The sequence below is a fragment of the Zootoca vivipara genome, chromosome 6 (genome assembly GCF_963506605.1).
Source record: "Zootoca vivipara chromosome 6, rZooViv1.1, whole genome shotgun sequence".
Lineage (NCBI taxonomy): Eukaryota > Metazoa > Chordata > Lepidosauria > Squamata > Lacertidae > Zootoca > Zootoca vivipara.
In genome coordinates, this window is record NC_083281.1 from 24,617,524 (window position 1) to 24,901,805 (window position 284,282).

A 284,282-nucleotide genomic window follows, 5' to 3' on the forward strand; every position below is an offset into this window, starting at 1 on the left:
GGGGGGGCAAAAAGAACAGGTCTCTGCTGGAGACCTGGGATAAATTCAGAGTGGACGGTACTGGGCAAAATAGAGAATTGATCTCACTCGTTATTAGGTGGCACCACTCATTCACATATTTTGCACAAAATGTGGCCTATTCACTGTATGGCCTGGTTGACTTATGATCCCTCTCATCCACCTTTACTGTTTTCAAGCAGAGAGCTGGAACAGGCTTCTAAATCTTCAGGACAAATCTCCCTCTTGCCTGTGCAGGTGCTGACTCCCTTGCAAACCTCACACTCTATGGAGGCACCTGAAGGAGGGAACAGAAGGGCTTTCATGTAGTGTATGGCATGCACAGGGTGTCAAGTCCAAATGAATTGCTAATGCAGTGCTCTAAAATAAAACCACCTGTGTTTTAACTAACAGGATTTTGTGGCTGCCAACAGGGCCACATGTACCCCATACTAAAAAGAAAATAAATAACTTGTATATTCAAGCAACCCAATCTCTGACCAGTGTAAAGTATGAGTTAAACAAATGAACACGCCTTCTTTTAGTTTTCAGTCATTTATTTTGTAAGGTCTTTGCAAGGTAATGAACTCTTCAGAGCCCTTTAATGTCACTCCCACCCATTGGAAAGACCATTATGGCCTTCAGATTTCAAAAGATATTGCCCAAATATGCCCAAGTGTATCTCTGATACACAAGTGCTAGTAATCTATATTAGGGCTGGGCTACGTTTGGTTTTTAACATCGTGATCTAGCTAAACATCGTGATATACCAATATATCATGATGTCTGAAATAAGGATGGAGCTATGTAGAGGCACTGGCTGGCTTCATGGTTTTACTGTGATTTTTGCTGGCGTCCGCTCTTGTGATTTGTTGCCCACTGCAGGAGACATGGGAGAGCTGAACCAGCGGAGTTAACAGGGGCTGCAGGAATCGAGATGGATGGCCATCTGTCATGGATGCTTGAGCTGAGATTCCTGCATTGCAGGGGGTTGGACTAGATGACCCTGGGTCCCTTCCAGCGCTGTGATTCTATGATTTGCGATATATTGCCAGGTCAAAAATTATGAATACATATAAATTAACATACACAAATGTTATGCAAAGAGTATTCCCTTGTTGTAATTGTTCTTTGATCATGCATTTTCTCACTTTATGAACCATGTGAAAGCAGTTCCCCCTACTTGGATCTGAACGGCTGCATTGGTCCAAATGTAATAATTCTCCTTTTCCGCAAAGCCAAAACAAACATACAGTTCAAGGCAATAGCGGTTGGCTGTGGAGACAGGGCCTGTGTTTTTCTTCCTCCTTCCCAATGCCGTTGTTCTCAATGTTGCTGCTCGTTCCTGGGTGGCGGGGAGTCAGCACGCTGCCAGCGCGGCAGCAAAGCCAATCTGATATTCCCAATATTGCACTTGTGCCATGGCAACCTCCCCACTGCTTTGCCTCTCTCCCTCTTGGTAACCAGCAGCAAATCGTGGCACTAGTAAGCCAGGAGTGCAATCCAGCCCCACCCTGCCCTGCTGGCCCCTGCTGGTTCCAGGGCATGTGCAGAGTTCCAGATGTCCTGAACTACTCATTGGCACCTTCCACCCATCCCATAGTGAGCTTACCTGTAGTTAGAAGAACAAAGAAGAGGAAAAGTCCCAAGAGAAACTTCATGTTGGTGGGAAGCACACGGTGTGAAGCCTTGGAGAAAGAAAGCAAATTTTGTGGCTTGAAGGACCTGCAGGATACTCAAAGCAGTGGCGTAAACAAACAAACAAACACCAAAAGAGTAAAAGTAAATAAACCCACAGGGAATTTGCTGTGATCAGCTGCAAAGAGGAGTTTCAGTTAAAAGTGGTCCAATCTATGGAAGAAAAGCCATATTGACAATCTGGTCAGCAGCAGAACCCAAAATAACTGTTGTATAGTCATGGTTTGATCAACAACGCCCTCCCCTTTCTAGGGTTAGAAAATAAATTGCAACAAAAACACAAAGCTAGCCTGAACTGAGGAGAGCGACCATAACATGCATTATGAATGTATGTTTGGCCATCCCAAAATTTGCAGTTAGGCAAATGACCGTTGGGTGTGTGGCCACCACCTTCCTGGTCCAAGCGGTGATGGCTCTTCCCTTGACCAACTACCACCATAGGGCCTTCTGAGGAAGAACCACTGTTTATTTTATTTATGTATGTATTTAATACGTGCCCTGGCGGGAGTTGCAAGAGGGATGCCTCCTTCAAAACTGGCTTTCCGTTCCCTTCTCTAAAACATGTACCCTGCACAAAATCCCTCTGCAACCTCCGGCCGGTTAGCAAAATGATTTGGCCTCCGGCATGCGACACTCGCGGAGCGGAGGTGGGCCTGGCCTTTCCAAGGGCTTTCTGAGACCCAGTTCAGATGAAGGAGGTGTAATCCTGCCCTGCTCCTGAATACGTCTACCTTTCCCAGCTCACACGCCTCAGACCCTTCTTGCTGGGGCCATTGCCCTGGCTGCCAGCTTCCTCCTCCTTTTGTTCCCATGTAAACATGCCTGGGGCCTAAGAAGCCTTTAAGCAGGGCCTCCTTGCTGTGTGGGCTGGAGAGGGGCAGGGACGACAGCAAGCAGGCGGAGCGGAAGGAGCAGGAAGAGGCCTGACTTCCAGGCTTCATCCGCTTATACCCAGAAATGGGGCAGCAACCTAGTGACCTCAAAGCTCACCTTGGGGCTGGTACTTATGGGCCTGCAGCCCCCACCCCACCCCTTTTCCTCACAAACGAGGAAGGAGTCGAGCGGCCCACTTTTCACCTCTCACTTTTGCATTCAGCAGGGTTTTCAGAACAACAACAATTATAATTATAATAATTTATTATTTATACCCCGCCCATCTGGCTGGGTTTCCCCAGCCACTCGGGGCAGCTTTCCAACAGAAAAATGAAATAAAATAATCTATTAAACATTAAAAGCCTCCCTAAACAAGGCTGCCTTCAGATGACTTCTAAAAATCTGGTAGTTGTTTTTCTCTTTGACATCTGATGGGAGGGCGTTCCACAGGGCGGGTGCCACCACCGAGAAGGCCCTCTGCCCGGTTCCCTGCAACTTGGCTTCTCGCAACGAGGGAACCGCCTGAAGGCCTTTGGTAGTGGACCTCAGTGTCCGGGCAGAACGATGGAGGTGGAGACGTTCCTTCAGGTATACTGGACCGAGGCCATTTAGGGCTTTAAAGGTCAGCACCAACACTTTGAATTGTGCTCGGAAACGTACTGGGAGCCAATGTAGATCTTTCAAGACCGGTGTTATGTGGTCTCGGCAGCCGCTCAGAGTCACCAATTAGAGCGCATTGCAGTAGTCCAAGCGAGAGATAACTAGATCATGCACCACTCTGGCGAGACAGTCTGCAGACAGGTAGGGTCTCAGCATGCGTGCCAGGTGGAGCTGATAGACAGCTGCCCTGGACACAGAATTGACCTGTGCCTCCATGGACAGCTGTGAGTCCAGAATGACTCCCAGGCTGCGCACCTGGTCCTTCAGGGGCACAGTTACCCCATTCAGGACCACGGAGTCCTCCACACCACACCACCCTGCCCCCTGTCCCCCACAAACAGTACTTCTGTCTTGTCAGGATTCAACCTCAATCTGTTAGCCGCCATCCATCCTCCAACCGCCTCCAGGCACTCACACAGGACCTTCACTGTCTTCACTGGTTCTGATTTGAAAGAGAGGTAGAGCTGGGTATCATCCGCATACTGATGAACACCCAGCCCAAACCCCCTGATGATCTCTCCCAGCGGCTGCATGTAGATGTTAAAAAGCATGGGGGAGAGGACAGAGCCCTGAGGCACCCCACAAGCGAGTTGCCGTAACCAACTTCCAATTCTCTGTATTAGCTTCTGGGGCGGATGGTTACGTATCGACCCCAAATTAAATAGAGGGAACCCATCTGCACGAAATTTGCCCGTGACGATTTGCAGTTATGGAAAGAGCTGCTATCAATGAAATGCAAATGACGGCAGGGGAAGCTCTGGGGGAGTTCAGTTCCTTCTCAATTCCTGCTGAGAAGGTGCTGCTAATGGTTGACCAAATCCAAAGCTCCTTTTTCTTTCTTTTCTTTTTCGTGGTTTCTTATCTTTCAATGAGAGTTGGCCGGGGGGGGGGGGGGCTGAGGGGACAGCTCTCTAATAGAGGACGCTTTGAAACACAGGACTGTCCTCTGGTGCCGAATAGAGAACTGTCCTCTGTAATGTAAGACATAGTAGGGCTTTTAACAATGTAAGACATAGTAGGGCAAGGTTGCTCCTAGTCTAATATAGATGAAGGAAGCGGGGTTGGTGGATGAAGCTTTCTTGAGAAAACAATACATGCTTCATTTCCTCTTATCTGAATGCAACAACACACCCCCACTTAAAAAATTAGGAGCAAGATTTTGTTGGATATGTCTGTGCATCAGGGGACAACTCAGCTATACAGCTGCAAACAAAATGTTTTAAGTGTGTTGCAAAGTACATCATACAAATGTGACGCTAGATGGTGACAGTGAGCAATGGCAAATACAATGTGTTTTTCAAAACTTTTTTTAAAGAGCATTTTCATGGCGTTTTTTAAAATATGTGTGTGGACTCCACCAGGATGTGTCATAGTGCTTTCATTCTTCAGAATATCTATTGGATATCTTGGATATCTATGTTTCTGTGGCAACCACCACAGGATCCCCCCTCCCCATCAGAAAAAAAATGCCCTAGAATAGGGATGGGTGAATCTGCTGGTTTCGGATTTTTTTCTGTTTCTCGTTTTTCCATTTTTACGTCCTCTAGGATTCCACATCAGTTTTGCAGCACAAGCAAGCCTCCTTTTATTCATATAGCCATGATGGCACTGTGATTTAAGTGAGACTCCTGTCTACATGGATTTTTATACTTATCAATGGTAGACACACACACACTTCAAATGGGTGTAGATTTTTTCCCATCACAGTTTTTGGAAGCATGCCTGCCAAGTGCTATATAAATCACACTTATCAAAGGACCACATTCTTAGGCCATCTTTCCCACAAGCAGTTCAGGGCTCCCTTGAAATGCTACCAAACGTTGGATTGAGTCAAATAATGTATTTCAATTTGAGCAGCAGATCAGTATATTCAGGCAAAGAGTGACTCTAATTTATTTTCCACTTTCAGTTAGCAAAAATGTATAGAACAAGTACAAATACCTGCTGGAAATGTAAAGAAAAAGAAGGCACCTTTTATCTCATGTGGTGGTCATGTAAGGTAATAAAAGCTTCAATCGATTTCAGGATGAGAACAGAAATCATGCTCCGGCGGTGTGGCAGCGGCAGGAGGCCCCATTAGCTAAAGTGGTGCTTCAGGTTAAGAACAGTTTCAGGTTAAAAACGGACCTCCGGAACGAATTAAGTTCTTAACCAGAGGTACCACTGTATGCATTTTCTCTTCTTCACCGATTAGTATTTATTGGTGTTTTATGGATGTTTCTATGGATGCTTTTTGCAGATTTTATTCTTATATGATGTATACCACCCTGACATATATATTCTTTATGAAAGTGTAGATTATAAGAAATATTGGTGAAAGAATGGCATAAACTTTCATTGATCTATCCTCACTAAGCAGAGTTTCTGTTTCAATTAGCAATTCATCCACAATTTGACCCATGCATTAGTGCACTGACTTGTTTGGTGATTTAAACTTTAATAATGCACTGTGTTGCCTTTTTAAAAAGCATCACTGAAACTGGAGATGTAAGGAACAGAACCTGGGATGTTCTTCATTTAATGCTTGCAAAGATACTTGATGGAACCTGCATTTTAAACATGGATGGTGTATTTGAGCCCAGCTTCAGTTGTTAACAGGCTGAGTATTATGATCCACAAACAATAGATTGGCACAGCAATGTATTTAAGACTAAATGTTCCATTGCTGATAATTCATGGCTGCTTGCTTCCTCCCTCCCAGATCTCTGGCCATGATGTTTGAGGCTGATAGGAGGTGTAATCTAACATCTGGAGGGTCCTTAGTTTCAGGTTTGGCTGGAAAGATGAAGGAGCAGTTCTCGAAACAAGGGAAATTTCATTCAGTATGCAAGTTTATTACTACATGTAATACATAGCACACACATAAATACTCCTAGCTCACTAAACCTCATCTAGTCCTGTACAGAATACAAACTACTGCTTTTCCACCAAATACTGAAGTTTCTGTTGCAAGGGCAATTTACAGAAGGAATTGGTGGCATAACCAGAGCAAATAGAGTGTTGGCCTCCCACTGGACTGTGGTTCTTCTTAATCCAGTCCAAAATCTGGGCTTTGTTTTGGTGTGATCAAACATCAGAGAGTCCCCAGCCTTGTTTTGAAGAAGTGGACAGCTTTCCAACCTGGGTGTTGGCCCCCATTCAGCACATTCTGTTCCAAGATGAGTGCCTGCCAATATGGACCCACTCAGAGCTCTGTGTGATGCAACACTCTATCACGCATCTATGAAAATAGTAATGTAAGGCAGGTTAGGGCCCCTGCAGACTGGCGTTTTATTGTGGGTAAGCTCTGCAACTTATCATAGACACAATAATAGTGTATTGGTGCATAAGTGGTGCATTTGTTCTGCTTTATGAGGTGTTACGTCATATTTTCCCAATGCTATTGCATCACCCAGAAGGGCTGGAGCACAAGAAAAGTGGAACAAAAACAAAGCAAACACCCCGAACATTTGTGGCTTGGAAGGTTATGGGATTTCAACAGGAAGTTACAGGAAGGGCACTGATTGGAAATGAAGTAGTGTGGCAGCCCCAAAACATATAGAAACAGTATAGTGTAGTGTAGTGTAGTGTAGTGTAGTGTAGTGTAGTGTAGTGTAGTGTAGTGTATGGTATGGTCTAGTCTAGTCTAGTCTAGTCTAGTCTAGTCCCAAGAATATCATGAGCACAAATCAACTGATAAAAAGGACATTCAAGGGTCCCTTTATTCTTAGAGGCTAATGCAGAATCTCCTTAATATGTGACCTTAAAGTTGCTCTGTTCTTTAGATATCTTGATTACCTAAATTCGGGACCCTGATTTTTCAAGTGTTCATGGCACTCACAGCTGAGAACTCTCCATGAACTCTGTCAGCACACAGCTCTGCTCAAACGGGTGATTTCTGAGAAAGCAAAACCTAAACTGGGTGGTTCTACTTCCTCTTTCATGCAAACTATTTGGAGGACAAAAACAAACAGAAATCTCTCCAGCCAGACTAACAGAAGCTAAGCACGCACAGGAAGCCTTCCCCAGCAGTCAAGAGACATAGCACTCACAGCCAAGTGTTCCCCATGAACTCTGCCGCTTCTATTGTTTTCTTTATCTCGTTTCATGTATCTATCCAGGGGCGTCTTTCCCGTTGGGCTGAGTGGTGCAATGTGGCACGGCACCCGCCCAGCAGGGGCGCATTGAAGGGTGCATCGAGGAGGTACACGGAGCCACCCACAGGTCCGCCTCGCCCGCTTTGCTCCTTTCCCGGCGGCAGTGCCTGAAACGAGGTGGCGGAGGTGGCACCCAGCACTCCTTTGGGAAGTAGCCGGCCGGCCGGCCGCCACTCCATGCCAGGAGCGCCTCCAGCTCCAGCCACAGACCCCAGCGTGGCGGCGCCATCGCCTCGCTCACTTGCCCGCCTGCATGGAGCACCAAGTGCTGCCTTCCCGGCAGGAAGCAGCCACCCCTCCGTCCCTGAAGGCACAAACGCCAGGCCGGCCGGGGCGGGGGGCGGGCTGTGCGCCTTGCTCCTTTCAGGAGGACCTGTCCAGGCTGCGCGCTCCCACCTGCGAGCCACGCAGCAGGCGGGTGAGCGAGTCGGGGCTGCTGGGTGGGCCGTGAAGGCATCCTCTGGCCGCAGAGGCACAGAGCGTGGGGGGGACCCCCGTGGGGGTGGGGGGTGCCCGAGGGATCCCTGCACCACGGTGCCACATAAGCTTAAGACGGCCCTGTATGAATCACTTCCATGAAATACCCAAAGCAATTTAACAAAAGAAACAGTAAAAGCATATAAACAATTTCACTTGGAAAACCATTTCCTCCCTCTGCCCAACCCTCCCCCCCCAAAAAAAACATTGATTTTGTAGGTTCCATGTTAATAGCAGATCTCTAAACACTAGCAGGTAGGGGTTGGGTCTTTACTTGGGACTTTCAGTGCTCAGAGGCTTTTGCAAAAACATTCTCCGCATCTTCCTCGACATCTTGCAGAAAGCATTGCAGCATGAAGTAGATGGTTCTGAAAGAATCAGCTCCACTAACTAAATTGCCCAACACAGGTATGAACTCAACAATCTGTTCTAGCACTGTCTGTGCTTTCCACACCTCTGACCTGGCCAAGAGATCAAGTACAAATTCTTCGCTGATCTCATTAGCCAGTGGAGACTTCTTAATAACTGATTTCAGCTCACTTAGAGGTTTACCAACCCGGTTTGCAAGCCTCCTCAGGGACTCTTCATCCAACCCAAAAGCCATGCAGAGCTTTTTGAGTGTTGTCAACAAGAAGGAAACATGGAAAGATAATAGGAGAGTTAACCGATTCACAGAGCCAAAATACAAAGCCACAAGGGCCTGCTTCCAAATAAGGTTCCTCATCTCAATTTTCTTCTTCTTCAGGATATCTCTTGAGAATGTTGGCATTGAGAGAAGGAAGGCGTGTCTTTTGAGATGATCTAGTTCATTCTGCAAGGTTTCTTGCAGAATGGGGAAATCATACATGCTCAAATCCCAATTTGATATCAGAAAAACCTTTGGAGAAGCCTCTCCCAGTTTTCTCAGTTTATCGCAACAGTCTTGCCTTAAGTCCTTAAGTGTCTCCATTTCATTGAAGGTGGGTCTCCTTCTTTCAGCAGCCATGCTAAGATTAATTTTAGGGTGCACATAGTAAAACTTCTTTTTCATTTTCTGAATCTCACGTGCCAGCTGGGTGTCACTCTCTGTAAAGCGTTCTGAAGCAATGATAAAGAAATCGTATTTGCTAAAATCTACCTTCTCCAGATATTCATCTGCTCTGAATTCATCTGTTCCAATTCCTGGTAGATCCCATAGTGTCACCTTGGGAAACTTCGGGTGCTGATATTTTTTCGCAATCATGGTTGTCTGTTTCAGCCCTACCCTAGCTGAGCCCTCTTCAAAATCTGTCATACCCCGCAAGGCATTGACAAGAGAAGACTTGCCAGCACCTGTACGCCCTGTGATGGCAATGTCAAGTGTGGCATTGCCTAGCACAGGGGTCTGCAACCTTTAAGACAAAAAGAGCCACTTGGACCCGTTTCTGAAGGAAAAAAAATAAACTGGGAGCCGCAAAACAGGGACGTAATTAGAAATCAGAGGGCCCCATAGCAAAATTTGCTATGCCCAATAATCAATGCCCCAAAATGCCATAGAAAATTAATCAGGGCCCCAGTGTACCATAAATCATAATCAGTGCCTGATGTAAATAATAATTAATAATGAGGGCCCAATGTCATCCTCGTCATTATAAAAATAACTTTGAGTTTGGGCTGCCTTGATTACTGGGAATGGGCAAAACTCTGACTCCCTTATTAGGACACCTGTATGGTTTCATGTGTGTTGCTCCCATCAAGTGAACTTATAAAATTTCCTCATATTGAATGAACCCATTGATTAATACATCTACCTCAATCTCCTGACCAGGCCGGCAGGAGGCCACAGGCAGGCCGCAGGCAGGAGCAGCAGCAGCAAACAGGCGCTCCGAGCCCGCAAGCCTTTTCTGTTGCTGGGCGGGAAGAAGCGCGCCCGTTTTAAAAAATAAATAACTCCGCCCCCACCCCCATGAGCCTATTGGCTGCAGAAATGCGGCGGGGAGGGGCTGATGCAGGGAGGGGGCCGACCACGCTCCCCGGGCTGCTAACGTCACCTTGCGTCCTTTTTGCACAGCGGCGGTGGGCACCGTGCGAGTGTCTGGCGGGCGTGGCGGGCGCCGCCACATGGCTCAGGCAGCGCATGGCTCGGACGCCTCCTCCCCTCGTATCCGCTCCGGAGCCGCAGCAAAGGTGTAAAAGAGCCACATGCGGCTCCGGAGCCGCAGGTTGCAGACACCTGGCCTAGCAAATCTAACTCTTGCCGAATCTGAGCTACCACATCTGGGAGATTTCTTTGTCTTAAAACAGCCTTCATATTTTCCAAGTCAGCATTAAAGATGGCAAGCCACGTGGCTCTTCTTGATGTATCACTTGATCTAGGAAAGAAAAAAAGCATTTTATTTTTTTTAAAATACTACTTATTTTTCTTTGACAACCTAGATACAGCTGCATGGAGGTGAATTGATCTTTGTAAGAGTAGTCCTGATGGAGGTTATTGCATGCCAAGGCACCTGAACCACAAAGTTCCCAGGAGAACAATAAGTCACACTGACACAGAATATTTTGGTTTATGGGTTCAAATAGGCCACAACTTTATTGGTTACAGATGTGAGCGCAGGGCCATCTTATGCCTATCCAGCGCCGTGGTTCAAGAAGCCCTCCAGCGCCCCGTCCCCCGTTCCCATAGTTGCTGGGGCTGGAGGAGCGGGCCACTCCCCCCCTCTTTATTGGGGTGTGTGCGTGTGCAGAATAGAGCGGACCCAGGAGTCCCGGCTCAGCTCCCCACACCCTCCGCCTCCTCTCTGCTCCAGCCCCTCCCCTCTGGCTTGGCTTTGCTGCCACGCCGCACTGCGCGGCACGGTGGGTGCTGCCGAGGGTGCGCGCAATGAACGGGGGAGGAGGAGGAGGGCAGGGAGGGATGGAGAGAGTGCAGGGCCTGCCTCTCCTTCCTCTTCCTCTGCGTGGCACCAGGGCCGCTGGCCGGGACCAGCGCTCGCCTCTCCATCCTGGCAGGGCTGGAGGGCGACTCCTCCAGCAGAGAAGAGGTGGAGGCTCTGGGCACGGCACTGCTTCGGCATGGCAAGTGAAGGCACCACGTCCAGCCTCCACCTCTTCCTGCCTCGGTGGCCATGGCAGGCAGAGGCTCCGGGCGCGGCGCTGCTTCGGTGTGGCGGCCAAGGGCGCTGCGTCCAGCCTCCGCCTCTTTCCAGGCGCCAGGGAAGCCCTGCCCAGCAATGGCAAGAAAGTGACAGTTGCTGAGGGGAGGGAGGGGCAGGGTCCCAAGCACAGTGCCAGCGTGTGCGCAGTCGGTGCAAAGACCGACGAGGCATGCGCAGATCGGGTCGCCTCCAAGCTCTCCTCCCCTTTTCTTTGCTTCCCGCAACCTTTTTCTCTGCACGCCTGCCAGCCATAGGGTTGACAGGGCACAGCTGGCAGGCGTGCAGGAGGCCGTGCAGCTCCCCCACTTGCTGGGGCACCCCTCAGCGCCCAGCGCCCTGGTGCAATGCCCCAGTAAAATAAATGGGAAGGACGGCTCTGTGTGAGCAGTTTGGCTCAGGCATTGGGGTGAAGCCAGACTATATCTTGACTCCCGCCTGTCTGCAGGGAATCCACAGAAAGGTAAACCACTGATAGGGGGTGCCCTATAACTTACATTAGACAGTGGCACCCCGAGGGGTCCCTGTAGGGGCTGTGACACGGCCCTATCCCATGTCCAGGCTTCAGACAGGATTCACACCCCGGGTCCCTTTAACAGGATACCCTTACTGAGGAGGGGCAAGTGAGGCAACAACCTCCCCTCCATCCAAACAAAGGCTTACCCAATGCCTAACCTCACAAAAGTTGTGACGATTGCTACTAGGTGGGCGAAAACCAAATGGCCGGTGCCAATTTGCCAAGTGGGGAAAAAATCCTACCTGGCCCCAAGAACTTGGCGACCGACAACTGACATAACAAGGTCATATCTGAGCAAAGCATGAAAAGTGGGTGGGTGGGTAGGGTGATCTGATGAAGAGGCAAGGAAGAGAGAGTTGGCCGGCCAGCCGTGCCGAGTTTAAATGACCCATGGCCACACCTACCTTGGCCTCAGATTGGCAGATGACTGCACTGGCTGTGTAGCGGGGGGGGGGGAGGCAGCATACCTACCCCTACGCCGGAAAACTGTTGAGGCTCGGCTGACTGGCTGCAATGCCATACACCAGATAAAAGGTGAACGGACCTGCCAGCTAAACAAGACCCATATGGAGACTCTGGGCTTCCCACCTTCGCCTCTGAAGCCCAAAGGTTGAAGGGGAAAACTGAGGATCAATACAGTGATCGGGATGTGTCTGGAGGCTATTGGTGTGTCCAGGTGAGATATTAATGAGATAGGACACTTCAGGCTGCCTTAGAACCATTGTGTGTTCCTCATTTATATGGGAAGGGCATATAGCCCAGTGGCAGGGCATCTGCTTTAAATGCAGGAGATCACAGGTTCAATCCCTGACATTTCCAGTTTGGGCTGGGAACGTGCCCTTTCTGAAACCCTAGAGAGCTGCTGCCAGTCCATGTAGCCAGTACAAGGTCTAGCTCAATAAATGGTCTGACTCAACATAAGACAGCTAAGTTCCTTACTAAGGTTCTGCACAGGGTGTCATTACTCCAAAGAGGTATGTATCGTTTGAGTCAGGAAGGACCCTGACAAAGAGAAGTGATTCTGCAACTGCAACTTCTGCAACTGAAACCTCCAGACACAGTTTGCTTTGTGCTCTTATCCCCTGCCGGCATAAATGGCAGGAGCCTTGCCAGAGGCTTGGAAAGAATAGAGGAGCATCAGATGATGACATAAATGGCCTAAGCTGAACCCAACATACCTATCAAGTAACTGGTTTAGTACTAAGGCACGCCTCTTGAGATCAGTAAATTCTTCTTGCAGGGTCCTTTGCAGGAGGGGGAAATCATACATGCTCAAATCCCAATTTGAGATAAGAAAGACCCTTGGAGGAGACTCCCCGGCCTTTGCCAGATTTTCACAGTAGTATTTCCTTATTTCCTTAAGGGTTCTGTCCTCCGTGAAGTGTGGGTTTCTTTTTTCGTCAGCTATACTGACATCCACTTTGGTGCGCACATAGAGAAACCTCTTCTTCCTTTTCCTAATTTCACGAGCCAACATGGCATCGTGCTCGGTGAAGCCTATTTCGCCAACAATGATGAAGAAATCATACTTTTTGAAATCCATGTCTTTTACGTATTTCTCTGCTGCAAACTCCTGTGTTCCGATTGCTGGCAGATCCCAGAGAGTTACGTCGGGGTCGCTGGGGCACAGGTACCCTTTGAGTTCCCTAGTACCTTGTATCATATCAACCACGGCGGCACCCACCTCATTGTCTGCCATATTGCACAGGGCATTGACCAGGGATGATTTGCCGACACCTGGCCCCCCAGTGATGGCAACGTCAAGGCTACGTCTGCCTGGTGGGTGTTTTCTTTGAGCTGATGTGTCTGATTGGGAGCTCTTAGCACCCATAGTTGCTCCTCCGGGACATTCATCAGGTCTAAGTAAGAACAGAAATACCGCAATGGTTAACTCCTTTTTACATAAAGCTCCTGTTTAAAAAAGCTGCTTTGTAGGCCCAGTCCAGATCACTCACATTAAAGTCCTAAATAAACAAACATATGAAAGACTGGCTCCTTTCCTAAAGACCGCCCCCCAAATATCTGCAGTTCAAAAGTGCCACAGCAGTGGCCACACATGGGTAGGGAAGGGAAGGCATTGATCCAACAAGGACACACCCACTGCCACCCCATTATAAGGGAAAGGCAGGGCCGTCTTTAGCAGATGTGGCGCCGGGGTGCAAATATATACCCAGCCATCCGGCGGGCACTGCCAGCCATCGGGGGGGGGTTGCAACTCTCCCCCATGCCGCTGCGGGAGAGCGATCCTCACAGAGGCTTGAGAGGGAAGCTGCACATCCGCCAGGCTTATGGTTGGCGGGGCACAGCTGGTGGGCATGCAGGGAAAGGGGAGGCCGCCGGCAAAGCTGCACAGCTCCCCCACTTGATGGGGCACCCCTGAGAGGCCGGCGCCCTGGTGCAGCGCACCACTAAGCCCTATGGGAAAGACAGCTCTGGGGAAAGGGGTGGGCACAGCTTAGTGCTACAAGCAGCAAATGTTGCTGAATTACAGTTCCCATCAGCCATGGCCAATGGGCAGGGAAGATGGGAGTTGTAGTTCAGTGATATCTGGAGGGCCAAACGTTCTTTACACCTAACATACAGTATCAGATTCAGGGGAATTGAAATGGATAGCCCACTTCATAGAGGCTTGATTCATGCAACGCAGGGCTTATCAGTTTAGTTATCAGGTAACCCCATTGCGTCCTTCCCACCTCACTGTTAAGGTCTGTGTGCAAGAGAGCACACAGGGGTGGGGTATAAATAACATCATCATCATCATCATTATTGCTTGATGCCAGGAGCTGGAGTCGGGTATGGTCAACTAAAAGAGGAAAGTGAGGAGAGATATGGTCTCTACATCCTTATATATGGCTACAGCCACAATAACACAGAAAAAAGAAACATTAAACATGTTTGCTTTCATATTGAGTTGAAGATATGTAATTGAATAAAGTTTGGCTTTAGCTGAAACCAACATACTTATTGTGGATCTTCCTTCCTGCGTCCTGGGGTGGTAATAAGGCATGCCTCTTGAGATCAATACATTTGTCTCGCAGGGTCCTCTGCAGGAGGGGGAAATCGTACATGCTCGAATCCCACCTTGAGATGAGAAAAACCCTTGGAGGTGACTCCCCGGCCTTTGTCAAACGTTCACAGCAATCTTTCCTTATTTGTGCAAGGGTTTTCTCCTCATTGAAGCTTGGTTTCCTGCTTTCAGCATATATAATAACATCCACTTTGGTGCACACATAGAAAAAACCCTTGTTCATTTTCTGAATTTCGCGGGCCAGCATGATGACATCATCAGTGAATCTTCTTTCGCCAACAATGATGAAGAAATCATACTTTTTAAAATCCATACCCTTTATGTATCTCTCTGCCGGAAACAGAGGTGGTTGAATCCCTGGTAGATCCCAAAGGGTTACATCTGGATATTGGGGGTATAAGTACCCTGTTGGTTCCATAGTACGTTTTATCACATCGACCATAGCTGCCCCAGCATCATCGTCTGCCATATTCCGCAGGGCATTGACCAGGGATGATTTGCCGACACCTGAGTCCCCTACAATGGCGATATCAAGGGTATGTTTTCCAGATGGCTCATTCATTTGAGCTAATGTGTCTTGTTTGCAGCTCTTACAAGCCATGGCTGCTCTTCTGTGAGATTTATCACACCTAAATAAGAACAGAAATATTGCAGCAGTTAACACCTTCTGCATCTAAGTCCTCTTTTAAAACAGCTGGATCGATTGCCAGTTCATTTAGAGGCCCAGTTCAAACTACTCACATTAGTGTTTAACTCCATTGATCATTCCAAGGAAACCATATTCTGGGTAAGCACTGGAACCCCTGGAATCTCTCACCGAACAGAAATTGGGGTGCAGGCAACATTGTAGTTATTAAAACTTCTTAAATAAATAGCTTTAACAAATGCTCTTGATATTCCTGTACAGCTTCATCTACATCTCAGTTTTCCTGCCTAAACCCCCTGAAATGGCTGCAATGCTTTGATGAGAAGTTTTCAAACTGCATAACTTGGACTTCCTGTCCTGGTGAGGGTTTCTCCTGGAGAGAGCAGCTCTTATATACAGTGGTACCTTGGTTCCCGAACAGCTTAGTTGTCAAACAAATCAGCTCCCGAACGCTGCAAACCTGGAAGTAAGTGTTCTGGCTTGTGAATGTTTTTCAGAAGCCAAACACCTGACAAGGCTTCTGATTGAGTGCAGGAAGCTCCTGCAGCCAGTTGGAACCTGCGCCTTGGTTTTTGAACAGTTTCAGGAGTCAAACGGACTTCCGGAACGGATTAAGTTCAAGAACCAACGTTCCACTCACTGTATATTTGATTGTGGTCCTTTCAAGCATACGTTGACTTCTGAATACATACAGTAGTAGGAATGGTTGAAATATGGGAAAGTGAGCAAAGAAAGAAACAGTCAGAATTATTAAGGGGGGAGCTCCTGTTAGAGCTGAAAGGCAGCGTAGAAATATTTTTACAATCAGCAAATTAAAATTGCTTACCATTGGCAGCCAGTCGCTTTTTGGAAAAACAGCCTTAAAGTGACAAGTTTGACAGCTATTTGAAAGGATTCTTTTCTCTCTCTCTTTTTTAATATATTTTTATTAATTTTCCAATTAAAACCAATTATATCACATTCATTATTTCAAATTATACACATATATATCAATCAAACCGAATGTTATGCCAAATCATCTAGAAAATTTTTTGGGTTCCCATGCTTCAAGAAATTGGGGATTCCTCGCAACCGTCCACTGCCGTCTTTTTTCTAAAGTTCAAATCGTCTCTCCGAGTTCATAATAATCCAGATCTTTCCCTTACAGTCACATAGATGTTTTCCTCTTTCAACCGATTATTTCCCAGCTGCTGAGATAAATGTCAAACAAAGTTTCACAAATGTTCTTTCTCCTGTGTGAGTTAATCAGTCCAGCCTCCCCATAAATCTTCTTGGTCTGGAGCGTCCCTATTGCGTCGACTCTCAACACGAAGCAGCGCCATCTTAAAAAAACTCAAATCACTTTCGTTTTCTCTCATAGATTAACGATCTTTATAAAATTTACAGCTTTTCCAGGCAGAAGAACCAGACCTCACACCATGCATAGACTCTTGGTAAATTAATGGATCTCCTTGCCCTATAGCTGAACTTAGCTTCAGGTCGCTGCTCCAATTCAAAGTGCGTCACAACTCATAAATCCTCCGAACGCGTCCAGGCACTCCTCCCATCCAACTAGAGGGGGGCTTTTCTCGTCAGCAACTCCTCATCTTCAAAAAATATACTCAATAACAACAGTTTATAAAGTTCAACTCACACAGTCTTTTGCTTCTCTTTCACTCCAAACAAGCCAGGACATCACGTCTGGGAAGGTACGAAGTAACTCATATGAAAAAAAAGAAAAAAGAAAGACTCGCTTCCCTTATCGCTCCGTCCCCCTCAATCCTTCTTCCAGATGAAATACAGCCTTTAACTCCTCACCCTCAGCAGCATAGATTTCTCGGCAGTAAACAGCGCTTCTGCCCCTCCTTCTGAAGTATGTCCATAGATTTAAGCCTAATTATCTTCTTTATTCATGGAAATCCCCGCCATGCAGATTAGCGTCCGGGAGTCCTGGCCCTCGTAAGTGCTTCAGCCCAAGCTCCCCCCACTCCATAAACAGTCGGAGTGGGTCTGGGGGCATCGCGGGCCAGCGGCCCCTCTCCGTAACCCCCGGAGAGGGTAGGGGGGTTGCCATTTACTCCCCTAGCAACCGCCAAATTCCTTACGAAGGTCAGAGGGATGGAAAACAGGTCCGCCATTCCTGCAGGCGGAAATCGGAACCTCTTTTCTCTTGCACCTAGAAAAACTTATCTGGTACATGGCACGCTTTGAATTTTTTTTTTTTTACATTGACAGTGAAAGCAGGCTTCACTTCCGTCTGCCTTCCAAACAATGAATAACAGCCAACAAGGAGTTCTGTTCTGAGAATATGATGCTGGCCTAGGTGGGCCATTGGCCTGATCCAGCAGGACTCTTCTGTTCTGACATTTACATGGGTCTGAAGAAGAACAACACCAACAACAATGCGACAAAGCAACTTGAAATGTCATATGGTTCTGGCTGGGAGCTTCCAGAAGCCATGACCCAAGTCTGGGGAGGGGGCTATGTGTGGGATGGGGGATGGGGGATAAGGAGGGAGATGCATTTAGCCAATATATTATGATCCACAAACAATAGACTGGCGCAGCAATGTATTTAGGGCCAAATGTTCCATTGCTGATAATTCCTGGCTGCTTGCCAGCACACAGCTCTGCTCAAATGGCTGATTTCTGAGAAAGCGAAACCTAAACTGGGTGGCTCTGTTTCCTCTTCATTGTAAACCATTTGGAGAACAAAAACAAACGGAAATCTCTCCAGCCAGACAAGCCAGAAGCAGTCAAGAGACAAGATGTAACGTGGGGAGGCTCAGAGGGGTGGTTGCCCTGGATGCAAAATTTTGAGGTGGCAGAACCATGCGGCCCCACACAGGTGATGGCTCACTTCATCCTCCACCACTGCGAGGCACCTCTGTCTCCACCAGGCCTCCACTGCAGCAGCTGGTGTGCTTCAGGAAGCCGGGCTGTACTTCCGCAAGCATGTCAGTGGCCTTGACGGGCCTTGGGGCAGGTGGCATGCTTTTGCAGAGGACTTGCGGCAGCGGAGACACAGTGTGAGTTAGGCGGGGAGACGGGGGTGGCAGGCAAGCAAGCGAGCAACAGTGGGGGGGGCAGAGACAATAGCACTCCTCTCTGCCCAGCACTCCTCTCTGCGGGTGCCACCAACCCATGGTACACCACTGCTCCCAACTACACATTCTGTGTCCAATTGAACGCCAAAAAACAAACAGACAGCCTCTAGGCACCAAAATATATACCCTGTTTCTCCGAAAATAAGATGTAGCCATAAAATAAGCCGTAGCAGGATTTTTATGCATTCAAGGAATATAAGCCATACCCCCAAAATAAGCCATAGTGATTGGCGCAACAGCAATGCCGGCCGTGACAGGAGGAGGAGGAAAAAATAAGACATCCCCTGAAAATAAGTCATAGTGCATTTTTTTTGAGAAAAAATAAATATAAGACAGTGTCTTATTTTAGGAGAAACACGGTATGAGAGACTTGAGTCCAGGGGAAAAGAAAGTCCTGCTAGTTCCAGCGGATGTTTGGAAATATTTTTAGTAAACAGGGAAGAGGGACAGAGAAAGATGGACAGCAACTATGTGGTGTGAGAGCTTATCCAAAGAGCGTCTCTCTCCACTGTGTCAACCCAAAGGAAAGGAAAAGAGGCAGGCACCAAGAGGAGGAGGAGGAGGGCAGCTTCCTAGCAGCTAAAGGAGGGATATGTCAAATTAACACGCAGCATCGTTTGAGAGGGAGACTCTGGTTGGTTTCAGAGCAGTTACTTAAAGTTTTTATACTAGCACTAGCTCAATAGTGATGGCATGTTATTTATTCCCTTTGTAGCAGGGAAGAAGGGCAGCCTTCTCCAACATTAATAACAGTAATAATAAACAATTCTGGCTGCCCCGCCCCACCCGCCTAGCAAAGAGCTCAGAGTCAATCAAGCTCAAAAAGAAACGGAAATCATCATAACCCCAAGAGAAAAGTTCAGCTCCTAACCTGCTGCCAGCCCGATTTTTTTACAGTAAACCTCAGTCCACTCTTCGGAGGTTTCCGCTTCCAGGTTTCTTAACACTTTTCTGTTTTCTCCTTCCAACTCTCTTCCTTTCTCTCTTCTTTTCCTTCTACCTCCTGTTCGTCGCACTACTAAAAGCAAAAACGAAAGCGAAGTTGCGAGCGAAGACGATGTAAGATTGCAGGAGAGTTTGAAACTTTCCCTCCCCCTCCCACGAGACTGCTGATGATCCCCTATTTCCCGATTGCAGCAAATAGCAAAAGCAGCATTCCTTGCTAGGGGGAGCACGGAGCAGCTGCGCTAGATAGACGAGATTCTGCTTTTCCCGGGAAGGTCCCAAAGGATCACTTGTGAAACTTGAAGCGTCAGAGGTGGTTAGTCCTTCACCTCTGTTGTTGTTGCCTCTGTGGCAGTCTCAGCAGCTCCCGAGTTGTCTGCAAGCCCACACAATCCAGATATTATTCCTTGACGGCTTCCTTGTTGTCGACTTTTGCATTGTTACATTGATAGGCCGGGGAAAGTGGAAGCGCTCTAAAGCTGCGGAGAATTTGGGCGTCTTAGAGGAAATAGTTTAATTTTTTGAAAAATTTTGATATTCTGCAGGGTGCTGAGCGGCTTTAGAGCCTGCACGAGATGCTGGCTTTGCAGACCGGGCAGGAAGGCAGGAAAGCAAACTCTCCCCAGAGTGTTCCTAGACAGCAAAGCCATTGTCCCACCCACCATCCTCAACCTGAGGGGGATACCGGTATAATGCAAGTGATCATGGCACTGCTACGCTCAAGGGTTTCTACAGCCATAAGCAGAGAGGCTCGCCTTTCATTCCCCCAGTTTGTCCTCCTGCTTTCTGCAGCCTGGGGAGCTTAGAGCTCTTCTGCGTCCCTTGCAGGCCAGACAGGCAGGAAGCAGCTGGATCTGCAAAGCCAGCTGAGAAGCTGCTGCAGCAGGATCTTTTCCTATCCAGCCCATAGTGCCAGTAGTGACAATTTTAATCTGAACTTTTACACACAGTTCTAGTTACAGGTAGGTAGCCGTGTTGGTCTGGCATAGTTGAAACAAAATTTAAAAATTCCTTCCAGTAGCACCTTAGAGTTTGTCATTGGTATGAGCGTTCGTGTGCATGGTATCTGACGAAGTGTGCATGGTATCTGACGAACTGTGCCAGGATGCGCCTATCACTATGGGACTTTCGGACTCTGAGATACAATAGCCATATCTAAAGGGCTGCCATATGGAGGGCGGTGCAAGCTTGTTTTCTCCTGTTGCAGAGGGTCGGACTTAAACAAACAGCTTCAAGCTACAAGGAAAGAGATTCTGACTAAACAGGAGGAAGAACTTTCTGACAGCGAAAGCTGTTTGACAGGGGAACGGACTCCCTCTGGAGTATTAGTATCAATAATATAATTTTTAAAATGGGTGTGGAAGATGAATGCAGAAGAGGTCAATTCTACATGTACAGGAATGGAAGCAATGAAATAAATCTGTTGAGTCAGTGGTGCTTTTATTTATCAGTTATGTAATTTGTTTAAAGTCTTTATATCATATCATCATATTTCGCCTGCTAGCGTTTGCTCTCTGTCATGACCCAGCACAGTCCAATAAATGATTTACAAGGAGGACCTACAGCAACCCGTTTTAGCTTTCGTTTTCTTAGAAAGCACCTGTTTGAGCAGAACTGTGTGCTGGGCAGGGGAGGGCGAGAGGACAACTTGTAAACAGGATGCAATTTATGCTTCAAGATCATAAAACCCCAAAGCTACTTTCCCTTTCAAGGTTATGCAGGAAAAAAGTTGCAATAATCAGCAGCAGAGCATTTAGTAAGAAATACGCGCCTGTGCCAGTTTATTAGGCTTTTGTCGGAGATAAGCTCCAAGTACCTTCGTGATTTTAACCTGCATAGGGGTTTTCAGTCTCTGTTCGGGGTCTCCCATCAGAAGTACGCTATGTATGTCATCCCAAGATCAAAACCAGTGATACACGGCCAACACTGCAGGTCTTCAGTGCACAGCTACAATGCACAGCCTATCTGTGAGTTTATGCACATTCCCAGTTTATAGACATTTACAGTGAAACCTGACAGGTCTGAGCAGCGCTCCATGTGAACCTATATAATATGACTTATGATACTTTTCCATTCTCAGACTTTTCTGCAATGCAAATGGGTCACATGACAAATGAGGTGCATTTAGACAAGTTAGTGTTGAAAGGGTTCCCTTTAGAACAAAGTATCTCTGCACATGCTAATGCAATTCTTTCACTGTCACACACAAACACACCATCTTTTTAATGCAAATAACAGGAGAGGTCTAGAGAGAGGGTTGGAAAAAAGAACTTGACACACTTCAGATATGAGGCAGAACCTTGTTGCCATTGCATTCTTATATTAATAAGTCTGTGCCCAGTGTGCATCTACACTGCCTACCAGCTCCATCTGGTATGCAGGCTGAGACCCTTCCTGCCTGCAGATTTCTCGCCAAAGTGGTGCGTGCTCTAGTTATCTCCTGCTTAGACTACTCCAATGCGCTCTACGTGGGGCTACCTTTGAAGGTGACCCAGAAACTACAATTAATCTAGAATGCAGTAGCTGAGAGTGACTGAGAGTGGTGACTGAGATTGGCCGCCGAGACCACATAACAATGGTCCTGAAAGATCTACATTGGCTCCCGGTACGTTTCCGATCACAATTCAAAGTGTTGGTGCTGACCTTTAAAACCCTAAATGGCCTCGGCCCAGTATACCTGAAGGAGCATCTCCACCCCTATAATTCTGTCCGGACACTGAGGCCCAGCGCCGAGGGCCTTCTGGCGGATTCCTCACTGAGAGAAGTGATGTTAAGAGGGGACCAGGCAGGGGGCCTTCTTGGTAGTGGCGCCCGCCCTGTGGAACGCCCTCCCATCAGATGTCAAGGAAATAAACAACTATCTGACTTTTAGAAGACATCTGAAGGCAGCCCTGTTTAGGGAAGTTTTTAATGTTTGATGTTTTATCATATTTTTAATATTCTATTGGAAGCAGTCCAGATGGGTGGGGTATAAATAAATTTTGTTGTTGTTGTTGTTGTTGTTGTTATTCCATCTTATGTACTGCAGATGCAGGTCTGGTTGTGCAACCATGGGTCAGCCAAATTTCCCTCAAAGCACTGCTCTGCTCCCCCAGCCTGCCATTTACACCCCAGCCTATGGATTTTATCCAACATTTCTCATGCTCAGAGCACACCAGCTGCAATGAATGCACCTGATTAACTAGAAGGGGTTAAAAAAAACTAGGCAATTTCTACAGTCCTTTGCAAATACTCTATTCTACACTGCAGTAGTAGGAAGGACAGGCTCTGCATAGTCCGCTTTCATCAATGCCACGTGGCTTGTTGTTGTTGTTATTGTTTAGTCCTTTAGCTGTGTCTGACTCTTCGTGACCCCATGGACCAGAGCACGCCAGGCACTCCTGTCTTGCACTGCCTCCCGCAGTTTGGTCAAACTCATGTTCGTAGCTTCGAGAACACTGTCCAACCATCTTGTCCTCTGTCGTCCCCTTCTCCTAGTGCCCTCAATCTTGTCTGCACCTAAGCCACGTGGCTTAAGTGCAGACAACTCAGGTGCTGCTGGGACTGGCACAGAGGCAACAACAGCAGAGGTAAAGGATTGCCCACATAGGATGCTTCCACATGTGATATTTTGGGACTTCCCAGAAAAGGCAGCATCCCCGCTATTCGAACGGGCTGCTTGGAGCTCCCTCGGGCAAGGAATGCGGCTGCGGCTATTTGTTGCGAATGCGATCTTATCTCATCCTCGCTGGTTATCTTCGTTTTCGTGTTTGCTTTTAGTTGTGTGGTGATCCGGAGGGAGAGGGTATAAGAGGGAGACAGAGGGAGAGAGCAGGACGGAGAAAAGCGTGAGGAACCTCGAAGCAAAACCTCTGATAAGAGGACTGAGCTTGACTGCAAAAAATCGGTCCGGTAGCAGGTAAGGAGTTGAACTTTTCTCCTGGGTCTAGAATGATTTCCGTTTCTTTTTGAGCTTATTTGCGTTAAAGGAGACTCTGAGCTCCTTGCTTGGTGCAGGCGGCAGAACGATTACATATTGTTTTTTTTTTACCTTTTACTTTTTAAAATTGTGATTTTTTTTACCTTTAACCTTATTATATTTATTATATTAATTATAGTATAGCTATTGTGATGCTACGTATATCATATTACTGTATATCTAGTGCTTTTCCCCCCTTAAAAATGTTTAGGGGTACTCTCATTTTGACTCAAGAAAATCACCATTTTATCATTCAAATCGGGAAATATAAATAGAGTAAATGGAGAGAAGTTTAAAGAACATGCATTTCCTCCTATCACACAGCTGACAGCTCACAGTAACTTCAACATTGGCATGAGGTTGTGTGCACTAACATCTTCCTGATTCCTTTCTGAGAAAGGAAAGGAAGTCGCCATCGGAGCTGGTAACAACAAAATGTTTGTGGTATGTGTACCCCTGCGTCGTCCCCCCGGAAAAATCACTGGTCATATCATATTATAAACATCATCATCATTATTACAATGATGTTCTAGAAGGCTGCCCTTTTCCCCCTGGCAAATGGAATAAATAACATGCCATCACCATGGAGCAGAGCTGCTGCTACCAATTTATACTGTAGTTCAAATCGGGGAAAATAAATACAGTAAATGGAAAAAAAGTAGCAAAGGTTCACAAAAAATGTTTTGGGGTAAACTCGGGAAACCCCCTCAGCGCCCTCCCCCCCCCCAACGATCTGCTCCCCATTCTTCCCTAGGTCACTCTGCTGAACATCTGGATCGCCACGGGTTTGTCTTGAAAGGTATGCGTGGGGGTGGGGTGCCTGGACTGGAGGGGTGGGTGAGAGCAGCTGTGGGCCGTGGCCAAAGTTTAGCCGGAGTTGAGTTCAGATCGGGAGCAATTCAGATTGCAGGGAAAGAGAAGTTTTCCCCAAAGCGGCTGGCTCCGCAAGATCAAGATATCCCCTTCGCCCACCCCGCCTCCCGACCGGTGGATCGATGGGAATCTGCCACTGAGGTCGCGGGAGGACAATCAGAGTCCCGCCTGCAAAAGGACGGGATACAGCGGGAGGTGTTGGAAGGAAAATGTGGACCGGTGGGCACACACTTGACTCGGAAAGCCAGCCTCCCATCCACCTGGATCCTGGGGAAAGCGAAGATCCGGCCCTGACACCTTAGTGGACTTTTCAAAGTCTTTCTGTTTGTGCTTTTTCAAAGCAGGGGCAAATGTCGTTTCAGTAGGTGGCCCTTGGCTTAAAATGAAGTTTGGAAACTGTTGCTCTGGGTGCCTTGAAGGTACTTGAGAGGTAGGAACGGGCTCAGGATAGGACGTTCAAAAACAAGAGCGCAGGACAACAGACGAGTTGCTATGAGTCATAGCCATAGCTGCCAAGTTTTCCCTTTTCCCGCGAGGAAGCCTAGTCAGCATAAGGGAATTTCCCTTAAAAAAAGGGAGAACTTGGCAGCTATGGTCATAGCTCTCTCTTTCCTGTTGTGCTTCTGGGAAGCGTCTGCTTAGCCACACTGGAATGCAGGATGGCAGAATGCATTGGCCTTTGGGCCGATGCAGCAGGGCTCTTAACAACAACAACAACAACAACAACAACAACTTCTTATTCTGTCAGTGCAGGATACTTAGCTGGAGACAAGCAAGTACTCAGATAAATGTTTTCTCCCTCTCTCCTAACCCTAGAACTTGTAGACTCCAAGGAAGCTGCATGTCGGAAGATTCAGGGCAGAGAAAAGAAAGTACTGGTTCAGGCAGCACAGTTAAAACTATCTGGAACTCTCTCCCTCAGGAGGCAGTGATGGCCACCAACTCTGGAGAATTAAACAGATTCATGGAGGATAAAGTCTATCAGAGGCTACTAGCCACAATGGTTATGTTCTGCTTTTCTTCTGACTTGAGACCATTTGCTATTTAGATTAATACTAATATTGTCTACATGAACCAGTAGTGACTCGCTAGGATTCACTTCTTGGAATAAGGAAAGTGCACCAGAAAGTTGTTTGCATAACTCTGCAAACAAATCAGAATGAATGTCATGGACAGTTTTCCTTAATACACACAGCATATTGACGTGGGTGGCGCTGTGGGTTAAACCACAGAGCCTAGGGCTTGCCAATCAGAAGGTCAGCGGTTTGAATCCCTGCGACAGGGTGAGCTCCCATTGCTCGGTCCCAGCTCCTGTCATCCTAGCAGTTCAAAAGCACGTTAAAGTGCAAGTAGACAAATGGCATGCCAGTGCAAGTAGATAAATAGGTAGCGCTCCGGCGGGAAGATAAGCAGCATTTCTGTGCACTGCTCTGCTTCGCCAGAAGTGGCTTAGTCATGCTGGCCACATGACCTGGAAGCTGTACGCCGGCTCCCTTGTCCAGTACAGCGAGATGAGTGCCGCAACCCCAAAGTCGTCCGCTGACTGGACCTAATGGTCAGGGGTCCCTTTACCTTTACCTTTATTGATCTTTAAGACACACACATACAAGAGGGAGATAGAGCATTTCATTTCCTTTGCCCATTCAGACTACTTATTTCACAGAAGAGGGAAACCCTTGGCATTGCATTTCGATTTTTGTCTGCTTTTAGAAAGAAGGGGGGGGGGAGAAAAACCTGTAAAAAAATATATAGAACATTATCATTACTTACACAGCACTGATGCCAAAGCATAGTAATGTGTATAAACAATATTTTGTTATTCATACCTTGCTGTCTTTCTCAAGGGAAACTTTTTAAAAAAATCATTATATTCTCCTATGGAAGCTTTAAGTTCTTCTCCTTCTCCTTCATTTGATTTCTCACCCGACCCTTTGCAATAAAGTCCCATGGGTGGATTGCAACAATCTAAAGTGCAATGTTAGAAACGGTTTAAAACACCCGGAGGTGTCTCTTCAGCATGCAAACACTGTTGAATGGGAATGATACAATGAAGGTGTTGGTCACACACTTGTAGGGAGGGAATTCCACAATTCAGGGGCTGTCATTTGGGGCCTAAGTCATTTTAGGGCATTAATCACTAGTGCAATAGTGATTTAAATTGGCTATGCACCAACAGCTTATATGATGCTTCTTTTTTGCCCTGGGAGAAATGAAAGTCAAGAGTTATAAGTCAAAAGTCAGTTTGAGGGCCACATTCCGTACAGTCAAGCAAGAGGCATTATCAGAGTTCAATGGCATAAACATGGAGATGTGAAGTAGGGCAGCTGAGGGGTGTGGCCTGAGGAGAGTTCTGAGGGCCATATAGAGAGGCCTGGAGGGCCACATTTTGCCCAAGGACCTATGGTTCCCTACCCGTGAACAAAAAAAGGGAAGCAGGCTTTAGAGGTCAGAGCCAGGAAGCCCTAATTTCCCCCCATCCTGATAACCTCTCACATAATTTTTTTTGGATGGAAATAAGGCCCTATTTATAACATAAACATTATTCAAGACAACGTTGGCCCATTTTCTCTTTCTCCAAATATCCAGCCCAGAGCTGAGCTGGAAACATGGCTCTCTAAATGAAAAAAAGGTGCCCTGTTTCATGCTATCTCCTCAGATGATGTCTCAGATGTGGAACACATTGTCCCACAATAAGTGAAGCTTGTTTAATGTCTCCTTATGTGTTGCATTCTCTCCCCTTTCCTGCCAGGCCTCGACACGATCCTATGGCAGTTCAGCCACCGCCAGATTCCCAAAAGCAAGCCTCTGCATGTGCAGAAGAATATGATATCATCACTGAAGAAGACATCGAAGAGATTAGGAATGCACTTGAAGGAGGAAGAATGGCAGAAGCAGCGTCCAAAATATTGGAAAACCTGCAGAATTTGGAGCATGCCCGGCTGGACATTGCAGTAACAGGAGAGGCTGGCGCCGGCAAGTCCTCATTTGTCAATGCCATTCGAGGCCTAGGGGATGAAGACGAAGGATCTGCCGCCACTGGGGTTGTAGAGACCACGATGGTGCCCACTCCTTATCCACACCCCAAGCACCCCAACGTGATTGTGTGGGATCTGCCCGGAATCGGGACTCCAGATTTCCAGTCCAGCACTTACCTGGAGCAGGTCAACTTCTCCCGCTATGACTTCTTTATTCTCATTGCCTCAGAACGCTTCAAGTCCAACCATGCCCATTTGGCGCAGGAAATCCAGCAGATGGGCAAATGCTTCTACTTCGTGCGCTCGAAGGTAGATGCAGATCTAGAGGCCACCAAAAAGCGCCGGCCAAAAGCCTACGACGAGGAGGCGATACTGAGGAAGATTCGAGAGAATTGCGAAGCGTGCCTTCAGGCCGAAGGAGTGGCTGCTCCCCAGGTCTTCCTCCTTTCCAGCTGGGAGCTAAAAAAGTACGACTTCATAAAGCTTGAGGAGACGCTGGAGAAGGAGTTGCCGAGCCACAAGAGACATGCCTTCCTCATGGCCCTGCCAAACATCTCTTTGGCCATCTTGCAGAAGAAGAAAGAGGCCTTGCAGAAGCAAATCTGGAAGCTGGCTACCGTCTCATGCGGAATAGCAGCTGTGCCCATCCCAGGCCTCTCTGTAGCTTGCGATACAGCTATTCTGGTTAAGTCTCTTTCGGAATACCGTCAGAACTTTGGCCTGGACGAAGAATCCCTCGGCAAATTAGCTGAGAAAGTTGGCAAGACTGTGGAGGAGCTTAAAGAGGTGATCAAGTCACCACTGGCCAAAGAAATCTCCAGGGACCTTGTAGTGAAGATGCTAACCAAAGCCGGTGGTGGGGCGTTGATGCTGGTGGAGTACTTTGCCAGCACAATCCCTGTATTTGGCTCCATGACAGCTGGAGGGATATCCTTTGGAACCACCTATTACATGCTTTACAGCTTCCTAGACGAGGTGGCAGGTGATGCTCAGCGTGTCCTCATCAAGGCCTTTGAGTCTGATGTTTGAAGGAGTTCTTCGGATCTCATGTAGTGGACCATGATGGGTGCTTAGCTTCTAAATGTATGGAATGGCACCAAATTGAACAGAGCTCTGTCCTTGCAAGCTCAGGATTAAGCTCACTTAATTCTCTCTTTTTTAATGGTGCCTACAATTATGGGGAAAGGGCTTTGCTTGTTGCATAGTTTCAACACGGTATCTTTCCAATTCCAGCAAAGGAATCCTGGGAACTAAATGGGGATTTCTTAAAGAATGCCAGCACCCTAACAAAACTACAATTCCCAGGGTCCTTTGTTGGAAAGCTGTGGCAGTTAAACCTAGAATGAAGCTGGATGAAACTTGTCTTGTAGATGTGAGCCATATGCATTTGACGGGAGGCCTTTTGGGATTGGCTTGCTTCCTTTAGTGAAAAACTGGATGATGAATGTTTAATTTTGTTTTAATGTTACTACTCTAATAACTTTATAACTAAAGCCAAGATTGTGCTGTTTTAGACCCGGTGGAGCTCCTGGGTAAACGTTCAGGGCTTAACTTAACAAAGAACTGGAATACAAATCAGTTCCCTTTTTACTAGTGGTTCAAGCCACAGATTGTGACAACCTGAATCTTTAGGCCTGTCTTGCTTTCCTTTCTTTTTTCCTTTTGGAATAATAAAATGTGTCTAACCTAAAGCATCTAGAGTGTACAAGTTCCTTGGTTTGAAGCAGAAGATTTAAAACAAGTGGCATCTTCTCACTCATAAGTAACTCTGAGCCAGGTCCCATTGTCCTCTAGGAAAAACTTTTATCTGGCCAGCTCCAATCCCATTAGCTATATTGGAACTCCAGGTTAATTTCTAGATTTAAGCAACAGCCAATACTAATGAGGAAAAAATTAAAGGCTGGGAGAAATTTTAATGGGATGGGGCACACATTTTACACAAGCCTTCTGGGAGCTGTAGGTAAGCCCAATTACAGTTTGTTCAGATTTTAAAAAAATGCATTCTTTGCCAAATGAAATACTGAGCTTGGCTAATAACCCAAGGAAGTTTAACCAATTTGTTAAGCAAATCCTCTCTACTGATGACCTAGCGATACAAACTTTAGACCACGATTCTGAGTACACCTGTCGCTTAACAAGTAAGACTAGTAAACTATGGCTTTAGTTTTATAAACTTAATTCATACAAGACATGTTGGAGCTACCTATTATGAGCCAAAATCTAAATTTCCATGTTTCTTATGAATCCTGTTCTAATCAAACATGGTAAGCAGGTTTTTTGGGCATAAGACGACTTATGAAAACTAAGTACAGAAACCATACGAGAATTCCAGGGGTGTCAGATCTCAATTGCTGTGATGTAGCTTTCCAGACAGCAGAATGTTTCATGTTTCCTGGGGCACTGCTCTGCCATCTAACCTTTCTCTGAGGCCAAAGCATGATGTGGTTATGTCTACGAAAGTTATCTCCAACCACATCTATGAAGCATGACAGGTATCATGTCACAGACGAAAAGCTCTCAGGGGATTTGGCTGTAGTGCATGTACTTCACTTCTGCCACAAAGTCAGTGACAGTCAGCAGAAGAGGCTGTCATGACGACGGTAGGAAGCGATGGAGGGAAAAGCAGTGAAGTGTCAGCGTCATTCCTGACAGCGGATTTGGCACTTCAAAAGGCATTTGCTGAGAAACATTCCCTGGAGGAAATATCCTGGCAAAGCAGCACCCAGCACAGGTTGAGTCTTCTGATACCCCTTCTTCAGAGGGATGCCATTACGGATATTATTCTTTCAATAATTATATATAATAGGCCAGGCTATGCTCAACATATAGGCATCTATGCGTATCCACACTAGAGATACTGTTAACAGAGGAGGCAGTCTGGAGTTTTTTGGGGGAAAGCCTCACACAACGTGAAACAGCACAAACAATTTATTAAACAAGAATGTCATATTCCCCAAAGGGAAGTTACTCTTAACTCACATTGCGGCAGGAACAAGAAAGCTAGGCTTGGATCGAGGAAAGGGGCAGACTTGAGGGGGAGATGCGTTGGGTTCCACATCCCTCAAAATGGAAGGTTATGAGCAACACACTCGACTACAGGGAAGTACTATCTCAACATATACAAAGCAACAACTCTCGCTCCCCACTGACCTTTGCCCTGACCCACCACTGCAACTGTGGATAATTTTTTTTTTCTGCCCAGAGGGTAGGAGGAGGTTACAGGTGGTTCTGTCATAACTCCTACACTGGCTTCTGCTTTCTGGAGGGAGTCGCAGCCCATGAGAAGACATGCATAGCTCTCTCGTCTTTGCATGTAGGTGGGAACGGAGCAAGACCCATGCTGGGCGGCAGGCAGTACGGTGGCCCAGTAGGGACACCACACCAATCCTGTGTTTTTGCTCCTTGCAACTTGCATAGCATCACCGAAGGAGGGCTAGGGCCCACCCCCAACAGCTCCCTCTCTGGGAGACACATGTCGCTTTGTGCCTCTGGACGCCGGCTCAGATGCCCTGGCCCACCCAGCTGGGGGGGGGGAGCCTGGCTGCTGTTCGGCAGCTACCAATGCGAGGATGTCACACTCAGGCCAGCTGCACTGCTGCACTACTTGCCTTGATCTAATCCAGTGTGCTCACTGCGCCCACACATGAAAGAGTTGTCATATGGCATATCGGAGGCCATAATTTCACAAAATACACATATATGCGTACACTTTCATACCTTGCAACTTCATTACACCTAGAGTTCTGCAATGTAAGATTGCAGGAGAGTTTGAAACTTTCCCTCCACCTCCCGTGAGACTGATGATAATCCTCTACAGCACGGGTGTCAAACACAAGGCCCGGGGGCCTAATCCGGCCCGCCAGACCTCGTCATGTGGCCCGCGTAGCCGCTGCCGACAGTAGCCGCTGACAGTAGTTCTGGAGCCTGCGATTGGCCGAGGGTCAAAACCGGGGGCGGGGCTGCAGGCGGAGGCCGGGACGCTGGAGCCACGCTGACGGCCTTGGCCAGGGAATTTCAATTTCGAATGAGGCTGAGGGAGGCGGTGGCACAGCGGCCAGACGGGGAAGTGAGATGCAGGAGGAGGAGGAGGAAGCCCGCCGAGGAGGTAGGAAAGCCCTACAGGCGCCGCCGGCAAAGTTGGTGCCAGGACGGAGCAGCGTTGCATTTTTTTTTTTGGCGGGCTTTGCTGTTGTCTCCGAGAGCGAGTGAGGCGGCACTGGGGAGCCGCCGCCCGCCGCTTCCCTTCCTCTCCTCGGCTGCATCCGGGAGGTGGGCGAGCGAGCGGGCGAAAGGGACGCGGAGTGAGCCTGAGGGCGAAGCGCAACAGCCGCTCTCTTGATGGAGCCGGGTTTCTCTTCCCTCTTCCCCCGTTTTCTCCTCATAGACACTCGGGAGGGTGCCTGGCTTTTGCTCTGCCCCCCACCCCGAGCCGCCCTTTGGCTTCTCAGTTCCGGTGGAGCTGCTCCCCGGGGGGCGGCCGGGAGGGAGGCGGCGACGACGGCACGGGTTCCTGCTCTTCCCGCTCTGCCGCCACATCCTCTCAGCCCCTCGTGATGTAGGGCTCCAGATGGAGTCGCCTCGCGGTTTGAGTAGGTGGGAGGGGAATTTTTTTTTGGGGGGAGGTTTTCAAGCCTCCTCTGCCTGCAGTCCCGGTAGGGAGAGGCGGCGGCGAAGACGACAACAGCGCGGGTGGGGGGAAGAGCAGCTCTGAGGTGAAGATGCACGTCCGCTGGGGCTGCCGCCACCTTCCTCCTCGGGAAACCCGCTGCCCTCCCTCAGCGCGAGGGGAAGGGACTCTGGCGCTGAGGAGGGAGGATGCAAAAGCAAAGCAGGGAGTTGGCGCTGCACCGCATGTTCCTGCCCCTTTCCAAAGCATGGGGTGGGTTGCAGCGTGTGGCATCCTGCCTAGTGGGGTTTGGGTGTGCGCAGGGCGGGAGAGGGAAGCCCTCTTTCCATCTGCAGGTTTTTAATCCCAGCAGTGGCTTTCTCCTTCCTGCCGAAGGTTTAGTTGAGCGCCCCCCGCCCCCGGAAGCCATCAATCCCCACCGTTTGTTCAAATTTCCCTCGTTTACATCCCCTCCCACACACGCACCACGACGCAGGAATGTGATCCGCGTGGGGGCGGGAATGAGCTTACATTATTACAAAAAACAGTAATAATTGAATGCAGTGACAATAATTTATGATAATAAAGAGTGGACACATAGTCCTACAGACACAACCGGCCCTTTGAGGGTGACCAAACTGCTGATGCGGCCCCAAATGAATTTGAGTTTGACACCCCTGCTCTACAGTATTTCCCGATTGCAGCAAATAGCAAAAGCAGCATTCCTCGCTAGGGGGAGCACGGAGCAGCTGCTTGATAGACGAGATTCTGCCTTTCCTGGGAAGGTCCCAAAGGATCACTTGTGAAACTTGAAGTGTCAGAGGTGGCTAATCCTTCACCTCTGTTGTTGTTGCCTCTGTGGCAGTCTCAGCAGCTCCCGAGTTGTCTGCAAGCCCACACAATCCAAATACTGTATTGATAGGCTGCGTAAAGTGGAAGCGCTCTAAAGCTGTGGGGGTTTGGAGCGTCTTAGAGGAAATAGTATCCCATTTTTAAGAAAAGTTCTAACATTCTGCAGGGTGCCGAGCGGCTTCAGACAGAGCCTGCACGAAAAGCTAGCTTTGCAGACCGGGCAGGCAGGCAGGACATCAAACTCTCCCCAGAGTGTTCTTAGATGGACAGCAAAGCCTTTGTCTCATCCGCCTTCCTCAACCTGAGAAAGATATGGTGCAAGGGGACATGGCGCAGCTACGCTCAAGGGCTTCTACAGCCATATGCAGAAAAGCTCACTTTTCATTCCCCCAGTTTGTGCTCCAGCTTCCTGCAGCCTGGGGAGCTCGAGTTCTGCCGCACCCCTTGCAGACCGGGCAGGCAGAAAGGCAGCAGCTGGATCTGCGACTGCAGCAGGATTTTTTCCTATCGTGCCCTCAGTGCCAGCAGTGGCAATTTAAATCTGATACAATACAATACAGTGTACAGTATTGCGATAAGTGTTCAGAAACGGCTCGCGCTAATACTGTAAAACTCTCTGTGGTGTGGCAGAATGGGACTTTCGGACTCTGAGATACAGTATGATAGCCATCTTCAGATATCTAAAGGCTTGCTATATGGAAGGCGGTGCAAGCTTGTTTTCTCCTGCTCCAGAGGGTCGGACCTGAACAAACAGCTTCAAGTTACACGAAAGGAGATTCCGACTAAACACGAGAAAGAACTTTCTGACAGCAAGAGCTCTTTGACAGTCAGACGGACTCCCTCTGGAGTATTACCGGTAGTATTAACAACATAACTTTTAAAATTGGTGTGGAAGATGAATGCAGAAGAGGACAATTCTAGATACACAGGAATGGAAACGATGAAATAAATCTGTTGAGTCAGTGGTGCTTTTATGTATAAATTACGTAATCTGTTTAAAGTCTGTATTATATCAGCATCTTTCTCCTGAGTTTTGATCAGTGTCGGATTTATGTATAACCTAAACAAGCTATAGTTTAGGGCCCCTATAGCTTGGGGGGGGGGACTAGATGTACATTTCCAAAATATAAGATAAAAAGTAAAATAAAACCTACATACAGCAACAGTGTTTTGTGTTGTGTAGGCTCCTATTTGTTATATGCAAATGGTTTTAGATACCTATTAGGTCCATAAATTACCATATATAGCATTTATTCAACACAAAAAACAGTGACAATTTGTTGCTGGCAAAGGACAGCTGGGCATATAAAGGGCCCCATTACCTTCAGTTGCTTAGGGCCTCATCAAACCTAAATCCAGCCCTGGTTTTGATGAAGTGTGAGCCTCACACTGCTTGCTTTTGCTCCCAATCAGGACACAGTCCAAGAAATGATCTACAAGAAGGAGGGGGACCTACAGCAATCCCATTTAGCTTACGATTTCTCAGAAATCACCTGTTTGAGCAGAGCTGTGTGCTGGGCAGGGGACGGGGAGAGGACAACTTGTAAAGAGGATCTAATTTCTCCTCCAATATCATAACAACCCCAAGCTACTTTCTCTTTTCAAGGTTATGCAGGGTATACAGTTGCAAATCAGCAGCAGCAGAGCGTTTACCGTAGTAAGAAATACATGACTGTACCAATTTAGTAGGCTTTTGTCGGAGTAAACTCAAAGTACCTTGGTGATTTCAAACTGCATAGGGGTTTTCAGTCTCTGTTCGGGGTCTCCCATCAGAATTATGTATGTCATTCCTAGATCAAAACCGGTGATACACAGTCATCGCTGCTGGTCTTCAGTGCACAGCTACAACAAGGCAAGTCTATCTGTGAGTTTATGCACATTCCCAGCCTATGGACCTTGACAGTGAAACCTGACAGGTCTGAGCATGTGAACCAATATAACATGCATTATGACGCTTTTGCATTCTCAGGATTTTCTGCAATGCAAATGGGCCACGTGACAAATGTTGTGCATGAGTCCCTCAGCAGAAAGTTAGTGTTGAAAGGGCTCCCTTTAAGCAGAACAAAGTATCTCTGCACATGCTAATGCAATCCTTTCACTGTCCCCACCCCCACCATCTATTTTGATGCAAATAACAGGAGAGGTCTATGCAGAGAAAGGGTTTGAAGAAAGAACTTGACACACTTTAGATATGAGACAGAACCTTGTTGTCATTGCATTCTTATATTAATAAGTCTGTGGCCAATGTACATCTACACTGTCTCCCAGCTCCATCTGGTACGCAGGCTGAGTCCCTATCTCCCTGCAGACAGTATCGTCAGAGACCACTTTAGTTATGTCCTGCTTAGACTACTACAATGTGCTCTATGTGGGGCTACCTTTGGAGGTGACCTGCCCACGGACTGTCTCACCAGAGTGGTGCATGCTTTCGTTATCTCCCACTTGGACTGCTGCAATGCGCTCTACGTGGGGCTACCTAATAGTAGGCTATCTGATGTAGCCTACTGCAGATGCAGGTCCGGTTGTGCAACCATGGGCATCATGTGTCCTGATCAGCTGCATTTTCCCCACAGCACTGTTCTGCACCCGCAGCCTGCCATTTACACCCAAGCCTATGGAAATAATAATAATAATAATAATAATAATAATAATAATAATAATAATTTATTTGTACCCCGCCCACCCAGCTGGGTCTCCCCAGCCACTCTGGGCAGTTCCAACAAAATATTAAAATACAATAAAATGTCACAAATGAAAAACTTCCCTAAACAGGGCTGCCTTCAGATGTTTTCTAAATGTCGCGTAGTTGTTTATGTATTTGACCTCTGATGGGAGGGCATTCCACAGGGTGGGCGCCACTACCGAGAAGGCCCTCTGCCTGGTTCCCTGTAGCTTTGCTTCTCGCAGTGAGGGAACCACCAGAAGGCCCTCGGCGCTGGACCTCAGTGTGTGGGCAGAACGATGGGGGTGGAGACGCTCCTACAGGTATACTGGGCCGAGGCCATTTAGAACTTTAAAGGCCAGCACCAACACTTTGAATTGTGCTCAGAAATGTACTCGGAGGCAATGTAAGTCTTTCAAGACCGGTGTTATGTGGCCTCGGCGGCCGCTCCCAATCACTAGTCTAGCTGCAGCATTCTGGATTAGTTGTAGTTTCCAGGTCACCTTCAAAGGTAGCCCCACGTAGAGCTGTGTACCAGATGGAGCTGATAGACAGCTGCCCTGGATACAGAACTGACCTGTGCCTCCATGGACAGCTGTGAGTCCAAAATGACTCCCAGGCTGCGCACCTGGTCCTTCAGGGGCACAGTTACCCCATTCAGAACCAGGGAGTCCTCCACACCACCCCGCCCCCTGTCCCCCCAAAACAGTACTTCTGTCTTGTCAGGATTCAACCTCAATCCATTAGCCACCATCCACCCTCCAACTGCCTTCAGGCACTCACACAGGACATTCACTGGTTCCGATTTAAAAGAGAGGTAGAGGTGGGTATCATCCGCATATTGATGGACACCCAGCCCAAACCCCCTGATGATCTCTCCCAGCGGCTTCATGTAGATGTTAAAAAGCATGGGGGGGGAGGACAGACCCCTGAGGCACCCCACAAGTGAGGGCCCAGGGGTCTGAACATTCATCCCCCACCCTCACTTTCTGGACACAGCTCAGGAGGAAGGAGCAGAACCACTGTATAACAGTGTTTTATCCAACTTTATTCATGCTCAGAGAACACCAATGAATGCACCTGATTAACTAGAAGGGTTTTTTAAAAAATATCTAGGTCTGTAGGAAAAAAAATGTCTACGGTCATTTGCAAATATTCTACACTGCAGTAGTAGGAAGGCTGGGCTCTGAGTAGTCCTATTTCACCAATGCCACGTGGCTTAAGTGCAGACAATTCAGGTGCTGCTGAGACTGACACAGAGGCAGCAACAGCAGAGGTAAAGGATTACCCACGTGGGATGCTTCCACAGGTGATATTTTGGGACTTGCCAGAAAAGGCAGCATCCCCGCTGGCAAACGGGCTGCTTGGAGCTCCTTATGGCCAGGAATGCGGCTTTAGCTATTTATTGCGATCTTATTTCATCCTCGCTCGTTACCTTCACTTTCGTTTTTGCTTTTAGTAGTATGACTATCAGGAGGGAGAGGGTATAAAAGGGAGACAGGGGGGGGGGAGCAGGGAGGAGAAAAGCGCGAAAACCTCGAAGCAAAACCTCTGAGGAGAGGACTCAGCTTGACTGCAAAAAATCGGTCCAGCAGCAGGTAGGGAGTTGAACTTTTCCCATGATTTCCTGTTTGTTTGTTTGTTTGTTTGAGCTTGTTTGCTTTAAAGGAGACTCTGAGCTCCTTGCTTGGGGGGTAGCAGAAACAATGTTTTGTTGTTGTTGTTGTTGTTTGTTGTCTACCTTTTACCTTTTTATTGTTATTTTTTACCTTTTTGTTGTTATTATATTAACCATTACATTATACCTATTGTGATATCATATATCATATCATATTATAAACAATAATATTATTATTAACAATGATGTCGGAGAAGGCTGCCCTTCTTCCCCGCAGCAAAGGGAATAAATAGCATGCCACCCTCAGGGAGCAGGCAGAGCAGGTGCTACTATAAGAGTCCCCCCCCACAAGCTTAATAAAAGACGTTTATTAGCATTGCAATGCAGTTTATGATCCCACCCCCTTTGTCAGAGCGGGGAACGGGGTGCAGAACAGAAGAATACAGCAACTTCTATTCTCCAAACAATGCCCTGAGTCTGAAGAGGCAGAGACCATCTGGGCTGCCTCTTAGTGCAGAAGCAAAGCATAAGAGTTCTAAGTAACTGCCCTGAAGCCAATGGGGCCGGTCTCCCTTTAGTGTATTAATTCAATATATCCCTCTGCAGACCTCCCCCCCCCCCAAGTTGATGGATTTATTACTCCTGCAAGAAAGCAGCAGGAACACCGCTGCATCCCAGCACTTGCTGGCATGTAAAAATGATATCTGTGCGCTACCTCTGATTAGAAAAACTGCATGGCAAGGGTTCGAGCTAGGGCAGGGCAGAAGATGCTAGAGGTTCTCTTGGTTCAGGGTAGGTGCTGCCTGAGGAACCTGGATAGCTCAGTGGGTTAGACCATGCTGCTGATAATGCCAAGGTTGCAGATCAGCTGCATATTCCTGCATTGCAGGGGGTTGGACTGGATGACCCTCAGGGACCCTTCCAACGCTAGAGTTCTATAATTCTAAGACTTTTCCAAGTCGCCCTGTCCAGGCTTTCCATATCCTTCCATGAATGTGGTAAAGGTAAAGGGACCCCTGACCATTTGGTCCAGTCGCAAACGACTCTGGGGTTGTGGCCGAGGGAGACGGCGTACAGCTTCCGGGTCATGTGGCCAGCATGACTAAGCCGCTTCTGGCGAACCAGAGCAGCGCACAGAAACGGCGTTTACCTTACCGCCAGAGCGGTACCTACCGGTATTTATCTACTTGCACTTTGATGTGCTTTTAAACTGCTAGGTTGGCAGGAGCAGGGACCAAACAACGGGAGCTCACCTCATCTCAGGGATTTGAACTGCCAGCCTTCTGATTGGCAAGCCCTAGGCTCTGTGGTTTAGACCACAGTGCCACCCACATCCCAAATGTTGAAGTTGGGGAAGGGAAGTTTCATCTTTAGTCCTTTACTTTAGTCCTGTTGCACTTTAGTCCCAGCACTTTAGTCCTGTTGCAAAATCGCCTCCCCATATCAGTTCAAACAAAAAAATAAATAAAAAGCTACTGATAACACCCCCCAGTTAATGAATCATGGAGTTATGTCATACAGAATGTCTTTAATTCAAAAAAGGGTTTTATGCTCTCTCTTTTCCTTTAGCTGTATTTCATTTATTTATTTACTCATTATATTTATATAGCTTTCGGGAGAAGATAATGTTGCTGATAATGGGTTGTCTTCAACTAACATTTACTCAGAGTAGACCTATTAAAAAGTAATAGACCTTAGGCATGGTTATAAATTTCATTGAGTCATTGCTGAGCAAAAGTTAGTTGACAAGAACTGAATGTGGATATTTTCCCCAGTACTGAATATGTGGATATTTTCCCCAGAACTGAATGTGGATATTTTATTGGTGACATTTGTGAAAGTGGCAGGGCAAGACTTGGCCAGAATATACTAGGGATATGCACAGTGCATTGGCATATTTATTTATGAAGTGTTTTATCCAAAGTTTTAGCCAAAAATTGGAATCTTTAGTGGGGTGTAAATGCTTCCTTTAGACACATCTCTAGAAGCATGAACAATTTGAGTTCAAAAAAGATCCACATCTCACATAAACATGTGTTAAGGGTGTGAATGCATGCACATATAGATTTTTGAGAGATTGACAACAGGCACAATTCTTCACTTTATTGAAATACCGTACTACCAACTGCTGCTCAAACAACCCAATGGTAGAGACATGCCCTATGTAAATTGATTTTTCCACATAAACCATGGATTGTAAAGATGTCCATAAAAGTGTGTGGAAAGCTATAATCTAACTATTAGAGTTTTCTTCTCTTTCTCAGATAAACTGAACCACGAGGAATCACTGTCATGGATCCTGCCATAACAATAGAAAGCTTAAAAAAAGACCTTGCTGAAGTGAAGGCTGCTTTGGAGCAAAAGAAATTAGAAGATGTTTCGGCTGAAGCTCAACAGCAGTCAAATTTATTAAAGAACATCAGGTTGGCAATTGCCATCACAGGAAGTTCAGGTGCTGGGAAATCATCTTTCGTCAATGCCCTGCGAGGAATGAAAGATCGTGCAGAGGGGGCAGCTAAAACGGGGGTGAAAGAAACAACAATGGTGCCACAAGAATATTCATACCCCACATTCCCCAACTTCAAAATTTGGGATCTACCAGGAATTGGAACAGTTAAATTTAGTGCAAAGGAATACCTAACAAAGGTCAATTTCAGCAATTATGATTTTTTCATCATTGTCTCCTCGGGACGCTTCACTGAGGATGACACCAACTTGGCTCTTGAGATCCAGAAAAATAAGAAGAAATTCTACTATGTGCGTAGCAAAGTGGATGTCGATATAGATAATGACAGGCGGTCAAAAGGCATCGATTTGGAGGACACCCATGAGGTGATGCAGTCTGAGAAGGAAACTCTTGACACTGTACGGAAAGATAGCTATGATAATTTGAAGGCGTTAGGTGTGTCTTCTCCAAGGGTCTTTCTAATATCGAGGTGGGATTTGAGCAAGTATGATTTCCCCCTGCTTCAAGAGACCTTTGAAAAGGAACAGGATGAACTCAAGAGAGATGTTTTAATCATGTGTCTTCCGATTTTAACAAAAGATAGCATTAAAAAGAAGAAGGCTGCTATGGAGAGCCTGATATGGAAAAAAGCCATTGCAAGTTGTGCTGTTGGGTTGATTCCGCTCCCACTCCTCTCGTTTGGTTTTGACATTTCCATTGTGGTTTCGACAATGAGGGATATCGGCAAAGTTTTTGGCTTGGATGATTATTCCCTCAATATACTAGCAAACCGAGTGGGGAAACCTGTTGAGGAGTTGAAATCTGTTATTGAACATACCCCAAGCACCGATAAGATCACGGCAGAATTCGTCATGGATATCTTGAAGAGTTCAGCAATGTGGGGAACAATCACAGTGGTAGAGATGGTTCTGGATTTCATACCTCTGTTGGGGTCTCTCTATGGTGGGGGCAGTTCTTTTGCTACCACATTCTACTTGCTGAAGAATTTCCTGGAAAACGCTGTGAAAGATGCAGAGAAAGTTCAGGCAAAGGCTGCTGAGCCCAAGAGACACAAGTAAACAGCCAATACATCTACCTGGGAAGAGAGATCCAGGTGAAGCATGCATTATCTCATCTTTCTACCACATCATCAACCAATAGCTTTCTTCACAAGTGTGACCTCTGGTCTTGGAACATGGCATCCTAGCATGCTCCCTCTCTTCCTCTTCAGCTCAGCACAGACTGGAAAGAGAAGGTGCTGAATTGCAACTCATTACCAAGCTTAAAACCATGGAGAGACCTGGTCTGAATAAGGACACTGGATTCATTATACAGTGGTACCTCGGTTTATGAACACAATTGGTTCCGGAAGTCTGTTCATAAACTGAAGCGTTCATAAACTGAAGCGAACTTTCCCATTGAAAGTAATGGAAAGTGGATTAATCTGTTCCAGATGGTCCGCGGAGTAACCGTTCATAAACTGAAGCGAACTTTTCCATTGAAAGTAATGGAAAGTGGATTAATCCGTTCCAGACGGGTCCGCAAAGTACTTAAACTGAAGCATTCATAAACTGAAACATGGGTGTAATTGGTTCCGGAAGTCTGTTCATAAACTGAAGCGTTCATAAACTGAAGCAAACTTTCCCATTAAAAGTAATGGAAAGTGAATTAATCCGTTCCAGATGGGTCCGCGGCGTTCATAAACCGAAAATTCATAAACCGAGGTGTTCATAAACCGAGGTTCCACTGTACATGATCAAGCTTTCTTTAGCACCTCAGCCATTGCTTTTTCCTGCAAGACCAATTGCAGTTGTTAACAGTCGTTAACAGTCATCAACAGGTTTACCACTCCTATCAGCCAATCACCCATTCCCACCACCCTTCTGAGTAATACTCCTCCCCACCCTCTGACTATACATAAGGGTCTGGTGACGTCTGTTTCAGTGTATCTGAAGAAGTGTGCATGCACACGAAAGCTCATACCTATGACAAACTTAGTTGGTCTCTAAGGTGCTACTGGAAGGATTTCTTAATTTTGTTTTGACTGCATCAGACCAACACGACTACCTACCTGTAACCTCCCTACTGCAGTTATTTCCCCAACTGTTCTATTTTTTTGTTTTAAACAATCATTTAATCCAGGCATGGGAAAGCTATAGGAAACAGCCCAAATTTAAGGGTCCTAACTTGAACCACAAGCCTGTTTTTTCTTAGCCTCCTTGTTGTGATGATTTATCTTTGCTTCACTTCACATCCTGGGTGGGTGGGTAGGGGAAGCCTGAGCCTTTGGGGAGGGTTTATTCTCTGGAAATAAGCATACACATACCCACAAATCACCTTGAATCTTAGGATGCTATGAAACAGAGAAAGACTGCTTTGTCTTCAACATAGTTGGAGTAGAGGGAGTTTAGTGTGTCCTCCTGCCACGAACAACTCCAGATAGGTGCTTTGTATTCTTTCTTTGTTTTTGTTTTGTTTTGTTTTTGAGGGATATGTGCTTTTCCTTTTTCCTTTTTCATTTCTTGGTTTTTGAGATTGTTATAGTCCATACATGATTTTACCAGCTGTTGAGATAGAAATCCAAGTTTTTCCAGCTGTCAGAGGTGGCTACTCTGACAACTACTAGGAATTACACTAAGAGATGGCTATGCATGCAGTTGGGGCCAGCAACACCAGCTCTTAATTGTGGAATGAGTTTATCCCTCCTCAGAATGCAACTTTTCTGTAAAGTCTTACAGCAATGCCCTTGGAGGTTGAAATGTTCCCCCACTGGCTGCCAATACAAATAAACATACAAAGTAACATAGTTTTTATTGACAAATAGCAAAACACATTCAAACTCATTAGGTATGACTGATTATCATTAATCCAATATATTTCTTAGTTACTCTGTACTCTCTGCTTATATCTGTGTTTTGATTTCCAGACAACTCTAACCAAATAAAGCTCTGTGTTCCCCATTCATTATAATGAGGAATCAAAGAATCCCCCTTTGGCCAAAGTGGGTGAAATTTGCAGGCATAGGAGACCCTCCAAATTGGATTAAGCCTACCTAAATCCAGGGGCTCTTTGTGGAGGAAGTTAAGTGGGTTTACTTTCCTCCATACTTTTTTTGATATTTTCATGGGTGGGAGGTTATTTCTTATCTTAAAATAATTAAGAGGTGTCTGTGTTTTGTGAATTTTTGCTTATACATTTTTTAAAAGAACATTTCAGCTTCATCCTGGCCTTTCCTTACAGGCCACTGATAAACCTAAAAGTGATTGGCATGTTTTATCCTCAGATATTTAGTACTCTGTTGGCAATGTTATGAACACTTGTCTTGCCAAATGCTAGGTGGTTCTTTTTAACTGAGATTCAGAGGCAATACAAAACACGAGTGAAAAGATTAAAGATTTTATTCTAAACAGCAAGCAATGTATACATTACCAAGCAAGCACTTCAATCTGCCACTTGGAATTCCTCAAGAAGTGGTGAAGCGTCTCCCCCATGTAGCCTTAGGTTTGCATGGCCCTGTGATCGATCAGTCCGTCCACAAGCTTCTCAGACTTTGCCCAACACCATCTGATTTACAACACTGCCTTGGCTTTCTGAGGAGAATTACGGCAACTGAAAAAGAGACTTGGGACAAGTATGGCATCAGGAGTTCTAGAGCCAAGAGTTGCTAGCCAAATTTCAGTTTATTTAAGAACATCTTTCTTTCTTTCTTTCTTTCTTTCTTTCTTTCTTTCTTTCTTTCTTTCTTTCTAGATTTATTTCTAGATTTCTTTCCATGCTTATTGCATATAAAAAAACCAATACCAAAAAGGGGTACAACTTAAGAGGGGAGGGAAAAGAAAAGAAAATAAAATTTACACAATCTGTTGACAAGATAAAAATTATGACATAAATATGTGATTCCTTAATTCTTTTAACATAAATTTACTGCCATATCAAAATGCTGTTTTTATGTTAATATTTCCACAATTTATAAAAAATTATATTCATATAAGCAATTAATAAGAACAGCTGGGCTCACTCAAAAGCTGCTACAGATTTTAACATGGTATAATTTTGTTTAAGATATGTTCTGAAGGTCCCCATTTTGATACAAATTCAATTCTCGGTTTATTGTTTATTTTTTCAGATAGGCTATCTAATTCAGCATATTCAGTCAAATTTTGTATCCACTCTTGTGTAGAAGGAAATATGTTACTCTTCCACCTTGTAGCTATAAGAACTCTCACTGCCACTGTTGCATACAAAAAAAAAGAAAAATCTTTAATTTTTAAAGGAATATCTGAATCAGTAATGCCCAGCAGATATGCCTCTGGTTTCTTAATAAATGAGATTCTAAACATTTTTTCTAGTTAAAAGTGGATTTCCTCCCAAAATTTCTTTATTTAGCTACATTGCCACCATATATGGTACAATGAGCCTGTTTGGTCTCCATATCTCCAAGAATTACTTTTGGCTCCTTTGTACATTTTGGCTAATTTCCATGGAGTTAAATACCACCGGTGTTGCATTTTTAACAAGTTTTCTTTATGGCATAAAGGTAAAGGGACCCCTGACCATTAGGTCCAGTCGTGACCGACTCTGGGGTTGCGGCGCTCATCTCGTGTTATTGGTCGAGGGAGTCGGCGTACAGCTTCCAGGTCATGTGGCTAGCATGACTCAGCCGCTTCTGGCAAACCAGAGCAGCACACGGGAACGCCGTTTACCTTCCCGCTTGGAGCGGTACCTATTTATCTACTTGCACTTTGACATGCTTTCGAACTGCTAGGTTGGCAGGAGCTGGGACCGAGCAATGGGAGCTCACCCAGTCGCAGGGATTCGAACCGCCACCCTTCTGATCAGCAGGCCCAGGCTCTGTGGTTTAACTCACAGTGCCACCTGCATAGCACATAGTAAATTTCCAATTATTCTTCCACAGGTTTTCCCATTGAGACATTGTTATAGCATACCCAAAGTCTTGAGACCACTTTAGCATGGCTGATGCAACTTCCTCCTCCTCGACTTCCCAAATTTGCTAGCCAAATTTCAATTTATTTAAGAACATGTTTCACTTGGGCTGTGCATCGGATCCAGCTCAATCCAATTAATCTACATAGGATTATCAACATAGGATTGGGTCAGATTATGCTGAGGCAACCCCAGATCACACCAGATCAGGCCGGCCAACCCATCTCACTCACTATTCCATCTTTAAAAACAATTTATATATTTGTAATCACAACAACATATGAACCTACCTGGACCCTGACATCATCTTCAGAGGCCCTCCATCATGTTCCTCCTCCTTGAGAGGTTTGGTGTGTAGCAACACGAGAATGGGCCTTCTCTGCAGTGGCTCCCCTTCTGTGGAATGTTCTCCCCAGGGAGGTTCACCTGGCACCTTCATTATACACCTTTAGGCGCCAGGCAAAAGCGTTCCTTTTCAACCAGGCCTTTGGCTGATCTGATTTACATACTATGCCCTTTTAAAATGTAGGGTTTTTGGGGGGGGGAGGGCTATTGTTCTGTTGTTTTCAGTTTATTAGGTATCTTGTAGTTTTATATCCTGATTTTATTCTGTGAACCACCCTGAGACCCCTGGGTATAGGATGGTATATAAATTCAATTAATAATTACAACAACAACAACAACAACAACAACAACAACAACAACAACAACAACAACAACAACGTCAAACACCATCCAAAATGACTCAGGGCAGCAGCAGGAACAACAACAATTTTATTATTTGTACCCTGACCATCTGACTGGGTTGCGCCAGCCAGCCTGGGCACCTTCCAACATATATGAAACAGCTCCTAGGAGTTGGCTGCCATGCAAGGGAGTCTCTCAAATGTGAATCTCCTGGAGCGGTGAAAGAAGGCAGCTCAAGCATACAGCTGGACAAGAGGGAAGGAAACAGGGTGTCTACCTGAGTAATGAGATCATGGAAATAAGCTCTGGAGATTTGGGGTTGCCATGCTGAGGGCAGAGTTTGATGCTCAATTACATTCATAAAAGCAAGCAATGCAAAACACTGGGAGAGAGCTAATGTCTCTGCAGTGGCCTCTTGCTGAATAGGAGGAGCTGCTCATATCCCCCCCACCCAAGGGAGAAAATTCAGGGGGGGGCACCCTAGGGGGTCTCATGGGGTTTACACTTGCCCAGCATGCTTCAGAGTAGGCCCCTCCCCCTGTGACAGCCTTTGATAACCACCTTAACCACCTTGTGTTCCCCCTCCAAAAATCATATTTGAGGGGCACCCCTTCCCAAAAAAGTTGATGGGCATTGCCCTTGCCCTTGTGAGAAAGTGGCAGGAACACAGCTGCTGCCTGGCACTTCCTCGTATGCTCCCCAGCTCCTCTCCCTCTTTCACCCATTGCAGCTCAGCTCTGCTTCCGGGCTTGGGGACAGAGAGGGAGCCAAGCAACAGAGGGAACAAGACTGGGTGCTAGGGGGCCAACTTAAAATATGGGGAGAGGCTGATACACCCTGCCTCACCTTATAGATCACACCATTTGACTGGCAATGCCCATCACCTTGTGGAGAGCAGCCCCCCCCCAATATTTTATTGGGGGGGGCAAAGAGACCTTGGCCCCCAGGAGCTGGCTCCTATATCTGTCGTTCTCATTCTCCCCAGCTCCTCTCCCTCTCTCACTCATCTCAGCTACTTTAATAAAACAGCTGCTTTGAGAATGGACATAAATCTGACATAAATAAATGGACATAAATCTGACATCAGGAACCACAAGACAGAGAAACCAGTAGGAGAACACTTCAATCTCCCAGGACATCCTATACAAGATCTCAAAGCAGCTGTTTTATTACAGAAAAATTTCAGAAACAGACTGGAAAGCATAGCTGCCAAGTTATCCCTTTTTTTCAGGGATTTTCCATTATGCTGAATAGGCTTCCTCGCGAGAAAAGGGAAAACTTGGCAGCTATGCTGGAAAGAGAAGTTGCTGAATTGGAACTCATTACCAAGCTTAAAACCATGGAGCCACCTGGGATGAACAAAGACATAGGAGTCTTATCTCATTATGCATGATCAAGCTTTCTTTAGCACCTCAGCCCTTGCTTTCCCCCCCGCAGGACCTATTGCAGTCATCAGCAGTCGTTAACAGCCATCAACAGGTTTACCACTCCTATCAGCCCATCACCCATTCCCACCACCCCCACCACCCTCTGAATATACATAAGGGTCTGGTGACGTCTGTTTCAGTGTATCTGAAGAAGTGTGCATGCACACGAAAGCTCATACCAAAATAAAAACTTAGTTGGTCTTTAAGGTGCTACTGAAGGATTTTTTTTATTATTTTCAGTTTCTCTCAATTTCTCATTTTTCCAATATTTAATTTCAGCTCTTCACATCTCCCTATCTGTTGGTTATTTCCTTTTTTAAAAAGTTCCCATGAAAATTCATCAGGACTATTATTATTATTATTATTATTATTATTATTATTATTATTATTATTGCTGCTACTACTACTACTATTATAACTGTGTTATTATTATTTCCCTCAAAAGGCAGTGTATAAATTAATGCAATGGAGACAGCTAAAATGAGATCATGAGCTGCAAGCGCCCACGCTATGAAGAAATCATGATGGAACATTGTGTATTTCGCAGGATTTACGTCCTGATTAATTGCAATAAAACCTCAAAGCAGTTGAGACGGGCGATAGAACCCTTCCTGCTTCTTTGCGGGCTCTAAAACATTTCGCGCCTCCCTGAAATTTCTACCGTCCTTTGCAAAGACTCCAATCTACACTGCAGTACATACGTAGTAGGAGACTCTGGACTCTGGGAAGTCACAGAATCATAGAATTGTAGAGCATAGCTGCCAAGTTTTCCCTTTTCTCACGAGGAAGCCTATTCAGCATAAGGGAATTTCCCTTAAAAAAAGGGAGAACTTGGCAGCTATGTTGTAGAGTCGGAAAGGACCTCAAGGGTCATCTATTTCAACCCCTTGAAATCAGTGCCATGTGGGGCTTAAGTGCAGAAAACTCGGGAGCTGCTGAGACTGACACAGAGGCAACTACCGCAGAGGTAAAGGATTAATCATCTCTGATGCTTCAAGTTTCACAAGTGATCCTTTGGGACCTTCCCATGAAAGGGCAGCGTCCCCGCTGTCAATCAGGCTGCTTGGAGCTCCCTCTAGCGGGGAATGAGGCTCCCGCTCTTCATTGCATACTGTATCGCCTTCGCGCGTACTTTCGCTTTCTTGTTTGCTTTTTGTAGTGCGACGACCAGGAGGGAGAGGGAATAAAAGCGAGAGAGAGAAAGAGAGTTGGACGAAGAAAAGGGTCAGAGACCAGCAAGCAAAGCCTCCGAAGAGGGAACTGAGCTTTACTGCATAAAAATCGGACAGGCAGCAGGAAACGAGGTGAGCATTTCTCCTGGGGCTCTGCTGATTTCCGTGGGTTTTTTGGGTTTTTTCTGAGCATGTTTGAGTTAAAGGAGACTCTGAGCTCATTTCTAGACAGGGGGCGGCAGAATCGTTTATTTTCACTCTTATGAATAATGATGTTGAGAAGGCTGCCCTTCTTCCCCGCTGCAAAGGGAGTAAATAACATGAAAGCTCCAAGGAGCAAGCAGAGCTGGTGCTACCATATAAGAGTTGTAAGTACTGTAACTGCTCTGAAATCAACGCGGGTCTCCCTTTCCAGCGGTGACGCGTGTTCATTCGACATCCGCTTCTGCAGCTGCTACGGTACGAGGCTGCCCTCCTGCTCCTCTCGCCTCCTGCCTCTTTACTTTTTGGGGGTTTGACAGAGGGGAGGGGGAAGCTATTTGGAAGTAGGCAGAGCTTAATCTAAGTGATCTGTCGCTCCTGGCAGAACCGTTCAGATTGCGCCCCCTAGCCACGGACGAATGAGCTCTTCTTTCCGTCTCTCCTCCACCCCACCCCCCACAAGCATTCAATTCCTCACATACTTCACCTTGTAATGAATTCTTTCACAGAAAATACAGTATTTAATTTATTATTTCTTAATAAAAGGTTTCAGCAGAGAAAATGACATTTTGATGTGAGTTGACAGGTGTTTTTTTAAAAATGTAATTCAGTTGTAAAACAATACACAGATATGCCTAAATGGAACATACAAACAATATCTTACTGAATTGTTCCACAATGATAACTTTCTGGTCTCAGAGCCAGAGGTGTCGTATACACACTCTCTCTCTCTCTCTCTCTCTCTCTCTCTCTCTCTCGTCACACACACACAAAACCCACAGCCCACCTCCCCAGCCCACCTCCCTTGACCCTCCCCCCACTGGCGATCCCAGATCTCTCCACTGGTGCACACAGCCCTCCCTTCCAGGCTGCTCTTCGCCTGCATACCCAACACACACCTTGAGAGAGAAACCTCTCAGCAGCCCTCCAGGTGATTTCCAGACACGAGTATGAGGAAAAGTTTCTCACCCAAAAAAAACTTCAGAGGGGGGGAGAGAGAATGGAAAAAAATGATAAAGCTTTGCTGAGGGATCAAGATTCGAGGAATTTGTGTCTGGTCCTTCCACAGGTTGGGGAGAAGGAGGGGGGAGGCTGTGTGTGTGTGTGTGTGTGGCTTTCTCGCATGCGCACTTGATGCCCCTTCCAAGCTGGAGAAGCAGGAGCGCTCCCCAAAGAGAAGAGCAAACTTGGGCTGCTCCTTAGGGAGAATACTCTCCCCCCCTTGCGCACAAAGCCCACCTTGCCCCGCTCACTTATGGCCCCACTTCTCAGCTTCCTCCCTGCAGCGCCCTCTACATTACGGGCTGCTGTGGTTTGACCATCCAAGTGCAGCCTTTTAAAGCCGACTTTGGCACGCCTCACCTGCGCCCCTGGTGGGGCCTATCCCACCACCCCTGAGGGAAGACTTCACAAGGGGGGGTGTTTGAAAAAGGGTGTGAGGGGCTCCTGAGCCCCACAGGGGTGCCACAGAAAGAAGGTACTTGGTCATAGGAGCTGAGGACTCAAGCAGACGGGGGGGGGAGGTGTTGGAAGCTGAAGAGGCAACAGGGTTTAGTGAGCAGGAAGAGTCTGTGGCAGAGAACAGTCCAGAATCAGAGACAGAAGTGGAAGAGGGATCAAGAGGAAGTGTAGAGGCAGGTTGCTGAAGAAGCCAGGGAATCTCCCCCTTGTGGTGTAACCAGTTTCCCTACCCCCTGGTCTCCCAGATCACGAAGAGGAATGAAGAGGGCAGAGCAATGAGAGACAAGACGAAAGAACCTCAGGTTGTTGGGGAAGAAGGTGCCTCAGAAAGTGAGGGGAGGTGGGGACCTACAGTCCTCACAACTGCTTCTTTGGGGCAAGAAATACTGGGAAGAGTTGCTGTGTTCACTTCGCCTGTTTGGTTTTCTTTGAATAAAGAGTTAACTTCACTGACAACAGGTGTTTTATTGCTCACGGACTCCAGCTCCTGACATCCCATGACCTTTGGGCACTTTATCCTTGCACTCCCTTCTGAATTATGGGATGTGATGGGATTCATATGGGAATGTTAGGGATGTGGATTAGGATATATTATTAGATAGATCCTATCCAAGCTTGTGTTAGCAAGCTTCCAATATCAGCAGAGTGACATTCCCCTTTTGTGCGCAGCAAAGCATGTGCGTTAGATTCGCTAGAATCTCTATAACAATATTACACTTTATAGTTCAATATTACACTTCCTGGCAAAGGTCCCCTTTGTCCCTCTTAAAAGAAATACACAACACAGTGTTTATAAAATAAGATAGAGTTTACTTACAGTTTCATCCTGAGTTACAGCATAATCTCAGAAAGGCAGGCTTGCTTAGAAAAGTTACAAGTATATATACATCTAGAGACTACTTAGTAAAGTAAGACTCCATTTGGTCTCACTCTTGGCTGCAGGCCTAGAGTGAGAACCATGCTAACTAGAGATTCTCTGAAGATGTGTTCCCATCGAAGGAGGAAGTATCTAAGAGAGAGAGAGATTGCAGGCTAGGGCTTTTGTCTAATCCAACTCATTTGCATGTCTGAGGGAACAGGAACTGACCTGTAGTCAGGTGTCCCTCCAGGTGAGTTCCTGTTAGTGGACACTCTAGGAACTGTTGTGACTTGTCTGCCCCAGTGTTCCATCCCACAAACCCCTTCTCAGGCAATTCACAACATTCATTACATACAAAACAAAACATAAGCAACTTTATTCAACCACCCAAGAGTCCCAGCTTGACACGCAGGTTCTGGAAACTCTGTCTTGGCAGGGGTTTTGTTAGGATGTCTGCTGTCATCTCCGATGTGCAGCAGTACGACAGTTCGACAAGTCCATCTTGTATCATTTGGCGAACGTAGTGGTACCTGACCCCAATGTGTTTTGAGCGTGCTAGGAACTTCTCATTCTGCGCCAGCTTTAGACAGCTTTGGTTGTCCTCCAGCAGGCTTATAGGTTCCTTTCTCTCCACGCCAAAGTCTGTTAGGAGTTGGTCCAGCCAGGAAATCTCTCTGCACGCTTCTGTAGCCGCAACATATTCCGATTCTGTAGACGATAAAGCTATACATTTCTGTTTATAACTGCCCCATGTGATAGCTCCGCCCCCATACATAAAGACATGCCCGCTTGTGGATTTATAATCAGAATTATCACCCGCCCAGTCAGCATCAGTGTACCCAATGAGCTTAGGGTCACTGACAGCTGGTAACTTTAATTTACAATCCATTGTACCCTTAAGATATCGAACCACCCTCTTCACACCAACCCAATCATGCTCAGTGGGACTACTCACTTTCCTGCTGAGAATCCCTACTGCATTGGCTAAATCAGGTCTGCACGTGGTAACTAAATACAAAAGTTTACCAATCGCTGAACGATACTCTGTGTTGTTTGGCAGCAGCTTCGAATCCTCTTGGTTCTTTAAGAAGTCTGTAGCCATCGGGGTGTCGACGGGTTTCGCATCCTGCAATTGCATACTCTCCAACAGTTCAATTATCTTTTGCTTCTGATTAAGTAGAAATGAACCATCCTGTTCTCTTTCCACTTGAATCCCGAGGTAATACTCAACTGGTCCTAATTCCTTCACTTGCACTTCCTTGTTGAGGTGCTGGACTACATTTTTATAATCCCTGTCATTTGACGTTGCGATTAAAAGGTCGTCAACGAAGGCAAGAATATAAGAAAATTGTCCATTACTCTGCTTAGTGTACAAACACTTGTCAGCTTCACCTTGCTTGTACCCAAGTTTCACCAGCATTCCATGCAATTTCAAGTTCCAGGCTCTGGCTGCTTGTTTTAAACCATACAGTCCCTTTTGAAGCTTGCAAACCAAATGTGCCTCATTTGGCTTTATAAAACCTTTAGGCTGCTTCATGTAAATTTCTTCAGAAATTTCCCCATGCAAAAACGCAGTAGCTATATCGATGTGTTTCACCTCCATCCCTTTAGATGCTGCGATGCTTAAAAGTAATCTTACGCTACTGTATCTTACTGTCGGTGCAAAGACTTGGTCATAGTCGTGGCCATATTGCTGTGAAAAACCTTGTGCCACTAGTCTTGCTTTGTAACGTTGCACCTCCCCTTCTGAACCCCTTTTAACCTTGAACACCCATTTGCTCCCAATTGCTTTCTTACCAGCAGGTAATTCTGTGAGTGTCCAGGTCTTGTTCTTGTGCAGTGCGTCAATCTCCTCCTGCGCGGCTTTCCTCCAGAGACTAGCTTTGGTGGCTGGCATCTGCTCTACCTCTTCCCAAGTGGAAGGTTCTGGTGGAGACGCCGACCCTGCAAAGTAGGACAGTCGTAGTGGCGGAACACCCTTGTTGGTTCTGGATGAGCATCTGACCTCTGGTTGTGCAACCGCATCAGCATCCTCATCCTCCTCCAACGCTGGCATGTCCACGTACAGCTCCTCCTCTTCGTCTCTGGTGCCGCCAGGGGTCTGGACCTCTGCGTCTTCTGGGGTGTCGCCTGTAGGGGGTGTTGTGACACTAGAAGGTATATTAGTTCCTTGTGCTAAAGGAAAACTTATAAACTCTTCATCTGGTGACTCTCTAGAACAGTCAATAACAGTGTTCTTTGTATCAAACTTTCCTAGTTCATCAAAATGAACCACATGGTATGGGTCTACTCTGCCACTCTTTGGATCTAGAACTCTATATCCCTTTCCTCCAGGAGCATATCCAACCAGGATACCTGCTTTTGCTCTGGAGTCAAGCTTGTGTCTGCGCTCTTTGGGCACATGGTAATAACAGACACTTCCAAACACACGTATGTGCTGCAGACTTGGGACTCTCCCGTGCCAAAGTTCAAATGGTGTGCGTTCTGCACCCTTTGTAGGCAATCTGTTTTGCAAATAAATCGCCGTATTCGCCGCTTCACCCCATAGCTTCTGTGACAAGTTGGCCTCTTTTAACATGCACCTTGTCATCTCCATAATAGACCTAAACTTTCTCTCAGCAATGGAGTTCTGTTGAGGCGTGTAAGCAACTGTAGTTACATGTGCTATGCCTTCTTGTGCCATGATGGCCTTCATCTGCCGTGAGCAAAACTCTCCACCATTATCCGAAATTAAGGTGGAAGGAGCTCTCTGGAATTTGTTCTTCACCATGTTTAAGTACAGTTTGAACAATTCCGGTGTCTGACTCTTTTCTTCTAGAAAATATCCAACACTATATCTTGAGAAGTCATCTATAAATATCAGAATGTACTTATTGTTTCCTAGGGAAGGTACATTCAGCGGACCACATAGGTCAGTATGAACAGTGTCCATGACTTTTGTGCTTCTCTTCTCTGTACAACGTGGGAAGGAAGGCTTGACTGCCTTTTCAGTTATGCAAGTTGTACAGTTTGGCATTGGTGTACTGCAATTCTTTACCTGTAGACCTTTTACCAGATTTTCCTTCTGCATTTTCAGGATAACGTTGGTGTCCCTGTGTCCAAGCCTTTTGTGCCAGAGTTCCAGATCTGGTTGATCCTTTCTGCTGGGTTGTGCAACCCTTGCAGACTCATTCTCTGAAATATCAATCTCATACACATCATTGATTAGTTTGGCTTGAATAAACACTTCACCATCTTTTATCACATTGCATTGTCCATTTTTAAATATAATTTCAAAACCTTTCTTGTCCAAGCTAGACACACTTATTAGATTACAGTTCAGCTTTGGTGCATACTTAACATTACTCACTGTAGTATCAAAAGACTCATTGTTCACTTTGAAATTCAAGTTCAAAGATCCTGCACCTATTGACTTTATAACATTTCCATCAGCAATTTCAATCTCAGACTGTTTATTATTGTCTATTTCATTGAAATATTCCCTTTTATAACAGAAGTGGCTGCTTGCTGCACTGTCCAGAAGCCACTTATTGCGCTTTCCTTCACAGCTCTGGAAAGCTACATTTCTTTCTTGCAATATCATTGCACGCCCACGACCCCCCTTCTTTTCGCCTTTTGGTGGAAAGGGGCGGGATTCATTCTTTGTAGATGCTCCATACTTGCGCTCAATATCCTTTAAGATTTGCGCTGCATCATCTCTGCTATTAATTGACGTTAGATGCTTATTGCGAAGTCCACTCAAAATTATGTGTCTGGCCTCGCTGTTCATGCGTTTCCAAGTTGCTATCTTTGCTAAATCCTCTTCTGCTTCGCCAGTAGGCATAGGATTTTCAATGGCATCCAAAACATTCCTTGCATCTAAAAATGCTATCAGGCGTTGTTTCCAAAATACGTAATTGTGGTCATCTAAAGCCATTAATCCTAGGTTAACTCCACTATCAAAATCTGCAAAAGCCATCTTGGAATCTCAAAATTCTAAAAATTTCTCAAAATTCAAAAATTTGCCAAAAATTCCAAAGTCAAAAACTCTAAAAATATCTCAAAATGCAAAATAATCTTCACTGCCTCTGAGTTCTCAGTGCTGTAAACTCTGAGGGAGGGGAGGGGTAGCTAATCCCCTAGGCACACTGGATAACAATAGACCATGTGCTTACCAGGAAGTTCTAACTGAAAAAATCCTACTCAGTTCAAAAATCACAATCCAAAGCAATCCTTCAAAAATACACAAAAATACGCAGTCCTGGGCCGTAATAACCCTTTATGGGAATGTTAGGGATGTGGATTAGGATATATTATTAGATAGATCCTATCCAAGCTTGTGTTAGCAAGCTTCCAATATCAGCAGAGTGACATACATCTAGAGACTACTTAGTAAAGTAAGACTCCATTTGGTCTCACTCTTGGCTGCAGGCCTAGAGTGAGAACCATGCTAACTAGAGATTCTCTGAAGATGTGTTCCCATCGAAGGAGGAAGTATCTAAGAGAGAGAGAGATTGCAGGCTAGGGCTTTTGTCTAATCCAACTCATTTGCATGTCTGAGGGAACAGGAACTGACCTGTAGTCAGGTGTCCCTCCAGGTGAGTTCCTGTTAGTGGACACTCTAGGAACTGTTGTGACTTGTCTGCCCCAGTGTTCCATCCCACAATTCATACCTTCTACCTATAAAGCTTTTTTGATTGGCAAATTATAATAATAGGGCCGACGCTGGAAATTTTATGGAGGGCATGCCACTCTCGTTAAATAAATGAATGCTTCTAGTTAGGCCGGTTGCTTAACATTTTCCTACTTCCTTTCTCTGCAGTGCACCTAGATCCACAATGGTTGAAGACTTTGAGGTAGCCATTTTTCAGGGCCAATTGGCAGATGCTGTGTCGCACGTGCTGGCAAAACCACTGCACTTTTTCAACAGCACTCCACTCAACATTGCCGTAGTAGGAGAGCCCGGCTCCGGGAAGTCTTCCTTCATCAATGCCATGTTGGGTCTTCATGCTGATGACCCGCGTGCCGCTGCGACCGGCATACAGATGACGACATTGCAAGTCAAGGATTACCCACACCCGACACTTCCGCAAGTGATCCTTTGGGACCACCCCGGAAAGGGTACGCCAACTTTTGGGGAGGACAAATCTGAGAAGAAGGCTGATTTAAATCAGTTTGATTTCTTCTTCATCGTCGGCTCCCAACGCTTCCGCTCCACCCATTCTGACCTGGTCCATGAGATCCAAGATATGGCCAAAAATTTCTACTTTGTGCGCACCAAAGCAGACCTGGACCTGTCGGCCGCCAAGAGGCAACAGCCATCCGACTACAATGAAGAGAAGGTCCTCTTGCACATCCAGGAGGACAGCAAAGAGTGCTTGGTAAGAGAAGGAGTGAGGGACCCACATGTCTTCATCGTCTCCAACTGGGAAGCCAACCGCTTTGATTTCCCCCTCCTGCAGGAAACGCTGAAGAACGATCTCTTGCGGCTGAAGAGGCAAGTCTTTCTGCACCGCTTCCCTAGCATCTGTCTGCCTATCTTAGAGAAAAAGAAAGCCTCTGTGAAGGAGAAGATTTGGACCAGTAGGCTTTGCTTGCTGGTAACTCTTGGAAGCCCAGTTCCTTTCCTTCTTCCCATGTTTCTTTTTAGTAAGTTCCGCTCCTGGTGCTTCCTAGACTTTGGCCTGAATGATCGATCCCTTGCAGCTCTGGCCCAGCGTGTTGGAAAGACAAGCACAGCCCTTAAAGCAGCAATGCAGTCCCTGGGAATGTTCTCTGCCATTTTATGGGTGCTGCCAGACTTGGTGGGACTCTCAGTGATGGCTTATGAATATCACCGCTGGGAGCATTTCCCCATCTTTGGCTGCCTTCTGTCCGGAGGGGTTTCACTTCTTCGCACCTACTTCATGCTGCAGAAATGCATATTGGGTGCTGCGGATGACACCCAGAGGGTTCTGTCCAAAGCTCTTGAGGCAGAAGGGGGAAAGTCCATTTAGCAGCAAACAGCTGTACAGATGTGTCTGCAGGGATAGCAGTTTGTGCAAGCTTCTGTGGACTCTCAAGTCATGTCTTGGAAACCTAGAATATTATGACTAAGTGCTTGATAGAGCATCTGGAGAATTATACAGGTTTCCACACCAAAAGACATTTTAAAAAACCCTAAGTGAAATAATCTGAATGTCAGCATAATACCCCTTTAGGAACAAGAGTTAGCTCTATATCACAAGTACCATGCACCATCTATTTCAGAATTTTCTTTCCCTCATACACACTCAAACTGAAGGAGGGCATCCAGCTAGACTGGAGCCTCCACATTTGTTAAATAGAAAGTCGAGGAAATTTTAATCTGTTTTAGTATTTTAACTCTTGCATATCTTAAAGCACGGCTGTAATTGTTTCCTGGTTTTATTGTTTTATCTCTTTGCAAACCGCTTTGAGGTTTTATTAGAATCGGGTGTACAGTATAAGGTTTCATGAAATAAACTAATTGGTTAAATTAATCTCCTTGCCACTGCCAAGACATTTGTGTTATAATCAACGCAGCTTCCGCATGGTCACTCTAAATATTTTAGAAATGTCCAGAAAATCCAGATCTATGGCAGCCCATGTCGATAGCGTAGCTTTTTTTTTTCTTTTGGAGAAGAAACCATACATTTTCTCCTTTTGAAATATGGCCACCCTAACTAATCAGCTTTCAGTTTCCCATAAGAAATATTGTGAATTGTCTTGACTCCCCACCAGACTGGTGTCTTCTGTGGGTGTATTCTGCAGCATGTCATTGACACAATAATAATGCATGAGTGGGAGATTTATACTGGGCCATCCACTCAGTTATTATTGCCATCTGGAAGGTCACTCTTGCTCTGTAATGGGACAAAAGTTAGCAACACACACACCCATGCGTGTTACGAAAAAGCTGCAGGGCTTTATGAGAAAGGTATGGAGCCCATGCCTATTGCAAATGAAGCAGTATGACCACCCCAAAACATTTGCAGATGCCCCAATATGAGCTCAGATGTGAATGCTCAATAAAAAGGACATCTGGAAGATCCTACAGCCTTCCTCAAACTGATGCCTTCCAGATGTTTTGGACTTCATTCCCCATCATTCCTGGCCATTGGCCATGCTAGCTAGAACTGATGGGTGTTGTAGTCCAAACTTTCTGAAGCATAACTTGCTTTGGGGAGGCTGAGGTGAAATACTACTATACAATGGGATTAGGACAGAACTAAACCACCCCTCCCACAATTTACCACTCTGTTTGTGGTTGACAATGGTGGGTCAAAATGATGCAACCTGTTTCGGGAGGGAATGACATTTCAAGTGGCATTCATTTAGGTCTGGATAGATCAGGCCCATAGATCAATGTTAGCGCTACCCCCAGAATGATGAAATTGGAAGGACTGGCTACTTGGGCATGGGGATCCACAAAGCCACCCAACTTCTATTTTATCATCCGGGAGGCTTGCTCCATGTTATGTCACTGGGTGTTGCCATTTTCCTGGCCTAGTCTAACAGGACCAGCTCTACTATTAGCCAGTGTGAAGCAGCTGCCTCAGGTTGCAGATGCTGAGGGTGTGCATATTGGGGGAAGTTCAGTGGTGGCGGCTATTCCTGACCGTTCCTCTTAAGGATCCCCACTAGCTACTCTCCTCTTTTAAGATGTCATGAAACCCTTGGCATACCCTCCAACATTTCTCCGGTGAAAATAGGGACGTCCCATTCCATAATGATAATTTTACTATTTATAACCCTATACATTTTACTGGGTTGTCCCAGCCACTCTGGGCAGCTACCAATAAATATAAAAACATAATAAAACATTGAACATTTTAAAATACCGTAACTTCCCTATACAAGATTGCGTTCATACGGCTCAGGGGTCAGATAACTCCATACCCTCCAACATTTCTCCAATGAAAATAGGGACATCCTAAGGAAAAGCAGGACGTTCCAGGATCAAATTAGAAACCAGGGCAGCTTCTCTAAATCAGGGACATCCCTGGAAAATAGGGACACTTGGACACTTGCTGTTTTTGCTTCAACAAACCAATATGGCTACCCCTTTGGAAACAGCCTGCCTGAGTCCCCTAAGGCCATTTCCCTCATGTGAGGAGAGGACAGGGCTCCACTGCCAGTGTTCTAAAGTCATTCAATGGCTGATCCAATTGCTTTCTGTCCATGGAATGGAGTGAGGGGCAGTGGCCATTGTTGGCTGAGGTGAAGGACAAGATGGCCGCTTCTTCCTCAGAGAACAGATGTCAGGGATTGTGAATGTGGTGGGGGCAGGGGGCCAGGAGGCTGACCCGGGAGAGGGAGCCACTGATTTATGGGGCTGGGAGCCACCCGACAGGCAGCAGCCAGACCAGGAGGAGGAGGAGGAAGAAGAGTTGGGGCAGGATGAGGTGGAGGAAGAAGAAACTGTTCAGCCAAGGGATGGGCCAGTTGACTCCCCACCTTCCCCTGCTCCACCATCTCCTAGAACCAGGAGGGGCTTGAAGAGAAATGAGCAGCAGTGGCTTCCGTGCAGAAAAAGTTGCCCTGTGGGAGCTGCTGTAGGTGTTTCTCTGGCCAATAAAATGTCAACTACCAGCCATGCATCTCCCTGAGGTGCTACAGTGGGCCATGACCGTTATGTTTCAGTGTGTTTTAACCAAAGAAGCAAAACAACACATGCAAAATCCAAGCTCACAAGATCCCTTGTAGCCCAAATTGTCTGTATGCAGTGGCGAACGAAGCCGCTCCAGCACTCGGAGTGGCAAACATAACACACCCCAGGGGCGCGGTGTCACCACGTAGCAACGCTGTGCAAGTGTGCTACTAGCAGGTTGCCGGCAGCGCTGGTCCGCCCCTCGCTTCCACCCGCAGCCCAAGTGGGATGGAGGCAAAGCGCGCACTGAGTGGCTTGCTCGCTCACCCGCTTGGCGCTTTGCTTCAGTCCCGCTTGGGCTGCGTGCGGAGGCGAGGGGTGGGCCAGGGACGGGCGCGCCGAGTGCCACCCCCCTCCAGGGGTGGCACACTCCCATCGCACCCCCCTTGCTACGTCCCTGTCTGTAGGCTCTACTATCCTCAGACTGAACGAAGAAGCGAGACTCATGTTTTAAAGAATGCCATAACAAAAAGTTCAAAATGGCTGCAAGTCCTTAACTTTATGAATCTCGATCTTTTAACTATCTTTTAAAACAATTTCTAGTCCCTGTGGAAACATGTTGGTGCAGGCAACTCTCCCTGGCCATCTAACCCAGAATGTCTCACTTTGAGAGATGATCCTCTTCCGCAAAGCGAGTGTCTTCTGCTGCATTAGTGTCAGCAAAGCATTTTTGAAGAAAAAGGGGGAGAGGAGAGCGGGCAGCGTGACAGTTTTGCTTTGTTCAGAGGGGAAATGTAAGCTCGATTTCTACAAAGCAGAAATCCACTTTCTCATCTCAGTTCCCTTTACGATGAAATTCGCCCCCCTACATATCAACACAGAAAATTCAGTGTTCAAGGATGAGTCTTCAGGCACATAGCAAATGCATTTCCTTTACTTGGTGGAACTTAATTGAGCACTACAGAAAATGAGATAAATGAGGTTAATGACATAAAAACAGTATAATATGTTAGCAGTACAAATCTGAAATATTGTTAAGGCTGAGAAACCTTGACTAAACCTTAAGCAAATCATAATTGCCTGAATCAGTAAGGCTAGAATTGGGCAGGAAGCAAAATATTACATAGGCCAAATGAGAGAGAGAGATGCTCCAAAGAAGGGATATTTATTCCCAAATTCTCCTTTGAAGGAGGTAATTTCCCCCCCCCCTATGCTTTCTGAATTATTGAAGAAAAGCAAGACTGCATTCCACAAAATCTGCAACTTTATTATTATTATTATTATTATTATTATTATTATTATTAATTGAATTTATATACTGCCGTATACCCAGAGGTCTCAGGGCAGTTCACAGAAAACTTCATGAAAGGAAAAAACTATATGCCCCAAATACCTACACTTCAACTTCTACATTAATTTCGATAATTGCCTACTATCATCTAATGAAATAATTTTAGCAACATCTAATAAAACTACATCAAAGTCAAACAATCCTCTTTTTTAAAGGCATACCTGGGTAGAAGTTACACAGAGAGGTTTCGATAGGATGTTACATCAATATGACAAATGTGTCTAGTTTACATCTGAGTATATTTTAAAAGTATCAGTTAAAAATAGCATTCACTGTGGTCACAACATGTTTAATAAATCTCTAAGGGTGGGATGATTAAACCTGACCAATTCAATTCATAAGAGCAGTGGTGTACCTGTCTGGCACGCTTGTCTCCAAAGGACTTTAGAAAAATTGAAAGTTGCTTTTTATTTCTACTTTTAGAATTGATTGTGTTGTACTGCGGTAAGGCAAATCAGCAGTGGAAGCAGTGTCTGTTAAAAGGCGAAACATGGGAACAAGTTGGCCACCGTATAAAACTCTGCTGGAGGAGGTTGATGGGGATTTAAAATTATCATAGAATCATAGAGTTGGAAGAGACCACAAGGGTCATCCAGTCCAACCCCCTGCTGAGCAGGAAACACCATCAAAGCATTCTTGACATATGCCTGTCAAGCCTCTGCTTAAAGACCTCCAAAGAAGGAGACTCCACCACACTCCTTGGTAGCAAATTCCACTGCCAAACAGCTCTTACTGTCAGGAAGTTCTTCCTAATGTTTAGGTGGAATCTTCTTTCTTGTAGTTTGAATCCATTGCTCCGTGTCCGCTTCTCTGGAGCAGCAGAAAACAACCTTTCTCCCTCCTCTCCCTCCTCTTCTGGACACGTTCCAGCTTGTCAGTATCCTTCTTAAACTGTGGTGCCCAGAACTGGACACAGTACTCCAGGTGAGGTCTGACCAGAGCAGAATACAGTGGTACTATTACTTCCCTTGATCTAGATGCTATACTCCTATTGATGCAGCCCAGAATTGCATTGGCTTTTTTAGCTGCTGCTAAAAGAGTACAAAGAAGTGAAATCATTCTTGACTAGTTGGCTGCAATATTTTCAGATAAATCAAAAATTTCAAAAAGATTAAAAAAAATGGCTTCAATAAGGAAATTTCAGAATTAGATAAGATATTAATCAAGGGTGAAAATAAATATATAAAAAAGTTATATGAATTATTGTTGGAATGGGAAACTAAGGAGGAATTAACAAAAGGAACAATGATTCAGTGGGGACAAGATTTAGGGAAACCAATTATGCTAGAGAAGTGGGAAAATCTATGGAAAAGAGACATGAATTTTACAGCCAATTATGATCTTAAAGAAAATCTATTAAAGATGCAGTACAGGTGGCACTTAACCCCAGACAAACACGCAAAAATGCATAAGGGGAGTAGAATTGAATGCTGGAGATGTCATAAAGAACCTGGTACTTATATACACAACTGGTGGAAATGTAATGAAATTAAGATATATTGGGAGTGGATATATAAAGAACTGAAAAAGATACTCAAAAGTACTTGTTTAAGAAAAAAACAGAGCTATTTTTATTAGGAATGCTAGATGAGGAGATCTTACCAGAAGATAGAAGTATTTTGATGAATGCAACCACAGTAGCCAGAATATTAATAGGAAAAAATTGGACGAGTACAAAGGTACCTAGTAAAGAGGAATGGCAAATAAAAATGATCTCTTATTATAATTTGGCACTAAAAACAGCAGAAATTAAAGGAATAAATGAAAGGAAAAAAGACAAAGATTGGAAAAAAATATATAGCAACTATGGTGGAGAATGCTGACCTCTCAAAAGAACTATGAAGGCTCACAATAATGAAAATTAATTTGCCTATTAAAAAGTTAGGTATATACATGGACTCAAAATACTAAGACGCAAGATAAGAATGGCTGGAAGCACTAAAACACTAAAGGGTGGGTGGAGGGCAGGGTGGTGGGGGGTCAAAATGATTTTGCTGCTGTATTTTTGACCAATTTGTGTTAATTTTGATTATTGTAATTTTGATTATTGTATGGGCCTGGAATTTCAATAAAAAATATTTTTTTTTTTATTTTAAAAAAGGCAAATCAGCTATAAGGCTTGCTCCATTGTATCTAGAACCAGCCAAAATGGGTATGGAAAAAAGGTGCCAAAGTGGGAACATTTGCCATCACAGCAGCAGCAGCAGTTCCTACTTCACCTTGAGTTGCCTCATGTCTTGTGCCTGCCTGGGTGCTCTGCCTAGTGCTCTGGTTCTAGGGCTTTCATTCGAACCCTTTCAGCATCCTCAGCTAGATTATTGATGAAGCTTGACAGCATCCAATAAGTGCTGGTAAAAGACACCCCTGCTGCTACCAAGCTTCTAACTAGTAAATGTGGGATTAATGTTATTGCAGAATCGGTTATTTTCTTTATAACGAGATCCCTGGTAATTTCTCCCATCCGAGGAGACTTCATCACAGCCTCCAGTTCTTCAACAGGCTTCCTGGCCAATTTGGCCCGCCTAGCCAGGGAGTCATCATCCAGCTCAAATCTCTTGTAGAAGGCAACCATGGACCCAAGCAAGAGGGCAACATCACAAGCCAGAGGAAGGTCTGGAATGGGAATAGCATTGATGCCAGCAGACACCAGGGATATTTTCCATATGTGGCTCTTCAGCACAGATTTCTTCTTTTCCGTGACTTCAGGGGAAAACATGGGAAGGCTGAGCAGGAATGCATGTCTCTTCAGGCTGGGCAGATCTTTCTCCAACGTCTCCACCAGTCGGGGGAAGTCATACTTGGCAAGGTCCCAGGAGGAGATCAGAAAGACTTGAGGGATGGTGTTCCTGAAGCACTTCTTAAGCTGCTTCTTTAAGTCATTCCTCATCTTTTCAAGGACTTCCTCTTCATTGAAGGTATTTGGGTAAGACCTTTCCATGTTGTATACGTCTGCGTCTACTTTGGAGCGCACAAAATAACACTTCTTCTCCATCTCCTGGATTGCCTGAGCTAGGTCAGTGTGGTTGGATCGGAATCTCTCTGAGCCAACAATGATAAAGAAGTCATAGCTGGGGAAATCCACCATCTTAAGGTAACTCTCTGGGGAGAAATCTGGGGATCCAATTCCTGGCAGGTCCCAGAATTTCACTTTGGGATAGTTTGAATGCGTATAAACCTTTGGATTCAGTGTAGTTTCTGTCACTCCTACAGGGGCAGCACCATCATCTTCTGCCTTCTTGCCTCGGAGAGCATTGATGAGGGATGATTTCCCAGAGCCCGTCTCTCCAGTGATGGCAATGTCAAGCTCAGTGTTTTCCATCTCCTCCATCTCCTCTTTTACCTCATAAGCTGCTTCCTGCATTCCACCATCACTGAAAACCTCCATAAACCTCTCATATATCTTGATTGCTATATTGAAATATATCTTGGGGTCTACGTTCATGTCTGTATTTTTCAATATAGGCTGGATAATCTCAGGCATCAATGAAAGTTTTTCTACATATGAATTCATCCTAGAAGAAAAAGGGAGAGCTCAGACAGGCTTTGTCAATACTATTGGCCCATCTAGCTGGGAAACTCAGTGGTGATTTACACTCAGCTCAAATATAAATATTCTCTGCTCAGCAAAAAAAGTTTGAATTTTGATATTGTGGGCATTTCTACAAGGAATTCCTTTTGTGCTCACTGTTGCTTTGCTCTTAAATTTACATTCTTCCCAGTTTCCACACAACAGCATCAATATCAAAATGCCTTTTTATATTTCACACACCCCTTTTAATCCAGACTTATAATTTCCTTGCTTTTTATGATTTTGTTTTTACGTATTGAGTTTTACATGGAAACTGTAAATTCAGATTAAATGGCAAAAAAACCACAACCCCACAACATTGGCATTTGGATGAGGACATCATCATGAAGACACTCAAAAACTTCCATGTATAAGGTAAGTAGAAAGAAGTCCTCAATAAACTGTGGTGTGGAAGCTTCCTCCCACAAGTGGCTCACTCAGTGGGGCTGAGACACAATGCTAGTTTACAGGCACACCTGCTGCTGCTTACCGAGAGGGAGAGGGCAAGGCAGCAGAGAGGATAGTGTTGCATTCCTGCTCTGGTAGGAGCATTGCATTTGATTGGCTGGTGTGTTTCCACCTTGCTGGACTGTCCACCACTTTGCACCACCCCTCCTTCCTGGTAAGATGCAGGGACACACTGATTTGCAAATAAACAGTGTGGCTACACCCCACAGAATGAGGCACTTCTGCTCTGTTCAGATTTTTCTTAAAAACAAATATTTGCTCTGATCCAATCCACTATAGTCACTGTGCCCACACTTGAAAGGGTTGCCATAAGGCATATCAGAGTCTAGAATTTCACAAAACGCACATATATGCATACACTTTCATACCTTGCAACTTCCATTACACCTAGAGTTCTGCAGCAGTGGCTCAACTGCCAGGACCCCTGGGAAATGCCATTTCCCAGGCTCCTAATTCTTGTATTTCCCAGGGACCCTAATGCTCAACCCATTGGTGCTGTTGCATTCCTGACAACATGGAAATCCTACTGCTGGCTCTCCCTATTGCCTATATAGCATTCTAGGCAGGGGTACCAACTTGAATAAAATATTTGGGGAGTCCAGGTAAGCCCTACCCTACATAATCACATGACACAGTAAACACACACCATTTGAATGGCAATGCCCATGGGTGGGGGGACCTGGTCCCCTCAAATATTTTATTTGGGGGGCAAAGCCCCCTTAGCCCCTAGTAGTTGGCTCCTATGGTCCTAGGATTGGGAGCTAGCTTAAATGATATATTTGGGTCCCCTCTATTGCAATTTCATAACTGTAAGGCTGGATTTTGTAGTAGAATGAACTGCTGAAGTGGTCAAACTAGTCTGGCCAAGTTCATGGATCTGGACAAGTCTGTTATGCATCCATTTACATGTCTAAAGAGTAAGTCAACTACAGATGTGTTGCCATAGAAATGACTAGGTAGTGATGCTTCAAGAAGGACAGGATAGGCTTTCCCCCCCTCCTGACAACTGGCTGAATGCCACCTCACCAGGGGCTGGGGCTAGCCTTTGTCTAGTCTCATCTGGAGCTGGGAAGACAAAGACTCGATTTGCTCTCTGTGCTGAAACCCTGCAAGAAAACCTGTGGGAAATTAACGTCTGTTGGATCTTGTGCTGAGGTGATGTGTGGGTGTGCACACAAATGCACAAACACAGCACCATATATCAAAAAGACACCCAGGGCCAGCTCTACGTAAGGTCCCGGTAGCGCTGCGCGCCAGGGCGCCGGGCCAGGAGGCGGGGCGCTGCGCAGCACAGAAGCCGGGTAGGATGCTGCGAGGGTGGGGGCGCCGGAGCGATCTCTGTGCCTCAGCGCCAGGGCGCCCGACCTGCTTGCTCCAGACTGCCCTGAAGACACCACAGTTTCCAGTGACCTTCTTTCCAAGCAAAAAGATTCCAAGGCAAGTGTTGGCACTCTTGAAGCATCTCCCTACACAGGTGATGGGGTGTTTGTTTGAGGTGGCAGGAAATGAAGAGTTTTGAGAAAGGGTTGCTGGGAGGAAGAAGGAAGAAGAAAGATTGGCGTCCATCTTGGGCAGGCTGGCTAGAAGATATGCCCTGGGGCTGCACTACTGTGGGGGATAAATCCCTCTTGAAAAGAACATGCTGTAAGATCTGGACTCCCTCCATGCAGACTGAAAATAGCATAAATAGGTGAATAAACCATATTTTTATAAAGTCTCTGCTGTGTCTCAATTCTCCAAAGGACCACAGCCCCTGGGTGCATGCCAGGAACCCCATGGGCTTTGCCACTGCTCAGCATACAGAGGAGGGGAGGTTTTTGAAACTCTGCTTCAGAAGCAAGGGCGTACCCACCACGGGGCAAGTTAGGGCAGCTGCCCTACTCTAGAAGCAGGGCTGGTGGGCAGAGGCGGAGCACAGCCCGGCGGAGCGCGAGTTCACCATTCCCGCCGTGCCGCACCGCACCCTCCCTCCAGCTCCCCGGCGTGCCCTCAGGCAAGGCCAAGCGCGGCGGGGAACCAGGGAGCGCGGCGCGGTGGGCGGGAACGCCGAACTCGCGCTCCGCTGGGCTGGGCTCCGCCTCCGCCCACCAGCCCTGCTTCTAGGGAGGGGCACAGCCCGGCGGAGCGCGAGTTCGCCGTTCCCGCCCGCCACGCTGCGCCCTCCCTCCAGCTCCCCGTCGCACCCTCTGGCAAGGCCAAGCGCGGCAGGGAACCAGAGAGCGCAGCGCGGCGGGCGGGAACGCTGAACTCGCGCTCCACTGGGCTGGGCTCCGCCTCCGCCCACCAGCCCTGCTTCTAGGGAGGGGCACAGCCCGGCGGAGCACGAGTTCGCCGTTCCCGCCCACTTTGTGGCCCCTCCCCTTCCGTGCCTTGGCCCCTCCCCTTGCCCCCCCCTAGTTTTGATCCTGGGTACGCCCATGTTCAGAAGCATGCCATTTGCACCGCTCAGACTGCTTTTGTCCCACTGCCTATTTTAATGAGGCTCACAATGTATCTTTCCACTGATCAGCCATGTTGGAGGGGGGAGTAGGGGATGTTCCAGATTGTTTGCCTAGTTTCATGGGCAATTGGGAACAGGGATGGGGGGCTTCAGATAACTGTTAACCTTTGCTGTCCAGCCTCCTTTTTAGCACTCTCAGGTGCTCCCCAGTCAACTCATCAGCACAGAAGGGATTTGCAGGCAAAGGAGAATTTGAAACTTTCCCTCCCCACCCCATGATTCTGATAATAATCTCGCTCCCTACAATGCTGCTATTAACCTTAGGGGAAAGCTTCAGAGTAGCAGGAGATCAAACATCATTGGGATCACAAGGCTGCCAGCTGAGCAAGGGGAAAGCAGGCTGGGAGAGAAATACTTTGAAGGACCTCTGTTAAGACTTACTTGCTCCCTAAGATCCTTGAGAATCAGTTGTTTGATGATAGGGTAGTTTATCTTCTCACTTCAGCTGGTCACACTCTCTCCTGTCCTCTCCGGACTTTATGGCAGAGGACTTAGTTCAGAGTTTTACTGAAAAACAAAGCAATTGTCCCAAGTCCCATGGCAACCACAGTGAAAAACATCTAGATGGGCAAACTTCAGAAGGCTGTTGAACCAACTTTGTCTTTCTTAGTTAGACTGAGATGCATTCCCATAACAGGAAGCACAGGGTATGTCCACTCAGTGATGTAATGTGGAGAGGGCCAGGGGGTGGTTGTCTGGGGCACAAAATTTTGAGGGGGCACAACCAGGTGCAGATAAGACAGGGGACAGGGGGTGGCAGGTGAGCTAGTGAGCAACAGTGGGTGGGGCAAAAGTGGGAGGGGGCAGAGACAAGTGGGGGCAGGCATGGAAGGGTTGACTGCAGTTTAATCTGGCCAAGGACTCCTCTCAGCGGGTATCGCCAACCCATGGCACACCACTGCTCCTGACTACACATTTCGTGTCCACATGCACTCTAAAAAACAAACAGCCCTGCTAGTCCCAGTGATTGTTTGCAAATACTTTTATTAAACAGGGAAGAGGAACAGAGAAAGATGAAGGATGGGACAGCAACCATGTGGCGTGACCATTGGCGAACGCTGCTGCTTCGCTGCCCGGGGTGGTACATATGCAGTCCGCCCTGGCGTGTGCGTCATGACATCACGATGCGGCCTGATGCATGCGTCGTGATGTCATAACACACGTGCCAGGGCGGATTGTGCATGTCCACACATGTGCAGTCCGCCCACGGCAGTGCGCAAGGGCAGCGGCAGGGTGCATGCTCCATGAGGGCGGCGGCCAGCACATGAGGGCGGCTGCGGCAAGGGCAGCGGCACACTCGGCCAGAGGAGGCGAGGGGTGGGCCAGGGGCCGACGGCGCTGCCCCATGCGCTGCCCCCACCAGACTGGAGCCAGGGGCGGCCCGCCCCCGCCCCTCACTTGCTATGCACCTGGGTGTGAGAGCTTCCCAAGAGCTTCTCTCTCCACTGTGTCAACCCAAAGGAAAGGAAAAGAGACAGGCACCAAGAGGAGGAGAAGGAGGGCCGCTTCCTAGTAGCTAAAGAGGGATATGTCAAATTAACACGCAGCATCGTTTGAGAGGGAGACCCTGGTTTGTTTCAGAGCAGTTACTTAAAATTCTTATAGTAGCACTAGCTCATTGGTGATGGCATGTTATTTATTCCCTTTGCAGCGGGGAAGAAGGGCAGCCTTCTTCAACATTAATAATAATAGTAATAATAATAAACAATTCTGGCCGCACGCCCCACCCGCCTGGCAAGGAGCTCAGAGTCAATCAAGCTCAAAAAGAAACGGAAATCATCATAATCTCAAGAGAAAAATTCAGCTCCTAACCTGCTGCCAGCCCGATTTTTTACGGTAAACCTCAGTCCACTCCTCGGATGATTCCTCTTCCAGGTTTCTTAACACTTTTCTCCTTCCAACTCTCTTCCTTTCTCTCTTCTTTTCCTTCTACCTCCTGTTCTTCGCACTACTAAAAGCAAAAACGAAAGCGAAGTTGAGAGCGAAGACGATGTAAGATTGCAGGAGAATTTGAAACTTTCCCTCCCCCTCCCATGAGACTGGGGGTAATCCCCTATTTCCCGATTGCAGCAAATAGCAAAAGCAGCATTCCTCGCTAGGGGGGAGCATGGAGCAGCTGCTTGATAGACGAGATTCTGCCTTTCATAGGAAGGTCCCAAAGGATCACTTGTGACACTTGGAGCGTCAGAGGTGGTTAGTCCTTCACATCTGTTGTTGCCTCTGTGGCAGTCTCAGCGGCACCCAAGTTGTCTGCAAGCCCACACAATCCAGATATTATTCCTTGATGGCTTCCTTGTTGTCGACTTTTGCATTGTTACATTCATAGGCTGCGTAAAGTGGAAGGGCTCTAAAGCTGTGAGGGTTTGGGGCGTTAGAGGAAATAGTGGTTTATTTTTTTGAAAAATTCTGATATTCTGCAGGGTGCCGAGCGGTTTTAGAGCCTGCACAAGAAGCTGCCTTTCCAGACCGGGCAGGCAGGACACCAAACTCTCCCCAGAGTGTTCCTAGAAAAGCCATTGTCCCATCCACCATCCTCAGCCTGAGGAGGATATAATGTTATGCAAGTGATCATGACACTGCTATGCTCAAGGGTTTCTACAGCCATACGCAGAGATGCTCGCCTTTCATTCCGCCAGCTTTCTGCCGCCTGGGGAGCTGAAGCTCTTCCGCACCCCCTTGCAGACCAGGCAGACAGGAAGCAACTGGATCTGCAAAGTCAGTTGAGAAGCTGCTGCAGCAGGATCTTTTCCTATCCAGCCCACGGTGCCAGCAGTGGCAATTTTAATCTGAACTTTTAGACACAGTGTATTGCGATCGGAGTTCAGAAACTCCCTGTTGCAGAAACTCCCTGTTGCCTATCACTATGGGACTTTCGGACGCTGAGATATGATAGCCAGATATCTAAAGGGCTGGCTGCCATATGGAGGGTGGTGCAAGCTTGCTTTCTCCTGCTCCAGAGGGTCGGACCTGAACAAACAGCTTCCAGCTACAAGGAAAGAGATTCTGACTGAACACAAGGAAGAACTTTCTGACAGCGAGAGCTCTTTGACGGTGGAACGGAATCCCTCTGGAGTATTAGTATTAATAATATAATATTAAAATGGATGGAAGATGAATGCAGAAGAGGTCAATTCTAGATGCACAGGAATGGAAACGACGAAATAAATCTGTTGGGTCAGTGGTGCTTTTATTTATAAGTTACATAATTTGTTTAAAGACTTTGTATCATATCATCATGATTTCTTCTGAGTTTTGATGCCGTGTGGGCCTCACACTGCTTGCTTTTCCTTCCAATCAGGACCCAGCACAGTCCAATACAGTGGAACCTCGGTTTATGAATTTTCAGTTTATGAACACTGCGGACCCATCTGGAACGGATTAATTCACTTTCCATTACTTTCAATGGGAAAGTTCGCTTCAGTTTATGAACGCTTCAGTTTAAGTACCCCGCGGACCGTCTGGAACAGATTAATCCACTTTCCATTACTTTCAATGGGAAAGTTCGCTTCACTTTATGAACGCTTCAGTTTATGAACAGACTTCCGGAACCAATTGTGTTCATAAACCGAGGTACCACTGTACATGATTTACAAGAAGGAGGACCTACAGCAATCCCATTTAGCTTTCGTTTTCTCAGAAATCAGCTGTTTGAGCAGAGTTGTGTGCTGGGCAGGGGAGGGGGAGAGGAAAACTTGTAAACAGGATGTAATTTCTGCTCCAAGATCATAAAAACCCCAAACTACTTTTCTCTTTCAAGGTTATGCAGGGTATACAGTTGCAAATAATCAGCCAAACAGAGCAACTATAACAACCCCATTTGGATCCCCCCCCCCGCAGAAATCAGTTCTTTTAACATTGCTATGTTGCTGGGCAGGGGAGGGGGAGAGGAAAACTTGTAAGCAGGATGCAATTTCTGCTCCAATGTCTTCCCATAGATCACAACTGCATCTCCCAAATAACTCTGAAGGGCTGTGATGCTATGTTCTCCAAGTAATCACTCATTACTTTCATACTTTGTTGATTGCCCCTGCCATGACCCAGCACAGTCCAAGAAATTATTACAAGCCAGCATGGCCAGTGGCCAGGAATGATGGAAAATGAAGTCAAAACATCTGGAAGGCATCAGTTTGAGGAAGCTGGTGTAGATGTGGGGACCTTCCAGATGTCCTTTTAACTGAGCATTCATATCTGAGCTCATAATGATATTGGGGTGGTTATACGTGATTCCACTTTCAATACCCTTTGCATCTGCAAATGTTTGGGGGTGACCATACTGCTTCGTTTGCAATAGGCACCAGCTCCAGAGTTTGCTGCTAAAGCCCTGCAACTTCTTTGTAACACAAATGTTTTTTTTTATAAATAATTTTTATTGATTTTACAAAAATAAAGCAAGACACACATACAGTATCAGATTCATCCACCCTTTTCCACCACCACCCCACGAGGCCCCCTCCTGCCACGAGAGAGTCCCATGCAGGGCGAGCAGTCGAAGGTGGTCCATTTTGTAGCTGGGTTTATCCCCTCCCCTCTCCTCCCCCCCCCAGGGCCCACCTCTGCCACCAGTGGGCCCTAGGGTAACAAGGGAAGGCAGAGGAGGATGTCCGCCCAGCTATCTATCCATATATGTCTTTAAAAGAAAAAGGAAGAAAATATAAAGAAAAAAGAGCAATCCCAACCCCCCAAAAAACACAAATGTTCATGGGTGTGTGTTGCCCACATTTGTCCCACTACAGAGCAAGAGAGACCTTCCAGATAGCAATAATAACCGAGTGACATTGGGGAAGTGTTGCAAACCTATTAATAAAGTGAAATGGTATGTGGATGGTCCAGTATAAATCCCCCACTCATGCATTATTATTGTGTCAATGACAGGTTGCAGAATACACCCACAAGACATCAGTCTGGAGGGGTCAAGATAATTCACAATATTTATCATTTATGAGACTTTCATGGAAAACTTAAAGCTTATTAGTTAGGCTGGCCATATTTCAAAAGGTGAAAGTCCAGACACAAAGGTTTTTTGAGCTCCCCCCCCTTTTCTTTTTTTGCAAAATATCAGGTGTGGAGAAACCGTGGGTCTCCGGAATGTTTCTGGACTCAAACTCCCATCAATCTCAACCAGCATGGTCATTGGTCAGGGATGGTGTGGGTTGTAGTCCCACAACAGCTAGAGAGCCACATCCCTGGTGGAGAGAGAGAGAAATGTCGGCAGTGACATCAGAGGGTGATTAAATGCAAGAAACTGAGGCTTTGATTGGAGAACATTTCATCACAACACATCCAAGTTAAGCACCCTCAGATGCTCTCCAGGCAACTCATCATCACAGACTTTGTGGCAGAAGAACGAGTTCAGTGTTTTATGGAAAAACAAAGCAATTGTCCCAATCCTATGGTAACCACAGTGAAAAACATCTAGATGGGCAGACCTCAGAAGGCTGTTGAACCAACTTTGTCTTTCTCAGGCTGAGATGTGTGGGAATGTTAGGGATGTGGATTAGGATATATTATTAGATAGATCCTATCCAAGCTTGTGTTATCAAGCTTCCAACATCAGCAGAGTGACATTCCCCTTTTGTGCGCAGCAAAAGTGTGCGTTTAGGTTTGTTAAAATCTATACAACAATATTATACTTCCTGGCAAATCCCCTTTGTCCCTCTTAAAAGAAATACATGACACAATAGTATTAAAATAAGATAGAGTTTACTCACATGACACCCTGAGTTAACAGCGTAATCTCAGAAAGGCAGGCTTACGAAGAAAAGTTACAAATATGTACATCTGGAGTCTACTTAGTAGAGTAAGGCTCCATCTGGTCTCTCTCTTGGCAGCAGGCCGAGAGGGAGAACCATCCTAACTGGAGATTCTCTGGAGATGTGTTCCCATTGAAGAAGAGATGGCTAAGAGAGAGAATGGCTGCTGGCTAGGGGCTTTTATCTGCCAGCTAATCCATCTCATCTGCATGTCTGGAGGAACAGGAAACCGACCTGTTCCTCCATGTGGTCCTCCATGTGGACACTCTGGGAACTGTTGTGACTTGTCTGCCCCAGTATTCCATCCCACAAAGAGCAGCAGGAGATCAAACATCATTGGGAATGTCCCGCTTTTCCTTAGAAGGTCCCTACAGTATTTTCATTGAGGAAACGTTGGAAGGTATGGCACAGGTACACCATCACCATGTGCCATCCCACCCCACCCCACCCCATAGCTCACCCGGTTGTGGCACAGGCATCCTGACAAAATGTGCAGAAATGCATCGAGCAAAACCTCATTTAAAGATGTGCATTTTGAGATGAAAGTGCATCGGTGTGCATGATGGCTATGCTCTGCCTCCCCAGTATGAGGCAGTAATGCTTCTGAACACCAGTTGCTGGAGACCACCAGAGGGGGGAATATTTTTGTGCTTAGGTCCTGCATTCCAGTTTCCCACAGGCATCTGGTTGGCCAGATCCAGCAGGACTCTTCTATTCTGACATTTACAAGGAGGAGGAGGAGGAGGAGGAGGAGGAGGAGGAGGAGGAGGAGGAGGATAACAATGTGACAAAGCAACTTGAAATGTGATGTGGTTATGACTGGGACCTTCCAGATTCCTCTGAAGCCAAGATCAAAGTCTGGGAAGGGGGCTATGTGTGGAACTTCATGGGGATGAGGAGGGAGATACATTTGATTAAACCAATGTATTTTGATCCACAAACAATAGACAGTAGCAATATATTCAGGACTAAATGTTCCATTGCTGATCATTCCTGGATGCTTGCAAGCACTCAGCTCTTGCGCAAATGGATGATTTCCGAGAAAGCAAAACCTAAACTGGGTGGGTCTACTATCTTTTTCTTGTAAGCCATTTGGAGAACAAAAACAAACGGAAATCTCTCCAGCCAGACAAGCAGAAGCTAAGCACGCACAGGAAGGAAGCCTTTCCCAGCAGTCAAGAGACTAGTTTGGTGCAGCCATTTCTGTTCAAAGCAGTGAACCAGCTGTAGGTTGAAAAATCTGAGACAGTGATGAATCTAGGAGCATGAGAACACTAAACACTATTTCCAAGGACAATTTTGAAGATAAAAGAGACTTTTAGAGTACAAACTACTTGTCTTTTAATTCAAAGGGAGATTCAGCAGTCTTTGGATATGCAATAAAAGGTCCTGCTTATCAGGTTGAAAAATAAAACACAAATACCATTAGCCATATGACCTAATGTTGAACCCCCCTTTTATGACAACAGCAACAACTGTGTTGTTCCTCTTGCAGCCAGCACCTGCAAAAAATGGGGCTCTGTGTGAGCAGGTACTCACAGCCATACAGAACAGGATTTAAACCCCTTCTTAACAGCTGATAATTGCGAGATTAAATCCTGCTGCTTTCACTGCCTGCACCCATTCCCTGCTATCTTAGCCAACACCTGGAGACAACCTAGAATTAAACACTATGCACCTGCCCATCAGCTGATGACAACTGTTTGGCAGGTGGGAGCGGTTTGGAAAAATTGTAATCGCAGGCCAAATTGAACCCCTTAATGAGCTAAGATTGAAATAAGGGCTCCCCTGTTTACTCAACTTGCCTCCTGATTTGCTTGCACAAATTTTACATGGTGGTTACACTGTGTCTGGTCTTTATTGTTCTGATTTGTTTGCAGGGTGATTATATGACAAACAGCATTAATTTGTTAATGGGTGTAAATACTTCTTCCCATTCATATTTGTTCATCCAACACTTTGCATTGCAATAACCCATCACTTTCCTAAATGCAATAAAGCCCCCCCCTCTCTCTCTGTGTGTGTGTGTGTGTTTTTTTATTAAAAAAACCAACCTGATTTGTTGCACTAGGGGGACACAGGCTCATCCATATGATGACTACATACAGCTAGGGATAGGAGGGATATTCTAACGGAACTCTAACCCACTTCAACTGTGCAAAACTTATTTTCCAGTGCGCACTTGAATCTGTCCTGCCAGATAGTGACGGTCTGGAAGGACCCCTTAAGTGAGAGCTCAGGTTTTCCTGCAACAACATGAGTTCAGCCATGATGCACCCCTACTTGGCCTCTGCTCATTAAGTCCTTAGGCAACAAAAGCCAGCTATTCCCACCTTCTTAGCTAGAAGCTGTCAAATCTTAGAAAAGCTAATTCTGTAACCTAGCAGACTGCAGTTGGGAATTCTGATGTCAAAATTCAAAGCAGGAGGGAGGAGGACTAGGCAGCAAGCAACCGCGGCCCCTGTTGCACCTGTTTGTTATGCTCAAAGCCTAGCTGAGTGCGGACCACAGATTTCCTGTTGCTAGCACCAACTCACAAGAATGAGAGCACCAGTCTTTTGAGTTCTTCTAGCTCTTCTGCCACAAAGTCCAGAGACCAAATACAAAATACACAAAAACCATGAAGAAATATGAAAAATATGGAAATATTATTAAAAAAATAACTGAAAATAACCTGAGCTAACAATAATCACTTAAATGGCTATAGCCTATGACAGGCATGTCCAACAGGTAGATCGTGATCTACCGGTAGATCACTGGACAGCTGTGGTAGATCACTGGTAGATCACTGGCTCCCCCCCAAAGATGTACAACAACATTGGCTCCCCTAAAAAAAGCTCAACAACCAGTTTTTTTAACTCTGTGAGTAGATCAGAGTCTCTTGGGAGTTGGCCACCCCTGGCCAATGACATACATTCCAAGTATAGTCAACTCTAAAGTGCAAAGGTTCTCTTTGAAATCCTATATAGTGTTTAGGTGATGGTACAATAAACACTCAGCGATATTATGTTTAAAGCAAAGTTCCTCAGATGTCCTCGTCTGTCCAAAGGAGAGTTTGAAACTTTCCCTCCCCATGATTCTGATGATAATCCCTCTCCTCCCAATGCTGCTATCAACCTTAGGGAAAAGCTCAAGAGCAGCAGAGCAAATCAAACATCATTGGGATCACCAGCCTGCCAGCTGAGCAAAGGGAAAGCAGGCTGGGAGAGAAAGACTTTGAAGGACCTCTGTAAGACTTACTTGCTCCTCAAGATCCTTGACAAACAGTTGTTTGAGGATAGGATAGGTAGTCTTCTCACTTCAGCTGCTCACACTCTCTCCTGTCCTCTCTGGACTTTGTGGCAGAAGAGCTAGAAGAACTCCACACACTGATGCTCTCGTTCTTGTGAGTTGGTGCTAGCAACAGGAAATCTGTGGTCTGCCCTTAGCTAGGCTTTGAGCATAACAAACAGGTGCAGAAGAGGCTGTAGTTGCTCACTGCCTGGACCACTTCCCTCCTGTTTTGAAACTTGACATCAAAATTCCCAACTGCAGTTTGCTAGGTTACAGAATTCACTTTTCTAAAACTTGCCAGCTTCTAGCTAAGAAGGTGGGAATAGGTGGCTTGTGTTGCCTAAGAACTAACTGAGCAGAGGCCAAGTAGGTGTGCATCCTGGCTGAACTCATGTTGTTGCAGGAAAACTTGACCTCTCACTGAAGTTCCCCCAAAGAGTCACACACATGAGGCGTTTGGTAAAGAAGACCATTTATTGGTTCTGTACAGAAGCATGGTCCAGGGGGATTGCACCCAAAGGCTGGACCCGAGCTTTGGCAAGCCCCCTCTGTTATACCCCTCGCCCCTTACCATAACCTTTCCTGACCATTTATATTCCCTGATTACACTTATTCCCTTGACATGCACAGAAGCGATTTTCAGTGCCCAGGCATGGGCAGAGCAGCGATTTCTGGCAGCACTCGGCAAGTGAGCGAGCAGCCAGCCGCTGAGCAAGACATTTTACTGGGCAGCGGCTAGCTGCTCACTTGTGTGGGGGGGTGCCGAGCCATCAGGGAGGGAGAGGGGCTGCTTCATTTGAAATCCGATAAATACTGTATCTGGGATATCGAACAATCCGGGGGTGCGACAGGAAGCGGATTTAAATCCGGGGTTTCCCACCAAAAATGGGAGGGTAGACAGCTATGGCCCTCATTGCTACGTGGTAGAAAGTTCAGGAGAACTTTATCACAGTACATTACCTTCAGATGACAGACCAATGGAGGCTCATTGTCTTGTCATTATCTGTTTGCCACACGTACAAGCAGTGGTGTAACTGTGTAAGGTCAGAGCGGATGGGATGATCTCATACTGATACATGGTTTTAGATGAGGCCATCTAAAACGCCAGGTGGGAAGAGGGTGAGAATGTGGCCGTGGTAGATGGGTAAAGATCTTGGAGCAGAAATTGCATCCTGTTTACAAGTTTTCCTCTCCCCCACACCTGCCCAGCAACACAGTTCTGCTCAAACAGCTGGTTTCTGAGAAAACTAAATCCAAATGGGGTTCTTATAGTTGCTCCTTTTTGTAAATAATTTCTTGGACTTTGCTGGGTCATGACCGAGACAGGCTCCACTCAGGGGGGGCTCCACTCGGGGGCTCCCCACCCCACCCCACCCCTCACCTCCACCCATGTGCACTGTATGGACATACGCGGTCTGTGCCAGCTGCCCCGCGAGCGGCACCCCATTATGGGCTGCTGTGTGCCAGCAGCGGCCCATGGGGCCATCGTGTGCCATCAGCAGCGCGTACTGACTGCGTATGTGCAGCATCCCGCTCGTGCACATTCTATGCGCCATGCATGCGTCACGATGCCCCGCCCCCACTGCTTGCTTTTGCTCCCAATCAGGACCCAGCACAGACCAAGAAATGATTTACAAGAAGGAGGACCTACAGCAGGGGACCCCAAACTAAGGCCCTCGGGTCCGATTTCGCCCAATTGCCTTCTAAATCCGGCCCGTGGACGGTCTGGGAATCAGCATGTTTTTACATGAGTAGAATGTGTCCTTTTATTTAAAATGCATCTCTGGGTTATTTGTGGGGCGTGCCTGGTGTTTTTACATGAGTAGAATGTGTCCTTTTATTTAAAATGCATCTCTGGGTTATTTGTGGGGCGTGCCTGGTGTTTTTACATGAGTAGAATGTGTCATTTTATTTAAAATGCATCTCTGGGTTATTTGTGGGGCATAGGAATTCATTTATTATTATTATTTTCAAAATATAGTCCGCCCGCCCACAAGGTCTGAGGGACAGTGAACCGGCCCCCTGCTGAAAAAGTTTGCTGTCCCCTGACCTACAGTGACCCCATTTAGCTTTCGTTTTCTCAGAAATCACCTGTTTGAGTAGAGCTGTGTGCTGGGCAGGGGAGGGGGAGAGGACAACTTGTAATTTCTGCTCCAAGATCATAAAAACCCAAAGCTACTTTCTTCTTTCAAGGTTATGCAGGGTAAACAGTTACAAATAACCAGCAGCAGAGCATTTAGTAAGAAATATATGTCTGTATCAGGGACGCGGGTGGCACTGTGGTCTAAACCACAGAGCCTAGGGCTTGCCGATCAGAAGGTCGGCGACGGGGTGAGCTCCCATTGCTTGGTCCCAGCTCCTGCCAACCTAGCAGTTCGAAAGCATGTCAAAGTGCAAGTAGATAAATAGGTACCGCTCCGGCGGGAAGGTAAATGGCGTTTCCGTGTGCTGCTCTGGTTCACCAGAAGAAGTGGCTTTGTCATGCTGGTCACATGACCTGGAAGCTGTACGCCGGCTCCCTCGGCCAATAAAGCGAGGTGAGCGCACCACAACCCCAGAGTCGTCCGTGACTGGACTTAACAGTCAGGGGTCCCTTTACCTTTACCTTTACCTTTACCTTTACATGCCTGTATCAGTTTATTAGGCTTTTGTTGCAGATAAGCAAGTACCTTGGTGATTTAAAACTCCATAGGGGTTTTCAGTATCTGTTCTGGATTTCCCATCAGAAGTATATACAGTATGTCATTCCTGGATCAAAACTGGTGATACACGGTCATCATTGCTGATCTTCAGTACAGCTAAAACAAGGCACAGCCTATTTGTGATTCTAGATTCAGGGAGGTAGCCATGTTGGTCTGACGAAGTCGAAATAAATAAATAAATGTCCAGTAGCACCTTAGAGACCAACTAAGTTTGTTCTGCGTATAAACTTTTGTGTGCATGCACACTTCTTCAGATACACTGAAACAGAAGTCACCAGACCCTTATACTGTATATAGGGGTGGTGGTGGAGTTTTTCTCAGAAGGGTAGTGGGAGATGGGTGATTGACCCAATTGGTATTGTAAACCTGTTGACAACTGTTAACAACTGCAATTAGTCCTACAGGAAAAAGCAAGGGATAGTATACAGATGACCAAAAGTAGCTTTAGCGTCTGTAATGAGATATCTCTATTCAGTTCAGGTTTTCAGTTTAGTAATACAGTGGTGCCTCCGGTTATGGATGGGATCTGTTCCGGAGGCCCATCCGTATCTGGAGTAATTCACAAAAAGAGGTGCCGTTTCTGCACACACGCACAGCGTGATTGAGCATTTTTGTCCATGTGCGTGCAGCGAAACCGGAACTATACTCGTTCGCAACCTGGAAATACGTAACCCGAGGTACCACTGTACATTGTAATTCAGCAACTCAACATCCCACACAACGATGGATTACAAGCTATAAGGAACACCATTTCAGATAAAATCACAGTGGACTTTGCTACTGTTGGTATGAATGAGTTAAACTGTACACCGGACATTACGTTCTGTCACTGAGAATACTGGGAACATATGGGCATGCATATATCTCTGTACAAACGGAGGGGTTTCTCTCTGTGTGCCTATGTGTGCTTGTGTGCTGTTGTAGAAGGAGTTAGTTTGCCCCCCCCAAGGGATCAAACATGTCTGCTCAGTCTCCAGGTCTGTTAATAAAGCTCATAGATAAGGAGGTCTGCATGGTCCTGATTTATTACACTTCAAGACCAGCTGTTTGCTTTACCTCTGTGCAATTCTGCTGAGGGGAGAAGAAGACAAAAAGCAGAGGACGCCTGGAAGTGTACTGGACCAGGCCCAGCTCCAGGTGTAGTCCTGGTGGCGCGGGGCGCCGGGCCGGTGGGGGGGCACTGCACGGCAAAGCCGCATGGAAGCCGTGCTAAACACTGCGAGGGCGGGGGCACCGGAGCGATCTTGCCCTGTACTGGACTGCCATTGCTTAACTTATCTCCCGGTCTCGTTATAGAGGTTTCACCACCTCATAACTCTTCCAAAACACTATAAATTATTGAACAGCTACCAAACTCTGCCGTTTTGTCCTCACCCAGAACCACTTCAAACATGAAAGCTTATACACAGAACAAACTTTGTTGTTTAGTCGTTTAGTGGTGCCTGACTGTTTGTGACCCCATGGACCATAGCACGCCAGGCACTCCTGTCTTCCACTGCCTCCCGCAGTTGGTCAGACTCATGTTGGCAGCTTCAAGAACACTGTCCAACCATCTCGTCCTCTGTCGTCCCCTTCTCCTTGTGCCCTCAATCTTTCCCAACATCAGGGTCTTTTCCAGGGAGTCTTTTCTTCTCATGAGGTGGCCAAAGTATTGGAGCCTCAGCTTCAGGATCTGTCCTTCTAGTGAGCACTCAGGATAGTGGATAGGTTTGATCTTCTTGCAGTCCATGGGACTCTCAAGAGTCTTCTCCAGCACCATAATTCAAAAGCATCAATTATTCGGCGATCAGCCTTCTTTATGGTCCAGCTCTCACTGGAGGAACCGGAAAGCCACTCCAGTATCCCTGCCAAGAAAACTCCATGGACAAACACGACAGAACAAACTTAGTTGGTCTCTAAGGTGCTACTGGACAATTTTTTATTCATTTAGTGAGCAGCACTGCAGGTGAACCAATAACATCCCTTATGATGCTTTGGCATTCTTAGAATTTTCTGCAATGCAAAAGGGTCACATGACCAATGTTGTACAGGAGTTCCTCAGCAGACAAGTTAGTGTTGAAAGGGCTCCCTTTAAGTAGAACAAAGTATCTCTGCACATGCTAATGCAATCCTTTCACTGTCCCCGCCTCCCACACATCTATTTTGATGCAAATAACAGGAGAGGTCTATGCAGAGCGAGGGTTGAAAGAAAGAACTTGACATACTTCAGATATGAGGCAGAACCTTGTTGTCCTTGCATTCTTAGATTAATAAGTCTGTGCTCAGTGCGCATCTGGTGTACTGCAGATGCAGATCTGGTTGTGCAACCATCATCATGGGCATCTCATGCCCTGATCAGCCGAATTATCCTCATAGCACTCCTCTGCTCTCCCAGCCTGCCATTTACACCCCAGCCTATGGATTTTATCCAACATTGCTCATGCTCAGCTGAAATGAATGCACCTGATTAACTAGAATGTTTTTTTTAAAAAAAAATCTAGGAAATTTCTATGGTCCTTTGCAAATATTCTATTCTACACTGCAGTACCGATAGTAGGAAGGCCGGGCTCCGGGTAGGCCTCTTTCATCAATGCCACACTACTTAAGTGCAGACAACTCCGGTCCTGTAAGACTGGCAAAGAGGCAACAACAGCAGAGGTAAAGGATTGCCCACATGGGATGCTTCCGCAGGTGATCCTTTGGGACTTTCCAGAAAAGGCAGCATCCCCGCTGTCAAATCAGTTGCTTGGAGCTCCCTCTGGTCAGGAATGCGGCTTTGGCTATTTGTTGCAATCTTATCTCATGCTCGCTCGTTACCTTCGCTATCTTTTTTGCTTTTAGTAGTATGACAATCAGGAGGGAGAGGGTATAAAAGGGAGAGAGAGGGAGAGAGCAGGACAGAGAAAAGCGTGAGAAACCTCAAAGCAAAACCTCCAAGCTACAAAAAAATCGGTCCGGCAGCAGGTAAAGAGTTGAACTTTTCTCCTGGGTCTAGAATGATTTCTGTTTCTTTTTTAGCTTGTTTGCGTTAAAGGAGACTCTGAGCTCCTTGCTTGGTGGGTGGCAGAAACTGTTGTTGTTGTTGTTGTTTATCTTTTACCTTTTTATTGTTATTTTTTACCTTTTACCTTTTAACATTTTTATTGTTATTATATTAACCATTACATTATTGTAACACTATTTTGATATCATATACCATAGCATATTATAAACAATATTATTATTATTATTATTATTATTATTATTATTGATGTTCTAGAAGGCTGCCCTTTTCCCCCAAGGCAAAGGAATAAATAACATGCCATCAACAGGGAGCAAGCAGAGCTCATGCTACCAGAAGAGTCCCCCCTGTTTAATAAATGGCGTTCATTGCAATGCAGTTCATGACCCCACCCCCTTTGTCAGAGGGGGGAACGGGGTGCAGAACAGAGGAATACAGCAACTTCTGTTCTCCAAACAATGCCCTGAGTGCTGAAGAGGCAGAGACCATCTGGGCTGCCTCTTCAGCCAATGGACCCTACAGGACCAGTTGTATATTCCTGCATTGCAGGGTGTTGGAGTAGATGATCCTTCGGGTCCCTTCCAACTCTACAGTTCTACGATCCTACAACTTTCTCAAGTTGCCCTCTCGGGGCTTTCTGTGTCCTTCCCTGACTGTGGTACCAAAGGTGAAACTTCCCTTCTCCAGCTGAAAAATCGCCTCCCCATATCAATTAAAACAAACAAAACTCCACTGATAACACCCCACACTTAATGAAACATGCAGTTAGGTCCTCAGAATGTCTTTAATTCTAAAAAAGGGTTTCATGCTCTTTTTTCCCTTTAGCTGTATTTCATTTAAATATTTATCTATATATATATATAAATGAAAACTGGGCATGCGGGTTATTAGCCACTTTTCTCCGAAACAGCTTCACCAATTGCGTTCAAATTTGGCCACAATGTCCCAAGCGAATGTCCGAAGGCTCTTATAAAGTTTGCTAAGACAGATGTCACACTACCGCCAGGTTAAATCCCCAAAAAACCGTGTTTCAAAACACACCACTCAGACGAAAATGCATGCTGGGAAAAGAACCAGGTTGCAAACCAGCATATTTATTTATGAAATGTTTTATCCAAAGTTTTAGCCACATCTCACATAAACATGTTTTAAGGATTATGTGTGAATGCATGCACATATACACTTTTGAGAGATTGACAACAGGCACAATTCTTCACTTTATTGAAATCCTACCAACTGCTGCTCAAACAACACACTGGTCTCAGAGATATGCCCTAAGTAAATTGATTTCCCCACATAAACCATGGATTGTAAAGATGTCCATAAAAGTGTGTGGAAAACTATCTAACTATTACAGTTTTCTTCTCTTTCTCAGATAAAGTGAGCCACAAGGAATCACTGTCATGGATCCTGCCATAACAATAGAAACCTTAAAAAAAGACCTTGCTGAAATGAAGGCTGCTTTCGAGAAAAAAACATTTGAAGCTGTTTCAGCTGAAGTTCAACAGCAGTCAAATTTATTAAATAACATCACATTGGAAATTGCCATCACAGGAAGATCAGGTGTTGGGAAGTCATCTTTCGTCAATGCCCTTCGAGGAATGGAAGATTATGCAGAGGGTGCAGCTAAAACGGGGGTGACAGAAACAACAATGGTGCCACAAGAATATTCACACCCCACATTCCCCAAAGTCAAATTTTGGGATCTACCAGGATTTGGAAAAGATAACTTTAGTGCAGAGGAATACCTAGAGGAGGTCAATTTCAGCAAGTATGATTTTTTCATCATCATCGCCTCAGGGCGCTTCACTGAGGATGACACCAACTTGGCTCTTGAGATCCAGAAAAATAAGAAGAAATTCTACTATGTGCGCAGCAAAGTGGATGTTGATATAGATAATGACAGGAAGTCAAAAGGCATCAAGGAGGGGGACAGCGATAGGAAGATGCAGTCTGAGAAAGAGACGCTTGACACTGTACGGACAGATAGCTATGATAATTTGAAGGCGTTAGGTGTGTCTTCTCCAAGGGTCTTTCTAATATCGAGGTGGGATTTGAGCAAGTATGATTTCCCCCTGCTTCAAGAGACCATTGAAAAGGAACAGGATGAACTCAAGAGAGATGTTTTAATCATGTGTCTTCCGATTTTTACAAAAGATAGCATTAAAAAGAAGAAGGCTGCTATGGAGAGCCTGATATGGAAAAATGCCATGGTGAGTTGTACTGTTGGGTTGATTCCTGTCCCGTTCCTATCATTTGGTTGTGACATTGCCATTGTGGTTTCGACAATGAGGGATATCTGCAAAGTTTTTGGCTTGGATGAAAATTCCCTCAATATACTAGCAAACCGAGTGGAGAAAGATGTTGAAGAGTTGAAATCCGTTATTGAACATACCCCAAGCACCGGTAAGATCACGGCAGAATTCGTCATGGATATCTTGAAGAGGTCAGCAATGTGGGGAGCAATCACAGCGGTAGAGATGGTCCTGGGTTTCATACCTCTGTTGGGGTCTCTCTATGGTGGGGGCAGTTCTTTTGCTACCACATTCTACTTGCTGAATAATTTCCTGGAAAAAGCTGTGAAAGATGCAGAGAAAGTTCTGGCAAAGGCTGCTGAGCCTAAGAGACACAAGTAAACAGCAAATACATCTACCTGGTGGGAAGAGATATCCAGGTGAAGCATGCATTATCTCATCTTTCTATCACATCATCAACCAATTGCTCCCTTTATTACTCTTCAGCTCAGCACTTTATTACTCTTCAGCTCAGGGTTGCCATATTTCAAATAGTGAAAATCCGGACACAAAAGTTGTTGAGCTTTTCACTTGGGGGGAGGGGCAAAGTTGTAGAGATTTGGGGGGGGAATTGATGAGCATTTTTTTTTGCAAAATCTCTAAAAAACAAAAGAAGTTTTTGAGCTATTTTTAAGGAAATTCATCAAAAATATCAACACTTCTGACATGTGTTGCCATGGGTTTCCATATATTTTCACAGACATTTTTACCAATTTTCAAAATTCTGCCTGGACGCTACTTCTGACGGATGAATCCCAGACATTTGGCAGCCCTATTGTAACAACGCTTAATCAGTAGCCAGCCTGGGCAATTTTTGGCCAGTTAAGAGGTTCCTTATCTCCTACCTGTCGGTGATGGATGTCATCCAAGGCAAATAAAAACAAAGATGGCAAAGATACAGCAAATTTGTAGCAGCAAAACATAAAGGATGGAGAAAAGAAGAGAAGAGAAATGGCTTCAGAGAGTTCTATTGCTGATACGCTTAAGTAAATTGTGATGCAGAATTAATGTCTGAATGATAATTTAACAAAGGTGAATCTTAAAATTACAGCCCTGGATCAAAAAGTTACTGATCTTAATGAGGAGATATCAAAATCTGAAACAATACGAATTGAACAAGATGTAACACAGATCTCTTCTAGGGTGGGATCCTGCAAGACATCCTTATCCATTCAAAAATATACTACAGTATATAGTTTTGTAGCCTTTAGTATATTTTATTGTTATTTAGTTATTGCTGCTTTTAAAAATGTTTTAATGTAGCCTCTTCCTCCTTTGATTACTATTCTTTCCTTTTCCCTTATTTACTTAATCTCAATAAAATAATAAATATTGAAATTTTAAGAACTTGTTTTTTTCTGAATCCTCCCTACTGCAATTATTTCCCCAACTGTTCTAATTTTTGTTTTAACAAAATCATTTACCATGGGAAAACTATAGGCAACAGTCCAGATTGAGGTGACCTAACCTGAACCACAAGCCTGTTTTCTCTCAGCCTCCTTGTTGTAATGATTAATCTTTGCTTCACTTCACCAGCTGGGTGGGTGGGTAGGTAGGGGAAGCCTGAGCCTTTGGGGAGGGTTTTTTTCCTCTGGAAAGAAGCATACACATACCCACAAATTTCCTTGTACTTTAGGATGCTACTGTTATAAAATCATATGGGGGGGGTTTGCAGGACACCACTATTAATGAACAGAGAGGGGTGACAGAATTTGACAGCTGCAATACCCAGAATCCTGTTCAATGCCATCTTCCCTGTCTCCTCACCCCTCCCGCTAGGACGCAACCCTGCCTGAAGGAAGGCTTAAGGATCTGCATATGCACAACAGTTAGCATAAATTCACACATTTCCCCTCTCCACCTCCCCTCCGCCCAGAACAAAACAATGTTTCCAGAAGAAGGGGGGGAAACCGCCCAAATCCAAAGTGACACTTTTCTACTCAAGTTAATAATACAGCCTATTATATGTTCTCTTACCATGAAATCTCTATCCGCTGCCTCTGTATTAGAATTGCCAGTATCTCTCTGTATTAGAATTGCTGTTTTATATCTTAGAACTGTATATGTCAGGACTGCTACCTTTTAATTAGAAATCCCTGTATTAGGTATGTTTTCCAGGTATATTTTCTGTATGAACCCTGTATGATCCCAACCCCCCCTGAACCTTGCCCTACTGCCACCCCATACCCACCCAAGAACGCACGGACAATAGAGGGATTAGCTGGCACAAAAATAAAGATGCCATCTTCAACGTAGTCCACCCTTCCATGGCCTGGAGGAAAACACCTGCCGGGCGGACTTCCACTCCACGGAAATCGCCAGGAACTGCCCCACCTCTGCACCCATCTCGACTGATTGCCCCTCCTGCCAAACAACAGGGAGCACCATCAGCGACGGGAGAAGAGCAATTGACATCTCCCCATCTGAAAGAAAAAGTCATCTCCTCACCCAGCTAATCGATCGCCACCCATCCTCCTTGTCTTTCCCCTCCCTCCCAGTCCAGGGATTTTCATGCAGGGACAGGAGGGTATAAAAAGGGGCTTCACCATTTCCCGGGGTTCCTTCCTTCTTTCCAGAGGCAGGGACCCTACAGCTGTAGCTTTGCATTCTGCAATAAAGGGATCAGTTTGTTTTTCCTGACAGTATCGTGTGGTCTCTGTCATTTTCCCGGCGGAGCTGAACTTAGTGCAAATTTTGGAGCTTCCGACCCGCGTCTGTCCTTCTTAAAAGGCAACGCATTTTGGGGTACATTTTTCATAACACTATGAAACAGAGAAGGACTGCTTTGTCTTCAACATACAGTAGTTGAAGTAGAGGGAGTTTAGGGTGTCCTCCTGCCACAAACAACTCCAGCTTTTCTCTCTTGGTGCTTCTTATTCTTTCTTTGTTTTTGTTTTGTTTTTGAGGGATATGTGCTTTTCCTTTTTTCATTTCTTGGTTTTTGAGAAAACCAAGAAACCAGAGATGACAACATCAGAACAAACGAGACTTCAAATCAGGTCTCTGTCCATATTAGAGCTTGGAACTAGTTCAACATGTGCATTAAAAAACTAATTCCCATTCATGTTCATCCCTTTATGAAACAAACTAGTTCCCTTTATGTTCAGTTCACTTCAGGTTGGCCTCTGTTATATTCTCCAACCGATGGAGAACCCAATAAGGGAATAAGGGCAGATTTTTGCCTAGAACAATGTTCAGTTCACTTCAGGTTCATCCAAATTATCCTTGGCAATATTTTGTATAAATACTCTAAAGCATTTAGAAAGTGACAATGAACTTAAAAATGAGCCAGAAATCATTCTTAGTTTTGCACCAACATCAACTTAATTCATGTTTAGTTTACCCAGCAATTATGGGAACTACTTTCACATGTAGTTCAGATGATTTTCAAACAAATTCAGTCCACATTGAACTTGTTCATTCCAAGCACTAGCCAATTGTTTTTGAGATTGTTATAGTCCATATATGATTTTACCGGCTGCTGAGATAAAAATCCAAGTTTTTCCAGCTGTCAGAGGTGGCTACTCTGACAACTACTCGCAGCTAAACTAAGAGATGGCTATGCATCAAGTTGGGGCCAGCAACACCAGCTCTTATTTGTGGTATGAGTTTATTCCTCCTCAGAATGCAACTTTTCTGTAAAGTCTTACAGCAATGCCCTTGGAGGTTGAAATGTTCCCCCACTGGCTGCCAATTCACAAATAAACATACAAAGTAATATAGTTTTTATTGACAATTGGAATAAGCCTACCTAAATCTATGGGCTCTTTGTGGAGGAAGTTAAGTGGGTTTACTTTCCTCCATACATATTTTATATTTTAACGGGTGGGAGGTTATTTCTTATATTAAAATGATTAAGAGGTGTCTGAGTTTGGTGAATTTTTGCTTATACATTTTTAAAAAGAACTTTGCAGCTTCACCCTGCCTTTCTGGTGCTAAGCCTTACAGGCCACTGATAACCTGAAAGTGAGAGGCAGTCTAGAGCACTCCCTGCAAAGTTCTTGGTTTGGTTGTTGGTTTCTTTCCTTGTTATTTACATTTATTTAAATAACATGTTATTTAAAGCAGAGCAACATAGGAATCTTTAAAAAGGAGGGGTACCCTATCTGAAATAAAGGCCTCTCTTAAAAATATAACCCTCCATTGACGTGTTTTATCCAGAGTATTTAGTACTCTGTTGGCAATGTTATGAACACTTTCTTGCCAAATGCATGGTGGTTCTTTTAAACTGAGATTCAGAGGCAACACAAAACACAAGTGAGTGAGAAGATTTAAGATTTTTATTAAGGTTTTATTCTAAACAGCAAGCAATATATACATTACTAAGCAAGCACTTCAATCTGCCACTTGGAAGCTCTCAAAAAGTGGCGAAGCGTCTCCTCAGGTAGCCTTAGGCATAGCTGCCAAGTTTTCCCTTTTCTCGCGAGGAAGCCTATTCAGCATAAGGGAATTTCCCTTTAAAAAAGGGATAACTTGGCAGCTATGCCTTAGGTTTGCATGGCCCTGCGATTGAATCAGTCTGAGCACAAACTTCTCAGACTCTGCCCAACACCATCTGATTTACAACACTGCTTTGGCTTTCTGAACAGCTGAGAGCAAACTGCAAGGGACTTATGTTCCATGTTGAAGTTTCTGTGGCGCTGAGAATGGAATTTCATGAGGAGAATTGCGGCAACTGAGAAAGAGACTTGGGACAATATGGCAGCAGGGGCTCTAGAGCTAAGTGTTGCTAGCCAAATTTCAGTTTATTTAAGAACATGTTTCACTTGGGCTGTGCATCAGATCCAGCCCAATCTAATTAATGAATTGGACTGGGCCAATTTGTATCAACATAGGATTGGGTCAGATTATGTTGAGGCAACCCATCTCACTCCCTATTCCATCTTTAATAACAATTAATATATTTGTAATCACAACAACATATGAACCTACCTGGACCATGAGATCATCTTCCAAGACCCTCCTTCATGTGCCCCCTCCTCAAGAGGTTTGGAGTGTGGCAACATGAGAACGGGCCTTCTCTGCAGTGGCTCCCCTTCTGTGGAATAACAACAACAACAACAACAACAACAACAACAACAACAACAACAACAACAACAACAACTTATTATTTATACCCCGCCCATCTGGCCAGGTTCCCCCAGCCACTCTGGGCGGCTTCCAACAAAATATTAAAATACAGAAATCCATCAAACAATAAAAGAATGCTCTCCCCAGGGAAGTTCTTCTGGCACCTTCATTATACACCTTTAGGCACCAGGCAAAAACATTCCTTTTCAACCAGGCCTTTGGCTGATCTGATTTACATCCTATGTCCTTTTAAAATGTTTTTTTTGGGGGGGGGTATTGTTCTGTTGTTTTATTTTTTTTCGGTATCTTGTGGTTTCATATTGTGGTTTTATATCTTGATTTTATTCTGTGAAACGCCCTGAAAACTCCGAGTATAGGGAGGTAAATGAATTCAATTAACAACAACAGCAGCAACACCACAGGGGCATAGTAAGGGGGGCGATGGGGGCTCCACTCGGGGGGGACTCAATTCAGGGCGCCCCTCACCTCCACCTGCGTGCGCCATACAGACATATGCGGTCTGTGCGGGCTGCCCCACTAGTGGCAGCCCATTACAAGCCGCTGTGTGTGAGCAGCGGCCCATGAGGCCACTGTGCGCCAGCAGCAGCGTGTACGGACTGCGCATGTGCAGCATCCTGCACATGCGCACTCCATATGGGGTAGTGCACAGTGCAGGACAGTGCGCACAGACCGCCATGCGGCAGCAGCAGCGCGTACGGATTGTGCATGTGCGCCAACCTGGATAGACTGCACATGTGTGGACATGCGTAGTCCATCCATGCTGGCACTGCTGCTCCCACGGCAACCTTACGAGCGGCAACTTGTAAGGCTGCCATGTGAAAAGCAGCATGGACGGGGTAGCCTTACGCGCGCTGTTTGTGCGTGGCAGCGCCTTACGAATAGCCACTTGCTTGGTGGATTGTAAGGTTGCCACGGGAGCAGCAGCAGCAGCCTGGGCGGACTGCGCATCCACCGTTTGTCCTGACGTGTGCGCCGTGCTTCATGACGCATGTGTCAGGATCCATGCGCGCTACGGAGCAACACCCCGCCCCCAGGGGGTGCCTCCACATTTGCCGCCCCGGGCAGCCAAGCAGTACCGTTCGCCACTGCAACAACAACAATGCCAAACACTCAGAGTAACAACAACAATTACAACAGTTTTATTATTTGTATGCTGACCATCTGACTGGGTTGCGCCAGCCAGCCTGGGCACCTTCCAACATATATGAAACAGCCCCTAGGGACAAGAGGGAAGGAAACATGGTGTCTACCTGAGTAATGAGATCATGGAAACAAGCTCTGGAGATTTGGGGTTGCCATGCTGAGGGCAGAGTTTGATGCTCAATTACATTCATAAAAGCAAGCAATGCAAAACACCGGGAGAGAGCTAATGTCCCTGCAGTGGCCTCTTGCTGAATAGGAGGAGCTGCTCGTATCCCCCCTCCCCTAGGGAGAAAATGCTGGGGGCACACTGGGGGGTCTCATGGGGTTTACATGTGCCCAGCATGCTTCAGAGCAGGCCCCTCCTCCTGTGACAGCCTTAACCACAGAGTTAGGAGTCTACATGTGTTTCCCCTCCAAATATCATATTTGAGGGGCGCCCTCTCCCAAAAAAGTTGAAGGGCATTGCCATTGCCCTTGTGAGAAAGTGGCAGGAACACGGCTGCTGTGGGGTTTGGGGATGCAGAGAGAGCCAAGTAACAGAGGGAATAGGGCCGGGTGCTGGGGTGCCAAATTTAAATATGGGGGGAGGCAGGTAAGCCCTGCCTCACCTTATAGATCACAATATGTGGTGCGCACACCCCATTTGAATGGCAATACCCATCACCTTGTGGGGAGCAGCCCCCCTCCAATGTTTAAATATCTCGGCCCCTGGGAGCTGGCTCCTATAACTGCACAAGTCGTTCTCGTTCCCCCCAGCTCCTCTCCCTCTTTCACTCATCACAGCTCAGCTCTGCATGCAAAATGGTGCCCAGGCACTTCTGATTAAAGAGGCTGCTAAATCACTTTTGAGAATTGTACTTCTGTGAAGGGAATAGGGGCCTCCTAAGAACTCTCAGCACCTTTAACTAACTACCATTCTTAGAATTCTTTCGGGAAAGCCTTAACTGTGCTCGTTTAGTCGTGTCCGACTCTTCGTGACCCCAATGGACCATAGCACGCCAGGCACTCCTGTCTTCCACTGCCTCCGGCAGTTTGGTCAAACTCATGTTTGTAGCTTCGAGAACACTGTCCAACCATCTCGTCCTCTGTCGTCCCCTTCTCCTAGTGCCCTCCATCTTTCCCAACATCAAGGTCTTTTCCAAGGATTCTTCTCTTCTCATGAGGTGGCCAAAGTATTGGAGCCTCAGCTTCACGATCTGTCCTTCCAGTGAGCACTCAGGGCTGATTTCCTTAAGAATGGATAGGTTTGATCTTCTTGCAGTCCATGGGACTCTCAAGAGTCTCCTCCAGCACCATAATTCAAAAGCATCAATTCTTCGGCGATCAGCCTTCTTTATGGTCCAGCTCTCACTTCCATACATCACTATTGGGAAAACCATAGCTTTAACTATACGGACCTTTGTCGGCAAGGTGATGTCTCTGCTTTTTAAGATGCTGTCTAGGTTTGTCATTAACTGTGGTATAATAATAATAATAAGGTAATAATAATAATAATAATAATAATAATAATAATAATAATAATAATTTTTATTTATACCATGGCCTTCCCAGTTTAGAAACCAGGCTCAGGGCGGCTAACAACAAATATAAAACATCAACCGAAAAACAACTTACAAACAACGTAAGATACAGTATAGCATCACCAGGGCAACTGGCCAAGTTAGTCCTGCTAAGGACAGCAAGGAGACCAGGGAAATTTTTGATGTGGGGACCCAGAAGGGTTTCTTTATAAAAAAAAGGAAAGGGGAAAAGAATGGCAGATCAGGCTAAATTGAAGGCCAGGAGGAATATCTTAGGCATAGGGCTCCTGCTTTTACCCCACACCACCTCATATCCCTGTGGGGTTCAGGGCCGTCTCTAGGCCTGGGCTGGGTGGTGCAATGCGCCAGGGCACCTGGTCACCAGGGGCGCTGCTGCGCCCGCCAAACAGCTGATGTCTGAGCCCTATGGCTCCGCCTCCACCTCCTCTCCTTTGGCCCGCGAGAATCCCCTCAGCTGTTGCCTGCCAAGCCACTGTCCCCTGCGGGAAAGGCGGCGGGAGCGGCTCCCGAGGGGCCTCCTCCACATCTGCTGTTCGCCGCCCCACCACCACCACCACTCCCGGGGCACAGGCGGCGGCGTGGCAACCACCTCCTGCTCCTCGGGCCGCTTGGAGCGCAGCAAGAGAGCGCTGGCAGAGGCAGCGGTGGACAGGTCAGCCGGCCAGGGAACAAGCAGCGCACTGCAGGACCCGGAATTCACCGCTCACACTTGTTTCCTCTGGTGCGGGTGGCAGCCACTGGGCCACACAGCCTCCGGGCCGGGAAGGTGGCGGGAGCTGGGGAGCTGCCCGCGCCCTGGCTGGGGTGGAGAGGGGTCGGCAGCGGGACCTGGGCTGGCAGCGGGACACCGCGCAGCAGGTGAGAGGCGGCGGGGAGCCTGGGCTGGTGGTGCTGGGGACCCTGAGCCAGGGCGAGAGAGAACAGCTTTGGGAAAGGGAGGGGGCACCGGAGGGACCTTTGCGCCACAGTGCTGGATTTGCTTAAGACGGCCCTGTTGGGGTTTCTTCAGTTTTTCCACCCTTTGGAGTCAGCCATGTGGGGATCACACTGCATCAAAACTCAGGAGAGATGGGATGATATGATACAAAGAATCGAAGCAAATTAGTTCTTTTGACTGTTGGGGAAAACGTCCTTTGCTTTCCTTTCCTTTCCTCCTCTGCTTTCAGGCTGGAGAAATTACTAAACATATTATAACCCTCACTGAAAATTTGAATGTCACTCAACATGGTATAATTGCGACATGGGATATTTCGTCTCTATATACTAATGTACCTTTAGATATACCGTAGTTAAATCACTAATTCAAGAACTGCTGGTTGGTCACAGGCAATCATCTCCACCGGTGAATTTTTTAAATGGAGATTTTAGATTTGGTCGTATCTAACAATTTTTTCAGGTTTGGTTGTAAGTATTTCATTCAGAAACAAGTTGTAGCCATGGGCTCCAAATGTGCTCCAAGTGTAGCCAATATTTTTTTGAGGAATTTTGATTTAGAACACATTGTTCATAATAATCCATATAGTGAGTACATTTTGTTTTACGGCCAATACATAGATGATCTGATATTTATATTTTCTGAGGATATTTTTGAATTGTTTAACCATTGGATAAATAGTTTAAGTCCATATTTGACCTTTGAAGGAACATCGAGCTCACACCCCCTAGCTTTTTTAAACCTAGAAATTTATGTGGATCAATCTTGAATTAAAATTCATCCTTATAAGAAAAGTACAGATAGAAACTCCTTGCTACATTATAGTTCAAATCATTCCAAACACCTCCATGACAATCTTCCTCTAGGTCAATTCCTAAGATTAAAACATAATTCACCAGACCCACAGGACTTTAAAGCCCATTCGAAAATACTTTCTGCATCTTTGTTAAAACGAGGCTATCCAAAATTCTGTAATAACAACTGCCATTCAAAAATCACAATTAAGAGAAAGGCTGGCCTTTCTTACATCCTGTTCACACGTTAACACAAGATCTATGTGTATTTATGCCTCCCTAGAATATAGGGTTAAACCACAGAGCCTAGGGCTTGCCGATCAGAAGGTTGGCGGTTCGAATCCCTGCGACGGGGTAAGCTCCTGTTGCTCGGTCCCAGCTCCTGCCAACTTAGCAGTTCGAAAGCACGTCAAAGTGCAAGTAGATAAATAGGTACCGCTCTGGCGGGAAGGTAAACGGTGTTTCCATGTGCTGCTCTGGTTCGCCAGAAGCGGCTTTGTCATGCTGGCCACATGACCTGGAAGCTGTACGCCAGCTCCTTCGGCCAATAATGCGAGATGAGCGCCGCAACCACAGAGTCGGTCACGACTGGACCTAATGGTCAGGGGTCCCTTTACCTTTACCTTTACAACTGATGAAGCCCAGGAGGGCGAAACAAGGCATTATTCCGGAAAACCTTGTCAAGATTCTGTGGAAATGTAGTAAGCCCCCCTTTGGATTTTATGAACATACAAAGACATATGGGAAACAGAAACTAGCAGATATTTGGACTCTATAAATGAACTGATCCATTTGGACTTCTGTTTATATTGTTGTACTTTATGTGTTGATTATGTGCAAGAGAAATATTTAATACTGTGATAAAAAAATACAGAAGAGAATTGTTTATGTGACTGCACAGCCAGTTACCTTTTGTGTGTTTGTTGAATGCGTTTTACGTAACGCTAGGTTTGATGTTGTTTTGCAATCTGTCATGACCCAGCACAGTCCAATAAATTATTTACAAGGAGGAGGAACTAGGGTGACCTGATTTAGGTTTTGTTTGCTCAGAAATCACCTGTTTGAGCAGAGTGGTGTGATGGTCAAGCGTGGGGGAGAGGAAAACTTGGAAACAGGGTGTAATTTCTGCTCCAAGATCACCAAAAGCCGCAACTACGTTCCCCTTTCCAAGATTAAGCAGGATAAATACAGTAAATAATCAGCAGCAGAGCATTATAAATGCTCTATTGCTGAGCAGTTCGTGATTGCACCAGTTTATTATTTTTTTGATCGTATCTCAGAGTCCGAAAGACCCATAATGATAGGAGCATTCTGCCATAGGGAACTTTATTAATACCAGCCATTTCTGAACTCTTACCTCTGAACTCTTTGATACAGTGTATCAAAAGATTTCAAATTAAAATTGCCACTGCTGGCACTGAGAGCGTGGGACAAGAAATTCCTGATGTAGACACTTCTCAGATGGCTTTGCAAATGCAGGTGCTGCCTGCCTGCCCGGTCTGCACTGAGAGGGAGTCGGAGGATGGGGGTGGCAAAGAGCTCCAGCTCCCAAGGCTGCAGGAAACTGGAGGACAAGCTGGGGGAAGGGAAGACGAGTCTCTCTGCGTGAGGCTGTAGAAACCCTTGAAGGTAGCAGTGATGTGCCCCCCCCCCGCATGATGTCCCCCTAAAGCTGAGGGTGTCAGATAAGACACGGGCTTTGCTGTCAGTCACTCTGAGGAGAGTTTGGTGTCCTTCCTGCCTGCCTGGCTTGCAAAGCCAGCTTGTCATGAAGGCTCTATAGCCGCTCTGCACCCTGCAGAATGTTAGAATGTTTCTAAAAAAATAAACTACAGTATTTCTTCCTCATGTTCAATCTTGTAATTTGAAGCCATTGGTTCAAGCCCTACCCTCCGGAGCAGAAGAAAACATTCCCTCTTGTGACAACCCTTGAGATATTTGAAGATGGCTATCGTATATCCTCTCAATCTCCTCTTTTCCAGGATAAACATATCCAGCTCCTTCAACCGTTCCTCATAAGGCTTGTTTTCCAGAGCTTTGATAATCTTGGTTGCCCTCCTCTGTACAGTTACAGATTATCAATATCCTTCTTCTGAAGGATATGAGGAGCTTCCAGCTTCAACATCACTGTGTGCATCATGTTTTCTCCTCACCCAAGTTTGCAAACCTTCCCAGCTGGGAGCAACTAGAGGAGATTTTAGAGGAGATGTGGGGGAGATGATTGGAAAAAGAGGACAGGGACTCCTTCCCCTTTAATATTTGTGTAGAAGGGAGAATGTCAGCAAGTATTTCCTTCAGCGTAGGGGAAAATCTCCTGAGAGAAGTGGGCAAATTTATTATTTTCAGTTTCTCTCAATTTCTCATTTTTCCAATATTTAAGTTCAGCTCTTCACATCTCCCCATCTGTTGGCTATTTCCTTTTTTTAAAAGTTCCCATGAAAATTCATCAGGACGTCTATTATTATTATTATTATTATTATTAATATTAATATTATTATTATTATTTTCCTCAAAAGGCAGTGTACAAAATGCAATGGAGACAGCTAAAACGAGATCATGAGATGCAAGCGCCCACGCTATGAAGAAATCATGGTGGAACATTGTGTATTTCACAGGATTTACGTCCTGATTAATTGCAATAAAACCTCAAAGCAGTTGAGACGGGCGATAGAACCCTTCCTGCTTCTTTGCGGGCTCTAAAAGATTTCGTGCCTCCCTGAAATTTCTACCGTCCTTTCCAAAGACTCCAATCTACACTGCAGTACGTACGTAGTAGGAGACTCTGGACTCTGGGAAGTCACAGAATCATAGAATTGTAGAGTTGGAAAGGACCTCAAGGGTCATCTAGTTCAACCCCTTGAAATCAGTGCCATGTGGGGCTTAAGTGCAGAAAACTCGGGAGCTGCTGAGACTGGCACAGAGACTGACACAGAGGCAACTACCGCAGAGGTAAAGGATTAATCATCTCTGATGCTTCAAGTTTCACGAGTGATCCTTTGGGACCTTCCCATGAAAGGGCAGCGTCCCCGCTGTCAACCAGGCTGCTTGGAGCTCCCTCTAGCGGGGAATGAGGCTCTCGCTCTTCGTTGCACTCTTATACTGTATCTCTCTTCGCGCGTACTTTCGCTTTCTTCTTTGCTTTTTGTAGTGCGACGACCGGGAGGGAGAGGGAATAAAAGCGAGAGAGAGAGAGAGTTGGACGAAGAAAAGGGTCAGAGACCAGCAAGCAAAGCCTCGGAAGAGGGAAACTGAGCTTTCCAGCATAAAAATCGGACAGGCAGCAGGAAAGGAGGTGAGCATTTCTCCTGGTGCTCTGCTGATTTCCGTGTTTTCTCTTTTTTTCTGAGCGTGTTTGAGTTAAAGGAGACTCTGAGCTTATTGCTAGGCAGGAGGCGGCAGAATCGTTTATTTTCACTCTTATGAATAATGATGTTGGAGAAGGCTGCCCTTCTTCCCCGCTGCAAAGGGAATAAATAACATGAAAGCTCCAGGGAGCAAGCAGAGCTGGTGCTACTATAAGAGTTGAAAGTAGGCTAACTGCTCTGAAATCAACGCGGGTCTCCCTTTCCAGCGGTGACGCGTGTTCATTCGACTTCCCCTTCTGCAGCTGCTACGAGGCTGCCCTCCTGCTCCTCTCGCCTCCTGCCTCTTTCCTTTTTTGGGGTTTGACAGAGGGGAGGGGAAGCTATTTGGAAGCGGGCAGAGCCTTAGCTAAATGATCTGGCGCCCCTGCCCCCCCCCTTGCCACGGACAAATGAGCTCTTCTTTCCGTCTCTCCTCCACCCCCCACACGCATTCAATTCCTCACACACGTCACCTTGTAATGAATTCTTTCACAGAAAATCCAGTATTTAATTTATTTTTTCTTAATAAAAGGTTTCAGCAGATAAAATGACATTTTGATGTGAGTTGACAGGTGTGGTTGTTGTTTTTTTAATGTACCGGGAATTGAGTTGTAAAAAAATACACAGATTGTTTTAAACGGAACATGCAAACAATATCATACTGATTTGTTCCACAATGATAACTTTCTGGTCTCAGAGTCGGAGGTGTTGGAGATCGTATTCTCTCTGTGTGTGTCACACACACACACACACACACACAAAAAAAAACCCACAGCCCATCGCCCACCTCCCTTGCCCCCCCACTGGCTATCCCAGATCTCTCCACTGGTGCACACAGCCTTCCCTTCCAGGCTGCTCTTCGTCCGCGTACCCAGCACACACCTCGAGAGAGAGAGAGAAACTTCATTCATTAGCCCCTCCTGCTCATTTCCCGGCTCTTCCCTCACCTTAGATGCCAGGATCAGAAGGAAAAGAGCTCCCATCCCATTCTCTCCCTCCCTCCCTGAAGGGAAGGTGGTGGGGAGGGGGGGGGAGAGAAACGACCCAACTTCGGGGCAACTTTCCATCCGGATCCTGCTCTGCGCTTCACCCCCCCATTTGTTTTGAAGGTTTTTGACCCCCTCACTTTGATCATTTATCTCCCCCCCCCTTTCCTCTCTCAGCAACATGAAATCCCAGGTGATTTCCAGACAGGAGTGTGAGGAAAAATCTTTCACCCCCCAAAAAACTTCAGGGGGGGGGAGAGAGAATGGAAAAAAATAATAAAGCTTTGTTGAGGGGTCAAGACAGAGGCGAGGAATTTGTGTCTGGTCAGGTTGGGGAGAAGGACGGGGGAGGATGTCCCCAATAAGAGAAGAGAAACCATTTTGTTGGAAAGCTGATAATGTGCAGCTTGGGGGGAGGGGGGAGTGGGTGGGGAATTTAGGCACATAAGGCATATCTGGTTATTAGTTACTTAAATCAGTGGTTTTCAACCAATATGCCGTGGCACCTGGGGTGGCTTGAATGATGGTCAGAGGTGCCATGGGCAACACTGGCCTCTGTCCCTCTTTCCTTCCCTCCTTCCTTGGATGCCCTCTCCGCCTCTCGCATCTCTGCCCCCCCCCCAAAGGCTTGCACAGCTGTTTGTTGCAGCAGCCCTGGCTATTAGCTCCCCAGGCAAATGGTGCCTCTGGGGCTGGCGGGGGGGGGGCGGGGACTGGTTTCCAGGAGCTGAAGCAGGGCCTCAGAGTAAGCAAGTGGGCAAGGGAGTTCAGCCAGCCAGACCACCAGCCCTTGCTGTTGGGAATGGACACACAATTCCCAGGCCCCTGTGGGGCAATGTGAGGAGGAACCTCTCTTGAGGGCAGGGGGGGGTGGCAGCTCAGAGACCAGGGGAGGGAGCAGTGGCTGCCCAGAGGACTCTCAAGGAGAGTGGAGAAGAGAGGAGGCTGAGGGAATACTTCACAAGGGGGGGCGTTGAAAAAGGGTGAGAGGCTACCAGCTCTGCAGGCAAGGGGTGACATAACTGGGCTCCTGAGCCCCACAGGGGTGCCTCAGAAAGAAGGTACTTGGTCAAAGGAGCTGTGGACTCAAAAAGGTTGAAAACAAACCTCTGACTTAAATGACAAGCAGGAGCAGAATTTACATACATTCTTAAAGCACACTTAAATAAAACTGCCTCAACCCCTCCTTCTCTTTGACCAGACCCTCCTCTTCTGCACCTTCAGGCTGGGGCCGCCTCCACTGCGCCTCTAAGCTGTTGAGCGGCTTCAGGCCATTCTCTGGCCGCTCTTTGGAAGCCACTCAACAGCTGAGAGGAGAGTGGAGGCGGCCCCAGGCAGCACCGGGGGGGTGGGGGTGGGCGGCGGACAGGCTGGCCAGCGCCCCCTCCATTTTGGCGCCCTAGGCAGCTGCCTCGTTCGCCTTAATGGACGCGCCGGCCCTGGTCCCATGACCTTTGGGCACTTTAGCCTTGCACTCACTTCTGAATTACAGAATCTGATGGGATTCATACCTTCTACCTATAAAGCTTTGTTGCTTGGCAAATGATAACAATATTGCCGATGCTGGAAATTTTACAGAGGGCATGCCACTCTCGTTAAATAAATGAATGCCTCTAGTTAGGCTGGTTGCTTAACATTTTCCTGCTTCCTTTTTCTGCAGTACACCGAGATCCACAATGATGGAAGACTTTGAGGTAGCCGTTTCTCAGGGCCAATTGGCAGATGCTGTGTCGCACGTGCTGGCAAAACCACTGCACTTTTTCAACAGCACTCCACTCAACGTTGCCGTAGTAGGAGAGCCCGGCTCCGGGAAGTCTTCCTTCATCAATGCCATGTTGGGTCTTCATGCTGATGACCCGCGTGCCGCTGCAACCGGCATACAGATGACAACATTGCAAGTCAAGGATTACCCACACCCGACACTTCCACAAGTGATCCTTTGGGACCACCCCGGAAAGGGAACGCCAACTTTTGGGAAGGACAAATTTGAGAAGAAGGTTGATTTAAATCACTTTGATTTCTTCGTTATCGTCGGCTCCCAGCGCTTCCGTGCCACCCATTCTGACCTGGTCCATGAGATCCAAGATATGGCCAAGAATTTCTACTTTGTGCGCACCAAAGCAGACCTGGACCTGTCGGCCGCCAAGAGGCAACAGCCATCCGACTACAATGAAGAGAAGGTCCTCTTGCACATCCAGGAGGACTGCAAAGAGTGCTTGGTAAGAGAAGGAGTGAGGGACCCACAAGTCTTCATCGTCTCCAACTGGGAAGCCGACCGCTTTGATTTCCCCCTCCTGCAGGAAATGCTGAAGAACGATCTCTTGCGACTGAAGAGGCAAGCCTTTCTGCACCGCTTCCCTAGCATCTGTCTGCCTATCTTAGAGAAAAAGAAAGCCTCTGTGAAGGAGAAGATTTGGACCAACAGGCTTTGTTTGTTGGTCGCTCTTGGAAGCCCAGTTCCTTTCCTTCTTCCCATATTTCTGTTTAGTAAGTTCCGCTCCTGGTGCTTTCTAGACTTTGGCCTGAACGATCGATCCCTTGCAGCTCTGGCCCAGCGTGTTGGAAAGACAAGCACAGCCCTTAAAGCAGCAATGCAGTCCCTGGGAATGTTCTCTGCCATTTTATGGGTGCTGCCAGACTTGGTGGGACTCTCAGTGATGGCTTATGAATATCACCGCTGGGAGCATTTCCCCATCTTTGGCTGCCTTCTGTCCGGAGGGGTTTCACTTCTTCGCACCTACTTCATGCTGCAGAAATGCATATCGGGTGCTGCGGATGACACCCAGAGTGTTCTGTCCAAAGCTCTTGAGGCAGAAGGGAAAAAGTCAATTTAGCAGCAAACAGCTGCACAGATGTGTCTGCAGGGATAGCAGTTTGCGCAAGCTTCTGTGGACTCTCAAGTCATGTCTTGCAAACCTAGAATATTATGACTAAGTGCTTGATAGAGCATCTGGAGAATTATACAGGTTTCCATTTTTAAAACAACCACACCAAAAGACATTTTAAAAAATAATGATCAGATGATCAGGTTTTTTATTTTAAAAATTCAATAAATATTAGGCTTCTCAAAAAAATTTTTTTAAAAAAAACCCTAAGTGAAATAATCCGAATGCCAGCATAATACCCCTTCAGTTCCTTTTTAAAAATTAGTATCTCTACGTACAGTAATGTATAAGAATTAAGACCAATACCAAAAGGAGACTTTGGGACAAATGGACTTTTTACTAGTCATAATTCTTTCAGTCCACTAATGAATTGTTCTGTATCTGATGTCAGATTAGAAAAAACTAGCGACGTATTTGAACCTGCTTGCAAGGATGGTCTCAAATTATTATTTATGCAGGCTGCAGCATTCACCGTGTGTGTGTGTGTGTGTGTGTGTGTGTGTGTGTGTGTGTGTGTGTTGCCTTTGCTTTTTTCTTTAAGAACAAGAGTTAGCTCTATATCACAAGTACCATGCAACATCTATTTCAGAATTTTCTTTCCCTCATACACACTCAAACTGAAGGAGGGCATCCAGCTAGACAGGAGCCTCCACATTTGTTAAATAGAAAGTTGAGGAAATTTTAATCTGTTTTAGTATTTTAACTCTTGCATATCTTAAAGCACGGCTGTAATTGTTTCCTGGTTTTATTGTTTTATCTCTTTGCAAACCACTTTGAGGTTTTATTAGAATTGAGTGGTGTACAATATAAGGTTTCATGAAATAAACTAATTGGTTAAATGAATCTCCTTGCCGCTGCCAAGACATTTGTGTTATATAATCAACGCAGCTTCCACATGGTCACTCTAAATATTTTAGAAATGTCCAGAAAATCTGAATGTATGGCAGCCCATGTCGATAGCGTAGCTTTTTTTTTTTTTTGAGAAAAAGCCATACATTTTTGTGTCTGGATTTTCTCCTTTTGAAATATGGCCACCCTAACTAATCAACATTCAGTTTTCCATAAGAAATATTGTGAATTGTCTTGACTCCCCTCCAGGCTGGTGTCTTTTGTGGGTGTTGACACAATAATAATGCATGAGTGGGAGAGTTATACTGGGCCATCCACATACCATTCCACTCTTTATTAAGAGTTTTGCAACACTTCCCCAAGGTCACTCAGTTATTATTGCCATCTGGAAGGTCACTCTTGCTCTGTAATGGGACAAAAGTTAGCAACACACACACCCATGTGTGTTACGAAAAAGTTGCAGGGCTTTAGCAGAAAACTATGGAGCCCGTGCCTATTGCAAACAAAGCAGTATGACCATCCCCAAACTAAGGCCCGGGGGCTGGATGCGGCCCAATCGCCTTCTAAATCCGGCCCGCGGACGATCCGGGAATCAGCATGTTTTTACATGAGTAGAATGTGTCCTTTTATTTAAAATGCATCTCTGGGTTATTTGTGGAGCCTGCCTGGTGTTTTAACATGAGTAGAATGTGTCCTTTTATTTAAAATGCATCTCTGGGTTATTTGTGGGGCATAGGAATTCATTCATATTTTTTTTCAAAATATAGTCCGGCCCCCCACAAGGTCTGCAGGACAGTAGACCGGCCCCCTGCTGAAAAAGTTTGCTGACCCCTGCAGTATGACCACCCCAAAACATTTGCAGATGCCCAAATATGAGCTCACATATGAATGCTCAATAAAAAGGACATCTGGAAGATCCTACAGCCTTCCTCAAACTGATGCCTTCCAGGTGTTTTCTACTTCATTCCCCATCATTCCTGGCCATTGGCCATGCTAGCTAGAACTGATGGGTGTTGTAGTCCAAAATTTCTGAAGCATAACTTGCTTTGGGAAGGCTGAGGTGAAATACTATATACAGTGGGATTGGGCCAGAACTAAACCACCCCACCCACAATTTACCCCTCTATTTGTGGATGACAATGGGGGGTGCCAACTGTTTGTTTTATTGGGTGGGTCAAAACGATGCAACCTGTTTCAGGAGGGAATGACATTTCAAGTGGCATTCATTTAGGTCTGGATAGATCAGGCCCGTAGATCAATGTTAGCGCTACCCCCAGCATGATGAAATTGGAAGGACAGGCTGATTGGGCAAGGAGATTCACAAAGCCACCCAACTTCTGTTTTATCTTCCGGGAGGCTTGCTCCATGTTCTGTCACCAAGTGTTGCCATTTTCCTGGCCTAGTCTAACAGGACCAGCTCTGCCATTAGCCAGTGTGAAGCAGCTGCCTCAGATAGCAGACGCTGAGGGTGTGCATATTGGGGGAAGTTCAGTGGTGGCGGCTATTCCTGACCGTTCCTCTTAAGGATCCCCGCTAGCCACTCTCCTCTTTTAAGATGCCATAAGACCCTTGGCATACCCTCCAACATTTCTCAGGTGAAAATAGGGACGTCCCATTCCATAATGATAATTTTACTATTTATAACCCTACACATTTTACTGGGTTGTCCCAGCCACTCTGGGCAGCTACCAATAAATATAAAAACGTAATAAAACATTGAACATTTTAAAATACCGTAACTTCCCTATACAAGATTGCGTTCATACGGCTCAGGGGTCAGATAACTCCATACCCTCCAACATTTCTCCAATGAAAATAGGGACATCCTAAGGAAAAGCAGGACATTCCAGGATCAAATCAGAAACCAGGGCAGGAAAATAGAGGCACTTGCTGTTTCTGCTTCAACAAACCAATATGGCTACCCCTTTGGAAGCAGCCTGCCTGAGTCCCCTAAGGCCATTTCCCTCATGTGAGGAGAGGACAGGGCTCCACTGCCAGTGCTCTAAAGTCATTCAATGGCTGATCCACTTCCTTTTTGTCCATGGAATGGAGTGAGGGGCAGCAGCCATCTTGTCCTTCACCTCAGGCAACAAAACCTCTTGGCTTGATTCTTCCTCAGAGAACAGATGTCATTGTGTCATTGTGAATGTGGTGGGGGCAGGGGGCCAGGAGGCTGACCTGGGAGAGGGAGCCACTGATTTATGGGGCTGGGAGCCACCCGACAGGCAGCAGCCAGACCAGGAGGAGGAGGAGGAAGAAACTGTTCAGCCAAGGGATGGGCCAGTTGCCTCCCCACCTTCCCCTGCTCCGCCATCTCCTAGAACCAGGAGAGGCTCGAAGAGGAATGAGCAGCAGTGGCTTCCGTGCAGAAGAAGTTGCCCTGTGGGAGCTGCTGTAGGTGTTTCTCTTCCCAATAAAATGTCAACTACCAGCCATGCATCTCCCTGAGGTGCTGCAGTGGGCCATGACCGTTATGTTTCAGTGTGTTTTAACCAAAAAAAGCAAAACCACATATGCAAAATCCAAGCTCACAAGATCCCTTGTAGCCCAAAATGTCTGTAGGCAGTGGCGAATGTCTGTAGGCAGTGGCAAACATAACGCACCCCAGGGGTGGGGCGTCACCACGTAGAGTGCATGCGCAGCACCACTACATAGCGCCGCTGCGCATGCACACTACTAGCAGTTTGCCGACAGCGCTGGTCCGCCCCTCGCTTCTGCCCACAGCCCAGGTGGGATGGAGGCAAATCGCACGCTGGGTGGCTTGCTCACTCACCCACTTGGCGCTTTGCCAAGGACCCTGCAGGGTGGCACCCGGGGTGGCGCGTTCCCATCGCACCCCCTTGCTACGCCCCTGTCTGTAGGCTCTACTATCCTCAGACTGAACGAAGAAGCGAGACTCATGTTTTAAAGAATGCCATAACAAAAAGTTCAAAATGGCTGCAAGTCCTGAACTTTATGAATCTTGATCTTTTAACTATCTTTAAAAACAATTTCTAGCCCCTGTGGAAACATGTTGGTGCAGGCAACTCTCCCTGGCCATCTAACCCAGAATGTCTCACTTTGAGAGGTAACCCTCTTCCGCAAAGCAAGTGTCTTCTGCTGCATTAGTGTCAGCAAAGCATTTTTGAAGTAAAAGGGGGGGAAGGAGAGCAGGCAGTGTGACAGCTTTGCTTTGTTCAGAGGGTAAATATAAGCTCGATTTCTACAAAGCAGAAATCCACTTTCTCATCTCAGTTCCCTTTACGACGGAATTTGCCCCCCTACATATCAACACAGAAAATTCAGTGTTCAAGGATGAGTCTTCAGGCACATAGCAAATGCATTTCCTTTACTTGGTGGAACTTAATTAAGCACTACAGAAAATAAGATAAATGAGGTTAATGACATAAAAACAGTATAATATGTTAGCAGTACAAATCTGAAATCTTGTTAAGGCTGAGAAACCTTGAATAAACCTTAAGCAAATCATAATTGCCTGAATCAGCAAGGCTAGAATTGGGCAGGAAGCAAAATATTACATAGGCAAAATGAGAGAGAGAGACACTCCAAGGAAGGGATATTTATTCCTTTGAAGGAGGTATTTCCCCCCTACGCTTTCTGAATTATTGAAAAAAAGCAAGACTGCATTCCACAGAATCTGCAACATTATTATTATTATTATTATTATTATTATTATTATTATTTGAATTTATATACTGCCGTATACCCAGAGGTCTCAGGGCAGTTCACAGAAAACTTCAATTCAATTCATAAGAGCAGTGGTTTACCTGTCTGGCATGCTTGTCTCCAAAGGACTTTAGAAAAATTGAAAGTTGCTTTTTATTTCTACTTTTAAAAGCTTGATTGTGTTGTATTGCGGTAAGGCAAATCAGCAGTGGAAGCAGTGTCTGTTAAAAGGCGAAATATGGGAACAAGTTGGCCACCGTATAAAACTCTGCTGGAGGAGGTTGATGGGGATTTAAAATTATCATAGAATCATAGAGTTGGAAGAGACCACAAGGGCCATCCAGTCCAACCCCCTGCTGAGCAGGAAACACCATCAAAGCATTCTTGAGATATGCCTGTCAAGCCTCTGCTTAAAGACCTCCAAAGAAGGAGATTCCACCACACTCCTTGGTAGCAAATTCCACTGCCAAACAGCTCTTACTTTCAGGAAGTTCTTCCTAATGTTTAGGTGGAATCTTCTTTCTTGTAGTTTGAATCCATTGCTCCGTGTCCGCTTCTCTGGAGCAGCAGAAAACAACCTTTCTCCCTCCTCTCCCTCCTCTTCTGGACACGTTCCAGCTTGTCAGTATCCTTCTTAAACTGTGGTGCCCAGAACTGGACACAGTACTCCAGGTGAGGTCTGACCAGAGCAGAATACAGTGGTACTATTACTTCCCTTGATCTAGATGCTATACTCCTATTGATGCAGCCCAGAATTGCATTGGCTTTTTTCGCTGCTGCTAAAAGAGTACAAAGAAGTGAAATCATTCTTGACTAGTTGGCTGCAATATTTTCAGATAAATCAAAAATTTCAAAAAGATTAAAAAAATTGGCTTCAATAAGGAAATTTCAGAATTAGATAAGATATTAATCAGGGGTGAAAATAAATATATAAAAAAGTTATATGAATTATTGTTGGAATGGGAAACTAAGGAGGAATTAACAAAAGGAACAATGATTCGGTGGGGACAAGATTTAGGGAAACCAATTATGCTAGAGAAGTGGGGAAATCTATGGAAAAGAGACATGAATTTTACAGCCAACTATGATCTTAAAGAAAATCTATTAAAGATGCAGTACAGGTGGTACTTAACCCCAGACAAACACGCAAAAATGCATAAGGGGAGTAGAGTTGAATGCTGGAGATGTCATAAAGAACCTGGTACCTATGTACACAACTGGTGGCAATGTAATGAAATATTGGGAGTGGATATATAAAGAACTGAAAAAGATACTCAAAAGTACTTGTTTAAGAAAAAAACAGAGCTATTTTTATTAGGAATGCTAGATGAGGAGATCTTACCAGAAGATAGAAGTATTTTGATGAATGCAACCACAGTAGCCAGAATATTAATAGGAAAAAAATTGGACGAGTACAAAGGTACCTAGTAAAGAGGAATGGCAAATAAAAATGATCTCTTATTATAATTTGGCACTAAAAACAGCAGAAATTAAAGGAATAAATGAAAGGAAAAAAGACAAAGATTGGAAAAAATTATATAGCAACTATGGTGGAGAATGCTGACCTCTCAAAAGAACTATGAAGGCTCACAATAATGAAAATTAATTTGCCTATTAAAAAGTTAGGTATATACATGGACTCAAAATACTAAGACGCAAGATAAGAATGGCTGGAAGCACTAAAACACTAAAGGGTGGGTGGAGGGCAGGGTGGTGGGGGGTCAAAATGATTTTGCTGCTGTATTTTTGACCAATTTGTGTTAATTTTGATTATTGTAATTTTGATTATTGTATGGGCCTGGAATTTCAATAATATATATATATATATATATATTATTTTAAAAAAGGCAAATCAGCTATAAGGCTTGCTCCATTGTATCTAGAACCAGCCAAAATGGGTATGGAAAAAAGGTGCCAAAGTGGGAACATTTGCCATCACAGCAGCAGCAACTCACCTTGAGTTGCCTCATGTCTTGTGCCTGCCTGGGTGCTCTGCCTAGGGCTCTGGTTCTAGGGCTTTCATTCGAACCCTTTCAGCATCCTCAGCTAGATTATTGATGAAGCTCGACAGCATCCAATAAGTGCTGGTAAAAGACACCCCTGCTGCTACCAAGCTTCTAACTAGTAAATGCGGGATTAATGTTATTGCAAAATCGGTTATTTTCTTTATAACGAGATCCCTGGTAATTTCTCCCATCCGAGGAGACTTCATCACAGCCTTCAGTTCTTCAACAGGCTTCCTGGCCAATTTGGCCCGCCTAGCCAGGGAGTCATCATCCAGCTCAAATCTCTTGTAGAAGGCAACCATGGACCCAAGCAAGAGGGCAACATCACAAGCCAGAGGAATGTCTGGAATGGGAATAGCATTGATGCCAGCAGACGCCAGGGATATTTTCCATATGTGGCTCTTCAGTACAGATTTCTTCTTTTCCGTGACTTCAGGGGAAAACATGGGAAGGCTGAGCAGGAATGCATGTCTCTTCAGGCTGGGCAGATCTTTCTCCAACGTCTCCACCAGTCGGGGGAAGTCATACTTGGCAAGGTCCCAGGAGGAGATCAGAAAGACTTGAGGGATGGTGTTCCTGAAGCACTTCTTAAGCTGCTTCTTTAAGTCATTCCTCATCTTTTCAAGGACTTCCTCTTCATTGAAGGTATTTGGGTAAGACCTTTCCATGTTGTATACGTCTGCGTCTACTTTGGAGCGCACAAAATAACACTTCTTCTCCATCTCCTGGATTGCCTGAGCTAGGTCAGTGTGGTTGGATCGGAATCTCTCTGAGCCAACAATGATAAAGAAGTCATAGCTGGGGAAATCCACCATCTTAAGGTAACTCTCTGGGGAGAAATCTGGGGATCCAATTCCTGGCAGGTCCCAGAATTTCACTTTGGGATAGTTTGAATGCGTATAAACCTTTGGATTCAGTGTAGTTTCTGTCACTCCTACAGGGGCAGCACCATCATCTTCTGCCTTCTTGCCTCGGAGAGCATTGATGAGGGATGATTTTGTGGGATGGAACACTGGGGCAGACAAGTCACAACAGTTCCTAGAGTGTCCACTAACAGGAACTCACCTGGAGGGACACCTGACTACAGGTCAGTTCCTGTTCCCTCAGACATGCAAATGAGTTGGATTAGACAAAAGCCCTAGCCTGCAATCACTCTCTCTCTTAGCTACTTCCTCCCTCGATGAGGACACATCTCCAGAGAATCTCTAGTTAGCATGGTTCTCACTCTAGGCCTGCAGCCAAGAGTGAGACCAAATGGAGTCTTACTTTACTAAGTAGTCTCTAGATGTATATATACTTGTAACTTTTCTAAGCAAGCCTGCCTTTCTGAGATTATGCTGTAACTCAGGATGAAACTGTAAGTAAACTCTATCTTATTTTATAAACACTGTGTTGTGTATTTCTTTTAAGAGGGACAAAGGGGACCTTTGCCAGGAAGTGTAATATTGAACTATAAAGTGTAATATTGTTATAGAGATTCTAGCGAATCTAACGCACATGCTTTGCTGCGCACAAAAGGGGAATGTCACTCTGCTGATATTGGAAGCTTGCTAACACAAGCTTGGATAGGATCTATCTAATAATATATCCTAATCCACATCCCTAACATTCCCATAAAGGGTTATTACGGCCCAGGACTGCGTATTTTTGTGTATTTTTGAAGGATTGCTTTGGATTGTGATTTTGAACTGAGTAGGATTTTTTCAGTTAGAACTTCCTGGTGAGCACATGGTCTATTGTTCTCCAGTGTGCCTAGGGGATTAGCTACCCCTCCCCTCCCTCAGAGTTTACAGCACTGAGAACTCAGAGGCAGTGAAGATTATTTTGCATTTTGAGATATTTTTAGAGATTTTGATTTTGGAATTTTTGGCAAATTTTTGAATTTTGAGAAATTTTTAGAATTTTGAGATTCCAAGATGGCTTTTGCAGATTTTGATAGTGGAGTTAACCTAGGATTAATGGCTTTAGATGACCACAATTACGTATTTTGGAAACAACGCCTGATAGCATTTTTAGATGCAAGGAATGTTTTGGATGCCATTGAAAATCCTATGCCTACTGGCGAAACAGAAGAGGATTTAGCAAAGATAGCAACTTGGAAACGCATGAACAGCGAGGCCAGACACATAATTTTGAGTGGACTTCGCAATAAGCATCTAACGTCAATTAATAGCAGAGATGATGCAGCGCAAATCTTAAAGGATATTGAGCGCAAGTATGGAGCATCTACAAAGAATGAATCCCGCCCCTTTCCACCAAAAGGCGAAAAGAAGGGGGGGCGTGGGCGTGCAATGATATTGCAAGAAAGAAATGTAGCTTTCCAGAGCTGTGAAGGAAAGCGCAATAAGTGGCTTCTGGACAGTGCAGCAAGCAGCCACTTCTGCTATAAAAGGGAATATTTCAATGAAATAGACAATAATAAACAGTCTGAGATTGAAATTGCTGATGGAAATGTTATAAAGTCAATAGGTGCAGGATCTTTGAACTTGAATTTCAAAGTGAACAATGAGTCTTTTGATACTACAGTGAGTAATGTTAAGTATGCACCAAAGCTGAACTGTAATCTAATAAGTGTGTCTAGCTTGGACAAGAAAGGTTTTGAAATTATATTTAAAAATGGACAATGCAATGTGATAAAAGATGGTGAAGTGTTTATTCAGGCCAAACTAATCAATGATGTGTATGAGATTGATATTTCAGAGAATGAGTCTGCAAGGGTTGCACAACCCAGCAGAAAGGATCAACCAGATCTGGAACTCTGGCACAAAAGGCTTGGACACAGGGATACCAACCTTATCCTGAAAATGCAGAAGGAAAATCTGGTAAAAGGTCTACAGGTAAAGAATTGCAGTACACCAATGCCAAACTGTACAACTTGCATAACTGAAAAGGCAGTCAAGCCTTCCTTCCCACGTTGTACAGAGAAGAGAAGCACAAAAGTCATGGACACTGTTCATACTGACCTATGTGGTCCGCTGAATGTACCTTCCCTAGGAAACAATAAGTACATTCTGATATTTATAGATGACTTCTCAAGATATTGTGTTGGATATTTTCTAGAAGAAAAGAGTCAGACACCGGAATTGTTCAAACTGTACTTAAACATGGTGAAGAACAAATTCCAGAGAGCTCCTTCCACCTTAATTTCGGATAATGGTGGAGAGTTTTGCTCACGGCAGATGAAGGCCATCATGGCACAAGAAGGCATAGCACATGTAACTACAGTTGCTTACACGCCTCAACAGAACTCCATTGCTGAGAGAAAGTTTAGGTCTATTATGGAGATGACAAGGTGCATGTTAAAAGAGGCCAACTTGTCACAGAAGCTATGGGGTGAAGCGGCGAATACGGCGATTTATTTGCAAAACAGATTGCCTACAAAGGGTGCAGAACGCACACCATTTGAACTTTGGCACGGGAGAGTCCCAAGTCTGCAGCACATACGTGTGTTTGGAAGTGTCTGTTATTACCACGTGCCCAAAGAGCGCAGACACAAGCTTGACTCCAGAGCAAAAGCAGGTATCCTGGTTGGATATGCTCCTGGAGGAAAGGGATATAGAGTTCTAGATCCAAAGAGTGGCAGAGTAGACCCATACCATGTGGTTCATTTTGATGAACAGGGAAAGTTTGATACAAAGAACACAGTTATTGACTGTTCTAGAGAGTCACCAGATGAAGAGTTTATAAGTTTTCCTTTAGCACAAGGAACTAATATACCTCCTAGTGTCACAACACCCCCTACAGGCGACACCCCAGAAGACGCAGAGGTCCAGACCCCTGGCGGCACCAGAGACGAAGAGGAGGAGCTGTACGTGGACATGCCAGCGTTGGAGGAGGATGAGGATGCTGATGCGGTTGCACAACCAGAGGTCAGATGCTCATCCAGAACCAACAAGGGCGTTCCGCCACTACGACTGTCCTATTTTGCAGGGTCGGCGTCTCCACCAGAACCTTCCACTTGGGAAGAGGTAGAGCAGATGCCAGCCACCGAAGCCAGTCTCTGGAGGAAAGCCGCGCAGGAGGAGATAGACGCACTGCACAAGAACAAGACCTGGACACTCACAGAATTACCTGCTGGTAAGAAAGCAATTGGGAGAAAATGGGTGTTCAAGGTTAAAAGGGGTTCAGAAGGGGAGGTGCAACGTTACAAAGCAAGACTAGTGGCACAAGGTTTTTCACAGCAATATGGCCACGACTATGACCAAGTCTTTGCACCGACAGTGAGATACAGTAGCGTAAGATTACTTTTAAGCATCGCAGCATCAAAAGGGATGGAGGTGAAACACATCGATATAGCTACTGCGTTTTTGCATGGGGAAATTTCTGAAGAAATTTACATGAAGCAGCCTAAAGGTTTTATAAAGCCAAATGAGGCACATTTGGTTTGCAAGCTTCAAAAGGGACTGTATGGTTTAAAACAAGCAGCCAGAGCCTGGAACTTGAAATTGCATGGAATGCTGGTGAAACTTGGGTACAAGCAAGGTGAAGCTGACAAGTGTTTGTACACTAAGCAGAGTAATGGACAATTTTCTTATATTCTTGCCTTCGTTGACGACCTTTTAATCGCAACGTCAAATGACAGGGATTATAAAAATGTAGTCCAGCACCTCAACAAGGAAGTGCAAGTGAAGGAATTAGGACCAGTTGAGTATTACCTTGGGATTCAAGTGGAAAGAGAACAGGATGGTTCATTTCTACTTAATCAGAAGCAAAAGATAATTGAACTGTTGGAGAGTATGCAATTGCAGGATGCAAAACCCGTCGACACCCCGATGGCTACAGACTTCTTAAAGAACCAAGAGGATTCGAAGCTGCTGCCAAACAACACAGAGTATCGTTCAGCGATTGGTAAACTTTTGTATTTAGTTACCACATGCAGACCTGATTTAGCCAATGCAGTAGGGATTCTCAGCAGGAAAGTGAGTAGTCCCACTGAGCATGATTGGGTTGGTGTGAAGAGGGTGGTTCGATATCTTAAGGGTACAATGGATTGTAAATTAAAGTTACCAGCTGTCAGTGACCCTAAACTCATTGGGTACACTGATGCTGACTGGGCGGGTGATAATTCTGATTATAAATCCACAAGCGGGCATGTCTTTATGTATGGGGGCGGAGCTATCACATGGGGCAGTTATAAACAGAAATGTATAGCTTTATCGTCTACAGAATCGGAATATGTTGCGGCTACAGAAGCGTGCAGAGAGATTTCCTGGCTGGACCAACTCCTAACAGACTTTGGTGTGGAGAGAAAGGAACCTATAAGCCTGCTGGAGGACAACCAAAGCTGTCTAAAGCTGGCACAGAATGAGAAGTTCCTAGCACGCTCAAAGCACATTGGGGTCAGGTACCACTACGTTCGCCAGATGATACAAGATGGACTTGTCGAACTGTCGTACTGCTGCACATCGGAGATGACAGCAGACATCCTAACAAAACCCCTGCCAAGACAGAGTTTCCAGAACCTGCGTGTCAAGCTGGGACTCTTGGGTGGTTGAATAAAGTTGCTTATGTTTTGTTTTGTATGTAATGAATGTTGTGAATTGCCTGAGAAGGGGTTTGTGGGATGGAACACTGGGGCAGACAAGTCACAACAGTTCCTAGAGTGTCCACTAACAGGAACTCACCTGGAGGGACACCTGACTACAGATCAGTTCCTGTTCCCTCAGACATGCAAATGAGTTGGATTAGACAAAAGCCCTAGCCTGCAATCACTCTCTCTCTTAGCTACTTCCTCCCTCGATGAGGACACATCTCCAGAGAATCTCTAGTTAGCATGGTTCTCACTCTAGGCCTGCAGCCAAGAGTGAGACCAAATGGAGTCTTACTTTACTAAGTAGTCTCTAGATGTATATATACTTGTAACTTTTCTAAGCAAGCCTGCCTTTCTGAGATTATGCTGTAACTCAGGATGAAACTGTAAGTAAACTCTATCTTCTTTTATAAACACTGTGTTGTGTATTTCTTTTAAGAGGGACAAAGGGGACCTTTGCCAGGAAGTGTAATATTGAACTATAAAGTGTAATATTGTTATAGAGATTCTAGCGAATCTAACGCACATGCTTTGCTGCGCACAAAAGGGGAATGTCACTCTGCTAATATTGGAAGCTTGCTAACACAAGCTTGGATAGGATAGGAGGATAGGAGGGAGGAAGTAGCTAAGAGAGAGAGTGATTGCAGGCTAGGGCTTTTGTCTAATCCAACTCATTTGCATGTCTGAGGGAACAGGAACTGATCTGTAGTCAGGTGTCCCTCCAGGTGAGTTCCTGTTAGTGGACACTCTAGGAACTGTTGTGACTTGTCTGCCCCAGTGTTCCATCCCACAAACCCCTTCTCAGGCAATTCACAACATTCATTACATACAAAACAAAACATAAGCAACTTTATTCAACCACCCAAGAGTCCCAGCTTGACACGCAGGTTCTGGAAACTCTGTCTTGGCAGGGGTTTTGTTAGGATGTCTGCTGTCATCTCCGATGTGCAGCAGTACGACAGTTCGACAAGTCCATCTTGTATCATCTGGCGAACGTAGTGGTACCTGACCCCAATGTGCTTTGAGCGTGCTAGGAACTTCTCATTCTGTGCCAGCTTTAGACAGCTTTGGTTGTCCTCCAGCAGGCTTATAGGTTCCTTTCTCTCCACGCCAAAGTCTGTTAGGAGTTGGTCCAGCCAGGAAATCTCTCTGCACGCTTCTGTAGCCGCAACATATTCCGATTCTGTAGACGATAAAGCTATACATTTCTGTTTATAACTGCCCCATGTGATAGCTCCGCCCCCATACATAAAGACATGCCCGCTTGTGGATTTATAATCAGAATTATCACCCGCCCAGTCAGCATCAGTGTACCCAATGAGTTTAGGGTCACTGACAGCTGGTAACTTTAATTTACAATCCATTGTACCCTTAAGATATCGAACCACCCTCTTCACACCAACCCAATCATGCTCAGTGGGACTACTCACTTTCCTGCTGAGAATCCCTACTGCATTGGCTAAATCAGGTCTGCATGTGGTAACTAAATACAAAAGTTTACCAATCGCTGAACGATACTCTGTGTTGTTTGGCAGCAGCTTCGAATCCTCTTGGTTCTTTAAGAAGTCTATAGCCATCGGGGTGTCGACGGGTTTTGCATCCTGCAATTGCATACTCTCCAACAGTTCAATTATCTTTTGCTTCTGATTAAGTAGAAATGAACCATCCTGTTCTCTTTCCACTTGAATCCCAAGGTAATACTCAACTGGTCCTAATTCCTTCACTTGCACTTCCTTGTTGAGGTGCTGGACTACATTTTTATAATCCCTGTCATTTGACGTTGCGATTAAAAGGTCGTCAACGAAGGCAAGAATATAAGAAAATTGTCCATTACTCTGCTTAGTGTACAAACACTTGTCAGCTTCACCTTGCTTGTACCCAAGTTTCACCAGCATTCCATGCAATTTCAAGTTCCAGGCTCTGGCTGCTTGTTTTAAACCATACAGTCCCTTTTGAAGCTTGCAAACCAAATGTGCCTCATTTGGCTTTATAAAACCTTTAGGCTGCTTCATGTAAATTTCTTCAGAAATTTCCCCATGCAAAAACGCAGTAGCTATATCGATGTGTTTCACCTCCATCCCTTTAGATGCTGCGATGCTTAAAAGTAATCTTACGCTACTGTATCTCACTGTCGGTGCAAAGACTTGGTCATAGTCGTGGCCATATTGCTGTGAAAAACCTTGTGCCACTAGTCTTGCTTTGTAACGTTGCACCTCCCCTTCTGAACCCCTTTTAACCTTGAACACCCATTTTCTCCCAATTGCTTTCTTACCAGCAGGTAATTCTGTGAGTGTCCAGGTCTTGTTCTTGTGCAGTGCGTCTATCTCCTCCTGCGCGGCTTTCCTCCAGAGACTGGCTTCGGTGGCTGGCATCTGCTCTACCTCTTCCCAAGTGGAAGGTTCTGGTGGAGACGCCGACCCTGCAAAGTAGGACAGTCGTAGTGGCGGAACGCCCTTGTTGGTTCTGGATGAGCATCTGACCTCTGGTTGTGCAACCGCATCAGCATCCTCATCCTCCTCCAACGCTGGCATGTCCACGTACAGCTCCTCCTCTTCGTCTCTGGTGCCGCCAGGGGTCTGGACCTCTGCGTCTTCTGGGGTGTCGCCTGTAGGGGGTGTTGTGACACTAGGAGGTATATTAGTTCCTTGTGCTAAAGGAAAACTTATAAACTCTTCATCTGGTGACTCTCTAGAACAGTCAATAACTGTGTTCTTTGTATCAAACTTTCCCTGTTCATCAAAATGAACCACATGGTATGGGTCTACTCTGCCACTCTTTGGATCTAGAACTCTATATCCCTTTCCTCCAGGAGCATATCCAACCAGGATACCTGCTTTTGCTCTGGAGTCAAGCTTGTGTCTGCGCTCTTTGGGCACGTGGTAATAACAGACACTTCCAAACACACGTATGTGCTGCAGACTTGGGACTCTCCCGTGCCAAAGTTCAAATGGTGTGCGTTCTGCACCCTTTGTAGGCAATCTGTTTTGCAAATAAATCGCCGTATTCGCCGCTTCACCCCATAGCTTCTGTGACAAGTTGGCCTCTTTTAACATGCACCTTGTCATCTCCATAATAGACCTAAACTTTCTCTCAGCAATGGAGTTCTGTTGAGGCGTGTAAGCAACTGTAGTTACATGTGCTATGCCTTCTTGTGCCATGATGGCCTTCATCTGCCGTGAGCAAAACTCTCCACCATTATCCGAAATTAAGGTGGAAGGAGCTCTCTGGAATTTGTTCTTCACCATGTTTAAGTACAGTTTGAACAATTCCGGTGTCTGACTCTTTTCTTCTAGAAAATATCCAACACAATATCTTGAGAAGTCATCTATAAATATCAGAATGTACTTATTGTTTCCTAGGGAAGGTACATTCAGCGGACCACATAGGTCAGTATGAACAGTGTCCATGACTTTTGTGCTTCTCTTCTCTGTACAACGTGGGAAGGAAGGCTTGACTGCCTTTTCAGTTATGCAAGTTGTACAGTTTGGCATTGGTGTACTGCAATTCTTTACCTGTAGACCTTTTACCAGATTTTCCTTCTGCATTTTCAGGATAAGGTTGGTATCCCTGTGTCCAAGCCTTTTGTGCCAGAGTTCCAGATCTGGTTGATCCTTTCTGCTGGGTTGTGCAACCCTTGCAGACTCATTCTCTGAAATATCAATCTCATACACATCATTGATTAGTTTGGCCTGAATAAACACTTCACCATCTTTTATCACATTGCATTGTCCATTTTTAAATATAATTTCAAAACCTTTCTTGTCCAAGCTAGACACACTTATTAGATTACAGTTCAGCTTTGGTGCATACTTAACATTACTCACTGTAGTATCAAAAGACTCATTGTTCACTTTGAAATTCAAGTTCAAAGATCCTGCACCTATTGACTTTATAACATTTCCATCAGCAATTTCAATCTCAGACTGTTTATTATTGTCTATTTCATTGAAATATTCCCTTTTATAGCAGAAGTGGCTGCTTGCTGCACTGTCCAGAAGCCACTTATTGCGCTTTCCTTCACAGCTCTGGAAAGCTACATTTCTTTCTTGCAATATCATTGCACGCCCACGCCCCCCCTTTTCGCCTTTTGGTGGAAAGGGGCGGGATTCATTCTTTGTAGATGCTCCATACTTGCGCTCAATATCCTTTAAGATTTGCGCTGCATCATCTCTGCTATTAATTGACGTTAGATGCTTATTGCGAAGTCCACTCAAAATTATGTGTCTGGCCTCGCTGTTCATGCGTTTCCAAGTTGCTATCTTTGCTAAATCCTCTTCTGTTTCGCCAGTAGGCATAGGATTTTCAATGGCATCCAAAACATTCCTTGCATCTAAAAATGCTATCAGGCGTTGTTTCCAAAATAGGTAATTGTGGTCATCTAAAGCCATTAATCCTAGGTTAACTCCACTATCAAAATCTGCAAAAGCCATCTTGGAATCTCAAAATTCTAAAAATTTCTCAAAATTCAAAAATTTGCCAAAAATTCCAAAATCAAAATCTCTAAAAATATCTCAAAATGCAAAATAATCTTCACTGCCTCTGAGTTCTCAGTGCTGTAAACTCTGAGGGAGGGGAGGGGTAGCTAATCCCCTAGGCACACTGGAGAACAATAGACCATGTGCTCACCAGGAAGTTCTAACTGAAAAAATCCTACTCAGTTCAAAATCACAATCCAAAGCAATCCTTCAAAAATACACAAAAATACGCAGTCCTGGGCCGTAATAACCCTTTATGGGAATGTTAGGGATGTGGATTAGGATATATTATTAGATAGATCCTATCCAAGCTTGTGTTAGCAAGCTTCCAATATCAGCAGAGTGACATTCCCCTTTTGTGCGCAGCAAAGCATGTGCGTTAGATTCGCTAGAATCTCTATAACAATATTACACTTTATAGTTCAATATTACACTTCCTGGCAAAGGTCCCCTTTGTCCCTCTTAAAAGAAATACACAACACAGTGTTTATAAAATAAGATAGAGTTTACTTACAGTTTCATCCTGAGTTACAGCATAATCTCAGAAAGGCAGGCTTGCTTAGAAAAGTTACAAGTATATATACATCTAGAGACTACTTAGTAAAGTAAGACTCCATTTGGTCTCACTCTTGGCTGCAGGCCTAGAGTGAGAACCATGCTAACTAGAGATTCTCTGGAGATGTGTCCTCATCGAGGGAGGAAGTAGCTAAGAGAGAGAGTGATTGCAGGCTAGGGCTTTTGTCTAATCCAACTCATTTGCATGTCTGAGGGAACAGGAACTGACCTGTAGTCAGGTGTCCCTCCAGGTGAGTTCCTGTTAGTGGACACTCTAGGAACTGTTGTGACTTGTCTGCCCCAGTGTTCCATCCCACACGCCCGACCTGCTCCAGACTGCCCTGAAGACACCACAGTTTCCAGTGACCTTCTTTCCAAGCAAAAAGATTCCAAGGCAAGTGTTGGCACTCTTGAAGTATCTCCCTACACAAGTGATGGGGTGTTTGTTTGAGGTGGCAGGAAATGAAGAGTTTTGAGAAAGGGTTGCTGGGAGGAAGAAGGAAGAAGAAAGATTGGCGTCCATCTTGGGCAGGCTGGCTAGAAGATATGCCCTGGGGCTGCACTACTGTGGGGGATAAATCCCTCTTGAAAAGAACATGCTGTAAGATCTGGACTCCCTCCATGCAGACTGAAAATAGCATAAATAGGTGAATAAACCATATTTTTTATAAAGTCTCTGCTGTGTCTCAATTCTCCAAAGGACCACAGACCCTGGGTGCATGCCAGGAACCCCATGGGCTTTGCCACTGCTCAGCAGACAGAGGAGGGGAGGTTTTTGAAACTCTGCTTCAGAAGCATGCCATTTGCACCGCTCAGACTGCTTTTGTCCCACTGCCTATTTTAATGAGGCTCACAATGTATCTTTCCACTGATCAGCCATGTTGGAGGGGGGAGTAGGGGAGGTTCCAGATCGTTTGCCTAGTTTCATGGGCAATTGGGAACAGGGATGGGGGGCTTCAGATAACTGTTAACCTTTGCTGTCCAGCCTCCTTTTTAGCACTCTCAGGTGCTCCCCAGTCAACTCATCAGCACAGAAGGGATTTGCAGGCAAAGGAGAATTTGAAACTTTCCCTCCCCACCCCATGATTCTGATAATAATCTTGTTCCCTACAATGCTGCTATTAACCTTAGGGGAAAGCTTCAGAGTAGCAGGAGATCAAACATCATTGGGATCACAAGGCTGCCAACTGAGCAAGGGGAAAGCAGGCTGGGAGAGAAATACTTTGAAGGACCTCTGTTAAGACTTACTTGCTCCCTAAGATCCTTGAGAATCAGTTGTTTGATGATAGGGAAGTTTATCTTCTCACTTCAGCCGCTCACACTCTCTCCTGTCCTCTCCGGACTTTATGGCAGAGGACTTAGTTCAGAGTTTTACTGAAAAACAAAGCAATTGTCCCAAGTCCCATGGCAACCACAGTGAAAAACATCTAGATGAGCAGACCTCAAAAGGAAAAGGCTGTTGAACCTACTTTGTCTTTCTTAGTTAGACTGAGATGCATTCCCATAACAGGAAGCACAGGGTATGTCCACTCAGTGATGTAATGTGGAGAGGGCCAGGGGGTGGTTGTCTGGGGCACAAAATTTTGAGGGGGCACAACCAGGTGCAGATAAGACAGGGGACAGGGGGTGGCAGGTGAGCTAGTGAGCAACAGTGGGTGGGGCAAAAGTGGGAGGGGCAGAGACAAGTGGGGGCAGGCATGGAAGGGTTGACTGCAGTGTAACCTGGCCAAGGACTCCTCTCAGCGGGTATCGCCAACCCACGGCACACCACTGCTCCTGACTACACATTTCGTGTCCACGTGCACTCTAAAAAACAAACAGCCCTGCTAGTCCCAGTGAGTGTTTGCAAATACTTTTATTAAACAGGGAAGAGGAACAGAGAAAGATGAAGGATGGGACAGCAACCATATGGCGTGACCATTGGCGAACGGTGCTGCTTCGCTGCCCGGGGTGGTACATATGCAGTCCGCCCTGGCGTGTGCGTCATGACATCACGATGTGGCCTGATGCATGCGTCGTGATGTCATAACACACGTGCCAGGGCGGATTGTGCATGTCCACACATGTGCAGTCCGCCCACGGCAGTGCGCAAGGGCAGCGGCAGGGTGCATGCTCCATGAGGGCGGCGGCCAGCACATGCGGGCGGCTGTGGCAAGGGCAGCAGCACACTCGGCCAGAGGAGGCGAGGGGTGGGCCAGGGGCCGACGGCGCTGCCCCATGCGCTGCCCCCACCAGACTGGAGCCAGGGGTGGCCTGCCCCTGCCCCTCCCTTGCTATGCGTCTGGGTGTGAGAGCTTCCCAAGAGCTTCTCTCTCCACTGTGTCAACCCAAAGGAAAGGAAAAGAGACAGGCACCAAGAGGAGGAGGAGGAGGGCCGCTTCCTAGTACCTAAAGAGGGATATGTCAAATTAACACGCAGCATCGTTTGAGAGGGAGACCCTGGTTGGTTTCAGAGCAGTTACTTAAAATTCTTATAGTAGCACTAGCTCATTGGTGATGGCATGTTATTTATTCCCTTTGCAGCGGGGAAGAAGGGCAGCCTTCTCCAACATTAATAATAATAGTAATAATAAACAATTCTGGCCGCACGCCCCACCCGCCTAGCAAGGAGCTCAGAGTCAATCAAGCTCAAAAAGAAACAGAAATCATCATAATCTCAAGAGAAAAATTCAGCTCCTAACCTGCTGCCAGCCCGATTTTTTACGGTAAACCTCAGTCCACTCCGCGGAGGATTCCTCTTCCAGGTTTCTTAACACTTTTCTCCTTCCAACTCTTTTCCTTTCTCTCTTCTTTTCCTTCTACCTCCTGTTCTTCGCACTACTGAAAGCAAAAACGAAAGCGAAGTTGCGCGCGAAGACAATGTAAATTGCAGGAGAGTTTGAAACTTTCCCTCCCCCTCCCATGAGACTGGGGGTAATCCCCTATTTCCCGATTGCAGCAAATAGCAAAAGCAGCATTCCTCGCTAGGGGGGAGCACGGAGCAGCTGCTTGATAGACGAGATTCTGCCTTTCATAGGAAGGTCCCAAAGGATCACTTGTGACACTTGGAGCGTCAGAGGTGGTTAGTCCTTCACCTCTGTTGTTGTTGCCTCTGTGGCAGTCTCAGCGGCACCCAAGTTGTCTGCAAGCCCACACAATCCAGATATTATTCCTTGATGGCTTCCTTGTTGTCGACTTTTGCATTGTTACATTCATAGGCTGCGTAAAGTGGAAGGGCTCTAAAGCTGTGAGGGTTTGGGGCGTTAGAGGAAATAGTGGTTTATTTTTTTGAAAAATTCTGATATTCTACAGGGTGCCGAGCGGTTTTAGAGCCTGCACAAGAAGCTGCCTTTCCAGACCGGGCAGGCAGGACACCAAACTCTCCCCAGAGTGTTCCTAGAAAAGCCATTGTCCCATCCACCATCCTCAGCCTGAGGAGGATATAATGTTATGCAAGTGATCATGACACTGCTACGCTCAAGGATTTCTACAGCCATACGCAGAGAGGCTCGCCTTTCATTCCGCCAGCTTTCTGCCGCCTGGGGAGCTGAAGCTCTTCCGCACCCCCTTGCAGACCAGGCAGACAGGAAGCAACTGGATCTGCAAAGTCAGTTGAGAAGCTGCTGCAGCAGGATCTTTTCCTATCCAGCCCACGGTGCCAGCAGTGGCAATTTTAATCTGAACTTTTAGACACAGTGTATTGCGATCGGAGTTCAGAAACTCCCTGTTGCAGAATGTGCCTATCACTATGGGACTTTCGGACGCTGAGATATGATAGCCAGATATCTAAAGGGCTGGCTGCCATATGGAGGGTGGTGCAAGCTTGCTTTCTCCTGCTCCAGAGGGTCGGACCTGAACAAACAGCTTCCAGCTACAAGGAAAGAGATTCTGACTGAACACAAGGAAGAACTTTCTGACAGCGAGAGCTCTTTGACGGTGGAACGGAATCCCTCTGGAGTATTAGTATTAATAATATAATATTAAAATGGATGGAAGATGAATGCAGAAGAGGTCAATTCTAGATGCACAGGAATGGAAACGACGAAATAAATCTGTTGGGTCAGTGGTGCTTTTATTTATAAGTTACATAATTTGTTTAAAGACTTTGTATCATATCATCATGATTTCTTCTGAGTTTTGATGCCATGTGGGCCTCACACTGCTTGCTTTTCCTTCCAATCAGGACCCAGCGCAGTCCAATACAGTGGAACCTCGGTTTATGAATTTTCAGTTTATGAACACTGCGGACCCATCTGGAACGGATTAATTCACTTTCCATTACTTTCAATGGGAAAGTTCGCTTCAGTTTATGAACGCTTCAGTTTAAGTACCCCGCGGACCGTCTGGAACAGATTAATCCACTTTCCATTACTTTCAATGGGAAAGTTCGCTTCACTTTATGAACGCTTCAGTTTATGAACAGACTTCCGGAACCAATTGTGTTCATAAACCGAGGTACCACTGTACATGATTTACAAGAAGGAGGACCTACAGCAATCCCATTTAGCTTTCGTTTTCTCAGAAATCAGCTGTTTGAGCAGAGTTGTGTGCTGGGCAGGGGAGGGGGAGAGGAAAACTTGTAAACAGGATGCAATTTCTGCTCCAAGATCATAAAAACCCAAAACTACTTTTCTCTTTCAAGGTTATGCAGGGTATACAGTTGCAAATAATCAGCCAAACAGAGCAACTATAACAACCCCATTTGGATCCCCCCCCCCGCAGAAATCAGTTCTTTTAACATTGCTATGTTGCTGGGCAGGGGAGGGGGAGAGGAAAACTTGTAAGCAGGATGCAATTTCTGCTCCAATGTCTTCCCATAGATCACAACTGCATCTCCCAAATAACTCTGAAGGGCTGTGATGCTATGTTCTCCAAGTAATCACTCATTACTTTCATACTTTGTTGATTGCCCCTGCCATGACCCAGCACAGTCCAAGAAATTATTACAAGCCAGCATGGCCAGTGGCCAGGAATGATGGAAAATGAAGTCAAAACATCTGGAAGGCATCAGTTTGAGGAAGCTGGTGTAGATGTGGGGACCTTCCAGATGTCCTTTTAACTGAGCATTCATATCTGAGCTCATAATGATATTGGGGTGGTTATACGTGATTCCACTTTCAATACCCTTTGCATCTGCAAATGTTTGGGGGTGACCATACTGCTTCGTTTGCAATAGGCACCAGCTCCAGAGTTTGCTGCTAAAGCCCTGCAACTTCTTTGTAACACAAATGTTCTTTTTTTTATAAATAATTTTTATTGATTTTACAAAAATAAAGCAAGACACACATACAGTATCAGATTCATCCATCCTTTTCCACCACTACCCCACGAGGCCCCCTCCTGCCACGAGAGAGTCCCATGCAGGGCGAGCAGTCGAAGGTGGTCCATTTTGTAGCTGGGTTTATCCCCTCCCCTCTCCTCCGCCCCCAGGGCCCACCTCTGCCACCAGTGGGCCCTAGGGTAACAAGGGAAGGCAGAGGAGGATGTCCGCCCAGCTATCTATCCATATATGTCTTTAAAAGAAAAAGGAAGAAAATATAAAGAAAAAAGAGCAATCCCAACCCCCCCAAAAACACAAATGTTCATGGGTGTGTGTTGCCCACATTTGTCCCACTACAGAGCAAGAGAGACCTTCCAGATAGCAATAATAACCGAGTGACATTGGGGAAGTGTTGCAAACCTATTAATAAAGTGAAATGGTATGTGGATGGTCCAGTATAAATCCCCCACTCATGCATTATTATTGTGTCAATGACAGGTTGCAGAATACACCCACAAGACATCAGTCTGGAGGGGTCAAGATAATTCACAATATTTATCATTTATGAGACTTTCATGGAAAACTTAAAGCTTATTAGTTAGGCTGGCCATATTTCAAAAGGTGAAAGTCCAGACACAAAGGTTTTTTGAGCTCCCCCCCCCTTTTCTTTTTTTGCAAAATATCAGGTGTGGAGAAACCGTGGTTCTCCGGAATGTTTCTGGACTCAAACTCCCATCAATCTCAACCAGCATGGTCATTGGTCAGGGATGGTGTGGGTTGTAGTCCCACAACAGCTAGAGAGCCACATCCCTGGTGGAGAGAGAGAGAAATGTCGGCAGTGACATCAGAGGGTGATTAAATGCAAGAAACTGAGGCTTTGATTGGAGAACATTTCATCACAACACATCCAAGTTAAGCACCCTCAGATGCTCTCCAGGCAACTCATCATCACAGACTTTGTGGCAGAAGAACGAGTTCAGTGTTTTATGGAAAAACAAAGCAATTGTCCCAATCCTATGGTAACCACAGTGAAAAACATCTAGATGGGCAGACCTCAGAAGGCTGTTGAACCAACTTTGTCTTTCTCAGGCTGAGATGTGTGGGAATGTTAGGGATGTGGATTAGGATATATTATTAGATAGATCCTATCCAAGCTTGTGTTATCAAGCTTCCAACATCAGCAGAGTGACATTCCCCTTTTGTGCGCAGCAAAAGTGTGCGTTTAGGTTTGTTAAAATCTATACAACAATATTATACTTCCTGGCAAATCCCCTTTGTCCCTCTTAAAAGAAATACATGACACAATAGTATTAAAATAAGATAGAGTTTACTCACATGACACCCTGAGTTAACAGCGTAATCTCAGAAAGGCAGGCTTACAAAGAAAAGTTACAAATATGTACATCTGGAGTCTACTTAGTAGAGTAAGGCTCCGTCTGGTCTCTCTCTTGGCAGCAGGCCGAGAGGGAGAACCATCCTAACTGGAGATTCTCTGGAGATGTGTTCCCATTGAAGAAGAGATGGCTAAGAGAGAGAATGGCTGCTGGCTAGGGGCTTTTATCTGCCAGCTAATACATCTCATCTGCATGTCTGGAGGAACAGGAAACCGACCTGGTCAGGTGTTCCTCCATGTGGTCCTCCATGTGGACACTCTGGGAACTGTTGTGACTTGTCTGCCCCAGTATTCCATCCCACAAAGAGCAGCAGGAGATCAAACATCATTGGGAATGTCCCGCTTTTCCTTAGAAGGTCCCTACAGTATTTTCATTGAGGAAACGTTGGCAGGTATGGCACAGGTACACCATCACCATGTGCCATCCCACCCCACCCCACCCCATAGCTCACCCGGTTGTGGCACAGGCATCCTGACAAAATGTGCAGAAATGCATCGAGCAAAACCTCATTTAAAGATGTGCATTTTGAGATGAAAGTGCATCGGTGTGCATGATGGCTATGCTCTGCCTCCCCAGTATGAGGCAGTAATGCTTCTGAACACCAGTTGCTGGAGACCACCAGAGGGGGGAATATTTTTGTGCTTAGGTCCTGCATTCCAGTTTCCCACAGGCATCTGGTTGGCCAGATCCAGCAGGACTCTTCTATTCTGACATTTACAAGGAGGAGGAGGAGGAGGAGGAGGAGGAGGAGGAGGAGGAGGAGGAGGAGGAGGAGGAGGAGGAGGATAACAATGTGACAAAGCAACTTGAAATGTGATGTGGTTATGACAGGGACCTTCCAGATTCCTCTGAAGCCAAGATCAAAGTCTGGGAAGGGGGCTATGTGTGGAACTTCATGGGGATGAGGAGGGAGGTACATTTGATTAAACCAATGTATTTTGATCCACAAACAATAGACAGTAGCAATATATTCAGGACTAAATGTTCCATTGCTGATCATTCCTGGATGCTTGCAAGCACTCAGCTCTTGCGCAAATGGATGATTTCCGAGAAAGCAAAACCTAAACTGGGTGGGTCTACTATCTTTTTCTTGTAAGCCATTTGGAGAACAAAAACAAACGGAAATCTCTCCAGCCAGACAAGCAGAAGCTAAGCACGCACAGGAAGGAAGCCTTTCCCAGCAGTCAAGAGACTAGTTTGGTGCAGCCATTTCTGTTCAAAGCAGTGAACCAGCTGTAGGTTGAAAAATCTGAGACAGTGATGAATCTAGGAGCATGAGAACACTAAACACTATTTCCAAGGACAATTTTGAAGATAAAAGAGACTTTTAGAGTACAAACTACTTGTCTTTTAATTCAAAGGGAGATTCAGCAGTCTTTGGATATGCAATAAAAGGTCCTGCTTATCAGGTTGAAAAATAAAACACAAATACCATTAGCCATATGACCTAATGTTGAACCCCCCTTTTATGACAACAGCAACAACTGTGTTGTTCCTCTTGCAGCCAGCACCTGCAAAAAATGGGGCTCTGTGTGAGCAGGTACTCACAGCCATACAGAACAGGATTTAAACCCCTTCTTAACAGCTGATAATTGTGAGATTAAATCCTGCTGCTTTCACTGCCTGCACCCATTCCCTGCTATCTTAGCCAACACCTGGAGACAACCTAGAATTAAACACTATGCACCTGCCCATCAGCTGATGACAACTGTTTGGCAGGTGGGAGCGGTTTGGAAAAATTGTAATCGCAGGCCAAATTGAACCCCTTAATGAGCTAAGATTGAAATAAGGGCTCCCCTGTTTACTCAACTTGCCTCCTGATTTGCTTGCACAAATTTTAAGTGGTGGTTACACTATGTCTGGTCTTTATTGTTCTGATTTGTTTGCAGGGTGATTATATGACAAACAGCATTAATTTGTTAATGGGTGTAAATACTTCTTCCCATTCATATTTGTTCATCCAACACTTTGCATTGCAGTAACCCATCACTTTCCTAAATGCAATAAAGCCCCACCCTCTCTCTCTCTCTGTGTGTGTGTTTTTTATAAAAAAAACCAACCTGATTTGTTGCACTAGGGGGACACAGGCTCATCCATATGATGACTACATACAGCTAGGGATAGGAGGGAAATTCTAACGGAACTCTAACCCACTTCAACTGTGCAAAACTTATTTTCCAGTGCGCACTTGAATCTGTCCTGCCAGATAGTGACGGTCTGGAAGGACCCCTTAAGTGAGAGCTCAGGTTTTCCTGCAACAACATGAGTTCAGCCATGATGCACCCCTACTTGGCCTCTGCTCATTAAGTCCTTAGGCAACAAAAGCCAGCTATTCCCACCTTCTTAGCTAGAAGCTGTCAAATCTTAGAAAAGCTAATTCTGTAACCTAGCAGACTGCAGTTGGGAATTCTGATGTCAAAATTCAAAGCAGGAGGGAGGAGGACTAGGCAGCAAGCAACCGCGGCCCCTGTTGCACCTGTTTGTTATGCTCAAAGCCTAGCTGAGTGCGGACCACAGATTTCCTGTTGCTAGCACCAACTCACAAGAATGAGAGCACCAGTCTTTTGAGTTCTTCTAGCTCTTCTGCCACAAAGTCCAGAGACCAAATACAAAATACACAAAAACCATGAAGAAATATGAAAAATATGGAAATATTATTAAAAAAATAACTGAAAATAACCTGAGCTAACAATAATCACTTAAATGGCTATAGCCTATGACAGGCATGTCCAACAGGTAGATCGTGATCTACCGGTAGATCACTGGACAGCTGTGGTAGATCACTGGTAGATCACTGGCTCCCCCCCCCCCAAAGATGTACAACAACATTGGCTCCCCTAAAAAAAGCTCAACAACCAGTTTTTTAACTCTGTGAGTAGATCAGAGTCTCTTGGGAGTTGGCCACCCCTGGCCAATGACATACATTCCAAGTATAGTCAACTCTAAAGTGCAAAGGTTCTCTTTGAAATCCTATATAGTGTTTAGGTGATGGTACAATAAACACTCAGCGATATTATGTTTAAAGCAAAGTTCCTCAGATGTCCTCATCTGTCCAAAGGAGAGTTTGAAACTTTCCCTCCCCATGATTCTGATGATAATCCCTCTCCTCCCAATGCTGCTATCAACCTTAGGGAAAAGCTCAAGAGCAGCAGAGCAAATTAAACATCATTGGGATCACCAGCCTGCCAGCTGAGCAAAGGGAAAGCAGGCTGGGAGAGAAAGACTTTGAAGGACCTCTGTAAGACTTACTTGCTCCTCAAGATCCTTGACAAACAGTTGTTTAAGGATAGGATAGGTAGTCTTCTCACTTCAGCTGCTCACACTCTCTCCTGTCCTCTCTGGACTTTGTGGCAGAAGAGCTAGAAGAACTCCACACACTGATGCTCTCGTTCTTGTGAGTTGGTGCTAGCAACAGGAAATCTGTGGTCTGCCCTTAGCTAGGCTTTGAGCATAACAAACAGGTGCAGAAGAGGCTGTAGTTGCTCACTGCCTGGACCACTTCCCTCCTGTTTTGAAACTTGACATCAAAATTCCCAACTGCAGTTTGCTAGGTTACAGAATTCACTTTTCTAAAACTTGCCAGCTTCTAGCTAAGAAGGTGGGAATAGGTGGCTTGTGTTGCCTAAGAACTAACTGAGCAGAGGCCAAGTAGGTGTGCATCCTGGCTGAACTCATGTTGTTGCAGGAAAACTTGAGCTCTCACTGAAGTTCCCCCAAAGAGTCACACACATGAGGCGTTTGGTAAAGAAGACTATTTATTGGTTCTGTACAGAAGCATGGTCCAGGGGGGATTGCACCCAAAGGCTGGACCCGAGCTTTGGCAAGCCCCCTCTGTTATACCCCTCGCCCCTTACCATAACCTTTCCTGACCATTTATATTCCCTGATTACACTTATTCCCTTGACATGCACAGAAGCGATTTTCAGTGCCCAGGCATGGGCAGAGCGGCGATTTCTGGCAGCACTCGGCAAGTGAGCGAGCAGCCAGCCGTTGAGCAAGACATTTTACTGGGCAGCGGCTAGCTGCTCACTTGTGGGGGGTGGGGTGCCGAGCCATCAGGGAGGGAGAGGGGCTGCTTCATTTGAAATCCGGTAAATACTGTATCTGGGATATCGAACAATCCGGGGGTGCGACAGGAAGCGGATTTAAATCCGGGGTTTCCCACCAAAAATGGGAGGGTAGACAGCTATGGCCCTCAGTGCTACGTGGTAGAAAGTTCAGGAGAACTTTATCACAGTACATTACCTTCAGATGACAGACCAATGGAGGCTCATTGTCTTGTCATTATCTGTTTGCCACACGTACAAGCAGTGGTGTAACTGTGTAAGGTCAGAGCGGATGGGATGATCTCATACTGATACATGGTTTTAGATGAGGCCATCTAAAACGCCAGGTGGGAAGAGGGTGAGAATGTGGCCGTGGTAGATGGGTAAAGATCTTGGAGCAGAAATTGCATCCTGTTTACAAGTTTTCCTCTCCCCCACACCTGCCCAGCAACACAGTTCTGCTCAAACAGCTGGTTTCTGAGAAAACTAAATCCAAATGGGGTTCTTATAGTTGCTCCTTTTTGTAAATAATTTCTTGGACTTTGCTGGGTCATGACCGAGACAGGCTCCACTCAGGGGGGGCTCCACTCGGGGGCTCCCCACCCCACCCCTCACCTCCACCCATGTGCACTGTATGGACATACGCGGTCTGTGCCAGCTGCCCCGCGAGCGGCACCCCATTATGGGCTGCTGTGTGCCAGCAGCGGCCCATGGGGCCATCGTGTGCCATCAGCAGCGCGTACTGACTGCGTATGTGCAGCATCCCGCTCGTGCACATTCTATGCGCCATGCATGCGTCACGATGCCCCGCCCCCACTGCTTGCTTTTGCTCCCAATCAGGACCCAGCACAGACCAAGAAATGATTTACAAGAAGGAGGACCTACAGCAGGGGACCCCAAACTAAGGCCCTCGGGTCCGATTTCGCCCAATTGCCTTCTAAATCCGGCCCGTGGACGGTCTGGGAATCAGCATGTTTTTACATGAGTAGAATGTGTCCTTTTATTTAAAATGCATCTCTGGGTTATTTGTGGGGCGTGCCTGGTGTTTTTACATGAGTAGAATGTGTCCTTTTATTTAAAATGCATCTCTGGGTTATTTGTGGGGCGTGCCTGGTGTTTTTACATGAGTAGAATGTGTCATTTTATTTAAAATGCATCTCTGGGTTATTTGTGGGGCATAGGAATTCATTTATTATTATTATTTTCAAAATATAGTCCGCCCGCCCACAAGGTCTGAGGGACAGTGAACCGGCCCCCTGCTGAAAAAGTTTGCTGTCCCCTGACCTACAGTGACCCCATTTAGCTTTCGTTTTCTCAGAAATCACCTGTTTGAGTAGAGCTGTGTGCTGGGCAGGGGAGGGGGAGAGGACAACTTGTAATTTCTGCTCCAAGATCATAAAAACCCAAAGCTACTTTCTTCTTTCAAGGTTATGCAGGGTAAACAGTTACAAATAACCAGCAGCAGAGCATTTAGTAAGAAATATATGTCTGTATCAGGGACGCGGGTGGCACTGTGGTCTAAACCACAGAGCCTAGGGCTTGCCGATCAGAAGGTCGGCGACGGGGTGAGCTCCCATTGCTTGGTCCCAGCTCCTGCCAACCTAGCAGTTCGAAAGCATGTCAAAGTGCAAGTAGATAAATAGGTACCGCTCCGGCGGGAAGGTAAATGGCGTTTCCGTGTGCTGCTCTGGTTCACCAGAAGAAGTGGCTTTGTCATGCTGGTCACATGACCTGGAAGCTGTACGCCGGCTCCCTCGGCCAATAAAGCGAGGTGAGCGCACCACAACCCCAGAGTCGTCCGTGACTGGACTTAACAGTCAGGGGTCCCTTTACCTTTACCTTTACCTTTACATGCCTGTATCAGTTTATTAGGCTTTTGTTGCAGATAAGCAAGTACCTTGGTGATTTAAAACTCCATAGGGGTTTTCAGTATCTGTTCTGGATTTCCCATCAGAAGTATATACAGTATGTCATTCCTGGATCAAAACTGGTGATACACGGTCATCATTGCTGATCTTCAGTACAGCTAAAACAAGGCACAGCCTATTTGTGATTCTAGATTCAGGGAGGTAGCCATGTTGGTCTGACGAAGTCGAAATAAATAAATAAATGTCCAGTAGCACCTTAGAGACCAACTAAGTTTGTTCTGCGTATAAACTTTTGTGTGCATGCACACTTCTTCAGATACACTGAAACAGAAGTCACCAGACCCTTATACTGTATATAGGGGTGGTGGTGGAGTTTTTCTCAGAAGGGTAGTGGGAGATGGGTGATTGACCCAATTGGTATTGTAAACCTGTTGACAACTGTTAACAACTGCAATTAGTCCTACAGGAAAAAGCAAGGGATAGTATACAGATGACCAAAAGTAGCTTTAGCGTCTGTAATGAGATATCTCTATTCAGTTCAGGTTTTCAGTTTAGTAATACAGTGGTGCCTCCGGTTATGGATGGGATCTGTTCCGGAGGCCCATCCGTATCTGGAGTAATTCACAAAAAGAGGTGCCGTTTCTGCACACACGCACAGCGTGATTGAGCATTTTTGTCCATGTGCGTGCAGCGAAACCGGAACTATACTCGTTCGCAACCTGGAAATACGTAACCCGAGGTACCACTGTACATTGTAATTCAGCAACTCAACATCCCACACAACGATGGATTACAAGCTATAAGGAACACCATTTCAGATAAAATCACAGTGGACTTTGCTACTGTTGGTATGAATGAGTTAAACTGTACACCGGACATTACGTTCTGTCACTGAGAATACTGGGAACATATGGGCATGCATATATCTCTGTACAAACGGAGGGGTTTCTCTCTGTGTGCCTATGTGTGCTTGTGTGCTGTTGTAGAAGGAGTTAGTTTGCCCCCCCCAAGGGATCAAACATGTCTGCTCAGTCTCCAGGTCTGTTAATAAAGCTCATAGATAAGGAGGTCTGCATGGTCCTGATTTATTACACTTCAAGACCAGCTGTTTGCTTTACCTCTGTGCAATTCTGCTGAGGGGAGAAGAAGACAAAAAGCAGAGGACGCCTGGAAGTGTACTGGACCAGGCCCAGCTCCAGGTGTAGTCCTGGTGGCGCGGGGCGCCGGGCCGGTGGGGGGGCACTGCACGGCAAAGCCGCATGGAAGCCGTGCTAAACACTGCGAGGGCGGGGGCACCGGAGCGATCTTGCCCTGTACTGGACTGCCATTGCTTAACTTATCTCCCGGTCTCGTTATAGAGGTTTCACCACCTCATAACTCTTCCAAAACACTATAAATTATTGAACAGCTACCAAACTCTGCCGTTTTGTCCTCACCCAGAACCACTTCAAACATGAAAGCTTATACACAGAACAAACTTTGTTGTTTAGTCGTTTAGTGGTGCCTGACTGTTTGTGACCCCATGGACCATAGCACGCCAGGCACTCCTGTCTTCCACTGCCTCCCGCAGTTGGTCAGACTCATGTTGGCAGCTTCAAGAACACTGTCCAACCATCTCGTCCTCTGTCGTCCCCTTCTCCTTGTGCCCTCAATCTTTCCCAACATCAGGGTCTTTTCCAGGGAGTCTTTTCTTCTCATGAGGTGGCCAAAGTATTGGAGCCTCAGCTTCAGGATCTGTCCTTCTAGTGAGCACTCAGGATAGTGGATAGGTTTGATCTTCTTGCAGTCCATGGGACTCTCAAGAGTCTTCTCCAGCACCATAATTCAAAAGCATCAATTATTCGGCGATCAGCCTTCTTTATGGTCCAGCTCTCACTGGAGGAACCGGAAAGCCACTCCAGTATCCCTGCCAAGAAAACTCCATGGACAAACACGACAGAACAAACTTAGTTGGTCTCTAAGGTGCTACTGGACAATTTTTTATTCATTTAGTGAGCAGCACTGCAGGTGAACCAATAACATCCCTTATGATGCTTTGGCATTCTTAGAATTTTCTGCAATGCAAAAGGGTCACATGACCAATGTTGTACAGGAGTTCCTCAGCAGACAAGTTAGTGTTGAAAGGGCTCCCTTTAAGTAGAACAAAGTATCTCTGCACATGCTAATGCAATCCTTTCACTGTCCCCGCCTCCCACACATCTATTTTGATGCAAATAACAGGAGAGGTCTATGCAGAGCGAGGGTTGAAAGAAAGAACTTGACATACTTCAGATATGAGGCAGAACCTTGTTGTCCTTGCATTCTTAGATTAATAAGTCTGTGCTCAGTGCGCATCTGGTGTACTGCAGATGCAGATCTGGTTGTGCAACCATCATCATGGGCATCTCATGCCCTGATCAGCCGAATTATCCTCATAGCACTCCTCTGCTCTCCCAGCCTGCCATTTACACCCCAGCCTATGGATTTTATCCAACATTGCTCATGCTCAGCTGAAATGAATGCACCTGATTAACTAGAATGTTTTTTTTAAAAAAAAATCTAGGAAATTTCTATGGTCCTTTGCAAATATTCTATTCTACACTGCAGTACCGATAGTAGGAAGGCCGGGCTCCGGGTAGGCCTCTTTCATCAATGCCACACTACTTAAGTGCAGACAACTCCGGTCCTGTAAGACTGGCAAAGAGGCAACAACAGCAGAGGTAAAGGATTGCCCACATGGGATGCTTCCGCAGGTGATCCTTTGGGACTTTCCAGAAAAGGCAGCATCCCCGCTGTCAAATCAGTTGCTTGGAGCTCCCTCTGGTCAGGAATGCGGCTTTGGCTATTTGTTGCAATCTTATCTCATGCTCGCTCGTTACCTTCGCTATCTTTTTTGCTTTTAGTAGTATGACAATCAGGAGGGAGAGGGTATAAAAGGGAGAGAGAGGGAGAGAGCAGGACAGAGAAAAGCGTGAGAAACCTCAAAGCAAAACCTCCAAGCTACAAAAAAATCGGTCCGGCAGCAGGTAAAGAGTTGAACTTTTCTCCTGGGTCTAGAATGATTTCTGTTTCTTTTTTAGCTTGTTTGCGTTAAAGGAGACTCTGAGCTCCTTGCTTGGTGGGTGGCAGAAACTGTTGTTGTTGTTGTTGTTTATCTTTTACCTTTTTATTGTTATTTTTTACCTTTTACCTTTTAACATTTTTATTGTTATTATATTAACCATTACATTATTGTAACACTATTTTGATATCATATACCATAGCATATTATAAACAATATTATTATTATTATTATTATTATTATTATTATTGATGTTCTAGAAGGCTGCCCTTTTCCCCCAAGGCAAAGGAATAAATAACATGCCATCAACAGGGAGCAAGCAGAGCTCATGCTACCAGAAGAGTCCCCCCTGTTTAATAAATGGCGTTCATTGCAATGCAGTTCATGACCCCACCCCCTTTGTCAGAGGGGGGAACGGGGTGCAGAACAGAGGAATACAGCAACTTCTGTTCTCCAAACAATGCCCTGAGTGCTGAAGAGGCAGAGACCATCTGGGCTGCCTCTTCAGCCAATGGACCCTACAGGACCAGTTGTATATTCCTGCATTGCAGGGTGTTGGAGTAGATGATCCTTCGGGTCCCTTCCAACTCTACAGTTCTACGATCCTACAACTTTCTCAAGTTGCCCTCTCGGGGCTTTCTGTGTCCTTCCCTGACTGTGGTACCAAAGGTGAAACTTCCCTTCTCCAGCTGAAAAATCGCCTCCCCATATCAATTAAAACAAACAAAACTCCACTGATAACACCCCACACTTAATGAAACATGCAGTTAGGTCCTCAGAATGTCTTTAATTCTAAAAAAGGGTTTCATGCTCTTTTTTCCCTTTAGCTGTATTTCATTTAAATATTTATCTATATATATATATAAATGAAAACTGGGCATGCGGGTTATTAGCCACTTTTCTCCGAAACAGCTTCACCAATTGCGTTCAAATTTGGCCACAATGTCCCAAGCGAATGTCCGAAGGCTCTTATAAAGTTTGCTAAGACAGATGTCACACTACCGCCAGGTTAAATCCCCAAAAAACCGTGTTTCAAAACACACCACTCAGACGAAAATGCATGCTGGGAAAAGAACCAGGTTGCAAACCAGCATATTTATTTATGAAATGTTTTATCCAAAGTTTTAGCCACATCTCACATAAACATGTTTTAAGGATTATGTGTGAATGCATGCACATATACACTTTTGAGAGATTGACAACAGGCACAATTCTTCACTTTATTGAAATCCTACCAACTGCTGCTCAAACAACACACTGGTCTCAGAGATATGCCCTAAGTAAATTGATTTCCCCACATAAACCATGGATTGTAAAGATGTCCATAAAAGTGTGTGGAAAACTATCTAACTATTACAGTTTTCTTCTCTTTCTCAGATAAAGTGAGCCACAAGGAATCACTGTCATGGATCCTGCCATAACAATAGAAACCTTAAAAAAAGACCTTGCTGAAATGAAGGCTGCTTTCGAGAAAAAAACATTTGAAGCTGTTTCAGCTGAAGTTCAACAGCAGTCAAATTTATTAAATAACATCACATTGGAAATTGCCATCACAGGAAGATCAGGTGTTGGGAAGTCATCTTTCGTCAATGCCCTTCGAGGAATGGAAGATTATGCAGAGGGTGCAGCTAAAACGGGGGTGACAGAAACAACAATGGTGCCACAAGAATATTCACACCCCACATTCCCCAAAGTCAAATTTTGGGATCTACCAGGATTTGGAAAAGATAACTTTAGTGCAGAGGAATACCTAGAGGAGGTCAATTTCAGCAAGTATGATTTTTTCATCATCATCGCCTCAGGGCGCTTCACTGAGGATGACACCAACTTGGCTCTTGAGATCCAGAAAAATAAGAAGAAATTCTACTATGTGCGCAGCAAAGTGGATGTTGATATAGATAATGACAGGAAGTCAAAAGGCATCAAGGAGGGGGACAGCGATAGGAAGATGCAGTCTGAGAAAGAGACGCTTGACACTGTACGGACAGATAGCTATGATAATTTGAAGGCGTTAGGTGTGTCTTCTCCAAGGGTCTTTCTAATATCGAGGTGGGATTTGAGCAAGTATGATTTCCCCCTGCTTCAAGAGACCATTGAAAAGGAACAGGATGAACTCAAGAGAGATGTTTTAATCATGTGTCTTCCGATTTTTACAAAAGATAGCATTAAAAAGAAGAAGGCTGCTATGGAGAGCCTGATATGGAAAAATGCCATGGTGAGTTGTACTGTTGGGTTGATTCCTGTCCCGTTCCTATCATTTGGTTGTGACATTGCCATTGTGGTTTCGACAATGAGGGATATCTGCAAAGTTTTTGGCTTGGATGAAAATTCCCTCAATATACTAGCAAACCGAGTGGAGAAAGATGTTGAAGAGTTGAAATCCGTTATTGAACATACCCCAAGCACCGGTAAGATCACGGCAGAATTCGTCATGGATATCTTGAAGAGGTCAGCAATGTGGGGAGCAATCACAGCGGTAGAGATGGTCCTGGGTTTCATACCTCTGTTGGGGTCTCTCTATGGTGGGGGCAGTTCTTTTGCTACCACATTCTACTTGCTGAATAATTTCCTGGAAAAAGCTGTGAAAGATGCAGAGAAAGTTCTGGCAAAGGCTGCTGAGCCTAAGAGACACAAGTAAACAGCAAATACATCTACCTGGTGGGAAGAGATATCCAGGTGAAGCATGCATTATCTCATCTTTCTATCACATCATCAACCAATTGCTCCCTTTATTACTCTTCAGCTCAGCACTTTATTACTCTTCAGCTCAGGGTTGCCATATTTCAAATAGTGAAAATCCGGACACAAAAGTTGTTGAGCTTTTCACTTGGGGGGAGGGGCAAAGTTGTAGAGATTTGGGGGGGGAATTGATGAGCATTTTTTTTTGCAAAATCTCTAAAAAACAAAAGAAGTTTTTGAGCTATTTTTAAGGAAATTCATCAAAAATATCAACACTTCTGACATGTGTTGCCATGGGTTTCCATATATTTTCACAGACATTTTTACCAATTTTCAAAATTCTGCCTGGACGCTACTTCTGACGGATGAATCCCAGACATTTGGCAGCCCTATTGTAACAACGCTTAATCAGTAGCCAGCCTGGGCAATTTTTGGCCAGTTAAGAGGTTCCTTATCTCCTACCTGTCGGTGATGGATGTCATCCAAGGCAAATAAAAACAAAGATGGCAAAGATACAGCAAATTTGTAGCAGCAAAACATAAAGGATGGAGAAAAGAAGAGAAGAGAAATGGCTTCAGAGAGTTCTATTGCTGATACGCTTAAGTAAATTGTGATGCAGAATTAATGTCTGAATGATAATTTAACAAAGGTGAATCTTAAAATTACAGCCCTGGATCAAAAAGTTACTGATCTTAATGAGGAGATATCAAAATCTGAAACAATACGAATTGAACAAGATGTAACACAGATCTCTTCTAGGGTGGGATCCTGCAAGACATCCTTATCCATTCAAAAATATACTACAGTATATAGTTTTGTAGCCTTTAGTATATTTTATTGTTATTTAGTTATTGCTGCTTTTAAAAATGTTTTAATGTAGCCTCTTCCTCCTTTGATTACTATTCTTTCCTTTTCCCTTATTTACTTAATCTCAATAAAATAATAAATATTGAAATTTTAAGAACTTGTTTTTTTCTGAATCCTCCCTACTGCAATTATTTCCCCAACTGTTCTAATTTTTGTTTTAACAAAATCATTTACCATGGGAAAACTATAGGCAACAGTCCAGATTGAGGTGACCTAACCTGAACCACAAGCCTGTTTTCTCTCAGCCTCCTTGTTGTAATGATTAATCTTTGCTTCACTTCACCAGCTGGGTGGGTGGGTAGGTAGGGGAAGCCTGAGCCTTTGGGGAGGGTTTTTTTCCTCTGGAAAGAAGCATACACATACCCACAAATTTCCTTGTACTTTAGGATGCTACTGTTATAAAATCATATGGGGGGGGTTTGCAGGACACCACTATTAATGAACAGAGAGGGGTGACAGAATTTGACAGCTGCAATACCCAGAATCCTGTTCAATGCCATCTTCCCTGTCTCCTCACCCCTCCCGCTAGGACGCAACCCTGCCTGAAGGAAGGCTTAAGGATCTGCATATGCACAACAGTTAGCATAAATTCACACATTTCCCCTCTCCACCTCCCCTCCGCCCAGAACAAAACAATGTTTCCAGAAGAAGGGGGGGAAACCGCCCAAATCCAAAGTGACACTTTTCTACTCAAGTTAATAATACAGCCTATTATATGTTCTCTTACCATGAAATCTCTATCCGCTGCCTCTGTATTAGAATTGCCAGTATCTCTCTGTATTAGAATTGCTGTTTTATATCTTAGAACTGTATATGTCAGGACTGCTACCTTTTAATTAGAAATCCCTGTATTAGGTATGTTTTCCAGGTATATTTTCTGTATGAACCCTGTATGATCCCAACCCCCCCTGAACCTTGCCCTACTGCCACCCCATACCCACCCAAGAACGCACGGACAATAGAGGGATTAGCTGGCACAAAAATAAAGATGCCATCTTCAACGTAGTCCACCCTTCCATGGCCTGGAGGAAAACACCTGCCGGGCGGACTTCCACTCCACGGAAATCGCCAGGAACTGCCCCACCTCTGCACCCATCTCGACTGATTGCCCCTCCTGCCAAACAACAGGGAGCACCATCAGCGACGGGAGAAGAGCAATTGACATCTCCCCATCTGAAAGAAAAAGTCATCTCCTCACCCAGCTAATCGATCGCCACCCATCCTCCTTGTCTTTCCCCTCCCTCCCAGTCCAGGGATTTTCATGCAGGGACAGGAGGGTATAAAAAGGGGCTTCACCATTTCCCGGGGTTCCTTCCTTCTTTCCAGAGGCAGGGACCCTACAGCTGTAGCTTTGCATTCTGCAATAAAGGGATCAGTTTGTTTTTCCTGACAGTATCGTGTGGTCTCTGTCATTTTCCCGGCGGAGCTGAACTTAGTGCAAATTTTGGAGCTTCCGACCCGCGTCTGTCCTTCTTAAAAGGCAACGCATTTTGGGGTACATTTTTCATAACACTATGAAACAGAGAAGGACTGCTTTGTCTTCAACATACAGTAGTTGAAGTAGAGGGAGTTTAGGGTGTCCTCCTGCCACAAACAACTCCAGCTTTTCTCTCTTGGTGCTTCTTATTCTTTCTTTGTTTTTGTTTTGTTTTTGAGGGATATGTGCTTTTCCTTTTTTCATTTCTTGGTTTTTGAGAAAACCAAGAAACCAGAGATGACAACATCAGAACAAACGAGACTTCAAATCAGGTCTCTGTCCATATTAGAGCTTGGAACTAGTTCAACATGTGCATTAAAAAACTAATTCCCATTCATGTTCATCCCTTTATGAAACAAACTAGTTCCCTTTATGTTCAGTTCACTTCAGGTTGGCCTCTGTTATATTCTCCAACCGATGGAGAACCCAATAAGGGAATAAGGGCAGATTTTTGCCTAGAACAATGTTCAGTTCACTTCAGGTTCATCCAAATTATCCTTGGCAATATTTTGTATAAATACTCTAAAGCATTTAGAAAGTGACAATGAACTTAAAAATGAGCCAGAAATCATTCTTAGTTTTGCACCAACATCAACTTAATTCATGTTTAGTTTACCCAGCAATTATGGGAACTACTTTCACATGTAGTTCAGATGATTTTCAAACAAATTCAGTCCACATTGAACTTGTTCATTCCAAGCACTAGCCAATTGTTTTTGAGATTGTTATAGTCCATATATGATTTTACCGGCTGCTGAGATAAAAATCCAAGTTTTTCCAGCTGTCAGAGGTGGCTACTCTGACAACTACTCGCAGCTAAACTAAGAGATGGCTATGCATCAAGTTGGGGCCAGCAACACCAGCTCTTATTTGTGGTATGAGTTTATTCCTCCTCAGAATGCAACTTTTCTGTAAAGTCTTACAGCAATGCCCTTGGAGGTTGAAATGTTCCCCCACTGGCTGCCAATTCACAAATAAACATACAAAGTAATATAGTTTTTATTGACAATTGGAATAAGCCTACCTAAATCTATGGGCTCTTTGTGGAGGAAGTTAAGTGGGTTTACTTTCCTCCATACATATTTTATATTTTAACGGGTGGGAGGTTATTTCTTATATTAAAATGATTAAGAGGTGTCTGAGTTTGGTGAATTTTTGCTTATACATTTTTAAAAAGAACTTTGCAGCTTCACCCTGCCTTTCTGGTGCTAAGCCTTACAGGCCACTGATAACCTGAAAGTGAGAGGCAGTCTAGAGCACTCCCTGCAAAGTTCTTGGTTTGGTTGTTGGTTTCTTTCCTTGTTATTTACATTTATTTAAATAACATGTTATTTAAAGCAGAGCAACATAGGAATCTTTAAAAAGGAGGGGTACCCTATCTGAAATAAAGGCCTCTCTTAAAAATATAACCCTCCATTGACGTGTTTTATCCAGAGTATTTAGTACTCTGTTGGCAATGTTATGAACACTTTCTTGCCAAATGCATGGTGGTTCTTTTAAACTGAGATTCAGAGGCAACACAAAACACAAGTGAGTGAGAAGATTTAAGATTTTTATTAAGGTTTTATTCTAAACAGCAAGCAATATATACATTACTAAGCAAGCACTTCAATCTGCCACTTGGAAGCTCTCAAAAAGTGGCGAAGCGTCTCCTCAGGTAGCCTTAGGCATAGCTGCCAAGTTTTCCCTTTTCTCGCGAGGAAGCCTATTCAGCATAAGGGAATTTCCCTTTAAAAAAGGGATAACTTGGCAGCTATGCCTTAGGTTTGCATGGCCCTGCGATTGAATCAGTCTGAGCACAAACTTCTCAGACTCTGCCCAACACCATCTGATTTACAACACTGCTTTGGCTTTCTGAACAGCTGAGAGCAAACTGCAAGGGACTTATGTTCCATGTTGAAGTTTCTGTGGCGCTGAGAATGGAATTTCATGAGGAGAATTGCGGCAACTGAGAAAGAGACTTGGGACAATATGGCAGCAGGGGCTCTAGAGCTAAGTGTTGCTAGCCAAATTTCAGTTTATTTAAGAACATGTTTCACTTGGGCTGTGCATCAGATCCAGCCCAATCTAATTAATGAATTGGACTGGGCCAATTTGTATCAACATAGGATTGGGTCAGATTATGTTGAGGCAACCCATCTCACTCCCTATTCCATCTTTAATAACAATTAATATATTTGTAATCACAACAACATATGAACCTACCTGGACCATGAGATCATCTTCCAAGACCCTCCTTCATGTGCCCCCTCCTCAAGAGGTTTGGAGTGTGGCAACATGAGAACGGGCCTTCTCTGCAGTGGCTCCCCTTCTGTGGAATAACAACAACAACAACAACAACAACAACAACAACAACAACAACAACAACAACAACAACAACAACTTATTATTTATACCCCGCCCATCTGGCCAGGTTCCCCCAGCCACTCTGGGCGGCTTCCAACAAAATATTAAAATACAGAAATCCATCAAACAATAAAAGAATGCTCTCCCCAGGGAAGTTCTTCTGGCACCTTCATTATACACCTTTAGGCACCAGGCAAAAACATTCCTTTTCAACCAGGCCTTTGGCTGATCTGATTTACATCCTATGTCCTTTTAAAATGTTTTTTTTGGGGGGGGGTATTGTTCTGTTGTTTTATTTTTTTTCGGTATCTTGTGGTTTCATATTGTGGTTTTATATCTTGATTTTATTCTGTGAAACGCCCTGAAAACTCCGAGTATAGGGAGGTAAATGAATTCAATTAACAACAACAGCAGCAACACCACAGGGGCATAGTAAGGGGGGCGATGGGGGCTCCACTCGGGGGGGACTCAATTCAGGGCGCCCCTCACCTCCACCTGCGTGCGCCATACAGACATATGCGGTCTGTGCGGGCTGCCCCACTAGTGGCAGCCCATTACAAGCCGCTGTGTGTGAGCAGCGGCCCATGAGGCCACTGTGCGCCAGCAGCAGCGTGTACGGACTGCGCATGTGCAGCATCCTGCACATGCGCACTCCATATGGGGTAGTGCACAGTGCAGGACAGTGCGCACAGACCGCCATGCGGCAGCAGCAGCGCGTACGGATTGTGCATGTGCGCCAACCTGGATAGACTGCACATGTGTGGACATGCGTAGTCCATCCATGCTGGCACTGCTGCTCCCACGGCAACCTTACGAGCGGCAACTTGTAAGGCTGCCATGTGAAAAGCAGCATGGACGGGGTAGCCTTACGCGCGCTGTTTGTGCGTGGCAGCGCCTTACGAATAGCCACTTGCTTGGTGGATTGTAAGGTTGCCACGGGAGCAGCAGCAGCAGCCTGGGCGGACTGCGCATCCACCGTTTGTCCTGACGTGTGCGCCGTGCTTCATGACGCATGTGTCAGGATCCATGCGCGCTACGGAGCAACACCCCGCCTCCAGGGGGTGCCTCCACATTTGCCGCCCCGGGCAGCCAAGCAGTACCGTTCGCCACTGCAACAACAACAATGCCAAACACTCAGAGTAACAACAACAATTACAACAGTTTTATTATTTGTATGCTGACCATCTGACTGGGTTGCGCCAGCCAGCCTGGGCACCTTCCAACATATATGAAACAGCCCCTAGGGACAAGAGGGAAGGAAACATGGTGTCTACCTGAGTAATGAGATCATGGAAACAAGCTCTGGAGATTTGGGGTTGCCATGCTGAGGGCAGAGTTTGATGCTCAATTACATTCATAAAAGCAAGCAATGCAAAACACCGGGAGAGAGCTAATGTCCCTGCAGTGGCCTCTTGCTGAATAGGAGGAGCTGCTCGTATCCCCCCTCCCCTAGGGAGAAAATGCTGGGGGCACACTGGGGGGTCTCATGGGGTTTACATGTGCCCAGCATGCTTCAGAGCAGGCCCCTCCTCCTGTGACAGCCTTAACCACAGAGTTAGGAGTCTACATGTGTTTCCCCTCCAAATATCATATTTGAGGGGCGCCCTCTCCCAAAAAAGTTGAAGGGCATTGCCATTGCCCTTGTGAGAAAGTGGCAGGAACACGGCTGCTGTGGGGTTTGGGGATGGAGAGAGAGCCAAGTAACAGAGGGAATAGGGCCGGGTGCTGGGGTGCCAAATTTAAATATGGGGGGAGGCAGGTAAGCCCTGCCTCACCTTATAGATCACAATATGTGGTGCGCACACCCCATTTGAATGGCAATACCCATCACCTTGTGGGGAGCAGCCCCCCTCCAATGTTTAAATATCTCGGCCCCTGGGAGCTGGCTCCTATAACTGCACAAGTCTTTCTCGTTCCCCCCAGCTCCTCTCCCTCTTTCACTCATCACAGCTCAGCTCTGCATGCAAAATGGTGCCCAGGCACTTCTGATTAAAGAGGCTGCTAAATCACTTTTGAGAATTGTACTTCTGTGAAGGGAATAGGGGCCTCCTAAGAACTCTCAGCACCTTTAACTAACTACCATTCTTAGAATTCTTTCGGGAAAGCCTTAACTGTGCTCGTTTAGTCGTGTCCGACTCTTCGTGACCCCAATGGACCATAGCACGCCAGGCACTCCTGTCTTCCACTGCCTCCGGCAGTTTGGTCAAACTCATGTTTGTAGCTTCGAGAACACTGTCCAACCATCTCGTCCTCTGTCGTCCCCTTCTCCTAGTGCCCTCCATCTTTCCCAACATCAAGGTCTTTTCCAAGGATTCTTCTCTTCTCATGAGGTGGCCAAAGTATTGGAGCCTCAGCTTCACGATCTGTCCTTCCAGTGAGCACTCAGGGCTGATTTCCTTAAGAATGGATAGGTTTGATCTTCTTGCAGTCCATGGGACTCTCAAGAGTCTCCTCCAGCACCATAATTCAAAAGCATCAATTCTTCGGCGATCAGCCTTCTTTATGGTCCAGCTCTCACTTCCATACATCACTATTGGGAAAACCATAGCTTTAACTATACGGACCTTTGTCGGCAAGGTGATGTCTCTGCTTTTTAAGATGCTGTCTAGGTTTGTCATTAACTGTGGTATAATAATAATAATAAGGTAATAATAATAATAATAATAATAATAATAATAATAATTTTTATTTATACCATGGCCTTCCCAGTTTAGAAACCAGGCTCAGGGCGGCTAACAACAAATATAAAACATCAACCGAAAAACAACTTACAAACAACGTAAGATACAGTATAGCATCACCAGGGCAACTGGCCAAGTTAGTCCTGCTAAGGACAGCAAGGAGACCAGGGAAATTTTTGATGTGGGGACCCAGAAGGGTTTCTTTATAAAAAAAAGGAAAGGGGAAAAGAATGGCAGATCAGGCTAAATTGAAGGCCAGGAGGAATATCTTAGGCATAGGGCTCCTGCTTTTACCCCACACCACCTCATATCCCTGTGGGGTTCAGGGCCGTCTCTAGGCCTGGGCTGGGTGGTGCAATGCGCCAGGGCACCTGGTCACCAGGGGCGCTGCTGCGCCCGCCAAACAGCTGATGTCTGAGCCCTATGGCTCCGCCTCCACCTCCTCTCCTTTGGCCCGCGAGAATCCCCTCAGCTGTTGCCTGCCAAGCCACTGTCCCCTGCGGGAAAGGCGGCGGGAGCGGCTCCCGAGGGGCCTCCTCCACATCTGCTGTTCGCCGCCCCACCACCACCACCACTCCCGGGGCACAGGCGGCGGCGTGGCAACCACCTCCTGCTCCTCGGGCCGCTTGGAGCGCAGCAAGAGAGCGCTGGCAGAGGCAGCGGTGGACAGGTCAGCCGGCCAGGGAACAAGCAGCGCACTGCAGGACCCGGAATTCACCGCTCACACTTGTTTCCTCTGGTGCGGGTGGCAGCCACTGGGCCACACAGCCTCCGGGCCGGGAAGGTGGCGGGAGCTGGGGAGCTGCCCGCGCCCTGGCTGGGGTGGAGAGGGGTCGGCAGCGGGACCTGGGCTGGCAGCGGGACACCGCGCAGCAGGTGAGAGGCGGCGGGGAGCCTGGGCTGGTGGTGCTGGGGACCCTGAGCCAGGGCGAGAGAGAACAGCTTTGGGAAAGGGAGGGGGCACCGGAGGGACCTTTGCGCCACAGTGCTGGATTTGCTTAAGACGGCCCTGTTGGGGTTTCTTCAGTTTTTCCACCCTTTGGAGTCAGCCATGTGGGGATCACACTGCATCAAAACTCAGGAGAGATGGGATGATATGATACAAAGAATCGAAGCAAATTAGTTCTTTTGACTGTTGGGGAAAACGTCCTTTGCTTTCCTTTCCTTTCCTCCTCTGCTTTCAGGCTGGAGAAATTACTAAACATATTATAACCCTCACTGAAAATTTGAATGTCACTCAACATGGTATAATTGCGACATGGGATATTTCGTCTCTATATACTAATGTACCTTTAGATATACCGTAGTTAAATCACTAATTCAAGAACTGCTGGTTGGTCACAGGCAATCATCTCCACCGGTGAATTTTTTAAATGGAGATTTTAGATTTGGTCGTATCTAACAATTTTTTCAGGTTTGGTTGTAAGTATTTCATTCAGAAACAAGTTGTAGCCATGGGCTCCAAATGTGCTCCAAGTGTAGCCAATATTTTTTTGAGGAATTTTGATTTAGAACACATTGTTCATAATAATCCATATAGTGAGTACATTTTGTTTTACGGCCAATACATAGATGATCTGATATTTATATTTTCTGAGGATATTTTTGAATTGTTTAACCATTGGATAAATAGTTTAAGTCCATATTTGACCTTTGAAGGAACATCGAGCTCACACCCCCTAGCTTTTTTAAACCTAGAAATTTATGTGGATCAATCTTGAATTAAAATTCATCCTTATAAGAAAAGTACAGATAGAAACTCCTTGCTACATTATAGTTCAAATCATTCCAAACACCTCCATGACAATCTTCCTCTAGGTCAATTCCTAAGATTAAAACATAATTCACCAGACCCACAGGACTTTAAAGCCCATTCGAAAATACTTTCTGCATCTTTGTTAAAACGAGGCTATCCAAAATTCTGTAATAACAACTGCCATTCAAAAATCACAATTAAGAGAAAGGCTGGCCTTTCTTACATCCTGTTCACACGTTAACACAAGATCTATGTGTATTTATGCCTCCCTAGAATATAGGGTTAAACCACAGAGCCTAGGGCTTGCCGATCAGAAGGTTGGCGGTTCGAATCCCTGCGACGGGGTAAGCTCCTGTTGCTCGGTCCCAGCTCCTGCCAACTTAGCAGTTCGAAAGCACGTCAAAGTGCAAGTAGATAAATAGGTACCGCTCTGGCGGGAAGGTAAACGGTGTTTCCATGTGCTGCTCTGGTTCGCCAGAAGCGGCTTTGTCATGCTGGCCACATGACCTGGAAGCTGTACGCCAGCTCCTTCGGCCAATAATGCGAGATGAGCGCCGCAACCACAGAGTCGGTCACGACTGGACCTAATGGTCAGGGGTCCCTTTACCTTTACCTTTACAACTGATGAAGCCCAGGAGGGCGAAACAAGGCATTATTCCGGAAAACCTTGTCAAGATTCTGTGGAAATGTAGTAAGCCCCCCTTTGGATTTTATGAACATACAAAGACATATGGGAAACAGAAACTAGCAGATATTTGGACTCTATAAATGAACTGATCCATTTGGACTTCTGTTTATATTGTTGTACTTTATGTGTTGATTATGTGCAAGAGAAATATTTAATACTGTGATAAAAAAATACAGAAGAGAATTGTTTATGTGACTGCACAGCCAGTTACCTTTTGTGTGTTTGTTGAATGCGTTTTACGTAACGCTAGGTTTGATGTTGTTTTGCAATCTGTCATGACCCAGCACAGTCCAATAAATTATTTACAAGGAGGAGGAACTAGGGTGACCTGATTTAGGTTTTGTTTGCTCAGAAATCACCTGTTTGAGCAGAGTGGTGTGATGGTCAAGCGTGGGGGAGAGGAAAACTTGGAAACAGGGTGTAATTTCTGCTCCAAGATCACCAAAAGCCGCAACTACGTTCCCCTTTCCAAGATTAAGCAGGATAAATACAGTAAATAATCAGCAGCAGAGCATTATAAATGCTCTATTGCTGAGCAGTTCGTGATTGCACCAGTTTATTATTTTTTTGATCGTATCTCAGAGTCCGAAAGACCCATAATGATAGGAGCATTCTGCCATAGGGAACTTTATTAATACCAGCCATTTCTGAACTCTTACCTCTGAACTCTTTGATACAGTGTATCAAAAGATTTCAAATTAAAATTGCCACTGCTGGCACTGAGAGCGTGGGACAAGAAATTCCTGATGTAGACACTTCTCAGATGGCTTTGCAAATGCAGGTGCTGCCTGCCTGCCCGGTCTGCACTGAGAGGGAGTCGGAGGATGGGGGTGGCAAAGAGCTCCAGCTCCCAAGGCTGCAGGAAACTGGAGGACAAGCTGGGGGAAGGGAAGACGAGTCTCTCTGCGTGAGGCTGTAGAAACCCTTGAAGGTAGCAGTGATGTGCCCCCCCCCCGCATGATGTCCCCCTAAAGCTGAGGGTGTCAGATAAGACACGGGCTTTGCTGTCAGTCACTCTGAGGAGAGTTTGGTGTCCTTCCTGCCTGCCTGGCTTGCAAAGCCAGCTTGTCATGAAGGCTCTATAGCCGCTCTGCACCCTGCAGAATGTTAGAATGTTTCTAAAAAAATAAACTACAGTATTTCTTCCTCATGTTCAATCTTGTAATTTGAAGCCATTGGTTCAAGCCCTACCCTCCGGAGCAGAAGAAAACATTCCCTCTTGTGACAACCCTTGAGATATTTGAAGATGGCTATCGTATATCCTCTCAATCTCCTCTTTTCCAGGATAAACATATCCAGCTCCTTCAACCGTTCCTCATAAGGCTTGTTTTCCAGAGCTTTGATAATCTTGGTTGCCCTCCTCTGTACAGTTACAGATTATCAATATCCTTCTTCTGAAGGATATGAGGAGCTTCCAGCTTCAACATCACTGTGTGCATCATGTTTTCTCCTCACCCAAGTTTGCAAACCTTCCCAGCTGGGAGCAACTAGAGGAGATTTTAGAGGAGATGTGGGGGAGATGATTGGAAAAAGAGGACAGGGACTCCTTCCCCTTTAATATTTGTGTAGAAGGGAGAATGTCAGCAAGTATTTCCTTCAGCGTAGGGGAAAATCTCCTGAGAGAAGTGGGCAAATTTATTATTTTCAGTTTCTCTCAATTTCTCATTTTTCCAATATTTAAGTTCAGCTCTTCACATCTCCCCATCTGTTGGCTATTTCCTTTTTTTAAAAGTTCCCATGAAAATTCATCAGGACGTCTATTATTATTATTATTATTATTATTAATATTAATATTATTATTATTATTTTCCTCAAAAGGCAGTGTACAAAATGCAATGGAGACAGCTAAAACGAGATCATGAGATGCAAGCGCCCACGCTATGAAGAAATCATGGTGGAACATTGTGTATTTCACAGGATTTACGTCCTGATTAATTGCAATAAAACCTCAAAGCAGTTGAGACGGGCGATAGAACCCTTCCTGCTTCTTTGCGGGCTCTAAAAGATTTCGTGCCTCCCTGAAATTTCTACCGTCCTTTCCAAAGACTCCAATCTACACTGCAGTACGTACGTAGTAGGAGACTCTGGACTCTGGGAAGTCACAGAATCATAGAATTGTAGAGTTGGAAAGGACCTCAAGGGTCATCTAGTTCAACCCCTTGAAATCAGTGCCATGTGGGGCTTAAGTGCAGAAAACTCGGGAGCTGCTGAGACTGGCACAGAGACTGACACAGAGGCAACTACCGCAGAGGTAAAGGATTAATCATCTCTGATGCTTCAAGTTTCACGAGTGATCCTTTGGGACCTTCCCATGAAAGGGCAGCGTCCCCGCTGTCAACCAGGCTGCTTGGAGCTCCCTCTAGCGGGGAATGAGGCTCTCGCTCTTCGTTGCACTCTTATACTGTATCTCTCTTCGCGCGTACTTTCGCTTTCTTCTTTGCTTTTTGTAGTGCGACGACCGGGAGGGAGAGGGAATAAAAGCGAGAGAGAGAGAGAGTTGGACGAAGAAAAGGGTCAGAGACCAGCAAGCAAAGCCTCGGAAGAGGGAAACTGAGCTTTCCAGCATAAAAATCGGACAGGCAGCAGGAAAGGAGGTGAGCATTTCTCCTGGTGCTCTGCTGATTTCCGTGTTTTCTCTTTTTTTCTGAGCGTGTTTGAGTTAAAGGAGACTCTGAGCTTATTGCTAGGCAGGAGGCGGCAGAATCGTTTATTTTCACTCTTATGAATAATGATGTTGGAGAAGGCTGCCCTTCTTCCCCGCTGCAAAGGGAATAAATAACATGAAAGCTCCAGGGAGCAAGCAGAGCTGGTGCTACTATAAGAGTTGAAAGTAGGCTAACTGCTCTGAAATCAACGCGGGTCTCCCTTTCCAGCGGTGACGCGTGTTCATTCGACTTCCCCTTCTGCAGCTGCTACGAGGCTGCCCTCCTGCTCCTCTCGCCTCCTGCCTCTTTCCTTTTTTGGGGTTTGACAGAGGGGAGGGGAAGCTATTTGGAAGCGGGCAGAGCCTTAGCTAAATGATCTGGCGCCCCTGCCCCCCCCCTTGCCACGGACAAATGAGCTCTTCTTTCCGTCTCTCCTCCACCCCCCACACGCATTCAATTCCTCACACACGTCACCTTGTAATGAATTCTTTCACAGAAAATCCAGTATTTAATTTATTTTTTCTTAATAAAAGGTTTCAGCAGATAAAATGACATTTTGATGTGAGTTGACAGGTGTGGTTGTTGTTTTTTTAATGTACCGGGAATTGAGTTGTAAAAAAATACACAGATTGTTTTAAACGGAACATGCAAACAATATCATACTGATTTGTTCCACAATGATAACTTTCTGGTCTCAGAGTCGGAGGTGTTGGAGATCGTATTCTCTCTGTGTGTGTCACACACACACACACACACACACAAAAAAAAACCCACAGCCCATCGCCCACCTCCCTTGCCCCCCCACTGGCTATCCCAGATCTCTCCACTGGTGCACACAGCCTTCCCTTCCAGGCTGCTCTTCGTCCGCGTACCCAGCACACACCTCGAGAGAGAGAGAGAAACTTCATTCATTAGCCCCTCCTGCTCATTTCCCGGCTCTTCCCTCACCTTAGATGCCAGGATCAGAAGGAAAAGAGCTCCCATCCCATTCTCTCCCTCCCTCCCTGAAGGGAAGGTGGTGGGGAGGGGGGGGGAGAGAAACGACCCAACTTCGGGGCAACTTTCCATCCGGATCCTGCTCTGCGCTTCACCCCCCCATTTGTTTTGAAGGTTTTTGACCCCCTCACTTTGATCATTTATCTCCCCCCCCCTTTCCTCTCTCAGCAACATGAAATCCCAGGTGATTTCCAGACAGGAGTGTGAGGAAAAATCTTTCACCCCCCAAAAAACTTCAGGGGGGGGGAGAGAGAATGGAAAAAAATAATAAAGCTTTGTTGAGGGGTCAAGACAGAGGCGAGGAATTTGTGTCTGGTCAGGTTGGGGAGAAGGACGGGGGAGGATGTCCCCAATAAGAGAAGAGAAACCATTTTGTTGGAAAGCTGATAATGTGCAGCTTGGGGGGAGGGGGGAGTGGGTGGGGAATTTAGGCACATAAGGCATATCTGGTTATTAGTTACTTAAATCAGTGGTTTTCAACCAATATGCCGTGGCACCTGGGGTGGCTTGAATGATGGTCAGAGGTGCCATGGGCAACACTGGCCTCTGTCCCTCTTTCCTTCCCTCCTTCCTTGGATGCCCTCTCCGCCTCTCGCATCTCTGCCCCCCCCCCAAAGGCTTGCACAGCTGTTTGTTGCAGCAGCCCTGGCTATTAGCTCCCCAGGCAAATGGTGCCTCTGGGGCTGGCGGGGGGGGGGCGGGGACTGGTTTCCAGGAGCTGAAGCAGGGCCTCAGAGTAAGCAAGTGGGCAAGGGAGTTCAGCCAGCCAGACCACCAGCCCTTGCTGTTGGGAATGGACACACAATTCCCAGGCCCCTGTGGGGCAATGTGAGGAGGAACCTCTCTTGAGGGCAGGGGGGGGTGGCAGCTCAGAGACCAGGGGAGGGAGCAGTGGCTGCCCAGAGGACTCTCAAGGAGAGTGGAGAAGAGAGGAGGCTGAGGGAATACTTCACAAGGGGGGGCGTTGAAAAAGGGTGAGAGGCTACCAGCTCTGCAGGCAAGGGGTGACATAACTGGGCTCCTGAGCCCCACAGGGGTGCCTCAGAAAGAAGGTACTTGGTCAAAGGAGCTGTGGACTCAAAAAGGTTGAAAACAAACCTCTGACTTAAATGACAAGCAGGAGCAGAATTTACATACATTCTTAAAGCACACTTAAATAAAACTGCCTCAACCCCTCCTTCTCTTTGACCAGACCCTCCTCTTCTGCACCTTCAGGCTGGGGCCGCCTCCACTGCGCCTCTAAGCTGTTGAGCGGCTTCAGGCCATTCTCTGGCCGCTCTTTGGAAGCCACTCAACAGCTGAGAGGAGAGTGGAGGCGGCCCCAGGCAGCACCGGGGGGGTGGGGGTGGGCGGCGGACAGGCTGGCCAGCGCCCCCTCCATTTTGGCGCCCTAGGCAGCTGCCTCGTTCGCCTTAATGGACGCGCCGGCCCTGGTCCCATGACCTTTGGGCACTTTAGCCTTGCACTCACTTCTGAATTACAGAATCTGATGGGATTCATACCTTCTACCTATAAAGCTTTGTTGCTTGGCAAATGATAACAATATTGCCGATGCTGGAAATTTTACAGAGGGCATGCCACTCTCGTTAAATAAATGAATGCCTCTAGTTAGGCTGGTTGCTTAACATTTTCCTGCTTCCTTTTTCTGCAGTACACCGAGATCCACAATGATGGAAGACTTTGAGGTAGCCGTTTCTCAGGGCCAATTGGCAGATGCTGTGTCGCACGTGCTGGCAAAACCACTGCACTTTTTCAACAGCACTCCACTCAACGTTGCCGTAGTAGGAGAGCCCGGCTCCGGGAAGTCTTCCTTCATCAATGCCATGTTGGGTCTTCATGCTGATGACCCGCGTGCCGCTGCAACCGGCATACAGATGACAACATTGCAAGTCAAGGATTACCCACACCCGACACTTCCACAAGTGATCCTTTGGGACCACCCCGGAAAGGGAACGCCAACTTTTGGGAAGGACAAATTTGAGAAGAAGGTTGATTTAAATCACTTTGATTTCTTCGTTATCGTCGGCTCCCAGCGCTTCCGTGCCACCCATTCTGACCTGGTCCATGAGATCCAAGATATGGCCAAGAATTTCTACTTTGTGCGCACCAAAGCAGACCTGGACCTGTCGGCCGCCAAGAGGCAACAGCCATCCGACTACAATGAAGAGAAGGTCCTCTTGCACATCCAGGAGGACTGCAAAGAGTGCTTGGTAAGAGAAGGAGTGAGGGACCCACAAGTCTTCATCGTCTCCAACTGGGAAGCCGACCGCTTTGATTTCCCCCTCCTGCAGGAAATGCTGAAGAACGATCTCTTGCGACTGAAGAGGCAAGCCTTTCTGCACCGCTTCCCTAGCATCTGTCTGCCTATCTTAGAGAAAAAGAAAGCCTCTGTGAAGGAGAAGATTTGGACCAACAGGCTTTGTTTGTTGGTCGCTCTTGGAAGCCCAGTTCCTTTCCTTCTTCCCATATTTCTGTTTAGTAAGTTCCGCTCCTGGTGCTTTCTAGACTTTGGCCTGAACGATCGATCCCTTGCAGCTCTGGCCCAGCGTGTTGGAAAGACAAGCACAGCCCTTAAAGCAGCAATGCAGTCCCTGGGAATGTTCTCTGCCATTTTATGGGTGCTGCCAGACTTGGTGGGACTCTCAGTGATGGCTTATGAATATCACCGCTGGGAGCATTTCCCCATCTTTGGCTGCCTTCTGTCCGGAGGGGTTTCACTTCTTCGCACCTACTTCATGCTGCAGAAATGCATATCGGGTGCTGCGGATGACACCCAGAGTGTTCTGTCCAAAGCTCTTGAGGCAGAAGGGAAAAAGTCAATTTAGCAGCAAACAGCTGCACAGATGTGTCTGCAGGGATAGCAGTTTGCGCAAGCTTCTGTGGACTCTCAAGTCATGTCTTGCAAACCTAGAATATTATGACTAAGTGCTTGATAGAGCATCTGGAGAATTATACAGGTTTCCATTTTTAAAACAACCACACCAAAAGACATTTTAAAAAATAATGATCAGATGATCAGGTTTTTTATTTTAAAAATTCAATAAATATTAGGCTTCTCAAAAAAATTTTTTTAAAAAAAACCCTAAGTGAAATAATCCGAATGCCAGCATAATACCCCTTCAGTTCCTTTTTAAAAATTAGTATCTCTACGTACAGTAATGTATAAGAATTAAGACCAATACCAAAAGGAGACTTTGGGACAAATGGACTTTTTACTAGTCATAATTCTTTCAGTCCACTAATGAATTGTTCTGTATCTGATGTCAGATTAGAAAAAACTAGCGACGTATTTGAACCTGCTTGCAAGGATGGTCTCAAATTATTATTTATGCAGGCTGCAGCATTCACCGTGTGTGTGTGTGTGTGTGTGTGTGTGTGTGTGTGTGTGTGTGTGTTGCCTTTGCTTTTTTCTTTAAGAACAAGAGTTAGCTCTATATCACAAGTACCATGCAACATCTATTTCAGAATTTTCTTTCCCTCATACACACTCAAACTGAAGGAGGGCATCCAGCTAGACAGGAGCCTCCACATTTGTTAAATAGAAAGTTGAGGAAATTTTAATCTGTTTTAGTATTTTAACTCTTGCATATCTTAAAGCACGGCTGTAATTGTTTCCTGGTTTTATTGTTTTATCTCTTTGCAAACCACTTTGAGGTTTTATTAGAATTGAGTGGTGTACAATATAAGGTTTCATGAAATAAACTAATTGGTTAAATGAATCTCCTTGCCGCTGCCAAGACATTTGTGTTATATAATCAACGCAGCTTCCACATGGTCACTCTAAATATTTTAGAAATGTCCAGAAAATCTGAATGTATGGCAGCCCATGTCGATAGCGTAGCTTTTTTTTTTTTTTGAGAAAAAGCCATACATTTTTGTGTCTGGATTTTCTCCTTTTGAAATATGGCCACCCTAACTAATCAACATTCAGTTTTCCATAAGAAATATTGTGAATTGTCTTGACTCCCCTCCAGGCTGGTGTCTTTTGTGGGTGTTGACACAATAATAATGCATGAGTGGGAGAGTTATACTGGGCCATCCACATACCATTCCACTCTTTATTAAGAGTTTTGCAACACTTCCCCAAGGTCACTCAGTTATTATTGCCATCTGGAAGGTCACTCTTGCTCTGTAATGGGACAAAAGTTAGCAACACACACACCCATGTGTGTTACGAAAAAGTTGCAGGGCTTTAGCAGAAAACTATGGAGCCCGTGCCTATTGCAAACAAAGCAGTATGACCATCCCCAAACTAAGGCCCGGGGGCTGGATGCGGCCCAATCGCCTTCTAAATCCGGCCCGCGGACGATCCGGGAATCAGCATGTTTTTACATGAGTAGAATGTGTCCTTTTATTTAAAATGCATCTCTGGGTTATTTGTGGAGCCTGCCTGGTGTTTTAACATGAGTAGAATGTGTCCTTTTATTTAAAATGCATCTCTGGGTTATTTGTGGGGCATAGGAATTCATTCATATTTTTTTTCAAAATATAGTCCGGCCCCCCACAAGGTCTGCAGGACAGTAGACCGGCCCCCTGCTGAAAAAGTTTGCTGACCCCTGCAGTATGACCACCCCAAAACATTTGCAGATGCCCAAATATGAGCTCACATATGAATGCTCAATAAAAAGGACATCTGGAAGATCCTACAGCCTTCCTCAAACTGATGCCTTCCAGGTGTTTTCTACTTCATTCCCCATCATTCCTGGCCATTGGCCATGCTAGCTAGAACTGATGGGTGTTGTAGTCCAAAATTTCTGAAGCATAACTTGCTTTGGGAAGGCTGAGGTGAAATACTATATACAGTGGGATTGGGCCAGAACTAAACCACCCCACCCACAATTTACCCCTCTATTTGTGGATGACAATGGGGGGTGCCAACTGTTTGTTTTATTGGGTGGGTCAAAACGATGCAACCTGTTTCAGGAGGGAATGACATTTCAAGTGGCATTCATTTAGGTCTGGATAGATCAGGCCCGTAGATCAATGTTAGCGCTACCCCCAGCATGATGAAATTGGAAGGACAGGCTGATTGGGCAAGGAGATTCACAAAGCCACCCAACTTCTGTTTTATCTTCCGGGAGGCTTGCTCCATGTTCTGTCACCAAGTGTTGCCATTTTCCTGGCCTAGTCTAACAGGACCAGCTCTGCCATTAGCCAGTGTGAAGCAGCTGCCTCAGATAGCAGACGCTGAGGGTGTGCATATTGGGGGAAGTTCAGTGGTGGCGGCTATTCCTGACCGTTCCTCTTAAGGATCCCCGCTAGCCACTCTCCTCTTTTAAGATGCCATAAGACCCTTGGCATACCCTCCAACATTTCTCAGGTGAAAATAGGGACGTCCCATTCCATAATGATAATTTTACTATTTATAACCCTACACATTTTACTGGGTTGTCCCAGCCACTCTGGGCAGCTACCAATAAATATAAAAACGTAATAAAACATTGAACATTTTAAAATACCGTAACTTCCCTATACAAGATTGCGTTCATACGGCTCAGGGGTCAGATAACTCCATACCCTCCAACATTTCTCCAATGAAAATAGGGACATCCTAAGGAAAAGCAGGACATTCCAGGATCAAATCAGAAACCAGGGCAGGAAAATAGAGGCACTTGCTGTTTCTGCTTCAACAAACCAATATGGCTACCCCTTTGGAAGCAGCCTGCCTGAGTCCCCTAAGGCCATTTCCCTCATGTGAGGAGAGGACAGGGCTCCACTGCCAGTGCTCTAAAGTCATTCAATGGCTGATCCACTTCCTTTTTGTCCATGGAATGGAGTGAGGGGCAGCAGCCATCTTGTCCTTCACCTCAGGCAACAAAACCTCTTGGCTTGATTCTTCCTCAGAGAACAGATGTCATTGTGTCATTGTGAATGTGGTGGGGGCAGGGGGCCAGGAGGCTGACCTGGGAGAGGGAGCCACTGATTTATGGGGCTGGGAGCCACCCGACAGGCAGCAGCCAGACCAGGAGGAGGAGGAGGAAGAAACTGTTCAGCCAAGGGATGGGCCAGTTGCCTCCCCACCTTCCCCTGCTCCGCCATCTCCTAGAACCAGGAGAGGCTCGAAGAGGAATGAGCAGCAGTGGCTTCCGTGCAGAAGAAGTTGCCCTGTGGGAGCTGCTGTAGGTGTTTCTCTTCCCAATAAAATGTCAACTACCAGCCATGCATCTCCCTGAGGTGCTGCAGTGGGCCATGACCGTTATGTTTCAGTGTGTTTTAACCAAAAAAAGCAAAACCACATATGCAAAATCCAAGCTCACAAGATCCCTTGTAGCCCAAAATGTCTGTAGGCAGTGGCGAATGTCTGTAGGCAGTGGCAAACATAACGCACCCCAGGGGTGGGGCGTCACCACGTAGAGTGCATGCGCAGCACCACTACATAGCGCCGCTGCGCATGCACACTACTAGCAGTTTGCCGACAGCGCTGGTCCGCCCCTCGCTTCTGCCCACAGCCCAGGTGGGATGGAGGCAAATCGCACGCTGGGTGGCTTGCTCACTCACCCACTTGGCGCTTTGCCAAGGACCCTGCAGGGTGGCACCCGGGGTGGCGCGTTCCCATCGCACCCCCTTGCTACGCCCCTGTCTGTAGGCTCTACTATCCTCAGACTGAACGAAGAAGCGAGACTCATGTTTTAAAGAATGCCATAACAAAAAGTTCAAAATGGCTGCAAGTCCTGAACTTTATGAATCTTGATCTTTTAACTATCTTTAAAAACAATTTCTAGCCCCTGTGGAAACATGTTGGTGCAGGCAACTCTCCCTGGCCATCTAACCCAGAATGTCTCACTTTGAGAGGTAACCCTCTTCCGCAAAGCAAGTGTCTTCTGCTGCATTAGTGTCAGCAAAGCATTTTTGAAGTAAAAGGGGGGGAAGGAGAGCAGGCAGTGTGACAGCTTTGCTTTGTTCAGAGGGTAAATATAAGCTCGATTTCTACAAAGCAGAAATCCACTTTCTCATCTCAGTTCCCTTTACGACGGAATTTGCCCCCCTACATATCAACACAGAAAATTCAGTGTTCAAGGATGAGTCTTCAGGCACATAGCAAATGCATTTCCTTTACTTGGTGGAACTTAATTAAGCACTACAGAAAATAAGATAAATGAGGTTAATGACATAAAAACAGTATAATATGTTAGCAGTACAAATCTGAAATCTTGTTAAGGCTGAGAAACCTTGAATAAACCTTAAGCAAATCATAATTGCCTGAATCAGCAAGGCTAGAATTGGGCAGGAAGCAAAATATTACATAGGCAAAATGAGAGAGAGAGACACTCCAAGGAAGGGATATTTATTCCTTTGAAGGAGGTATTTCCCCCCTACGCTTTCTGAATTATTGAAAAAAAGCAAGACTGCATTCCACAGAATCTGCAACATTATTATTATTATTATTATTATTATTATTATTATTATTTGAATTTATATACTGCCGTATACCCAGAGGTCTCAGGGCAGTTCACAGAAAACTTCAATTCAATTCATAAGAGCAGTGGTTTACCTGTCTGGCATGCTTGTCTCCAAAGGACTTTAGAAAAATTGAAAGTTGCTTTTTATTTCTACTTTTAAAAGCTTGATTGTGTTGTATTGCGGTAAGGCAAATCAGCAGTGGAAGCAGTGTCTGTTAAAAGGCGAAATATGGGAACAAGTTGGCCACCGTATAAAACTCTGCTGGAGGAGGTTGATGGGGATTTAAAATTATCATAGAATCATAGAGTTGGAAGAGACCACAAGGGCCATCCAGTCCAACCCCCTGCTGAGCAGGAAACACCATCAAAGCATTCTTGAGATATGCCTGTCAAGCCTCTGCTTAAAGACCTCCAAAGAAGGAGATTCCACCACACTCCTTGGTAGCAAATTCCACTGCCAAACAGCTCTTACTTTCAGGAAGTTCTTCCTAATGTTTAGGTGGAATCTTCTTTCTTGTAGTTTGAATCCATTGCTCCGTGTCCGCTTCTCTGGAGCAGCAGAAAACAACCTTTCTCCCTCCTCTCCCTCCTCTTCTGGACACGTTCCAGCTTGTCAGTATCCTTCTTAAACTGTGGTGCCCAGAACTGGACACAGTACTCCAGGTGAGGTCTGACCAGAGCAGAATACAGTGGTACTATTACTTCCCTTGATCTAGATGCTATACTCCTATTGATGCAGCCCAGAATTGCATTGGCTTTTTTCGCTGCTGCTAAAAGAGTACAAAGAAGTGAAATCATTCTTGACTAGTTGGCTGCAATATTTTCAGATAAATCAAAAATTTCAAAAAGATTAAAAAAATTGGCTTCAATAAGGAAATTTCAGAATTAGATAAGATATTAATCAGGGGTGAAAATAAATATATAAAAAAGTTATATGAATTATTGTTGGAATGGGAAACTAAGGAGGAATTAACAAAAGGAACAATGATTCGGTGGGGACAAGATTTAGGGAAACCAATTATGCTAGAGAAGTGGGGAAATCTATGGAAAAGAGACATGAATTTTACAGCCAACTATGATCTTAAAGAAAATCTATTAAAGATGCAGTACAGGTGGTACTTAACCCCAGACAAACACGCAAAAATGCATAAGGGGAGTAGAGTTGAATGCTGGAGATGTCATAAAGAACCTGGTACCTATGTACACAACTGGTGGCAATGTAATGAAATATTGGGAGTGGATATATAAAGAACTGAAAAAGATACTCAAAAGTACTTGTTTAAGAAAAAAACAGAGCTATTTTTATTAGGAATGCTAGATGAGGAGATCTTACCAGAAGATAGAAGTATTTTGATGAATGCAACCACAGTAGCCAGAATATTAATAGGAAAAAAATTGGACGAGTACAAAGGTACCTAGTAAAGAGGAATGGCAAATAAAAATGATCTCTTATTATAATTTGGCACTAAAAACAGCAGAAATTAAAGGAATAAATGAAAGGAAAAAAGACAAAGATTGGAAAAAATTATATAGCAACTATGGTGGAGAATGCTGACCTCTCAAAAGAACTATGAAGGCTCACAATAATGAAAATTAATTTGCCTATTAAAAAGTTAGGTATATACATGGACTCAAAATACTAAGACGCAAGATAAGAATGGCTGGAAGCACTAAAACACTAAAGGGTGGGTGGAGGGCAGGGTGGTGGGGGGTCAAAATGATTTTGCTGCTGTATTTTTGACCAATTTGTGTTAATTTTGATTATTGTAATTTTGATTATTGTATGGGCCTGGAATTTCAATAATATATATATATATATATATATTATTTTAAAAAAGGCAAATCAGCTATAAGGCTTGCTCCATTGTATCTAGAACCAGCCAAAATGGGTATGGAAAAAAGGTGCCAAAGTGGGAACATTTGCCATCACAGCAGCAGCAACTCACCTTGAGTTGCCTCATGTCTTGTGCCTGCCTGGGTGCTCTGCCTAGGGCTCTGGTTCTAGGGCTTTCATTCGAACCCTTTCAGCATCCTCAGCTAGATTATTGATGAAGCTCGACAGCATCCAATAAGTGCTGGTAAAAGACACCCCTGCTGCTACCAAGCTTCTAACTAGTAAATGCGGGATTAATGTTATTGCAAAATCGGTTATTTTCTTTATAACGAGATCCCTGGTAATTTCTCCCATCCGAGGAGACTTCATCACAGCCTTCAGTTCTTCAACAGGCTTCCTGGCCAATTTGGCCCGCCTAGCCAGGGAGTCATCATCCAGCTCAAATCTCTTGTAGAAGGCAACCATGGACCCAAGCAAGAGGGCAACATCACAAGCCAGAGGAATGTCTGGAATGGGAATAGCATTGATGCCAGCAGACGCCAGGGATATTTTCCATATGTGGCTCTTCAGTACAGATTTCTTCTTTTCCGTGACTTCAGGGGAAAACATGGGAAGGCTGAGCAGGAATGCATGTCTCTTCAGGCTGGGCAGATCTTTCTCCAACGTCTCCACCAGTCGGGGGAAGTCATACTTGGCAAGGTCCCAGGAGGAGATCAGAAAGACTTGAGGGATGGTGTTCCTGAAGCACTTCTTAAGCTGCTTCTTTAAGTCATTCCTCATCTTTTCAAGGACTTCCTCTTCATTGAAGGTATTTGGGTAAGACCTTTCCATGTTGTATACGTCTGCGTCTACTTTGGAGCGCACAAAATAACACTTCTTCTCCATCTCCTGGATTGCCTGAGCTAGGTCAGTGTGGTTGGATCGGAATCTCTCTGAGCCAACAATGATAAAGAAGTCATAGCTGGGGAAATCCACCATCTTAAGGTAACTCTCTGGGGAGAAATCTGGGGATCCAATTCCTGGCAGGTCCCAGAATTTCACTTTGGGATAGTTTGAATGCGTATAAACCTTTGGATTCAGTGTAGTTTCTGTCACTCCTACAGGGGCAGCACCATCATCTTCTGCCTTCTTGCCTCGGAGAGCATTGATGAGGGATGATTTTGTGGGATGGAACACTGGGGCAGACAAGTCACAACAGTTCCTAGAGTGTCCACTAACAGGAACTCACCTGGAGGGACACCTGACTACAGGTCAGTTCCTGTTCCCTCAGACATGCAAATGAGTTGGATTAGACAAAAGCCCTAGCCTGCAATCACTCTCTCTCTTAGCTACTTCCTCCCTCGATGAGGACACATCTCCAGAGAATCTCTAGTTAGCATGGTTCTCACTCTAGGCCTGCAGCCAAGAGTGAGACCAAATGGAGTCTTACTTTACTAAGTAGTCTCTAGATGTATATATACTTGTAACTTTTCTAAGCAAGCCTGCCTTTCTGAGATTATGCTGTAACTCAGGATGAAACTGTAAGTAAACTCTATCTTATTTTATAAACACTGTGTTGTGTATTTCTTTTAAGAGGGACAAAGGGGACCTTTGCCAGGAAGTGTAATATTGAACTATAAAGTGTAATATTGTTATAGAGATTCTAGCGAATCTAACGCACATGCTTTGCTGCGCACAAAAGGGGAATGTCACTCTGCTGATATTGGAAGCTTGCTAACACAAGCTTGGATAGGATCTATCTAATAATATATCCTAATCCACATCCCTAACATTCCCATAAAGGGTTATTACGGCCCAGGACTGCGTATTTTTGTGTATTTTTGAAGGATTGCTTTGGATTGTGATTTTGAACTGAGTAGGATTTTTTCAGTTAGAACTTCCTGGTGAGCACATGGTCTATTGTTCTCCAGTGTGCCTAGGGGATTAGCTACCCCTCCCCTCCCTCAGAGTTTACAGCACTGAGAACTCAGAGGCAGTGAAGATTATTTTGCATTTTGAGATATTTTTAGAGATTTTGATTTTGGAATTTTTGGCAAATTTTTGAATTTTGAGAAATTTTTAGAATTTTGAGATTCCAAGATGGCTTTTGCAGATTTTGATAGTGGAGTTAACCTAGGATTAATGGCTTTAGATGACCACAATTACGTATTTTGGAAACAACGCCTGATAGCATTTTTAGATGCAAGGAATGTTTTGGATGCCATTGAAAATCCTATGCCTACTGGCGAAACAGAAGAGGATTTAGCAAAGATAGCAACTTGGAAACGCATGAACAGCGAGGCCAGACACATAATTTTGAGTGGACTTCGCAATAAGCATCTAACGTCAATTAATAGCAGAGATGATGCAGCGCAAATCTTAAAGGATATTGAGCGCAAGTATGGAGCATCTACAAAGAATGAATCCCGCCCCTTTCCACCAAAAGGCGAAAAGAAGGGGGGGCGTGGGCGTGCAATGATATTGCAAGAAAGAAATGTAGCTTTCCAGAGCTGTGAAGGAAAGCGCAATAAGTGGCTTCTGGACAGTGCAGCAAGCAGCCACTTCTGCTATAAAAGGGAATATTTCAATGAAATAGACAATAATAAACAGTCTGAGATTGAAATTGCTGATGGAAATGTTATAAAGTCAATAGGTGCAGGATCTTTGAACTTGAATTTCAAAGTGAACAATGAGTCTTTTGATACTACAGTGAGTAATGTTAAGTATGCACCAAAGCTGAACTGTAATCTAATAAGTGTGTCTAGCTTGGACAAGAAAGGTTTTGAAATTATATTTAAAAATGGACAATGCAATGTGATAAAAGATGGTGAAGTGTTTATTCAGGCCAAACTAATCAATGATGTGTATGAGATTGATATTTCAGAGAATGAGTCTGCAAGGGTTGCACAACCCAGCAGAAAGGATCAACCAGATCTGGAACTCTGGCACAAAAGGCTTGGACACAGGGATACCAACCTTATCCTGAAAATGCAGAAGGAAAATCTGGTAAAAGGTCTACAGGTAAAGAATTGCAGTACACCAATGCCAAACTGTACAACTTGCATAACTGAAAAGGCAGTCAAGCCTTCCTTCCCACGTTGTACAGAGAAGAGAAGCACAAAAGTCATGGACACTGTTCATACTGACCTATGTGGTCCGCTGAATGTACCTTCCCTAGGAAACAATAAGTACATTCTGATATTTATAGATGACTTCTCAAGATATTGTGTTGGATATTTTCTAGAAGAAAAGAGTCAGACACCGGAATTGTTCAAACTGTACTTAAACATGGTGAAGAACAAATTCCAGAGAGCTCCTTCCACCTTAATTTCGGATAATGGTGGAGAGTTTTGCTCACGGCAGATGAAGGCCATCATGGCACAAGAAGGCATAGCACATGTAACTACAGTTGCTTACACGCCTCAACAGAACTCCATTGCTGAGAGAAAGTTTAGGTCTATTATGGAGATGACAAGGTGCATGTTAAAAGAGGCCAACTTGTCACAGAAGCTATGGGGTGAAGCGGCGAATACGGCGATTTATTTGCAAAACAGATTGCCTACAAAGGGTGCAGAACGCACACCATTTGAACTTTGGCACGGGAGAGTCCCAAGTCTGCAGCACATACGTGTGTTTGGAAGTGTCTGTTATTACCACGTGCCCAAAGAGCGCAGACACAAGCTTGACTCCAGAGCAAAAGCAGGTATCCTGGTTGGATATGCTCCTGGAGGAAAGGGATATAGAGTTCTAGATCCAAAGAGTGGCAGAGTAGACCCATACCATGTGGTTCATTTTGATGAACAGGGAAAGTTTGATACAAAGAACACAGTTATTGACTGTTCTAGAGAGTCACCAGATGAAGAGTTTATAAGTTTTCCTTTAGCACAAGGAACTAATATACCTCCTAGTGTCACAACACCCCCTACAGGCGACACCCCAGAAGACGCAGAGGTCCAGACCCCTGGCGGCACCAGAGACGAAGAGGAGGAGCTGTACGTGGACATGCCAGCGTTGGAGGAGGATGAGGATGCTGATGCGGTTGCACAACCAGAGGTCAGATGCTCATCCAGAACCAACAAGGGCGTTCCGCCACTACGACTGTCCTATTTTGCAGGGTCGGCGTCTCCACCAGAACCTTCCACTTGGGAAGAGGTAGAGCAGATGCCAGCCACCGAAGCCAGTCTCTGGAGGAAAGCCGCGCAGGAGGAGATAGACGCACTGCACAAGAACAAGACCTGGACACTCACAGAATTACCTGCTGGTAAGAAAGCAATTGGGAGAAAATGGGTGTTCAAGGTTAAAAGGGGTTCAGAAGGGGAGGTGCAACGTTACAAAGCAAGACTAGTGGCACAAGGTTTTTCACAGCAATATGGCCACGACTATGACCAAGTCTTTGCACCGACAGTGAGATACAGTAGCGTAAGATTACTTTTAAGCATCGCAGCATCTAAAGGGATGGAGGTGAAACACATCGATATAGCTACTGCGTTTTTGCATGGGGAAATTTCTGAAGAAATTTACATGAAGCAGCCTAAAGGTTTTATAAAGCCAAATGAGGCACATTTGGTTTGCAAGCTTCAAAAGGGACTGTATGGTTTAAAACAAGCAGCCAGAGCCTGGAACTTGAAATTGCATGGAATGCTGGTGAAACTTGGGTACAAGCAAGGTGAAGCTGACAAGTGTTTGTACACTAAGCAGAGTAATGGACAATTTTCTTATATTCTTGCCTTCGTTGACGACCTTTTAATCGCAACGTCAAATGACAGGGATTATAAAAATGTAGTCCAGCACCTCAACAAGGAAGTGCAAGTGAAGGAATTAGGACCAGTTGAGTATTACCTTGGGATTCAAGTGGAAAGAGAACAGGATGGTTCATTTCTACTTAATCAGAAGCAAAAGATAATTGAACTGTTGGAGAGTATGCAATTGCAGGATGCAAAACCCGTCGACACCCCGATGGCTACAGACTTCTTAAAGAACCAAGAGGATTCGAAGCTGCTGCCAAACAACACAGAGTATCGTTCAGCGATTGGTAAACTTTTGTATTTAGTTACCACATGCAGACCTGATTTAGCCAATGCAGTAGGGATTCTCAGCAGGAAAGTGAGTAGTCCCACTGAGCATGATTGGGTTGGTGTGAAGAGGGTGGTTCGATATCTTAAGGGTACAATGGATTGTAAATTAAAGTTACCAGCTGTCAGTGACCCTAAACTCATTGGGTACACTGATGCTGACTGGGCGGGTGATAATTCTGATTATAAATCCACAAGCGGGCATGTCTTTATGTATGGGGGCGGAGCTATCACATGGGGCAGTTATAAACAGAAATGTATAGCTTTATCGTCTACAGAATCGGAATATGTTGCGGCTACAGAAGCGTGCAGAGAGATTTCCTGGCTGGACCAACTCCTAACAGACTTTGGTGTGGAGAGAAAGGAACCTATAAGCCTGCTGGAGGACAACCAAAGCTGTCTAAAGCTGGCACAGAATGAGAAGTTCCTAGCACGCTCAAAGCACATTGGGGTCAGGTACCACTACGTTCGCCAGATGATACAAGATGGACTTGTCGAACTGTCGTACTGCTGCACATCGGAGATGACAGCAGACATCCTAACAAAACCCCTGCCAAGACAGAGTTTCCAGAACCTGCGTGTCAAGCTGGGACTCTTGGGTGGTTGAATAAAGTTGCTTATGTTTTGTTTTGTATGTAATGAATGTTGTGAATTGCCTGAGAAGGGGTTTGTGGGATGGAACACTGGGGCAGACAAGTCACAACAGTTCCTAGAGTGTCCACTAACAGGAACTCACCTGGAGGGACACCTGACTACAGATCAGTTCCTGTTCCCTCAGACATGCAAATGAGTTGGATTAGACAAAAGCCCTAGCCTGCAATCACTCTCTCTCTTAGCTACTTCCTCCCTCGATGAGGACACATCTCCAGAGAATCTCTAGTTAGCATGGTTCTCACTCTAGGCCTGCAGCCAAGAGTGAGACCAAATGGAGTCTTACTTTACTAAGTAGTCTCTAGATGTATATATACTTGTAACTTTTCTAAGCAAGCCTGCCTTTCTGAGATTATGCTGTAACTCAGGATGAAACTGTAAGTAAACTCTATCTTCTTTTATAAACACTGTGTTGTGTATTTCTTTTAAGAGGGACAAAGGGGACCTTTGCCAGGAAGTGTAATATTGAACTATAAAGTGTAATATTGTTATAGAGATTCTAGCGAATCTAACGCACATGCTTTGCTGCGCACAAAAGGGGAATGTCACTCTGCTAATATTGGAAGCTTGCTAACACAAGCTTGGATAGGATAGGAGGATAGGAGGGAGGAAGTAGCTAAGAGAGAGAGTGATTGCAGGCTAGGGCTTTTGTCTAATCCAACTCATTTGCATGTCTGAGGGAACAGGAACTGATCTGTAGTCAGGTGTCCCTCCAGGTGAGTTCCTGTTAGTGGACACTCTAGGAACTGTTGTGACTTGTCTGCCCCAGTGTTCCATCCCACAAACCCCTTCTCAGGCAATTCACAACATTCATTACATACAAAACAAAACATAAGCAACTTTATTCAACCACCCAAGAGTCCCAGCTTGACACGCAGGTTCTGGAAACTCTGTCTTGGCAGGGGTTTTGTTAGGATGTCTGCTGTCATCTCCGATGTGCAGCAGTACGACAGTTCGACAAGTCCATCTTGTATCATCTGGCGAACGTAGTGGTACCTGACCCCAATGTGCTTTGAGCGTGCTAGGAACTTCTCATTCTGTGCCAGCTTTAGACAGCTTTGGTTGTCCTCCAGCAGGCTTATAGGTTCCTTTCTCTCCACGCCAAAGTCTGTTAGGAGTTGGTCCAGCCAGGAAATCTCTCTGCACGCTTCTGTAGCCGCAACATATTCCGATTCTGTAGACGATAAAGCTATACATTTCTGTTTATAACTGCCCCATGTGATAGCTCCGCCCCCATACATAAAGACATGCCCGCTTGTGGATTTATAATCAGAATTATCACCCGCCCAGTCAGCATCAGTGTACCCAATGAGTTTAGGGTCACTGACAGCTGGTAACTTTAATTTACAATCCATTGTACCCTTAAGATATCGAACCACCCTCTTCACACCAACCCAATCATGCTCAGTGGGACTACTCACTTTCCTGCTGAGAATCCCTACTGCATTGGCTAAATCAGGTCTGCATGTGGTAACTAAATACAAAAGTTTACCAATCGCTGAACGATACTCTGTGTTGTTTGGCAGCAGCTTCGAATCCTCTTGGTTCTTTAAGAAGTCTATAGCCATCGGGGTGTCGACGGGTTTTGCATCCTGCAATTGCATACTCTCCAACAGTTCAATTATCTTTTGCTTCTGATTAAGTAGAAATGAACCATCCTGTTCTCTTTCCACTTGAATCCCAAGGTAATACTCAACTGGTCCTAATTCCTTCACTTGCACTTCCTTGTTGAGGTGCTGGACTACATTTTTATAATCCCTGTCATTTGACGTTGCGATTAAAAGGTCGTCAACGAAGGCAAGAATATAAGAAAATTGTCCATTACTCTGCTTAGTGTACAAACACTTGTCAGCTTCACCTTGCTTGTACCCAAGTTTCACCAGCATTCCATGCAATTTCAAGTTCCAGGCTCTGGCTGCTTGTTTTAAACCATACAGTCCCTTTTGAAGCTTGCAAACCAAATGTGCCTCATTTGGCTTTATAAAACCTTTAGGCTGCTTCATGTAAATTTCTTCAGAAATTTCCCCATGCAAAAACGCAGTAGCTATATCGATGTGTTTCACCTCCATCCCTTTAGATGCTGCGATGCTTAAAAGTAATCTTACGCTACTGTATCTCACTGTCGGTGCAAAGACTTGGTCATAGTCGTGGCCATATTGCTGTGAAAAACCTTGTGCCACTAGTCTTGCTTTGTAACGTTGCACCTCCCCTTCTGAACCCCTTTTAACCTTGAACACCCATTTTCTCCCAATTGCTTTCTTACCAGCAGGTAATTCTGTGAGTGTCCAGGTCTTGTTCTTGTGCAGTGCGTCTATCTCCTCCTGCGCGGCTTTCCTCCAGAGACTGGCTTCGGTGGCTGGCATCTGCTCTACCTCTTCCCAAGTGGAAGGTTCTGGTGGAGACGCCGACCCTGCAAAGTAGGACAGTCGTAGTGGCGGAACGCCCTTGTTGGTTCTGGATGAGCATCTGACCTCTGGTTGTGCAACCGCATCAGCATCCTCATCCTCCTCCAACGCTGGCATGTCCACGTACAGCTCCTCCTCTTCGTCTCTGGTGCCGCCAGGGGTCTGGACCTCTGCGTCTTCTGGGGTGTCGCCTGTAGGGGGTGTTGTGACACTAGGAGGTATATTAGTTCCTTGTGCTAAAGGAAAACTTATAAACTCTTCATCTGGTGACTCTCTAGAACAGTCAATAACTGTGTTCTTTGTATCAAACTTTCCCTGTTCATCAAAATGAACCACATGGTATGGGTCTACTCTGCCACTCTTTGGATCTAGAACTCTATATCCCTTTCCTCCAGGAGCATATCCAACCAGGATACCTGCTTTTGCTCTGGAGTCAAGCTTGTGTCTGCGCTCTTTGGGCACGTGGTAATAACAGACACTTCCAAACACACGTATGTGCTGCAGACTTGGGACTCTCCCGTGCCAAAGTTCAAATGGTGTGCGTTCTGCACCCTTTGTAGGCAATCTGTTTTGCAAATAAATCGCCGTATTCGCCGCTTCACCCCATAGCTTCTGTGACAAGTTGGCCTCTTTTAACATGCACCTTGTCATCTCCATAATAGACCTAAACTTTCTCTCAGCAATGGAGTTCTGTTGAGGCGTGTAAGCAACTGTAGTTACATGTGCTATGCCTTCTTGTGCCATGATGGCCTTCATCTGCCGTGAGCAAAACTCTCCACCATTATCCGAAATTAAGGTGGAAGGAGCTCTCTGGAATTTGTTCTTCACCATGTTTAAGTACAGTTTGAACAATTCCGGTGTCTGACTCTTTTCTTCTAGAAAATATCCAACACAATATCTTGAGAAGTCATCTATAAATATCAGAATGTACTTATTGTTTCCTAGGGAAGGTACATTCAGCGGACCACATAGGTCAGTATGAACAGTGTCCATGACTTTTGTGCTTCTCTTCTCTGTACAACGTGGGAAGGAAGGCTTGACTGCCTTTTCAGTTATGCAAGTTGTACAGTTTGGCATTGGTGTACTGCAATTCTTTACCTGTAGACCTTTTACCAGATTTTCCTTCTGCATTTTCAGGATAAGGTTGGTATCCCTGTGTCCAAGCCTTTTGTGCCAGAGTTCCAGATCTGGTTGATCCTTTCTGCTGGGTTGTGCAACCCTTGCAGACTCATTCTCTGAAATATCAATCTCATACACATCATTGATTAGTTTGGCCTGAATAAACACTTCACCATCTTTTATCACATTGCATTGTCCATTTTTAAATATAATTTCAAAACCTTTCTTGTCCAAGCTAGACACACTTATTAGATTACAGTTCAGCTTTGGTGCATACTTAACATTACTCACTGTAGTATCAAAAGACTCATTGTTCACTTTGAAATTCAAGTTCAAAGATCCTGCACCTATTGACTTTATAACATTTCCATCAGCAATTTCAATCTCAGACTGTTTATTATTGTCTATTTCATTGAAATATTCCCTTTTATAGCAGAAGTGGCTGCTTGCTGCACTGTCCAGAAGCCACTTATTGCGCTTTCCTTCACAGCTCTGGAAAGCTACATTTCTTTCTTGCAATATCATTGCACGCCCACGCCCCCCCTTTTCGCCTTTTGGTGGAAAGGGGCGGGATTCATTCTTTGTAGATGCTCCATACTTGCGCTCAATATCCTTTAAGATTTGCGCTGCATCATCTCTGCTATTAATTGACGTTAGATGCTTATTGCGAAGTCCACTCAAAATTATGTGTCTGGCCTCGCTGTTCATGCGTTTCCAAGTTGCTATCTTTGCTAAATCCTCTTCTGTTTCGCCAGTAGGCATAGGATTTTCAATGGCATCCAAAACATTCCTTGCATCTAAAAATGCTATCAGGCGTTGTTTCCAAAATAGGTAATTGTGGTCATCTAAAGCCATTAATCCTAGGTTAACTCCACTATCAAAATCTGCAAAAGCCATCTTGGAATCTCAAAATTCTAAAAATTTCTCAAAATTCAAAAATTTGCCAAAAATTCCAAAATCAAAATCTCTAAAAATATCTCAAAATGCAAAATAATCTTCACTGCCTCTGAGTTCTCAGTGCTGTAAACTCTGAGGGAGGGGAGGGGTAGCTAATCCCCTAGGCACACTGGAGAACAATAGACCATGTGCTCACCAGGAAGTTCTAACTGAAAAAATCCTACTCAGTTCAAAATCACAATCCAAAGCAATCCTTCAAAAATACACAAAAATACGCAGTCCTGGGCCGTAATAACCCTTTATGGGAATGTTAGGGATGTGGATTAGGATATATTATTAGATAGATCCTATCCAAGCTTGTGTTAGCAAGCTTCCAATATCAGCAGAGTGACATTCCCCTTTTGTGCGCAGCAAAGCATGTGCGTTAGATTCGCTAGAATCTCTATAACAATATTACACTTTATAGTTCAATATTACACTTCCTGGCAAAGGTCCCCTTTGTCCCTCTTAAAAGAAATACACAACACAGTGTTTATAAAATAAGATAGAGTTTACTTACAGTTTCATCCTGAGTTACAGCATAATCTCAGAAAGGCAGGCTTGCTTAGAAAAGTTACAAGTATATATACATCTAGAGACTACTTAGTAAAGTAAGACTCCACTTGGTCTCACTCTTGGCTGCAGGCCTAGAGTGAGAACCATGCTAACTAGAGATTCTCTGGAGATGTGTCCTCATCGAGGGAGGAAGTAGCTAAGAGAGAGAGTGATTGCAGGCTAGGGCTTTTGTCTAATCCAACTCATTTGCATGTCTGAGGGAACAGGAACTGACCTGTAGTCAGGTGTCCCTCCAGGTGAGTTCCTGTTAGTGGACACTCTAGGAACTGTTGTGACTTGTCTGCCCCAGTGTTCCATCCCACACGCCCGACCTGCTCCAGACTGCCCTGAAGACACCACAGTTTCCAGTGACCTTCTTTCCAAGCAAAAAGATTCCAAGGCAAGTGTTGGCACTCTTGAAGTATCTCCCTACACAAGTGATGGGGTGTTTGTTTGAGGTGGCAGGAAATGAAGAGTTTTGAGAAAGGGTTGCTGGGAGGAAGAAGGAAGAAGAAAGATTGGCGTCCATCTTGGGCAGGCTGGCTAGAAGATATGCCCTGGGGCTGCACTACTGTGGGGGATAAATCCCTCTTGAAAAGAACATGCTGTAAGATCTGGACTCCCTCCATGCAGACTGAAAATAGCATAAATAGGTGAATAAACCATATTTTTTATAAAGTCTCTGCTGTGTCTCAATTCTCCAAAGGACCACAGACCCTGGGTGCATGCCAGGAACCCCATGGGCTTTGCCACTGCTCAGCAGACAGAGGAGGGGAGGTTTTTGAAACTCTGCTTCAGAAGCATGCCATTTGCACCGCTCAGACTGCTTTTGTCCCACTGCCTATTTTAATGAGGCTCACAATGTATCTTTCCACTGATCAGCCATGTTGGAGGGGGGAGTAGGGGAGGTTCCAGATCGTTTGCCTAGTTTCATGGGCAATTGGGAACAGGGATGGGGGGCTTCAGATAACTGTTAACCTTTGCTGTCCAGCCTCCTTTTTAGCACTCTCAGGTGCTCCCCAGTCAACTCATCAGCACAGAAGGGATTTGCAGGCAAAGGAGAATTTGAAACTTTCCCTCCCCACCCCATGATTCTGATAATAATCTTGTTCCCTACAATGCTGCTATTAACCTTAGGGGAAAGCTTCAGAGTAGCAGGAGATCAAACATCATTGGGATCACAAGGCTGCCAACTGAGCAAGGGGAAAGCAGGCTGGGAGAGAAATACTTTGAAGGACCTCTGTTAAGACTTACTTGCTCCCTAAGATCCTTGAGAATCAGTTGTTTGATGATAGGGAAGTTTATCTTCTCACTTCAGCCGCTCACACTCTCTCCTGTCCTCTCCGGACTTTATGGCAGAGGACTTAGTTCAGAGTTTTACTGAAAAACAAAGCAATTGTCCCAAGTCCCATGGCAACCACAGTGAAAAACATCTAGATGAGCAGACCTCAAAAGGAAAAGGCTGTTGAACCTACTTTGTCTTTCTTAGTTAGACTGAGATGCATTCCCATAACAGGAAGCACAGGGTATGTCCACTCAGTGATGTAATGTGGAGAGGGCCAGGGGGTGGTTGTCTGGGGCACAAAATTTTGAGGGGGCACAACCAGGTGCAGATAAGACAGGGGACAGGGGGTGGCAGGTGAGCTAGTGAGCAACAGTGGGTGGGGCAAAAGTGGGAGGGGCAGAGACAAGTGGGGGCAGGCATGGAAGGGTTGACTGCAGTGTAACCTGGCCAAGGACTCCTCTCAGCGGGTATCGCCAACCCACGGCACACCACTGCTCCTGACTACACATTTCGTGTCCACGTGCACTCTAAAAAACAAACAGCCCTGCTAGTCCCAGTGAGTGTTTGCAAATACTTTTATTAAACAGGGAAGAGGAACAGAGAAAGATGAAGGATGGGACAGCAACCATATGGCGTGACCATTGGCGAACGGTGCTGCTTCGCTGCCCGGGGTGGTACATATGCAGTCCGCCCTGGCGTGTGCGTCATGACATCACGATGTGGCCTGATGCATGCGTCGTGATGTCATAACACACGTGCCAGGGCGGATTGTGCATGTCCACACATGTGCAGTCCGCCCACGGCAGTGCGCAAGGGCAGCGGCAGGGTGCATGCTCCATGAGGGCGGCGGCCAGCACATGCGGGCGGCTGTGGCAAGGGCAGCAGCACACTCGGCCAGAGGAGGCGAGGGGTGGGCCAGGGGCCGACGGCGCTGCCCCATGCGCTGCCCCCACCAGACTGGAGCCAGGGGTGGCCTGCCCCTGCCCCTCCCTTGCTATGCGTCTGGGTGTGAGAGCTTCCCAAGAGCTTCTCTCTCCACTGTGTCAACCCAAAGGAAAGGAAAAGAGACAGGCACCAAGAGGAGGAGGAGGAGGGCCGCTTCCTAGTACCTAAAGAGGGATATGTCAAATTAACACGCAGCATCGTTTGAGAGGGAGACCCTGGTTGGTTTCAGAGCAGTTACTTAAAATTCTTATAGTAGCACTAGCTCATTGGTGATGGCATGTTATTTATTCCCTTTGCAGCGGGGAAGAAGGGCAGCCTTCTCCAACATTAATAATAATAGTAATAATAAACAATTCTGGCCGCACGCCCCACCCGCCTAGCAAGGAGCTCAGAGTCAATCAAGCTCAAAAAGAAACAGAAATCATCATAATCTCAAGAGAAAAATTCAGCTCCTAACCTGCTGCCAGCCCGATTTTTTACGGTAAACCTCAGTCCACTCCGCGGAGGATTCCTCTTCCAGGTTTCTTAACACTTTTCTCCTTCCAACTCTTTTCCTTTCTCTCTTCTTTTCCTTCTACCTCCTGTTCTTCGCACTACTGAAAGCAAAAACGAAAGCGAAGTTGCGCGCGAAGACAATGTAAATTGCAGGAGAGTTTGAAACTTTCCCTCCCCCTCCCATGAGACTGGGGGTAATCCCCTATTTCCCGATTGCAGCAAATAGCAAAAGCAGCATTCCTCGCTAGGGGGGAGCACGGAGCAGCTGCTTGATAGACGAGATTCTGCCTTTCATAGGAAGGTCCCAAAGGATCACTTGTGACACTTGGAGCGTCAGAGGTGGTTAGTCCTTCACCTCTGTTGTTGTTGCCTCTGTGGCAGTCTCAGCGGCACCCAAGTTGTCTGCAAGCCCACACAATCCAGATATTATTCCTTGATGGCTTCCTTGTTGTCGACTTTTGCATTGTTACATTCATAGGCTGCGTAAAGTGGAAGGGCTCTAAAGCTGTGAGGGTTTGGGGCGTTAGAGGAAATAGTGGTTTATTTTTTTGAAAAATTCTGATATTCTACAGGGTGCCGAGCGGTTTTAGAGCCTGCACAAGAAGCTGCCTTTCCAGACCGGGCAGGCAGGACACCAAACTCTCCCCAGAGTGTTCCTAGAAAAGCCATTGTCCCATCCACCATCCTCAGCCTGAGGAGGATATAATGTTATGCAAGTGATCATGACACTGCTACGCTCAAGGATTTCTACAGCCATACGCAGAGAGGCTCGCCTTTCATTCCGCCAGCTTTCTGCCGCCTGGGGAGCTGAAGCTCTTCCGCACCCCCTTGCAGACCAGGCAGACAGGAAGCAACTGGATCTGCAAAGTCAGTTGAGAAGCTGCTGCAGCAGGATCTTTTCCTATCCAGCCCACGGTGCCAGCAGTGGCAATTTTAATCTGAACTTTTAGACACAGTGTATTGCGATCGGAGTTCAGAAACTCCCTGTTGCAGAATGTGCCTATCACTATGGGACTTTCGGACGCTGAGATATGATAGCCAGATATCTAAAGGGCTGGCTGCCATATGGAGGGTGGTGCAAGCTTGCTTTCTCCTGCTCCAGAGGGTCGGACCTGAACAAACAGCTTCCAGCTACAAGGAAAGAGATTCTGACTGAACACAAGGAAGAACTTTCTGACAGCGAGAGCTCTTTGACGGTGGAACGGAATCCCTCTGGAGTATTAGTATTAATAATATAATATTAAAATGGATGGAAGATGAATGCAGAAGAGGTCAATTCTAGATGCACAGGAATGGAAACGACGAAATAAATCTGTTGGGTCAGTGGTGCTTTTATTTATAAGTTACATAATTTGTTTAAAGACTTTGTATCATATCATCATGATTTCTTCTGAGTTTTGATGCCATGTGGGCCTCACACTGCTTGCTTTTCCTTCCAATCAGGACCCAGCGCAGTCCAATACAGTGGAACCTCGGTTTATGAATTTTCAGTTTATGAACACTGCGGACCCATCTGGAACGGATTAATTCACTTTCCATTACTTTCAATGGGAAAGTTCGCTTCAGTTTATGAACGCTTCAGTTTAAGTACCCCGCGGACCGTCTGGAACAGATTAATCCACTTTCCATTACTTTCAATGGGAAAGTTCGCTTCACTTTATGAACGCTTCAGTTTATGAACAGACTTCCGGAACCAATTGTGTTCATAAACCGAGGTACCACTGTACATGATTTACAAGAAGGAGGACCTACAGCAATCCCATTTAGCTTTCGTTTTCTCAGAAATCAGCTGTTTGAGCAGAGTTGTGTGCTGGGCAGGGGAGGGGGAGAGGAAAACTTGTAAACAGGATGCAATTTCTGCTCCAAGATCATAAAAACCCAAAACTACTTTTCTCTTTCAAGGTTATGCAGGGTATACAGTTGCAAATAATCAGCCAAACAGAGCAACTATAACAACCCCATTTGGATCCCCCCCCCCCGCAGAAATCAGTTCTTTTAACATTGCTATGTTGCTGGGCAGGGGAGGGGGAGAGGAAAACTTGTAAGCAGGATGCAATTTCTGCTCCAATGTCTTCCCATAGATCACAACTGCATCTCCCAAATAACTCTGAAGGGCTGTGATGCTATGTTCTCCAAGTAATCACTCATTACTTTCATACTTTGTTGATTGCCCCTGCCATGACCCAGCACAGTCCAAGAAATTATTACAAGCCAGCATGGCCAGTGGCCAGGAATGATGGAAAATGAAGTCAAAACATCTGGAAGGCATCAGTTTGAGGAAGCTGGTGTAGATGTGGGGACCTTCCAGATGTCCTTTTAACTGAGCATTCATATCTGAGCTCATAATGATATTGGGGTGGTTATACGTGATTCCACTTTCAATACCCTTTGCATCTGCAAATGTTTGGGGGTGACCATACTGCTTCGTTTGCAATAGGCACCAGCTCCAGAGTTTGCTGCTAAAGCCCTGCAACTTCTTTGTAACACAAATGTTCTTTTTTTTATAAATAATTTTTATTGATTTTACAAAAATAAAGCAAGACACACATACAGTATCAGATTCATCCATCCTTTTCCACCACTACCCCACGAGGCCCCCTCCTGCCACGAGAGAGTCCCATGCAGGGCGAGCAGTCGAAGGTGGTCCATTTTGTAGCTGGGTTTATCCCCTCCCCTCTCCTCCGCCCCCAGGGCCCACCTCTGCCACCAGTGGGCCCTAGGGTAACAAGGGAAGGCAGAGGAGGATGTCCGCCCAGCTATCTATCCATATATGTCTTTAAAAGAAAAAGGAAGAAAATATAAAGAAAAAAGAGCAATCCCAACCCCCCCAAAAACACAAATGTTCATGGGTGTGTGTTGCCCACATTTGTCCCACTACAGAGCAAGAGAGACCTTCCAGATAGCAATAATAACCGAGTGACATTGGGGAAGTGTTGCAAACCTATTAATAAAGTGAAATGGTATGTGGATGGTCCAGTATAAATCCCCCACTCATGCATTATTATTGTGTCAATGACAGGTTGCAGAATACACCCACAAGACATCAGTCTGGAGGGGTCAAGATAATTCACAATATTTATCATTTATGAGACTTTCATGGAAAACTTAAAGCTTATTAGTTAGGCTGGCCATATTTCAAAAGGTGAAAGTCCAGACACAAAGGTTTTTTGAGCTCCCCCCCCCTTTTCTTTTTTTGCAAAATATCAGGTGTGGAGAAACCGTGGTTCTCCGGAATGTTTCTGGACTCAAACTCCCATCAATCTCAACCAGCATGGTCATTGGTCAGGGATGGTGTGGGTTGTAGTCCCACAACAGCTAGAGAGCCACATCCCTGGTGGAGAGAGAGAGAAATGTCGGCAGTGACATCAGAGGGTGATTAAATGCAAGAAACTGAGGCTTTGATTGGAGAACATTTCATCACAACACATCCAAGTTAAGCACCCTCAGATGCTCTCCAGGCAACTCATCATCACAGACTTTGTGGCAGAAGAACGAGTTCAGTGTTTTATGGAAAAACAAAGCAATTGTCCCAATCCTATGGTAACCACAGTGAAAAACATCTAGATGGGCAGACCTCAGAAGGCTGTTGAACCAACTTTGTCTTTCTCAGGCTGAGATGTGTGGGAATGTTAGGGATGTGGATTAGGATATATTATTAGATAGATCCTATCCAAGCTTGTGTTATCAAGCTTCCAACATCAGCAGAGTGACATTCCCCTTTTGTGCGCAGCAAAAGTGTGCGTTTAGGTTTGTTAAAATCTATACAACAATATTATACTTCCTGGCAAATCCCCTTTGTCCCTCTTAAAAGAAATACATGACACAATAGTATTAAAATAAGATAGAGTTTACTCACATGACACCCTGAGTTAACAGCGTAATCTCAGAAAGGCAGGCTTACAAAGAAAAGTTACAAATATGTACATCTGGAGTCTACTTAGTAGAGTAAGGCTCCGTCTGGTCTCTCTCTTGGCAGCAGGCCGAGAGGGAGAACCATCCTAACTGGAGATTCTCTGGAGATGTGTTCCCATTGAAGAAGAGATGGCTAAGAGAGAGAATGGCTGCTGGCTAGGGGCTTTTATCTGCCAGCTAATACATCTCATCTGCATGTCTGGAGGAACAGGAAACCGACCTGGTCAGGTGTTCCTCCATGTGGTCCTCCATGTGGACACTCTGGGAACTGTTGTGACTTGTCTGCCCCAGTATTCCATCCCACAAAGAGCAGCAGGAGATCAAACATCATTGGGAATGTCCCGCTTTTCCTTAGAAGGTCCCTACAGTATTTTCATTGAGGAAACGTTGGCAGGTATGGCACAGGTACACCATCACCATGTGCCATCCCACCCCACCCCACCCCATAGCTCACCCGGTTGTGGCACAGGCATCCTGACAAAATGTGCAGAAATGCATCGAGCAAAACCTCATTTAAAGATGTGCATTTTGAGATGAAAGTGCATCGGTGTGCATGATGGCTATGCTCTGCCTCCCCAGTATGAGGCAGTAATGCTTCTGAACACCAGTTGCTGGAGACCACCAGAGGGGGGAATATTTTTGTGCTTAGGTCCTGCATTCCAGTTTCCCACAGGCATCTGGTTGGCCAGATCCAGCAGGACTCTTCTATTCTGACATTTACAAGGAGGAGGAGGAGGAGGAGGAGGAGGAGGAGGAGGAGGAGGAGGAGGAGGAGGAGGATAACAATGTGACAAAGCAACTTGAAATGTGATGTGGTTATGACAGGGACCTTCCAGATTCCTCTGAAGCCAAGATCAAAGTCTGGGAAGGGGGCTATGTGTGGAACTTCATGGGGATGAGGAGGGAGGTACATTTGATTAAACCAATGTATTTTGATCCACAAACAATAGACAGTAGCAATATATTCAGGACTAAATGTTCCATTGCTGATCATTCCTGGATGCTTGCAAGCACTCAGCTCTTGCGCAAATGGATGATTTCCGAGAAAGCAAAACCTAAACTGGGTGGGTCTACTATCTTTTTCTTGTAAGCCATTTGGAGAACAAAAACAAACGGAAATCTCTCCAGCCAGACAAGCAGAAGCTAAGCACGCACAGGAAGGAAGCCTTTCCCAGCAGTCAAGAGACTAGTTTGGTGCAGCCATTTCTGTTCAAAGCAGTGAACCAGCTGTAGGTTGAAAAATCTGAGACAGTGATGAATCTAGGAGCATGAGAACACTAAACACTATTTCCAAGGACAATTTTGAAGATAAAAGAGACTTTTAGAGTACAAACTACTTGTCTTTTAATTCAAAGGGAGATTCAGCAGTCTTTGGATATGCAATAAAAGGTCCTGCTTATCAGGTTGAAAAATAAAACACAAATACCATTAGCCATATGACCTAATGTTGAACCCCCCTTTTATGACAACAGCAACAACTGTGTTGTTCCTCTTGCAGCCAGCACCTGCAAAAAATGGGGCTCTGTGTGAGCAGGTACTCACAGCCATACAGAACAGGATTTAAACCCCTTCTTAACAGCTGATAATTGTGAGATTAAATCCTGCTGCTTTCACTGCCTGCACCCATTCCCTGCTATCTTAGCCAACACCTGGAGACAACCTAGAATTAAACACTATGCACCTGCCCATCAGCTGATGACAACTGTTTGGCAGGTGGGAGCGGTTTGGAAAAATTGTAATCGCAGGCCAAATTGAACCCCTTAATGAGCTAAGATTGAAATAAGGGCTCCCCTGTTTACTCAACTTGCCTCCTGATTTGCTTGCACAAATTTTAAGTGGTGGTTACACTATGTCTGGTCTTTATTGTTCTGATTTGTTTGCAGGGTGATTATATGACAAACAGCATTAATTTGTTAATGGGTGTAAATACTTCTTCCCATTCATATTTGTTCATCCAACACTTTGCATTGCAGTAACCCATCACTTTCCTAAATGCAATAAAGCCCCACCCTCTCTCTCTCTCTGTGTGTGTGTTTTTTATAAAAAAAACCAACCTGATTTGTTGCACTAGGGGGACACAGGCTCATCCATATGATGACTACATACAGCTAGGGATAGGAGGGAAATTCTAACGGAACTCTAACCCACTTCAACTGTGCAAAACTTATTTTCCAGTGCGCACTTGAATCTGTCCTGCCAGATAGTGACGGTCTGGAAGGACCCCTTAAGTGAGAGCTCAGGTTTTCCTGCAACAACATGAGTTCAGCCATGATGCACCCCTACTTGGCCTCTGCTCATTAAGTCCTTAGGCAACAAAAGCCAGCTATTCCCACCTTCTTAGCTAGAAGCTGTCAAATCTTAGAAAAGCTAATTCTGTAACCTAGCAGACTGCAGTTGGGAATTCTGATGTCAAAATTCAAAGCAGGAGGGAGGAGGACTAGGCAGCAAGCAACCGCGGCCCCTGTTGCACCTGTTTGTTATGCTCAAAGCCTAGCTGAGTGCGGACCACAGATTTCCTGTTGCTAGCACCAACTCACAAGAATGAGAGCACCAGTCTTTTGAGTTCTTCTAGCTCTTCTGCCACAAAGTCCAGAGACCAAATACAAAATACACAAAAACCATGAAGAAATATGAAAAATATGGAAATATTATTAAAAAAATAACTGAAAATAACCTGAGCTAACAATAATCACTTAAATGGCTATAGCCTATGACAGGCATGTCCAACAGGTAGATCGTGATCTACCGGTAGATCACTGGACAGCTGTGGTAGATCACTGGTAGATCACTGGCTCCCCCCCCCCAAAGATGTACAACAACATTGGCTCCCCTAAAAAAAGCTCAACAACCAGTTTTTTAACTCTGTGAGTAGATCAGAGTCTCTTGGGAGTTGGCCACCCCTGGCCAATGACATACATTCCAAGTATAGTCAACTCTAAAGTGCAAAGGTTCTCTTTGAAATCCTATATAGTGTTTAGGTGATGGTACAATAAACACTCAGCGATATTATGTTTAAAGCAAAGTTCCTCAGATGTCCTCATCTGTCCAAAGGAGAGTTTGAAACTTTCCCTCCCCATGATTCTGATGATAATCCCTCTCCTCCCAATGCTGCTATCAACCTTAGGGAAAAGCTCAAGAGCAGCAGAGCAAATTAAACATCATTGGGATCACCAGCCTGCCAGCTGAGCAAAGGGAAAGCAGGCTGGGAGAGAAAGACTTTGAAGGACCTCTGTAAGACTTACTTGCTCCTCAAGATCCTTGACAAACAGTTGTTTAAGGATAGGATAGGTAGTCTTCTCACTTCAGCTGCTCACACTCTCTCCTGTCCTCTCTGGACTTTGTGGCAGAAGAGCTAGAAGAACTCCACACACTGATGCTCTCGTTCTTGTGAGTTGGTGCTAGCAACAGGAAATCTGTGGTCTGCCCTTAGCTAGGCTTTGAGCATAACAAACAGGTGCAGAAGAGGCTGTAGTTGCTCACTGCCTGGACCACTTCCCTCCTGTTTTGAAACTTGACATCAAAATTCCCAACTGCAGTTTGCTAGGTTACAGAATTCACTTTTCTAAAACTTGCCAGCTTCTAGCTAAGAAGGTGGGAATAGGTGGCTTGTGTTGCCTAAGAACTAACTGAGCAGAGGCCAAGTAGGTGTGCATCCTGGCTGAACTCATGTTGTTGCAGGAAAACTTGAGCTCTCACTGAAGTTCCCCCAAAGAGTCACACACATGAGGCGTTTGGTAAAGAAGACTATTTATTGGTTCTGTACAGAAGCATGGTCCAGGGGGGATTGCACCCAAAGGCTGGACCCGAGCTTTGGCAAGCCCCCTCTGTTATACCCCTCGCCCCTTACCATAACCTTTCCTGACCATTTATATTCCCTGATTACACTTATTCCCTTGACATGCACAGAAGCGATTTTCAGTGCCCAGGCATGGGCAGAGCGGCGATTTCTGGCAGCACTCGGCAAGTGAGCGAGCAGCCAGCCGTTGAGCAAGACATTTTACTGGGCAGCGGCTAGCTGCTCACTTGTGGGGGGTGGGGTGCCGAGCCATCAGGGAGGGAGAGGGGCTGCTTCATTTGAAATCCGGTAAATACTGTATCTGGGATATCGAACAATCCGGGGGTGCGACAGGAAGCGGATTTAAATCCGGGGTTTCCCACCAAAAATGGGAGGGTAGACAGCTATGGCCCTCATTGCTACGTGGTAGAAAGTTCAGGAGAACTTTATCACAGTACATTACCTTCAGATGACAGACCAATGGAGGCTCATTGTCTTGTCATTATCTGTTTGCCACACGTACAAGCAGTGGTGTAACTGTGTAAGGTCAGAGCGGATGGGATGATCTCATACTGATACATGGTTTTAGATGAGGCCATCTAAAACGCCAGGTGGGAAGAGGGTGAGAATGTGGCCGTGGTAGATGGGTAAAGATCTTGGAGCAGAAATTGCATCCTGTTTACAAGTTTTCCTCTCCCCCACACCTGCCCAGCAACACAGTTCTGCTCAAACAGCTGGTTTCTGAGAAAACTAAATCCAAATGGGGTTCTTATAGTTGCTCCTTTTTGTAAATAATTTCTTGGACTTTGCTGGGTCATGACCGAGACAGGCTCCACTCAGGGGGGGCTCCACTCGGGGGCTCCCCACCCCACCCCTCACCTCCACCCATGTGCACTGTATGGACATACGCGGTCTGTGCCAGCTGCCCCGCGAGCGGCACCCCATTATGGGCTGCTGTGTGCCAGCAGCGGCCCATGGGGCCATCGTGTGCCATCAGCAGCGCGTACTGACTGCGTATGTGCAGCATCCCGCTCGTGCACATTCTATGCGCCATGCATGCGTCACGATGCCCCGCCCCCACTGCTTGCTTTTGCTCCCAATCAGGACCCAGCACAGACCAAGAAATGATTTACAAGAAGGAGGACCTACAGCAGGGGACCCCAAACTAAGGCCCTCGGGTCCGATTTCGCCCAATTGCCTTCTAAATCCGGCCCGTGGACGGTCTGGGAATCAGCATGTTTTTACATGAGTAGAATGTGTCCTTTTATTTAAAATGCATCTCTGGGTTATTTGTGGGGCGTGCCTGGTGTTTTTACATGAGTAGAATGTGTCCTTTTATTTAAAATGCATCTCTGGGTTATTTGTGGGGCGTGCCTGGTGTTTTTACATGAGTAGAATGTGTCATTTTATTTAAAATGCATCTCTGGGTTATTTGTGGGGCATAGGAATTCATTTATTATTATTATTTTCAAAATATAGTCCGCCCGCCCACAAGGTCTGAGGGACAGTGAACCGGCCCCCTGCTGAAAAAGTTTGCTGTCCCCTGACCTACAGTGACCCCATTTAGCTTTCGTTTTCTCAGAAATCACCTGTTTGAGTAGAGCTGTGTGCTGGGCAGGGGAGGGGGAGAGGACAACTTGTAATTTCTGCTCCAAGATCATAAAAACCCAAAGCTACTTTCTTCTTTCAAGGTTATGCAGGGTAAACAGTTACAAATAACCAGCAGCAGAGCATTTAGTAAGAAATATATGTCTGTATCAGGGACGCGGGTGGCACTGTGGTCTAAACCACAGAGCCTAGGGCTTGCCGATCAGAAGGTCGGCGACGGGGTGAGCTCCCATTGCTTGGTCCCAGCTCCTGCCAACCTAGCAGTTCGAAAGCATGTCAAAGTGCAAGTAGATAAATAGGTACCGCTCCGGCGGGAAGGTAAATGGCGTTTCCGTGTGCTGCTCTGGTTCACCAGAAGAAGTGGCTTTGTCATGCTGGTCACATGACCTGGAAGCTGTACGCCGGCTCCCTCGGCCAATAAAGCGAGGTGAGCGCACCACAACCCCAGAGTCGTCCGTGACTGGACTTAACAGTCAGGGGTCCCTTTACCTTTACCTTTACCTTTACATGCCTGTATCAGTTTATTAGGCTTTTGTTGCAGATAAGCAAGTACCTTGGTGATTTAAAACTCCATAGGGGTTTTCAGTATCTGTTCTGGATTTCCCATCAGAAGTATATACAGTATGTCATTCCTGGATCAAAACTGGTGATACACGGTCATCATTGCTGATCTTCAGTACAGCTAAAACAAGGCACAGCCTATTTGTGATTCTAGATTCAGGGAGGTAGCCATGTTGGTCTGACGAAGTCGAAATAAATAAATAAATGTCCAGTAGCACCTTAGAGACCAACTAAGTTTGTTCTGCGTATAAACTTTTGTGTGCATGCACACTTCTTCAGATACACTGAAACAGAAGTCACCAGACCCTTATACTGTATATAGGGGTGGTGGTGGAGTTTTTCTCAGAAGGGTAGTGGGAGATGGGTGATTGACCCAATTGGTATTGTAAACCTGTTGACAACTGTTAACAACTGCAATTAGTCCTACAGGAAAAAGCAAGGGATAGTATACAGATGACCAAAAGTAGCTTTAGCGTCTGTAATGAGATATCTCTATTCAGTTCAGGTTTTCAGTTTAGTAATACAGTGGTGCCTCCGGTTATGGATGGGATCTGTTCCGGAGGCCCATCCGTATCTGGAGTAATTCACAAAAAGAGGTGCCGTTTCTGCACACACGCACAGCGTGATTGAGCATTTTTGTCCATGTGCGTGCAGCGAAACCGGAACTATACTCGTTCGCAACCTGGAAATACGTAACCCGAGGTACCACTGTACATTGTAATTCAGCAACTCAACATCCCACACAACGATGGATTACAAGCTATAAGGAACACCATTTCAGATAAAATCACAGTGGACTTTGCTACTGTTGGTATGAATGAGTTAAACTGTACACCGGACATTACGTTCTGTCACTGAGAATACTGGGAACATATGGGCATGCATATATCTCTGTACAAACGGAGGGGTTTCTCTCTGTGTGCCTATGTGTGCTTGTGTGCTGTTGTAGAAGGAGTTAGTTTGCCCCCCCCAAGGGATCAAACATGTCTGCTCAGTCTCCAGGTCTGTTAATAAAGCTCATAGATAAGGAGGTCTGCATGGTCCTGATTTATTACACTTCAAGACCAGCTGTTTGCTTTACCTCTGTGCAATTCTGCTGAGGGGAGAAGAAGACAAAAAGCAGAGGACGCCTGGAAGTGTACTGGACCAGGCCCAGCTCCAGGTGTAGTCCTGGTGGCGCGGGGCGCCGGGCCGGTGGGGGGGCACTGCACGGCAAAGCCGCATGGAAGCCGTGCTAAACACTGCGAGGGCGGGGGCACCGGAGCGATCTTGCCCTGTACTGGACTGCCATTGCTTAACTTATCTCCCGGTCTCGTTATAGAGGTTTCACCACCTCATAACTCTTCCAAAACACTATAAATTATTGAACAGCTACCAAACTCTGCCGTTTTGTCCTCACCCAGAACCACTTCAAACATGAAAGCTTATACACAGAACAAACTTTGTTGTTTAGTCGTTTAGTGGTGCCTGACTGTTTGTGACCCCATGGACCATAGCACGCCAGGCACTCCTGTCTTCCACTGCCTCCCGCAGTTGGTCAGACTCATGTTGGCAGCTTCAAGAACACTGTCCAACCATCTCGTCCTCTGTCGTCCCCTTCTCCTTGTGCCCTCAATCTTTCCCAACATCAGGGTCTTTTCCAGGGAGTCTTTTCTTCTCATGAGGTGGCCAAAGTATTGGAGCCTCAGCTTCAGGATCTGTCCTTCTAGTGAGCACTCAGGATAGTGGATAGGTTTGATCTTCTTGCAGTCCATGGGACTCTCAAGAGTCTTCTCCAGCACCATAATTCAAAAGCATCAATTATTCGGCGATCAGCCTTCTTTATGGTCCAGCTCTCACTGGAGGAACCGGAAAGCCACTCCAGTATCCCTGCCAAGAAAACTCCATGGACAAACACGACAGAACAAACTTAGTTGGTCTCTAAGGTGCTACTGGACAATTTTTTATTCATTTAGTGAGCAGCACTGCAGGTGAACCAATAACATCCCTTATGATGCTTTGGCATTCTTAGAATTTTCTGCAATGCAAAAGGGTCACATGACCAATGTTGTACAGGAGTTCCTCAGCAGACAAGTTAGTGTTGAAAGGGCTCCCTTTAAGTAGAACAAAGTATCTCTGCACATGCTAATGCAATCCTTTCACTGTCCCCGCCTCCCACACATCTATTTTGATGCAAATAACAGGAGAGGTCTATGCAGAGCGAGGGTTGAAAGAAAGAACTTGACATACTTCAGATATGAGGCAGAACCTTGTTGTCCTTGCATTCTTAGATTAATAAGTCTGTGCTCAGTGCGCATCTGGTGTACTGCAGATGCAGATCTGGTTGTGCAACCATCATCATGGGCATCTCATGCCCTGATCAGCCGAATTATCCTCATAGCACTCCTCTGCTCTCCCAGCCTGCCATTTACACCCCAGCCTATGGATTTTATCCAACATTGCTCATGCTCAGCTGAAATGAATGCACCTGATTAACTAGAATGTTTTTTTTAAAAAAAAATCTAGGAAATTTCTATGGTCCTTTGCAAATATTCTATTCTACACTGCAGTACCGATAGTAGGAAGGCCGGGCTCCGGGTAGGCCTCTTTCATCAATGCCACACTACTTAAGTGCAGACAACTCCGGTCCTGTAAGACTGGCAAAGAGGCAACAACAGCAGAGGTAAAGGATTGCCCACATGGGATGCTTCCGCAGGTGATCCTTTGGGACTTTCCAGAAAAGGCAGCATCCCCGCTGTCAAATCAGTTGCTTGGAGCTCCCTCTGGTCAGGAATGCGGCTTTGGCTATTTGTTGCAATCTTATCTCATGCTCGCTCGTTACCTTCGCTATCTTTTTTGCTTTTAGTAGTATGACAATCAGGAGGGAGAGGGTATAAAAGGGAGAGAGAGGGAGAGAGCAGGACAGAGAAAAGCGTGAGAAACCTCAAAGCAAAACCTCCAAGCTACAAAAAAATCGGTCCGGCAGCAGGTAAAGAGTTGAACTTTTCTCCTGGGTCTAGAATGATTTCTGTTTCTTTTTTAGCTTGTTTGCGTTAAAGGAGACTCTGAGCTCCTTGCTTGGTGGGTGGCAGAAACTGTTGTTGTTGTTGTTGTTTATCTTTTACCTTTTTATTGTTATTTTTTACCTTTTACCTTTTAACATTTTTATTGTTATTATATTAACCATTACATTATTGTAACACTATTTTGATATCATATACCATAGCATATTATAAACAATATTATTATTATTATTATTATTATTATTATTATTGATGTTCTAGAAGGCTGCCCTTTTCCCCCAAGGCAAAGGAATAAATAACATGCCATCAACAGGGAGCAAGCAGAGCTCATGCTACCAGAAGAGTCCCCCCTGTTTAATAAATGGCGTTCATTGCAATGCAGTTCATGACCCCACCCCCTTTGTCAGAGGGGGGAACGGGGTGCAGAACAGAGGAATACAGCAACTTCTGTTCTCCAAACAATGCCCTGAGTGCTGAAGAGGCAGAGACCATCTGGGCTGCCTCTTCAGCCAATGGACCCTACAGGACCAGTTGTATATTCCTGCATTGCAGGGTGTTGGAGTAGATGATCCTTCGGGTCCCTTCCAACTCTACAGTTCTACGATCCTACAACTTTCTCAAGTTGCCCTCTCGGGGCTTTCTGTGTCCTTCCCTGACTGTGGTACCAAAGGTGAAACTTCCCTTCTCCAGCTGAAAAATCGCCTCCCCATATCAATTAAAACAAACAAAACTCCACTGATAACACCCCACACTTAATGAAACATGCAGTTAGGTCCTCAGAATGTCTTTAATTCTAAAAAAGGGTTTCATGCTCTTTTTTCCCTTTAGCTGTATTTCATTTAAATATTTATCTATATATATATATAAATGAAAACTGGGCATGCGGGTTATTAGCCACTTTTCTCCGAAACAGCTTCACCAATTGCGTTCAAATTTGGCCACAATGTCCCAAGCGAATGTCCGAAGGCTCTTATAAAGTTTGCTAAGACAGATGTCACACTACCGCCAGGTTAAATCCCCAAAAAACCGTGTTTCAAAACACACCACTCAGACGAAAATGCATGCTGGGAAAAGAACCAGGTTGCAAACCAGCATATTTATTTATGAAATGTTTTATCCAAAGTTTTAGCCACATCTCACATAAACATGTTTTAAGGATTATGTGTGAATGCATGCACATATACACTTTTGAGAGATTGACAACAGGCACAATTCTTCACTTTATTGAAATCCTACCAACTGCTGCTCAAACAACACACTGGTCTCAGAGATATGCCCTAAGTAAATTGATTTCCCCACATAAACCATGGATTGTAAAGATGTCCATAAAAGTGTGTGGAAAACTATCTAACTATTACAGTTTTCTTCTCTTTCTCAGATAAAGTGAGCCACAAGGAATCACTGTCATGGATCCTGCCATAACAATAGAAACCTTAAAAAAAGACCTTGCTGAAATGAAGGCTGCTTTCGAGAAAAAAACATTTGAAGCTGTTTCAGCTGAAGTTCAACAGCAGTCAAATTTATTAAATAACATCACATTGGAAATTGCCATCACAGGAAGATCAGGTGTTGGGAAGTCATCTTTCGTCAATGCCCTTCGAGGAATGGAAGATTATGCAGAGGGTGCAGCTAAAACGGGGGTGACAGAAACAACAATGGTGCCACAAGAATATTCACACCCCACATTCCCCAAAGTCAAATTTTGGGATCTACCAGGATTTGGAAAAGATAACTTTAGTGCAGAGGAATACCTAGAGGAGGTCAATTTCAGCAAGTATGATTTTTTCATCATCATCGCCTCAGGGCGCTTCACTGAGGATGACACCAACTTGGCTCTTGAGATCCAGAAAAATAAGAAGAAATTCTACTATGTGCGCAGCAAAGTGGATGTTGATATAGATAATGACAGGAAGTCAAAAGGCATCAAGGAGGGGGACAGCGATAGGAAGATGCAGTCTGAGAAAGAGACGCTTGACACTGTACGGACAGATAGCTATGATAATTTGAAGGCGTTAGGTGTGTCTTCTCCAAGGGTCTTTCTAATATCGAGGTGGGATTTGAGCAAGTATGATTTCCCCCTGCTTCAAGAGACCATTGAAAAGGAACAGGATGAACTCAAGAGAGATGTTTTAATCATGTGTCTTCCGATTTTTACAAAAGATAGCATTAAAAAGAAGAAGGCTGCTATGGAGAGCCTGATATGGAAAAATGCCATGGTGAGTTGTACTGTTGGGTTGATTCCTGTCCCGTTCCTATCATTTGGTTGTGACATTGCCATTGTGGTTTCGACAATGAGGGATATCTGCAAAGTTTTTGGCTTGGATGAAAATTCCCTCAATATACTAGCAAACCGAGTGGAGAAAGATGTTGAAGAGTTGAAATCCGTTATTGAACATACCCCAAGCACCGGTAAGATCACGGCAGAATTCGTCATGGATATCTTGAAGAGGTCAGCAATGTGGGGAGCAATCACAGCGGTAGAGATGGTCCTGGGTTTCATACCTCTGTTGGGGTCTCTCTATGGTGGGGGCAGTTCTTTTGCTACCACATTCTACTTGCTGAATAATTTCCTGGAAAAAGCTGTGAAAGATGCAGAGAAAGTTCTGGCAAAGGCTGCTGAGCCTAAGAGACACAAGTAAACAGCAAATACATCTACCTGGTGGGAAGAGATATCCAGGTGAAGCATGCATTATCTCATCTTTCTATCACATCATCAACCAATTGCTCCCTTTATTACTCTTCAGCTCAGCACTTTATTACTCTTCAGCTCAGGGTTGCCATATTTCAAATAGTGAAAATCCGGACACAAAAGTTGTTGAGCTTTTCACTTGGGGGGAGGGGCAAAGTTGTAGAGATTTGGGGGGGGAATTGATGAGCATTTTTTTTTGCAAAATCTCTAAAAAACAAAAGAAGTTTTTGAGCTATTTTTAAGGAAATTCATCAAAAATATCAACACTTCTGACATGTGTTGCCATGGGTTTCCATATATTTTCACAGACATTTTTACCAATTTTCAAAATTCTGCCTGGACGCTACTTCTGACGGATGAATCCCAGACATTTGGCAGCCCTATTGTAACAACGCTTAATCAGTAGCCAGCCTGGGCAATTTTTGGCCAGTTAAGAGGTTCCTTATCTCCTACCTGTCGGTGATGGATGTCATCCAAGGCAAATAAAAACAAAGATGGCAAAGATACAGCAAATTTGTAGCAGCAAAACATAAAGGATGGAGAAAAGAAGAGAAGAGAAATGGCTTCAGAGAGTTCTATTGCTGATACGCTTAAGTAAATTGTGATGCAGAATTAATGTCTGAATGATAATTTAACAAAGGTGAATCTTAAAATTACAGCCCTGGATCAAAAAGTTACTGATCTTAATGAGGAGATATCAAAATCTGAAACAATACGAATTGAACAAGATGTAACACAGATCTCTTCTAGGGTGGGATCCTGCAAGACATCCTTATCCATTCAAAAATATACTACAGTATATAGTTTTGTAGCCTTTAGTATATTTTATTGTTATTTAGTTATTGCTGCTTTTAAAAATGTTTTAATGTAGCCTCTTCCTCCTTTGATTACTATTCTTTCCTTTTCCCTTATTTACTTAATCTCAATAAAATAATAAATATTGAAATTTTAAGAACTTGTTTTTTTCTGAATCCTCCCTACTGCAATTATTTCCCCAACTGTTCTAATTTTTGTTTTAACAAAATCATTTACCATGGGAAAACTATAGGCAACAGTCCAGATTGAGGTGACCTAACCTGAACCACAAGCCTGTTTTCTCTCAGCCTCCTTGTTGTAATGATTAATCTTTGCTTCACTTCACCAGCTGGGTGGGTGGGTAGGTAGGGGAAGCCTGAGCCTTTGGGGAGGGTTTTTTTCCTCTGGAAAGAAGCATACACATACCCACAAATTTCCTTGTACTTTAGGATGCTACTGTTATAAAATCATATGGGGGGGGTTTGCAGGACACCACTATTAATGAACAGAGAGGGGTGACAGAATTTGACAGCTGCAATACCCAGAATCCTGTTCAATGCCATCTTCCCTGTCTCCTCACCCCTCCCGCTAGGACGCAACCCTGCCTGAAGGAAGGCTTAAGGATCTGCATATGCACAACAGTTAGCATAAATTCACACATTTCCCCTCTCCACCTCCCCTCCGCCCAGAACAAAACAATGTTTCCAGAAGAAGGGGGGGAAACCGCCCAAATCCAAAGTGACACTTTTCTACTCAAGTTAATAATACAGCCTATTATATGTTCTCTTACCATGAAATCTCTATCCGCTGCCTCTGTATTAGAATTGCCAGTATCTCTCTGTATTAGAATTGCTGTTTTATATCTTAGAACTGTATATGTCAGGACTGCTACCTTTTAATTAGAAATCCCTGTATTAGGTATGTTTTCCAGGTATATTTTCTGTATGAACCCTGTATGATCCCAACCCCCCCTGAACCTTGCCCTACTGCCACCCCATACCCACCCAAGAACGCACGGACAATAGAGGGATTAGCTGGCACAAAAATAAAGATGCCATCTTCAACGTAGTCCACCCTTCCATGGCCTGGAGGAAAACACCTGCCGGGCGGACTTCCACTCCACGGAAATCGCCAGGAACTGCCCCACCTCTGCACCCATCTCGACTGATTGCCCCTCCTGCCAAACAACAGGGAGCACCATCAGCGACGGGAGAAGAGCAATTGACATCTCCCCATCTGAAAGAAAAAGTCATCTCCTCACCCAGCTAATCGATCGCCACCCATCCTCCTTGTCTTTCCCCTCCCTCCCAGTCCAGGGATTTTCATGCAGGGACAGGAGGGTATAAAAAGGGGCTTCACCATTTCCCGGGGTTCCTTCCTTCTTTCCAGAGGCAGGGACCCTACAGCTGTAGCTTTGCATTCTGCAATAAAGGGATCAGTTTGTTTTTCCTGACAGTATCGTGTGGTCTCTGTCATTTTCCCGGCGGAGCTGAACTTAGTGCAAATTTTGGAGCTTCCGACCCGCGTCTGTCCTTCTTAAAAGGCAACGCATTTTGGGGTACATTTTTCATAACACTATGAAACAGAGAAGGACTGCTTTGTCTTCAACATACAGTAGTTGAAGTAGAGGGAGTTTAGGGTGTCCTCCTGCCACAAACAACTCCAGCTTTTCTCTCTTGGTGCTTCTTATTCTTTCTTTGTTTTTGTTTTGTTTTTGAGGGATATGTGCTTTTCCTTTTTTCATTTCTTGGTTTTTGAGAAAACCAAGAAACCAGAGATGACAACATCAGAACAAACGAGACTTCAAATCAGGTCTCTGTCCATATTAGAGCTTGGAACTAGTTCAACATGTGCATTAAAAAACTAATTCCCATTCATGTTCATCCCTTTATGAAACAAACTAGTTCCCTTTATGTTCAGTTCACTTCAGGTTGGCCTCTGTTATATTCTCCAACCGATGGAGAACCCAATAAGGGAATAAGGGCAGATTTTTGCCTAGAACAATGTTCAGTTCACTTCAGGTTCATCCAAATTATCCTTGGCAATATTTTGTATAAATACTCTAAAGCATTTAGAAAGTGACAATGAACTTAAAAATGAGCCAGAAATCATTCTTAGTTTTGCACCAACATCAACTTAATTCATGTTTAGTTTACCCAGCAATTATGGGAACTACTTTCACATGTAGTTCAGATGATTTTCAAACAAATTCAGTCCACATTGAACTTGTTCATTCCAAGCACTAGCCAATTGTTTTTGAGATTGTTATAGTCCATATATGATTTTACCGGCTGCTGAGATAAAAATCCAAGTTTTTCCAGCTGTCAGAGGTGGCTACTCTGACAACTACTCGCAGCTAAACTAAGAGATGGCTATGCATCAAGTTGGGGCCAGCAACACCAGCTCTTATTTGTGGTATGAGTTTATTCCTCCTCAGAATGCAACTTTTCTGTAAAGTCTTACAGCAATGCCCTTGGAGGTTGAAATGTTCCCCCACTGGCTGCCAATTCACAAATAAACATACAAAGTAATATAGTTTTTATTGACAATTGGAATAAGCCTACCTAAATCTATGGGCTCTTTGTGGAGGAAGTTAAGTGGGTTTACTTTCCTCCATACATATTTTATATTTTAACGGGTGGGAGGTTATTTCTTATATTAAAATGATTAAGAGGTGTCTGAGTTTGGTGAATTTTTGCTTATACATTTTTAAAAAGAACTTTGCAGCTTCACCCTGCCTTTCTGGTGCTAAGCCTTACAGGCCACTGATAACCTGAAAGTGAGAGGCAGTCTAGAGCACTCCCTGCAAAGTTCTTGGTTTGGTTGTTGGTTTCTTTCCTTGTTATTTACATTTATTTAAATAACATGTTATTTAAAGCAGAGCAACATAGGAATCTTTAAAAAGGAGGGGTACCCTATCTGAAATAAAGGCCTCTCTTAAAAATATAACCCTCCATTGACGTGTTTTATCCAGAGTATTTAGTACTCTGTTGGCAATGTTATGAACACTTTCTTGCCAAATGCATGGTGGTTCTTTTAAACTGAGATTCAGAGGCAACACAAAACACAAGTGAGTGAGAAGATTTAAGATTTTTATTAAGGTTTTATTCTAAACAGCAAGCAATATATACATTACTAAGCAAGCACTTCAATCTGCCACTTGGAAGCTCTCAAAAAGTGGCGAAGCGTCTCCTCAGGTAGCCTTAGGCATAGCTGCCAAGTTTTCCCTTTTCTCGCGAGGAAGCCTATTCAGCATAAGGGAATTTCCCTTTAAAAAAGGGATAACTTGGCAGCTATGCCTTAGGTTTGCATGGCCCTGCGATTGAATCAGTCTGAGCACAAACTTCTCAGACTCTGCCCAACACCATCTGATTTACAACACTGCTTTGGCTTTCTGAACAGCTGAGAGCAAACTGCAAGGGACTTATGTTCCATGTTGAAGTTTCTGTGGCGCTGAGAATGGAATTTCATGAGGAGAATTGCGGCAACTGAGAAAGAGACTTGGGACAATATGGCAGCAGGGGCTCTAGAGCTAAGTGTTGCTAGCCAAATTTCAGTTTATTTAAGAACATGTTTCACTTGGGCTGTGCATCAGATCCAGCCCAATCTAATTAATGAATTGGACTGGGCCAATTTGTATCAACATAGGATTGGGTCAGATTATGTTGAGGCAACCCATCTCACTCCCTATTCCATCTTTAATAACAATTAATATATTTGTAATCACAACAACATATGAACCTACCTGGACCATGAGATCATCTTCCAAGACCCTCCTTCATGTGCCCCCTCCTCAAGAGGTTTGGAGTGTGGCAACATGAGAACGGGCCTTCTCTGCAGTGGCTCCCCTTCTGTGGAATAACAACAACAACAACAACAACAACAACAACAACAACAACAACAACAACAACAACAACTTATTATTTATACCCCGCCCATCTGGCCAGGTTCCCCCAGCCACTCTGGGCGGCTTCCAACAAAATATTAAAATACAGAAATCCATCAAACAATAAAAGAATGCTCTCCCCAGGGAAGTTCTTCTGGCACCTTCATTATACACCTTTAGGCACCAGGCAAAAACATTCCTTTTCAACCAGGCCTTTGGCTGATCTGATTTACATCCTATGTCCTTTTAAAATGTTTTTTTTGGGGGGGGGTATTGTTCTGTTGTTTTATTTTTTTTCGGTATCTTGTGGTTTCATATTGTGGTTTTATATCTTGATTTTATTCTGTGAAACGCCCTGAAAACTCCGAGTATAGGGAGGTAAATGAATTCAATTAACAACAACAGCAGCAACACCACAGGGGCATAGTAAGGGGGGCGATGGGGGCTCCACTCGGGGGGGACTCAATTCAGGGCGCCCCTCACCTCCACCTGCGTGCGCCATACAGACATATGCGGTCTGTGCGGGCTGCCCCACTAGTGGCAGCCCATTACAAGCCGCTGTGTGTGAGCAGCGGCCCATGAGGCCACTGTGCGCCAGCAGCAGCGTGTACGGACTGCGCATGTGCAGCATCCTGCACATGCGCACTCCATATGGGGTAGTGCACAGTGCAGGACAGTGCGCACAGACCGCCATGCGGCAGCAGCAGCGCGTACGGATTGTGCATGTGCGCCAACCTGGATAGACTGCACATGTGTGGACATGCGTAGTCCATCCATGCTGGCACTGCTGCTCCCACGGCAACCTTACGAGCGGCAACTTGTAAGGCTGCCATGTGAAAAGCAGCATGGACGGGGTAGCCTTACGCGCGCTGTTTGTGCGTGGCAGCGCCTTACGAATAGCCACTTGCTTGGTGGATTGTAAGGTTGCCACGGGAGCAGCAGCAGCAGCCTGGGCGGACTGCGCATCCACCGTTTGTCCTGACGTGTGCGCCGTGCTTCATGACGCATGTGTCAGGATCCATGCGCGCTACGGAGCAACACCCCGCCCCCAGGGGGTGCCTCCACATTTGCCGCCCCGGGCAGCCAAGCAGTACCGTTCGCCACTGCAACAACAACAATGCCAAACACTCAGAGTAACAACAACAATTACAACAGTTTTATTATTTGTATGCTGACCATCTGACTGGGTTGCGCCAGCCAGCCTGGGCACCTTCCAACATATATGAAACAGCCCCTAGGGACAAGAGGGAAGGAAACATGGTGTCTACCTGAGTAATGAGATCATGGAAACAAGCTCTGGAGATTTGGGGTTGCCATGCTGAGGGCAGAGTTTGATGCTCAATTACATTCATAAAAGCAAGCAATGCAAAACACCGGGAGAGAGCTAATGTCCCTGCAGTGGCCTCTTGCTGAATAGGAGGAGCTGCTCGTATCCCCCCTCCCCTAGGGAGAAAATGCTGGGGGCACACTGGGGGGTCTCATGGGGTTTACATGTGCCCAGCATGCTTCAGAGCAGGCCCCTCCTCCTGTGACAGCCTTAACCACAGAGTTAGGAGTCTACATGTGTTTCCCCTCCAAATATCATATTTGAGGGGCGCCCTCTCCCAAAAAAGTTGAAGGGCATTGCCATTGCCCTTGTGAGAAAGTGGCAGGAACACGGCTGCTGTGGGGTTTGGGGATGGAGAGAGAGCCAAGTAACAGAGGGAATAGGGCCGGGTGCTGGGGTGCCAAATTTAAATATGGGGGGAGGCAGGTAAGCCCTGCCTCACCTTATAGATCACAATATGTGGTGCGCACACCCCATTTGAATGGCAATACCCATCACCTTGTGGGGAGCAGCCCCCCTCCAATGTTTAAATATCTCGGCCCCTGGGAGCTGGCTCCTATAACTGCACAAGTCTTTCTCGTTCCCCCCAGCTCCTCTCCCTCTTTCACTCATCACAGCTCAGCTCTGCATGCAAAATGGTGCCCAGGCACTTCTGATTAAAGAGGCTGCTAAATCACTTTTGAGAATTGTACTTCTGTGAAGGGAATAGGGGCCTCCTAAGAACTCTCAGCACCTTTAACTAACTACCATTCTTAGAATTCTTTCGGGAAAGCCTTAACTGTGCTCGTTTAGTCGTGTCCGACTCTTCGTGACCCCAATGGACCATAGCACGCCAGGCACTCCTGTCTTCCACTGCCTCCGGCAGTTTGGTCAAACTCATGTTTGTAGCTTCGAGAACACTGTCCAACCATCTCGTCCTCTGTCGTCCCCTTCTCCTAGTGCCCTCCATCTTTCCCAACATCAAGGTCTTTTCCAAGGATTCTTCTCTTCTCATGAGGTGGCCAAAGTATTGGAGCCTCAGCTTCACGATCTGTCCTTCCAGTGAGCACTCAGGGCTGATTTCCTTAAGAATGGATAGGTTTGATCTTCTTGCAGTCCATGGGACTCTCAAGAGTCTCCTCCAGCACCATAATTCAAAAGCATCAATTCTTCGGCGATCAGCCTTCTTTATGGTCCAGCTCTCACTTCCATACATCACTATTGGGAAAACCATAGCTTTAACTATACGGACCTTTGTCGGCAAGGTGATGTCTCTGCTTTTTAAGATGCTGTCTAGGTTTGTCATTAACTGTGGTATAATAATAATAATAAGGTAATAATAATAATAATAATAATAATAATAATAATAATAATTTTTATTTATACCATGGCCTTCCCAGTTTAGAAACCAGGCTCAGGGCGGCTAACAACAAATATAAAACATCAACCGAAAAACAACTTACAAACAACGTAAGATACAGTATAGCATCACCAGGGCAACTGGCCAAGTTAGTCCTGCTAAGGACAGCAAGGAGACCAGGGAAATTTTTGATGTGGGGACCCAGAAGGGTTTCTTTATAAAAAAAAGGAAAGGGGAAAAGAATGGCAGATCAGGCTAAATTGAAGGCCAGGAGGAATATCTTAGGCATAGGGCTCCTGCTTTTACCCCACACCACCTCATATCCCTGTGGGGTTCAGGGCCGTCTCTAGGCCTGGGCTGGGTGGTGCAATGCGCCAGGGCACCTGGTCACCAGGGGCGCTGCTGCGCCCGCCAAACAGCTGATGTCTGAGCCCTATGGCTCCGCCTCCACCTCCTCTCCTTTGGCCCGCGAGAATCCCCTCAGCTGTTGCCTGCCAAGCCACTGTCCCCTGCGGGAAAGGCGGCGGGAGCGGCTCCCGAGGGGCCTCCTCCACATCTGCTGTTCGCCGCCCCACCACCACCACCACTCCCGGGGCACAGGCGGCGGCGTGGCAACCACCTCCTGCTCCTCGGGCCGCTTGGAGCGCAGCAAGAGAGCGCTGGCAGAGGCAGCGGTGGACAGGTCAGCCGGCCAGGGAACAAGCAGCGCACTGCAGGACCCGGAATTCACCGCTCACACTTGTTTCCTCTGGTGCGGGTGGCAGCCACTGGGCCACACAGCCTCCGGGCCGGGAAGGTGGCGGGAGCTGGGGAGCTGCCCGCGCCCTGGCTGGGGTGGAGAGGGGTCGGCAGCGGGACCTGGGCTGGCAGCGGGACACCGCGCAGCAGGTGAGAGGCGGCGGGGAGCCTGGGCTGGTGGTGCTGGGGACCCTGAGCCAGGGCGAGAGAGAACAGCTTTGGGAAAGGGAGGGGGCACCGGAGGGACCTTTGCGCCACAGTGCTGGATTTGCTTAAGACGGCCCTGTTGGGGTTTCTTCAGTTTTTCCACCCTTTGGAGTCAGCCATGTGGGGATCACACTGCATCAAAACTCAGGAGAGATGGGATGATATGATACAAAGAATCGAAGCAAATTAGTTCTTTTGACTGTTGGGGAAAACGTCCTTTGCTTTCCTTTCCTTTCCTCCTCTGCTTTCAGGCTGGAGAAATTACTAAACATATTATAACCCTCACTGAAAATTTGAATGTCACTCAACATGGTATAATTGCGACATGGGATATTTCGTCTCTATATACTAATGTACCTTTAGATATACCGTAGTTAAATCACTAATTCAAGAACTGCTGGTTGGTCACAGGCAATCATCTCCACCGGTGAATTTTTTAAATGGAGATTTTAGATTTGGTCGTATCTAACAATTTTTTCAGGTTTGGTTGTAAGTATTTCATTCAGAAACAAGTTGTAGCCATGGGCTCCAAATGTGCTCCAAGTGTAGCCAATATTTTTTTGAGGAATTTTGATTTAGAACACATTGTTCATAATAATCCATATAGTGAGTACATTTTGTTTTACGGCCAATACATAGATGATCTGATATTTATATTTTCTGAGGATATTTTTGAATTGTTTAACCATTGGATAAATAGTTTAAGTCCATATTTGACCTTTGAAGGAACATCGAGCTCACACCCCCTAGCTTTTTTAAACCTAGAAATTTATGTGGATCAATCTTGAATTAAAATTCATCCTTATAAGAAAAGTACAGATAGAAACTCCTTGCTACATTATAGTTCAAATCATTCCAAACACCTCCATGACAATCTTCCTCTAGGTCAATTCCTAAGATTAAAACATAATTCACCAGACCCACAGGACTTTAAAGCCCATTCGAAAATACTTTCTGCATCTTTGTTAAAACGAGGCTATCCAAAATTCTGTAATAACAACTGCCATTCAAAAATCACAATTAAGAGAAAGGCTGGCCTTTCTTACATCCTGTTCACACGTTAACACAAGATCTATGTGTATTTATGCCTCCCTAGAATATAGGGTTAAACCACAGAGCCTAGGGCTTGCTGATCAGAAGGTTGGCGGTTCGAATCCCTGCGACGGGGTAAGCTCCTGTTGCTCGGTCCCAGCTCCTGCCAACTTAGCAGTTCGAAAGCACGTCAAAGTGCAAGTAGATAAATAGGTACCGCTCTGGCGGGAAGGTAAACGGTGTTTCCATGTGCTGCTCTGGTTCGCCAGAAGCGGCTTTGTCATGCTGGCCACATGACCTGGAAGCTGTACGCCAGCTCCTTCGGCCAATAATGCGAGATGAGCGCCGCAACCACAGAGTCGGTCACGACTGGACCTAATGGTCAGGGGTCCCTTTACCTTTACCTTTACAACTGATGAAGCCCAGGAGGGCGAAACAAGGCATTATTCCGGAAAACCTTGTCAAGATTCTGTGGAAATGTAGTAAGCTCCCCTTTGGATTTTATGAACATACAAAGACATATGGGAAACAGAAACTAGCAGATATTTGGACTCTATAAATGAACTGATCCATTTGGACTTCCGTTTATATTGTTGTACTTTATGTGTTGATTATGTGCAAGAGAAATATTTAATACTGTGATAAAAAAATACAGAAGAGAATTGTTTATGTGACTGCACAGCCAGTTACCTTTTGTGTGTTTGTTGAATGCGTTTTACGTAACGCTAGGTTTGATGTTGTTTTGCAATCTGTCATGACCCAGCACAGTCCAATAAATTATTTACAAGGAGGAGGAACTAGGGTGACCTGATTTAGGTTTTGTTTGCTCAGAAATCACCTGTTTGAGCAGAGTGGTGTGATGGTCAAGCGTGGGGGAGAGGAAAACTTGGAAACAGGGTGTAATTTCTGCTCCAAGATCACCAAAAGCCGCAACTACGTTCCCCTTTCCAAGATTAAGCAGGATAAATACAGTAAATAATCAGCAGCAGAGCATTATAAATGCTCTATTGCTGAGCAGTTCGTGATTGCACCAGTTTATTATTTTTTTGATCGTATCTCAGAGTCCGAAAGACCCATAATGATAGGAGCATTCTGCCATAGGGAACTTTATTAATACCAGCCATTTCTGAACTCTTACCTCTGAACTCTTTGATACAGTGTATCAAAAGATTTCAAATTAAAATTGCCACTGCTGGCACTGAGAGCGTGGGACAAGAAATTCCTGATGTAGACACTTCTCAGATGGCTTTGCAAATGCAGGTGCTGCCTGCCTGCCCGGTCTGCACTGAGAGGGAGTCGGAGGATGGGGGTGGCAAAGAGCTCCAGCTCCCAAGGCTGCAGGAAACTGGAGGACAAGCTGGGGGAAGGGAAGACGAGTCTCTCTGCGTGAGGCTGTAGAAACCCTTGAAGGTAGCAGTGATGTGCCCCCCCCCCGCATGATGTCCCCCTAAAGCTGAGGGTGTCAGATAAGACACGGGCTTTGCTGTCAGTCACTCTGAGGAGAGTTTGGTGTCCTTCCTGCCTGCCTGGCTTGCAAAGCCAGCTTGTCATGAAGGCTCTATAGCCGCTCTGCACCCTGCAGAATGTTAGAATGTTTCTAAAAAAATAAACTACAGTATTTCTTCCTCATGTTCAATCTTGTAATTTGAAGCCATTGGTTCAAGCCCTACCCTCCGGAGCAGAAGAAAACATTCCCTCTTGTGACAACCCTTGAGATATTTGAAGATGGCTATCGTATATCCTCTCAATCTCCTCTTTTCCAGGATAAACATATCCAGCTCCTTCAACCGTTCCTCATAAGGCTTGTTTTCCAGAGCTTTGATAATCTTGGTTGCCCTCCTCTGTACAGTTACAGATTATCAATATCCTTCTTCTGAAGGATATGAGGAGCTTCCAGCTTCAACATCACTGTGTGCATCATGTTTTCTCCTCACCCAAGTTTGCAAACCTTCCCAGCTGGGAGCAACTAGAGGAGATTTTAGAGGAGATGTGGGGGAGATGATTGGAAAAAGAGGACAGGGACTCCTTCCCCTTTAATATTTGTGTAGAAGGGAGAATGTCAGCAAGTATTTCCTTCAGCGTAGGGGAAAATCTCCTGAGAGAAGTGGGCAAATTTATTATTTTCAGTTTCTCTCAATTTCTCATTTTTCCAATATTTAAGTTCAGCTCTTCACATCTCCCCATCTGTTGGCTATTTCCTTTTTTTAAAAGTTCCCATGAAAATTCATCAGGACGTCTATTATTATTATTATTATTATTATTATTATTATTAATATTAATATTATTATTATTATTTTCCTCAAAAGGCAGTGTACAAAATGCAATGGAGACAGCTAAAACGAGATCATGAGATGCAAGCGCCCACGCTATGAAGAAATCATGGTGGAACATTGTGTATTTCACAGGATTTACGTCCTGATTAATTGCAATAAAACCTCAAAGCAGTTGAGACGGGCGATAGAACCCTTCCTGCTTCTTTGCGGGCTCTAAAAGATTTCGTGCCTCCCTGAAATTTCTACCGTCCTTTCCAAAGACTCCAATCTACACTGCAGTACGTACGTAGTAGGAGACTCTGGACTCTGGGAAGTCACAGAATCATAGAATTGTAGAGTTGGAAAGGACCTCAAGGGTCATCTAGTTCAACCCCTTGAAATCAGTGCCATGTGGGGCTTAAGTGCAGAAAACTCGGGAGCTGCTGAGACTGGCACAGAGACTGACACAGAGGCAACTACCGCAGAGGTAAAGGATTAATCATCTCTGATGCTTCAAGTTTCACGAGTGATCCTTTGGGACCTTCCCATGAAAGGGCAGCGTCCCCGCTGTCAACCAGGCTGCTTGGAGCTCCCTCTAGCGGGGAATGAGGCTCTCGCTCTTCGTTGCAATCTTATACTGTATCTCTCTTCGCGCGTACTTTCGCTTTCTTCTTTGCTTTTTGTAGTGCGACGACCGGGAGGGAGAGGGAATAAAAGCGAGAGAGAGAGAGTTGGACGAAGAAAAGGGTCAGAGACCAGCAAGCAAAGCCTCGGAAGAGGGAAACTGAGCTTTCCAGCATAAAAATCGGACAGGCAGCAGGAAAGGAGGTGAGCATTTCTCCTGGTGCTCTGCTGATTTCCGTGTTTTCTCTTTTTTTCTGAGCGTGTTTGAGTTAAAGGAGACTCTGAGCTTATTGCTAGGCAGGAGGCGGCAGAATCGTTTATTTTCACTCTTATGAATAATGATGTTGGAGAAGGCTGCCCTTCTTCCCCGCTGCAAAGGGAATAAATAACATGAAAGCTCCAGGGAGCAAGCAGAGCTGGTGCTACTATAAGAGTTGAAAGTAGGCTAACTGCTCTGAAATCAACGCGGGTCTCCCTTTCCAGCGGTGACGCGTGTTCATTCGACTTCCCCTTCTGCAGCTGCTACGAGGCTGCCCTCCTGCTCCTCTCGCCTCCTGCCTCTTTCCTTTTTTGGGGTTTGACAGAGGGGAGGGGAAGCTATTTGGAAGCGGGCAGAGCCTTAGCTAAATGATCTGGCGCCCCTGCCCCCCCCCTTGCCACGGACAAATGAGCTCTTCTTTCCGTCTCTCCTCCACCCCCCACACGCATTCAATTCCTCACACACGTCACCTTGTAATGAATTCTTTCACAGAAAATCCAGTATTTAATTTATTTTTTCTTAATAAAAGGTTTCAGCAGATAAAATGACATTTTGATGTGAGTTGACAGGTGTGGTTGTTGTTTTTTTAATGTACCGGGAATTGAGTTGTAAAAAAATACACAGATTGTTTTAAACGGAACATGCAAACAATATCATACTGATTTGTTCCACAATGATAACTTTCTGGTCTCAGAGTCGGAGGTGTTGGAGATCGTATTCTCTCTGTGTGTGTCACACACACACACACACACACACACAAAAAAAAACCCACAGCCCATCGCCCACCTCCCTTGCCCCCCCACTGGCTATCCCAGATCTCTCCACTGGTGCACACAGCCTTCCCTTCCAGGCTGCTCTTCGTCCGCGTACCCAGCACACACCTCGAGAGAGAGAGAGAAACTTCATTCATTAGCCCCTCCTGCTCATTTCCCGGCTCTTCCCTCACCTTAGATGCCAGGATCAGAAGGAAAAGAGCTCCCATCCCATTCTCTCCCTCCCTCCCTGAAGGGAAGGTGGTGGGGAGGGGGGGGGAGAGAAACGACCCAACTTCGGGGCAACTTTCCATCCGGATCCTGCTCTGCGCTTCACCCCCCCATTTGTTTTGAAGGTTTTTGACCCCCTCACTTTGATCATTTATCTCCCCCCCCCCTTTCCTCTCTCAGCAACATGAAATCCCAGGTGATTTCCAGACAGGAGTGTGAGGAAAAATCTTTCACCCCCCAAAAAACTTCAGGGGGGGGGGGAGAGAGAATGGAAAAAAATAATAAAGCTTTGTTGAGGGGTCAAGACAGAGGCGAGGAATTTGTGTCTGGTCAGGTTGGGGAGAAGGACGGGGGAGGATGTCCCCAATAAGAGAAGAGAAACCATTTTGTTGGAAAGCTGATAATGTGCAGCTTGGGGGGAGGGGGGAGTGGGTGGGGAATTTAGGCACATAAGGCATATCTGGTTATTAGTTACTTAAATCAGTGGTTTTCAACCAATATGCCGTGGCACCTGGGGTGGCTTGAATGATGGTCAGAGGTGCCATGGGCAACACTGGCCTCTGTCCCTCTTTCCTTCCCTCCTTCCTTGGATGCCCTCTCCGCCTCTCGCATCTCTGCCCCCCCCAAAGGCTTGCACAGCTGTTTGTTGCAGCAGCCCTGGCTATTAGCTCCCCAGGCAAATGGTGCCTCTGGGGCTGGCGGGGGGGGGGGGGCGGGGACTGGTTTCCAGGAGCTGAAGCAGGGCCTCAGAGTAAGCAAGTGGGCAAGGGAGTTCAGCCAGCCAGACCACCAGCCCTTGCTGTTGGGAATGGACACACAATTCCCAGGCCCCTGTGGGGCAATGTGAGGAGGAACCTCTCTTGAGGGCAGGGGGGGGTGGCAGCTCAGAGACCAGGGGAGGGAGCAGTGGCTGCCCAGAGGACTCTCAAGGAGAGTGGAGAAGAGAGGAGGCTGAGGGAATACTTCACAAGGGGGGGCGTTGAAAAAGGGTGAGAGGCTACCAGCTCTGCAGGCAAGGGGTGACATAACTGGGCTCCTGAGCCCCACAGGGGTGCCTCAGAAAGAAGGTACTTGGTCAAAGGAGCTGTGGACTCAAAAAGGTTGAAAACAAACCTCTGACTTAAATGACAAGCAGGAGCAGAATTTACATACATTCTTAAAGCACACTTAAATAAAACTGCCTCAACCCCTCCTTCTCTTTGACCAGACCCTCCTCTTCTGCACCTTCAGGCTGGGGCCGCCTCCACTGCGCCTCTAAGCTGTTGAGCGGCTTCAGGCCATTCTCTGGCCGCTCTTTGGAAGCCACTCAACAGCTGAGAGGAGAGTGGAGGCGGCCCCAGGCAGCACCGGGGGGGGGTGGGCGGCGGACAGGCTGGCCAGCGCCCCCTCCATTTTGGCGCCCTAGGCAGCTGCCTCGTTCGCCTTAATGGACGCGCCGGCCCTGGTCCCATGACCTTTGGGCACTTTAGCCTTGCACTCACTTCTGAATTACAGAATCTGATGGGATTCATACCTTCTACCTATAAAGCTTTGTTGCTTGGCAAATGATAACAATATTGCCGATGCTGGAAATTTTACAGAGGGCATGCCACTCTCGTTAAATAAATGAATGCCTCTAGTTAGGCTGGTTGCTTAACATTTTCCTGCTTCCTTTTTCTGCAGTACACCGAGATCCACAATGATGGAAGACTTTGAGGTAGCCGTTTCTCAGGGCCAATTGGCAGATGCTGTGTCGCACGTGCTGGCAAAACCACTGCACTTTTTCAACAGCACTCCACTCAACGTTGCCGTAGTAGGAGAGCCCGGCTCCGGGAAGTCTTCCTTCATCAATGCCATGTTGGGTCTTCATGCTGATGACCCGCGTGCCGCTGCAACCGGCATACAGATGACAACATTGCAAGTCAAGGATTACCCACACCCGACACTTCCACAAGTGATCCTTTGGGACCACCCCGGAAAGGGAACGCCAACTTTTGGGAAGGACAAATTTGAGAAGAAGGTTGATTTAAATCACTTTGATTTCTTCGTCATCGTCGGCTCCCAGCGCTTCCGCGCCACCCATTCTGACCTGGTCCATGAGATCCAAGATATGGCCAAGAATTTCTACTTTGTGCGCACCAAAGCAGACCTGGACCTGTCGGCCGCCAAGAGGCAACAGCCATCCAACTACAATGAAGAGAAGGTCCTCTTGCACATCCAGGAGGACTGCAAAGAGTGCTTAGTAAGAGAAGGAGTGAGGGACCCACAAGTCTTCATCGTCTCCAACTGGGAAGCCGACCGCTTTGATTTCCCCCTCCTGCAGGAAACGCTGAAGAACGATCTCTTGCGACTGAAGAGGCAAGCCTTTCTGCACCGCTTCCCTAGCATCTGTCTGCCTATCTTAGAGAAAAAGAAAGCCTCTGTGAAGGAGAAGATTTGGACCAGCAGGCTTTGTTTGCTGGTCGCTCTTGGAAGCCCAGTTCCTTTCCTTCTTCCCATATTTCTGTTTAGTAAGTTCCGCTCCTGGTGCTTCCTAGACTTTGGCCTGAACGATCGATCCCTTGCAGCTCTGGCCCAGCGTGTTGGAAAGACAAGCACAGCCCTTAAAGCAGCAATGCAGTCCCTGGGAATGTTCTCTGCCATTTTATGGGTGCTGCCAGACTTGGTGGGACTCTCAGTGATGGCTTATGAATATCACCGCTGGGAGCATTTCCCCATCTTTGGCTGCCTTCTGTCCGGAGGGATTTCACTTCTTCGCACCTACTTCATGCTGCAGAAATGCATATCGGGTGCTGCGGATGACACCCAGAGGGTTCTGTCCAAAGCTCTTGAGGCAGAAGGGAAAAAGTCCATTTAGCAGCAAATGGATGCACAGATGTGGCTGCAGGGATAGCAGTTTGCGCAAGCTTCTGTGGACTCTCAAGTCATGTCTTGCAAACCTAGAATTTTATGACTAAGTGCTTTATATAGCATCTGGAGAATAAGACAGGTTTCCATTTTTAAAACAACCACACCAAAAGACATTTTAAAAAATAATGATCAGATGATCAGGTTTTTTATTTTAAAAATTCAATAAATATTAGCCTTCTCATTTTTTAAAAAACAAAAACCTAAGTGAAATAATCCGAATGCCAGCATAATACCCCTTCAGTTCCTTTTTAAAAATTAGTATCTCTACGTACAGTAATGTATAAGAATTAAGACCAATACCAAAAGGAGACTTTGGGACAAATGGACTTTTTACTAGTCATAATTCTTTCAGTCCACTAATGAATTGTTCTGTATCTGATGTCAGACTAGAAAAAACTAGCGACGTATTTGAACCTGCTTGCAAGGATGGTCTCAAATTATCATTTATGCAGGCTGCAGCATTCACTGTTTGTGTGTGTGTGTGTGTGTGTGTGTGTGTGCGCGCGCTGCCTTTGCTTTTTTCTTTAGGAACAAGAGTTAGCTCTATATCACAAGTACCATGCAACATCTATTTCAGAATTTTCTTTCCCTCATACACACTCAAACTGAAGGAGGGCATCCAGATAGACAGGAGCCTCCACATTTGTTAAATAGAAAGTCGAGGTAATTTTAATCTCTTTTAGTATTTTAACTCTTGCTTATCTTAAAGCACGGCTGTAATTGTTTCCTGGTTTTATTGTTTTATCTCTTTGCAAACCACTTTGAGGTTTTATTAAAATTTAGTGTACAGTATAAGGTTTCATGAAATAAACTAATTGGTTAAATGAATCTCCTTGCCACTGCCACTGTTATAATCAACGCAGCTTCCACATGGTCACTCTAAATATTTAAGAAATGTCCAGAAAATCCGGGTGTATGCCAGCCCATGACGATAGCGTAGCTTTTTTTTTTTGTGAGAAAAAACCATACATTTTTGTGTCTGGATTTTCTCCTTTTGAAATATGGCCACCCTAACTAATCAGCTTTCAGTTTTCCATAAGAAATATTGTGAATTGTCTGGACCCCCCTCCAGGCTGGTGTCTTTTGTGGGTGTTGACACAATAATAATGCATGAGTGGGAGAGTTATACTGGGCCATCCACATACCATTCCACTCTTTATTAAGAGTTTTGCAACACTTCCCCAAGGTCACTCAGTTATTATTGCCATCTGGAAGGTCACTCTTGCTCTGTAATGGGACAAAAGTGAGCAACACACACACCCATGCATGTTACGAAAAAGCTGCAGGGCTTTATGAGAAAGGTATGGAGCCCATGCCTATTGCAAACAAAGCAGTATGACCATCCCAAAACATTTGCAGATGCCCCAATATGAGCTCAGATGTGAATGCTCAATAAAAAGGACATCTGGAAGATCCTACAGCCTTCCTCAAACTGATGCCTTCCAGGTGTTTTCTACTTCATTCCCCATCATTCCTGGCCATTGGCCATGCTAGCTAGAACTGATGGGTGTTGTAGTCCAAAACTTCTGAAGCATAACTTGCTTTGGGAAGGCTGAGGTGAAATACTACGATACAATGGGATTAGGACAGAACTAAACCACCCCTCCCACAATTTACCCCTCTATTTGTGGTTGACAATGGTGGATGCCAACCGTTTGTTTCATTGTGGTGGGTCAAAACGATGCAACCTGTTTCGGGAGGGAATGACATTTCAAGTGGCATTCATTTAGGTCTGTATAGATCAGGCCCGTAGATCAATGTTAGCGCTACCCCCAGAATGATGAAATTGGAAGGACTGGCTGATTGGGCAAGGAGATCCACAAAGCCACCCAACTTCTGTTTTATCTTCCGGGAGGCTTGCTCCATGTTCTGTCACCGGGTGTTGCCATTTTCCTAGCCTGGTCTAACAGGACCAGCTCTACTATTAGCCAGTGTGAAGCAGCTGCCTCAGATAGCAGACGCTAAGGGTGTGCATATTGGGGGAAGTTCAGTGGTGGCGGCTATTCCTGACCGTTCCTCTTAAGGATCCCCCTTAGCCACTCTCCTCTTTTAAGATGCCATGAGACCCTTTGCATACCCTCCAACATTTCTCCGGTGAAAATAGGGACGTCCCATTCCATAATGATAATTTTACTATTTATGACCCTACACATTTTACTGGGTTCTACCAGCCACTCTGGGCAGCTACCAATAAATATAAAAACATAATAAAACATTGAACATTTTAAAATACCGTAACTTCCCTATACAAGATTGCGTTCATACGGCTCAGGGGTCAGATAACTCCATACCCTCCAACATTTCTCCAATGAAAATAGGGACATCCTAAGGAAAAGCAGGACGTTCCAGGATCAAATCAGAAACCAGGGCAGGAAAATAGAGGCACTTGCTGTTTCTGCTTCAACAAACCAATATGGCTACCCCTTTGGAAGCAGCCTGCCTGAGTCCCCTAAGGCCATTTCCCTCATGTGAGGAGAGGACAGGGCTCCACTGCCAGTGTTCAAAAGTCATTCAATGGCTGATCCAATTGCTTTCTGTCCATGGAATGGAGTGAGGGGCAGCGGCCATTGTTGGCTGAGGTGAAGGACAAGATGGCCGCTTCTTCCTCAGAGAACTGATGTCAGGGATTGTGAATGTGGTGGGGGCAGGGGGCCAGGAGGCTGACCCGGGAGAGGGAGCCACTGATTTATGGGGCGGGGAGTCCCGACATGCAGCAGCCAGACCAGGAGGAGGAGGAGGAAGAAGAGTTGGGGCAGGATGAGGTGGAGGAAGAAGAAACTGTTCAGCCAAGGAATGGGCCAGTTGACGCCCCACCTTCCCCTGCTCCGCCATCTCCTAGAACCAGGGGGGGCTTGAAGAGGAATGAGCAGCAGTGGCTTCCGTGCAGAAAAAGTTGCCCTGTGGGAGCTGCTGTAGGTGTTTCTCTGGCCAATAAAGTGTCAACTACCAGCCATGCATCTCCACAAGGTGCTACAGTGGGCCATGACCGTTATGTTTCAGTGTGTTTTAACCAAAAAAAGCAAAACCACACATACAAAATCCAAGCTCACAAGATCCCTTGTAGCCCAAATTGTCTGTAGGCAGTGGCGAACGAAGCCGCTCCGGCACTCGGAGTGGCAAACATAACACACCCCAGTGGCGGGGCGTTGCCATGTAGCGACGCTGCGCATGCACGCTACTAGCAGGTTGCCGGCAGCGCTGGTCCGCCCCTCGCTTCCGCCCGCAGCCCAAGTGGGACGGGGGCAAAGCGCGCGCTGAGCGGCTTGCTCCAGGGGCGTAGCCAGGATGAAAATCGGGGGCAAGGGGCGGGCCAAGGGGTGGGGGAGGGGCCACAGCGGGGCAAGGAAAGCTTTCTTTTCCCTTGCCAGCTTTCCCTCCTCCCGCCCCGGCGATGGCGGAGGGGGAGGAGGGGATCGGAGCAGCCCGATTTCGGGCTGCTCCGACTCCCTCCTCCCCCTCCACGATCAGCAAGGGTGAGGGGGAGCCAGGAACAGCCGGATTTCGGGCTGCTCCGACTCCCTCCTCCCCCTCCGCGATCGGCAGGGGTGAGGGGGAGCCAGGATCAGCCCGAAATCGGGCTGCTCCGATCCCCTCCTCCCCCTCTGCAATCGCCGGGGCAGGTGGAGGGAAAGCCCCAGAGCCGCGCAAAGCGGTTGCCTGGCTTTCCCTCCGCCCGCTCCACAGCCAGCCAGGGAGAAGGGAGACGGCACCGGGCGGGCAGCGGGGCAGGCTGGCCAGCGGTCCTGCTTCTAGGGGAGGCAATTGCCCCCCCTGCCCCCCTGCCTACGCCCATGGCTTGCTCACCCACCCGCTTGGAGCTTTGCCTCAGTCCCACTTGGGCTGCGTGCGGAGGGGAGGGGTGGGCCAGGGACGGGTGCGCCGAGTGTCACCCCCCTCCAGGATGGCACCCATGGTGGCACGCTCCCATCGCACCCCCCTTGCTACGCCCCTATCTGTAGGCTCTACTATCCTCAGACTGAACGAAGAAGCGAGACTCATGTTTTAAAGAATGCCATAACAAAAAGTTCAAAATGGCTGCAAGTCCTTAACTTTATGAATCTTGATCTTTTAACTATGTTTTAAATCAGGCATCCCCAAACTTCAGCCCTCCAGATGTTTTGGACTACAATTCCCATCATCCCTGACCACTGGTCCTCCTAGCTAGGGATCATGGGAGTGGTAGGCCGAAACATCTGGAGGGCTGCAGTTTGGGGGTGCCTGTTTTAAAACAATTTCTAGCCCCTGTGGAAACATGTTGGTGCAGGCAACTCTCTCTGGCCATCTAACCCAGAATGTCTCACTTTGAGAGGTAACCCTCTTCCACAAAGCAATTGTCTTCTGCTGCATTAGTGTCAGCAAAGCATTTTCGAAGAAAAAGGGGGAGAGGAGAGCGGGCAGTGTGACAGTTTTGCTTTGTTCAGAGGGGAAATGTAAGCTCGATTTCTACAAAGCAGAAATCCAGTTTCTCATCTCAGATCCCCTTACGATGAAATTCGCCCCCCTACATATCAACACAGAAAATTCAGTGTTCAAGAATGAGTCTTCAGGCACATAGCAAATGCATTTCCTTTACTTGGTGGAACTTAATTGAACACTACAGAAAATAAGATAAATGAGGTTAATAACATAAACACAGTATAATATGTTAGCAGTACAAATCTGAAATATTGTTAAGGCTGGGAAACCTTGACTAAACCTTAAGCAAATCATAATTGCCTGAATCAGCAAGGCTAGAATTGGGCAGGAAGCAAAATATTACATAGGCCAAATGAGAGAGCGAGACGCTCCAAGGAAGGGATATTTATTCCCAAATTCTCCTTTGAAGGAGGTAATTTCCCCCCCCTACGCTTTCTGAATTATTGAAGAAAAGCAAGACTGCATTCCACAAAATCTGCAACTTTATTATTATTATTATTATTATTATTATTATTATTATTATTATTTGAATTTATATACCGCCATATACCCAGAGGTCTCAGGGCAGTTCACAGAAAACTTCATGAAAGAAAAAAACTATATGCCCAAAACACCTACACTTCAACTTCTACATTAATTTCGATTATTGCCTACTATCATCTAATGAAATAATTATAGCAACATCTAATAAAACTACATCAAAATCAAACAATTCTCTTTTTTAAAGGCATACCTGGGTAGAAGTTACACAGAGAGGTTTCGATAGGATGTTACATCAATATGACAAATGTGTCTAGTTTACATCTGAGTATATTTTAAAAGTATCAGTTAAAAATAGCATTCATTGTGGACACGACATGTTTAATGAATCTCTAAGGGTGGGATGATTAAACCTGACCTATTCAATTCATAAGAGCAGTGGTGTACCTGTCTGGCACGCTTGTCTCCAAAGGACTTTAGAAAAATTGAAAGTTGCTTTTTATTTCTACTTTTAAAAGCTTGATTGTGTTGTATTGCGGTAAGGCAAATCAGTTGTAAGGCCTGTTCCATTGTCTCTAGAACTGGCCAAAATGGGTATGAAAAAGGGTGCCAAAGTAGGAACATTTGCCATCACAGCAGCAGCAGCAGTTCCCACTTCACCTTGAGTTGCCTCATGTCTTGTGCCTACCTGGGTGCTCTGCCTAGTGCTCTGGTTCTAGGGCTTTCTTTCGAACCCTTTCAGCATCCTCAGCTAGATTATTGACAAAGCTCAACAGCATCCAATAAGTGATAGCAAAAGACACCCCTGCTGCTACCAAGCTTCTAACTAGGGAAGGTGGGAATAATTCTTTTGCATAATTGGTTATTTTCTTTATAACGAGATCGATGGTAATTTCTTCCATCTGAGGAGACTTCATCACGGCCTTCAGTTCTTCAACAGGCTTCCTGGCCAATCTGGCTAGCCTAGCTAAGGAGTCATCATCCAACTCAAATCTTTTGTAGAAGGCAACCATGGACCCAAGCAAGAGGGCAACATCACAAGCCAGAGGAAGGTCTGGAATGGGAATAGCATTGATGCCAGCAGATGCCAGGGATATTTTCCATATGTGGCTCTTCAGCACAGATTTCTTCTTTTCCGTGACTTCAGGGGAAAACATGGGAAGGCTGAGCAGGAATGCAAGTCTCTTCAGACTGTGCAGATCTTTCTCCAACGTCTCCACCAGTTGGGGGAAGTCATACTTGGCAAGGTCCCAGGAGGAGATCAGAAAGACTTGAGGGATGGTGTTCCTGAAGCACTTCTTAAGCTGCTTCTTTAAGTCATTCCTCATCTTCTCAAGGACTTCCTCTTCATTGAAGGTATTTGGGTAAGACCTTTCCATGTTGTATACATCTGCATCTACTTTGGAGCGCACAAAATAACACTTCTTCTCCATCTCCTGGATTGCCTGAGCTAGGTCAGTGTGGTTGGATCGGAATCTCTCTGAGCCAACAATGATAAAGAAGTCATAGCTGGGGAAATCCACCATCTTAAGGTAACTCTCTGGGGAGAAATCTGGGGATCCAATTCCTGGCAGGTCCCAGAATTTCACTTTGGGATCTTTAGAATGCGTATAAACCTTTGGATTCAGTGTAGTTTCTGTCACTCCTACAGGGGCAGCACCATCATCTTCTGCCTTCTTGCCTCGGAGAGCATTGATGAGGGATGATTTCCCAGAGCCCGTCTCTCCAGTGATGGCAATGTCAAGCTCAGTGTTTTCCATCTCCTCCATCTCCTCTTTTACCTCATAAGCTGCTTCCTGCATTCCACCATCACTGAAAACCTCCATAAACCTCTCATATATCTTGATTGCTATATTGAAATATATCTTGGGGTCTACGTTCATGTCTGTATTTTTCAATATAGGCTGGATAATCTCAGGCAACAATGAAAGTTTTTCTACATATGAATTCATCCTAGAAGAAAAAGGGAGAGCTCAGACAGGCTTTGTCAATACTATTGGCCCATCTAGCTGGGAAACTCAGTGGTGATTTACACTCAGCTCAAATATAAATATTCTCTGCTCAGCAAAAAAAAAAAAGTTTGAATTTTTGGGAATATTTTTAGTAAACAGGGAAGAGGGACAGAGAAAGATGAAGGGACGGCAACTATGTGGCGTGAGAGCTTATCCCAAGAGCGTCTCTCTCCACTGTGTCAACCCAAAGGAAAGGAAAAGAGGCAGGCACCAAGAGGAGGAGGAGGAGGAGGGCAGCTTCCTAGCAGCTAAAGGAGGGATATGTCAAATTAACACGCAGCATCGTTTGAGAGGGAGACCCTGGTTGGTTTCACAGCAGTTACTTAAAGTTTTTATACTAGCACTAGCTCAATAGTGATGGCATGTTATTTATTCCCATTGTAGCAGGGAAGAAGGGCACCCTTCTCCAACATTAATAATAGTACAGTAATAATAAATAATTCTGGCCGCCCCACCCCACCCGCCTAGCAAGGAGCTCAGAGTCAATCAAGCTCAAAAAGAAACGGAAATCATCATAATCTCAAGAGAAAAGTTCAGCTCCTAACCTGCTGCCAGCCCGATTTTTTACGGTAAACCTCAGTCCACTCCTCGGAGGATTCCTCTTCCAGGTTTCTTAACACTTTTCTCCTTCCAACTCTCTTCCTTTCTCTCTTCTTTTCCTTCTACCTCCTGTTCTTCGCACTACTAAAAGCAAAAACGAAAGCGAAGTCGAGAGCGAAGACGATGTAAGATTGCAGGAGAATTTGAAACTTTCCCTCCCCCTCCCATGAGACTGGGGGTAATCCCCTATTTCCCGATTGCAGCAAATAGCAAAAGCAGCATTCCTCGCTAGGGGGGAGCATGGAGCAGCTGCTTGATAGACGAGATTCTGCCTTTCATAGGAAGGTCCCAAAGGATCACTTGTGACACTTGGAGCGTCAGAGGTGGTTAGTCCTTCACCTCTGTTGTTGTTGCCTCTGTGGCAGTCTCAGCGGCACCCAAGTTGTCTGCAAGCCCACACAATCCAGATATTATTCCTTGACGGCTTCCTTCTTGTCGACTTTTGCATTGTTACATTGATAGGCTGCGAAAAGTGGAAGGGCTCTAAAGCTGTGGGGAATTGGGGCGTTAGAGGAAATAGTGGTTTATTTTTTTGAAAAATTTTGATATTCTGCAGGGTGCCGAGCGGTTTTAGAGCCTGCACAAGAAGCTGCCTTTCCAGACCGGGCAGGCAGGCAGGACACCAAACTCTCCCCAGAGTGTTCCTAGAAAAGCCATTGTCCCATCCACCATCCTCAGCCTGAGGAGGATATAATGCAAGTGATCATGACACTGCTACGCTCAAGGGTTTCTACAGCCATACGCAGAGAGGCTCGCCTTTCATTCCGCCAGCTTTCTGCAGCCTGGGGAGCTGAAGCTCTTCCGCACCCCCTTGCAGACCAGGCAGACAGGAAGCAACTGGATCTGCAAAGTCAGTTGAGAAGCTGCTGCAGCAGGATCTTTTCCTATCCAGCCCACGGTGCCAGCAGTGGCAATTTTAATCTGAACTTTTAGACACAGTGTATTGCGATCAGAGTTCAGAAACTGCTCGCGCTACTGGTAATAAAACTCCCTGTTGCAGAGAATGTGCCTATCACTATGGGACTTTCGAACTCTGAGATATGATAGCCAGATATCTAAAGGGCTGGCTGCCATATGGAGGGTGGTGCAAGCTTGCTTTCTCCTGCTCCAGAGGGTCGGACCTGAACAAACAGCTTCCAGCTACAAGGAAAGAGATTCTGACTGAACACAAGGAAGATCTTTCTGACAGCGAGAGCTCTTTGACGGTGGAACGGAATCCCTCTGGAGTATTAGTATTAATCATAAAAATTTTAAAATGGGTGGAAGATGAATGCAGAAGAGGTCAATTCTAGATGCACAGGAATGGAAGCGACGAAATAAATCTGTTGGGTCAGTGGTGCTTTTATTTATCAGTTACATAATTTGTTTAAAGACTTTGTATCATATCATCATCATTTCTTCTGAGTTTTGATGCCGTGTGGGCCTCACACTGCTTGCTTTTCCTTCCAATCAGGACCCAGCGCAGTCCAATAAATGATTTACAAGAAGGAGGACCTACAACAACCCCATTTAGCTTTCGTTTTCCCAGAAAACAGCTGTTTGAGCAGAGTTGTGTGCTGGGCAGGGGAGCGGGAGAGGAAAACTTGTAAACAGGATGTAATTTCTGCTCCAAGGTCATAAAAACCCAAAACTACTTTCCTCTTTCAAGGTTATGCAGGATAAAGAGTTGCAAATAATCAGAAGCAGAGCATTTACTAAGAAATACGTGCCTGTACCAGTTTATTAAGCTTTTGTCGGAGATAAGCTCAAAGTACCTTGGTGATTTTAAACTGCATAGGGGTTTTCAGTCTCTGTTTGGGGTCTCCCATCAGAAGTATGTATGTCATTCCAAGATCAAAACCTGTGATACATGGCCAACACTGATGATCTGCAGTGCACAGCTACAACAAGGCACAGCGTATCTGTGAGTTTATGAACATTCCCAGTTTATAGACCTTGACAGTGAAAACTGACAGGTCTGAGCAGCGCTCCATGTGAATCTATATAATATGACTTATGATGCTTTTTTGATGCAAATAACAGGAGAGGTCTATTCAGAGAGAGGGTTGAAATAACTTGACACACTTCAGATATGAGGCAGAACCTTGTCCTTGCATTCTTAGATTAATAAGTCTGTGCCAGTGCGCATCTGGTGTGCTGCAGGTGCAGATCTGGTTGTGCAACCATCATCATGGGCATCGCATGCCCTGATCAGCCGAATTTCCCTCAGAACACTGCTCTGCTCTCCCAGCCTGCCTATGGATTTTATCCAACATTACTCCTGCTCAGAGCACACCAATGAATGCACCTTATTAACTAGGTTTTTTTTTAAAAAAAAATGTAGGAAATTCCTATGTTTGTTGGCAAATACTCTATTCTACATTGCAGCAGTAGGATTCTGGGCTCTGATGCCACGCGGCTTAAGTGCAGACAATTCAGGTGCTGCCGAGACTGGCAAAGAGGCAACAAGAGCAGAGGTAAAGGATTGCCCACATGGGATGCTTCCACAGGTGATCTTTGGGGACTTCGCAGAAAAGGCAGCATCCCCGCAGGCAATCGGGCTGCTTGGAGCTCACTCTGGCCAGGAATGCGGCTTGGGCTATTTGTTGCGATCTTATCTTATCCTCGCTTGTTACCTTCGCTTTCTTTTTTGCTTTTAGTGGTATGACGATCAGGAGGGAGAGGGTATACAGTAAAAGGGAGACAGAGGGAGAGAGGAGCAGGACGGAGAAAAGCGCGAAAACCTCGAAGCAAAACCTCAGAGGAGAGGACTGAGCTTGACTGCAAAAAATCGGTCCGGCAGCAGGTAAGGAGTTGAACTTTTCCCATGATTTCCGGTTTTTTTGTTTTTGTTTTTTGAGCTTGTTTGCTTTAAAGGAGACTCTGAGCTCCTTGCTTGGGGGGTAGCAGAAACAATGTTGTTGTTGTTGTTTACCCTTTTATTGTTATTTTTATTATATTAACCATTACATAATAGCTATTGTGATATTATTATTATTGTTGTTGTTATTTATTATTATTAACAATGATGTTGGAGAAGGCTGCCCTTCTTCCCCGCAGCAAAGGGAATAAATAACATGCCACCCCCAGGGAGCAAGCAGAGCTGGTGCTACTATTAGAGTCTTCCCCCCCCCCCACGAATTTAATAAAAGACGTTTATTAGCATTGCAATGCACAAGGGCGTAGCCAGGATCAAAACTGGGGGGGGGGGCAAGCCATGATCATTCAGGGGCGGGGCCACAAAGTGGGAACGTGGGCGGGGCTACAGGGCCAGCTGGCCTGACAACATCGTGGTGGCGGCAGCGGCGGCAGCGGCCACCTTGTGCTTCTGGGGCTGGCAACGGCGGTGGCTACCCTGCTTGGCTGGAGAGGACGGGAGGGTCGGGCAGGCGAGAGGGGGTGACAGGGCGGGCGAGGGCAAGGCAAGGCACGGCCGCAGTCACGACGGCTCCGAGGCATTGCTGCATATCAGCATAATATTTCAACCATGTTGTGGGTTCAAGCCCCACCTTAGGAAAAAATTCCTGCATTGCAGGGGGTTGGACTAGATGACCCTTGTGGTCCCTTCCGACTACAATTCTATGATTCTATTGATATATTGCCATAGCATATGCATCATGCTGCTTTCTTGAATTGTCCTACTCCTAGGCATAGCAGCCAACTCCTAGAGGCCTAGGTGCCTCCCCCCCCAATTACTAGTAAATACCGTATGTGAAAGAGTCATCCCCCCCATGTTGATGGGCTTTCTATGTGGGGCTTATCTGCTCCCCCCCCCCGTATTTTATTAAGAATGGAAGAGGGAGGGAAGGAAGGAAGAAATAGAGAGAGGGATAACTCATATTTGTGGGTGCCTCTGGGTGACGCTGTGATGCTGGAACTCTGCAGCAAGAGGACGGGAGGGTCGGGCAGGCGAGAGGGGTTGGCAGGGCGGGCGAGGGAAGGCACGGCCGCAGTCACGACAGCTCCGAGGCGTTGCTGCATATCAGCATAATATTTCAACCATGTTGTGGGTTCAAGCCCCACCTTGGGGGAAAAATCCTGCATTGCAGGGGGTTGGACTAGATGACCCTTGTGTTCCCTTCCGACTACAATTCTATGATTCCATTGATATATTACCATAGCATATGCATCATTCTGCTTTCTTGAATTGTCCTACTCCTAGGCATAGCAGCCAACTCCTAGAGGCCTAGGTGCCTCCCCCCCCCCAATTACTGGTAAATACCGTATTTGAAAGAGTCACCCCCCCATTTTGATGGGCTTTCTATGTGGGGCTTATCTGCCCCCCCCCAGTATTTTATTAAGGATGGAAGAGGGAGGGAAGGAAGGAATAATAGAGAGAGGGATACCTCATATTTGTGGGTGCCTCCGGGTGATGCTGTGAAGCTGGAACTCTGCAGCAAGAGGATGGGAGGGTCGGGCAGGGGAGAGGGGGTGGCAGGGCGGGCGAGGGCGAGGCAAGACAGGGCCGCAGTCTCGATGGCTCCGAGGCGTTGCTGCATATCAGCATAATATTTCAACCATGTTGTGGGTTCAAGCCCCACATTGGGGAAAAATTCCTGCATTGCAGGGGGTTGGACTAGATGACCCTTGTGGTCCCTTCCGACTACAATTCCATGATTCTATTGATATATTACCATAGCATATGCATGATTCTGCTTTCTTGAATTGTCCTAGGCATAGCAGCCAACTCCTAGAGGCCTAGGTGCCTCCCCCCAAAAAAGAAATTACTGGTAAATACTGTATTTTAAAGAGTCATCCCCCCCCATGTTGATGGGCTTTCTATGTGGGGCTTATCTGCCCCCCCCCCAGTATTTTATTGAGGATGGAAGAGGGAGGAAAGGAAGGAAGAAATAGAGAGAGGGATAACTCACATTTGTGGGTACCTCTGGGTGACGCTGTGATGCTAGAACTCTGCAGCAAGAGGAAGATACCGGTACACCTGTACAGGAGCCTTGTAAGCAGCTTTCTCTCTGCTTGATTTACAGCAGGCACGTCCAACAGGTAGATTGTGATCTACCAGTAGATCACTGGATGTCTGTGGTAGATCACTGCTAGATCACTGGCACCCCTAAAAAAGCTCACCCAAATTTTTCCTCCTCCCTAAAAAAAGCTGAACTATGACCTGAAGCCCTAAACAAAAATGGGCCTCCCTCCCTCCTAAAAGAAGCTCAACAAGTTTGACCTAAACCCCCCAAAACAGGGCTTCCCTTCCTTAAAAAAACTCAACAGCTTTGACCTGAACCCCCCAAAAGCGGGTAGATCACTCCCAGTTTTTAACTCTGTGAGTAGATCAGAGTCTCATGGGAGGTGGCCACCCCTGATTTACAGTATACAGATGCAGGAGGAGGGGCAGACTGGAACACCAATGCTTTTTATAAACATCACTGTGTCTATCAAAGCTACAGCCCCCCCTTCTTATTCACTTCCTTTTAGCCTTGCAGGGCCACCTTAGTCAAATTGAATCCTCTGCACCCTCATTAAATCGCCAATAGAACTGTTAATGCGATCCCTGAATGCCCATTAACAACTCTCACTGAATTACAATAGGGTGAATAGGGTGGACCTTGCCTGAAGGGATATTCTGCTCCATTGTCTTAACTGCTTAAGTACTGGTAGCCACTTTGCTTTATTTATTTGATGTGTTTTTGTTACAGCTGTGTTCCCGCCCCCAGCAAGTGGAGAGCTGCTCTTGCTAAAGCAAAGCCCTTTCCACTTCAGTTTTTGGAGGGGCAAAGTATTGGTTATGGTCTGTAAAATACAATAATTTTTTGCTTCTAGGGGGGGGTTGCAGCTGCCCCCTCCTGCCCCCCCCTGTCTACACCCATGGCAATGCAGTTCATGATCCCACCCTCTTTGTCAGAGCTGGGAACGGGGTGCAGAACAGAGGAATACGGCAACTTCTATTCTCCAAACAATGCCCTGAGTCTGAAGAGGCAGAGACCATCTGGGCTGCCTCTTAGTGCAGACGCAAATCATAAGAGTTCTAAGTAACTGCCCTGAATGGGGCTGGTCTCCCTTTTGCGTATTAATTCAATATACTGTATCCCTCTGCGGACCCCCCCCCCCCCAAGTTGATGGATATATTACTCCTGCAAGAAAGCAGGAACACCGCTGTGTCCCAGCACTTGCTAGCTGGTGTGTAAAAATGGTATCTGTGTGCCACCTCTGATTAGAAAAACTGCATGGCAAGGGTTCAAGGCAGGGCAGGGCAGAAGATGCTAGAGCAGGGGTGTCAAACTCAAATTCATCGGGGGCCGCATCAGCAGTTTGGTCACCCTCAAAGGGCCGGTTGTATCTGTAGGACTATGTGTCCACTCTTTATTATCATAAATTATTGTCACTGCATTCAATTATTACTGTTTTTTGTAATAATGTAAGTAATAACTAGCTCTGAAAGCAGAAACATAGACAGAATAATGGCAAGTAGATATTCAAATGTACAATTATTGTACAATTTATTGAAAAATGATTTTTGGTAACTGCACTGGGTGGTGGAGGCTCGCTAGGGTTTCATGCAGGACCTTTGCAGAGCTACTAGTACCTGGAGATGCTGGGGTCCTTCTGCATGCAGGACAGATGTTCTGCCAGTGAGCTACCACCCTTCACCAAAGGGACTGGCTGAGGTTGACTCACTGGAGCTGCTCTCCTGGTTCCAGGGTTTAAGGGCCAGAAGTATAAAGCAGCATCCTATGTTTCTGAGGAGAGGGAGGGCAGGGGAGGGGAGGGAGGGAGGGAGGGAGGGAGGAAGGAAGGAAGGAAGGAAGGAAGGAAGGAAGAAAAGAGGGAGTGGGAGGGAGGGAGGGAGGAAGGAAGGAAAGAGGGGAGAGAAAGAAGAGTAGGAAATAAGGAAGGGAATAAATAAGGAAAGAAAAAGAAAGAGGGAGAGAAGAGGGAAAGGGAGAAAGAAGGAAGGAAGTAGAGGGAAAGAAAGAATAAGAATGAGGTAAAATAAAAAAAATTCCTTCAGTAGCACCTTAAAGACCAACTAAGTTTTTATTTTGGTATGAGCTTTCGTGTGCATGCACACTTCTTCAGGTATCTGAAGAAGTGTGCATGCACACGAAAGCTCATACCAAAATAAAAACTTAGTTGGTCTTTAAGGTGCTACTGAAGGAATTTTTTTTATTTTACTTCGATCCAGACCAACACGGCTACCTACCTGTAATAAGAATGAGGGAGAGGAAGAAAGATGGGAAGGACGGAAGGAAGAAAGGAAGGAAGGAAGGAAGGAAGAAAAGAGGGAGCAGGAGGGAGAGAGGAAGGAAAGAGGTGAGAGAAAGAAGAGTAGGAAAGAAGGAATAAAGAAGGAAAGAAAAAGAAAGAGGGAGAGAAGACAGAGATAAAGAAGGAAGGAAGGAGAGGGAAAGAAAGAATAAGAACGAGAGAGAGGAAGAAAGAAAGGGAAGGGGGGGGTCGCCGCCTTGATTCAGGGCCAGAAAAGAGCACGAAGGGACCCGACCCCCCCCCCGGCCCCAGCTGTTTGTCGGCGCTTTGTCGGCGCGGCGCTTCAGCAGCAAGGTCCCGCTGCTGGGTCCCGCTGGCTGGGGCGCTCGGCGGGCAACATGACGAGGTCTGGCGGGCCGGATTTGGCCCCCGGGCCTTGTGTTTGACACCCATGTGCTAGAGGTTCTCTTGGTTCAGGATAGCTGCTGCCTGAGGAGCCTGGATAGCTCAGTGGGTTAGACCAGTGTTTCCCAACCTTGTGCCTCCAGCTGTTTTCGGACTACAATTCCCATCATTCCTGACCACTGGTCTTGCTAGCTAGGGATGATGGGAGTTGTAGTCCCAAAACATCTGGAGGCACAAGGTTGGGAAACACTGGGTTAGACCATGGTGCTGATAACGCCAAGGTTGCAGGTCCCTGTATGGATCAGCTACATATTCCTGCATTGCAGGGGGTTGGAATGGCTGACCCTCAGGGTCCCTTCCAACGCTAGATTTCTATGATTCTACAACTTTCCCAAGTCACCCTCCCCAGGCTTTCCATATCCTTCCATGACTGTGGTAAAGGTAAAGGTAAAGGCACCCCTGACCATTTGGTCCAGTCGCCACAACAGAGTTTAATAAATGGCATTTATTAGCATTGCAATGCAGTTCATGACCCCACCCCCTTTGTCAGAGGGTGGAACAGGGTGCAGAACAGAGGAATACAGCAACTTCTATTCTGCAAACAATGCCCTGAGTGCTGAAGAAGCAGAGACCATCTGGGCTGCCTCTTAGGGCAGACGCCGGGCATATCAGTTTTAAGTAACTGCCCTGAAGCCAATGCAGCCGGCCTCCCTTTCCCGTATTATTTCCCTTTCACAGAGCCACCCCCCAGTCCCTGCAAGAAAGCAGCAGGAACACGGCTGTGCCCCAGCACGTGCTGTTGTGTAAAAATGGTATGTGTGCGCCACTTCTGATTAGAGAAACTGCATGGAAAAGGGTCTAGTCAGAGCAAAAGATGCTGGAGGTTCTCTCGGTTCTGGGTAGGTGTTGCCTGATGAGCCTGGATAGCTCAGTTGGTTAAACCGTGGTGCTGATAACACCAAGGTTGCAGGTTTGATCCCTGTATGGACCAGCTGCATATTCCTGCATTGCAGGGGGTTGGGCTGGATGACCCTCAGGGTCCCTTCCAACTCTACATATCCTTGATTCTATGACTTTCTCAAGTAGCCCTTTCGGGGCTTTCCATATCCTTCCATGACTGTGGTACCAAAGATGAAACTTCCCTTCTCCAGACTTCCGGTCTGGCGCCATCAGAAATCGGTGAGGGAAACCTCGGGCTCCGAGGTTCCCTGCGTCTCGGGGGGGGGGGGGAGCCGCTTGGGCGAAGCGGCCCCCCGGAGAACCCCTGGATTGGGCTTTCCAGGAACGTGGATACCCAGCAGAGCTCCTTAGAGTCCTGCCCGCTGCAGGTAACCCCCTTTTGGGGGGCGACGAGAGCAGACGGAGCAAGACGGAGCCTTGGGACAATTCGCTCACTCTGAGGCGCAAAGCTCCGTGCCGGTCTCAATTGAGCACCAGGTGCCTCCAAAAATCGATTTGGACTTGTAAGTAAATTTATTTAATCAATTTGGAAAAAGAATTTGGACCTGGAAGGGGAATCTAAAAGAAAACAGAGGTCGTTTCCCCCCCTACCGAGATACCAAGATGCAATTACCGAGCCTGCAGCCATCATGCTGAAATGTGACTCTGAATTTCTTTAAAAAACCAAATTGGACCCCTTCCCTGTGGCAGCGGAGCCAAGGGAAGGCGATTTATTTTAGTTGTGTGGATCTCCGCAAAAAATTGGAACTTTACATTAACGAGCTCTCCGGTAACAGGTGACGGGAAACTGGAGGCTCCAATCAGCCAACATTAGGACTCGTCTCTGGCACAACAGCCTATACGCCATATTGTAACTTTAGAAGACAAAGGATACAGACAGTCAAAACAACACCACGAGATGTGTGAGAAAGGGATACAAAGTGTATGGGAAAAAGTTCAAGAAGTGTTGACAGGAGTAAAAGAATACAAAAGACTTACAAAGTTATGGATTGAAACTCAGCACCAACTTCTCCCCACAGACAATTTTGAGACACAGGTTGAGCATATAGATGCTATAAACATCAAAGTTGTAAAGGAGGAAGAGCAAGAGGAGCTACAGATTCCGACCGAAGTGCAAGCGGTGAGAGAGGTTGCACAGGACATGCGTTACAACAAAGGAGCTCCAATGTGTGAGGAACCCAGGAATCGTTTTTCCCAGTGAGAGAGGGAAAACAGGTTCTTGGGGAAAATGACCAAGCTGTTATGGGAATGTTAGGGATGTGGATTAGGATATATTATTAGATAGATCCTATCCAAGCTTGTGTTAGCAAGCTTCCAATATCAGCAGAGTGACATTCCCCTTTTGTGCGCAGCAAAGCATGTGCGTTAGATTCGCTAGAATCTCTATAACAATATTACACTTTATAGTTCAATATTACACTTCCTGGCAAAGGTCCCCTTTGTCCCTCTTAAAAGAAATAGACAACACAGTGTTTATAAAATAAGATAGAGTTTACTTACAGTTTCATCCTGAGTTACAGCATAATCTCAGAAAGGCAGGCTTGCTTAGAAAAGTTACAAGTATATATATATCTAGAGACTACTTAGTAAAGTAAGACTCCATTTGGTCTCACTCTTGGCTGCAGGCCTAGAGTGAGAACCATGCTAACTAGAGATTCTCTGGAGATGTGTCCTCATCGAAGGAGGAAGTAGCTAAGAGAGCGAGTGATTGCAGGCTAGGGCTTTTGTCCCACCTAATCTCTTCAGCATATCTGGAGGAACAGGAACTGACCTGTAGTCAGGTGTCCCTCCAGGTGAGTTCCTGTTAGTGGACACTCTAGGAACTGTTGTGACTTGTCTGCCCCAGTGTTCCATCCCACAAACCCCTTCTCAGGCAATTCACAACATTCATTACATACAAAACAAAACATAAGCAACTTTATTCAACCACCCAAGAGTCCCAGCTTGACACGCAGGTTCTGGAAACTCTGTCTTGGCAGGGGTTTTGTTAGGATGTCTGCTGTCATCTCCGATGTGCAGCAGTACGACAGTTCGACAAGTCCATCTTGTATCATCTGGCGAACGTAGTGGTACCTGACCCCAATGTGCTTTGAGCGTGCTAGGAACTTCTCATTCTGTGCCAGCTTTAGACAGCTTTGGTTGTCCTCCAGCAGGCTTATAGGTTCCTTTCTCTCCACGCCAAAGTCTGTTAGGAGTTGGTCCAGCCAGGAAATCTCTCTGCACGCTTCTGTAGCCGCAACATATTCCGATTCTGTAGACGATAAAGCTATACATTTCTGTTTATAACTGCCCCATGTGATAGCTCCGCCCCCATACATAAAGACATGCCCGCTTGTGGATTTATAATCAGAATTATCACCCGCCCAGTCAGCATCAGTGTACCCAATGAGCTTAGGGTCACTGACAGCTGGTAACTTTAATTTACAATCCATTGTACCCTTAAGATATCGAACCACCCTCTTCACACCAACCCAATCATGCTCAGTGGGACTACTCACTTTCCTGCTGAGAATCCCTACTGCATTGGCTAAATCAGGTCTGCACGTGGTAACTAAATACAAAAGTTTACCAATTGCTGAACGATACTCGGTGTTGTTTGGCAGCAGCTTCGAATCCTCTTGGTTCTTTAAGAAGTCTGTAGCCATCGGGGTGTCGACGGGTTTTGCATCCTGCAATTGCATACTCTCCAACAGTTCAATTATCTTTTGCTTCTGATTAAGTAGAAATGAACCATCCTGTTCTCTTTCCACTTGAATCCCAAGGTAATACTCAACTGGTCCTAATTCCTTCACTTGCACTTCCTTGTTGAGGTGCTGGACTACATTTTTATAATCCCTGTCATTTGACGTTGCGATTAAAAGGTCGTCAACGAAGGCAAGAATATAAGAAAATTGTCCATTACTCTGCTTAGTGTACAAACACTTGTCAGCTTCACCTTGCTTGTACCCAAGTTTCACCAGCATTCCATGCAATTTCAAGTTCCAGGCTCTGGCTGCTTGTTTTAAACCATACAGTCCCTTTTGAAGCTTGCAAACCAAATGTGCCTCATTTGGCTTTATAAAACCTTTAGGCTGCTTCATGTAAATTTCTTCAGAAATTTCCCCATGCAAAAACGCAGTAGCTATATCGATGTGTTTCACCTCCATCCCTTTTGATGCTGCGATGCTTAAAAGTAATCTTACGCTACTGTATCTCACTGTCGGTGCAAAGACTTGGTCATAGTCGTGGCCATATTGCTGCGAAAAACCTTGTGCCACTAGTCTTGCTTTGTAACGTTGCACCTCCCCTTCTGAACCCCTTTTAACCTTGAACACCCATTTGCTCCCAATTGCTTTCTTACCAGCAGGTAATTCTGTGAGTGTCCAGGTCTTGTTCTTGTGCAGTGCGTCAATCTCCTCCTGCGCGGCTTTCCTCCAGAGACTGGCTTCGGTGGCTGGCATCTGCTCTACCTCTTCCCAAGTGGAAGGTTCTGGTGGAGACGCCGACCCTGCAAAGTAGGACAGTCGTAGTGGCGGAACGCCCTTGTTGGTTCTGGATGAGCATCTGACCTCTGGTTGTGCAACCGCATCAGCATCCTCATCCTCCTCCAACGCTGGCATGTCCACGTACAGCTCCTCCTCTTCGTCTCTGGTGCCGCCAGGGGTCTGGACCTCTGCGTCTTCTGGGGTGTCGCCTGTAGGGGGTGTTGTGACACTAGAAGGTATATTAGTTCCTTGTGCTAAAGGAAAACTTATAAACTCTTCATCTGGTGACTCTCTAGAACAGTCAATAACAGTGTTCTTTGTATCAAACTTTTCTAGTTCATCAAAATGAACCACATGGTATGGGTCTGCTCTGCCACTCTTTGGATCTAGAACTCTATATCCCTTTCCTCCAGGAGCATATCCAACCAGGATACCTGCTTTTGCTCTGGAGTCAAGCTTGTGTCTGCGCTCTTTGGGCACGTGGTAATAACAGACACTTCCAAACACACGTATGTGCTGCAGACTTGGGACTCTCCCGTGCCAAAGTTCAAATGGTGTGCGTTCTGCACCCTTTGTAGGCAATCTGTTTTGCAGATAAATCGCCGTATTCGCCGCTTCAGCCCATAGCTTCTGTGACAAGTTGGCCTCTTTTAACATGCACCTTGTCATCTCCATAATAGACCTAAACTTTCTCTCAGCAATGGAGTTCTGTTGAGGCGTGTAAGCAACTGTAGTTACATGTGCTATGCCTTCTTGTGCCATGATGGCCTTCATCTGCCGTGAGCAGAACTCTCCACCATTATCCGAAATTAAGGTGGAAGGAGCTCTCTGGAATTTGTTCTTCACCATGTTTAAGTACAGTTTGAACAATTCCGGTGTCTGACTCTTTTCCTCTAGAAAATATCCAACACAATATCTTGAGAAGTCATCTATAAATATCAGAATGTACTTATTGTTTCCTAGGGAAGGTACATTCAGCGGACCACATAGGTCAGTATGAACAGTGTCCATGACTTTTGTGCTTCTCTTCTCTGTACAACGTGGGAAGGAAGGCTTGACTGCCTTTTCAGTTATGCAAGTTGTACAGTTTGGCATTGGTGTACTGCAATTCTTTACCTGTAGACCTTTTACCAGATTTTCCTTCTGCATTTTCAGGATAACGTTGGTATCCCTGTGTCCAAGCCTTTTGTGCCAGAGTTCCAGATCTGGTTGATCCTTTCTGCTGGGTTGTGCAACCCTTGCAGACTCATTCTCTGAAATATCAATCTCATACACATCATTGATTAGTTTGGCTTGAATAAACACTTCACCATCTTTTATCACATTGCATTGTCCATTTTTAAATATAATTTCAAAACCTTTCTTGTCCAAACTAGACACACTTATTAAATTACAGTTCAGCTTTGGTGCATACTTAACATTACTCACTGTAGTATCAAAAGACTCATTGTTCACTTTGAAATTCAAGTTCAAAGATCCTGCACCTATTGACTTTATAACATTTCCATCAGCAATTTCAATCTCAGACTGTTTATTATTGTCTATTTCATTGAAATATTCCCTTTTATAACAGAAATGGCTGCTTGCTGCACTGTCTAGAAGCCACTTATTGCGCTTTCCTTCACAGCTCTGGAAAGCTACATTTCTTTCTTGCAATATCAAGGCACGCCCACGACCCCCCTTCTTTTCGCCTTTTGGTGGAAAGGGGCGGGATTTATTCCTAGGTGCCCGGCATTCCTTTGCCATGTGCCCTTTTAAATTGCAGTTAAAGCAAATTATTTCCTTTGGCGTTTGTCTGGACCTTTGAAAATGCTTGGAAGCATAATTAGTGTCCTTTCTCCCTGTATTCCTTTCTGAAGAATCAAGGTAATCTCTGCATTCCTCTCTCAAATGATCAATCAGTTCTTCAAAAGTCAGGTCTTTTTCATGATCCATGCAACTCTTGAATGAACTGAAGCTTGGTCCTAGAGATGCTATCAAAAATGAAACCTTTGTTTCTTCATCAAGGGCTTTAGTAGCAAGATCAATCCTCTGAACAATTTCACTAAATTTGCTGATATGGTCAGTGAATTCTTCTCTTGAATTCATCCTCAGCGCAGTTAATTTGCTCATCAAATTCCTGTAGGAGTTCTTAGTAGATGCTCCATACCTGCGCTCAATATCTTTTAAGATTTTAGCTGCATCATCTTTGCTATTAACTGATGTTAGATGCCTGTTGCGAAGTCCACTCAAAATTATGTATCTGGCCTCGCTGTTCATGCGTTTCCAATTTGCTATCTTGGCTAAATCCTCTGCTGTTGTGCCAGTAGGCATAGGTTTTTCAATGGCATCCAAAACATTCCTTGCATCTAAAAATGCTATCAGGCGTTGTTTCCAAAATACATAATTGTCATCATCTAGAGCCATGAATCCTGGCTTAACTCCACTATCAAAATCTGCAAAAGCCATCTTGGAATCTCAAAATTCTAAAAATTTCTCAAAATTCAAAAATTTGCCAAAAATTCCAAAATCAAAATCTCTAAAAAATATCTCAAAATGCAAAATAATCTTCACTGCCTCTGAGTTCTCAGTGCTGTAAACTCTGAGGGAGGGGAAGGGTAGCTAATCCCCTAGGCACACTGGAGAACAATAGACCATGTGCTTACCAGGAAGTTCTAACTGAAAAAATCCTACTCAGTTCAAAATCACAATCCAAAGCAATCCTTCAAAAATACACAAAAATACGCAGTCCTGGGCCGTAATAACCCTTTATGGGAATGTTAGGGATGTGGATTAGGATATATTATTAGATAGATCCTATCCAAGCTTGTGTTAGCAAGCTTCCAATATCAGCAGAGTGACATTCCCCTTTTGTGCGCAGCAAAGCATGTGCGTTAGATTCGCTAGAATCTCTATAACAATATTACACTTTATAGTTCAATATTACACTTCCTGGCAAAGGTCCCCTTTGTCCCTCTTAAAAGAAATAGACAACACAGTGTTTATAAAATAAGATAGAGTTTACTTACAGTTTCATCCTGAGTTACAGCATAATCTCAGAAAGGCAGGCTTGCTTAGAAAAGTTACAAGTATATATATATCTAGAGACTACTTAGTAAAGTAAGACTCCATTTGGTCTCACTCTTGGCTGCAGGCCTAGAGTGAGAACCATGCTAACTAGAGATTCTCTGGAGATGTGTCCTCATCGAAGGAGGAAGTAGCTAAGAGAGCGAGTGATTGCAGGCTAGGGCTTTTGTCCCACCTAATCTCTTCAGCATATCTGGAGGAACAGGAACTGACCTGTAGTCAGGTGTCCCTCCAGGTGAGTTCCTGTTAGTGGACACTCTAGGAACTGTTGTGACTTGTCTGCCCCAGTGTTCCATCCCACAGCTGTGACATTCAACAAAGATGTGGCCTGGATTTGAACCTCCTTAGTGAGAGAAGGGAGGCAAGAACCAGGCGAAGGACATGCTAAATGGGGGGACAAATAGGAATTGGAGTGGGGTTGTCAGAAGGGTTGCTGGAGAGAGGGGGGTGGGCTGGTGTGGTCGAGAGATGGAGTGGGTTGATTAATAAGGCATTGTATTTATGGGATGGATTAAATGGTCTGAAATTGGACTGTATAAAGGAACTGGTCGGGATATCCAGTGGAACACCAACCGGGAGAAGGAGGGGGGATTCGGACATTAAATTGGGTTAGAAGTGAGGTATTAGAATTGTTAGACTGGAAAAGGTAGGATATTTTTAAAGAAAATCAAAAGGCTAAAGGGATTAATTAGAGGGAATAAATTGTGTATAAATTTGGAGTAAAGGATTTTATCTAAGTATCATTTTAATATTTAAATTGTTAGTTTTGGAATTGTATAATCAGGAAAATTGCTAAGATGGGATATAATTAGACCCGGGAAGGGGGGAGCGGGGAAGTCGAAGTTATGACAAAGTTATTAAAATGAGAATGTATTCCCCCCTTTTTTTCTGGAGTTTTTTTCCAGCTTTTCTGCTTTTTGTTTTTCTTTTTTCTATATAGTATTATGATATGATGTGAGGTGATGATGTGATGATTTGTAATCTTAAATTGAAAAATCTTAATAAATATAATTTAAAAAAAAACTTCCCTTCTCCATGCACTTTAGTCCAGCTGCAAAATCGCCTCCCCATATCAATTAAAACAAACAAAACCCCACTGATAACACCCCACACTTAATGTATCATGCAGTTAGGTCCTCAGAATGTCTTTAATTCTAAAAAAGGGTTTTAGGCTCTTTTTTCCTTTAGCTGTATTTCATTCATTCATTCATTCATTCATTACATTTAAAAATCTCTCAGGACAAGATAATGTTGCTGGTAATGGGTTGTCTTCAACTAACATTTACTCAGAGTAGACCTATTAAAATTAATGGATCTTAGGCATGGTTATTAATTTCATTGAGTCAACCCTGAGTAAAAGTTAGTTGACAGGAACCTAATGTGGATCTTTTCCCCAGTACTGCCCTTTAAGAATATTTCTGGGCTCCTTCTGCATCACTTATTTCGACCCTTTGACTCCTTTTTTCACCTCCCCCTTGATGACATTTCTAGAAATATTCTTCATTTTATTGGTGACTTTTGTGAAAGTGGCAGGACAAGACTCACCAGAATATACTAGGGATATCCACAGTGCATTGGCATATTTATTTATGAAGTGTTTTATCCAATGTTTTAGCCAAAAAAATGGAATCTTTAGTGGAGTGTAAATGCTTCCTTTAGACACATCTCTAGAAGAATGAAAAATCTGAGTTCAAAAAAGATCCACATCTCACGCAAGCATATTTTCATGGTTGTGTGGGAATGCATGCACATATAGATTTCTGAGAGATTGACAACAGGCACAATTCTTCACTTTATTGAAACCCTACCAACTGCTGCTCAAACAACCCACTGGTCTCAGAGACATGCCCTAAGTAAATTGATTTCCCCACATAAACCACAGATTGTAAAGATGTCCATAAAAGTGTGTGGAAAGCTATCATCTAACTATTAGAGTTTTCTTCTCTTTCTCAGATAAACTGAACCACGAGGAATCATTGTCATGGATCCTGCCGTAACAATAGAAACCTTAAAAAAAGACCTTGCTGAAGTGAAGGCTGCTTTGGATCAAAAGAAATTCGAAGCTGTTTCGGCTGAAGCTCAACATCAGTCAAATTTATTAAATAACATCACATTGGCAATTGCCATCACAGGAAGATCAGGTGCCGGGAAATCATCTTTTGTCAATGCCCTTCGAGGAATGGAAGATGATGCAGAGGGTGCAGCTGAAACGGGGGTGACAGAAACAACAATGGTGCCACAAGAATATTCACACCCCACATTCCCCAAAGTCAAATTTTGGGATCTACCAGGATTTGGAAAAGATAACTTTAGTGCAAAGGAATACCTAAAGAAGGTCAATTTCAGCAAGTATGATTTTTTCATCATCATCGCCTCAGGGCGCTTCACTGAGGATGACACCAAATTGGCTCTTGAGATCTGTAAAAATAAGAAGAAATTCTACTATGTGCGCAGCAAAGTGGATATTGATATAGATAATGACAGGCGGTCAAAACGCATCGATGTGAAGGACACCCATGAGATGATCCAGTCTGAGAAGAAGACTCTTGACATTATACAGAAAGAAAGCTATGATAATTTGAAGGCATTGGGTGAGTCTTCTCCAAGGGTCTTTCTAATATCGAGGTGGGATTTGAGCAAGTATGATTTCCCCCTACTTCAAGAGACCATCGAAAAGGAACAGGATGAACTCAAGAGAGATGTTTTAATCATGTGTCTTCCGATTTTTACAAAAGATAGCATTAAAAAGAAGAAGGCTGCTATGGAGAGCCTGATATGGAAAAAAGCCATGGTGAGTTGTACTGTTGGGTTGATTCCTGTCCCGTTCCTATCATTTGGTTGTGACATTGCCATTGTGGTTTCGACAATGAGGGATATCTGCAAAGTTTTTGGCTTGGATGAAGATTCCCTCAATATACTAGCAAACCGAGTGGGGAAACCTGTTGAGGAGTTGAAATCTGTTATTGAACATACCCCAAGCACCGGTAAGATCACGACAGAATTCGCCATGGATCTCTTGAAGAGGTCAGCACTGTGGGGAGCAATCACAGTGGTAGAGGTGGCTCTGAATTTCATACCTCTGTTGGGGTCTCTCTTTGGTGGGGGCAGTTCTTTTGCTACCACGTTCTACATGCTGAATAATTTCCTGGAAAACGCTGTGAAAGATGCAGAGAAAGTTCTGGCAAAGGCTGCTGGGCCCAAGAGACGCAAGTAAACAGCCAATACATCTACCTGGGAAGAGACATCCAGGTGAAACCTGCATCATCTTATCTTTCTACCACATCATCAACCAATTGCTTTCTTCACAAGTTCAACTTCCGGTCTTGGAACATGGCATCCTAGCATGCTCCCTCTCTTCCTCTTCAGCTCAGCACTTGTGGGGGTGCCATATTTCAAAATGTGAAATATGTCTTCCGATTTTTCCAATGGCCTCTACTTCCAATGGATGAATCCTGGTTGTATGGCAGCCCTATTGTAACAGCGCTTAATCAGTAGCCTGCCTGGGCAATTTTTGTCCAGTTAAGAGGTTCCTTATCTCCTACCTGTCGGTGATGGATGTCATCCAAGGCAAAAAAAAAAGATGGCAAAGATCAATCTGCAGCCTCCTGTACTTCTCCCCCTCCGACATACAGCAAATTTGCAGCAGCAAAACATAAAGGATAGAGAAAAGAAGAGAAGAGAAATGGCTTCAGAGAGTTCTATTGCTGATACGTTTTAAGTAATTTGTGATGCAGAATTATTGTCTGAAGGATAATTTAACAAAGATGGATCTTAAAATTACAGCCCTGGATCAAAAAGTTACTGATCTTAATGAGGAGATATCAAAATCTGAAGCAGTTCAAATTAAACAAGATATAACACAGATATCTTCTAGGGTGGGTTCCTGCGAGACATGCTTATCCATTCAAAAATATACTACTGTATATAGTTTTGTAGCCTTTAGCATTTTTATGGTTATTTTGTTATTCCTGCTTATAAAAATGTTACAATGTATTCTCTTCTTCCTTTGATTGCTATTCTTTCCTTTTCCCTTATTTACTCTAATAATCTCAATAAAATAATAAATATTAACATTTTAAGAAATTGTGGTTTATTCCTGAATCCTCCCTACTGCAATTATTTCCCCAACTGTTCTAATTTTTGTTTTAAAAAATCATTTAATCCAGGCATGGGAAAGCTATAGGCAACAGTCCAAATTTAGGGGTCCTAACCTGAACCACGGGATGTGGGTGGCGCTGTGGTCTAAACCACAGAGCTTAGAGCTTGCCGATCGGAAGGTCGGCGGTTCAAATCCCTGTGATGGGGTGAGCTCCCGTTGCTTGGTCCCAGCTCCTGCCAACCTTGGGGTTTGAAAGCACATAAAAGTGCAAGTAGATAAATAGGTACCGCTCTGGCGGGAACGTAAATGACATGTGGGTCCCTGCAGTGGCCTCTTGCTGAATAGGAGGAGCTGCTCGTATCCCCCCACCCAAGGGAGAAAATTCAGGGGGGGCATCCTAGGAGGTCTCATGGGGTTTACACTTGCCCAGCATGCTTCAGAGCAGGCCCCACCCCCTGTGACAGCCTTTGATAACCACCTTAACCACAGAGTTGGGAGTCTACATGTGTTCTCCCTCCAAATATCATATTTGAGGGGCACCCCTTCCCAAAACAGTTGATGGGCATTGCCCTTGCCCTTGTGAGAAAGTGGCAGGAACACAGCTGCTGCCTGGCACTTCTTCGTATGCTCCCCAGCTCCTCTCCCTCTTTCACCCATTGCAGCTCAGCTCTGCTGCCGGGCTTGGGGACAGAGAGTGAGCCAAGCAACAGAGGGAGCAAGACTGGGTGCTGGGGGGCCAACTTAAAATATGGGGAGAGGCTGGTATGCCCTGCCTCACCTTATAGATCACAAGATGTGGCGCACCCACACCATTTGATTGGCAATGCCCATCACCTTGTGGAGAGCAGCCCCCCACCAATATTTTATTGGGGGTGTGTGTGTGTGCCAAAGATACCTTGGCCCCCAGGAGCTGGCTCCTATATCTGTGCACAAGTCCTTCTCCTTCTCCCTAGCTCCTCTCCCTCTCTCACTCATCGCAGCTCAGTTCTGCATGCAAAAATGGTGCCAAGGCCATTCTGATTAGAGAGGCTGCTAAATCACTTTTGAGTTCTGTACTTCTGTGAAGGGAATAGGGCCTCCTAACAACTCTCAGCACCCTTAACTACAGTTCCTAGAATTCTCATTTTGAGAGATAGGGCTCCTGCTTTTACCCCACCTCATATCCCTGTGGGGTTTGCTTCAGTTTTTCTGCCCTTTGGAGTCAGCCATGTGGGGATCACACTGCATCAAAACTCAGAAGAAATGCGATGATACGATAAAAAAGACTTCAAAAAAAAAGTTCTTTTGAATGTTAGACAAAACTTCCTTTGCATGCTCCTCCACTGCTTTCAGGCTGGAGAAATTTCTGCTTCCTTTTGCTCTCTGTCATGACCCGGCACAGTCCAAGAAATTATTTACTGGGAGGAGGAATTAGAGCAACCTCATTTAGGTTTTGTTTTCTCAGAAATCAACTGTTTGAGCAGAGGTGTGTGCTGGTTAAGCGTGGGGGAGAGGAAAACTTGGAAACAGGATGTGATTTCTGCTCCAAGATCACAAAGACCCCCAGCTACTTTCCCCTTTCCAAGATTAACAAGGTTAAATAAATAATCAGCAACAGAGCATTATAAACGCTCTGTTGCTGAACAGTATATGATTGCACTGGTTTCTTATTTTTTGATCCTATCTCAGAGTCCGAAAGACTCATAGTGATATTGGACAAAACTTCATTTGCATGCTCCTCCAATACTTTCAGGCTGGAGAAATATCTGCTTCCTTTTGCTCTTGGTCATGACCATGCACAGTCCAAGAAATGATTTACAAGAAGGAGGACCTACAGCAACCCCATTTAGCTTTCGTTTTCTCAGAAAGCACCTGTTTGAGCAGAGCTGTGTGCTGGGCAGGGAAGGGGGAGAGGAAAACTTGTGAACAGGATGCAATTTCTGCTCCAATATTTTTACCCACCTACCACTGCCACATTCTCGTGAACTTTCCACAATGTGGCAAAGAGGGAAACGTGGAACAATGTCTTCCCATAGATCAGAGCTGCATCTCCCAAATAATTCTGAAGGACTGTGATGCTATGTTCTCCAAGTAATCACTCATTATTTTTATACTTTGTTGTTTGCCCCCTGCCATGACCCAGCAGAGTCCAAGAAATTATTATAAGCCAGCATGGCCAATGGCCAGGAATGATGGAAAATGAAGTCAAAACATCTGGAAGGCATCAGTTTGAGGAAGCTGGTGTAGATGTGGGGACCTTCCAGATGTCGTTTTAACTGAGCATTCATATCTGAGCTCATAATGATATTGGGGTCGTTATACATGATCCCATTTTCAATACCCTTTGCATCTGCAAATGTTTTGGCATGGTCATACTGCTTCGTTTGCAATAGGCATGGGCTCCATAGTTTCCTGCTGAAGCCCCGCTACTTTTTCATAACACAAATGTTCATGGGTGGGTGTTGCCCACTTTTGTCACACTACAGACAGAGCAAGAGTGACCTTCACAATATTTCTCATTTATGAGAATTTCATGGAAAACTAAAAGCTTATTAGTTAGGGTTGTAGGGTTGCCATATTTGAAAAGGTGAAAATCCAGACACAAAAGTTGTTGAGCTTTTTTGCAAAATTTTGCAAAATTGTTGACATGCAAAATTGTTAATAATAATAATAATAATAATAATAATAATAATAATAATAATAATAATTTATACCCCACCCTCCCCGGCCAAAACCGGGCTCAGAGCAGCTAACATCAAATGTATAACACTTTAACATAAAATCAGGCAATCAATTAAAATACATCCTAAAATCAGATCAGGATCAGAATAAAATCCAATCAGATGGCTACCCGCAGATTAGGGTTGGGGACCTTAAATGCTCACCAGGCCCAGCTGTTTGTGCTGAACTTATACGGGCCTGTGAGAAAAACCTGGGGGGAAATGTAACTGATAATATGATAGATAATGTATGTTAAATATGTTCAAAAAAATATTTTTTAAAAAACTTTATACCTTGTTGATTGCCGAGAAAGAGGACAACCAATCCATCAATATAAATATAAATCACTACTGACTCAACAGATTTATTTCATTGCATCCATTCCTGTGCATCTAGAATTAGACTCTTATGCATTCGTCTTCCACACCCATTAATTTTTTTTGTTATTATATTATTAATAATAAGATATATAAAAGTATGGATTCCCCTCGGAAATGCTAAATCCAGAATGGGGATAAAATGAGGGCTTGCATTTTGATGGCAATGACATTGTCATGGCCATCCAACATCTGCTTAAAAACCTCCCATGAAGGTTATATGACACATTTGTCATATTGATGTAACATGCTATCGAAACCTCTCTGTGTAACTTCTACACAGATAGGCCTTTAAGAAAGGGAATTGTTTGACTTTGATGTAGTTTTATTAGATGTTGCTAAAATTGTTTCTTTAGGCAATAATCAAAATTACTGTAGAGGTTGAAGTGTAGGTATTTTGGGCATATAGGTTTTTTTCCTTTCATGAAGTTTTCTGTGAGCTGCCCTGAGACCTCTGGGTATACGGCAGTATATTATTAATAATAATGATGATGAAGATGATGATGATGAAGTTGCAGATTTTGTGGAATGCAGTCTTGCTTTTATTTGATAATTGAGAAAGCTTATTAAAGAAACTACCTCCTTCAAAGGAGAATTTGGGACTAAATATCCCTTTCTTGGAGCATCTCTCTCTCTCATTTGACCCATGTAATATTTTGCTTCCTGTCCAGTTCTAGCCTTGCTGATTCAGGCAATTATGATTTGGTTTCTCAGCCTTAACAATATTTCAGATTTGTACTGCTAACATATTATATTGTTTTTATGTTATTAACCTCATTTATCTTATTTTCTGTAGTGCTCAATTAAGTTCCACCAAGTAAAGGAAATGCATTTGCTACATGCCTGAAGACACATCCTTGAACACTGAATTTTCTGTGTTGATATGAAGGGGGGCTAATTTCATCGTAAAGGGAACTGAGATGAGAAACTGGATTTCTGCTTTGCAGAAATTGAGCTTACATTTCCCCTCTGAACAAAGCAAAACTGTCACGCTGCCCACTCTCCTCTCCCCCTTTTACTTCAAAAATGCTTTGCTGACACTAAAGCAGCAGCCCTTCTTTTTTCCCTTGCTTTGCGGAAGAGGGTCCTCTCTCAAAGTGAGACATTCTGGGTTAGGTGGCCGGGGAGAGTTGCCTGCACCAACATGTTTCCACAGGGGCTAGAAATCATTTTAAAACATAGTTCAAAGTTCAAAATTAATAAAGTAAGGACTTGCTACCATTTTGAACTTTTTTGTTATGGTATTCTTTAAAACATGGGTAGGCAAACTAAGGATTTTGTACATTTCCCCCAAAGAAATACAGTCCGGCCCACCACATTGTCTGAGGGATGGTGGACCAGCCCTCTGCTGAAAAAGTTTGCTGATCCCTGCTTTAAAACACGAGTCTGCTTCTTCAGGCTCGTTCAGTAGAAAAGAATAAAGAAACCATTTTAATTTTTTAATATTTATAATTTTAATGAGATTATTAAAGTAAATAAGGGAAAAGGAAAGAATAGCAATCAAAGGAGGAAGAGAATACATTAAAACATTTTTAAAAGCAGCAATAACAAAATAACTATAAAATATACAAAAGGCTACAAAACTACATAGTATATTTTTGAATGGATATGCAGGATCCCACCCTAGAATATATCTGTGTTATATCTTGTTTAATTTGAACTGTTTCAGATTTTGATATCGTGTCATTAAGATCAGTAACTTTTTAATCCAGGGCTGTAATTTTAAGATCCACCTTTGTGAAATTATCCTTCAGGCATTCATTCTCATCATAATTTCCTTAAGCATGTGAGCAATAGAACTCTCTGAAGTCATGTGTCTCTCTTCTTTTGCTCCATTCTTTATGTTTTGCTGCTGCAAATTTCCTGGATGTCGGAGGGGGAGAAGGAGAGGAGGCCGCGGTTTGATCTTTGCCATCTTGTTTATTGCCCTTGGATGACATCAATTGCTTTAACGCTGACAGGGAGGAGATAAGGCTACCAATTAAGTGTTGTTTCAACCATAGCTGCCAAGTTTTCCCTTTTCTCGCGAGGAAGCCTATTCAGCATAATGGAAAATCCCTTTAAAAAGGGGATAACTTGGCAGCTATGGTTTCAACAGGGCTGCTCTCGAAGCTACGAACATGAGTTTGACCAAACTGGGGGAGGCAGTGCAAGACAGGAGTGCCTGGCGTGCTATGGTCCATGGGGTCACGAAGAGTCGGACACGACTAAACGACTAAACAACAACAACAACAACAACAACAACAACAACAACAACAACAACAGGGCTGCTATACGTCTGGGATACACCCGTTAGAAATATTGTCCATGTGGGATTTTTAAAAAATGGTTAAAATGTCTCTGAAAACCCAGGCATATGTTGATTTCGCAAAAAAATGTTCCAGGACCAGAAGTCAAACAGAAGAAGAAGAAGAAGAAGAAGAGGAGGAGGAGGAGGAGGAGGAGTTTGGATTTGATATCCTGCTTTATCACTACCCTAAGGAGTCCCAAAGCGGCTAACATTCTCCTTTCCCTTCCTCCCCCACAACAAACACTCTGTGAGGTGAGTGGGCTGAGAGACTTCAGAGAAGTGTGACTAGCCCAAGGTCACCCAGCAGCTGCATGTGGAGGAACGGAGATGCGAACCCGGTTCCCCAGATTATGAGTCTACCGCTCTTAACCACTACACCACACTGGCTCTTGGTTGATGATGTGGTAGAAAGATGCATGCTTCACCTGGATGTCTCTTCCCCAGGTAGATGTATTGGCTGTTTACTTGGGTTTCTTAGGCTCAGCAGCCTTTGCCTGAACTTTCTCTGCATCTTTCACAGCGTTTTCCAGGAAATTCTTCAGCAAGTCAATTGAGGTAAAAAAAGAACTGCCCCCACCATAGAGAGACCCCAACAGAGGTATGAAATCCAGAACCTGCCCTACCACTGTTTTCTCCCGCCACATATCCATGACGAATTCTGTTGTGATCTTACCAGCGCTTGGGGTATGTTCAATAACAGATTTCAACTCCTCAACATCTTTCCCCACTCGGTTTGCTAGTATATTGAGGGAATCTTCATCCAAGCCAAAAACTTTGCAGATATCCCTCATTGTCGAAACCACAATGTCAATGTCAAAACCAAAGGAGAAGAATGGGAGACGAATCAACCCAACATAATAACACACCATGGCTTTTTTCCGTATCCGGCTCTCCATAGCAGCCCTTTTCTTCTTTATGCTTTCTTTTGTTAAAATCTGAATACACATAATTAAAACATCTCTCTTAATTTCATCCTGTTCCTTTTCAAAGGTCTCTTGAAGCAGGGGGAAATCATACTTGCTCAAATCCCACCTTGATATTAGAAAGACCCTTGGAGAAGACTCACCTAATGCCTTCAAATTATCATAGCTATCTTTCCGTATAGTGTCAAGAGTCTCTTTCTCAGACTGCATCATCCTATCGCTGTCCCCCTCCTTGATGCCTTTTGACCGCCTGTCATTATCTATATCGACATCCACTTTGCTGCGCACATAGTAGAATGTCTTCTTATTTTTACGGATCTCAAGAGCCAAGTTGGTGTCATCCTCAGTGAAGCGTTCTGAGGCAATGATGATAAAAAAATCATAATTGCTGAAATTGACCTTCTTTAGGTATTCCTCTGCACTAAATTCATTTGATCCAATTCCTGGTAGATCCCAAATTTTGAAGTTGGGGAATGTGGGGTGTGTATATTCTTGTGGCACCATTGTTGTTTCTGTCTCCCCAGTCAAAGCTGCACCCTCTGCACGATCTGTCATTCCTCGCAGGGCATTGACGAAAGATGATTTCCCGGCACCTGATCTTCCTGTGATGGCAATTGCCAACGTGATATTATTTAATAAATTTGACTGCTGTTGAGCTTCAGCTGAAACAGCTTCGAATTCCTTTTGATCCAAAGCAGCCTTCACTTCATCAAGGTCTATTGTTACGGCAGGGTCCATGACAGTGATTCCTCGTGGTTCAGTTTATCTGAGAAAGAGAAGAAAACTCTAATAGTTAGATTATAACTTTCCACACACTTTTATCTTTACAAACCATGGTTTATGTGGGAAATATCAATTTACTCAGGGCATGTCAATGAGACCAGTGGGTTGTTTTAGCAACAGTTGGTAATCCTATATAATAAAGTCCAAGTTGTCCCTGCGTCCAGTTGTCCCGTGTGTCCCTGGGTCACTGCGCATGTCCCCCAGGCACACAGGGATTGGACGGAGGGACAACGGCCAACCGCCGTTCCGAAGCCCAGTCTCACGCTGGAGGTGCACGGCGAGGCGGCGGGGGAAAGAAGCGCTCCCCCCGGCAGCCTTGCCGCGCACCTCCGGCATGGGACGGCGCTTCCTCGGCCGAAGCGGCAGCGGGCGCCGAGGGAAGCCGACTTTGGCTTGGCGGCGGCGGGAAGAAGAGGAGGAATTTTTCCCACCGCCGCCAAGCCAGTCACCAAGCCGAAGTGCGGCGCGGTGGGGGCTTTTCGCTGTTTGACTTCCCGGAGTGAAGGGGGAGGCAAACGGTAAAAAGCACCCGCCGCGCCGCACTTCGGCTCGGGGACTGGCTTGGCGGCGGCGGGAAGAAGGGGAGGAATTCCTCCCCTTCTTCCCGCCGCCGCCAAGCCAGTCTCCGAGCCAAAGTATGGCGCGGCAGGTTTTTTCGCCGTTTGCCTCCCCCTGGGGGGAAGGCAAATGGCGAAAAGCCCCCACTGCGGACTGGCTTGGCGGTGGCGGGAAGAAGGGGAGGAATTCCTCCCCTTCTTCCCGCCACCGCCAAGCCAGTCCCGGAGCCGAATTGCGGCGTGGCGGGGGCTTTTTGCCGTTTGCCTCCCCCTTAGCTCGGGGAAGGCAAACGGCGAAAAGCCCCCCCCCGCGCCGCAATTCGGCTCTGTCCCCCGCGCGCTTTAGTTTGGGGAAGCAGGCAGGGAGACGCAACAGCCCGGGAAGCTGCGGGCTGTTGCGTCTCCCTGCCTGCTTCCCCGAGCCATAGCGCATCGGGGGACAGCCGAAGATCGGCGGGCGCTGTTTGCCGGGGTTGACAAACCCCGGCAAGCGGCGCCCGCTGATCTTCGTGTGACAGGCAGTGGGGAATGCAGGCAGGCAATAGAGCAAGCGCCTGCCTGCCTTCCCCGCCGCCAGTCCCCCGGTGCTTCGTGCAGCGCTGCTGGGTGCCGATCCGGCAGGCCGCTTCCTTCATCTCGCGGCCTGCCGGGTCGGCGCTGATCAGCGCTGCGCGGAGCACCGGATCGAGGAGCCGGCATGCATTCTAGCACCCGTTTATTTAACGGGCTGAAGACACTAGTATTTCAATAAAGTGAAGAATTGCGCCTGTTGTCAATCTCTCAGAAATCTATATGTGCATACATACACACATAAGAGTTAAAGCATGTTTATGTGAGATGTGGACCTTTATTGAACTCAAATTCATTCGTCTAGAGCAGGCATGGCCAAACTTGGCCCTCCAGCTGTTTTGGGACTAAAACTCCCATCATCCCTGAACACTAGTCCTGTTAGCCTGGGATGATGGGAGTTGTACTGTAGGCCCAAAACATCTGGAGGGCCAAGTCTGGCCATGCCTGCTCTAGAGATTTGACTAAAGGAAGCATTTAGGTAAAGGGTAAAGGGACCCCTGACCATTAGGTCCAGTCGTGACGGACTGGGGTTGAGGCGCTCATCTCGCGTTATTGGCCAAGGGAACCGGCATACAGCTTCCAGGTCATGTGGCCAGCATGACAAAGCCGCTTCTGGCAAGCATAGCTGCCAAGATATCCCTTTTTTTAAAGGGATTTTCCCTTATGCTGAATAGGCTTCCTCGCGAGAAAAGGGAAAACTTGGCAGCTATGCTGGCAAACCAGAGCAGCACATGGAAATGCCGTTTACCTTCCCACAGTAGTGGTACCTATTAATCTACGTACTTGCACTTTGACGTGCTTTCGAACTGCTAGGTTGGCAGGAGCTGGGACTGAGCAACGGGAGCTCACCCCGTCGCAGGGATTCGAACTGCCGACCTTCTGATCAGCAAGCCCTAGGCTCTGTGGTTTAACCCACAGCGCCACCCGCGCTGTGTAAAGGAAGCATTTACACACACACTAAAATTCCTCTCTTTTTTTTGCTAAAACACTTCATAAATAAATATGCCAATGCACTGTGCATATCCCTAGTATATTCTGGCGAAGTCTTGTCCTGCCACTTTCACAAAAGTCACCAATAAAATGAAGAATATTTTTAGAAATGTCACCAAGGGGGAGGTGAAAAAAGGAGTCAAAGGGTCGAAATAAGTGATGCAGAAGGAGCCCAGAAATATTCTTAAAGTGCGGTACTGGGGGAAATATCCACATCGAGTTCTTGTCAACTTTTACTCAGCATAGACTCACTGAAATTAATAACCATGCCTAAGGTCCATTAATTTAATAGATTTACTCTGAGTACATGTTAGTTGAAGACAACCCATTATCAGCAACATTATCTTGTCCCGAAAGCTAGATAAATATAATGAACTAGTGTCTTCAGCCCGTTAAATAAACGGGCGCTAGAATGCATGCCGGCTCCTCGATCCGGTGCTCCGCGCAGCGCTGATCAGCGCCGACCCGGCAGGCCGCGAGATGAAGGAAGCGGCCTGCCGGATCGGCACCCAGCAGCGCTGCACGAAGCACCGGGGGACTGGCGGCGGGGAAGGCAGGCAGGCGCTTGCTCTATTGCCTGCCTGCATTCCCCACTGCCTGTCACACGAAGATCAGCGGGCGCCGCTTGCCGGGGTTTGTCAACCCCGGCAAACAGCGCCCGCCGATCTTCAGCTGTCCCCCGATGCGCTACGGCTCGGGGAAGCAGGCAGGGAGACGCAACAGCCCGCAGCTTCCCGGGCTGTTGCGTCTCCCTGCCTGCTTCCCCAAACTAAAGCGCGCGGGGGACAGAGCCGAATTGCGGCGCGGGGGGGGGGGGCTTTTCGCCGTTTGCCTTCCCCGAGCTAAGGGGGAGGCAAACGGCAAAAAGCCCCCGCCACGCCGCAATTCGGCTCCGGGACTGGCTTGGCGGTGGCGGGAAGAAGGGGAGGAATTCCTCCCCTTCTTCCCGCCACCGCCAAGCCAGTCCGCAGTGGGGGCTTTTCGCCGTTTGCCTTCCCCCCAGGGGGAGGCAAACGGCGAAAAAACCCGCCGCGCCATACTTTGGCTCGGAGACTGGCTTGGCGGCGGGAAGAAGGGGAGGAAGTGCGGCGCGGCGGGTGCTTTTTACCGTTTGCCTCCCCCTTCACTCCGGGAAGTCAAACAGCGAAAAGCCCCCACCGCGCCGCACTTCGGCTTGGGGACTGGCTTGGCGGCGGTGGGAAAAAAAGGAGGAAGACCCCCGCCACCGGGGGTCTACCTAGAGCCGGCCCAGGTCTCTGCCTCTTCAGACTCAGGGCATTGTTTGGAGAATAGAAGTTGCTGTATTCCTCTGTTCTGTACCCCGTTCCCCGCTCTGACAAAGAGGGTGGGGTCATGAACCGCATTCCAATGCTAATAAACGTCATTTACTGTATTAAACTCTGCGGGGGGGGGGGGCGACTCTTATAGTAGCACCAGCTCTGCTTGCTCCCTGGGGATGGCATGTTATTTATTCCCTTTGACGCGGGGAAGAAGGGCAGCCTTCTCCAACATCATTGTTAATAATAATATTATTGTTTATAATATGATATGATATATGATATCACAATAGCTATAATGTAACGGTTAATATAATAACAATAAAAAGGTAAAAAGGTAAAAAATAACAATAAAAAGGTAAATGATAAACAACAACGACAACTGTTTCTGCCACCCCCACCAAGCAAGGAGCTCGGAGTCTCCTTTAAAGCAAACAAGCTCAAAAAGAAACGGAAATCATTCTAGACCCAGGAGAAAAGTTCAACTCCTTACCTGCTGCTGGACCGATTTTTTTGCAGCCAAGCTCTGCCCTCTTCTCGGAAGTTTTGCTTCATGGTTTTCCACGCTTTTCTCCGTCCTGCTCTTTCTCTGTGGCTCCCTTTTATACCCCCTCCCTCCTGATCGCCACACTCCTAAAAGCAAAAAGGAAAGCGAAGGTAACCAGCGAGGATGAGATAAGATAGCAACAAATAGCCGCAGCCGCATTCCTGGCCAGAGGGAGCTCCAAGCAGCCCGTTTGCCAGCGGGGATGCTGCCTTTCCTGGGAAGTCCCAAAGGATCACCTGTGGAAACATCCCATGTGGGCAATCCTTTACCTCTGCTGTTGTTGCCTCTTTGCCAGTCTCAGCAGCACCTGAGTTGTCCGCACTTAAGCAGCGTGGCATTGATGAAAGAGGACTATGCAGAGCCTGTCCTTCCTACGGTACTACTGCAGTGTAGAATATTTGCAAAGGACCTTAGAAATTTCCTAGATTTTTTTAAAAAAACCCTTCTAGTTAATAAGGTGCATTCATTGGTGTGCTAGTTACAGGTAGGTAGCCGTGTTGGTCTGAGTCGAAGCAAAATAAAAAAATTCCTTCAGTAGCACCTTAAAGACCAACTAAGTTTATATTTTGGTATGAGCTTTCGTGTGCATGCACACTTCTTCAGATACACCTCAGATCATTGGTGTGCTCTGAGCATGAGAAATGTTGGATAAAATCCATAGGCTGGGGTGTAAATGGCAGGCTGGGGGAGCAGAGCAGTGCTTTGAGGGAAATTCGGCTGATCAGGGTATGTAATGCCCATGGTTGCACAACCAGATCTGCATCTGCAGTACATCAGTTGTTGTTGTTGTTGTTGTTGTTGTTGTTGTTGTTGTTAATTTATATCCCGCCCATCTGGCTGGTTTTCCCAGCCACTCTGGGCGGCTTCCAATAGAATTTTTAAAATATGATAAAACATCAAACATTAAAAACGTCCCTAAACAGATGTCTTCTAAAAGTCAGAGTGTTATTTATTTCCTTGACATCTGATCGGAGGGCGTTCCACAGGGCGGGCACCACTACCGAGAAGGCCCTCTGCCTGGTTCTCTGTCACCTCACTTCTCACAGTGAGGGAACTGCCAGAAGGCCCTCGGAGGTGCACCTCAGTGTCTGGGCTGAATGGTGGGGATGGAGATGATCCTTTAGGTATACTGAGCCGAGGCCGATTAGGGCTTTAAATGTCAGCACAAACACTTTGAATTGTGCTCAGAAACATACTGGGAGCCAATGTAGGTCTTTCAAGACTGTTGTTATGTGGTCTGGGCAGCCACTTCCGTCACCAGTCTAGCTGCTGCATTCTGGATTAGTTGTAGCTTCCGAGTCACCTTCAAAGGTAGCCCCACATAGAGCACATTGCAATAGTCCAAGCAGGAGATACCTAAAGTGGTGCGGGGAGGTAGGGTCTCAGCCTGCGTACCAGATGGAGCTGGTAAACAGTGTAGATGTACACTGAGCACAGACTTATTAATATAAGAATGCAATGACAACAAGGTTCTGCCTCATATCTGAAGTGTGTCAAGTTCTTTCTTCCAACCCTCTCTCTGGACCTCTCCTGTTATTTGCATCAAAATAGATGGTGGGGGCAGTGACAGTGAAAAAATTGCATTAGCATGTGCAGAGATAATTTGTTCTGCTTAAAGGAAGCCCTTTCAACACTAAATTGTCTGCTGGGGGAATCCTGCACATCATTTGTCACATGACCCATTTGCATTGCAGAAAATTCTGAGAATGGAAAAGCATCATAAGGCATGTTATACAGTATTGGTTCCCATGCTCAGACCTGTCATGTTTCACTGTCAAGGTCCATGAACTGGGAATGTGCATAAACTGACAGATAGGCTGTGCCTTGTTGTAGCTGTGCACTGAAGATCAGCAGTATTGACCATGTATCACTGGTTTTGATCTTGGAATGACATACTGCAAACACGGAGCAGGAATCCTAACACATATATACTTCTGATGGGAGACCCCAAACAGAGACTGAAAACCCCTATGCAGTTTAAAATCACCAAGGTACTTTGAGCTCATCTCTGACAAAAGCCTAATAAATTGGTACAGGCATGTATTTGTTACTAAATGCTCTGCTGCTGATCATTTGCAACTTTTATCCTGCATAACCTTGAAAGAGGTTTTTATGATCTTGGAGCAGAAATTACATCCTATTTATGAGTTTTCCCTTCCCCCTCCCATGCCCAACACACAGCTCTGCTCAAACAGGTGTTTTCCGAGAAAACGAAAGCTAAATGGCATTGCTGTAGGTCCTCCTTCTTGTAAATCATTTCCTAGACTGTGCTGGGTCCTGATGAAGAGCAAAAGCAAGCAGTGTGAGGCTCACGTTGCATCAAAACTCAGGAGAAATATGATGATATGGTACAAAGACTTTAAACAAATTAGTTCTTTTGACTGTTGGGAAAAACTTCCTTTGCATGCTTCTCCTCTGCTTTCAGGCTGGAAAGATTTATGCTTCCTTTTGAACACGCACAGTGTGGGATGTGATCCATGAGAAGCAGTCAAGTACAACATTCCTTGTAATGCTAGAGAAGACATATGAGGGAATGAGGGAATGTTTGGTCCAGCCAGTTGAAACTTCCTGTTCCTCCTGGCAGGAGCATCCTTCCTTTTGCATGTGATAGAAGGTAGGCATGACCTTACCTGTCCAGGTAAGAAAGGGACAAGTCATGCAGCAGCACCCCTCTCTTTTTGACTTCCTTCTTCGTCTGACCAGCTTCTTAGCTAGGACTGCTTTGCTAGCTTTAAGCTAGCAGAAGCACTGGGATTATTACCCCATATGGGGTAGATCCACATGTAGATCCACATGTACATATTTGTAACTTAGTCTGCCTTCAGGAATCCAACTGTGAACTGATGTGAGTAAACGTCTTTTATTGACTTTGAATAAGATTGTCGCGTCTTTATTCTTTTAAGAGGGATTCGAGGGAATTCACCAGGAACGTACAATTCAATCTGAGACGGATTGAATTATATAATAGTGAGAGGCCCACGCGAGCCTGCAACCAGCAATCTGCTGTGCATTTTAAAAAGGAGAATGTAGGCTTCCGGTTGACCGTCTTGAGCAGTCGGGGGTCCGTTCAGCGGAGCGTACCTCGGCGCTTCAGAGGTGGAGGGAATAGTCCCAGCGAAACGAACCCTCCTAAAAAGCCCCAAATCGAGCTTTTTGGGGACAGATTTTGCCTGGCGGCACCATGTGCGGGCTCTCTCTTCCCCGGATCGGCTTTGTTTAAGCCCCCGAGAGCGAGGAGGTGAACCGCGGCGGACAGGCTGAGATTGCTACTCTGAGAGCACGAAGCTGCGTGACTGGAAGGTGGAGGCAGCCAATTCTTCTAAGAAAATTCAGCAAAAGATTGAACTGTGAGTAATTTGGACTTTTTGGAATTAAAATTAAGGAAATTTGCTTAAGGAAGAGAGGTTAAAAAACGGAAGCCGACCTCCTTCTAATGATGGCTGAAAGAAGCAGTTAAGAAAATACCCGATGCCAAGATAATTCTGGAATTTTTGTGTTATGTATCTTCAAGAACTGTACTGAAATCCCCTTTCGTAGAAGGGCTAAGGGGAGAGTGGGTGATTTATTAAGAGAGGAGAGTCTCTTCCCACCGCTGGAACCAGCAGCCCTGACGGACTCAGCAAGATTTGTGAAAGAAGGAGAGTTGAAATAATGTTGATAAGTTGAGCTGTAAGAATTACTTACGAAAACTCCCTCCGGAAAAATATAATTTGGAAATAAGTAACTGATTCTTTTTTTAACTTGTGGATATATTGTAACCAGTTTGGGGGGAAAATGGCGATGGTTGAAGAAATGTAACCCCTTCCTGTGCTCTGGAATAACACTGTGTCCTTGAGAGGAGTACAAAAATGTCAACATGCAGCTGGATTCAAAGAAAAAATTCTGAGACTCTTATGGGAACTTACAATTGGAACCTACAAAGACAATTTACAATTAGGAGAGATGAAACAACTTCTCCAAGGGGACAAGGGACAAAAAATGTCGGATGAAGGGATTAAAGAAGAAATAGATGGAAATCAAGAACTACGTCAACTTTCGTGTCAGGAGGAAGTTTGCCATGAGAAGAAAGAGGGAAAAGTCTCCAATCAAGTGTATCAGAGAAACAGTGCCCCCAATTTTCGGATCAGGAGGAGATTTGCAATGAGAAGAAAGAGGAAAAAGTTTTTGAGCAAGTGTGTCAGAGAAATGGCGCCCCCATAGAAGGGGGAGCACGAATTATGTTTGGACTTCAGAATTCCCATAAGGAACAAAGACTGTGGGAGAAGATCAATTACATTGAGTGGAACATTCAAATAAGAAAAGAGCAACAGGGAGGGAATGGAAAATCTGGACATGTAAAATATTGCAGAAAGGGAGTGGGGTGAATGGAAAAGGGTTTCATGTTTAAAGGCTGGTTAAAATGGTTTTGAAACTGGTTTACGGATTTTGTAACTTGCTGAATCAAGAAGGGACGAGTTGTGAACAGGGGGGGGGAGAGAGCTTAAGTTAGAAAGAAAAGATATAAAATGGAATGTGAAAATAAGATATAGAATTTATAAAATTATGAAAGTTCTTGCAGAAAATTTAGGCAAGGGAAGAAAAGTAGATTAGTGAAGTAAAGTGGGGGTTTTTAGAATAGAAATGAGATTATTAGTATAGCTATAAAAAAGTGAATTGGAAGGGATAGCTGGGTGCTTTACCCTCCCCTGCAGGTCATCTCCGTTCTGGGGTCCCTTGGTGGCAGGGGGAGCTGCCGGAGTGGAGGGGACTGGGAGGAGGGGGGGATTCAGCTGGAAAAGAACCATCTCCTGCTTGTCTTTTGCATCCTGGAGGCTCTCGGTGGCAGGGAGAGTTCTGGAGTGCAGGGGGAAGGAGGGAATGGAATGAGATATATAAATATAAAAAGTAATAGATAATTTGAGTAAATAGCTAAATAGATAAGTATAAGTTAATTGAGATTAATATGGTTTGTAAAAAATGAGAACTGAAAAAGTTGATTTGGCAAATGAAAATCAATAAGGGGGGGGTCTGGGGAAGCCCAAGGGATAATGTTTAGGAAAAAAGATAAGGTTTAAATTTTTGGTGTTGTGTGTTTTGTTTTTATTTTTATTTTTATTGTTCTTCTCTTTTTTGTTCTTTTTTTTGTTCTTTTTACCCACCTTTCTCTCTCCTTGTCACCCTGGAGCCTCTTGGTGGCAGGGGGAGGCTCTGGGGGAAGGGAGGGAGGGGGAATTTAATTATAAAATGAATCACCTTCGATTGTCCACTTTTCAGGGGACTCTCTTGTGGGAGGAGAGGGCTCTTGGATGGGGGGTAGGAGAAGGTGGAAAATATGTTATGTATGTGTATAATAATAATAATAAATTTTTATTTATACCCCGCCCTCCCCAGTCAAAAACCAGGCTCAGGGCGGCTGACACCAACAGAACCACAATAAAACATAAAAACAATTAATTAAAATACAGATTAAAATACAGTATTAAAATTTAAAGTGCAGCCTCATTTCAAGTAGGCCATAAGTGGCTGACACCAACAGAACCACAATAAAACATAAAAACAATTAGTTAAAATACAGATTAAAATACAGTATTAAAATTTAAAGTGCAGCCTCGTTTCAAGTAGGCCATAAATCCAAGCCATGAGGGAGAAAAACACAGGGGTCAGGCTGAGTCTAACCCAAAGGCCAGGCGGAACAGCTCTGTCTTGCAGGCCCTGCGGAAAGATGACAAATCCCGCAGGGCCCTGGTCTCCTGGGAAAGAGTGTTCCACCAGGTTGGGGCCAGTACTGAAAAGGCCCTGGCTCTAGTAGAGGCCAATCTAGCCATTTTATGACTCGGGATCTCCAGAATATTATTGTTTGTGGACCTTAAGGTCCTCCGCGGGGCATACCAGGAGAGGCGGTCCCGTAGGTACGAGTTATGTTCTCTTTATTATGCAAAATCAATAAAATTCATAAAAAAGGAGAATGTAACTCTGCTACGTAAAGGAACTTGCTAGCACAAGTGAGAAAGGATATTAATAAACAATACCTGTATATCCTCTCCTGCCACCCTGAACATTCACACACACAATCCAAGAAATTGTTTACAAAAAGAAGCAACTATAACAACCCCATTTGGATTTAGTTTTTATCAGAAATCTGCTGTTTGAGCAGAGCTGTGTTCTGGGGGGAGGGGGGACAGGGGAGAGGAAAACTTGTAAACAGGATGCAATTTCTGCTCCAATATTTTTACCAACCTACCATGGCCTCTCTCACCACCTGGTGTTTTAGAAGGCCTCATCTATCAGTATGAGACCATCTCATCCTCTCTGTCCTTACACAGTTACACCACTGCTTGTAAGTGTGGCAAACAGATAATGACAACAAGGCAATGAGCCTCCATTAGTCTGTCATCTGAAGGAAATGCACCATGCTAAAGTTCTCCTTAACTTTCCACCACGCAGGAATGAGGCACCTCCCAAATAACCCTGAAGGGCTGTTATGAAATGTTCTCCAAGGAAGCACTCATTACTTTTATACTTTTTTGATTGCCCCTCTGGACAAGGGGCAATCCATCCATCCATCCATCCATCCATATAACTTATAAATAAAACCCACCACTGACTCAACAGATTTATGTCATTGCATCCATTCCTGTGCATCTAGAATTAGACTCTTATGCATTCGTCTTCCACACCCATTAAATTTTTTTGTTATTATATTATTAAAAATAAGATATATAAAAGTATGGATTCCCCTCGGAAATGCTAAATCCAGAATAAATGGGGAGAAAATGAGGGCTTGCATTTTCATACAATGACATTGTGTTGGCCATCCTCCAACCTCTGCTTAAAAACCTCCCATGAAGGAGAGTCTGTCACCTTCTGAGGGAGTCTGTTCCACTGTTGAACAGCTTTTGCTGTCAAAAAGTTCTTCCTGATTAGTCAGACTCTCTTTTCTTGTAATTAGATCTCCTTTCCTAGCCACTGGATCAGGAGAAGACAAGCATGCATGTGGAAGCCCTTTAGATATCTGAAGATGGCTATCATATCTCAGAGTCTGAAAGACCCACAGAGATGGGGCATTCTGCCACAGGGAATTTTATTAGCGCCGGCCATTTCTGAACTCTTACAGTGAGTCAAAAGATTTCAGATTAAAATTGTCACTGTTGGCACTCAGAGCATGGGACAAGAAATTCCTTGTGTACTGTAGATGCTTCTCAGATGGCTTTGCAAATGCAGTTGCTACCTGCCTGCCTGGTCTGCAAGGAGAGGGAGTCGGGTGGCAAAAAGCTCCAGCTCCTAAGGCTGCAGGAAGCTGGAGGAAAAGCTGGGGGAAGGGAAGGCGAGTCTGTCTGGTAGAAACCCTTGAAGGTAGCAGTGCCGTGCCCCCCTGCATGATGTCCCCCTAAAGCTGAGGTTGTCAGATAAGACACACGCTTTGCTGTCAGTCTGCAGCATGCACACTTCTTCAGAGACACTGAAGCAGAAGTCACCAGACCTTTATATATAGTGAGGGGGGGGGTATTACTCAGAAGGGAAGTAACAGAATCATAGAATTGTAGAGTTGGAAAGGACCCCAAGGGTCATCTAGTTCAATCCCTTGAAATCAGTGCCATGTGGGGCTTAAGTGCAGAAAACGCGGGAGTTGCTGAAACTGGCACAGAGGCAACTACAGCAGAGGAAAAGGATTAACCATCTCTGATGCTTCAAGTTTCACGAGTGGTCCTTTGGGACCTTCCCAGGACAGGCAGCATCCCGCTTGGAGCTCCCTCTAGCGGGGAATGAGGCTCTCGCTCTTCATTGCAATCTTATATCGTCTTCGCGCGTACGTTCGCTTTCTTGTTTGCTTTTTGTAGTGCGACGACCCGGAGGGAGAAGGGAATAAAAGCGAGCGAGAGAAAGAGAGTTGGACGAAGTTGGAGGAAGAAAAGCGTCAGAGACCAGCAAGCAAAGCCTCCGAAGAGGGAACTGAGCTTTACTGCATAAAAATCGGACAGGCAGCAGGAAAGGAGGTGAGCATTTCTCCTGGTGCTCTGCTGATTTCCGTGTTTTCTGTTTTTTTCTGAGCGTGTTTAAGTTAAAGGAGACTCTGAGCTCATTGCTAGGCAGGGGGCGGCAGAATCGTTTATTTTCACTCTTATGAATAATGATGTTGGAGAAGGCTGCCCTTGTTCCCCGCTGCAAAGGGAATAAATAACATGAAAGCTCCAGGGAGCAAGCAGAGCTGGTGCTACCATATAAGAGTTGTAAGTACTGTAACTGCTCTGAAATCAACGCGGGTCTCCCTTTTCAGCGGTGACGCGTGTTCATTCGACTTCCCCTTCTGCAGCTGCTACGAGGCTGCCCTCCTGCTTCTCTCGCCTCCTGCCTCTTTCCCTTTTGGGGGTTTGGCAGAGTGGAGGGGGAAGCTCTTTGGAAGCAGGCAGCGCCTTAGCTAAGTGATCTGGCATCCCTGCCCCCCCCCCTAGCCACGGACAAATGAGCTCTTTCCGTCTCTCCTCCACCCCCCACCCCCACACGCATTCAATTCCTCACACACGTCACCTTGTAATGAATTCTTTCACAGAAAATCCAGTATTTAATTTATTATTTCTTAATAAAAGGTTTCAGCAGAGAAAATGACATTTTGATGTGAGTTGACAGGGTTTTTTTTTTAATGTACCGGTAATTCAGTTGTAAAACAATACACAGATTGTTTTAAACGGAACATGCAAACAATATCATACTGATTTGTTCCACAATGATAACTTTCCCGTCTCAGAGCCGGAGGTGTTGGAGATCGTATTCTCTCTCTCTCCATGGGCGTAGGCAGGGGGGGCAGGAGGGGGCAGCTGCCCCCCCCTAGAAGCAAAATAATTAATGTATTTTACAGACCATAACCAGCACTTTTCCCCTCCAAAAACTGAAGTGGAAAAGGCTTTGCTTTAGCAACAGCAGCTAAGTCTCCGCTTGCTGGGGGGGGGGGACACAGCAGTAACAAAAACACATCAAATAAATAAAGCAAAGTGGCTACCAGTAGTTAAGCAGTTAAGACAATGGAGCATATATCCCCAGGCAAGTTTGATAGCTGACCATTTCACCCTATTGTTCTTAAGTGGGACTTGTTAATGAGCATTCAGGAGCATTAAGAGTTCTATTGGTGATTTAATGAGGGTGCAGACTCAGAGGATTCAATTTGACTAAGGTGGCTCTGCAAGGCTAAAAGGAAGTGAATAAGAAAGGGGGGGCTGTAACTTTGACAGACACAGTGATGTTTATAAAAAGCATTGGTGTTCCAGTCTGCCCCTCCTCCTGCATCTGTATACTGTAAATCAGGGGTGGCCACCTCCCAAGAGACTCTGATCTACTCAGAGTTTAAAACTGGGGGTGATCTACCCCCTTTTGGGGGGTTCAGGTCAAAGCTGTTGAGTTTTTTTTTTAAGGAAGGGAAGCCCTGTTTTTTTGGGTTTAGGTCAAACTTGTTGAGCTTCTTTGAGGAGGGAGGGAGGCCCATTTTTGTTTAGGGCTTCAGGTCATAGTTCAACTTTTTTGAGGGAGGAGGAAAATTTTGGGTGAGCTTTTTTTAGGGGTGCCAGTGACCTACCAGTGATCTACCACAGACATCCAGTGATCTACTGGTAGATCACAATCTACCTGTTGGACGTGCCTGCTGTAAATCAAGCAGAGAGAAAGCTGCTTACAAGGCTCCTGTACATGCAGAGTTCCAGCATCACAGTGTCACCCAGAGGCACCCACAAATATGAGTTATCCCTCTCTCTATTTCTTCCTTCCTTCCCTCCCTCTTCCATCCTTAATAAAATACCGGGGGGGGCAGATAAGCCCCACATAGAAAGCCCATCAACATGGGGGGATGACTCTTTCAAATACGGTATTTACCAGTAATTTGGGGTGGCACCTAGGCCTCTAGGAGTTGGATGCTATGCCTAGGAGTAGGACAATTCAAGAAAGCAGAATGATGCATATGCTATGGTAATATATCAATAGAATCATAGAATTGTAGTCGGAAGGGACCACAAGGGTCATCTAGTCCAACCCCCTGCAATGCAGGATTTTTTCCTAAGGTGGGGCTTGAACCATGGTTGAAATATTATGCTGATATGCAGCAACGCCTCGGAGCCGTCGTGGCTGCGGCCGTGTCTTGCCTCGCCCTCGCCCGCCCTGCCACCCCCTCTCGCCTGCCTGACCCTCCCGTCCTCTCCAGCCAAGCAGGGTAGCCGCCAACGCTACCAGCCCCAGAAGCACAAGGTGGCCGCTGCTGCCACCGCCACGATGTCATCAGGCCCGTTGGCCCTTTAGCCCCGCCCACTTTGTGGCCCCTCCCCTTCTGTGCCTTGGCCCCGCCCCTGAACGACCATGGCTTGCCCCCCCCCTAGTTTTGATCCTGGCTACGCCCCTGTCTCTCTCTCTCTCTCTCTCTCTCTCTCTCTCTCACACACACACACACACACACACACACACACTACCCACAACCCACAGCCCACAGCCCTCAGCCCACCTCCCTTGCCCCCCCACTGGCGATCCCAGATCTCTCCACTGGTGCACACAGCCTTCACTTCCAGGCTGCTCTTCGTCCGCGTACCCAACACACACCTCCAGAGAGAGAGAAACTTCATTCATTAGCCCCTCCTGCTCATTTCCCGGCTCTTCCCTCATCTTAGATGCCAGGATCAGAAGGAAAAGAGCTCCCATCCCATTCTCTCCCTCACTCCCTCCCTGAAGGGAAGATGGGGGGGGGGAGAAACGACCCAACTTCGGGGCAACTTTCCATCCGGATCCTGCTCTGGGCTTCACACACACCCTTATTTGTTTCGAAGGTTTTTGACCCCCTCACTTTCCTCATGCAACTCCCCCCCCCGCCGCCGCCGCCCTTTCCTCTTTCAGCAACACCAACACGAAATCCCAGGTGATTTTCAGACAGGAGTGTGAGGAAAAATATCTCACCCCACCCCCCCCAAAAAAAAAAACTTCGGAGGGGGGGGAAGAGAAAATGGGAAAAAATAATAAAGCTTTGCTGAGGCGTCAAGAGGCGAGGAATTTGTGTCTGGTCCTCCCACAGGTTGGGGAGAAGGACGGGGAGGCTTTCCCCAATCTGAGAAGAGAAACCATTTCGTTGGAAAGCTGATAATGTGCAGCTTGGGGGAAGTGGGTGGGGAATTTAGGCACATAAGGCATATATGGTTATTAATTACTTAAATCAGTGGTTTCCAACCAATGTGCTGTGGCACCTGGGGGGCCTTGATCAGGGATGCTGTGGGCAACACTGGCCTCTGTCCCTCTTTCCTCCCCTCCTTCCTCTGATGCCCTCTCGCATCTCTGCCCCCCAAAGGCTTGTGCAGCTGTTTGTTGCAGCAGCCCTGGCTACAAGCTCCCCAGGCAAATGGTGCCTATGGGGCTGGCGGGGGGACGGGGACTGGTTTCCAGGAGCTGAAGCAGGGCCTCAGAGTAAGCAAGTGGGCAAGGGAGTCCAGCCAGCCAGACCACCAGCCCTTGCTGTTGGGAATGGACACACAATTCCCAGGCCCCTGTGGGGCAATGTGAGGAGGAACCTCTCTTGAGGGCAGGGGTGCCACAGAAAGAAGGTACTTGGTCAAAGGAGCTGTGGACTCAAAATGGTTGAAAACAAACCTCTGACTTAAATGACAAGCAGGAGCAGAATTTGCATACATTGTCTAAGGTAGGATGCACTCTTAAAGCACACTTAAATAAAACTGCCTCAACCCCTCCTTCACTTTGACCAGACCCTCCTCTTCTGCACCTTCAGGCTGGTACCTCTTCCTTGCATCTTTCTAAAAACATGGAAGGTTTAATCATCAATGTAATGGGCGCAGCTTCCCTCCCCAAACTAAAAAATAAATAAATAAAAAATCAGGAAGTGCAGCTTCTTAAAATGCTGGGAGTCCCCTTCCTCATGTCCCTCTCTATATTCAGGGCTCTTGGACTCTGCTCCTGTTGAGGACTCTGCCCCAGTTGGGGAACCCACAAGGGAAGAAGTCTCAGAGCCAGGGGATTGGTGGTGGGAGGAAGATGAGTGGTCAGAGGGAGAAGAGAGAGCAGACTGGGAGGAGGAGGAGATGTCAGAAGCTGAAGAGGCAATGGAGTATAGTGAGCAGGAAGAGTCTGTGGCAGAGAACAGTCCAGAATCAGAGGCAGAAGTGGAAGAGGGATCAAGAGGAAGAGTAGAGGCAGGTTGCTGAAGAAGCCAGGGAATCTCCCCCTTGTAGTGTTACCAGTTTCCCTCCCCCCTGGTCTCCCAGAACACGAAGAGGGCAGAGCAATGAGAGACAAGACGAAAGAACCTCAGGTTGCTGGGGAAGAAGGAGTCTTGAGAGCGGGGAAAGGTGGGGACCTTCAGTCCTCACAAGTGCTTCATTGGGGCAAGAGATCCTGGGAAGAGTTGCTGTGTTCACGCGGCCTGTTTGGTTTTCTTTGAGTAAAGAGTTAACTTCACTGACAACAGGTGTTTCATTGCTCACAGACTCCAGCTCCTGACGTCCCATGCAGGGCCGGTGCTAGGGTTTTTTGTGCCCTAGGAGAGATCACCTTCTGGTGCCCCCTCCCCCATTTCCCAGAGTTGTTGACATTTGTTAAGAAAAAATAAAAGTGGAATAAAATAAATAAATAATAAAAATAGAAAAAAAATAAAAAGAGAGTTCCTTGGTTGTTGGTGAGGGGAAGGGGTAAAAAGCAGTCTCTTTACCTTGTCAGCTAGCGGCCTTCCCTGTTTCTGACACGGCCTTCCCCTGCTACCTCTGGAGTCCGATCTCGGCATGCTAGCTGCTGGAGGGGTGGGCCCGACTCGAGCGAAAGAGCAGAGAGGGCGCCTCCAGGGCTGTCCCTAGGCCCGGGCTGGGTGGCGCAAGGCGCCAGGGCGCCTGGCCATCAGGGGCGCAGAAACTGCACTGAACTCAGCGGAGGCAGCCCCAGGCTCCCGCTCCCCGCACGAAGCTCTGTAGGCGCGCGTGGGGAGCGCGAGCCTCTGGAGCTTCGCGCAGGGAGCGGGAGCCTGGGGCCGCCTCCGCTGAACAGCTGAGAGGTGCGGCGAGGTGTGTGGGATGCAAAGGGTTAAGTGCAGTCAAGTCACAACAATCCCTAGATAGTCCACTTGGAGGACTGAGGAGGAGGACATGACTAAGCCTAATTTCCTCTTCCTTCACATGCTAATTAGATGCGAAAGGCGATAGATAAATTCTGGAGGAAACAGCCATTTCCCTTTCTTGGACCAGACCTCTTGGACTACACACATCTTAGTGAGTCTCTCTCTCAAGGCCTCCAACCTAGAGAGAGAGATGAGATGGAGTCTCACTTCTTATAAGTGAACTTCACAATGTATATATTACCTTTTAACTAAGCAAGTCTACCTCTTGAGTGTGCTGTACCTCGAGATGCTTGTAAGTAAACATTTTTTATACTTTTAAGAGCATTGTGTTGTGTCTTTTCTTTTAAGAGGGATAAAGGGGAAAATACCAGGAAAATACACTTTATTTTAGTGGCTTAAATCAAGCCAGCGCAAACGTTTTTCTGCTGTGTATTTTGAAAAAAGGGAAAGTTTTTACTCTGCTAAAGTTTGGTGCTTGCTAGCGCAAGCGGGGATAGGATATATTAAACAATATCTCCTCATCCACATTCCTGAACATTCCCACAAGGTGGCCCCAGGCTCGCGCCTCCAGAACTTTGCGCCAAAATGGAGGGGGTGCCGGCCAGCCTGCCTGCCGCCCGCTGCCGCCACCCCTCGGTGCTGCCTGGGGCCACCTCCACTGTGCCTCTCAGCTGTTGAGTGGCTTCAGGCCGCTCTCTGGAAGCCACTCAACAGCTGAGAGGCGCAATGGAGGCGGCCCCAGGCAGCACCGGGGGGGTGGCAGCGGGGGGCGGGCAGGCTGGCCAGTGCCCCCTCCATTTTGGCGCCCTAGGCAGCTGCCTCGTTCGCCTTAATGGACGCGCCAGCCCTGGTCCCATGACCTTTGGGCACTTTATCCTTGTGCTCACTTCTGAATTACGGAATCTGATGGGATTCATACCTTCTACCTATAAAGCTTTGGTGCTTGGCAAATGATAATATTGCAGACGCTGGAAATTTTACAGAGGGCATGCCACTCTCGTTAAATAAATGAATGCCTCTAGTTAGGCTGGTCGCTTAACATATTCCTGCTTCCTTTCTCTGCAGTGCACCGAGATCCACAATGATGGAAGACTTTGAGGTAGCCATTTCTCAGGGCCAATTGGCAGATGCTGTGTCGCACGTGCTGGCAAAACCACTGCACTTTTTCAACAGCACTCCACTCAACGTTGCCGTAGTAGGAGAGCCCGGCTCCGGGAAGTCCTCCTTCATCAATGCCATGTTGGGTCTTCATGCTGATGACCCTCGTGCTGCTGAGACCGGCATACAGATGTCAACATTGCAAGTCAAGGATTACCCAAACCCGACACTTCCGCAAGTGATCCTTTGGGACCACCCCGGAAAGGGAACACCAACTTTTGGGAAGGACAAATTTGAGAAGAAGGTTGATTTAAATCACTTTGATTTCTTCGTCATCGTCGGCTCCCAACGCTTCCGCTCCACCCATTCTGACCTGGTCCATGAGATCCAAGATATGGCCAAGAATTTCTACTTTGTGCGCACCAAAGCAGACCTGGACCTGTCGGCCGCCAAGAGGCAACAGCCATCCAGCTACAATGAAGAGAAGGTCCTCTTGCACATCCAGGAGGACTGCAAAGAGTGCTTGGTAAGAGAAGGAGTGAGGGACCCACAAGTCTTCATCGTCTCCAACTGGGAAGCCGACCGCTTTGATTTCCCCCTCCTGCAGGAAACGCTGAAGAACGATCTCTTGCGGCTGAAGAGGCAAGCCTTTCTGCACCGCTTCCCTAGCATCTGTCTGCCTATCTTAGAGAAAAAGAAAGCCTCTGTGAAGGAGAAGATTTGGACCAGCAGGCTTTGTTTGCTGGTCGCTATTGGAAGCCCAGTTCCTTTCCTTCTTCCCATATTTCTGTTTAATAAGTTCCACTCCTGGTGCTTCCTAGACTTTGGCCTGAACGATCGATCCCTTGCAGCTCTGGCCCAGCGTGTTGGAAAGACAAGCACAGCCCTTAAAGCAGCAATGCAGTCCCTGGGAATGTTCTCTGCCATTTTATGGGTGCTGCCGGACTTGGTGGGACTCTCAGTGATGGCTTATGAATATCACCGCTGGGAGCATTTCCCCATCTTTGGCTGCCTTCTGTCCGGAGGGATTTCACTTCTTCGCACCTACTTCATGCTGCAGAAATGCATATCGGGTGCTGCGGATGACACCCAGAGGGTTCTGTCCAAAGCTCTTGAGGCAGAAGGGAAAAAGTCCATTTAGCAGCAAATGGATGCACAGATGTGGCTGCAGGGATAGCAGTTTGCGCAAGCTTCTGTGGACTCTCAAGTCATGTCTTGCCAACCTAGAATATTATGACTAAGTGCTTGATAGAGCATCTGGAGAATTATGTGAAAGTTTTATTGCCCTAATGAGTGATTTATGGCTCATTAGGGCTTTGCCAAACTCACGACAGTCCAGCACGCCCTTGGCAAAAAACAACAAAGTACCTTCTCCTGTTGCACAGCAGAAGCTTGTGTGACTTAGTAGCTCATGAATAAACTGACGAAGAACAGTTTATTTCTCCTCTACTGGACTTTATTTACAGATAGATACAGACTGACCGGGAGAGTTAGCCAGCATGGCTTTCTCTCTCTTCCGAGATACATCGAAACTGACTTACAACACACAGAACAAAGAAAGATTCTAGTATGTAGGAACCGTAACATGATCCCTTCCCAGTGATTAGGTGACACAGAGTATACAGCTTAACTCCTTAGTGGGTACCTGCTACTCCTCACAAATTATACAGGTTTCCATTTTCCACCACCAAAAGATATTTTAAAAAATAATGACCAGATGATCAAGTTTTTTATTTTAAAAATTCAATAAATATTAGGCTTCTCATTTTTTTTTAAAAAAAAACCCCTAAGTGAAATAATCCGAATGCCAGCATAATACCCCTTCAGTTCCTTTTTAAAAATTAGTATCTCTACGTAATGTATAAGAATTAAGACCAATACCAAAAGGAGACTTTGGGACAAATGGACTTTTTACTAGTCATAATTCTTTCTGTCCACTAATGAATTGTTCTGTATCTGATTTCAGACTAGAAAAAACTAGTGACGTATTTGAACCTGCTTGCAAGGATGGTCTCAAATTATCATTTATGCAGGCTGCAGCATTCACCCTGTGTGTGTGTGTGTGTGTTGCCTATATCACAAGTACCATGCACCATCTATTTCAGAATTTTCTTTCCCTCATACACACTCAAACTGAAGGAGGGCATCCAGCTAGACAGGAGCCTCCACATTTGTTAAATAGAAAATTGAGGAAATTTTAATCTGTTTTAGTATTTTAACTCTTGCATATCTTAAAGAATGGCTGTAATTGTTTCCTGGTTTTATTGTTTTATCTCTTTGCAAACTGCTTTGAGGTTTTATTAGAATCGAGTGGTGTACAATATAAGGCTTCATGAAATAAACTAATTGGTTAAATTAATCTCTTTGCCACTGCCAAGACATCTGTGTTGTAATCAATGCAGCTTTCGCATGGTCACTCTAAATATTTTAGAAATGTCCAGAAAATCCGGATGCATGGCAGCCCATGTCGATAGACATTTTTGTGTCTGGATTTTCTCCTTTTGAAATATGGCCACCCTAACTAATCAGTTTTCCATAAAAAATATTGTGAATTGTCTTGACTCCCCTCCAGGCTGGTGTCTTTTGTGGCTGTTGACACAATAATAATGTATGAGTGGGAGATTTATACTGGGCCATCCACATACCATTCCACTCTTTATTAAGAGTTTTGCAACACTTCCCCAAGGTCACTCAGTTATTATTGCCATCTGGAAGGTCACTCTTGCACTGTAGTGTGACAAAAGTGAGCAACACACACACCCATGAACATTTGTGTAACCAATAAGTTGCAGGGCTTTAGCAGAAAACTATGGAGCCTGTGCCTATTGCAAACGAAGCAGTAGGACCATCCCAAAACATTTGCTGATGCCCAAATATGAGCTCAGATATGAATGCTCAATAAAAAGGACATCTGGAAGATCCTACAGCCTTCCTCAAACTGATGCCTTCCAGGTGTTTTCTACTTCATTCCCCATCATTCCTGGCCATTGGCCATGCTAGCTAGAACTGATGGGTGTTGTAGTCCAAAACTTCTGAAGCATAACTTCAGAAGCTTTGGGAAGGCTGAGGTGAAATACTACTATACAATGGGATTAGGACAGAACTAATGGGCAAAAGATTTTGGGCATAATATTGAATTATGGAATGAAACAATGAAATTTACTGCATGTACCACTTTGAAAGAAAATGTAATGAAAATGATGTATAGATGGTATTTAACACCAGTAAAATTAGCCAAAATGTTTAGAATGAGTAGTAAAACATGCTGGAATTGTCAAGAAAAAGATGGAGAATTTTATAATATGTGGTGGACATGCGAGAAAATCAAAAGATTTTGGGAAACAATATATAATGAGTTGAAAAAGATGTTTAGATATACTTTTCCTCAAAAAACCTGAGGCCTTTCTATTGGGATTAATGGGAGAGGAAATAGCAAAAAGTGACCAGAGATTATTTATGTATGCCACAACTGCTGCTAGGACTTCAGTAGCCCCAAAATGGAAAGTACAGGAGATACCGACGATTGAGGAGTGGCAGACGAAAATGATAGATTATGCAGAATTAGCAAAGTTGACCCAAAGTACCAAGGGGAATGGAGTAAATTCATTGACTATATGGAGAAGAACTGTAGGAGTTTAAAGACACTTGCGGGACTGAGATAAATCCTACAAACTGAGTTAAAATGTGGGTAAAAATGAACTGCGAGATAAGAGTGATCAATAAAGCTGAATGGCGGGCGGGAGGGAAGTCATAGCTCAGCAGAGCGACTGGAAGTGAGATGAGGAGATATAAGAAATAGTGAAATTGTGTTTTGTGTTTGTTTTTGTTTGTGTGTTGTTTGTTTATTTGGAAAATTGAATAAAAATCTTTTTTAAAAAATTGAATAAAAATCTTTTTTTAAAAAAAGGGGGATTAGGACAGAACTAAACCACCCCTCCCACAATTTACTACTCTATTTGTGGTTGACAATGGGGAGTTTCAACCGTTTGTTTCATTGTGGTGGGTCAAAATGATGCAACCTGTTTTGGGAGGGAGTAGCATTTCATTTATATTCTCTGCAGCCAAAGATGGAGAAGCTCTATACGGTCAGCAAACACAAGACCTGGAGCTGACTGTAACTCAGATCATCAGCTTCTTATAGCAAAATTCCAGTTTAAACTGAAGAAAGTAGGAAAAAACACTGGGCCAGTAAGATACAATCTAAATCAAATCCCTTATGAATACACAGTGTAAGTGAGGAACAGGTTTAAGGATTTAGATTTGGTGGACAGAATGCCTGAAGAACTATGGATGGAGGCTCGTAACATTATACAGGAGGCAGCAACGAAAACCATCCCAAGGAAAAAGAAATGCAAGAAAGCAAAATGGCTGTCCAACGAGGCCTTACAAATAGCGGAGGAGAGGAGGCAAGCAAAATGCAAGGGAAATAGGGAAAGATACAGATTTCCAAAAAATAGCAAGGATAGACAAGAGGGTCTTCTTAAATGAGCAATGCAAAGAAATAGAGGAAAACGATAGAATGGGGAAAACCAGAGATCTGTTCAAGAAAATTGGAGATATGAAAGGAAGATTTCGTACAAAGATTACCATAATAAAGGACAAAAGTGGTAAGGACCTAACAGAAGCAGAAGACATAAAGAAGAGGTGGCAAGAATACACAGAGGAATTATACCAGAAAGATATGGAGGTCTCGTACACCCCAGGTAGTGTGGTTGTTGACCTTGAGCCAGACATCTTGGAGAGTGAAGTCAAATGGGCCTTAGAAAGCACTGCTAATAACAAGGCCAGTGGAAGTGATGATATTCCAGCTGAACTATTTAAAATTTTAAAAGACGATGCTGTTAAGGTGCTACACCCAATATGTCAGCAAGTTTGGAAAACTCAGCAATGGCCAGAGGATTGGAGAAGATCAGTCTACATCCCAATCCCAAAGAAGGGCAGTGCCAAAGAATGCTCCAGCTACCGCACAATTGCGCTGATTTCACACGCTAGCAAGGTTATGCTTAAAATTCTACAAGGCAGGCTTAGGCAGTAAGTGGACCGAGAACTCCCAGAAGTGCAAGCTGGATTTCGAAAGGGCAGAGGAACCAGAGACCAAATAGCAAACATGCGCTGGATTATGGAGAAAGCTAGAGAGTTCCAGAAAAACGTCTACTTCTGCTTCATTGACTATGCAAAAGCCTTTGACTATGTCGACCACAGCAAACTATGGCAAGTTCTTAAAGAAATGGGAGTGCCTGATCACCTCATCTGTCTCCTGAGAAATCTCTATGTGGGACAAGAAGCTACAGTTAGAACTGGATATGGAACAACTGATTGGTTCAAAATTGGGAAAGGAGTACGACAAGGTTGTATATTGTCTCCCTGCTTATTTAACTTATATGCAGAATTCATCATGCGAAAGGCTGGACTAGATGAATCCCAAGCCGGAATTAAGATTGCCGGAAGAAATATCAACAACCTCAGATATGCAGATGACACAATCTTGATGGCAGAAAGCGAGGAGGAATTAAAGAACCTTTTAATGAGGGTGAAAGCGGAGAGCGCAAAATATGGTCTGAAGCTCAACATCAAAAAAACCAAGATCATGGCCACTGGTCCCATCACCTCCTGGCAAATAGAAGGGGAAGAAATGGAGGCAGTGAGAGATTTTACTTTCTTGGGCTCCTTGATCACTGCAGATGGTGACAGCAGTCACGGAATTAAAAGACGCCTGCTTCTTGGGAGAAAAGCAATGACAAACCTAGACAGCATCTTAAAAAGCAGAGACATCACCTTGCCGACAAAGGTCCGTATAGTTAAAGCTATGGTTTTCCCAGTAGTGATGTATGGAAGTGAGAGCTGGACCATAAAGAAGGCTGATCGCCGAAGAATTGATGCTTTTGAATTATGGTGCTGGAGGAGACTCTTGAGAGTCCCATGGACTGCTAGAAGATCAAACCTATCCATTCTTAAGGAAATCAGCCCTGAGTGCTCACTGGAAGGACTGATCTTGAAGCTAAGGCTCCAATACTTTGGCCACCTCATGAGAAGAGAAGAATCCTTGGAAAAGACCCCGATGTTGGGAAAGATTGAGGGCACAAGGAGAAGGGGACGACAGAGGACAAGATGGTTGGACAGTGTTCTCGAAGCTACGAACATGAGTTTGACCAAACTGCGGGAGGCAGTGGAAGACAGGAGTGCCTGGCATGCTATGGTCCATGGGGTCACGAAGAGTCGGACACGACTAAACGACTAAACAACAACAACACACGCTAGCAAGGTTATGCTTAAAATTCTACAAGGCAGGCTTAGGCAGTATGTGGACCGAGAACTCCCAGAAGTGCAAGCTGGATTTCGAAGGGGCAGAGGAACCAGAGACCAAATAGCAAACATGCGCTGGATTATGGAGAAAGCTAGAGAGTTCCAGAAAAACGTCTACTTCTGCTTCATTGACTATGCAAAAGCCTTTGACTGTGTCGACCACAGCAAACTATGGCAAGTTCTTAAAGAAATGGGAGTGCCTGATCACCTCATCTGTCTCCTGAGAAATCTCTATGTGGGACAAGAAGCTACAGTTAGAACTGGATATGGAACAACTGATTGGTTCAAAATTGGGAAAGGAGTACGACAAGGTTGTATATTGTCTCCCTGCTTATTTAACTTATATGCAGAATTCATCATGCGAAAGGCTGGACTAGATGAATCCCAAGCCGGAATTAAGAATGCCGGAAAAAATATCAACAACCTCAGATATGCAGATGACACAACCTTGATGGCAGAAAGTGAGGAGGAATTAAAGAACCTTTTAATGAGGGTGAAAGAGGAGAGCGCAAAATATGGTCTGAAGCTCAACATCAAAAAAACCAAGATCATGGCCACTGGTCCCATCACCTCCTGGCAAATAGAAGGGGAAGAAATGGAGGCAGTGAGAGATTTTACATTCTTCGGCTCCTTGATCACTGCAGATGGTGACAGCAGTCACAAAATTAAAAGGTGCCTGCTTCTTGGGAGAAAAGCAATGACAAAGCTAGACAGCATCTTAAAAAGCAGAGACATCACCTTGCCTACAAAGGTCCGTATAGTTAAAGCTATGGTTTTCCCAGTAGTGATGTATGGAAGTGAGAGCTGGACCATAAAGAAGGCTGATCGCCGAAGAATTGATGCTTTTGAATTATGGTGCTGGAGGAGACTCTTGAGAGTCCCATGGACTGCAAGAAGATCAAACCTATCCATTCTTAAGGAAATCAGCCCTGAGTGCTCACTGGAAGGACTGATCTTGAAGCTAAGGCTCCAATACTTTGGCCACCTCATGAGAAGAGAAGAATCCTTGGAAAAGACCCCGATGTTGGGAAAGATTGAGGGCACAAGGAGAAGGGGACGACAGAGGACAAGATGGTTGGACAGTGTTCTCGAAGCTACGAACATGAGTTTGACCAAACTGCGGGAGGCAGTGGAAGACAGGAGTGCCTGGCATGCTATGGTCCATGGGGTCACGAAGAGTCGGACACGACTAAACGACTAAACAACAACAACACACGCTAGCAAGGTTATGCTTAAAATTCTACAAGGCAGGCTTAGGCAGTATGTGGACCGAGAACTCCCAGAAGTGCAAGCTGGATTTCGAAGGGGCAGAGGAACCAGAGACCAAATAGCAAACATGCGCTGGATTATGGAGAAAGCTAGAGAGTTCCAGAAAAACGTCTACTTCTGCTTCATTGACTATGCAAAAGCCTTTGACTGTGTCGACCACAGCAAACTATGGCAAGTTCTTAAAGAAATGGGAGTGCCTGATCACCTCATCTGTCTCCTGAGAAATCTCTATGTGGGACAAGAAGCTACAGTTAGAACTGGATATGGAACAACTGATTGGTTCAAAATTGGGAAAGGAGTACGACAAGGTTGTATATTGTCTCCCTGCTTATTTAACTTATATGCAGAATTCATCATGCGAAAGGCTGGACTAGATGAATCCCAAGCCGGAATTAAGAATGCCGGAAAAAATATCAACAACCTCAGATATGCAGATGACACAACCTTGATGGCAGAAAGTGAGGAGGAATTAAAGAACCTTTTAATGAGGGTGAAAGAGGAGAGCGCAAAATATGGTCTGAAGCTCAACATCAAAAAAACCAAGATCATGGCCACTGGTCCCATCACCTCCTGGCAAATAGAAGGGGAAGAAATGGAGGCAGTGAGAGATTTTACATTCTTCGGCTCCTTGATCACTGCAGATGGTGACAGCAGTCACAAAATTAAAAGGTGCCTGCTTCTTGGGAGAAAAGCAATGACAAAGCTAGACAGCATCTTAAAAAGCAGAGACATCACCTTGCCTACAAAGGTCCGTATAGTTAAAGCTATAGTTTTCCCAGTAGTGTTGTATGGAAGTGAGAGTTGGACCATAAAGAAGGCTGATCGCCGAAGAATTGATGCTTTTGAATTATGGTGCTGGAGGAGACTCTTGAGAGTCCCATGGACTGCAAGAAAATCAAACCTATCCATTCTTAAGGAAATCAGCCCTGAGTGCTCCCTGGAAGGACAGATCGTGAAGCTGAGGCTCCAATACTTTGGCCACCTCATGAGAAGAGAAGAATCCTTGGGAAAGACCCTGATGTTGGGAAAGATTGAGGGCACTAGGAGAAGGGGACGACAGAGGATGAGATGGTTGGACAGTGTTCTCGAAGTTACGAACATGAGTTTGACCAAACTGCGGGAGGCAGTGCAAGACAGGAGTGCCTGGCGTGCTATGGTCCATGGGGTCACGAAGAGTCGGACACGACTAAACAACTAAACAACAACAAAGCATTTCATGTGGCATTCACTCCCTTAACTCTTCAGCCCTGACCTTCACACAAATTCATTTAGGTCTGGATAGATCTGTCCCATAGATCAATGTTAGCGCTTCCCCCAGCATGAGGAAATTGGAAGGACTGGCTGCTTGGGCATGGGGGATCCACAAACCCACCCAACTTCTATTTTATCTTCACGGAGGCTTGCTCCATGTTCTGTCACTGGGTGTTGCCATTTTCCTGGCCTAGTCTAACAGGACCAGCTCTACTATAAGCCAGTGTGAAGCAGCTGCCTCAGACAGCAGACTCTGAGGGTGTGTGTATTGGGCACTCTGGGCAGCTACCAATAAATATAAAAACGTAATAAAACATTGAACATTTTAAAATACCGTAACTTCCTTATACAAGATTGCCTTCATACGGCTCAGGGGTCAGATAACTCCATACCCTCCAACATTTCTCCAATGAAAATAGAGACATCCTAAGGAAAAGCGGGAGGTTCCAGGATCAAATTAGAAACCAGGGCAGCTTCTCTAAATCAGGAACATGCCTGGAAAAAAGGGACACTTGGACACTTGCTGTTTTTGCTTCAACAAACCAATATGGCTACCCCTTTGGAAACAGCCTGCCTGAGTCCCCTAAGGTCATTTCCCTCATTTCAGGAGAGGACAGGGCTCCATTGCCAGTGTTCTGAAGTCATTCAATAGCTGATCCAGTTGCTTTGTGTCCATGGAACGGAGTGAGCGCAGTGCACCACGGCGGGGGGCTGGTAAGCTGGGCGCCAGCCTGGCAAGGAGGGTGCCGCGCGGCAAAGCCGTGCGGAAACCAATTGCACCCTGCAAGGGTGGGGCGGGCAGCGGAGCGATCTCCGCCCCTCAGCACCAGGGCGCGCGATCTGCTCAAGACGGCCCTGGGAGTGAGGGGCAGCGGCCATCGTTGGCTGAGGTGACGGACAAGATGGCCGCTTCTTCCTCAGAGAACAGATGTCAGGGATTGTGAATGTGGTGGGGGCAGGGGGCCAGGAGGCTGACCCGGGAGAGGAAGCCACTGATTTATGGGGCTGGGAGCCACCCGACAGGCAGCAGCCAGACCAGGAGGAGGAGGAGGAAGAAGAGTTGGGGCAGGATGAGGTGGAGGAAGAAGAAACTGTTCAGCCAAGGGATGGGCCAGTTGACTCCCCACCTTCCCCTGCTCCGCCATCTCCTAGAACCAGGAGGGGCTTGAAGAGGAATGAGCAGCAGTGGCTTCTGTGCAGAAGAAGTTGCCCTGTGGGAGCTGCTGTAGGTGTTTCTCTTGCCAATAAAGTGTCAACTACCAGCCATGCATCTCCCTGAGGTGCTGCAGTGGGCCATGACCGTTATGTTTCAGTGTGTTTTACTCAAAAAAGCAAAACCACACATGCAAAATCCAAGCTCACAAGATCCCTTGTAGCCCAAATTGTCTGTAGGCAGTGGCGAACGAAGCCGCTCCGGCACCCGGAGTGGCAAACATAACGCACCCCAGGGGCGGGGCGTCACCACGTAGCGTGCATGTGCAGCACCACTACATAGCAACGCTGCGCATGCGCGCTACTAGCAGGTTGCCGGCAGCGCTGGCCCGCCCCTCGCTTGCTTGCTCACCCGCTTGGCGCTTTGCCTCAGTCCCGCTTCGGCTGCGTGCGGAGGGGAGGGGTGGGCCAGGGACGGGCGCGCCGAGTGTCACCCCCCTCCAGAGTGGCACCCGTGGTGGCACGCTCCCATTGCACCCCCCTTGCTACGCCCCTGTCTGTAGGCTCTACTATCCTCAGACTGAACGAAGAAGCGAGACTCATGTTTTAAAGAATGCCATAACAAAAAGTTCAAAATGGCCAGTCCTGAACTTTACGAATCTTGATCTTTTAACTATGTTTTAAAACAATTTCTAGCCCCTGTGGAAACATGTTGGTGCAGGCAACTCTCCCTGGCCATCTAACCCAGAATGTCTCACTTTGAGAGATGATCCTCTTCCGCAAAGCGAGTGTATACTGCTGCATTAGTGTCAGCAAAGCATTTTTGAAGTAAAAGGGGGGAAGGAGAGCAGGCAGTGTGACAGCTTTGCTTTGTTCAGAGGGGAAATATAAGCTCGATTTCTACAAAGCAGAAATCCAGTTTCTCATCTCAGTTCCCTTTATGATGAAATTTGCCCCCCTACATATCAACACAGAAAATTCAGTGTTCAAGGATGAGTCTTCAGGCACATAGCAAATGCATTTCCTTTACTTGGTGGAACTTAATTGAGCACTACAGACAATAAGATAAATGAGGTTAATAACATAAACACAGTATAATATGTTAGCAGTACAAATCTGAAATATTGTTAAGGCTGAGAAACCTTGACTAAACCTTAAGCAAATCATAATTGCCTGAATCAGCAAGGCTAGAATTGGGCAGGAAGCAAAATATTACATAGGCCAAATGTGAGAGGGAGACGCTCCAAGGAAGGGATATTTATTCCCAAATTCCCCTTTGAAGGAGGTATTTATTTTCCCTTCCCATCTGAATTATTGAAGAAAAGCAAGACTGCATTCCACAAAATCTGCAACTTTATTATTTTTATTATTAATTGAATTTGTATACTGCCGTATACCCAGAGGTTGCATCATGTCTTGTGCCTACCTGGGTGCTCTGCCTAGGGCTCTGGTTCTAGGGCTTTCTTTAGAACCCTTTCAGCATCCTCAGCTAGATTACTGACAAACCTCGACAGCATCAAATAAATGATAGAAAAAGATGCTGCTACCAATCTTCCAACTAAAGATAGGAATAATTCTTTTGCAGTATTGATATATTGCAGTATTTTCTTTATCACGAAATCGATGGTAATTTCTTCCATCTGAGGAGACTTCATCACAGCCTTCAGTTCTTCAACAGGCTTCCTGGCCAATCTGGCCAGCCTAGTTAAGGAGTCACCATCCAACTCAAATATCTTGTAGAAGTCAACCATGGACCTTTGCAAGAGGGAAGCATCACAAGCCAGAGGATGGTCACAAGCCAGAGGATTGTCTGGAATGGAAGAAGCATTGATGCAAGCAGACACCAGGGATATTTTCCATATGTGGCTCTTCAGCACAGATTTCTTCTTTTCCGTGACTTCAGGGGAAAACATGGGAAGGCTGAGCAGGAATGCATGTTTCTTCAGACTGTGCAGATCTTTCTCCAACGTCTCCACCAGTCGTGGGAAGTCATACTTGGCAAGGTCCCAGGAGGAGATCAGAAAGACTTGAGGGATGGTGCTCCTGAAGCACTTCTTAAGCTGCTTCTTTAAGTCATTCCTCATCTTCTCAAGGACTTCCTCTTCATTGAAGGTATTTGGGTAAGACCTTTCCATGTTGTATAGATCTGCATCTACTTTGGTGCGCACAAAATAACACTTCTTCTCCATCTTCTGGATTGCCTGAGCTAGGCCAGTGTCGTTGGATCGGAATCTCTCTGAGCCAACAATGATAAAGAAGTCATAGCTGGGGAAATCCACCATCTTAAGGTAACTCTCTGGGGAGAAATCTGGGGATCCAATTCCTGGCAGGTCCCAGAATTTCACTTTGGGATAATTAGAATGGGTATAAACCTTTGGATTCAGTGTAGTTTCTGTCACTCCTACAGGGGCAGCACCATCATCTTCTGCCTTCAGGCCTCGGAGAGCATTGATGAGGGATGATTTCCCAGAGCCTGTCTCTCCAGTGATGGCAATGTTAAGCTCAGTGTTTTCCATCTCCTCCATCTCATCTTTGATCTCAGAAGCTGCTTCCTTCATTCCACAATCACTGAAAACCTCCATAAACCTCTCATATATATTGATTGCTATATCTATGTTCATGTCTGTATTTTTCAATATAGGCTGGATAATCTCAGGCAACAATGAAAGTTTTTCTGCAAATGAATTCATCCTAGAAGAAAAAAGAAGAGCTCAGAAAGGCTTTGTCCATCTTGGGTAGGTTGGCTGCAGGCTGACTGGAAGATATGCCCTGGGGCTGCACTACTGTGGGGCATAAATCCCTCTTGAAAAGAGCATGCTGTAAGATCTGGACTCCCTCCATGCAGACTAAAATAGCATAAATAGGTGAATAAACCATATTTTTTTAAGTCTCTGCTGTGTCTCAATTCTCTAAAGGACCACAGACCCTGGGTGCATGCCAGGAACCCCATGGGCTCTTGCCACTGCTCAGCAGACAGAGAGGGGGAGGTTTTCAAACTCTGCTTCAGAAGCATGCCATTTGCACCGCTCAGACTGCTTTTGTCCCACTGCCTATTTTAATGAGGCTCACAATGTACCTTTCCACTGATCAGCCATGTTGGAGGGGGAGAAGGGGAGGTTCTAGGTAGTTTGCCTAGTTTCATGGGCAATCGGGAACAGGGATGGGGGGCTTCAGATAACTGTTAGCTTTTGCTGTCCAGCCTCCTTTTAAGCACTCTCAGATGCTCCCCAGTCAACTCATCAGCACAGAAGGGATTTGCAGGCAAAGGAGAATTTGAAACTCCCCAGCCCATGATTCTGATAATAATCTCTCTCCCTACAATGATGCTATTAACCTTAGGGGAAAGCTTCAGAGCAGCAGGAGATCATACATCATTGGGATCACAAGGCTGCCAGCTGAGCAAGGGGAAAGGAAAGCAGGCTGGGAGAGAAAGACTTTGAAGGAGTTCTGTTAAGACTTACTTGCTCCCTAAGATCCTTGAGAATCAGTTGTTTGATGATAGGGTAGTTTATCTTCTCACTTCAGCTGGTCACACTCTCTCCTGTCCTCTCCGGACTTTATGGCAGAGGACTTAGTTCAGAGTTTTACTGAAAAACAAAGCAATTGTCCCAAGTCCCATGGCAACCACAGTGAAAAACATCTAGATGGGCAGACCTCAAAAGGAAAAGGCTGTTGAACCTACTTTGTCTTTCTCAGTTAGACTGAGATGCATTCCCATAACAGGAAGCACAGGGTATGTCCACTCAGTGATGTAACGTGGGGAGGGTCAGGGGGTTGGTTGTATGGGGCACAAAATTTTGAGGGGGCACAATTTGGGCACCAAAATATATACTGTATGACAGAGTTGAATCCAGGGAAAATGGAAGCCCTGCTAGTCCCACTGGGTGTTTGCAAATATTTTTAGTAAATGCGGAATAGGGACAGAGAAAGATGCAGGGATAGTCATGTGGTGTGAGAGCTTCCCAAGAGCTTCTCTCTCCAACGTTTCAACCCAATGGAAAGGAAAAGAGGCAGGCACCAAGAGGAGGAGGAGAAGGGCCGCTTCCTAGTAGCTAAAGAGGGATATGTCAAATTAACACGCAGCATCGTTTCAGAGGGAGACCCTGGTTGGTTTCAGAGCAGTTACTTAAAGTTCTTATAGTATGGTAGCACTAGCTCAATAGTGAGGGCATGTTATTTATTCCCTTTGTAGCAGGGAAGGGCACCCTTCTCCAACATTAATAACAGTAATAATAAACAATTCTGGCTGCTCCACCCCACCCGCCTAGCAAGGAGTCAATCAAGCTCAAAAAGAAACGGAAATCATCATAACCCCAAGAGAAAAGTTCAGCTCCTAACCTGCTGCCAGCCCGATTTTTTACAGTAAACCTCAGTCCACTCCTCGGAGGTTTCGCTAATTCGCTTCCAGGTCTCTTTAACACTTTTCTCCTCCCAACTCTCTTCCTTTCTCTCTTTTATTCCCTCTACCTCCTGCTCGTCGCACTACAAAAAGCAAAAACGAAAGCAAAGTTGCGAGCAAAAATAATGTAAGATTGCAGGAGAGTTTGAAACTTTCCCTCCCCCTCCCATGAGACTGGTAAACCCCTATTTCCCGATTGCAGCAAATAGCAAACGCAGCATTCCTCACTAAGGGGAGCACGGAGCAGCTTCTTAATAGATACTTATACATTTCTTTAAAACATTGTACAGAAATGTTTAAAATACTCACCAAAGGTTCATGTGCAAAAGCTTAGCAAGACTACCGAAGCTCACAATTCTCAAAGAATGATGAAAATGCAACAGTTACTTACAAGGTTAAATACAAGGTTCAATCAGTAAATCATTTCAAATCAACCACTCCTTGCAAGAAGTACAACACCAGCAACTCTTAAAGATATACAACTGTTAATAATCTCATGAATAGGATAAAAGCGTTCCCCACCAAATCCTTGAAATTCCTCGTTTATAGAAAGGCACTGAATTCTGCTTGGAGATTTAACCCCACGGGTGCTAATGATCCGAATCTACTGTATGTATCCAGTATGCCTCTTTTTGGTGTAGTTTCCTTTTCAAAACCTCAGCATTTATTCCAGAGTGTTTGTGCTTATAAATAATAAACCATTTAAAGTCCGTAGCTCTATGGTTTTGCTCAATAAAATGGGACGTAAGTGGCGCCTCCAAAACTCTATTAAGGATTCAATTTTTATGCTCCAAGATTCTCGCCTTCACCGGTCTAATAGTACTCCCTATGTACCATAATTTACAATTGCATTGTAGTGCATACACAACTCCTCGAGAGTTACAATTAGTAAAAGACTCCAACCAGACAGGTTTGCAAGAACCAGGTATTGTGAATTCCTTAATTTCTTGCGTTAATTCACAGGCGGCACACCTTCCACATTTAAAGTGGCCCCGTATACTGCTCTGGGTCTGGCGCGCATCGGAAATGGCCGTGTGTACCAACATATCTTTAAGATTCCTCGTTCTACGATAGCCTATCTGTGGAATTCTGGCACATCCCGGTAAATCTTTTACCAAATGCCAATGTTTTTTAATGATTCTACTGATGGAATAAGCCAAAGGAGTGAAATCAAGTGCATATGTAATCGGCTGGCTTTCCTGTCTTGTATGTTCCTCAAACAGACTGTTTCTAGGTTTATAGAATGCTCTAGATTGTGCCGATTTGACTATTTTCTGTGGATATCCCCTGGATAGAAAATCTTGTGCCATCTTATTGCTATCTCTGTGGTAGTCATGTGAGAAAGTAGAGTTTCGTTTAATTCTTAGAAATTGGCCATATGGTAAGTTCTGTTTCAAACTCATCAGGTGATATGACTTATAATGTAAATATGAAGGTTTATCCGTGGGTTTTTAAAAGGATCTTACAGCTAACTTGTTCACACTATCCCTGAATACGATAGTATCAAGGAAAGTTATTTGTTCTGTGTGAAAATGTGTAGTATATTTAATGCTAGAGTGTATCGTGTTGCACTACAAAAAAAATCCGGTTATGCTTTCCGGTGATTCAAATATTAAAAACAAATCATCAACGAAGTGTTTGTAAAATAGTATTTTTTTCATAAAAAGGGTTGGCCATTGAATTCATCAGATACTCTTCCTCTATCTTTCCCATAAAAAGATTAGCTATGCTAGGGGCACATGCACTCCCCATAGCCACTCCCTTAGTTTGCAAGAAGAATTCACTATCATTTTTGAAAAAAATATGTTCAAAAATGATGTCAACCAGTTCCATGAGAAAAAACGTAGGTGGTTGTTGGATTTCTCTAGAGACGAATATGTTTTCCACAATGCTTCGAGCCTCCTCTAAAGGTATATTGGTGTATAGTGATGTTACATCCATGGTAACCAAGATTGTATCCTTCCATGACTGTGGTACCAAAAATGAAACTTCCCTTCTCCATGCACTTTAGTCCTGCTGCAAAATCTCCTCCCCATATCAATTAAATCACCTCCCCATTGTTGCATTGATGGGGAAGGGTTCTAAAGCTGTGGGAGTTTGGGGCGTCTTCAAGGAAATACTGTAGTTTATTTTTATGAAAAGTTCTGACTTGTGTGGAGAGGGTAACAACGTTTAGATTTCTAGCCATTGAGTTACAGGAGGATCTGCCCTGGAGTGTTAATACAAGGGGGCTTGTGAAGAAGGCGCAGCAGAGACTGTATTTTTTGAGAATTTTAAGGAAAAACCATCTTCCACAAAAGCTGCTTGCCTTCTATCACTGTGCCATACAGAGCGTGCTCACGTATGGTTTATGTGTCTGGTGTGGAAGCTGTGCTTCTCAGGACAGAGCAGGGCTGTGTAGAATTATTAAAACAGCAGAGAGCATCATTGGCTGCTCACTCTCCACCTTAGAACAAATCTACACCACCAGGTGTAGCACTAGACATATCAAGAAAAGCACTAGACATATCAAGAGATCCAACGCACTCTGGTCACCATTTCTTTGAGCTCCTGCCATCGGGACGGAGATATACGGTAGAACAATGCAGGCAAGAACGAGCCATCTCAGGACCAGTTTCTTCTCTAGAGCGATTTTGACATTAAATGGAAAGCCTGGACTTTGAAGTCATCTTATTTTACTTGTTATTTTGTATTATATTTACTGTTTTTAATTAGGTTTTGTAATTTTGGATTATGTGGAAAGCTTTATCTGAGTGGACGTAGCAACCAAGTAATTTCGTTGTTCCCGCAAGGGGACAATGACAATAAAGATATCTTATCATATCTTATCTTATCTTATCTTAGATGGCAGACTAATGGGGGCTCATTGCCTCATTGCCTCATTGTCATTATCTGCTTGCCACGCGTACAAGCAGTGGTGTAATTGTGTAAGGTCAGAGATGATGGGATGGTCTCATACTGATAGATGGTTTTAGATAAGGCCTTTTAAAATGCCAGGTGAGGAGTGTGGGGATGTTCAGGAATGTGGATGAGGAAATATTATTAAATATATCCTCTCCCAGCTTGTGTTAACAAGCTCCAAACTCAGTGGCGTAGCGTGGGGGGGCTGGGGGCGCTGCCCCGGGCGCAACATCTGGGTGGGCGCGCTCCCACTCGCAGCTCTCTGCCCCTGCCTGGCTGAAGGGGAACGAGCGGGCGCGGAGAAAACCGGGAGAGGGAGCCGGGGAGAGAAGCGCGAGGTGCCACGGCTCCAGCGGAGCGCACACCAGAGAGGGAGGGAGGGAGGCTGATCATTGCGCGCCCGGCTCGATCGCCTCCTCTTCCTCCTGCCTCTGAGCCTCATCAGGGAGGCTCCGCCGGCCGGAATGGCTCTGCTGCTGCGCCCTACGACCCTCGAGCGGCGCCGTCAGCAAACCGCCCCAGGATCCCTCTGCCACTGGGAGCGGAAAATCCCACCGTCCCTGCTGCGTATGTGTATGTGTGTACTGTATATAGAGGTCGCCCCAGCACATGGCGTTTCATATCTTTCTGACCATGCTGCTTGCTGTCTTTCTATCTCAGCAGGAATATCTGTCCCCTAAGGCTCATAACTACCTCCCATAACATTTATATTAACCCCCACCTCTAACCCATGAAGCTTTTATCAACTTAAACTCTTAGTTTTCATCTCTTCCTGAGTTTTGTTGATGTGACGTTGAGACTAAAAATTAACTCTGAAACTCATTCTGTATTAGCGTCAACTGGATTCTTAATTGTGGATTATGAATGCACCTTGGCTGGAGTGGTTTAAGGAAGATTGAGTTTGTTTTCAAAGTATGTATAGAATACATACAGGCTAGAGAAGCTGAAACATTGATAAGGACTGGATATGCCCGTGTCTTTTTGAAAGGAGAAACTATTTATACAAAGATCGCTGCGAAGGTCTCAGCATCTCAGAGCCCCCACACCACCTTCTTAAAGTTGGAAGCTGGGTGTGCTTATAAAAATGCTTGGAGAGATAAACTGAAACTTTAAAGTTTGGAATAGGTCAGAGAGGTTGAAATATCAAAAGGACTGCATATGTCTATATTTTGCTGAAAAGAGAAATTATAAGAATCTTCAATTGTTTGCAACTCCTCATAGACATTTCAAGAGAATTGGATGAGTGAGAACTAACTACTTCCCTGGGAAAATAAGTCAGTACTTACACTTTCTGGACATTCTGTTGTTGTGTGTGTTCTTTTTAATGTAAATATTTGTGTATTTTGAATGTTAATTGGAAATTTGGATTTTATTTTAAATTGTATACGTGTAATGGGTAACCGGGCTGGAGGGAAAGTACAAAAAGTGGTGTTTCCTGGGAAAGTGGCCTTGACAAAGTGATAAGGTACTGTTGTAAAACTGACTGTTTTGAGAACCATGGAAGGCAGAGTGAATTGCATTAATTTCACTCAGTCCTGAGTATTCTGAGTAGTTTAAAACATCACAAGAGGCAAGGTTTGCTTGGAATTGGTGGGACTTTTCTCTGTGTGGAAAGAAGAATTGATTAAAGAGATTAAGGAAATTTGGGATAATTTAGCAGACAAGATTTGAGCCCAAATGGATGAAAATATTGAAATCGTGTCAGAATCGACTACTAAGATAGCAAGGAAGGGAGGGAAAATTAGGAAAAATGGATGAGACTAATATGAAAAAAAATTCAGGAGACATGGATGGTAGGGGTGGAAACCACAGGATTCAAGTTACAAGAAAGGCAACTCCGAATAAATGTCAGGAAGAACTTTCTGGCATTTAATAGCACTTTGACAGTGGAATGGTCTCCCTCAGGAGGTGGTGGACTCCTTCCTTGGAGGCTTTTAAGCAGAGGTTGGAGGGCCATCTGTCTTAGATGTTTGAGTTGAAATTCCTGCATTGCAGGGGGTTGGACTGGATGACCCTTGGGTGTAGCTTCCAACTCTACAATTTTTGGCCATTTCCTACAGATCCTTAGGTAGGAAGCTGCCTGTTACTGAGTCCATCCAGCCCAGTAGTCTCTACACTGACCGGCAGCATTGTCTCTCTAGGTTCTCTCTCAGCCCTACCCAGACATGTTGGTGGGTGTCATGGACTGGCTGGACTCAGAGGACTGGTGGGAGGCACCAGCTGAGGAACCCCCAAGGGAAGAAGGCTCAGAGCCCAGGGAAGGGTAGCGGATGATGAATGGTCAGAGGGAGAAGAGGGAGCAGACGGGGAGGAGGAAATGTTGGAAGCTGGAGAGGTAACAGGCTTTTCATTCTTCCAATAATACACCTGTGCTTGAAATATGATTCTCGCCTTCAGAATGGATAGGTTTGATCTTCTTGCAGTCCATGGGACTCTCAAGAGTCTCCTCCAGCACCATAATTCAAAAGCATCAATTCTTTAAGGTCCACCTCTCACTTCCATACATCACTACTGGGAAAACCATAGCTTTAACTATACGGACCTTTGTCAGCAAGGTGATGTCTCTGCTTTTTAAGATGCTGTCTAGGTTTGTCATTGCTTTTCTCCCAAGAAGCAGGCATCTTTTAATTTCGTGATTGCTGTCACCATCTGCAGTGATCATGGAACCCAAGAAAATAAAATCTCACTGCATCCATTTCTTCCCCTTCTATTTTTCAGGAGGTGATGTGGCCAGTGGCCATGATCTTAGGTGGGTTTTTTTTTAATGAGCTTCAGACCATATTTTGCACTCTCCTCTTTCACCCTCATTAAAAGGTTCTTTAATTCCTCCTCACTTTCTGCTATCAAAGTTGTGTCATCAGCATATCTGAGGTTGTTGATATTTCTTCCAGCAATCTTAATTCCGGCTTGGGATTCAAACCTAGCTACCTCCAAATGTCTTGGACTAACGGCTCCCATTAGTCCCAGCAAGCTACAAATGTTACTGCAGCACAGTTGGACATTAGGGAATGCTGCTCTGGGCTTCTATGTCAACCACACTTAAAAGCCTCATAGTCACCTCATTCATGCATGCCAAAGCAAGGAAGATCCATCAACTACTCTGGTGTTCCTACTCTGAAATGTTCTGGCACTGCACTCTCATGCATTGACCGACCCACTTCAATATTACTATAAGTTCCTGTAAAATATTGAATGTTTGCATATGTTTCCATTTTTCTAGGAATTTTATAAAGATGAGGAATAATCATTTTATAGTTTTTTATCTTGTGGTTAATTTGCAATTGTCTGTAAACATGAAGGGTTAGGGGGCGCAAATTACTTGCCTTGCCCTGGGTGCTGACAACCCACGCTACGCCACTGTTGAACTCTATAAATGAATTGATTCATTTGGACTTCCATTTATATTGTTGTACTTTATGTGTTGATTATGTGCAAGCGAAATATTTGATATTGATACTGTGATAAAAAATACAGAAAAGAATTGTTTATGTGAATGTACAGCCAGTTACCTTTTGTGTGTTTGCTGAGCTGAATGTGTTTTACGTAATGCTAGGTTTGATGTTGTTTTGCAATCTGTCATGACCCAGCACAGTCCAATAAATTATTTACAAGGAGGAGAAACTAGGGCGACCTCATTTAGGTTTTGTTTTCTCAGAAATCACCTGTTTGAGCAGAGCTGTGTGCTGGTCAAGCGTGGGGGAGAGGAAAACTTGGAAACAGGGTGTAATTTCTGCTCCAAGATCACCAAAAGCCGCAACTACATTTGCCTTTCCAAGATTAAGCAGGATAAATACAGTAAATAATCAGCAGCAGAGCATTATAAATGCTCTATTGCTGAGCAGTTCGTGATTGCACCGGTTTATTATTTTTGGATCATATCTCAGAGTCCGAAAGACCCATAAATGATAGGGGCATTCTGCCATAGGGAACTTTATTAATACCAGCCATTTCTGAACTCTTACCTCTGAACTCTTTGATACAGTGTATCAAAAGATTTTAAATTAAAATTGCCACTGCTGGCACTCAGAGCATGGGACAAGAAATTCCTGCTGTAGACGCTTCTCAGATGACTTTGCAGATGCTTCCTGCCTGCCCGGTCTGCACTGAGAGGGAGTCGGAGGATGGGGGTGGCGAAGAGTTCCAGCTCCCAAGGCTGCAGGAAGCTGGAGGACAAGCTGGAAGGCGAGTCTCTCTGCGTGAGGCTAGAAACACTTGAAGGTAGCAGTGCTGTGCCCCCCTGCATGATGTCCGCCTAAGGCTGAGGGTGTCAGATAAGACACAGGCTTTGCTGTCAGTCACTCTGAGGAGAGTTTGGTGTCCTTCATGCCTGCCTGGCTTGCAAAGCCAGCTTGTCATGCAGGCTCTATATAGCTGCTCTGCACCCTGCAGAATGTTAGAATGTTTCTTCCTCATGTTCAATCTTGTACAATTTGAGGGCCTACCCTCCGGAGCAGAAGAAAACAAGCTTATTCCCTCTTCTGTGTGACAACCCTTGAGATATTGGAAGATGGCTATCGTATCTCCTCTAAATCTCCTCTTTTCCAGGTTAAGCATATCCAGCTCCTTCAATCGTTCCTCATAAGGCTTGGTTTCCAGACCTTTGATCAACTTCCTCGCCCTCCTCTGTACACTTTCCAGCTTATCAATATCCTTCTTCTGAAGGATATGAGGAGCACTGTGTGCATCATGTTTTCTCCCCACCCAAGTGAATGTCTTGCACACCTTCCCAGCTGGGAGCAACTTTCCAGAGCAGATTTTAGAGGAGATGTGGGGGAGATGAGTAGAAAAGAGGTCAGGGAATTCTGCCCCTTTAATATTTGGGTAGAAGGGGGAATGTCAGCAAGTACCGGTATTTCCTTCAGGGTAAGGCAAAATCTCCTGAGAAGTGGGCAAATTTATTATTTTCAGTTTCTCTCAATTTCTCATTTTTCCAATATTTAAGTTCAGCTCTTCACATCTCCCCATCTGTTGGCTATTTCCTTTTTTTAAAAGTTCCCATGAAAATTCATCAGGACTATTATTTTCCTCAAAAGGCGGTGTACAAAATGCAATGGACACAGCTAAAACGAGATCATGAGCTGCAATCGTCCATGCTATGAAGAAATCATGGTGGAACATTGTGTATTTCGCAGGATTTACCTCCTGCTTAATTGCAATAAAACCTCAAAGCAGTTGAGACGGGCGATAGAACCCTTCCTGCTTCTTTGCGGGCTCTAAAAGATTTCGTGCCTCCCTGAAATTTCTACCGTCCTTTGCAAAGACTCCAATATACACTGCAGTACGTACGTAGTAGGAGAGCTGGACTCTGGGAAGTCACAAGATCATAGAATTGTAGAGTTGGAAAGGACCTCAAGGGTCATCTAGTTCAACCCCTTGAAATCAGTGCCATGTGGGGCTTAAGTGCGGAAAACTCGGGAGTTACTGAGACTGACACAGAGACAACTACCGCAGAGGTAAAGGATTAACCATCTCTGATGCTTCAAGTTTCACGAGTGATCCTTTGGGACCTTCCCAGGAAAGGCAGCATCCCTGCTGTCAATCAGGCTGCTTGGAGCTCCCTCTAGCGGGGAATGAGGCTCTCGCTCTTCGTTACAATCTTATATCGTCTTCGCGCGTACTTTCACTTTCTTCTTTGCTTTTTGTAGTGCGACGACCCGGAGGGAGAGGGAATAAAAGCGAGCGAGAGAAAGAGAGTTGTACGAAGTTGGAGGAAGAAAAATGTCAGAGACCAGCAAGCAAAGCCTCCGAAGAGGGAACTGAGCTTTACTGCATAAAAATCGGACAGGCAGCAGGAAAGGAGGTGAGCATTTCTCCTGGTGCTCTGCTGATTTCCGCGTTTTCTGCTTTTTTCTGAGTGTGTTTGAGTTAAAGGAGACTCTGAGCTCATTGCTAGGGAGGGGGCGGCAGAATCGTTTATTTTCACTCTTATGAATAATGATGTTGGAGAAGGCTGCCCTTCTTCCCCGCTGCAAAGGGAATAAATAACATGAAAGCTCCAGGGAGCAAGCAGAGCTGGTGCTAGCATATAAAAGTTGTAAGTACTGTAAGTGCTCTGAAATCAACGCGGGTCTCCCTTTCCAGCGGTGACGCGTGTTCATTCGACATCCCTTTCTGCAGCTGCTACGAGGCTGCCGCCCTCCTGCTTCTCTCGCCTCCTGCCTCTTTCCCTTTTGGGGGTTTGGCAGAGTGGAGGGGGAAGCTCTTTGGAAGCAGGCAGAGCCTTACGGTAGCTAAGTGATCTGTTGCCCCCATAGCTGCCAAGTTTTCCCTTTTCTCGCGAGGAAGCCTATTCAGCATAAGGGAAAATCCCTGTAAAAAAGGGATAACTTGGCAGCTATGGTCGCCCCTGGCAGAACCGTCCAGATTGCGCCCCCTAGCCACGGACAAATGAGCTCTTCTTTCCGTCTCTCCTCCACCCCCCACACGCATTCAATTCCTCACACACGTCACCTTGTAATGAATTCTTTCACAGAAAATCCAGTATTTAATTTATTTTTTCTTAATAAAAGGTTTCAGCAGAGAAAATGACATTTTGATGTGAGTTGACAGGTGTGGGTTTTTTTAAAAAATGTACCGGAAATTCAGTTGTTAAACAATACACAGATTGTTTTAAATGGAACATACAAACAATATCATACAGATTTTTTCCACAATGATAACTTTCTGGTCTCAGAGCCGGAGATGTTGGAGATGTATTCATTCTCTCTCTCTGTCACACACCCACACACCCACACAGCCCATCGCCCACCTCCCTTGCCCCGCCCCACAGGCGATCCCAGATCTCTCCACTGGTGCACACAGCCTTCACTTCCAGGCTGCTCTTCGTCCGCGTACCCAACACACACCTCCAGAGAGAGAGAAACTTCATTCATTAGCCCCTCCTGCTCATTTCCCGGCTCTTCCCTCACCTTAGATGCCAGGATCAGAAGGAAAAGAGCTCCCATCCCATTCTCTCCATCCCTCCCTGAAACAGGCGCGTACCCAGGATGAAAACTGGGGGGGGGGCAAGGCAAGCCATGGTCGTTCAGGGGTGAGGGGGTGCCAGGATCAGCCCAAAATCGGGCTACTCCTCCCATGGGCGTAGGCAGGGGGGCAGGAGGGGGCAGCTGCCCCCCCCTAGAAGCAAAAAAATTAATGTATTTTACAGACCATAACCAGCACTTTTCCCCTCCAAAAACTGAAGTGGAAAGGGCTTTGCTTTAGCAAGAGCAGCTAAGTCTCTGCTTGCTGGTGGGGGTGGGGACACAGCAGTAACAAAAACACATCAAAGAAATAAAGCAAAGTGGCTACCAGTAGTTAAGCAGTTAAGACAATGGAGCATATATCCCCAGGCAAGATTCGATAGCTGACCATTTCACCCTATTGTTCTTAAGTGGGAGTTGTTAATGAGCATTCAGGAGCATTAAGAGTTCTATTGGCGATTTAATGAGGGTGCAGACTCAGAGGATTCAATTTGACTAAGGTGGCTCTGCAAGGCTAAAAAGAAGTGAATAAGAAAGGGGGGAGGCTGGAACTTTGATAGACACAGTGATGTTTATAAAAAGCATTGGTGTTCCAGTCTGCCCCTCCTCCTGCATCTGTATACTGTAAATCAGGGGTGACCATCTCCCAAGAGACTCTGATCTACTCAGAGTTTAAAACTGGGGATGATCTACCCCCTTTTGGGGGGTTCAGGTCAAAGCTGTTGAGTTTTTTTTAAAGGAAGAGAAGCTTCTTTTAGGAGGGAGGGAGGCCCATTTTTGTTTAGGGCTTCAGGTCATAGTTCAACTTTTTTTAGGGAGGAGGAAAATTTTGGGTGAACTTTTTTTAGGGGTGCCAGTGACCTACCAGTGATCTACCACAGACATCCAGTGATCTACTGGTAGATCACAATCTACCTGTTGGACGTGCCTGTTGTAAATCAAGCAGAGAGAAAGCTGCTTACAAGGCTCCTGTACATGCAGAGTTCCAGCGTCACCCAGAGGCACCCACAAATATGAGTTATCCCTCTCTCTATTTCTTCCTTCCTTCCCTCCCTCTTCCATCCTTAATAAAATACGGGGGGCAGATAAGCCCCACATAGAAAGCCCATCAACATGGGGGGATGACTCTTTCAAATATGGTATTTACCAGTAATTGGGGGGGGGGGGGAGAGAGGCACCTAGGCCTCTAGGAGTTGGCTGCTATGCCTAGGAGTAGGACAATTCAAGAAAGCAGAACGATGCATATGGTATGGTAATATATCAATAGAATCGTAGAATTGTAGTCGGAAGGGACCACAAGGGTCATCTAGTCCAACCCGCTGCAATGCAGGATTTTTTCCTAAGGTGGGGCTTGAACCATGGTTGAAATATTATGCTGATATGCAGCAACGGCTCAGAGCCGTCGTGGCTGCGGCCATGCCTTGCCCCGCCCTCGCCCGCCCTTCCACCCCCTCTCGCCTGCCCGACCCTCCTGTCCTCTTGCTGCAGAGTTCCAGCATCACAGCGTCATCCAGAGACACCCACAAATATGAGTTATCTCTCTCTCTATTTCTTCCTTCCTTCCCTCCCTCTTCCATCCTTAATAAAATACGGGGGGCAGATAAGCCCCACATAGAAAGCCCATCAACATGGGGGGATGACTCTTTCAAATACGGTATTCACCAGTAATTGGGGGGGGGCACCTAGGCCTCTAGGAGTGGGATGCTATTCCTAGGAGTAGGACAATTCAAGAAAGCAGAATGATGCATATGCTATGGTAATATATCAATAGAATCATAGAATTGTAGTCGGAAGGGACCACAAGGGTCATCTAGTCCAACCCCCTGCAATGCAGGTTTTTTTCCTAAGGTGGGGCTTGAACCATCGTTGAAATATTATGCTGATATGCAGCAACGCCTCGGAGCCGTCGTGGCTGCGTCCGTGTCTTGCCTCGCCCGCCCTGCCACCCCCTCTCGCCTGCCCGACCCTCCCGTCCTCTCCAGCCAAGCAGGGTAGCCGCCAACGCTACCAGCCCCAGAAGCACAACGTGGCCGCTGCTGCCGCCACCACAATATCATCAGGCCCGCTGGCCCTTTAGCCCCGCCCACTTCGTGGCCCCTCCCCTTCCATGCCTTGGCCCCACCCCCGAACGACCATGGCTTGCCCCCCCTAGTTTTGATCCTGGCTACGCCCCTGACTCCTCCTCCTCCACGACCGGCAGGTGCGAGGGGGCGCCAGGATCACCCCGAAATCGGGCTGCTCCGACCCCCTCCTCCCCCTCCGCAATCGGCAGGGGCGAAGGGGCGCCAGGATCAGCCCCAAATCGGGCTGTTCCGATCCCCTCCTCCCCCTCCGCGATCGCCGGGACGGGTGGAGGGAAAGCCAGCCAAGCGTTTGGCTGGCTTTCCCTCCACCCGCCCCACAGCCAGCAAGGGAGAAGGGAGACGTCCCTTCTAGCCAGCTGGCTGTGGGGCAGGTGGAGGGAAAGCCCCAGAGCCTAGCAAAGCATTTGGCTGGCTTTCCCTCCACCTGCCCCACAGCCAGCGAGAAGGGAGACGTCCTCTAGCCAGCTGGCTGTGGGGCGGGTGGAGGGAAAGCCAGCCAAACGCTTTGCGCGGCTCTGGGGCTTTCCCTCCACCCGCCCCACAGCCAGCCAGGGAGAAGGGAGACGGCATTGGGGGGGGGGCCGGGCAGCGGGGCAGGCTGGCCAGTGGCCCTGCTTCTAGGGGGGGCAACTGCCCCCTGCCTACGCCCATGCCCTGAATGGAAGATGGTGGGGAGGGGGGGGAGAGAAACGACCCAACTTCGGGGCAACTTTCCATCCGGATCCTGCTCTGCGCTTCACACACACACACACCCTATTTGTTTCGAAAGATTTTTACCCCCTCACTTTCCTCATGCAACTCCCCCCCTTTCCTCTCTCAGCAACACAAAATCCCAGGTGATTTCCAGACAGGAGTGTGAAGAAAAATCTTTTACCCCAAAAAGACTTTTTTGGGGGGGGAGAGAGAGAGAGAGAGAGAGAATGGAAAAAATAATAAAGCTTTGCTGAGGGGTCAAGAGGCGAGGAATTTGTGTCTGGTCAGGTTGGGGAGAAGGACGGGGGAGGCTGTCCCCAATAAGAGAAGAGAAACCATTTTGTTGGAAAGCTGATAATGTGCAGCTTGGGGGAGGGGGGAAGTGGGTGGGGAATTTAGGCACATAAGGCATATCTGGTTATTAATTACTTAAATCAGTGGTTTTCAACCAATGTGCCATGGCACCTGGGGTGGCTTGAATGATGGTCAGAGGTGCCATGGGAAACACTGGCCTCTGTCCCTCTTTCCTTCACTCCTTCCTTAGATGCCCTCTCGCATCTCTGGCCCCCAAAGGCTTTTGCAGCTGTTTGTTGCAGCAGCCCTGGCTATAAGCTCCCCAGGCAAATGGTGCCTCTGGGGCTGGCGGGGGGACGGGACTGGTTTCCAGGAGCTGAAGCAGGGCCTCAGAGTAAGCAAATGGGCAAGGGAGTCCAGCCAGCCAGACCACCAGCCCTTGCTGTTGGGAATGGACACACAATTCCCAGGCCCCTGTGGGGCAATGTGAGGAGGAACCTCTCTTGAGGGCAGGGGGGGTGGCAGCTCAGAGACCAGGGGAGGGAGCAGTGGCTGCCCAGAGGACTCTCAATGAGAGGGGAGAAGAGAGGAGGCTGAGGGAATACTTCACATGGGGGTGAAAAAGGGTGAGAGGCTGCCAGCTCTGCAGGCAAGGGGTGACATAACTGGGCTCCTGAGCCCCACAGGGGTGCTGCAGAAAGAAGGTACTTGGTCAAAGGAGCTGTGGACTCAAAAAGGTTGAAAACAAACCTCTGACTTAAATGACCAGCAGGAGCAGAATTTACATACATTCTTAAAGCACACTTAAATAAAACTGCCTCAACCCCTCCTTCTCTTTGACCAGACCCTCCTCTTCTGCACCTTCAGGCTGGGGTCGCCTCCACTGCGCCTCTCAGCTGTTGAGCGGCTTCAGGCCGCTCTCCGGCCGCTCTTCGGAAGCCACTCAACAGCTGAGAGGCACAGTGGAGGTGGCCCCAGGCAGCACCGGGGGGTGGTGGGCGGTGGGCAGGCTGGCCAGCGCCCCCTCCATTTTGGCGCCCTAGGCAGCTGCCTCGTTCGCCTTAATGGGCGTGCCGGCCCTGGTCCCATGACCTTTGGGCACTTTAGCCTTGCACTCACTTCTGAATTACAGAATCTGATGGGATTCATACCTTCTACCTATAAAGCATTGTTGCTTGGCAAATGATAACAATATTGCCGATGCTGGAAATTTTACAGAGGGCATGCCACTCTCGTTAAATAAATGAATGCTTCTAGTTAGGCCGGTCGCTTAACATTTTCCTGCTTCCTTTTTCTGCAGTGCACCGAGATCCACAATGGTTGAAGACTTTGAGGTAGCCGTTTCTCAGGGCCAATTGGCAGATGCTGTGTCGCACGTGCTGGCAAAACCACTGCACTTTTTCAACAGCACTCCACTCAACGTTGCCGTAGTAGGAGAGCCCGGCTCCGGGAAGTCCTCCTTCATCAATGCCATGTTGGGTCTTCATGCTGATGACCCGCGTGCCGCTGCAACCGGCATACAGATGACAACATTGCAAGTCAAGGATTACCCACACCCGACACTTCCACAAGTGATCCTTTGGGACCACCCCGGAAAGGGAACGCCAACTTTTGGGAAGGACAAATTTGAGAAGAAGGTTGATTTAAATCACTTTGATTTCTTCGTTATCGTCGGCTCCCAGCGCTTCCGTGCCACCCATTCTGACCTGGTCCATGA

The 284,282-nt window shown here is 45.7% G+C and overlaps 18 protein-coding genes and 1 long non-coding RNA gene across 30 annotated transcripts in view; 12 read left to right on the top strand and 7 right to left on the bottom strand.

The window, feature by feature from the left end:
- Positions 1-8,062: 8,062 nt before the first annotated feature.
- LOC132592256 (interferon-inducible GTPase 5-like) lies at positions 8,063-9,210 on the bottom strand (the record flags this gene model as incomplete). Its single annotated transcript, XM_060275266.1, has 1 exon — positions 8,063-9,210. A coding segment is annotated over one exon (1,086 nt), but the record flags the coding sequence as incomplete, so codon positions are not given.
- On the bottom strand, positions 9,191-19,146 carry LOC118086237 (uncharacterized). Its single transcript, XM_060275644.1, has 4 exons — positions 19,099-19,146; positions 14,430-15,125; positions 12,647-13,327; positions 9,191-10,171 (listed from the first exon to the last, which is right to left on the bottom strand). The coding sequence occupies exons 2-4, from the start codon at positions 15,095-15,097 to the stop codon at positions 9,847-9,849; spliced, it is 1,674 nt and encodes a 557-aa protein (XP_060131627.1). The 5' UTR covers positions 15,098-15,125; positions 19,099-19,146; the 3' UTR covers positions 9,191-9,846.
- A 3,743-nt stretch (positions 19,147-22,889) lies between these two features.
- LOC118087810 (interferon-inducible GTPase 5-like) lies at positions 22,890-29,696 on the top strand. 3 transcript variants are annotated; one of them, XM_035120821.2, is made up of 4 exons: positions 22,890-23,070; positions 23,885-23,929; positions 24,820-25,006; positions 26,753-29,696. In XM_035120821.2, the coding sequence occupies exon 4, from the start codon at positions 26,769-26,771 to the stop codon at positions 28,005-28,007; it is 1,239 nt and encodes a 412-aa protein (XP_034976712.2). In that variant the 5' UTR covers positions 22,890-23,070; positions 23,885-23,929; positions 24,820-25,006; positions 26,753-26,768; the 3' UTR covers positions 28,008-29,696. The 3 variants fall into 3 exon arrangements, with proteins under 3 accessions (XP_034976712.2, XP_034976711.2, XP_034976710.2); XM_035120820.2 differs by lacking the exon at positions 24,820-25,006; XM_035120819.2 differs by lacking the exons at positions 23,885-23,929; positions 24,820-25,006 and having other exon boundaries at positions 22,892-23,070; positions 26,753-29,695.
- Positions 29,697-36,617: 6,921 nt separating this feature from the next.
- On the top strand, positions 36,618-40,482 carry LOC118087811 (interferon-inducible GTPase 5-like). Its single transcript, XM_035120822.2, has 2 exons — positions 36,618-36,696; positions 38,981-40,482. Exon 2 carries the CDS (start codon positions 39,009-39,011, stop codon positions 40,239-40,241), a length of 1,233 nt encoding a protein of 410 aa, XP_034976713.2. The 5' UTR covers positions 36,618-36,696; positions 38,981-39,008; the 3' UTR covers positions 40,242-40,482.
- A 6,683-nt stretch (positions 40,483-47,165) lies between these two features.
- Positions 47,166-206,653, top strand: LOC118086965 (interferon-inducible GTPase 5). Its single transcript, XM_060275660.1, has 3 exons — positions 47,166-47,524; positions 54,715-56,020; positions 203,523-206,653. The coding sequence occupies exon 2, from the start codon at positions 54,731-54,733 to the stop codon at positions 55,886-55,888; it is 1,158 nt and encodes a 385-aa protein (XP_060131643.1). The 5' UTR covers positions 47,166-47,524; positions 54,715-54,730; the 3' UTR covers positions 55,889-56,020; positions 203,523-206,653.
- On the bottom strand, positions 61,910-75,478 carry LOC118086963 (interferon-inducible GTPase 5-like). Of its 2 annotated transcripts, XM_060275648.1 has the most exons (4): positions 75,360-75,478; positions 68,182-68,320; positions 66,751-66,876; positions 61,910-63,345 (listed from the first exon to the last, which is right to left on the bottom strand). In XM_060275648.1, exon 4 carries the CDS (start codon positions 63,342-63,344, stop codon positions 62,094-62,096), a length of 1,251 nt encoding a protein of 416 aa, XP_060131631.1. In that variant the 5' UTR covers position 63,345; positions 66,751-66,876; positions 68,182-68,320; positions 75,360-75,478; the 3' UTR covers positions 61,910-62,093. The 2 variants fall into 2 exon arrangements, with proteins under 2 accessions (XP_060131631.1, XP_060131632.1); XM_060275649.1 differs by lacking the exon at positions 66,751-66,876.
- LOC132592292 (interferon-inducible GTPase 5-like) lies at positions 80,856-87,161 on the top strand. Its single transcript, XM_060275650.1, has 2 exons — positions 80,856-81,037; positions 82,450-87,161. Exon 2 carries the CDS (start codon positions 82,478-82,480, stop codon positions 83,708-83,710), a length of 1,233 nt encoding a protein of 410 aa, XP_060131633.1. The 5' UTR covers positions 80,856-81,037; positions 82,450-82,477; the 3' UTR covers positions 83,711-87,161.
- Positions 96,015-100,268, top strand: LOC132592293 (interferon-inducible GTPase 5-like). The gene is made up of 2 exons (XM_060275651.1): positions 96,015-96,163; positions 98,862-100,268. The coding sequence occupies exon 2, from the start codon at positions 98,878-98,880 to the stop codon at positions 100,033-100,035; it is 1,158 nt and encodes a 385-aa protein (XP_060131634.1). The 5' UTR covers positions 96,015-96,163; positions 98,862-98,877; the 3' UTR covers positions 100,036-100,268.
- Positions 132,529-138,845, top strand: LOC132592294 (interferon-inducible GTPase 5-like). Its single transcript, XM_060275652.1, has 2 exons — positions 132,529-132,719; positions 134,132-138,845. Exon 2 carries the CDS (start codon positions 134,160-134,162, stop codon positions 135,390-135,392), a length of 1,233 nt encoding a protein of 410 aa, XP_060131635.1. The 5' UTR covers positions 132,529-132,719; positions 134,132-134,159; the 3' UTR covers positions 135,393-138,845.
- On the top strand, positions 147,106-152,601 carry LOC132592295 (interferon-inducible GTPase 5-like). 2 transcript variants are annotated; one of them, XM_060275654.1, is made up of 3 exons: positions 147,106-147,499; positions 147,699-147,842; positions 150,541-152,601. In XM_060275654.1, exon 3 carries the CDS (start codon positions 150,557-150,559, stop codon positions 151,712-151,714), a length of 1,158 nt encoding a protein of 385 aa, XP_060131637.1. In that variant the 5' UTR covers positions 147,106-147,499; positions 147,699-147,842; positions 150,541-150,556; the 3' UTR covers positions 151,715-152,601. The 2 variants fall into 2 exon arrangements, with proteins under 2 accessions (XP_060131637.1, XP_060131636.1); XM_060275653.1 differs by having other exon boundaries at positions 147,106-147,842.
- On the bottom strand, positions 168,972-178,838 carry LOC132592296 (uncharacterized). The gene is made up of 3 exons (XR_009557729.1): positions 178,720-178,838; positions 171,528-171,666; positions 168,972-170,220 (listed from the first exon to the last, which is right to left on the bottom strand). It is a non-coding gene; the product is annotated as an uncharacterized LOC132592296 (long non-coding RNA).
- On the top strand, positions 184,207-190,711 carry LOC118086964 (interferon-inducible GTPase 5-like). The gene is made up of 2 exons (XM_035119087.2): positions 184,207-184,389; positions 185,802-190,711. The coding sequence occupies exon 2, from the start codon at positions 185,830-185,832 to the stop codon at positions 187,060-187,062; it is 1,233 nt and encodes a 410-aa protein (XP_034974978.1). The 5' UTR covers positions 184,207-184,389; positions 185,802-185,829; the 3' UTR covers positions 187,063-190,711.
- Positions 198,849-203,523, top strand: LOC118078599 (interferon-inducible GTPase 5-like). Of its 2 annotated transcripts, XM_060275657.1 has the most exons (3): positions 198,849-199,175; positions 199,375-199,516; positions 202,217-203,523. In XM_060275657.1, the coding sequence occupies exon 3, from the start codon at positions 202,233-202,235 to the stop codon at positions 203,388-203,390; it is 1,158 nt and encodes a 385-aa protein (XP_060131640.1). In that variant the 5' UTR covers positions 198,849-199,175; positions 199,375-199,516; positions 202,217-202,232; the 3' UTR covers positions 203,391-203,523. The 2 variants fall into 2 exon arrangements, with proteins under 2 accessions (XP_060131640.1, XP_060131639.1); XM_060275656.1 differs by having other exon boundaries at positions 198,849-199,516.
- A 1,344-nt stretch (positions 206,654-207,997) lies between the features above and the next one.
- LOC118078596 (interferon-inducible GTPase 5-like) lies at positions 207,998-211,508 on the bottom strand. The gene is made up of 3 exons (XM_035102513.2): positions 211,291-211,508; positions 210,897-211,035; positions 207,998-210,292 (listed from the first exon to the last, which is right to left on the bottom strand). The coding sequence occupies exon 3, from the start codon at positions 210,289-210,291 to the stop codon at positions 209,041-209,043; it is 1,251 nt and encodes a 416-aa protein (XP_034958404.1). The 5' UTR covers position 210,292; positions 210,897-211,035; positions 211,291-211,508; the 3' UTR covers positions 207,998-209,040.
- Positions 211,509-211,909: 401 nt separating this feature from the next.
- Positions 211,910-233,988, top strand: LOC118078598 (interferon-inducible GTPase 5-like). 3 transcript variants are annotated; one of them, XM_035102516.2, is made up of 3 exons: positions 211,910-212,280; positions 213,591-213,736; positions 227,943-233,988. In XM_035102516.2, exon 3 carries the CDS (start codon positions 227,971-227,973, stop codon positions 229,201-229,203), a length of 1,233 nt encoding a protein of 410 aa, XP_034958407.1. In that variant the 5' UTR covers positions 211,910-212,280; positions 213,591-213,736; positions 227,943-227,970; the 3' UTR covers positions 229,204-233,988. The 3 variants fall into 3 exon arrangements, with proteins under 3 accessions (XP_034958407.1, XP_034958408.1, XP_034958409.1); XM_035102517.2 differs by lacking the exon at positions 211,910-212,280 and adding an exon at positions 212,294-212,854; XM_035102518.2 differs by lacking the exon at positions 211,910-212,280 and adding an exon at positions 212,868-213,407.
- A 599-nt stretch (positions 233,989-234,587) lies between these two features.
- LOC118078600 (interferon-inducible GTPase 5-like) lies at positions 234,588-241,182 on the bottom strand. Its single transcript, XM_035102521.2, has 2 exons — positions 241,049-241,182; positions 234,588-237,144 (listed from the first exon to the last, which is right to left on the bottom strand). Exon 2 carries the CDS (start codon positions 237,114-237,116, stop codon positions 235,917-235,919), a length of 1,200 nt encoding a protein of 399 aa, XP_034958412.1. The 5' UTR covers positions 237,117-237,144; positions 241,049-241,182; the 3' UTR covers positions 234,588-235,916.
- A 5,234-nt stretch (positions 241,183-246,416) lies between these two features.
- On the top strand, positions 246,417-257,027 carry LOC118078602 (interferon-inducible GTPase 5-like). 2 transcript variants are annotated; one of them, XM_060275659.1, is made up of 3 exons: positions 246,417-248,194; positions 248,920-249,075; positions 255,225-257,027. In XM_060275659.1, the coding sequence occupies exon 3, from the start codon at positions 255,241-255,243 to the stop codon at positions 256,396-256,398; it is 1,158 nt and encodes a 385-aa protein (XP_060131642.1). In that variant the 5' UTR covers positions 246,417-248,194; positions 248,920-249,075; positions 255,225-255,240; the 3' UTR covers positions 256,399-257,027. The 2 variants fall into 2 exon arrangements, with proteins under 2 accessions (XP_060131642.1, XP_060131641.1); XM_060275658.1 differs by having other exon boundaries at positions 246,417-249,075.
- A 9,126-nt stretch (positions 257,028-266,153) lies between these two features.
- LOC118078601 (interferon-inducible GTPase 5-like) lies at positions 266,154-269,627 on the bottom strand. The gene is made up of 3 exons (XM_035102522.2): positions 269,571-269,627; positions 268,694-268,819; positions 266,154-267,923 (listed from the first exon to the last, which is right to left on the bottom strand). Exon 3 carries the CDS (start codon positions 267,920-267,922, stop codon positions 266,672-266,674), a length of 1,251 nt encoding a protein of 416 aa, XP_034958413.1. The 5' UTR covers position 267,923; positions 268,694-268,819; positions 269,571-269,627; the 3' UTR covers positions 266,154-266,671.
- A 3,139-nt stretch (positions 269,628-272,766) lies between these two features.
- Positions 272,767-284,282, top strand: part of LOC118078595 (interferon-inducible GTPase 5-like) — a 13,129-nt gene continuing 1,613 nt past the window's right edge. The window contains exons 1-3 of one of the 4 annotated variants that reach the window (XM_060275662.1): positions 272,767-273,105; positions 278,178-278,332; positions 283,866-284,282. The exon at positions 283,866-284,282 is cut by the window's right edge and continues 1,613 nt beyond it. In XM_060275662.1, coding sequence (XP_060131645.1) covers positions 283,882-284,282 — 401 coding nt within the window. In that variant the 5' untranslated portion in view covers positions 272,767-273,105; positions 278,178-278,332; positions 283,866-283,881. Of the gene's footprint in view, positions 273,106-275,326; positions 276,751-276,795; positions 277,986-278,177; positions 278,333-283,865 lie in introns of those variants that run through there. The other 3 variants (XM_060275664.1, XM_060275663.1, XM_060275665.1) reach the window with 3 other exon arrangements.

Bases quoted from the DNA above. Each gene is read 5' to 3' on its own strand.
- LOC118078598 (XM_035102516.2), top strand. From the start codon at position 227,971: ATGGATCCTGCCGTAACAATAGAAACCTTAAAAAAAGACCTTGCTGAA.
- LOC132592293 (XM_060275651.1), top strand. From the start codon at position 98,878: ATGATGGAAGACTTTGAGGTAGCCGTTTCTCAGGGCCAATTGGCAGAT.
- LOC118086237 (XM_060275644.1), bottom strand. From the start codon at position 15,097: ATGGCTTGTAAGAGCTGCAAACAAGACACATTAGCTCAAATGAATGAG. The intron at 13,328-14,429 runs GTATGTTGGTTT...GTTCTTACTTAG, and splicing joins GGAAGGAAGATCCACAATAA to ACCTGATGAATGTCCCGGAG. The intron at 10,172-12,646 runs GTATGTTGGGTT...TTTCTTTCCTAG, and splicing joins CTAAACCAGTTACTTGATAG to ATCAAGTGATACATCAAGAA.
- LOC118078602 (XM_060275658.1), top strand. From the start codon at position 255,241: ATGATGGAAGACTTTGAGGTAGCCATTTCTCAGGGCCAATTGGCAGAT.
- LOC118087811 (XM_035120822.2), top strand. From the start codon at position 39,009: ATGGATCCTGCCATAACAATAGAAAGCTTAAAAAAAGACCTTGCTGAA.
- LOC118078601 (XM_035102522.2), bottom strand. From the start codon at position 267,922: ATGAATTCATTTGCAGAAAAACTTTCATTGTTGCCTGAGATTATCCAG.
- LOC118078600 (XM_035102521.2), bottom strand. From the start codon at position 237,116: ATGGACCCTGCCGTAACAATAGACCTTGATGAAGTGAAGGCTGCTTTG.
- LOC118086965 (XM_060275660.1), top strand. From the start codon at position 54,731: ATGGTTGAAGACTTTGAGGTAGCCATTTTTCAGGGCCAATTGGCAGAT.
- LOC118086963 (XM_060275649.1), bottom strand. From the start codon at position 63,344: ATGAATTCATATGTAGAAAAACTTTCATTGATGCCTGAGATTATCCAG.
- LOC132592295 (XM_060275653.1), top strand. From the start codon at position 150,557: ATGATGGAAGACTTTGAGGTAGCCGTTTCTCAGGGCCAATTGGCAGAT.
- LOC118078599 (XM_060275656.1), top strand. From the start codon at position 202,233: ATGATGGAAGACTTTGAGGTAGCCGTTTCTCAGGGCCAATTGGCAGAT.
- LOC118078596 (XM_035102513.2), bottom strand. From the start codon at position 210,291: ATGAATTCATATGTAGAAAAACTTTCATTGTTGCCTGAGATTATCCAG.
- LOC118087810 (XM_035120821.2), top strand. From the start codon at position 26,769: ATGGCAGTTCAGCCACCGCCAGATTCCCAAAAGCAAGCCTCTGCATGT.
- LOC132592292 (XM_060275650.1), top strand. From the start codon at position 82,478: ATGGATCCTGCCATAACAATAGAAACCTTAAAAAAAGACCTTGCTGAA.
- LOC118086964 (XM_035119087.2), top strand. From the start codon at position 185,830: ATGGATCCTGCCATAACAATAGAAACCTTAAAAAAAGACCTTGCTGAA.
- LOC132592294 (XM_060275652.1), top strand. From the start codon at position 134,160: ATGGATCCTGCCATAACAATAGAAACCTTAAAAAAAGACCTTGCTGAA.